This window comes from Paralichthys olivaceus, chromosome 10, assembly GCF_024713975.1.
Source record: "Paralichthys olivaceus isolate ysfri-2021 chromosome 10, ASM2471397v2, whole genome shotgun sequence".
Lineage (NCBI taxonomy): Eukaryota > Metazoa > Chordata > Actinopteri > Pleuronectiformes > Paralichthyidae > Paralichthys > Paralichthys olivaceus.
Window position 1 is genome coordinate 25,038,296 of NC_091102.1, and position 288,358 is coordinate 25,326,653.

A 288,358-nucleotide genomic window follows, 5' to 3' on the forward strand; every position below is an offset into this window, starting at 1 on the left:
ATACCCCTAATATACTTAAGTTTACTTAAATTTACTTACCTTTACTTACCTTTGGCGGTTGAGAACTTCTCTCACTCTCTCTTTTTTTTCTCTTATTAAAGCAGATTCATTGCAGTGTCGAGATTATCCTGGCTCAGGTCTCAGTCCTTCAGTCCCAGTCACATCTCAAGTGCAAAACTCTATTTACTATATTATATCATAGTTTGTTAAATCATGAGCTCGACGTCAGAACCCAATATAACAAGTGTACTAAAATCAACAAACACTACTCCTTAACTCTGTGACCTCCTCTCAGATCACCAACCTGTTTATTCTAATAACTACGTGATCTCCAAGATCATCAACAGGCTTATTCTATATTAACTCTGTGGTCTCCAAGACCACCCGTGACCTCCAAGATCACCCGAAGCTTCCTTGATTCTACATCGGTTCCAAACCTTGCCATGCAGACACGTCTGTCACTCACCCTGTGAGAGAATCGTTTCCCTTCTGAATTTGTCTTCCCAGAAAGACAGTGTCTCCGTGCTACTTGGTCCGCCGGATCACAACAGTGAGAGCACTCTTTGGTTCTCAGGCATCAGGCCCTCACGTCTCTACCCTCTTTTGTCAGGGAGGTTGAGGTCAGAGTCCCAGACTCCCTGCGCAGTTTTACCTTTCAGCCTTGAGATCCAGAGTGTGCTCTCACACGAGTGATCCTGCCGACAACGCCAAAATTGTGGTGGCAATTTCTGTGAAACAAGCACAAAGTCAAACACTTCTTTCTGAAAGTTTAATTCAGCATCTGCAGATGGACTCATCAGTACACATCACCTGAATGACATGCACAAATGAGCAAAGAACACAGGAGAATCTGTGTTCTTATAACTCTCAGCCCCCTCCCACTAAGCATTCAAAGGTATTTATTACCCTCCTGTAGTTTCACTCAGTGGAGGAGACATCCTGTCCATTTGTTTACATGTTCTGTGGATGACCCCCCTGTGAGACCCCAGGTGTGAGATCCCAATCAGAGATACCATGAGACACCATAAAGTTTTGGTTTCTCGAGGCCATACAACTCAAGTCTCTTAAGCCACCATCGTAAACCTTAAGGTTGCCCTTTCAGATAAACAATTTGGTGAACCATTTGGTAAGTCCTCCACATACATGTCTGCTAATGCAATTAAACATTCACAAATGTAAAAATTCCCATTACAAGAATTACAGGATTACCTCCACATTTGCTATGGTTTGAGATACTGCTGCTAGTGCGACATCTAGTGGCAGTGAATATCGCTAATGAATATCATATGTACATAAACACTCTCAGAGGTGGGAAGTAGAACCTGTGGTGAACTTCAGCTGACATAAAAACTCAAAAGCTTTAGTTTGTCCAGTTTGGACGCGCTCCTGATGTAAATATAAAGTATTTACATCTAGCAGGGCCCATTCTGTTCAATCTGTACAATTTTGACGATTGCCCACTGGTGGATTATTTTATATTCAATTCTTGCCAATAGATCACTTTCTCCTAAGTCTTATACACTGGACCTTTTAAGAAAATACTTCATTCAATACATTGTACTCATTTTCTTGTGGACAGTTTTTCATGCTCAAAAATCTTTGCTTTAACCCTCCGTTTAAGTGAATTGTTTTTTACTTTATTTGAAGTAAGAGTAGTTCAGTTAAAGAAGTCAAAGTACATTTCAGAACCTGTACTTTTATACTTTTACTTGGTTAAAGAATCCGAAACAGTGGTTAAACTTCAGCTCAAGTTATTTTTAATACAAGTATCTGTACCTCTACTTGAGTAAAGAATGTGTGTGCTTTTATCACCTCTGCACACACATACACACACACAGTGGATTTTTTTTAACAACAGGGAGAGCACAACTTCGCAATAACACAACGATACCCACAAGCAACAGTTAAATTCGAAAAAACAAGCTGCAAAGCAACCAAACTCACGCCATGCAGTAGCAAACTGCCAATACAACTGCCTGGACACTCCAAACAATTTGTAGAGCAACACATAATGTCCTGAGCACGTAATTACATAGGCATCAGGACAAACACCAAATGTTAGCTCTCAACTTGAACCCGGTTATGATGCTGTGGCAAGACTTTAGAGTACAGCATGAATGTACAGTTCATGCTCAAAAACCTATGTGCTGGATTTTAAAAAGTCCTGCAATGGCAATGAACTAGGTGAACTACACTGGCCATGCTCTTTCTGCAGATTTATTGCAGAGTTTAAACAGCAACATGGATTTGTTATTATGTTCAGTTAATAATGATATTGCCTTTACACCACAGTGATGGACATGAATTGGAAAGAGAGAGAGCTGAGGGAGAGTTCAAGACAATAAGAAAACAATTACTCTTTCTTAAGTAATTATTCACTGACAAAAATGATCACCTCCGATAAAATGTGAAGATCGATACCTAACACCATAATTCTCACAAAGTCATCAGGATTAATTGTTCTCTTTAAATTTACCAGCTGGGGGCAGATGTTTATTTAACACTGTGCCATCCTCTCTTTTTATGTTGTTGAAAGATAAAAGGATATTCAAATTTCTTCTGTTATTCTATTGAGGAAATGTCAAAGACAAAGGTCTGTGAGGCTGGGCGTCATCCAGCACTTCCTGTTTTGCAAACTTGTTACTTATGGCATATTTACCAGGAGCATAAGCCTGCATCCTCTAAGAGAGGATGTGGTCATCTTAGTATTTCATGTAAATGAATTGGCAAGTCACGGGTCCTTAAATATCTATTTACAACATTAAACAACTTTACAATAAACCTTTGAATAATATTGACAAGCTGCGGGAATGGGGATTGTCTGTCTAATGGAAGGAGACAGTGTGTAAACTGAGGTCTGCTGGGAGTCAGTCAGTAAGCCACCATCGTAAACCTTAAAGTTGCCCTTTTAGATGAACAATTTGGTCAACCATTTGGTCAGTCCTCCACATATATCTTTGCTCATGCAATTATACATACACAAATGTAACATTTCCATTACAGTGCTAAAAGTGTTATAGCTGAGCAGGGATCAGTGAGGATGAGGTCTTATTTAAAGGGACCGCTTTGGTGAGAGAATGGGCTGTGATTGGTGAGTGACTGATGAGCACCCATGAACCTATCGGTTCAGGATTTCCACAGTGACATTCTCACTTTAAACTTAATTTAAGGTATCTCAAATTGAGGCAAATTAAAGCTGACCTTGAATTATGATCAGTCACAATCAAATTGTCATATATCACAAATCATAAACTGGATTTATTTACATAATTAATTATGGATAAAATTACAAAGTATGTTGCAGAAATCTGGAATGGATATCTATATCATTGAGTATTGTACAAGAAGACAAGTAAATTATTTTTAAATAAACAGCATGGAACATGGACATGTTATATCATGCAGGACACAGAGTCATGTGCTCAGCTACCGATAGGTTCATGGGTGCTCGTCAGTCACTCACCAATCACAGCCCATTCTCTCACCAAAGCGGTCCCTTTAAATACAACCTCATCCTCATTGATCCCTGCTCAGCTATAACACTTTTAGCACTGTAATGGAAATGTTACATTTGTGTATGTATAATTGCATGAGCAGACATGTACTGTATGTTGAGGACTGACCAAATGGTTGACCAAATTGTTCATCTAAAAGGGCAACTTTAAGGTTTACGATGGTGGCTTAAGAGACTTGAGTTTTATGGCCTTGAGAAACCACAACTTTATGGAAAGTCAGTTAAATTTTAATTATGGCATCCATAACCTTCTCCTATTATGTGTTAGGATAGGTCTTTTTTTTACCTAAAAAAAAAATCCTTAAGAGCTGACTTAGAATCTTCACCTCATCCTCGTTCAGGATGATGCCCACTATTTGTTTATAATATTTCAATTTTTTTTACGAAAATTTTTTGAGAAAGTGAAAGGCAGCTCAATTTTCATTATGGCAAAAATATGAACCCAAAAAAGTCCTTAAAAGGTAACCCTAACCCTCTAAACATTATTAAGACAAAATTCGTATAAGGTCACTGTGAACCTTGATCCTTGACCACTTTAATTTGTTTGAGTCCAAGTGACTCCATTGAGAAGGAATTCCCTCAAGCAGTGAGTCCAAGTTACCAGATATAATGAAATTCCCTACTGACAGTCCTAATATATCACATTCACAGTGACGTGAGGTAACTCTGACCTTTAACTTCGAAGGGAATAAAATCCTTCATCTTTGAGTTTAAGTTAATGTTTTTACCAAGTTTGACGACATTCCCATGAGCTGATCTTTAGATATCAATTTAAGGAAAAATATTTACATACTTTGTGAGAACACTGTGACATTTGGCTACCAAAATGAAATCCAAATTCATATGAATATGAAAGAAACAAATATGAAAGAATTCCCTGAAGGCATTTTGGATATATATTGCATATACAAGGCAAGAAGTGTGCTTTGTGAGGTGCTAGTGACCTTGCCATTTGATCTTTGATCCTTCATCAATCACATCCAAAAGATGTCCCTACTTTTGGTGTATGTCTGACAATGATAAAGTCTAATCAGGAAGGAGCTCAACACTCCTAATTGCATTTATCACTGCATAAATATTTTGTGATTTACTTCTTAACATCTGTTTAAATCATCATTATTATTATTGAGATCACATGTCTTTTCCCCTCCCATAACCCCTTTTGGTCCAAAGTTCTAAAACTTTCAATCCCATTTGTTCAACAAAATACAAATTTTGGAGGACCAAAGTTATGCTGATATGGGAAAAACATTAGAAATTCCCAAATTATTTCTAATTTACTTTTCTTAAAATTTGTTTTTTATTTATTTTTTATTTTAGGATTGAATTCTTTGTTAATAACGTCAAAAAGCCAATGATGCCCCTATATAAACCATTTGGTCAGTCCTCCACATACATCTTTGCTCATGCAATTATACATACAAAAATGTAACATTTCCACTACAGTGCTAAAAGTGTTAGAGCTGAGCAGGGATCAGTGAGGATGAGGTCTTATTTAAAGAGACCACTTTGGTGAGAGAATGGGCTGTGATTGGTGGGTGACTGACGAGCACCCATAAACCTATCGGTAGCTGAGCACATGACTCTGTGTCCTGCATGAACTAACACAATGCTTCATTAGTCACAATTCAAGTTCAGGATTTCTACTATGACATTCTCACTTTAAACTTAATTTAAAGTATCTTGAATTGAGGCAAATTAAAGCTGACCTTGAATTATGATCAGTCAGAATCAAATTGTCATATATCACAAATCATAAACTGGATTTATTTTCATAATTAATTATGGATACAATTACAAAGTATGTTGCAGAAATCTGAAATGGATATCTATATCATTGAGCATTGTACAAGTTACATTGTGCAAGTACATGTTCTACTGAATAAGGGATCAGCCACTTGCTATCTGTAATACAAACAGCCATCATCAGGAACATCAGAGAGATCATAGTTAATAATCATCCCAAGGTACTTGTAGTTCTCTACAAAGTCTACCACATGTCCCTTGATGATAGTATTCTAAGAGTTTGAGGACTGATGCCTAAAACTTATGTCCTTGGTTTTTGTCACATTTAGTAGTAAAAATGCACAGTCACACCAATACAGATTCACAATCCACAATGGGACCATGGTTGTTCTCATCTGCATGGAGGAGACTGACTGTCACAGAGTCATCAGCAAATTTGAAAAGTAATCTGTTGTCATGCCAGCTGCGGCAGTCATCAGTATACACATTATAGAGGGGAGGTGAAAGGACACAGGAGGAGACCCTGTGGATGATGACAATGTGTCTTACATGCATTACTTTCTGTGTCAGTTGCAGCTCGAGGTATGTATCCAAAATTATCTTTTCCAGGCACTATACTGATACTGTAGTCACTACAAGTTACGCATGTTCCATTTTGCCTGGGGGACATTTCAAACAAACCAGTCTACAACACAATAAAAATCACATGAAAATCAACCTCCCTCCTCATCTTTTCATATTTATTTACTCCTCAATGTTTTGATGTGGATTTAGAATTTGATACTGAGCATAGCCGTGAAATTGCCCCCCCAAATAGAAATGGTACAAGTTGTCAAATAAATGTTATCTACATAAATCCCCACAGATTTCAAAAACATTCTCAGAACACAGTTAGCATCACAGTATATTGTAAGGTATCACATTTTTTATTACTCACCTTATTGTTGGAACCTCAACCATATTTACTGTCCCTGGCTCAGACTCTCTCTCAAGCATCTACAGTAGGTGTTTTCATTCCTAAAACACAGGCTCTCTTGTGGTTCCAAGAGTCTGTAAGAGTAGAACAGGAGGTAGAGCATTCAGCTACCAGGCAGACAACTTCTGTGCATTTACGGTTAAACTTAAAACATTCCTTTTTGATAATGCCTTGCTTGATCAGGTGAGTCCTGAAACATCCCTTAAGCTGCTATAGGTCTAGACTGAAGGGGAAACTCCTATGATCCACAGAGCACTTCTCCACTTCTCTCTGTCTCTCCACATTGAACCTGGTTCTGCTAGAGGTGTCTCCCTGTAAGTGAGGGAATTTTTACTCTTCACAGTCACCAAAGTGCTTGCTCATTGTGGGAACTGTTACGTTTCTTTATATTAAACAAGATTTGAAGGTCTTGACCTTCTATGTAAAGTTCCTTGAGATAATGTATATTATGATTTGGTGCTATACAAATAAAATTGAATTGAATTGAATAGGTGATGGGATAATAATAACAATAATTAATTGAGCAGTAGTATTGCAATATATTCAGTAAACTGTACAAAAACAATATGTTTTTTTTTCTTTCATGAACATATTTTCCATTTCATATTACGCACTCACCAACCTATAACTGTGGGCTGAGTTTCCTGAGCACATATACACATTCACCTAACACACTGGTAAATATTAACCATTACTATGAGGAACTCATACCTGAAAAAGGGAGTATTTGAATGAACGATACATGGACAAAAACTTTTCTCAAATCATGTGCATTATGACTGAAGGGAGTAAGCGAGGTGTCTCTTACAATCCTCAAAAGCCACATGCTCCCTCTGCTGGATCCCTCTGGTAACTACACCTGCTCTTACTGTTGCTGGTGTTAGAATAACTTGTTGAACATAAAACACAAGAATACACAAAAATACTGTTCTCTAACTGCTGCAACTGACAGTAAACATTATAACCATAACATGAATATGCTCAAGTATTAGAATATGAGAAATGTAATGTTACTCTGCTACTTCAGCTAACTTGCTGGTGAAGCACAATATTCCTTGTGTCACAAAAGCAACAAGTGTCAGAACCTGTCTGACTGCCTAATGCAACCAGGCACAACTTTTCTTCTTTCGCACCTGCGGACACCAGGCCGAACTAGGTGGATGGGCTTTCTGTAAAGACGGCTCCTGTTGCGGTTTCAAAGCTCTTCGTGCTTTCTGGCATTTGCTGGAGGCCCGTCAAATTGCAATCTATAATGAAAGGGGAATCAGAAGTTAGTGTAAAGCCCATTATCAATGCCTAGTATATGCTGGCCCCTCATTTCAGCCAAAAAAGCCTCAAACTGTTTGAAAGTTACACCTTTGCGATCATTAGGCCCCCCGATCAACAGTCTTCCCTCTCATACCCGTATGTACTCTGTACGGCTATGAAAATGGAGCCCTTAGAAATGGGCTTAATTGATACCAAAGGTCACAAAGGTCACCTGGGCCCTTCTGCGGTTCTGGTGAAAATCGGTAATGCAGGCTCAAAGAGCCCCTTGTGACCAGTGGGTCAAATTTGGGGCTCCTAGGCCCTTGGGAAGGCCCCGAAAGGGATCGTGATTTCCCCAAAAATCTCCAGAACCAAGAGCCTGCGAGCCCTGTTTAGGCCCCTGACCAGCTAGAGGGCTGAAATCCAAGTGACAACTCATGTAACGTTGATAAGAAATTCCCTCAAGCAGTCCAAGTTACCAGATATAATGAAATTCCCTACTGACAGTCCTAACATATCACATTCACAGTGACGTGAGGTAACTCTGACCTTTAACTTCGAAGGGAATAAAATCCTTCATCTTTGAGTTTAAGTTAATGTTTTTACCAAGTTTGACGACATTCCCATGAGCTGATCTTTAGATATCAATTTAAGGAAAAATATTTACATACTTTGTGAGAACACTGTGACATTTGGCTACCAAAATGAAATCCAAATTCATGTGAATGTTTGTGCCAAATATGAAAGAATTCCCTGAAGGCATTTTGGATATATATTGCATATACAAGGCAAGAAGTGTGCTTTGTGAGGTGCTAGTGACCTTGCCATTTGATCTTGGATCCTTCATCAATCACATCCAAAAGATGTCCCTACTTTTGGTGTATGTCTGACAATGATAAAGTCTAATCAGGAAGGAGCTCAACACTCCTAATTGCATTTATCACTGCATAAATATTTTGTGATTTACTTCTTAACATCTGTTTAAATCATTATTATTATTGAGATCACATGTCTTTTCCCCTCCTTTTGGTCCAAAGTTCTAAAACTTTCAATCCCATTTGTTCAACAAAATACAACATTTGGAGGACCAAAGTTATGCTGATATGGGAAAAACATTAGAAATTCCCAAATTATTTCTAATTTACTTTTCTTAAAATTTGTTTTTTATTTATTTTTTATTTTAGGATTGAATTCTTTGTTAATAACGTCAAAAAGCCAATGATGCCCCTAATATACTTAAATTTACTTACCTTTACTTACCTTTGGCAGTTGAGAACTCCTCTCTCTCTCTTTTTTCCCCCTGTCTGCTTAAAGCAGATTGACCGCAGCGTCGATATAATCCTGGCTCAGGTCTCATACCTCCAGTCCTAGCCACATCTCTGGTGCAAAACTCTATTGCCTATATAATATCATAGTTTGTTAAATCATGAGCCCGACTTCAGAACCCAATATAACAAGTGTATTAAATCAACAAACACTCCATATATTTATACTCCTTAACTCTGTGACCTCCTCTTAGATCACGAGCCTGTTTATGCCAATACTCTTCAGTTAACCCAGTTAACTACGTGATCTCCAAGATCACCAACAGGCTTATTCTCTATTCCTTAGTTAACCCAATTAACTCCGTGATCTCCAAGACCACCTGAAGCTTCCTTGATTCTACATCGGTTCCAAACCACGCCATGCAGACACGTCGGTCACTCACCCAGTGAGAGAATCGTTTCCCTTCTGAATTTGTCTTCCCAGAAAGACAGTGTCTCTGTGCTACTTGGTCCCCCAGATTACAGCAGTGAGAGCACTCTTTGGTTCTCAGGCATCAGGCCCTCACGTCTCTACCCTCTTTTGTCAGGGAGGTTGAGGTCAGAGACCCAGACTACCTGCGCAGTTTTACCTTTCATCCCTGAGATCCAGAGTGTCCTCTCATACGAGTGATCCTGCCGACAACGCCAAAATTGTGGTGGAAATTTCTGTGAAACAAGCACAAAGTCAAACACTTCTTTTTGTAAGTTTAATTCAGCATCTGCAGATGGACTCATCAGTACACATCACCTGAATGACATGCACAAATGAGCAAAGAACTTAGGAGAATCTGTGTTCTTACAACTCGCATCCCCTTTCCACTAAGCATGCAATATATATTACCCTCCTGTAGTTTCACTCAGTGGAGGAGACATCCCGTCCTTTTGTTTACATGTTCTGTGGATGACCCCCCCTGTGAGAACCCAGTTGTTTGATCCCAATCAGAGATACTAAAAGATACCATAAAGTTCTGGTTTCTCAAGGCCGTAAAACTCAAGTCTCTTAAGCCACCATCGTAAACCTTAAAGTTGCCCTTTTCAATTAACAATTTGGTCAACCATTTGTTCAGTCCTCCACATACATCTTTGCTCATGCAATTATACATACAAAAATGTAATAATAATAAAACCAGTGCTAAAAGTGTTAGAGCTGAGCAGGGATCAGTGAGGATGAGGTCATATTTAAAGAGAGAGAATGGGCTGTAATTGGTGGGTGACTGACGAGCACCCATAAACCTATCGGTAGCTGAGTACATGACTCTCTCCTGCATGAACTAACACAATGCTTCATTAGTCACAATTCAAGTTCAGGATTTCTACGATGACATTCTCACTTTAAACTTAATTTAAAGTATCACAAATTAAAGCTGACCTTGAATTATGATCAGTCAGAATCAAATTGTCATATATCACAAATCATAAACTGGATTTATTTTCATAATTAATTATGGATAAAATTACAAGGTATGTTGCAGAAATCTGGAATGGATATCTATATCATTGAGCATGTACAAGTTACATTGTACAAGTACACGTTCTACTGAATAAGGGATCAGCCACTTGCTATCTGTAATACAAACAGTCATCATCAGGAACATCAGAGATATCATAGTTAATAATCATCCCAAGGTACTTGTAGTTCTCTAAAATGTCTACCACATGTCCCTTGATGATAGTATTCTAAGAGTTTGAGGACTGATGCCTAAAACTCATGTCCTTGGTTTTTGTCACATTTAGTAGTAAAAATGCACAGTCACACCAATACAGATTCACAATCCACAATGGGACCATGGTTGTTCTCATCTGCATGGAGGAAACTGACTGTCACAGAGTCATCAGCAAATTTGAAACGTAATCTGTTGTCATGCCAGCTGCGGCAGTCATCAGTATACACATTATAGAGGGGAGGTGAAAGGACACAGGAGGAGACCCTGTGGATGATGACAATGTGTCTTACATGCATTACTTTCTGTGTCAGTTGCAGCTCGAGGCATGTATCCAAAATTATCTTTTCCAGGCACTATACTGATACTGTAGTCACTACAAGTTACGCATGTTTCATTTTGCCTGGGGGACATTTTAAACAAACCAGTCTACAACACAATAAAAATCACATGAAAATCAACCTCCCTCCCCATCTTTTCATATTTTTTTACTCCTCAATTTTTTAATGTGGATTTAGAATTTGATACTGAGCATAGCTGTGAAATTTCCCCCCCAAATAGAAATGGTACAAGTTGTCAAATAAATGTTATCTACATAAATCCCCATATATTTCAAAAACCTTCTCAGAACACAGTTAACATCACAGTATATTGTAAGGTATTGTAATGGAAATTTTTACATTTGTTAATGTTTAATTGCATTAGCAGACATGTATGTGGATGACTGACCAAATGGTTCACCAAATTGTTTATCTGAAAGGGCAACCTTAAGGTTTACGATGGTGGCTTAAGAGACTTGAGTTGTATGGCCTCGAGAAACCAAATCTTTATGGCTTCTCATGGTATCTCTGATTGGGATCAAACAACTGGGATCTCACAGGGGGGGTCATCCACAGAACATGTAAACAAATGGCCAGGATGTCTCCTCCACTGAGTGAAACTACAGGAGGGTAATAAATACCTTTGAATGCTTAGTGGGAGGGGGCTGAGAGTTATAAGAACACAGATTCTCCTAAGTTCTTTGCTCATTTGTGCATGTCATTCAGGTGATGTGTACTGATGAGTCCATCTGCAGATGCTGAATTAAACTTTCAGAAAGAAGTGTTTGACTTTGTGCTTGTTTCACAGAAATTGCCACCACATTTGGCGTTGTTGGCAGGATCACTCGTGTGAGAGGACACTCTGGATCTCAAGGCTGAAAGGTAAAACTGCGCAGGGAGTCTGGGACTCTGACCTCAACCTCCCTGACAAAAGAGGGTAGAGACGTGAGGGCCTGATGCCTGAGAACCAAAGAGTGCTCTCACTGCTGTGATCCGGCGGACCAAGTAGCACAGAGACACTGTCTTTCTGGGAAGACAAATTCAGAAGGGAAACGATTCTCTCACAGGGTGAGTGACAGACGTGTCTGAATGGCAAGGTTTGGATGTAGAATCAAGGAAGCTTCGGGTGATCTTGGAGGTCACGGGTGGTCTTGGAGACCACAGAGTTAATATAGAATAAGCCTGTTGATGATCTTGGAGATCACGTAGTTATTAGAATAAACAGGTTGGTGATCTGAGAGGAGGTCACAGAGTTAAGGAGTATTGATATGTACGTGATATAATAATAGAAATATACGGAGTGTTTGATGATTTTAATACACTTGTTATATTGGGTTCTGACGTCGAGCTCATGATTTAACAAACTATGATATAACATAGTAAATAGAGTTTTGCACTGGAGATGTGACTGGGACTGAAGGACTGAGACCTGAGCCAGGATAATCTCGACACTGCAATGAATCTGCTTTAATAAGAGAGAAAAAAAAGAGAGAGTGAGAGAAGTTCTCAACCGCCAAAGGTAAGTAAAGGTAAGTAAATTTAAGTAAACTTAAGTAAACTTAAGTATATTAGGGGTATAATTGGCTTTTTCAGGGTATTAAGAAAGACTAAATCCTAAAAACAAATTTTTAACAAAAGGAAATTAAAAAGAAAGAACGGATTAAAATAAATTAGGGAATTTCTAAATGTCTTTTCCCATATCAGCATAACTTTGGTCTTCCAAATTTTATATTTTGTTGAACAAATTGGGAGTTTAAATTGATAAATAAGAGTTGTGTTAAAACTGCTGAGACAACCTACTAGAGAAATGGGTTTAAACATCGATAAAGGAAAGAAAGATAAGGATAATGCTAATCCACTTCAGCTTTCTTTTCTTAATGTTCAGTATATGTTAATAAGTGATGGTAAGCGTAGAGTTAGAGAGGAAAGAGTTAGAGAGGAACGAGTTAGTGAGGACAAATTAGAAGGAAAAAAGAAATGTAGGGATATTTGTACTGGAGCGTGTGAATTTTGGTTAACTGAAGTGAATATCAGGGACAGTTTACAAAAGGTAGGGATTGAACTAATCTCCAAGTCTCAGTGTGTCCGACTAGACCCTGATCTGGACTCAGCTCCACCGAGAGGACAACACACACAGCCAGCAGCGGTGCAGTGTGATGACCAGCAGGACACTCAGCTGCTACCGGTGCAGAGGGCGCAGGCGGCAGCTCCAGCCGTCCCTAACCTCCATCCAGACCTCGAGCTTGTTGCAGCAGAGGAGGTGGACAGGCCTCCATCATGCACCACTCCATATGTGGCAGCACATACTCCACGGCGCACCGGGAAGGAGGCAATTTATGATTTGAATGCAACCCCGCAAGCACCGATGGTGGAGGTGGCTGCAGGAGATGGAAACACTCAGCTGATCTACAGACCATGGACATTCACCAATATGAAAGAACCTACCACTTCATCTCTCCCACAAGTGTTAAGTGGGGGAGCGGTATGCAGTGCAACTGGAACCAGCACTGAACAGCAAAGACTGCTGATGACTGAGATGGGGACTCAGTATTCGAAAGTGGCAAGATCCGTCTCTGCACAGGAGCGGAGAATGGTGAATCCAGCATGGGGTAATGCTGATTATGCAGAAAAACTCTTGAACAGCAAGAAAAAGAAAAAGGCAACGCAGTTGACAGAGGGACTGCGAATGGCACAGCTGGCAGCATATCAAAACCAAGTCTGCGGGCACAAGAAAGGTCATGGAGGGAGAGGAAGGGGACGTGGAAGAACTGACGCTTGTTTCAAATGTGGCAAAATTGGACATTGGATCAGGGATTGCCCTGAGAACCAATACACATAGTGCGATTGAGTAGCGGTGGAGCTGGGGACAGTGAAGGATTCATCTGGTGCAGACGCGGAGACAGAGAGAAAGTTTCAACCTACTCACCAAATTCGTAAGAGCACTGTAACACGCACACCATATGAATTACTGTTAGAACTGATGCATATATGCAAAAACACACAATCAAAGTAAATGGTAAAGACATCACATTTTTGGTAGATTCAGGTGAAAACAGAATCAGTCTCCAAAAATGAATGTTAGAGATGTTTTAAAACAATTGAAGCAACAGGTACGACAGTGCTAGAGAGATACACTGTACCATTGTTTTAAAAAAAAAAAATGAGGTTAAGGAAATTTTAAACATTAATTTTTGTTGTCACCACGCTGGCTGATAGATATTATTGGTAGAGATTTCATGTGTTCATTGAGTAATATGCTAATTTTAACATCACAAGGCGTAGATGTAACTAGAGGATTTGATATATGCATATCAATGGAAGATTCTGAACGCTTCCCTCACCTCTGTAAGTAACACTTTCTTGTGAGATGCTGAGGTACTCACCCAGATGTAATTACAGATGTTATCCTAACACAAAGGATGGTAGAGAAGGTTAGAGTAAGTAGTTAAAGAATGTGATAGAGAAAGTTAGATTAAAGATTAACGATAGGTTAGGTTGGTTATACTAGAACAGTAATCACTGTGTTGTCTCAGTAGCTTAGATTGACTCACTGGACAAATTGTTTAAGGTATCAAATTCTGATCTCCATGTTCTATTAAGCAAAGGAGAACAAAAACAATTGGTATTGAAAGTTTTGGAACTTTGGACCAAAAGGGGTTATGGGAAGGGAAAAAACATCTGATCCCAATAATAAAAATAATTTAATCAGAGGTTTAGAGGTAAATCACAAAAGATTTCTGCAGTGATAAATGCAATTAGGACTGTGGAATTTATTATTGTCAGACTGAACACTTTTCAAAAGCTAAGTGACTCAGATACAGTACAGCTGATAAATGCAGATATGAAGCTGTTTGTGGACGACTCAGCATTAAAAGATCCAGCAACTGGTAGAAGCCAAGTGGGTTTTGACGTTACAACTTTGTATGACAAATTTGGCTGAATCACTCATTACATTATTCTGCAGAAGCTGCAGAATTGGTTGCATTGATTGAGAAATGCAAATATGTAAGTGACAGGTGTCAACATATACACTGGTAGCAGGTATGCATTGGGAGTGGTATATGATTTGGCAGATTTTTGGCTAAAGGGAAATTCTCAAACCCATTACCTACCATACATTGGTTGCTGTTCTGATTGATGCTGTGTTGTTATTCAAACTAATTGCGTTCTGCAAATGTGAAGCATTTTTTAAAGACTTTTCAGTTTCACAGGGGAATGTGAGAGCAGAAGCTGCTGCAAAAGCTGCAGCAAAGCACAGTCTGCTTGTCCGAGGCGTTTCTGAATCTGATAGGTCATTAACACCTAATGTATTTGATGGGTCATTAACATTTAAATACAGATTTAAAGGAGCTGCAGATAAGGGCAGCTCAGTTAAAAACAAACAAAAAAACTGTTTGAAGGGAAGTGGATTGTTTGGTGGCTATACATTTTGGTCTGGAACAAATAGGAAATCCTGTTTAGAAAGATATCTGTTTCCTCATAGTTGACACATGGTCAGAACCAAGTGTCAAAGGGGGGATGCCAAATGTAGGAAGAGATACAGATATATTGGTTTACAAAAGAATTGTCAAACTCACAAATGACTCACAAATTATTTTTAAATTTTCATTAGAGTTATATAATTGGTACTATAATAATATACAAAGAGGAATCCAGATTATATAAAGTGAACTGTTTGAGGGATTTTATGGAAGAACAAAGTGAGGGAAAGCAATACTGTCTTGATTTTATTGACATGTGTGTTTCTCCACATTTAAACAGGACTCTTCAGCAGTTGCGAAGGCACTGCTCAGGGAAATGTTTTATTGTGCAACCTGTCCCCTATGCTTTTTGAGATCCACAGATAGGTGAAGGAAGCCCTACCAAAATCCTGGCAAAATAGATGGCAGTGAAGGCTGCTGAAAGATCAACTTGGATGTATCCAAGCCATTGCAGGGAGGTTCCTGAGCAAGGAGTGGATTCTTCAGAACACAGCGTGCATTGATGTCAGTGAGTGCACCTCAGCCTTCAACTGCTTTGTGTCCGCGAGCAAGGAGGGGGTGGAAATCTCTAGGACCACACGTCTCCAATCTCACGAAGAGGCGGCACATTGATTAGGGGGTTGGCTAGGGTGACGCTGCTGATAAACGATGACGCCGACAGACAAAAAGTGACACCTGATGGGACGACTGGGATGCAGTTCAAGGGAAAAGATGTGTTCCCTGTCCTTGCTCACAGTCATCATCGTCCTGCCAACATTGCTATGGCAGGTGAAACCTTGGCAGGAAGAACAACACCAAACTAAACTGAGCATCATAGGCAAAAAAAAAAAGGAAACTCTTGTTTGAACTGACAAAGCCTGAAGTCAATTCATGGTATGCAGCCATGAAGACAACTGCGAGGAAAGATCATCAATGAGAGACCTAACCTCACTTACTTCCATACAGATTGCACTCACTATTATGAAGATATGAGTGTTCCACATTGAAAGTGTCTTCAAAGGATTTGAGGGACTCTTCCCATGGTGGGGAAATGTGCGAACAACACACAGAATAGATGGGATTGTACTTAGTGGGGGTTGGGTTTTCATTTTTGTTTCTCCCAATATTCAGGGCCTCAGAAATGTGGCTCTGCGAAATAGGATGGCTTTGGACATTATGCTCACCAGCCAAGGAGGTGTTGGTCACATAATCTGATCTGATTGCTGCACATACATACATACATACATCTGACAATTTGATGCATATTGTTTTTCATTTAAATTGCCTATTGTTTGAGGAAAAGAACAAGGACACACAGATTCCTGAAGCATGGAATTGGTGGTCATAGTGTATTTTAAATGTGAAAAATGTGTCATTGGAATATTTGACATCGATTCAGATTTTTGTTTGTATTTAAGTGTTGTTGGTCTGGTGTATTGATTGTGTACTATTTGTGTACTTTAATCAAGAATGCAATTGGATATCTTAAATTTCCGGGCCCTCATCTAGAATGAAATTCTCAATTTCAAGATGATGCGTTTGTCTAAAAATGATAGTTGTTTAGTGAGCATGAAATGCTCAAAGGGGGGAAATGTAATGGAAATTTTTACATTTGTGAATGTTTAATTGCATTAGCAGACATGTATGTGGATGACTGACCAAATGGTTCACCAAATTGTTTATCTGAAAGGGCAACCTTAAGGTTTACGATGGTGGCTTAAGAGACTTGAGTTGTATGGCCTCGAGAAACCAAATCTTTATGGCTTCTCATGATTGTATCTCTGATTGGGATCAAACAACTGGGATCTCACAGGGGGGGTCATCCACAGAACATGTAAACAAATGGCCAGGATGTCTCCTCCACTGAGTGAAACTACAGGAGGGTAATAAATACCTTTGCATGCTTAGTGGGAGGGGGCTGAGAGTTATAAGAACACAGATTCTCCTATGTTCTTTGCTCATTTGTGCATGTCATTCAGGTGATGTGTACTGATGAGTCCATCTGCAGATGCTGAATTAAACTTTCAGAAAGAAGTGTTTGACTTTGTGCTTGTTTCACAGAAATTGCCACCACATTTGGCGTTGTTGGCAGGATCACTCGTGTGAGAGGACACTCTGGATCTCAAGGCTGAAAGGTAAAACTGCGCAGGGAGTCTGGGACTCTGACCTCAACCTCCCTGACAAAAGAGGGTAGAGACGTGAGGGCCTGATGCCTGAGAACCAAAGAGTGCTCTCACTGCTGTGATCCGGCGGACCAAGTAGCACAGAGACACTGTCTTTCTGGGAAGACAAATTCAGAAGGGAAACGATTCTCTCACAGGGTGAGTGACAGACGTGTCTGAATGGCAAGGTTTGGATGTAGAATCAAGGAAGCTTCGGGTGATCTTGGAGGTCACGGGTGGTCTTGGAGACCACAGAGTTAATATAGAATAAGCCTGTTGATGATCTTGGAGATCACGTAGTTATTAGAATAAACAGGTTGGTGATCTGAGAGGAGGTCACAGAGTTAAGGAGTATTGATATGTACGTGATATAATAATAGAAATATACGGAGTGTTTGATGATTTTAATACACTTGTTATATTGGGTTCTGACGTCGAGCTCATGATTTAACAAACTATGATATAACATAGTAAATAGAGTTTTGCACTGGAGATGTGACTGGGACTGAAGGACTGAGACCTGAGCCAGGATAATCTCGACACTGCAATGAATCTGCTTTAATAAGAGAGAAAAAAAAGAGAGAGTGAGAGAAGTTCTCAACCGCCAAAGGTAAGTAAAGGTAAGTAAATTTAAGTAAACTTAAGTAAACTTAAGTATATTAGGGGTATAATTGGCTTTTTCAGGGTATTAAGAAAGACTAAATCCTAAAAACAAATTTTTAACAAAAGGAAATTAAAAAGAAAGAACGGATTAAAATAAATTAGGGAATTTCTAAATGTCTTTTCCCATATCAGCATAACTTTGGTCTTCCAAATTTTGTATTTTGTTGAACAAATTGGGAGTTTAAATTGATAAATAAGAGTTGTGTTAAAACTGCTGAGACAACCTACTAGAGAAATGGGTTTAAACATCGATAAAGGAAAGAAAGATAAGGATAATGCTAATCCACTTCAGCTTTCTTTTCTTAATGTTCAGTATATGTTAATAAGTGATGGTAAGCGTAGAGTTAGAGAGGAAAGAGTTAGAGAGGAACGAGTTAGTGAGGACAAATTAGAAGGAAAAAAGAAATGTAGGGATATTTGTACTGGAGCGTGTGAATTTTGGTTAACTGAAGTGAATATCAGGGACAGTTTACAAAAGGTAGGGATTGAACTAATCTCCAAGTCTCAGTGTGTCCGACTAGACCCTGATCTGGACTCAGCTCCACCGAGAGGACAACCACAGCCAGCAGCGGTGCAGTGTGATGACCAGCAGGACACTCAGCTGCTACCGGTGCAGAGGGCGCAGGCGGCAGCTCCAGCCGTCCCTAACCTCCATCCAGACCTCGAGCTTGTTGCAGCAGAGGAGGTGGACAGGCCTCCATCATGCACCACTCCATATGTGGCAGCACATACTCCACGGCGCACCGGGAAGGAGGCAATTTATGATTTGAATGCAACCCCGCAAGCACCGATGGTGGAGGTGGCTGCAGGAGATGGAAACACTCAGCTGATCTACAGACCATGGACATTCACCAATATGAAAGAACCTACCACTTCATCTCTCCCACAAGTGTTAAGTGGGGGAGCGGTATGCAGTGCAACTGGAACCAGCACTGAACAGCAAAGACTGCTGATGACTGAGATGGGGACTCAGTATTCGAAAGTGGCAAGATCCGTCTCTGCACAGGAGCGGAGAATGGTGAATCCAGCATGGGGTAATGCTGATTATGCAGAAAAACTCTTGAACAGCAAGAAAAAGAAAAAGGCAACGCAGTTGACAGAGGGACTGCGAATGGCACAGCTGGCAGCATATCAAAACCAAGTCTGCGGGCACAAGAAAGGTCATGGAGGGAGAGGAAGGGGACGTGGAAGAACTGACGCTTGTTTCAAATGTGGCAAAATTGGACATTGGATCAGGGATTGCCCTGAGAACCAATACACATAGTGCGATTGAGTAGCGGTGGAGCTGGGGACAGTGAAGGATTCATCTGGTGCAGACGCGGAGACAGAGAGAAAGTTTCAACCTACTCACCAAATTCGTAAGAGCACTGTAACACGCACACCATATGAATTACTGTTAGAACTGATGCATATATGCAAAAACACACAATCAAAGTAAATGGTAAAGACATCACATTTTTGGTAGATTCAGGTGAAAACAGAATCAGTCTCCAAAAATGAATGTTAGAGATGTTTTAAAACAATTGAAGCAACAGGTACGACAGTGCTAGAGAGATACACTGTACCATTGTTTTAAAAAAAAAAAATGAGGTTAAGGAAATTTTAAACATTAATTTTTGTTGTCACCACGCTGGCTGATAGATATTATTGGTAGAGATTTCATGTGTTCATTGAGTAATATGCTAATTTTAACATCACAAGGCGTAGATGTAACTAGAGGATTTGATATATGCATATCAATGGAAGATTCTGAACGCTTCCCTCACCTCTGTAAGTAACACTTTCTTGTGAGATGCTGAGGTACTCACCCAGATGTAATTACAGATGTTATCCTAACACAAAGGATGGTAGAGAAGGTTAGAGTAAGTAGTTAAAGAATGTGATAGAGAAAGTTAGATTAAAGATTAACGATAGGTTAGGTTGGTTATACTAGAACAGTAATCACTGTGTTGTCTCAGTAGCTTAGATTGACTCACTGGACAAATTGTTTAAGGTATCAAATTCTGATCTCCATGTTCTATTAAGCAAAGGAGAACAAAAACAATTGGTATTGAAAGTTTTGGAACTTTGGACCAAAAGGGGTTATGGGAAGGGAAAAAACATCTGATCCCAATAATAAAAATAATTTAATCAGAGGTTTAGAGGTAAATCACAAAAGATTTCTGCAGTGATAAATGCAATTAGGACTGTGGAATTTATTATTGTCAGACTGAACACTTTTCAAAAGCTAAGTGACTCAGATACAGTACAGCTGATAAATGCAGATATGAAGCTGTTTGTGGACGACTCAGCATTAAAAGATCCAGCAACTGGTAGAAGCCAAGTGGGTTTTGACGTTACAACTTTGTATGACAAATTTGGCTGAATCACTCATTACATTATTCTGCAGAAGCTGCAGAATTGGTTGCATTGATTGAGAAATGCAAATATGTAAGTGACAGGTGTCAACATATACACTGGTAGCAGGTATGCATTGGGAGTGGTATATGATTTGGCAGATTTTTGGCTAAAGGGAAATTCTCAAACCCATTACCTACCATACATTGGTTGCTGTTCTGATTGATGCTGTGTTGTTATTCAAACTAATTGCGTTCTGCAAATGTGAAGCATTTTTTAAAGACTTTTCAGTTTCACAGGGGAATGTGAGAGCAGAAGCTGCTGCAAAAGCTGCAGCAAAGCACAGTCTGCTTGTCCGAGGCGTTTCTGAATCTGATAGGTCATTAACACCTAATGTATTTGATGGGTCATTAACATTTAAATACAGATTTAAAGGAGCTGCAGATAAGGGCAGCTCAGTTAAAAACAAACAAAAAAACTGTTTGAAGGGAAGTGGATTGTTTGGTGGCTATACATTTTGGTCTGGAACAAATAGGAAATCCTGTTTAGAAAGATATCTGTTTCCTCATAGTTGACACATGGTCAGAACCAAGTGTCAAAGGGGGGATGCCAAATGTAGGAAGAGATACAGATATATTGGTTTACAAAAGAATTGTCAAACTCACAAATGACTCACAAATTATTTTTAAATTTTCATTAGAGTTATATAATTGGTACTATAATAATATACAAAGAGGAATCCAGATTATATAAAGTGAACTGTTTGAGGGATTTTATGGAAGAACAAAGTGAGGGAAAGCAATACTGTCTTGATTTTATTGACATGTGTGTTTCTCCACATTTAAACAGGACTCTTCAGCAGTTGCGAAGGCACTGCTCAGGGAAATGTTTTATTGTGCAACCTGTCCCCTATGCTTTTTGAGATCCACAGATAGGTGAAGGAAGCCCTACCAAAATCCATAGATGGCAGTGAAGGCTGCTGAAAGATCAACTTGGATGTATGCAAGCCATTGCAGGGAGGTTCCTGAGCAAGGAGTGGATTCTTCAGAACACAGCGTGCATTGATGTCAGTGAGTGCACCTCAGCCTTCAACTGCTTTGTGTCCGCGAGCAAGGAGGGGGTGGAAATCTCTAGGACCACACGTCTCCAATCTCACGAAGAGGCGGCACATTGATTAGGGGGTTGGCTAGGGTGACGCTGCTGATAAACGATGACGCCGACAGACAAAAAGTGACACCTGATGGGACGACTGGGATGCAGTTCAAGGGAAAAGATGTGTTCCCTGTCCTTGCTCACAGTCATCATCGTCCTGCCAACATTGCTATGGCAGGTGAAACCTTGGCAGGAAGAACAACACCAAACTAAACTGAGCATCATAGGCAAAAAAAAAAAGGAAACTCTTGTTTGAACTGACAAAGCCTGAAGTCAATTCATGGTATGCAGCCATGAAGACAACTGCGAGGAAAGATCATCAATGAGAGACCTAACCTCACTTACTTCCATACAGATTGCACTCACTATTATGAAGATATGAGTGTTCCACATTGAAAGTGTCTTCAAAGGATTTGAGGGACTCTTCCCATGGTGGGGAAATGTGCGAACAACACACAGAATAGATGGGATTGTACTTAGTGGGGGTTGGGTTTTCATTTTTGTTTCTCCCAATATTCAGGGCCTCAGAAATGTGGCTCTGCGAAATAGGATGGCTTTGGACATTATGCTCACCAGCCAAGGAGGTGTTGGTCACATAATCTGATCTGATTGCTGCACATACATACATACATACATCTGACAATTTGATGCATATTGTTTTTCATTTAAATTGCCTATTGTTTGAGGAAAAGAACAAGGACACACAGATTCCTGAAGCATGGAATTGGTGGTCATAGTGTATTTTAAATGTGAAAAATGTGTCATTGGAATATTTGACATCGATTCAGATTTTTGTTTGTATTTAAGTGTTGTTGGTCTGGTGTATTGATTGTGTACTATTTGTGTACTTTAATCAAGAATGCAATTGGATATCTTAAATTTCCGGGCCCTCATCTAGAATGAAATTCTCAATTTCAAGATGATGCGTTTGTCTAAAAATGATAGTTGTTTAGTGAGCATGAAATGCTCAAAGGGGGGAAATGTAATGGAAATTTTTACATTTGTGAATGTTTAATTGCATTAGCAGACATGTATGTGGATGACTGACCAAATGGTTCACCAAATTGTTTATCTGAAAGGGCAACCTTAAGGTTTACGATGGTGGCTTAAGAGACTTGAGTTGTATGGCCTCGAGAAACCAAATCTTTATGGCTTCTCATGATTGTATCTCTGATTGGGATCAAACAACTGGGATCTCACAGGGGGGGTCATCCACAGAACATGTAAACAAATGGCCAGGATGTCTCCTCCACTGAGTGAAACTACAGGAGGGTAATAAATACCTTTGCATGCTTGGTGGGAGGGGGCTGAGAGTTATAAGAACACAGATTCTCCTATGTTCTTTGCTCATTTGTGCATGTCATTCAGGTGATGTGTACTGATGAGTCCATCTGCAGATGCTGAATTAAACTTTCAGAAAGAAGTGTTTGACTTTGTGCTTGTTTCACAGAAATTGCCACCACATTTGGCATTGTTGGCAGGATCACTCGTGTGAGAGGACACTCTGGATCTCAAGGCTGAAAGGTAAAACTGCGCAGGGAGTCTGGGACTCTGACCTCAACCTCCCTGACAAAAGAGGGTAGAGACGTGAGGGCCTGATGCCTGAGAACCAAAGAGTGCTCTCACTGCTGTGATCCGGCGGACCAAGTAGCACAGAGACACTGTCTTTCTGGGAAGACAAATTCAGAAGGGAAACGATTCTCTCACAGGGTGAGTGACAGACGTGTCTGAATGGCAAGGTTTGGATGTAGAATCAAGGAAGCTTCGGGTGATCTTGGAGGTCACGGGTGGTCTTGGAGACCACAGAGTTAATATAGAATAAGCCTGTTGATGATCTTGGAGATCACGTAGTTATTAGAATAAACAGGTTGGTGATCTGAGAGGAGGTCACAGAGTTAAGGAGTATTGATATGTACGTGATATAATAATAGAAATATACGGAGTGTTTGATGATTTTAATACACTTGTTATATTGGGTTCTGACGTCGAGCTCATGATTTAACAAACTATGATATAACATAGTAAATAGAGTTTTGCACTGGAGATGTGACTGGGACTGAAGGACTGAGACCTGAGCCAGGATAATCTCGACACTGCAATGAATCTGCTTTAATAAGAGAGAAAAAAAAGAGAGAGTGAGAGAAGTTCTCAACCGCCAAAGGTAAGTAAAGGTAAGTAAATTTAAGTAAACTTAAGTAAACTTAAGTATATTAGGGGTATAATTGGCTTTTTCAGGGTATTAAGAAAGACTAAATCCTAAAAACAAATTTTTAACAAAAGGAAATTAAAAAGAAAGAATGGATTAAAATAAATTAGGGAATTTCTAAATGTCTTTTCCCATATCAGCATAACTTTGGTCTTCCAAATTTTGTATTTTGTTGAACAAATTGGGAGTTTAAATTGATAAATAAGAGTTGTGTTAAAACTGCTGAGACAACCTACTAGAGAAATGGGTTTAAACATCGATAAAGGAAAGAAAGATAAGGATAATGCTAATCCACTTCAGCTTTCTTTTCTTAATGTTCAGTATATGTTAATAAGTGATGGTAAGCGTAGAGTTAGAGAGGAAAGAGTTAGAGAGGAACGAGTTAGTGAGGACAAATTAGAAGGAAAAAAGAAATGTAGGGATATTTGTACTGGAGCGTGTGAATTTTGGTTAACTGAAGTGAATATCAGGGACAGTTTACAAAAGGTAGGGATTGAACTAATCTCCAAGTCTCAGTGTGTCCGACTAGACCCTGATCTGGACTCAGCTCCACCGAGAGGACAACCACAGCCAGCAGCGGTGCAGTGTGATGACCAGCAGGACACTCAGCTGCTACCGGTGCAGAGGGCGCAGGCGGCAGCTCCAGCCGTCCCTAACCTCCATCCAGACCTCGAGCTTGTTGCAGCAGAGGAGGTGGACAGGCCTCCATCATGCACCACTCCATATGTGGCAGCACATACTCCACGGCGCACCGGGAAGGAGGCAATTTATGATTTGAATGCAAGCACCGATGGTGGAGGTGGCTGCAGGAGATGGAAACACTCAGCTGATCTACAGACCATGGACATTCACCAATATGAAAGAACCTACCACTTCATCTCTCCCACAAGTGTTAAGTGGGGGAGCGGTATGCAGTGCAACTGGAACCAGCACTGAACAGCAAAGACTGCTGATGACTGAGATGGGGACTCAGTATTCGAAAGTGGCAAGATCCGTCTCTGCACAGGAGCGGAGAATGGTGAATCCAGCATGGGGTAATGCTGATTATGCAGAAAAACTCTTGAACAGCAAGAAAAAGAAAAAGGCAACGCAGTTGACAGAGGGACTGCGAATGGCACAGCTGGCAGCATATCAAAACCAAGTCTGCGGGCACAAGAAAGGTCATGGAGGGAGAGGAAGGGGACGTGGAAGAACTGACGCTTGTTTCAAATGTGGCAAAATTGGACATTGGATCAGGGATTGCCCTGAGAACCAATACACATAGTGCGATTGAGTAGCGGTGGAGCTGGGGACAGTGAAGGATTCATCTGGTGCAGACGCGGAGACAGAGAGAAAGTTTCAACCTACTCACCAAATTCGTAAGAGCACTGTAACACGCACACCATATGAATTACTGTTAGAACTGATGCATATATGCAAAAACACACAATCAAAGTAAATGGTAAAGACATCACATTTTTGGTAGATTCAGGTGAAAACAGAATCAGTCTCCAAAAATGAATGTTAGAGATGTTTTAAAACAATTGAAGCAACAGGTACGACAGTGCTAGAGAGATACACTGTACCATTGTTTTAAAAAAAAAAAATGAGGTTAAGGAAATTTTAAACATTAATTTTTGTTGTCACCACGCTGGCTGATAGATATTATTGGTAGAGATTTCATGTGTTCATTGAGTAATATGCTAATTTTAACATCACAAGGCGTAGATGTAACTAGAGGATTTGATATATGCATATCAATGGAAGATTCTGAACGCTTCCCTCACCTCTGTAAGTAACACTTTCTTGTGAGATGCTGAGGTACTCACCCAGATGTAATTACAGATGTTATCCTAACACAAAGGATGGTAGAGAAGGTTAGAGTAAGTAGTTAAAGAATGTGATAGAGAAAGTTAGATTAAAGATTAACGATAGGTTAGGTTGGTTATACTAGAACAGTAATCACTGTGTTGTCTCAGTAGCTTAGATTGACTCACTGGACAAATTGTTTAAGGTATCAAATTCTGATCTCCATGTTCTATTAAGCAAAGGAGAACAAAAACAATTGGTATTGAAAGTTTTGGAACTTTGGACCAAAAGGGGTTATGGGAAGGGAAAAAACATCTGATCCCAATAATAAAAATAATTTAATCAGAGGTTTAGAGGTAAATCACAAAAGATTTCTGCAGTGATAAATGCAATTAGGACTGTGGAATTTATTATTGTCAGACTGAACACTTTTCAAAAGCTAAGTGACTCAGATACAGTACAGCTGATAAATGCAGATATGAAGCTGTTTGTGGACGACTCAGCATTAAAAGATCCAGCAACTGGTAGAAGCCAAGTGGGTTTTGACGTTACAACTTTGTATGACAAATTTGGCTGAATCACTCATTACATTATTCTGCAGAAGCTGCAGAATTGGTTGCATTGATTGAGAAATGCAAATATGTAAGTGACAGGTGTCAACATATACACTGGTAGCAGGTATGCATTGGGAGTGGTATATGATTTGGCAGATTTTTGGCTAAAGGGAAATTCTCAAACCCATTACCTACCATACATTGGTTGCTGTTCTGATTGATGCTGTGTTGTTATTCAAACTAATTGCGTTCTGCAAATGTGAAGCATTTTTTAAAGACTTTTCAGTTTCACAGGGGAATGTGAGAGCAGAAGCTGCTGCAAAAGCTGCAGCAAAGCACAGTCTGCTTGTCCGAGGCGTTTCTGAATCTGATAGGTCATTAACACCTAATGTATTTGATGGGTCATTAACATTTAAATACAGATTTAAAGGAGCTGCAGATAAGGGCAGCTCAGTTAAAAACAAACAAAAAAACTGTTTGAAGGAAAGTGGATTGTTTGGTGGCTATACATTTTGGTCTGGAACAAATAGGAAATCCTGTTTAGAAAGATATCTGTTTCCTCATAGTTGACACATGGTCAGAACCAAGTGTCAAAGGGGGGATGCCAAATGTAGGAAGAGATACAGATATATTGGTTTACAAAAGAATTGTCAAACTCACAAATGACTCACAAATTATTTTTAAATTTTCATTAGAGTTATATAATTGGTACTATAATAATATACAAAGAGGAATCCAGATTATATAAAGTGAACTGTTTTAGGGATTTTATGGAAGAACAAAGTGAGGGAAAGCAATACTGTCTTGATTTTATTGACATGTGTGTTTCTCCACATTTAAACAGGACTCTTCAGCAGTTGCGAAGGCACTGCTCAGGGAAATGTTTTATTGTGCAACCTGTCCCCTATGCTTTTTGAGATCCACAGATAGGTGAAGGAAGCCCTACCAAAATCCTGGCAAAATAGATGGCAGTGAAGGCTGCTGAAAGATCAACTTGGATGTATCCAAGCCATTGCAGGGAGGTTCCTGAGCAAGGAGTGGATTCTTCAGAACACAGCGTGCATTGATGTCAGTGAGTGCACCTCAGCCTTCAACTGCTTTGTGTCCGCGAGCAAGGAGGGGGTGGAAATCTCTAGGACCACACGTCTCCAATCTCACGAAGAGGCGGCACATTGATTAGGGGGTTGGCTAGGGTGACGCTGCTGATAAACGATGACGCCGACAGACAAAAAGTGACACCTGATGGGACGACTGGGATGCAGTTCAAGGGAAAAGATGTGTTCCCTGTCCTTGCTCACAGTCATCATCGTCCTGCCAACATTGCTATGGCAGGTGAAACCTTGGCAGGAAGAACAACACCAAACTAAACTGAGCATCATAGGCAAAAAAAAAAAGGAAACTCTTGTTTGAACTGACAAAGCCTGAAGTCAATTCATGGTATGCAGCCATGAAGACAACTGCGAGGAAAGATCATCAATGAGAGACCTAACCTCACTTACTTCCATACAGATTGCACTCACTATTATGAAGATATGAGTGTTCCACATTGAAAGTGTCTTCAAAGGATTTGAGGGACTCTTCCCATGGTGGGGAAATGTGCGAACAACACACAGAATAGATGGGATTGTACTTAGTGGGGGTTGGGTTTTCATTTTTGTTTCTCCCAATATTCAGGGCCTCAGAAATGTGGCTCTGCGAAATAGGATGGCTTTGGACATTATGCTCACCAGCCAAGGAGGTGTTGGTCACATAATCTGATCTGATTGCTGCACATACATACATACATACATCTGACAATTTGATGCATATTGTTTTTCATTTAAATTGCCTATTGTTTGAGGAAAAGAACAAGGACACACAGATTCCTGAAGCATGGAATTGGTGGTCATAGTGTATTTTAAATGTGAAAAATGTGTCATTGGAATATTTGACATCGATTCAGATTTTTGTTTGTATTTAAGTGTTGTTGGTCTGGTGTATTGATTGTGTACTATTTGTGTACTTTAATCAAGAATGCAATTGGATATCTTAAATTTCCGGGCCCTCATCTAGAATGAAATTCTCAATTTCAAGATGATGCGTTTGTCTAAAAATGATAGTTGTTTAGTGAGCATGAAATGCTCAAAGGGGGGAAATGTAATGGAAATTTTTACATTTGTGAATGTTTAATTGCATTAGCAGACATGTATGTGGATGACTGACCAAATGGTTCACCAAATTGTTTATCTGAAAGGGCAACCTTAAGGTTTACGATGGTGGCTTAAGAGACTTGAGTTGTATGGCCTCGAGAAACCAAATCTTTATGGCTTCTCATGATTGTATCTCTGATTGGGATCAAACAACTGGGATCTCACAGGGGGGGTCATCCACAGAACATGTAAACAAATGGCCAGGATGTCTCCTCCACTGAGTGAAACTACAGGAGGGTAATAAATACCTTTGCATGCTTAGTGGGAGGGGGCTGAGAGTTATAAGAACACAGATTCTCCTATGTTCTTTGCTCATTTGTGCATGTCATTCAGGTGATGTGTACTGATGAGTCCATCTGCAGATGCTGAATTAAACTTTCAGAAAGAAGTGTTTGACTTTGTGCTTGTTTCACAGAAATTGCCACCACATTTGGCGTTGTTGGCAGGATCACTCGTGTGAGAGGACACTCTGGATCTCAAGGCTGAAAGGTAAAACTGCGCAGGGAGTCTGGGACTCTGACCTCAACCTCCCTGACAAAAGAGGGTAGAGACGTGAGGGCCTGATGCCTGAGAACCAAAGAGTGCTCTCACTGCTGTGATCCGGCGGACCAAGTAGCACAGAGACACTGTCTTTCTGGGAAGACAAATTCAGAAGGGAAACGATTCTCTCACAGGGTGAGTGACAGACGTGTCTGAATGGCAAGGTTTGGATGTAGAATCAAGGAAGCTTCGGGTGATCTTGGAGGTCACGGGTGGTCTTGGAGACCACAGAGTTAATATAGAATAAGCCTGTTGATGATCTTGGAGATCACGTAGTTATTAGAATAAACAGGTTGGTGATCTGAGAGGAGGTCACAGAGTTAAGGAGTATTGATATGTACGTGATATAATAATAGAAATATACGGAGTGTTTGATGATTTTAATACACTTGTTATATTGGGTTCTGACGTCGAGCTCATGATTTAACAAACTATGATATAACATAGTAAATAGAGTTTTGCACTGGAGATGTGACTGGGACTGAAGGACTGAGACCTGAGCCAGGATAATCTCGACACTGCAATGAATCTGCTTTAATAAGAGAGAAAAAAAAGAGAGAGTGAGAGAAGTTCTCAACCGCCAAAGGTAAGTAAAGGTAAGTAAATTTAAGTAAACTTAAGTAAACTTAAGTATATTAGGGGTATAATTGGCTTTTTCAGGGTATTAAGAAAGACTAAATCCTAAAAACAAATTTTTAACAAAAGGAAATTAAAAAGAAAGAACGGATTAAAATAAATTAGGGAATTTCTAAATGTCTTTTCCCATATCAGCATAACTTTGGTCTTCCAAATTTTGTATTTTGTTGAACAAATTGGGAGTTTAAATTGATAAATAAGAGTTGTGTTAAAACTGCTGAGACAACCTACTAGAGAAATGGGTTTAAACATCGATAAAGGAAAGAAAGATAAGGATAATGCTAATCCACTTCAGCTTTCTTTTCTTAATGTTCAGTATATGTTAATAAGTGATGGTAAGCGTAGAGTTAGAGAGGAAAGAGTTAGAGAGGAACGAGTTAGTGAGGACAAATTAGAAGGAAAAAAGAAATGTAGGGATATTTGTACTGGAGCGTGTGAATTTTGGTTAACTGAAGTGAATATCAGGGACAGTTTACAAAAGGTAGGGATTGAACTAATCTCCAAGTCTCAGTGTGTCCGACTAGACCCTGATCTGGACTCAGCTCCACCGAGAGGACAACCACAGCCAGCAGCGGTGCAGTGTGATGACCAGCAGGACACTCAGCTGCTACCGGTGCAGAGGGCGCAGGCGGCAGCTCCAGCCGTCCCTAACCTCCATCCAGACCTCGAGCTTGTTGCAGCAGAGGAGGTGGACAGGCCTCCATCATGCACCACTCCATATGTGGCAGCACATACTCCACGGCGCACCGGGAAGGAGGCAATTTATGATTTGAATGCAACCCCGCAAGCACCGATGGTGGAGGTGGCTGCAGGAGATGGAAACACTCAGCTGATCTACAGACCATGGACATTCACCAATATGAAAGAACCTACCACTTCATCTCTCCCACAAGTGTTAAGTGGGGGAGCGGTATGCAGTGCAACTGGAACCAGCACTGAACAGCAAAGACTGCTGATGACTGAGATGGGGACTCAGTATTCGAAAGTGGCAAGATCCGTCTCTGCACAGGAGCGGAGAATGGTGAATCCAGCATGGGGTAATGCTGATTATGCAGAAAAACTCTTGAACAGCAAGAAAAAGAAAAAGGCAACGCAGTTGACAGAGGGACTGCGAATGGCACAGCTGGCAGCATATCAAAACCAAGTCTGCGGGCACAAGAAAGGTCATGGAGGGAGAGGAAGGGGACGTGGAAGAACTGACGCTTGTTTCAAATGTGGCAAAATTGGACATTGGATCAGGGATTGCCCTGAGAACCAATACACATAGTGCGATTGAGTAGCGGTGGAGCTGGGGACAGTGAAGGATTCATCTGGTGCAGACGCGGAGACAGAGAGAAAGTTTCAACCTACTCACCAAATTCGTAAGAGCACTGTAACACGCACACCATATGAATTACTGTTAGAACTGATGCATATATGCAAAAACACACAATCAAAGTAAATGGTAAAGACATCACATTTTTGGTAGATTCAGGTGAAAACAGAATCAGTCTCCAAAAATGAATGTTAGAGATGTTTTAAAACAATTGAAGCAACAGGTACGACAGTGCTAGAGAGATACACTGTACCATTGTTTTAAAAAAAAAAAATGAGGTTAAGGAAATTTTAAACATTAATTTTTGTTGTCACCACGCTGGCTGATAGATATTATTGGTAGAGATTTCATGTGTTCATTGAGTAATATGCTAATTTTAACATCACAAGGCGTAGATGTAACTAGAGGATTTGATATATGCATATCAATGGAAGATTCTGAACGCTTCCCTCACCTCTGTAAGTAACACTTTCTTGTGAGATGCTGAGGTACTCACCCAGATGTAATTACAGATGTTATCCTAACACAAAGGATGGTAGAGAAGGTTAGAGTAAGTAGTTAAAGAATGTGATAGAGAAAGTTAGATTAAAGATTAACGATAGGTTAGGTTGGTTATACTAGAACAGTAATCACTGTGTTGTCTCAGTAGCTTAGATTGACTCACTGGACAAATTGTTTAAGGTATCAAATTCTGATCTCCATGTTCTATTAAGCAAAGGAGAACAAAAACAATTGGTATTGAAAGTTTTGGAACTTTGGACCAAAAGGGGTTATGGGAAGGGAAAAAACATCTGATCCCAATAATAAAAATAATTTAATCAGAGGTTTAGAGGTAAATCACAAAAGATTTCTGCAGTGATAAATGCAATTAGGACTGTGGAATTTATTATTGTCAGACTGAACACTTTTCAAAAGCTAAGTGACTCAGATACAGTACAGCTGATAAATGCAGATATGAAGCTGTTTGTGGACGACTCAGCATTAAAAGATCCAGCAACTGGTAGAAGCCAAGTGGGTTTTGACGTTACAACTTTGTATGACAAATTTGGCTGAATCACTCATTACATTATTCTGCAGAAGCTGCAGAATTGGTTGCATTGATTGAGAAATGCAAATATGTAAGTGACAGGTGTCAACATATACACTGGTAGCAGGTATGCATTGGGAGTGGTATATGATTTGGCAGATTTTTGGCTAAAGGGAAATTCTCAAACCCATTACCTACCATACATTGGTTGCTGTTCTGATTGATGCTGTGTTGTTATTCAAACTAATTGCGTTCTGCAAATGTGAAGCATTTTTTAAAGACTTTTCAGTTTCACAGGGGAATGTGAGAGCAGAAGCTGCTGCAAAAGCTGCAGCAAAGCACAGTCTGCTTGTCCGAGGCGTTTCTGAATCTGATAGGTCATTAACACCTAATGTATTTGATGGGTCATTAACATTTAAATACAGATTTAAAGGAGCTGCAGATAAGGGCAGCTCAGTTAAAAACAAACAAAAAAACTGTTTGAAGGGAAGTGGATTGTTTGGTGGCTATACATTTTGGTCTGGAACAAATAGGAAATCCTGTTTAGAAAGATATCTGTTTCCTCATAGTTGACACATGGTCAGAACCAAGTGTCAAAGGGGGGATGCCAAATGTAGGAAGAGATACAGATATATTGGTTTACAAAAGAATTGTCAAACTCACAAATGACTCACAAATTATTTTTAAATTTTCATTAGAGTTATATAATTGGTACTATAATAATATACAAAGAGGAATCCAGATTATATAAAGTGAACTGTTTGAGGGATTTTATGGAAGAACAAAGTGAGGGAAAGCAATACTGTCTTGATTTTATTGACATGTGTGTTTCTCCACATTTAAACAGGACTCTTCAGCAGTTGCGAAGGCACTGCTCAGGGAAATGTTTTATTGTGCAACCTGTCCCCTATGCTTTTTGAGATCCACAGATAGGTGAAGGAAGCCCTACCAAAATCCTGGCAAAATAGATGGCAGTGAAGGCTGCTGAAAGATCAACTTGGATGTATCCAAGCCATTGCAGGGAGGTTCCTGAGCAAGGAGTGGATTCTTCAGAACACAGCGTGCATTGATGTCAGTGAGTGCACCTCAGCCTTCAACTGCTTTGTGTCCGCGAGCAAGGAGGGGGTGGAAATCTCTAGGACCACACATCTCCAATCTCACGAAGAGGCGGCACATTGATTAGGGGGTTGGCTAGGGTGACGCTGCTGATAAACGATGACGCCGACAGACAAAAAGTGACACCTGATGGGACGACTGGGATGCAGTTCAAGGGAAAAGATGTGTTCCCTGTCCTTGCTCACAGTCATCATCGTCCTGCCAACATTGCTATGGCAGGTGAAACCTTGGCAGGAAGAACAACACCAAACTAAACTGAGCATCATAGGCAAAAAAAAAAAGGAAACTCTTGTTTGAACTGACAAAGCCTGAAGTCAATTCATGGTATGCAGCCATGAAGACAACTGCGAGGAAAGATCATCAATGAGAGACCTAACCTCACTTACTTCCATACAGATTGCACTCACTATTATGAAGATATGAGTGTTCCACATTGAAAGTGTCTTCAAAGGATTTGAGGGACTCTTCCCATGGTGGGGAAATGTGCGAACAACACACAGAATAGATGGGATTGTACTTAGTGGGGGTTGGGTTTTCATTTTTGTTTCTCCCAATATTCAGGGCCTCAGAAATGTGGCTCTGCGAAATAGGATGGCTTTGGACATTATGCTCACCAGCCAAGGAGGTGTTGGTCACATAATCTGATCTGATTGCTGCACATACATACATACATACATCTGACAATTTGATGCATATTGTTTTTCATTTAAATTGCCTATTGTTTGAGGAAAAGAACAAGGACACACAGATTCCTGAAGCATGGAATTGGTGGTCATAGTGTATTTTAAATGTGAAAAATGTGTCATTGGAATATTTGACATCGATTCAGATTTTTGTTTGTATTTAAGTGTTGTTGGTCTGGTGTATTGATTGTGTACTATTTGTGTACTTTAATCAAGAATGCAATTGGATATCTTAAATTTCCGGGCCCTCATCTAGAATGAAATTCTCAATTTCAAGATGATGCGTTTGTCTAAAAATGATAGTTGTTTAGTGAGCATGAAATGCTCAAAGGGGGGAAATGTAATGGAAATTTTTACATTTGTGAATGTTTAATTGCATTAGCAGACATGTATGTGGATGACTGACCAAATGGTTCACCAAATTGTTTATCTGAAAGGGCAACCTTAAGGTTTACGATGGTGGCTTAAGAGACTTGAGTTGTATGGCCTCGAGAAACCAAATCTTTATGGCTTCTCATGATTGTATCTCTGATTGGGATCAAACAACTGGGATCTCACAGGGGGGGTCATCCACAGAACATGTAAACAAATGGCCAGGATGTCTCCTCCACTGAGTGAAACTACAGGAGGGTAATAAATACCTTTGCATGCTTGGTGGGAGGGGGCTGAGAGTTATAAGAACACAGATTCTCCTATGTTCTTTGCTCATTTGTGCATGTCATTCAGGTGATGTGTACTGATGAGTCCATCTGCAGATGCTGAATTAAACTTTCAGAAAGAAGTGTTTGACTTTGTGCTTGTTTCACAGAAATTGCCACCACATTTGGCATTGTTGGCAGGATCACTCGTGTGAGAGGACACTCTGGATCTCAAGGCTGAAAGGTAAAACTGCGCAGGGAGTCTGGGACTCTGACCTCAACCTCCCTGACAAAAGAGGGTAGAGACGTGAGGGCCTGATGCCTGAGAACCAAAGAGTGCTCTCACTGCTGTGATCCGGCGGACCAAGTAGCACAGAGACACTGTCTTTCTGGGAAGACAAATTCAGAAGGGAAACGATTCTCTCACAGGGTGAGTGACAGACGTGTCTGAATGGCAAGGTTTGGATGTAGAATCAAGGAAGCTTCGGGTGATCTTGGAGGTCACGGGTGGTCTTGGAGACCACAGAGTTAATATAGAATAAGCCTGTTGATGATCTTGGAGATCACGTAGTTATTAGAATAAACAGGTTGGTGATCTGAGAGGAGGTCACAGAGTTAAGGAGTATTGATATGTACGTGATATAATAATAGAAATATACGGAGTGTTTGATGATTTTAATACACTTGTTATATTGGGTTCTGACGTCGAGCTCATGATTTAACAAACTATGATATAACATAGTAAATAGAGTTTTGCACTGGAGATGTGACTGGGACTGAAGGACTGAGACCTGAGCCAGGATAATCTCGACACTGCAATGAATCTGCTTTAATAAGAGAGAAAAAAAAGAGAGAGTGAGAGAAGTTCTCAACCGCCAAAGGTAAGTAAAGGTAAGTAAATTTAAGTAAACTTAAGTAAACTTAAGTATATTAGGGGTATAATTGGCTTTTTCAGGGTATTAAGAAAGACTAAATCCTAAAAACAAATTTTTAACAAAAGGAAATTAAAAAGAAAGAATGGATTAAAATAAATTAGGGAATTTCTAAATGTCTTTTCCCATATCAGCATAACTTTGGTCTTCCAAATTTTGTATTTTGTTGAACAAATTGGGAGTTTAAATTGATAAATAAGAGTTGTGTTAAAACTGCTGAGACAACCTACTAGAGAAATGGGTTTAAACATCGATAAAGGAAAGAAAGATAAGGATAATGCTAATCCACTTCAGCTTTCTTTTCTTAATGTTCAGTATATGTTAATAAGTGATGGTAAGCGTAGAGTTAGAGAGGAAAGAGTTAGAGAGGAACGAGTTAGTGAGGACAAATTAGAAGGAAAAAAGAAATGTAGGGATATTTGTACTGGAGCGTGTGAATTTTGGTTAACTGAAGTGAATATCAGGGACAGTTTACAAAAGGTAGGGATTGAACTAATCTCCAAGTCTCAGTGTGTCCGACTAGACCCTGATCTGGACTCAGCTCCACCGAGAGGACAACCACAGCCAGCAGCGGTGCAGTGTGATGACCAGCAGGACACTCAGCTGCTACCGGTGCAGAGGGCGCAGGCGGCAGCTCCAGCCGTCCCTAACCTCCATCCAGACCTCGAGCTTGTTGCAGCAGAGGAGGTGGACAGGCCTCCATCATGCACCACTCCATATGTGGCAGCACATACTCCACGGCGCACCGGGAAGGAGGCAATTTATGATTTGAATGCAAGCACCGATGGTGGAGGTGGCTGCAGGAGATGGAAACACTCAGCTGATCTACAGACCATGGACATTCACCAATATGAAAGAACCTACCACTTCATCTCTCCCACAAGTGTTAAGTGGGGGAGCGGTATGCAGTGCAACTGGAACCAGCACTGAACAGCAAAGACTGCTGATGACTGAGATGGGGACTCAGTATTCGAAAGTGGCAAGATCCGTCTCTGCACAGGAGCGGAGAATGGTGAATCCAGCATGGGGTAATGCTGATTATGCAGAAAAACTCTTGAACAGCAAGAAAAAGAAAAAGGCAACGCAGTTGACAGAGGGACTGCGAATGGCACAGCTGGCAGCATATCAAAACCAAGTCTGCGGGCACAAGAAAGGTCATGGAGGGAGAGGAAGGGGACGTGGAAGAACTGACGCTTGTTTCAAATGTGGCAAAATTGGACATTGGATCAGGGATTGCCCTGAGAACCAATACACATAGTGCGATTGAGTAGCGGTGGAGCTGGGGACAGTGAAGGATTCATCTGGTGCAGACGCGGAGACAGAGAGAAAGTTTCAACCTACTCACCAAATTCGTAAGAGCACTGTAACACGCACACCATATGAATTACTGTTAGAACTGATGCATATATGCAAAAACACACAATCAAAGTAAATGGTAAAGACATCACATTTTTGGTAGATTCAGGTGAAAACAGAATCAGTCTCCAAAAATGAATGTTAGAGATGTTTTAAAACAATTGAAGCAACAGGTACGACAGTGCTAGAGAGATACACTGTACCATTGTTTTAAAAAAAAAAAATGAGGTTAAGGAAATTTTAAACATTAATTTTTGTTGTCACCACGCTGGCTGATAGATATTATTGGTAGAGATTTCATGTGTTCATTGAGTAATATGCTAATTTTAACATCACAAGGCGTAGATGTAACTAGAGGATTTGATATATGCATATCAATGGAAGATTCTGAACGCTTCCCTCACCTCTGTAAGTAACACTTTCTTGTGAGATGCTGAGGTACTCACCCAGATGTAATTACAGATGTTATCCTAACACAAAGGATGGTAGAGAAGGTTAGAGTAAGTAGTTAAAGAATGTGATAGAGAAAGTTAGATTAAAGATTAACGATAGGTTAGGTTGGTTATACTAGAACAGTAATCACTGTGTTGTCTCAGTAGCTTAGATTGACTCACTGGACAAATTGTTTAAGGTATCAAATTCTGATCTCCATGTTCTATTAAGCAAAGGAGAACAAAAACAATTGGTATTGAAAGTTTTGGAACTTTGGACCAAAAGGGGTTATGGGAAGGGAAAAAACATCTGATCCCAATAATAAAAATAATTTAATCAGAGGTTTAGAGGTAAATCACAAAAGATTTCTGCAGTGATAAATGCAATTAGGACTGTGGAATTTATTATTGTCAGACTGAACACTTTTCAAAAGCTAAGTGACTCAGATACAGTACAGCTGATAAATGCAGATATGAAGCTGTTTGTGGACGACTCAGCATTAAAAGATCCAGCAACTGGTAGAAGCCAAGTGGGTTTTGACGTTACAACTTTGTATGACAAATTTGGCTGAATCACTCATTACATTATTCTGCAGAAGCTGCAGAATTGGTTGCATTGATTGAGAAATGCAAATATGTAAGTGACAGGTGTCAACATATACACTGGTAGCAGGTATGCATTGGGAGTGGTATATGATTTGGCAGATTTTTGGCTAAAGGGAAATTCTCAAACCCATTACCTACCATACATTGGTTGCTGTTCTGATTGATGCTGTGTTGTTATTCAAACTAATTGCGTTCTGCAAATGTGAAGCATTTTTTAAAGACTTTTCAGTTTCACAGGGGAATGTGAGAGCAGAAGCTGCTGCAAAAGCTGCAGCAAAGCACAGTCTGCTTGTCCGAGGCGTTTCTGAATCTGATAGGTCATTAACACCTAATGTATTTGATGGGTCATTAACATTTAAATACAGATTTAAAGGAGCTGCAGATAAGGGCAGCTCAGTTAAAAACAAACAAAAAAACTGTTTGAAGGAAAGTGGATTGTTTGGTGGCTATACATTTTGGTCTGGAACAAATAGGAAATCCTGTTTAGAAAGATATCTGTTTCCTCATAGTTGACACATGGTCAGAACCAAGTGTCAAAGGGGGGATGCCAAATGTAGGAAGAGATACAGATATATTGGTTTACAAAAGAATTGTCAAACTCACAAATGACTCACAAATTATTTTTAAATTTTCATTAGAGTTATATAATTGGTACTATAATAATATACAAAGAGGAATCCAGATTATATAAAGTGAACTGTTTTAGGGATTTTATGGAAGAACAAAGTGAGGGAAAGCAATACTGTCTTGATTTTATTGACATGTGTGTTTCTCCACATTTAAACAGGACTCTTCAGCAGTTGCGAAGGCACTGCTCAGGGAAATGTTTTATTGTGCAACCTGTCCCCTATGCTTTTTGAGATCCACAGATAGGTGAAGGAAGCCCTACCAAAATCCTGGCAAAATAGATGGCAGTGAAGGCTGCTGAAAGATCAACTTGGATGTATCCAAGCCATTGCAGGGAGGTTCCTGAGCAAGGAGTGTATTCTTCAGAACACAGCGTGCATTGATGTCAGTGAGTGCACCTCAGCCTTCAACTGCTTTGTGTCCGCGAGCAAGGAGGGGGTGGAAATCTCTAGGACCACACGTCTCCAATCTCACGAAGAGGCGGCACATTGATTAGGGGGTTGGCTAGGGTGACGCTGCTGATAAACGATGACGCCGACAGACAAAAAGTGACACCTGATGGGACGACTGGGATGCAGTTCAAGGGAAAAGATGTGTTCCCTGTCCTTGCTCACAGTCATCATCGTCCTGCCAACATTGCTATGGCAGGTGAAACCTTGGCAGGAAGAACAACACCAAACTAAACTGAGCATCATAGGCAAAAAAAAAAAGGAAACTCTTGTTTGAACTGACAAAGCCTGAAGTCAATTCATGGTATGCAGCCATGAAGACAACTGCGAGGAAAGATCATCAATGAGAGACCTAACCTCACTTACTTCCATACAGATTGCACTCACTATTATGAAGATATGAGTGTTCCACATTGAAAGTGTCTTCAAAGGATTTGAGGGACTCTTCCCATGGTGGGGAAATGTGCGAACAACACACAGAATAGATGGGATTGTACTTAGTGGGGGTTGGGTTTTCATTTTTGTTTCTCCCAATATTCAGGGCCTCAGAAATGTGGCTCTGCGAAATAGGATGGCTTTGGACATTATGCTCACCAGCCAAGGAGGTGTTGGTCACATAATCTGATCTGATTGCTGCACATACATACATACATACATCTGACAATTTGATGCATATTGTTTTTCATTTAAATTGCCTATTGTTTGAGGAAAAGAACAAGGACACACAGATTCCTGAAGCATGGAATTGGTGGTCATAGTGTATTTTAAATGTGAAAAATGTGTCATTGGAATATTTGACATCGATTCAGATTTTTGTTTGTATTTAAGTGTTGTTGGTCTGGTGTATTGATTGTGTACTATTTGTGTACTTTAATCAAGAATGCAATTGGATATCTTAAATTTCCGGGCCCTCATCTAGAATGAAATTCTCAATTTCAAGATGATGCGTTTGTCTAAAAATGATAGTTGTTTAGTGAGCATGAAATGCTCAAAGGGGGGAAATGTAATGGAAATTTTTACATTTGTGAATGTTTAATTGCATTAGCAGACATGTATGTGGATGACTGACCAAATGGTTCACCAAATTGTTTATCTGAAAGGGCAACCTTAAGGTTTACGATGGTGGCTTAAGAGACTTGAGTTGTATGGCCTCGAGAAACCAAATCTTTATGGCTTCTCATGATTGTATCTCTGATTGGGATCAAACAACTGGGATCTCACAGGGGGGGTCATCCACAGAACATGTAAACAAATGGCCAGGATGTCTCCTCCACTGAGTGAAACTACAGGAGGGTAATAAATACCTTTGCATGCTTAGTGGGAGGGGGCTGAGAGTTATAAGAACACAGATTCTCCTATGTTCTTTGCTCATTTGTGCATGTCATTCAGGTGATGTGTACTGATGAGTCCATCTGCAGATGCTGAATTAAACTTTCAGAAAGAAGTGTTTGACTTTGTGCTTGTTTCACAGAAATTGCCACCACATTTGGCGTTGTTGGCAGGATCACTCGTGTGAGAGGACACTCTGGATCTCAAGGCTGAAAGGTAAAACTGCGCAGGGAGTCTGGGACTCTGACCTCAACCTCCCTGACAAAAGAGGGTAGAGACGTGAGGGCCTGATGCCTGAGAACCAAAGAGTGCTCTCACTGCTGTGATCCGGCGGACCAAGTAGCACAGAGACACTGTCTTTCTGGGAAGACAAATTCAGAAGGGAAACGATTCTCTCACAGGGTGAGTGACAGACGTGTCTGAATGGCAAGGTTTGGATGTAGAATCAAGGAAGCTTCGGGTGATCTTGGAGGTCACGGGTGGTCTTGGAGACCACAGAGTTAATATAGAATAAGCCTGTTGATGATCTTGGAGATCACGTAGTTATTAGAATAAACAGGTTGGTGATCTGAGAGGAGGTCACAGAGTTAAGGAGTATTGATATGTACGTGATATAATAATAGAAATATACGGAGTGTTTGATGATTTTAATACACTTGTTATATTGGGTTCTGACGTCGAGCTCATGATTTAACAAACTATGATATAACATAGTAAATAGAGTTTTGCACTGGAGATGTGACTGGGACTGAAGGACTGAGACCTGAGCCAGGATAATCTCGACACTGCAATGAATCTGCTTTAATAAGAGAGAAAAAAAAGAGAGAGTGAGAGAAGTTCTCAACCGCCAAAGGTAAGTAAAGGTAAGTATATTTAAGTAAACTTAAGTAAACTTAAGTATATTAGGGGTATAATTGGCTTTTTCAGGGTATTAAGAAAGACTAAATCCTAAAAACAAATTTTTAACAAAAGGAAATTAAAAAGAAAGAACGGATTAAAATAAATTAGGGAATTTCTAAATGTCTTTTCCCATATCAGCATAACTTTGGTCTTCCAAATTTTGTATTTTGTTGAACAAATTGGGAGTTTAAATTGATAAATAAGAGTTGTGTTAAAACTGCTGAGACAACCTACTAGAGAAATGGGTTTAAACATCGATAAAGGAAAGAAAGATAAGGATAATGCTAATCCACTTCAGCTTTCTTTTCTTAATGTTCAGTATATGTTAATAAGTGATGGTAAGCGTAGAGTTAGAGAGGAAAGAGTTAGAGAGGAACGAGTTAGTGAGGACAAATTAGAAGGAAAAAAGAAATGTAGGGATATTTGTACTGGAGCGTGTGAATTTTGGTTAACTGAAGTGAATATCAGGGACAGTTTACAAAAGGTAGGGATTGAACTAATCTCCAAGTCTCAGTGTGTCCGACTAGACCCTGATCTGGACTCAGCTCCACCGAGAGGACAACCACAGCCAGCAGCGGTGCAGTGTGATGACCAGCAGGACACTCAGCTGCTACCGGTGCAGAGGGCGCAGGCGGCAGCTCCAGCCGTCCCTAACCTCCATCCAGACCTCGAGCTTGTTGCAGCAGAGGAGGTGGACAGGCCTCCATCATGCACCACTCCATATGTGGCAGCACATACTCCACGGCGCACCGGGAAGGAGGCAATTTATGATTTGAATGCAACCCCGCAAGCACCGATGGTGGAGGTGGCTGCAGGAGATGGAAACACTCAGCTGATCTACAGACCATGGACATTCACCAATATGAAAGAACCTACCACTTCATCTCTCCCACAAGTGTTAAGTGGGGGAGCGGTATGCAGTGCAACTGGAACCAGCACTGAACAGCAAAGACTGCTGATGACTGAGATGGGGACTCAGTATTCGAAAGTGGCAAGATCCGTCTCTGCACAGGAGCGGAGAATGGTGAATCCAGCATGGGGTAATGCTGATTATGCAGAAAAACTCTTGAACAGCAAGAAAAAGAAAAAGGCAACGCAGTTGACAGAGGGACTGCGAATGGCACAGCTGGCAGCATATCAAAACCAAGTCTGCGGGCACAAGAAAGGTCATGGAGGGAGAGGAAGGGGACGTGGAAGAACTGACGCTTGTTTCAAATGTGGCAAAATTGGACATTGGATCAGGGATTGCCCTGAGAACCAATACACATAGTGCGATTGAGTAGCGGTGGAGCTGGGGACAGTGAAGGATTCATCTGGTGCAGACGCGGAGACAGAGAGAAAGTTTCAACCTACTCACCAAATTCGTAAGAGCACTGTAACACGCACACCATATGAATTACTGTTAGAACTGATGCATATATGCAAAAACACACAATCAAAGTAAATGGTAAAGACATCACATTTTTGGTAGATTCAGGTGAAAACAGAATCAGTCTCCAAAAATGAATGTTAGAGATGTTTTAAAACAATTGAAGCAACAGGTACGACAGTGCTAGAGAGATACACTGTACCATTGTTTTAAAAAAAAAAAATGAGGTTAAGGAAATTTTAAACATTAATTTTTGTTGTCACCACGCTGGCTGATAGATATTATTGGTAGAGATTTCATGTGTTCATTGAGTAATATGCTAATTTTAACATCACAAGGCGTAGATGTAACTAGAGGATTTGATATATGCATATCAATGGAAGATTCTGAACGCTTCCCTCACCTCTGTAAGTAACACTTTCTTGTGAGATGCTGAGGTACTCACCCAGATGTAATTACAGATGTTATCCTAACACAAAGGATGGTAGAGAAGGTTAGAGTAAGTAGTTAAAGAATGTGATAGAGAAAGTTAGATTAAAGATTAACGATAGGTTAGGTTGGTTATACTAGAACAGTAATCACTGTGTTGTCTCAGTAGCTTAGATTGACTCACTGGACAAATTGTTTAAGGTATCAAATTCTGATCTCCATGTTCTATTAAGCAAAGGAGAACAAAAACAATTGGTATTGAAAGTTTTGGAACTTTGGACCAAAAGGGGTTATGGGAAGGGAAAAAACATCTGATCCCAATAATAAAAATAATTTAATCAGAGGTTTAGAGGTAAATCACAAAAGATTTCTGCAGTGATAAATGCAATTAGGACTGTGGAATTTATTATTGTCAGACTGAACACTTTTCAAAAGCTAAGTGACTCAGATACAGTACAGCTGATAAATGCAGATATGAAGCTGTTTGTGGACGACTCAGCATTAAAAGATCCAGCAACTGGTAGAAGCCAAGTGGGTTTTGACGTTACAACTTTGTATGACAAATTTGGCTGAATCACTCATTACATTATTCTGCAGAAGCTGCAGAATTGGTTGCATTGATTGAGAAATGCAAATATGTAAGTGACAGGTGTCAACATATACACTGGTAGCAGGTATGCATTGGGAGTGGTATATGATTTGGCAGATTTTTGGCTAAAGGGAAATTCTCAAACCCATTACCTACCATACATTGGTTGCTGTTCTGATTGATGCTGTGTTGTTATTCAAACTAATTGCGTTCTGCAAATGTGAAGCATTTTTTAAAGACTTTTCAGTTTCACAGGGGAATGTGAGAGCAGAAGCTGCTGCAAAAGCTGCAGCAAAGCACAGTCTGCTTGTCCGAGGCGTTTCTGAATCTGATAGGTCATTAACACCTAATGTATTTGATGGGTCATTAACATTTAAATACAGATTTAAAGGAGCTGCAGATAAGGGCAGCTCAGTTAAAAACAAACAAAAAAACTGTTTGAAGGAAAGTGGATTGTTTGGTGGCTATACATTTTGGTCTGGAACAAATAGGAAATCCTGTTTAGAAAGATATCTGTTTCCTCATAGTTGACACATGGTCAGAACCAAGTGTCAAAGGGGGGATGCCAAATGTAGGAAGAGATACAGATATATTGGTTTACAAAAGAATTGTCAAACTCACAAATGACTCACAAATTATTTTTAAATTTTCATTAGAGTTATATAATTGGTACTATAATAATATACAAAGAGGAATCCAGATTATATAAAGTGAACTGTTTGAGGGATTTTATGGAAGAACAAAGTGAGGGAAAGCAATACTGTCTTGATTTTATTGACATGTGTGTTTCTCCACATTTAAACAGGACTCTTCAGCAGTTGCGAAGGCACTGCTCAGGGAAATGTTTTATTGTGCAACCTGTCCCCTATGCTTTTTGAGATCCACAGATAGGTGAAGGAAGCCCTACCAAAATCCATAGATGGCAGTGAAGGCTGCTGAAAGATCAACTTGGATGTATGCAAGCCATTGCAGGGAGGTTCCTGAGCAAGGAGTGGATTCTTCAGAACACAGCGTGCATTGATGTCAGTGAGTGCACCTCAGCCTTCAACTGCTTTGTGTCCGCGAGCAAGGAGGGGGTGGAAATCTCTAGGACCACACGTCTCCAATCTCACGAAGAGGCGGCACATTGATTAGGGGGTTGGCTAGGGTGACGCTGCTGATAAACGATGACGCCGACAGACAAAAAGTGACACCTGATGGGACGACTGGGATGCAGTTCAAGGGAAAAGATGTGTTCCCTGTCCTTGCTCACAGTCATCATCGTCCTGCCAACATTGCTATGGCAGGTGAAACCTTGGCAGGAAGAACAACACCAAACTAAACTGAGCATCATAGGCAAAAAAAAAAAGGAAACTCTTGTTTGAACTGACAAAGCCTGAAGTCAATTCATGGTATGCAGCCATGAAGACAACTGCGAGGAAAGATCATCAATGAGAGACCTAACCTCACTTACTTCCATACAGATTGCACTCACTATTATGAAGATATGAGTGTTCCACATTGAAAGTGTCTTCAAAGGATTTGAGGGACTCTTCCCATGGTGGGGAAATGTGCGAACAACACACAGAATAGATGGGATTGTACTTAGTGGGGGTTGGGTTTTCATTTTTGTTTCTCCCAATATTCAGGGCCTCAGAAATGTGGCTCTGCGAAATAGGATGGCTTTGGACATTATGCTCACCAGCCAAGGAGGTGTTGGTCACATAATCTGATCTGATTGCTGCACATACATACATACATACATACATCTGACAATTTGATGCATATTGTTTTTCATTTAAATTGCCTATTGTTTGAGGAAAAGAACAAGGACACACAGATTCCTGAAGCATGGAATTGGTGGTCATAGTGTATTTTAAATGTGAAAAATGTGTCATTGGAATATTTGACATCGATTCAGATTTTTGTTTGTATTTAAGTGTTGTTGGTCTGGTGTATTGATTGTGTACTATTTGTGTACTTTAATCAAGAATGCAATTGGATATCTTAAATTTCCGGGCCCTCATCTAGAATGAAATTCTCAATTTCAAGATGATGCGTTTGTCTAAAAATGATAGTTGTTTAGTGAGCATGAAATGCTCAAAGGGGGGAAATGTAATGGAAATTTTTACATTTGTGAATGTTTAATTGCATTAGCAGACATGTATGTGGATGACTGACCAAATGGTTCACCAAATTGTTTATCTGAAAGGGCAACCTTAAGGTTTACGATGGTGGCTTAAGAGACTTGAGTTGTATGGCCTCGAGAAACCAAATCTTTATGGCTTCTCATGATTGTATCTCTGATTGGGATCAAACAACTGGGATCTCACAGGGGGGGTCATCCACAGAACATGTAAACAAATGGCCAGGATGTCTCCTCCACTGAGTGAAACTACAGGAGGGTAATAAATACCTTTGCATGCTTAGTGGGAGGGGGCTGAGAGTTATAAGAACACAGATTCTCCTATGTTCTTGCTCATTTGTGCATGTCATTCAGGTGATGTGTACTGATGAGTCCATCTGCAGATGCTGAATTAAACTTTCAGAAAGAAGTGTTTGACTTTGTGCTTGTTTCACAGAAATTGCCACCACATTTGGCGTTGTTGGCAGGATCACTCGTGTGAGAGGACACTCTGGATCTCAAGGCTGAAAGGTAAAACTGCGCAGGGAGTCTGGGACTCTGACCTCAACCTCCCTGACAAAAGAGGGTAGAGACGTGAGGGCCTGATGCCTGAGAACCAAAGAGTGCTCTCACTGCTGTGATCCGGCGGACCAAGTAGCACAGAGACACTGTCTTTCTGGGAAGACAAATTCAGAAGGGAAACGATTCTCTCACAGGGTGAGTGACAGGCGTGTCTGAATGGCAAGGTTTGGATGTAGAATCAAGGAAGCTTCGGGTGATCTTGGAGGTCACGGGTGGTCTTGGAGACCACAGAGTTAATATAGAATAAGCCTGTTGATGATCTTGGAGATCACGTAGTTATTAGAATAAACAGGTTGGTGATCTGAGAGGAGGTCACAGAGTTAAGGAGTATTGATATGTACGTGATATAATAATAGAAATATACGGAGTGTTTGATGATTTTAATACACTTGTTATATTGGGTTCTGACGTCGAGCTCATGATTTAACAAACTATGATATAATATAGTAAATAGAGTTTTGCACTGGAGATGTGACTGGGACTGAAGGACTGAGACCTGAGCCAGGATAATCTCGACACTGCAATGAATCTGCTTTAATAAGAGAGAAAAAAAAGAGAGAGTGAGAGAAGTTCTCAACCGCCAAAGGTAAGTAAAGGTAAGTAAATTTAAGTAAACTTAAGTAAACTTAAGTATATTAGGGGTATAATTGGCTTTTTCAGGGTATTAAGAAAGACTAAATCCTAAAAACAAATTTTTAACAAAAGGAAATTAAAAAGAAAGAACGGATTAAAATAAATTAGGGAATTTCTAAATGTCTTTTCCCATATCAGCATAACTTTGGTCTTCCAAATTTTGTATTTTGTTGAACAAATTGGGAGTTTAAATTGATAAATAAGAGTTGTGTTAAAACTGCTGAGACAACCTACTAGAGAAATGGGTTTAAACATCGATAAAGGAAAGAAAGATAAGGATAATGCTAATCCACTTCAGCTTTCTTTTCTTAATGTTCAGTATATGTTAATAAGTGATGGTAAGCGTAGAGTTAGAGAGGAAAGAGTTAGAGAGGAACGAGTTAGTGAGGACAAATTAGAAGGAAAAAAGAAATGTAGGGATATTTGTACTGGAGCGTGTGAATTTTGGTTAACTGAAGTGAATATCAGGGACAGTTTACAAAAGGTAGGGATTGAACTAATCTCCAAGTCTCAGTGTGTCCGACTAGACCCTGATCTGGACTCAGCTCCACCGAGAGGACAACCACAGCCAGCAGCGGTGCAGTGTGATGACCAGCAGGACACTCAGCTGCTACCGGTGCAGAGGGCGCAGGCGGCAGCTCCAGCCGTCCCTAACCTCCATCCAGACCTCGAGCTTGTTGCAGCAGAGGAGGTGGACAGGCCTCCATCATGCACCACTCCATATGTGGCAGCACATACTCCACGGCGCACCGGGAAGGAGGCAATTTATGATTTGAATGCAACCCCGCAAGCACCGATGGTGGAGGTGGCTGCAGGAGATGGAAACACTCAGCTGATCTACAGACCATGGACATTCACCAATATGAAAGAACCTACCACTTCATCTCTCCCACAAGTGTTAAGTGGGGGAGCGGTATGCAGTGCAACTGGAACCAGCACTGAACAGCAAAGACTGCTGATGACTGAGATGGGGACTCAGTATTCGAAAGTGGCAAGATCCGTCTCTGCACAGGAGCGGAGAATGGTGAATCCAGCATGGGGTAATGCTGATTATGCAGAAAAACTCTTGAACAGCAAGAAAAAGAAAAAGGCAACGCAGTTGACAGAGGGACTGCGAATGGCACAGCTGGCAGCATATCAAAACCAAGTCTGCGGGCACAAGAAAGGTCATGGAGGGAGAGGAAGGGGACGTGGAAGAACTGACGCTTGTTTCAAATGTGGCAAAATTGGACATTGGATCAGGGATTGCCCTGAGAACCAATACACATAGTGCGATTGAGTAGCGGTGGAGCTGGGGACAGTGAAGGATTCATCTGGTGCAGACGCGGAGACAGAGAGAAAGTTTCAACCTACTCACCAAATTCGTAAGAGCACTGTAACACGCACACCATATGAATTACTGTTAGAACTGATGCATATATGCAAAAACACACAATCAAAGTAAATGGTAAAGACATCACATTTTTGGTAGATTCAGGTGAAAACAGAATCAGTCTCCAAAAATGAATGTTAGAGATGTTTTAAAACAATTGAAGCAACAGGTACGACAGTGCTAGAGAGATACACTGTACCATTGTTTTAAAAAAAAAAAATGAGGTTAAGGAAATTTTAAACATTAATTTTTGTTGTCACCACGCTGGCTGATAGATATTATTGGTAGAGATTTCATGTGTTCATTGAGTAATATGCTAATTTTAACATCACAAGGCGTAGATGTAACTAGAGGATTTGATATATGCATATCAATGGAAGATTCTGAACGCTTCCCTCACCTCTGTAAGTAACACTTTCTTGTGAGATGCTGAGGTACTCACCCAGATGTAATTACAGATGTTATCCTAACACAAAGGATGGTAGAGAAGGTTAGAGTAAGTAGTTAAAGAATGTGATAGAGAAAGTTAGATTAAAGATTAACGATAGGTTAGGTTGGTTATACTAGAACAGTAATCACTGTGTTGTCTCAGTAGCTTAGATTGACTCACTGGACAAATTGTTTAAGGTATCAAATTCTGATCTCCATGTTCTATTAAGCAAAGGAGAACAAAAACAATTGGTATTGAAAGTTTTGGAACTTTGGACCAAAAGGGGTTATGGGAAGGGAAAAAACATCTGATCCCAATAATAAAAATAATTTAATCAGAGGTTTAGAGGTAAATCACAAAAGATTTCTGCAGTGATAAATGCAATTAGGACTGTGGAATTTATTATTGTCAGACTGAACACTTTTCAAAAGCTAAGTGACTCAGATACAGTACAGCTGATAAATGCAGATATGAAGCTGTTTGTGGACGACTCAGCATTAAAAGATCCAGCAACTGGTAGAAGCCAAGTGGGTTTTGACGTTACAACTTTGTATGACAAATTTGGCTGAATCACTCATTACATTATTCTGCAGAAGCTGCAGAATTGGTTGCATTGATTGAGAAATGCAAATATGTAAGTGACAGGTGTCAACATATACACTGGTAGCAGGTATGCATTGGGAGTGGTATATGATTTGGCAGATTTTTGGCTAAAGGGAAATTCTCAAACCCATTACCTACCATACATTGGTTGCTGTTCTGATTGATGCTGTGTTGTTATTCAAACTAATTGCGTTCTGCAAATGTGAAGCATTTTTTAAAGACTTTTCAGTTTCACAGGGGAATGTGAGAGCAGAAGCTGCTGCAAAAGCTGCAGCAAAGCACAGTCTGCTTGTCCGAGGCGTTTCTGAATCTGATAGGTCATTAACACCTAATGTATTTGATGGGTCATTAACATTTAAATACAGATTTAAAGGAGCTGCAGATAAGGGCAGCTCAGTTAAAAACAAACAAAAAAACTGTTTGAAGGAAAGTGGATTGTTTGGTGGCTATACATTTTGGTCTGGAACAAATAGGAAATCCTGTTTAGAAAGATATCTGTTTCCTCATAGTTGACACATGGTCAGAACCAAGTGTCAAAGGGGGGATGCCAAATGTAGGAAGAGATACAGATATATTGGTTTACAAAAGAATTGTCAAACTCACAAATGACTCACAAATTATTTTTAAATTTTCATTAGAGTTATATAATTGGTACTATAATAATATACAAAGAGGAATCCAGATTATATAAAGTGAACTGTTTGAGGGATTTTATGGAAGAACAAAGTGAGGGAAAGCAATACTGTCTTGATTTTATTGACATGTGTGTTTCTCCACATTTAAACAGGACTCTTCAGCAGTTGCGAAGGCACTGCTCAGGGAAATGTTTTATTGTGCAACCTGTCCCCTATGCTTTTTGAGATCCACAGATAGGTGAAGGAAGCCCTACCAAAATCCATAGATGGCAGTGAAGGCTGCTGAAAGATCAACTTGGATGTATGCAAGCCATTGCAGGGAGGTTCCTGAGCAAGGAGTGGATTCTTCAGAACACAGCGTGCATTGATGTCAGTGAGTGCACCTCAGCCTTCAACTGCTTTGTGTCCGCGAGCAAGGAGGGGGTGGAAATCTCTAGGACCACACGTCTCCAATCTCACGAAGAGGCGGCACATTGATTAGGGGGTTGGCTAGGGTGACGCTGCTGATAAACGATGACGCCGACAGACAAAAAGTGACACCTGATGGGACGACTGGGATGCAGTTCAAGGGAAAAGATGTGTTCCCTGTCCTTGCTCACAGTCATCATCGTCCTGCCAACATTGCTATGGCAGGTGAAACCTTGGCAGGAAGAACAACACCAAACTAAACTGAGCATCATAGGCAAAAAAAAAAAGGAAACTCTTGTTTGAACTGACAAAGCCTGAAGTCAATTCATGGTATGCAGCCATGAAGACAACTGCGAGGAAAGATCATCAATGAGAGACCTAACCTCACTTACTTCCATACAGATTGCACTCACTATTATGAAGATATGAGTGTTCCACATTGAAAGTGTCTTCAAAGGATTTGAGGGACTCTTCCCATGGTGGGGAAATGTGCGAACAACACACAGAATAGATGGGATTGTACTTAGTGGGGGTTGGGTTTTCATTTTTGTTTCTCCCAATATTCAGGGCCTCAGAAATGTGGCTCTGCGAAATAGGATGGCTTTGGACATTATGCTCACCAGCCAAGGAGGTGTTGGTCACATAATCTGATCTGATTGCTGCACATACATACATACATACATCTGACAATTTGATGCATATTGTTTTTCATTTAAATTGCCTATTGTTTGAGGAAAAGAACAAGGACACACAGATTCCTGAAGCATGGAATTGGTGGTCATAGTGTATTTTAAATGTGAAAAATGTGTCATTGGAATATTTGACATCGATTCAGATTTTTGTTTGTATTTAAGTGTTGTTGGTCTGGTGTATTGATTGTGTACTATTTGTGTACTTTAATCAAGAATGCAATTGGATATGTTAAATTTCCGGGCCCTCATCTAGAATGAAATTCTCAATTTCAAGATGATGCGTTTGTCTAAAAATGATAGTTGTTTAGTGAGCATGAAATGCTCAAAGGGGGGAAATGTAATGGAAATTTTTACATTTGTGAATGTTTAATTGCATTAGCAGACATGTATGTGGATGACTGACCAAATGGTTCACCAAATTGTTTATCTGAAAGGGCAACCTTAAGGTTTACGATGGTGGCTTAAGAGACTTGAGTTGTATGGCCTCGAGAAACCAAATCTTTATGGCTTCTCATGATTGTATCTCTGATTGGGATCAAACAACTGGGATCTCACAGGGGGGGTCATCCACAGAACATGTAAACAAATGGCCAGGATGTCTCCTCCACTGAGTGAAACTACAGGAGGGTAATAAATACCTTTGCATGCTTAGTGGGAGGGGGCTGAGAGTTATAAGAACACAGATTCTCCTATGTTCTTTGCTCATTTGTGCATGTCATTCAGGTGATGTGTACTGATGAGTCCATCTGCAGATGCTGAATTAAACTTTCAGAAAGAAGTGTTTGACTTTGTGCTTGTTTCACAGAAATTGCCACCACATTTGGCGTTGTTGGCAGGATCACTCGTGTGAGAGGACACTCTGGATCTCAAGGCTGAAAGGTAAAACTGCGCAGGGAGTCTGGGACTCTGACCTCAACCTCCCTGACAAAAGAGGGTAGAGACGTGAGGGCCTGATGCCTGAGAACCAAAGAGTGCTCTCACTGCTGTGATCCGGCGGACCAAGTAGCACAGAGACACTGTCTTTCTGGGAAGACAAATTCAGAAGGGAAACGATTCTCTCACAGGGTGAGTGACAGACGTGTCTGAATGGCAAGGTTTGGATGTAGAATCAAGGAAGCTTCGGGTGATCTTGGAGGTCACGGGTGGTCTTGGAGACCACAGAGTTAATATAGAATAAGCCTGTTGATGATCTTGGAGATCACGTAGTTATTAGAATAAACAGGTTGGTGATCTGAGAGGAGGTCACAGAGTTAAGGAGTATTGATATGTACGTGATATAATAATAGAAATATACGGAGTGTTTGATGATTTTAATACACTTGTTATATTGGGTTCTGACGTCGAGCTCATGATTTAACAAACTATGATATAATATAGTAAATAGAGTTTTGCACTGGAGATGTGACTGGGACTGAAGGACTGAGACCTGAGCCAGGATAATCTCGACACTGCAATGAATCTGCTTTAATAAGAGAGAAAAAAAAGAGAGAGTGAGAGAAGTTCTCAACCGCCAAAGGTAAGTAAAGGTAAGTAAATTTAAGTAAACTTAAGTAAACTTAAGTATATTAGGGGTATAATTGGCTTTTTCAGGGTATTAAGAAAGACTAAATCCTAAAAACAAATTTTTAACAAAAGGAAATTAAAAAGAAAGAACGGATTAAAATAAATTAGGGAATTTCTAAATGTCTTTTCCCATATCAGCATAACTTTGGTCTTCCAAATTTTGTATTTTGTTGAACAAATTGGGAGTTTAAATTGATAAATAAGAGTTGTGTTAAAACTGCTGAGACAACCTACTAGAGAAATGGGTTTAAACATCGATAAAGGAAAGAAAGATAAGGATAATGCTAATCCACTTCAGCTTTCTTTTCTTAATGTTCAGTATATGTTAATAAGTGATGGTAAGCGTAGAGTTAGAGAGGAAAGAGTTAGAGAGGAACGAGTTAGTGAGGACAAATTAGAAGGAAAAAAGAAATGTAGGGATATTTGTACTGGAGCGTGTGAATTTTGGTTAACTGAAGTGAATATCAGGGACAGTTTACAAAAGGTAGGGATTGAACTAATCTCCAAGTCTCAGTGTGTCCGACTAGACCCTGATCTGGACTCAGCTCCACCGAGAGGACAACCACAGCCAGCAGCGGTGCAGTGTGATGACCAGCAGGACACTCAGCTGCTACCGGTGCAGAGGGCGCAGGCGGCAGCTCCAGCCGTCCCTAACCTCCATCCAGACCTCGAGCTTGTTGCAGCAGAGGAGGTGGACAGGCCTCCATCATGCACCACTCCATATGTGGCAGCACATACTCCACGGCGCACCGGGAAGGAGGCAATTTATGATTTGAATGCAACCCCGCAAGCACCGATGGTGGAGGTGGCTGCAGGAGATGGAAACACTCAGCTGATCTACAGACCATGGACATTCACCAATATGAAAGAACCTACCACTTCATCTCTCCCACAAGTGTTAAGTGGGGGAGCGGTATGCAGTGCAACTGGAACCAGCACTGAACAGCAAAGACTGCTGATGACTGAGATGGGGACTCAGTATTCGAAAGTGGCAAGATCCGTCTCTGCACAGGAGCGGAGAATGGTGAATCCAGCATGGGGTAATGCTGATTATGCAGAAAAACTCTTGAACAGCAAGAAAAAGAAAAAGGCAACGCAGTTGACAGAGGGACTGCGAATGGCACAGCTGGCAGCATATCAAAACCAAGTCTGCGGGCACAAGAAAGGTCATGGAGGGAGAGGAAGGGGACGTGGAAGAACTGACGCTTGTTTCAAATGTGGCAAAATTGGACATTGGATCAGGGATTGCCCTGAGAACCAATACACATAGTGCGATTGAGTAGCGGTGGAGCTGGGGACAGTGAAGGATTCATCTGGTGCAGACGCGGAGACAGAGAGAAAGTTTCAACCTACTCACCAAATTCGTAAGAGCACTGTAACACGCACACCATATGAATTACTGTTAGAACTGATGCATATATGCAAAAACACACAATCAAAGTAAATGGTAAAGACATCACATTTTTGGTAGATTCAGGTGAAAACAGAATCAGTCTCCAAAAATGAATGTTAGAGATGTTTTAAAACAATTGAAGCAACAGGTACGACAGTGCTAGAGAGATACACTGTACCATTGTTTTAAAAAAAAAAAATGAGGTTAAGGAAATTTTAAACATTAATTTTTGTTGTCACCACGCTGGCTGATAGATATTATTGGTAGAGATTTCATGTGTTCATTGAGTAATATGCTAATTTTAACATCACAAGGCGTAGATGTAACTAGAGGATTTGATATATGCATATCAATGGAAGATTCTGAACGCTTCCCTCACCTCTGTAAGTAACACTTTCTTGTGAGATGCTGAGGTACTCACCCAGATGTAATTACAGATGTTATCCTAACACAAAGGATGGTAGAGAAGGTTAGAGTAAGTAGTTAAAGAATGTGATAGAGAAAGTTAGATTAAAGATTAACGATAGGTTAGGTTGGTTATACTAGAACAGTAATCACTGTGTTGTCTCAGTAGCTTAGATTGACTCACTGGACAAATTGTTTAAGGTATCAAATTCTGATCTCCATGTTCTATTAAGCAAAGGAGAACAAAAACAATTGGTATTGAAAGTTTTGGAACTTTGGACCAAAAGGGGTTATGGGAAGGGAAAAAACATCTGATCCCAATAATAAAAATAATTTAATCAGAGGTTTAGAGGTAAATCACAAAAGATTTCTGCAGTGATAAATGCAATTAGGACTGTGGAATTTATTATTGTCAGACTGAACACTTTTCAAAAGCTAAGTGACTCAGATACAGTACAGCTGATAAATGCAGATATGAAGCTGTTTGTGGACGACTCAGCATTAAAAGATCCAGCAACTGGTAGAAGCCAAGTGGGTTTTGACGTTACAACTTTGTATGACAAATTTGGCTGAATCACTCATTACATTATTCTGCAGAAGCTGCAGAATTGGTTGCATTGATTGAGAAATGCAAATATGTAAGTGACAGGTGTCAACATATACACTGGTAGCAGGTATGCATTGGGAGTGGTATATGATTTGGCAGATTTTTGGCTAAAGGGAAATTCTCAAACCCATTACCTACCATACATTGGTTGCTGTTCTGATTGATGCTGTGTTGTTATTCAAACTAATTGCGTTCTGCAAATGTGAAGCATTTTTTAAAGACTTTTCAGTTTCACAGGGGAATGTGAGAGCAGAAGCTGCTGCAAAAGCTGCAGCAAAGCACAGTCTGCTTGTCCGAGGCGTTTCTGAATCTGATAGGTCATTAACACCTAATGTATTTGATGGGTCATTAACATTTAAATACAGATTTAAAGGAGCTGCAGATAAGGGCAGCTCAGTTAAAAACAAACAAAAAAACTGTTTGAAGGAAAGTGGATTGTTTGGTGGCTATACATTTTGGTCTGGAACAAATAGGAAATCCTGTTTAGAAAGATATCTGTTTCCTCATAGTTGACACATGGTCAGAACCAAGTGTCAAAGGGGGGATGCCAAATGTAGGAAGAGATACAGATATATTGGTTTACAAAAGAATTGTCAAACTCACAAATGACTCACAAATTATTTTTAAATTTTCATTAGAGTTATATAATTGGTACTATAATAATATACAAAGAGGAATCCAGATTATATAAAGTGAACTGTTTGAGGGATTTTATGGAAGAACAAAGTGAGGGAAAGCAATACTGTCTTGATTTTATTGACATGTGTGTTTCTCCACATTTAAACAGGACTCTTCAGCAGTTGCGAAGGCACTGCTCAGGGAAATGTTTTATTGTGCAACCTGTCCCCTATGCTTTTTGAGATCCACAGATAGGTGAAGGAAGCCCTACCAAAATCCTGGCAAAATAGATGGCAGTGAAGGCTGCTGAAAGATCAACTTGGATGTATCCAAGCCATTGCAGGGAGGTTCCTGAGCAAGGAGTGGATTCTTCAGAACACAGCGTGCATTGATGTCAGTGAGTGCACCTCAGCCTTCAACTGCTTTGTGTCTCAAGGCTGAAAGGTAAAACTGCGCAGGGAGTCTGGGACTCTGACCTCAACCTCCCTGACAAAAGAGGGTAGAGACGTGAGGGCCTGATGCCTGAGAACCAAAGAGTGCTCTCACTGCTGTGATCCGGCGGACCAAGTAGCACAGAGACACTGTCTTTCTGGGAAGACAAATTCAGAAGGGAAACGATTCTCTCACAGGGTGAGTGACAGACGTGTCTGAATGGCAAGGTTTGGATGTAGAATCAAGGAAGCTTCGGGTGATCTTGGAGGTCACGGGTGGTCTTGGAGACCACAGAGTTAATATAGAATAAGCCTGTTGATGATCTTGGAGATCACGTAGTTATTAGAATAAACAGGTTGGTGATCTGAGAGGAGGTCACAGAGTTAAGGAGTATTGATATGTACGTGATATAATAATAGAAATATACGGAGTGTTTGATGATTTTAATACACTTGTTATATTGGGTTCTGACGTCGAGCTCATGATTTAACAAACTATGATATAATATAGTAAATAGAGTTTTGCACTGGAGATGTGACTGGGACTGAAGGACTGAGACCTGAGCCAGGATAATCTCGACACTGCAATGAATCTGCTTTAATAAGAGAGAAAAAAAAGAGAGAGTGAGAGAAGTTCTCAACCGCCAAATGTAAGTAAAGGTAAGTAAATTTAAGTAAACTTAAGTAAACTTAAGTAAACTTAAGTATATTAGGGGTATAATTGGCTTTTTCAGGGTATTAAGAAAGACTAAATCCTAAAAACAAATTTTTAACAAAAGGAAATTAAAAAGAAAGAACGGATTAAAATAAATTAGGGAATTTCTAAATGTCTTTTCCCATATCAGCATAACTTTGGTCTTCCAAATTTTGTATTTTGTTGAACAAATTGGGAGTTTAAATTGATAAATAAGAGTTGTGTTAAAACTGCTGAGACAACCTACTAGAGAAATGGGTTTAAACATCGATAAAGGAAAGAAAGATAAGGATAATGCTAATCCACTTCAGCTTTCTTTTCTTAATGTTCAGTATATGTTAATAAGTGATGGTAAGCGTAGAGTTAGAGAGGAAAGAGTTAGAGAGGAACGAGTTAGAGAGGAACGAGTTAGTGAGGACAAATTAGAAGGAAAAAAGAAATGTAGGGATATTTGTACTGGAGCGTGTGAATTTTGGTTAACTGAAGTGAATATCAGGGACAGTTTACAAAAGGTAGGGATTGAACTAATCTCCAAGTCTCAGTGTGTCCGACTAGACCCTGATCTGGACTCAGCTCCACCGAGAGGACAACCACAGCCAGCAGCGGTGCAGTGTGATGACCAGCAGGACACTCAGCTGCTACCGGTGCAGAGGGCGCAGGCGGCAGCTCCAGCCGTCCCTAACCTCCATCCAGACCTCGAGCTTGTTGCAGCAGAGGAGGTGGACAGGCCTCCATCATGCACCACTCCATATGTGGCAGCACATACTCCACGGCGCACCGGGAAGGAGGCAATTTATGATTTGAATGCAAGCACCGATGGTGGAGGTGGCTGCAGGAGATGGAAACACTCAGCTGATCTACAGACCATGGACATTCACCAATATGAAAGAACCTACCACTTCATCTCTCCCACAAGTGTTAAGTGGGGGAGCGGTATGCAGTGCAACTGGAACCAGCACTGAACAGCAAAGACTGCTGATGACTGAGATGGGGACTCAGTATTCGAAAGTGGCAAGATCCGTCTCTGCACAGGAGCGGAGAATGGTGAATCCAGCATGGGGTAATGCTGATTATGCAGAAAAACTCTTGAACAGCAAGAAAAAGAAAAAGGCAACGCAGTTGACAGAGGGACTGCGAATGGCACAGCTGGCAGCATATCAAAACCAAGTCTGCGGGCACAAGAAAGGTCATGGAGGGAGAGGAAGGGGACGTGGAAGAACTGACGCTTGTTTCAAATGTGGCAAAATTGGACATTGGATCAGGGATTGCCCTGAGAACCAATACACATAGTGCGATTGAGTAGCGGTGGAGCTGGGGACAGTGAAGGATTCATCTGGTGCAGACGCGGAGACAGAGAGAAAGTTTCAACCTACTCACCAAATTCGTAAGAGCACTGTAACACGCACACCATATGAATTACTGTTAGAACTGATGCATATATGCAAAAACACACAATCAAAGTAAATGGTAAAGACATCACATTTTTGGTAGATTCAGGTGAAAACAGAATCAGTCTCCAAAAATGAATGTTAGAGATGTTTTAAAACAATTGAAGCAACAGGTACGACAGTGCTAGAGAGATACACTGTACCATTGTTTTAAAAAAAAAAATGAGGTTAAGGAAATTTTAAACATTAATTTTTGTTGTCACCACGCTGGCTGATAGATATTATTGGTAGAGATTTCATGTGTTCATTGAGTAATATGCTAATTTTAACATCACAAGGCGTAGATGTAACTAGAGGATTTGATATATGCATATCAATGGAAGATTCTGAACGCTTCCCTCACCTCTGTAAGTAACACTTTCTTGTGAGATGCTGAGGTACTCACCCAGATGTAATTACAGATGTTATCCTAACACAAAGGATGGTAGAGAAGGTTAGAGTAAGTAGTTAAAGAATGTGATAGAGAAAGTTAGATTAAAGATTAACGATAGGTTAGGTTGGTTATACTAGAACAGTAATCACTGTGTTGTCTCAGTAGCTTAGATTGACTCACTGGACAAATTGTTTAAGGTATCAAATTCTGATCTCCATGTTCTATTAAGCAAAGGAGAACAAAAACAATTGGTATTGAAAGTTTTGGAACTTTGGACCAAAAGGGGTTATGGGAAGGGAAAAAACATCTGATCCCAATAATAAAAATAATTTAATCAGAGGTTTAGAGGTAAATCACAAAAGATTTCTGCAGTGATAAATGCAATTAGGACTGTGGAATTTATTATTGTCAGACTGAACACTTTTCAAAAGCTAAGTGACTCAGATACAGTACAGCTGATAAATGCAGATATGAAGCTGTTTGTGGACGACTCAGCATTAAAAGATCCAGCAACTGGTAGAAGCCAAGTGGGTTTTGACGTTACAACTTTGTATGACAAATTTGGCTGAATCACTCATTACATTATTCTGCAGAAGCTGCAGAATTGGTTGCATTGATTGAGAAATGCAAATATGTAAGTGACAGGTGTCAACATATACACTGGTAGCAGGTATGCATTGGGAGTGGTATATGATTTGGCAGATTTTTGGCTAAAGGGAAATTCTCAAACCCATTACCTACCATACATTGGTTGCTGTTCTGATTGATGCTGTGTTGTTATTCAAACTAATTGCGTTCTGCAAATGTGAAGCATTTTTTAAAGACTTTTCAGTTTCACAGGGGAATGTGAGAGCAGAAGCTGCTGCAAAAGCTGCAGCAAAGCACAGTCTGCTTGTCCGAGGCGTTTCTGAATCTGATAGGTCATTAACACCTAATGTATTTGATGGGTCATTAACATTTAAATACAGATTTAAAGGAGCTGCAGATAAGGGCAGCTCAGTTAAAAACAAACAAAAAAACTGTTTGAAGGAAAGTGGATTGTTTGGTGGCTATACATTTTGGTCTGGAACAAATAGGAAATCCTGTTTAGAAAGATATCTGTTTCCTCATAGTTGACACATGGTCAGAACCAAGTGTCAAAGGGGGGATGCCAAATGTAGGAAGAGATACAGATATATTGGTTTACAAAAGAATTGTCAAACTCACAAATGACTCACAAATTATTTTTAAATTTTCATTAGAGTTATATAATTGGTACTATAATAATATACAAAGAGGAATCCAGATTATATAAAGTGAACTGTTTGAGGGATTTTATGGAAGAACAAAGTGAGGGAAAGCAATACTGTCTTGATTTTATTGACATGTGTGTTTCTCCACATTTAAACAGGACTCTTCAGCAGTTGCGAAGGCACTGCTCAGGGAAATGTTTTATTGTGCAACCTGTCCCCTATGCTTTTTGAGATCCACAGATAGGTGAAGGAAGCCCTACCAAAATCCTGGCAAAATAGATGGCAGTGAAGGCTGCTGAAAGATCAACTTGGATGTATCCAAGCCATTGCAGGGAGGTTCCTGAGCAAGGAGTGGATTCTTCAGAACACAGCGTGCATTGATGTCAGTGAGTGCACCTCAGCCTTCAACTGCTTTGTGTCCGCGAGCAAGGAGGGGGTGGAAATCTCTAGGACCACACGTCTCCAATCTCACGAAGAGGCGGCACATTGATTAGGGGGTTGGCTAGGGTGACGCTGCTGATAAACGATGACGCCGACAGACAAAAAGTGACACCTGATGGGACGACTGGGATGCAGTTCAAGGGAAAAGATGTGTTCCCTGTCCTTGCTCACAGTCATCATCGTCCTGCCAACATTGCTATGGCAGGTGAAACCTTGGCAGGAAGAACAACACCAAACTAAACTGAGCATCATAGGCAAAAAAAAAAAGGAAACTCTTGTTTGAACTGACAAAGCCTGAAGTCAATTCATGGTATGCAGCCATGAAGACAACTGCGAGGAAAGATCATCAATGAGAGACCTAACCTCACTTACTTCCATACAGATTGCACTCACTATTATGAAGATATGAGTGTTCCACATTGAAAGTGTCTTCAAAGGATTTGAGGGACTCTTCCCATGGTGGGGAAATGTGCGAACAACACACAGAATAGATGGGATTGTACTTAGTGGGGGTTGGGTTTTCATTTTTGTTTCTCCCAATATTCAGGGCCTCAGAAATGTGGCTCTGCGAAATAGGATGGCTTTGGACATTATGCTCACCAGCCAAGGAGGTGTTGGTCACATAATCTGATCTGATTGCTGCACATACATACATACATACATACATCTGACAATTTGATGCATATTGTTTTTCATTTAAATTGCCTATTGTTTGAGGAAAAGAACAAGGACACACAGATTCCTGAAGCATGGAATTGGTGGTCATAGTGTATTTTAAATGTGAAAAATGTGTCATTGGAATATTTGACATCGATTCAGATTTTTGTTTGTATTTAAGTGTTGTTGGTCTGGTGTATTGATTGTGTACTATTTGTGTACTTTAATCAAGAATGCAATTGGATATGTTAAATTTCCGGGCCCTCATCTAGAATGAAATTCTCAATTTCAAGATGATGCGTTTGTCTAAAAATGATAGTTGTTTAGTGAGCATGAAATGCTCAAAGGGGGGAAATGTAATGGAAATTTTTACATTTGTGAATGTTTAATTGCATTAGCAGACATGTATGTGGATGACTGACCAAATGGTTCACCAAATTGTTTATCTGAAAGGGCAACCTTAAGGTTTACGATGGTGGCTTAAGAGACTTGAGTTGTATGGCCTCGAGAAACCAAATCTTTATGGCTTCTCATGATTGTATCTCTGATTGGGATCAAACAACTGGGATCTCACAGGGGGGGTCATCCACAGAACATGTAAACAAATGGCCAGGATGTCTCCTCCACTGAGTGAAACTACAGGAGGGTAATAAATACCTTTGCATGCTTAGTGGGAGGGGGCTGAGAGTTATAAGAACACAGATTCTCCTATGTTCTTTGCTCATTTGTGCATGTCATTCAGGTGATGTGTACTGATGAGTCCATCTGCAGATGCTGAATTAAACTTTCAGAAAGAAGTGTTTGACTTTGTGCTTGTTTCACAGAAATTGCCACCACATTTGGCGTTGTTGGCAGGATCACTCGTGTGAGAGGACACTCTGGATCTCAAGGCTGAAAGGTAAAACTGCGCAGGGAGTCTGGGACTCTGACCTCAACCTCCCTGACAAAAGAGGGTAGAGACGTGAGGGCCTGATGCCTGAGAACCAAAGAGTGCTCTCACTGCTGTGATCCGGCGGACCAAGTAGCACAGAGACACTGTCTTTCTGGGAAGACAAATTCAGAAGGGAAACGATTCTCTCACAGGGTGAGTGACAGACGTGTCTGAATGGCAAGGTTTGGATGTAGAATCAAGGAAGCTTCGGGTGATCTTGGAGGTCACGGGTGGTCTTGGAGACCACAGAGTTAATATAGAATAAGCCTGTTGATGATCTTGGAGATCACGTAGTTATTAGAATAAACAGGTTGGTGATCTGAGAGGAGGTCACAGAGTTAAGGAGTATTGATATGTACGTGATATAATAATAGAAATATACGGAGTGTTTGATGATTTTAATACACTTGTTATATTGGGTTCTGACGTCGAGCTCATGATTTAACAAACTATGATATAATATAGTAAATAGAGTTTTGCACTGGAGATGTGACTGGGACTGAAGGACTGAGACCTGAGCCAGGATAATCTCGACACTGCAATGAATCTGCTTTAATAAGAGAGAAAAAAAAGAGAGAGTGAGAGAAGTTCTCAACCGCCAAAGGTAAGTAAAGGTAAGTAAAGGTAAGTAAATTTAAGTAAACTTAAGTAAACTTAAGTATATTAGGGGTATAATTGGCTTTTTCAGGGTATTAAGAAAGACTAAATCCTAAAAACAAATTTTTAACAAAAGGAAATTAAAAAGAAAGAACGGATTAAAATAAATTAGGGAATTTCTAAATGTCTTTTCCCATATCAGCATAACTTTGGTCTTCCAAATTTTGTATTTTGTTGAACAAATTGGGAGTTTAAATTGATAAATAAGAGTTGTGTTAAAACTGCTGAGACAACCTACTAGAGAAATGGGTTTAAACATCGATAAAGGAAAGAAAGATAAGGATAATGCTAATCCACTTCAGCTTTCTTTTCTTAATGTTCAGTATATGTTAATAAGTGATGGTAAGCGTAGAGTTAGAGAGGAAAGAGTTAGAGAGGAACGAGTTAGAGAGGAACGAGTTAGTGAGGACAAATTAGAAGGAAAAAAGAAATGTAGGGATATTTGTACTGGAGCGTGTGAATTTTGGTTAACTGAAGTGAATATCAGGGACAGTTTACAAAAGGTAGGGATTGAACTAATCTCCAAGTCTCAGTGTGTCCGACTAGACCCTGATCTGGACTCAGCTCCACCGAGAGGACAACCACAGCCAGCAGCGGTGCAGTGTGATGACCAGCAGGACACTCAGCTGCTACCGGTGCAGAGGGCGCAGGCGGCAGCTCCAGCCGTCCCTAACCTCCATCCAGACCTCGAGCTTGTTGCAGCAGAGGAGGTGGACAGGCCTCCATCATGCACCACTCCATATGTGGCAGCACATACTCCACGGCGCACCGGGAAGGAGGCAATTTATGATTTGAATGCAAGCACCGATGGTGGAGGTGGCTGCAGGAGATGGAAACACTCAGCTGATCTACAGACCATGGACATTCACCAATATGAAAGAACCTACCACTTCATCTCTCCCACAAGTGTTAAGTGGGGGAGCGGTATGCAGTGCAACTGGAACCAGCACTGAACAGCAAAGACTGCTGATGACTGAGATGGGGACTCAGTATTCGAAAGTGGCAAGATCCGTCTCTGCACAGGAGCGGAGAATGGTGAATCCAGCATGGGGTAATGCTGATTATGCAGAAAAACTCTTGAACAGCAAGAAAAAGAAAAAGGCAACGCAGTTGACAGAGGGACTGCGAATGGCACAGCTGGCAGCATATCAAAACCAAGTCTGCGGGCACAAGAAAGGTCATGGAGGGAGAGGAAGGGGACGTGGAAGAACTGACGCTTGTTTCAAATGTGGCAAAATTGGACATTGGATCAGGGATTGCCCTGAGAACCAATACACATAGTGCGATTGAGTAGCGGTGGAGCTGGGGACAGTGAAGGATTCATCTGGTGCAGACGCGGAGACAGAGAGAAAGTTTCAACCTACTCACCAAATTCGTAAGAGCACTGTAACACGCACACCATATGAATTACTGTTAGAACTGATGCATATATGCAAAAACACACAATCAAAGTAAATGGTAAAGACATCACATTTTTGGTAGATTCAGGTGAAAACAGAATCAGTCTCCAAAAATGAATGTTAGAGATGTTTTAAAACAATTGAAGCAACAGGTACGACAGTGCTAGAGAGATACACTGTACCATTGTTTTAAAAAAAAAAATGAGGTTAAGGAAATTTTAAACATTAATTTTTGTTGTCACCACGCTGGCTGATAGATATTATTGGTAGAGATTTCATGTGTTCATTGAGTAATATGCTAATTTTAACATCACAAGGCGTAGATGTAACTAGAGGATTTGATATATGCATATCAATGGAAGATTCTGAACGCTTCCCTCACCTCTGTAAGTAACACTTTCTTGTGAGATGCTGAGGTACTCACCCAGATGTAATTACAGATGTTATCCTAACACAAAGGATGGTAGAGAAGGTTAGAGTAAGTAGTTAAAGAATGTGATAGAGAAAGTTAGATTAAAGATTAACGATAGGTTAGGTTGGTTATACTAGAACAGTAATCACTGTGTTGTCTCAGTAGCTTAGATTGACTCACTGGACAAATTGTTTAAGGTATCAAATTCTGATCTCCATGTTCTATTAAGCAAAGGAGAACAAAAACAATTGGTATTGAAAGTTTTGGAACTTTGGACCAAAAGGGGTTATGGGAAGGGAAAAAACATCTGATCCCAATAATAAAAATAATTTAATCAGAGGTTTAGAGGTAAATCACAAAAGATTTCTGCAGTGATAAATGCAATTAGGACTGTGGAATTTATTATTGTCAGACTGAACACTTTTCAAAAGCTAAGTGACTCAGATACAGTACAGCTGATAAATGCAGATATGAAGCTGTTTGTGGACGACTCAGCATTAAAAGATCCAGCAACTGGTAGAAGCCAAGTGGGTTTTGACGTTACAACTTTGTATGACAAATTTGGCTGAATCACTCATTACATTATTCTGCAGAAGCTGCAGAATTGGTTGCATTGATTGAGAAATGCAAATATGTAAGTGACAGGTGTCAACATATACACTGGTAGCAGGTATGCATTGGGAGTGGTATATGATTTGGCAGATTTTTGGCTAAAGGGAAATTCTCAAACCCATTACCTACCATACATTGGTTGCTGTTCTGATTGATGCTGTGTTGTTATTCAAACTAATTGCGTTCTGCAAATGTGAAGCATTTTTTAAAGACTTTTCAGTTTCACAGGGGAATGTGAGAGCAGAAGCTGCTGCAAAAGCTGCAGCAAAGCACAGTCTGCTTGTCCGAGGCGTTTCTGAATCTGATAGGTCATTAACACCTAATGTATTTGATGGGTCATTAACATTTAAATACAGATTTAAAGGAGCTGCAGATAAGGGCAGCTCAGTTAAAAACAAACAAAAAAACTGTTTGAAGGAAAGTGGATTGTTTGGTGGCTATACATTTTGGTCTGGAACAAATAGGAAATCCTGTTTAGAAAGATATCTGTTTCCTCATAGTTGACACATGGTCAGAACCAAGTGTCAAAGGGGGGATGCCAAATGTAGGAAGAGATACAGATATATTGGTTTACAAAAGAATTGTCAAACTCACAAATGACTCACAAATTATTTTTAAATTTTCATTAGAGTTATATAATTGGTACTATAATAATATACAAAGAGGAATCCAGATTATATAAAGTGAACTGTTTGAGGGATTTTATGGAAGAACAAAGTGAGGGAAAGCAATACTGTCTTGATTTTATTGACATGTGTGTTTCTCCACATTTAAACAGGACTCTTCAGCAGTTGCGAAGGCACTGCTCAGGGAAATGTTTTATTGTGCAACCTGTCCCCTATGCTTTTTGAGATCCACAGATAGGTGAAGGAAGCCCTACCAAAATCCTGGCAAAATAGATGGCAGTGAAGGCTGCTGAAAGATCAACTTGGATGTATCCAAGCCATTGCAGGGAGGTTCCTGAGCAAGGAGTGGATTCTTCAGAACACAGCGTGCATTGATGTCAGTGAGTGCACCTCAGCCTTCAACTGCTTTGTGTCCGCGAGCAAGGAGGGGGTGGAAATCTCTAGGACCACACGTCTCCAATCTCACGAAGAGGCGGCACATTGATTAGGGGGTTGGCTAGGGTGACGCTGCTGATAAACGATGACGCCGACAGACAAAAAGTGACACCTGATGGGACGACTGGGATGCAGTTCAAGGGAAAAGATGTGTTCCCTGTCCTTGCTCACAGTCATCATCGTCCTGCCAACATTGCTATGGCAGGTGAAACCTTGGCAGGAAGAACAACACCAAACTAAACTGAGCATCATAGGCAAAAAAAAAAAGGAAACTCTTGTTTGAACTGACAAAGCCTGAAGTCAATTCATGGTATGCAGCCATGAAGACAACTGCGAGGAAAGATCATCAATGAGAGACCTAACCTCACTTACTTCCATACAGATTGCACTCACTATTATGAAGATATGAGTGTTCCACATTGAAAGTGTCTTCAAAGGATTTGAGGGACTCTTCCCATGGTGGGGAAATGTGCGAACAACACACAGAATAGATGGGATTGTACTTAGTGGGGGTTGGGTTTTCATTTTTGTTTCTCCCAATATTCAGGGCCTCAGAAATGTGGCTCTGCGAAATAGGATGGCTTTGGACATTATGCTCACCAGCCAAGGAGGTGTTGGTCACATAATCTGATCTGATTGCTGCACATACATACATACATACATCTGACAATTTGATGCATATTGTTTTTCATTTAAATTGCCTATTGTTTGAGGAAAAGAACAAGGACACACAGATTCCTGAAGCATGGAATTGGTGGTCATAGTGTATTTTAAATGTGAAAAATGTGTCATTGGAATATTTGACATCGATTCAGATTTTTGTTTGTATTTAAGTGTTGTTGGTCTGGTGTATTGATTGTGTACTATTTGTGTACTTTAATCAAGAATGCAATTGGATATCTTAAATTTCCGGGCCCTCATCTAGAATGAAATTCTCAATTTCAAGATGATGCGTTTGTCTAAAAATGATAGTTGTTTAGTGAGCATGAAATGCTCAAAGGGGGGAAATGTAATGGAAATTTTTACATTTGTGAATGTTTAATTGCATTAGCAGACATGTATGTGGATGACTGACCAAATGGTTCACCAAATTGTTTATCTGAAAGGGCAACCTTAAGGTTTACGATGGTGGCTTAAGAGACTTGAGTTGTATGGCCTCGAGAAACCAAATCTTTATGGCTTCTCATGATTGTATCTCTGATTGGGATCAAACAACTGGGATCTCACAGGGGGGGTCATCCACAGAACATGTAAACAAATGGCCAGGATGTCTCCTCCACTGAGTGAAACTACAGGAGGGTAATAAATACCTTTGCATGCTTAGTGGGAGGGGGCTGAGAGTTATAAGAACACAGATTCTCCTATGTTCTTTGCTCATTTGTGCATGTCATTCAGGTGATGTGTACTGATGAGTCCATCTGCAGATGCTGAATTAAACTTTCAGAAAGAAGTGTTTGACTTTGTGCTTGTTTCACAGAAATTGCCACCACATTTGGCGTTGTTGGCAGGATCACTCGTGTGAGAGGACACTCTGGATCTCAAGGCTGAAAGGTAAAACTGCGCAGGGAGTCTGGGACTCTGACCTCAACCTCCCTGACAAAAGAGGGTAGAGACGTGAGGGCCTGATGCCTGAGAACCAAAGAGTGCTCTCACTGCTGTGATCCGGCGGACCAAGTAGCACAGAGACACTGTCTTTCTGGGAAGACAAATTCAGAAGGGAAACGATTCTCTCACAGGGTGAGTGACAGACGTGTCTGAATGGCAAGGTTTGGATGTAGAATCAAGGAAGCTTCGGGTGATCTTGGAGGTCACGGGTGGTCTTGGAGACCACAGAGTTAATATAGAATAAGCCTGTTGATGATCTTGGAGATCACGTAGTTATTAGAATAAACAGGTTGGTGATCTGAGAGGAGGTCACAGAGTTAAGGAGTATTGATATGTACGTGATATAATAATAGAAATATACGGAGTGTTTGATGATTTTAATACACTTGTTATATTGGGTTCTGACGTCGAGCTCATGATTTAACAAACTATGATATAATATAGTAAATAGAGTTTTGCACTGGAGATGTGACTGGGACTGAAGGACTGAGACCTGAGCCAGGATAATCTCGACACTGCAATGAATCTGCTTTAATAAGAGAGAAAAAAAAGAGAGAGTGAGAGAAGTTCTCAACCGCCAAAGGTAAGTAAAGGTAAGTAAATTTAAGTAAACTTAAGTAAACTTAAGTAAACTTAAGTATATTAGGGGTATAATTGGCTTTTTCAGGGTATTAAGAAAGACTAAATCCTAAAAACAAATTTTTAACAAAAGGAAATTAAAAAGAAAGAACGGATTAAAATAAATTAGGGAATTTCTAAATGTCTTTTCCCATATCAGCATAACTTTGGTCTTCCAAATTTTGTATTTTGTTGAACAAATTGGGAGTTTAAATTGATAAATAAGAGTTGTGTTAAAACTGCTGAGACAACCTACTAGAGAAATGGGTTTAAACATCGATAAAGGAAAGAAAGATAAGGATAATGCTAATCCACTTCAGCTTTCTTTTCTTAATGTTCAGTATATGTTAATAAGTGATGGTAAGCGTAGAGTTAGAGAGGAAAGAGTTAGAGAGGAACGAGTTAGTGAGGACAAATTAGAAGGAAAAAAGAAATGTAGGGATATTTGTACTGGAGCGTGTGAATTTTGGTTAACTGAAGTGAATATCAGGGACAGTTTACAAAAGGTAGGGATTGAACTAATCTCCAAGTCTCAGTGTGTCCGACTAGACCCTGATCTGGACTCAGCTCCACCGAGAGGACAACCACAGCCAGCAGCGGTGCAGTGTGATGACCAGCAGGACACTCAGCTGCTACCGGTGCAGAGGGCGCAGGCGGCAGCTCCAGCCGTCCCTAACCTCCATCCAGACCTCGAGCTTGTTGCAGCAGAGGAGGTGGACAGGCCTCCATCATGCACCACTCCATATGTGGCAGCACATACTCCACGGCGCACCGGGAAGGAGGCAATTTATGATTTGAATGCAAGCACCGATGGTGGAGGTGGCTGCAGGAGATGGAAACACTCAGCTGATCTACAGACCATGGACATTCACCAATATGAAAGAACCTACCACTTCATCTCTCCCACAAGTGTTAAGTGGGGGAGCGGTATGCAGTGCAACTGGAACCAGCACTGAACAGCAAAGACTGCTGATGACTGAGATGGGGACTCAGTATTCGAAAGTGGCAAGATCCGTCTCTGCACAGGAGCGGAGAATGGTGAATCCAGCATGGGGTAATGCTGATTATGCAGAAAAACTCTTGAACAGCAAGAAAAAGAAAAAGGCAACGCAGTTGACAGAGGGACTGCGAATGGCACAGCTGGCAGCATATCAAAACCAAGTCTGCGGGCACAAGAAAGGTCATGGAGGGAGAGGAAGGGGACGTGGAAGAACTGACGCTTGTTTCAAATGTGGCAAAATTGGACATTGGATCAGGGATTGCCCTGAGAACCAATACACATAGTGCGATTGAGTAGCGGTGGAGCTGGGGACAGTGAAGGATTCATCTGGTGCAGACGCGGAGACAGAGAGAAAGTTTCAACCTACTCACCAAATTCGTAAGAGCACTGTAACACGCACACCATATGAATTACTGTTAGAACTGATGCATATATGCAAAAACACACAATCAAAGTAAATGGTAAAGACATCACATTTTTGGTAGATTCAGGTGAAAACAGAATCAGTCTCCAAAAATGAATGTTAGAGATGTTTTAAAACAATTGAAGCAACAGGTACGACAGTGCTAGAGAGATACACTGTACCATTGTTTTAAAAAAAAAAATGAGGTTAAGGAAATTTTAAACATTAATTTTTGTTGTCACCACGCTGGCTGATAGATATTATTGGTAGAGATTTCATGTGTTCATTGAGTAATATGCTAATTTTAACATCACAAGGCGTAGATGTAACTAGAGGATTTGATATATGCATATCAATGGAAGATTCTGAACGCTTCCCTCACCTCTGTAAGTAACACTTTCTTGTGAGATGCTGAGGTACTCACCCAGATGTAATTAGAGATGTTATCCTAACACAAAGGATGGTAGAGAAGGTTAGAGTAAGTAGTTAAAGAATGTGATAGAGAAAGTTAGATTAAAGATTAACGATAGGTTAGGTTGGTTATACTAGAACAGTAATCACTGTGTTGTCTCAGTAGCTTAGATTGACTCACTGGACAAATTGTTTAAGGTATCAAATTCTGATCTCCATGTTCTATTAAGCAAAGGAGAACAAAAACAATTGGTATTGAAAGTTTTGGAACTTTGGACCAAAAGGGGTTATGGGAAGGGAAAAAACATCTGATCCCAATAATAAAAATAATTTAATCAGAGGTTTAGAGGTAAATCACAAAAGATTTCTGCAGTGATAAATGCAATTAGGACTGTGGAATTTATTATTGTCAGACTGAACACTTTTCAAAAGCTAAGTGACTCAGATACAGTACAGCTGATAAATGCAGATATGAAGCTGTTTGTGGACGACTCAGCATTAAAAGATCCAGCAACTGGTAGAAGCCAAGTGGGTTTTGACGTTACAACTTTGTATGACAAATTTGGCTGAATCACTCATTACATTATTCTGCAGAAGCTGCAGAATTGGTTGCATTGATTGAGAAATGCAAATATGTAAGTGACAGGTGTCAACATATACACTGGTAGCAGGTATGCATTGGGAGTGGTATATGATTTGGCAGATTTTTGGCTAAAGGGAAATTCTCAAACCCATTACCTACCATACATTGGTTGCTGTTCTGATTGATGCTGTGTTGTTATTCAAACTAATTGCGTTCTGCAAATGTGAAGCATTTTTTAAAGACTTTTCAGTTTCACAGGGGAATGTGAGAGCAGAAGCTGCTGCAAAAGCTGCCTGCAGCAAAGCACAGTCTGCTTGTCCGAGGCGTTTCTGAATCTGATAGGTCATTAACACCTAATGTATTTGATGGGTCATTAACATTTAAATACAGATTTAAAGGAGCTGCAGATAAGGGCAGCTCAGTTAAAAACAAACAAAAAAACTGTTTGAAGGAAAGTGGATTGTTTGGTGGCTATACATTTTGGTCTGGAACAAATAGGAAATCCTGTTTAGAAAGATATCTGTTTCCTCATAGTTGACACATGGTCAGAACCAAGTGTCAAAGGGGGGATGCCAAATGTAGGAAGAGATACAGATATATTGGTTTACAAAAGAATTGTCAAACTCACAAATGACTCACAAATTATTTTTAAATTTTCATTAGAGTTATATAATTGGTACTATAATAATATACAAAGAGGAATCCAGATTATATAAAGTGAACTGTTTGAGGGATTTTATGGAAGAACAAAGTGAGGGAAAGCAATACTGTCTTGATTTTATTGACATGTGTGTTTCTCCACATTTAAACAGGACTCTTCAGCAGTTGCGAAGGCACTGCTCAGGGAAATGTTTTATTGTGCAACCTGTCCCCTATGCTTTTTGAGATCCACAGATAGGTGAAGGAAGCCCTACCAAAATCCTGGCAAAATAGATGGCAGTGAAGGCTGCTGAAAGATCAACTTGGATGTATCCAAGCCATTGCAGGGAGGTTCCTGAGCAAGGAGTGGATTCTTCAGAACACAGCGTGCATTGATGTCAGTGAGTGCACCTCAGCCTTCAACTGCTTTGTGTCCGCGAGCAAGGAGGGGGTGGAAATCTCTAGGACCACACGTCTCCAATCTCACGAAGAGGCGGCACATTGATTAGGGGGTTGGCTAGGGTGACGCTGCTGATAAACGATGACGCCGACAGACAAAAAGTGACACCTGATGGGACGACTGGGATGCAGTTCAAGGGAAAAGATGTGTTCCCTGTCCTTGCTCACAGTCATCATCGTCCTGCCAACATTGCTATGGCAGGTGAAACCTTGGCAGGAAGAACAACACCAAACTAAACTGAGCATCATAGGCAAAAAAAAAAAGGAAACTCTTGTTTGAACTGACAAAGCCTGAAGTCAATTCATGGTATGCAGCCATGAAGACAACTGCGAGGAAAGATCATCAATGAGAGACCTAACCTCACTTACTTCCATACAGATTGCACTCACTATTATGAAGATATGAGTGTTCCACATTGAAAGTGTCTTCAAAGGATTTGAGGGACTCTTCCCATGGTGGGGAAATGTGCGAACAACACACAGAATAGATGGGATTGTACTTAGTGGGGGTTGGGTTTTCATTTTTGTTTCTCCCAATATTCAGGGCCTCAGAAATGTGGCTCTGCGAAATAGGATGGCTTTGGACATTATGCTCACCAGCCAAGGAGGTGTTGGTCACATAATCTGATCTGATTGCTGCACATACATACATACATACATCTGACAATTTGATGCATATTGTTTTTCATTTAAATTGCCTATTGTTTGAGGAAAAGAACAAGGACACACAGATTCCTGAAGCATGGAATTGGTGGTCATAGTGTATTTTAAATGTGAAAAATGTGTCATTGGAATATTTGACATCGATTCAGATTTTTGTTTGTATTTAAGTGTTGTTGGTCTGGTGTATTGATTGTGTACTATTTGTGTACTTTAATCAAGAATGCAATTGGATATCTTAAATTTCCGGGCCCTCATCTAGAATGAAATTCTCAATTTCAAGATGATGCGTTTGTCTAAAAATGATAGTTGTTTAGTGAGCATGAAATGCTCAAAGGGGGGAAATGTAATGGAAATTTTTACATTTGTGAATGTTTAATTGCATTAGCAGACATGTATGTGGATGACTGACCAAATGGTTCACCAAATTGTTTATCTGAAAGGGCAACCTTAAGGTTTACGATGGTGGCTTAAGAGACTTGAGTTGTATGGCCTCGAGAAACCAAATCTTTATGGCTTCTCATGATTGTATCTCTGATTGGGATCAAACAACTGGGATCTCACAGGGGGGGTCATCCACAGAACATGTAAACAAATGGCCAGGATGTCTCCTCCACTGAGTGAAACTACAGGAGGGTAATAAATACCTTTGCATGCTTAGTGGGAGGGGGCTGAGAGTTATAAGAACACAGATTCTCCTATGTTCTTTGCTCATTTGTGCATGTCATTCAGGTGATGTGTACTGATGAGTCCATCTGCAGATGCTGAATTAAACTTTCAGAAAGAAGTGTTTGACTTTGTGCTTGTTTCACAGAAATTGCCACCACATTTGGCGTTGTTGGCAGGATCACTCGTGTGAGAGGACACTCTGGATCTCAAGGCTGAAAGGTAAAACTGCGCAGGGAGTCTGGGACTCTGACCTCAACCTCCCTGACAAAAGAGGGTAGAGACGTGAGGGCCTGATGCCTGAGAACCAAAGAGTGCTCTCACTGCTGTGATCCGGCGGACCAAGTAGCACAGAGACACTGTCTTTCTGGGAAGACAAATTCAGAAGGGAAACGATTCTCTCACAGGGTGAGTGACAGACGTGTCTGAATGGCAAGGTTTGGATGTAGAATCAAGGAAGCTTCGGGTGATCTTGGAGGTCACGGGTGGTCTTGGAGACCACAGAGTTAATATAGAATAAGCCTGTTGATGATCTTGGAGATCACGTAGTTATTAGAATAAACAGGTTGGTGATCTGAGAGGAGGTCACAGAGTTAAGGAGTATTGATATGTACGTGATATAATAATAGAAATATACGGAGTGTTTGATGATTTTAATACACTTGTTATATTGGGTTCTGACGTCGAGCTCATGATTTAACAAACTATGATATAATATAGTAAATAGAGTTTTGCACTGGAGATGTGACTGGGACTGAAGGACTGAGACCTGAGCCAGGATAATCTCGACACTGCAATGAATCTGCTTTAATAAGAGAGAAAAAAAAGAGAGAGTGAGAGAAGTTCTCAACCGCCAAAGGTAAGTAAAGGTAAGTAAATTTAAGTAAACTTAAGTAAACTTAAGTATATTAGGGGTATAATTGGCTTTTTCAGGGTATTAAGAAAGACTAAATCCTAAAAACAAATTTTTAACAAAAGGAAATTAAAAAGAAAGAACGGATTAAAATAAATTAGGGAATTTCTAAATGTCTTTTCCCATATCAGCATAACTTTGGTCTTCCAAATTTTGTATTTTGTTGAACAAATTGGGAGTTTAAATTGATAAATAAGAGTTGTGTTAAAACTGCTGAGACAACCTACTAGAGAAATGGGTTTAAACATCGATAAAGGAAAGAAAGATAAGGATAATGCTAATCCACTTCAGCTTTCTTTTCTTAATGTTCAGTATATGTTAATAAGTGATGGTAAGCGTAGAGTTAGAGAGGAAAGAGTTAGAGAGGAACGAGTTAGTGAGGACAAATTAGAAGGAAAAAAGAAATGTAGGGATATTTGTACTGGAGCGTGTGAATTTTGGTTAACTGAAGTGAATATCAGGGACAGTTTACAAAAGGTAGGGATTGAACTAATCTCCAAGTCTCAGTGTGTCCGACTAGACCCTGATCTGGACTCAGCTCCACCGAGAGGACAACCACAGCCAGCAGCGGTGCAGTGTGATGACCAGCAGGACACTCAGCTGCTACCGGTGCAGAGGGCGCAGGCGGCAGCTCCAGCCGTCCCTAACCTCCATCCAGACCTCGAGCTTGTTGCAGCAGAGGAGGTGGACAGGCCTCCATCATGCACCACTCCATATGTGGCAGCACATACTCCACGGCGCACCGGGAAGGAGGCAATTTATGATTTGAATGCAAGCACCGATGGTGGAGGTGGCTGCAGGAGATGGAAACACTCAGCTGATCTACAGACCATGGACATTCACCAATATGAAAGAACCTACCACTTCATCTCTCCCACAAGTGTTAAGTGGGGGAGCGGTATGCAGTGCAACTGGAACCAGCACTGAACAGCAAAGACTGCTGATGACTGAGATGGGGACTCAGTATTCGAAAGTGGCAAGATCCGTCTCTGCACAGGAGCGGAGAATGGTGAATCCAGCATGGGGTAATGCTGATTATGCAGAAAAACTCTTGAACAGCAAGAAAAAGAAAAAGGCAACGCAGTTGACAGAGGGACTGCGAATGGCACAGCTGGCAGCATATCAAAACCAAGTCTGCGGGCACAAGAAAGGTCATGGAGGGAGAGGAAGGGGACGTGGAAGAACTGACGCTTGTTTCAAATGTGGCAAAATTGGACATTGGATCAGGGATTGCCCTGAGAACCAATACACATAGTGCGATTGAGTAGCGGTGGAGCTGGGGACAGTGAAGGATTCATCTGGTGCAGACGCGGAGACAGAGAGAAAGTTTCAACCTACTCACCAAATTCGTAAGAGCACTGTAACACGCACACCATATGAATTACTGTTAGAACTGATGCATATATGCAAAAACACACAATCAAAGTAAATGGTAAAGACATCACATTTTTGGTAGATTCAGGTGAAAACAGAATCAGTCTCCAAAAATGAATGTTAGAGATGTTTTAAAACAATTGAAGCAACAGGTACGACAGTGCTAGAGAGATACACTGTACCATTGTTTTAAAAAAAAAAATGAGGTTAAGGAAATTTTAAACATTAATTTTTGTTGTCACCACGCTGGCTGATAGATATTATTGGTAGAGATTTCATGTGTTCATTGAGTAATATGCTAATTTTAACATCACAAGGCGTAGATGTAACTAGAGGATTTGATATATGCATATCAATGGAAGATTCTGAACGCTTCCCTCACCTCTGTAAGTAACACTTTCTTGTGAGATGCTGAGGTACTCACCCAGATGTAATTACAGATGTTATCCTAACACAAAGGATGGTAGAGAAGGTTAGAGTAAGTAGTTAAAGAATGTGATAGAGAAAGTTAGATTAAAGATTAACGATAGGTTAGGTTGGTTATACTAGAACAGTAATCACTGTGTTGTCTCAGTAGCTTAGATTGACTCACTGGACAAATTGTTTAAGGTATCAAATTCTGATCTCCATGTTCTATTAAGCAAAGGAGAACAAAAACAATTGGTATTGAAAGTTTTGGAACTTTGGACCAAAAGGGGTTATGGGAAGGGAAAAAACATCTGATCCCAATAATAAAAATAATTTAATCAGAGGTTTAGAGGTAAATCACAAAAGATTTCTGCAGTGATAAATGCAATTAGGACTGTGGAATTTATTATTGTCAGACTGAACACTTTTCAAAAGCTAAGTGACTCAGATACAGTACAGCTGATAAATGCAGATATGAAGCTGTTTGTGGACGACTCAGCATTAAAAGATCCAGCAACTGGTAGAAGCCAAGTGGGTTTTGACGTTACAACTTTGTATGACAAATTTGGCTGAATCACTCATTACATTATTCTGCAGAAGCTGCAGAATTGGTTGCATTGATTGAGAAATGCAAATATGTAAGTGACAGGTGTCAACATATACACTGGTAGCAGGTATGCATTGGGAGTGGTATATGATTTGGCAGATTTTTGGCTAAAGGGAAATTCTCAAACCCATTACCTACCATACATTGGTTGCTGTTCTGATTGATGCTGTGTTGTTATTCAAACTAATTGCGTTCTGCAAATGTGAAGCATTTTTTAAAGACTTTTCAGTTTCACAGGGGAATGTGAGAGCAGAAGCTGCTGCAAAAGCTGCAGCAAAGCACAGTCTGCTTGTCCGAGGCGTTTCTGAATCTGATAGGTCATTAACACCTAATGTATTTGATGGGTCATTAACATTTAAATACAGATTTAAAGGAGCTGCAGATAAGGGCAGCTCAGTTAAAAACAAACAAAAAAACTGTTTGAAGGAAAGTGGATTGTTTGGTGGCTATACATTTTGGTCTGGAACAAATAGGAAATCCTGTTTAGAAAGATATCTGTTTCCTCATAGTTGACACATGGTCAGAACCAAGTGTCAAAGGGGGGATGCCAAATGTAGGAAGAGATACAGATATATTGGTTTACAAAAGAATTGTCAAACTCACAAATGACTCACAAATTATTTTTAAATTTTCATTAGAGTTATATAATTGGTACTATAATAATATACAAAGAGGAATCCAGATTATATAAAGTGAACTGTTTGAGGGATTTTATGGAAGAACAAAGTGAGGGAAAGCAATACTGTCTTGATTTTATTGACATGTGTGTTTCTCCACATTTAAACAGGACTCTTCAGCAGTTGCGAAGGCACTGCTCAGGGAAATGTTTTATTGTGCAACCTGTCCCCTATGCTTTTTGAGATCCACAGATAGGTGAAGGAAGCCCTACCAAAATCCATAGATGGCAGTGAAGGCTGCTGAAAGATCAACTTGGATGTATGCAAGCCATTGCAGGGAGGTTCCTGAGCAAGGAGTGGATTCTTCAGAACACAGCGTGCATTGATGTCAGTGAGTGCACCTCAGCCTTCAACTGCTTTGTGTCCGCGAGCAAGGAGGGGGTGGAAATCTCTAGGACCACACGTCTCCAATCTCACGAAGAGGCGGCACATTGATTAGGGGGTTGGCTAGGGTGACGCTGCTGATAAACGATGACGCCGACAGACAAAAAGTGACACCTGATGAAACGACTGGGATGCAGTTCAAGGGAAAAGATGTGTTCCCTGTCCTTGCTCACAGTCATCATCGTCCTGCCAACATTGCTATGGCAGGTGAAACCTTGGCAGGAAGAACAACACCAAACTAAACTGAGCATCATAGGCAAAAAAAAAAAGGAAACTCTTGTTTGAACTGACAAAGCCTGAAGTCAATTCATGGTATGCAGCCATGAAGACAACTGCGAGGAAAGATCATCAATGAGAGACCTAACCTCACTTACTTCCATACAGATTGCACTCACTATTATGAAGATATGAGTGTTCCACATTGAAAGTGTCTTCAAAGGATTTGAGGGACTCTTCCCATGGTGGGGAAATGTGCGAACAACACACAGAATAGATGGGATTGTACTTAGTGGGGGTTGGGTTTTCATTTTTGTTTCTCCCAATATTCAGGGCCTCAGAAATGTGGCTCTGCGAAATAGGATGGCTTTGGACATTATGCTCACCAGCCAAGGAGGTGTTGGTCACATAATCTGATCTGATTGCTGCACATACATACATACATACATCTGACAATTTGATGCATATTGTTTTTCATTTAAATTGCCTATTGTTTGAGGAAAAGAACAAGGACACACAGATTCCTGAAGCATGGAATTGGTGGTCATAGTGTATTTTAAATGTGAAAAATGTGTCATTGGAATATTTGACATCGATTCAGATTTTTGTTTGTATTTATGTGTTCTTGGTCTGGTGTATTGATTGTGTACTATTTGTGTACTTTAATCAAGAATGCAATTGGATATGTTAAATTTCCGGGCCCTCATCTAGAATGAAATTCTCAATTTCAAGATGATGCGTTTGTCTAAAAATGATAGTTGTTTAGTGAGCATGAAATGCTCAAAGGGGGGAAATGTAATGGAAATTTTTACATTTGTGAATGTTTAATTGCATTAGCAGACATGTATGTGGATGACTGACCAAATGGTTCACCAAATTGTTTATCTGAAAGGGCAACCTTAAGGTTTACGATGGTGGCTTAAGAGACTTGAGTTGTATGGCCTCGAGAAACCAAATCTTTATGGCTTCTCATGGTATCTCTGATTGGGATCAAACAACTGGGATCTCACAGGGGGGGTCATCCACAGAACATGTAAACAAATGGCCAGGATGTCTCCTCCACTGAGTGAAACTACAGGAGGGTAATAAATACCTTTGAGTGCTTAGTGGGAGGGGGCTGAGAGTTCTTAGAACACAGATTCTCCTATGTTCTTTGCTCATTTGTGCATGTCATTCAGGTGATGTGTACTGATGAGTCCATCTGCAGATGCTGAATTAAACTTTCAGACAGAAGTGTTTGACTTTGTGCTTGTTTCACAGAAATTGCCACCACAGTATCACATTTTTTATTACTCACCTTATTGTTGGAACCTCAACCATATTTACTGTCCCTGGCTCAGACTCTCTCTCAAGCATCTACAGTAGGTGTTTTCATTCCCAAAACACAGGCTCTCTTGTGGTTCCAAGAGTCTGTAAGAGTAGAACAGGAGGTAGAGCATTCAGCTACCAGGCAGACAACTTCTGTGCATTTACGGTTAAACTTAAAACATCCCCCCCCCCAATCCACAATGGGACCATGGTTGTTCTCATCTGCATGGAGGAAACTGACTGTCACAGAGTCATCAGCAAATTTGAAAAGTAATCTGTTGTCATGCCAGCTGCGGCAGTCATCAGTATACACATTATAGAGGGGAGGTGAAAGGACACAGGAGGAGACCCTGTGGATGATGACAATGTGTCTTACATGCATTACTTTCTGTGTCAGTTGCCAGTTGCAGCTCGAGGCATGTATCCAAAATTATCTTTTCCAGGCACTATACTGATACTGTAGTCACTACAAGTTACGCACGTTCCATTTTGCCTGGGGGACATTTAAAACAAACCAGTCTACAACACAATAAAAATCACATGAAAATCAACCTCCCTCCTCATCTTTTCATATTTTTTTCTCCTCAATTTTTTAATGTGGATTTAGAATTTGATACTGAGCATAGCCGTGAAGTTGCCCCCCCAAATAGAAATGGTACAAGTTGTCAAATAAATGTTATCTACATAAATCCCCACAGATTTCAAAAACATTCTCAGAACAAAGTTAACATCACAGTATATTGTAAGGTATCACATTTTTTATTACTCACCTTATTGATGGAACCTCAACCATATTTACTGTCCCTGGCTCAGACTCTCTCTCAAGCATCTACAGTAGGTGTTTTCATTCCCAAAACACAGGCTCTCTTGTGGTTCCAAGAGTCTGTAAGAGTAGAACAGGAGGTAGAGCATTCAGCTACCAGGCAGACAACTTCTGTGCATTTACGGTTAAACTTAAAACATTCCTTTTTGATAAAGCCTTGCTGGATCAGGTGAGTCCTGAACCATCCCTTAAGCTGCTATAGGTCTAGACTGCAGGGGAAACTCCCATCATCCACAGAGCACTTCTCCACTTCTCTCTGTCTCTCTGCCCCCCCCCCCCCCCCCACCCCACACTCATTTATTTTTTTAATAAATGTCAAAAACTATGTTATTGACGTGTCTCTTTTCTCCCATAGTCCCTCTCTCTCTTTCTCTCTCTCATTGCAGATACCTCTGACTCCAGAACTGAAGGAGAACAACTATTATTATTATTATTATTATTAACAACAATACTTAATTAATTATTATATTAATTGTTGCTGCTATCATTGATAATCAATAACTTCTTTACACTGTTATTGTTTACATTTTAACTAGTAAGAGCTGATACCAGATGATCCAGGCAGATGATCGTCCACATTGAGCCTGGTTCTGCTAGAGGTTTCTCCCTGTAAGTGAGGGAGTTTTTACTCTTCACAGTCACCAAAGTCTGCTCATTGTGGGAACTGTTAGGTTTCTTTATATTAAACAAGATTTGAAGGTCTTGACCTTCTATGTAAAGTTCCTTGAGATAATGTATATTATGATTTGGCGCTATACAAATAAAATTGAATTGAATTGAATAGGTGATGGGATAATAATAACAATAATTAATTGAGCAGTAGTATTGCAATATATTCAGTAAACTGTACAGAAATAATATGTTTTTTTTCTTTCATGAACATATTTTCCATTTCATATTATGCACTTACCAACCTTTAACTGTGGGCTGAGTGTCATAAAATTAACAACACATTCATAGCATCTGCAAACAATACTATATAACAACATTCAAGCATACTATCTATATAACAACAGATCTTAACTGTGTTTGTTCTCAAGTGTGGGGTGTTTTATGCATTTTTAATAACATTATACGGATCACATTATAGCGTGACATATTTCTGATTGAGGACAGGAGGAAATTACTGCAGTAAAGTGTGAAAGATGGGTAAAGAAGAGTTGAAGTGGAGTATAAAATTACCGTGGTATTAATGATAAACTAATCACATGAGGGATCGTCTCAGTTGTTAATTTGGAAAAAGGGAAACTCTAATAAAGTTATTGCATTACCTGAAAGGTTTCACAATGTAACTTGATGCGAATCCCCTTGCGAGTCTGCTATTGATCCGAAAAGTCTGAATCTGTGAATGTCTTTCACACTTTCCTTCAGTCACTTTCCTCTTGTCAATCGTTCCTGCTTCAGCTCACCGGTCGTAGCCAGAGGTGTGTTCCATCCAGGGCCGAAGGTGATGTTGCTTACTGCGGGGTTAACCCCCTTCACTTCCACCAATTGGAAAACAACACACGGGAGCTCCGCATCATATCAACTCCTTACGCTATAATGTAATCCATATAACGTTATTAAAAATTAAAAAACAAAAAAGATCTTACCAGCCTATACACCTCTCCTACACAGGGGAAGACCACGCCTCCACGACACACACTTTCATCAGAAATGAAACTTATCTCTCTCTCTCTCACGTGTCTGTGTGTGTCGGGTCAGATCAAGGTGATCAGCGGGACCTTTCATGTGACACCTGCATTTAGAGACGCGGTCTTTCAGTCGCCTGCAAAGACCCCCTCCTTTGCGCTTACCGCTCTGAACGCTGTCTCTGTCCACGCGCACAGTATGGAAGCCCTTGATGGTGGTGTTTTCGTCGGGAACATCCTGGTGCAGCCATGTCTCCGTAAAGCATATTAAACTACACTCACGATACTCCTTCTGACTTTGGACCAGTGCAGTCAGCTCGTCCATCTTATTCCCCAGCGATCTCACGTTTCCCATGACAATGGAGGGAAAACTCGCCTTTTCCTCCGTAGTTTTTTGCGTCCTCTGCATCCCCTGTGTGTCCGTATCAAGATTTCAGCCGGAATATCATTGTCCGTGGTCACCGAAGGTCGCTTGCTCTCTCCAACTCCACGCAGGGAAAGACCGCGTCTCTAAATGCAGGAGTCACGTGAAAGGTCCCGCTGACCACCTTGATCTGACCCGACGCGCGCGCGCGCACACACACACACACACACACACACACACACGTGAGAGAGAGATAAGTTTCATTTGTGTGTGTCGTGGAGGCGTTGTCTTTCCCTGTGTGGCAGGAAAGGTGCAAAGGTAAGATCTTTCTTGTTTTAAATTTTTAATAACGTTATACGGCTAGAAGGCAGCAGGGGCAGACAGGTCCCTTTCAGGTAATGCAATAACTTTATTACAGTTTCCCTTTTTCCAAATTAACAACTGAGACGATCCCTCATGCGATTAGTTTATCATTACTACCACGGCCATTTTGTACGCTACTTCAACTCTTCTTTTATGGGGTGCAGTTTGTTAAGCAGCTCACGCTGAAAATAACAGCAACATTTTGTCACATTTAGCTTCAAACCATGTTTAAAAAACTTGTGTGAATTTTTGAGAGTCACTTTTGCACATTTACAACAATATTTGTCAACTTAGAGATATTTTAAATATTTAAATCCAAATGTTAAATGTTACACTTAAATGTTGAATCTAAATCTAAATGTTAACTTTAAATCTAAATCTAAATGTGCAATCTAAATGTTAAATTTAAATGTTAAATCTAAATCTAAATGTTAAATCTAAATCTAAATGTTAAATCTCAATGTTAAATCTAAATCTAAATGTTAAATCTGAATCTAATTCTAAATGTTAAATCTAAATGTTAAATCTAAATCTAAATGTTAAATCTAAATGTTAAATCTAAATGTTTCGGGTGAAACTAAATATTTAACTAATATGCAAATTCAAATGCCGGTAACAGGAAGTACCAAAATAAAAGCTCGAGGAGGTCAGAGTGTGTTTATAGTGGTAAATAACGAATAAAACCCATCTTATCCGGGGAAATGGACTCTTGGACATGGAATATCGTGTTAATAACTACATAAAATAACAAACACGTTTGGAGAAACTTTATTTGAAGAGTACTTTGAGTTTTTAGTGTCACTTTTATGAAGACGATTCACGATATTCCATGTCCACGAGTGTTTATTTGTATAGCAGAGAGACAGAGAGAAGTGCTCTGTGGATGATGGGAGTTTCCCCAGCAGTCTAGACCTATAGCAGCTTAAGGGATGGTTCAGGACTCACCTGATCCAGCCAGGCTTTATCAAAAAGGAATGTTTTAAGTTTAACCGTAAATGCACAGAAGTTGTCTGCCTGGTAGCTGAATGCTCTACCTCCTCTTCTATTCTTACAGACTCTTGGAACCACAAGAGAGCCTGTGTTTTGGGAATGAAAACACCTACTGTAGATGCTTGAGAGAGAGTCTGAGCCAGGGACAGTAAATATGGTTGAGGTTCCATCAATAAGGTGAGTAATTAAAAATGTGATACCTTATAATATACTGTGATTTGTAAACTGTGTTCTGAGAATGTTTTTGAAATCTGTGGGGATTTATGTAGGTAACATAAGTTTGACAACTTGTACCATTTCTATTCGGGAGCCAATTTCATGGCTATGCTCAGTATCAAATTCTAAATCCACATTAAAAAATTGAGGAATAAAAAAATATGAAAAGATGAGGAGGGCGGTTGATTTTCATGTGATGTTAACTGTGTTGTAGACTGGTTTGTTTTAAATGTCCCCAGGCAAAATGGAACGTGCGTAACTTGTAGTGACTACAGTACCAGTATAGTGCCTGGAAAAGATAATTTTGGATACATGCATGATACCTCAAGCTGCAACTGACAACTAACACAGAAAGTGAGGGTAAACAAATTCACCTAAGAGACATTGTCATCATTCACAGGGTCTTCTCCTGATCTTTTCACTCTGTAATGTGTATACTGATGACTGCCGCAGCTGGCATGACAACAGATTACTTTTCAAATTTGCTGATGACTCTGTGACAGTAAGTCTCCTCAGAGAGATATACTTAACACCTTTCGTCAAAAAGTGACAGTTTTACGACTTTGAACTTTTACCTAGTGAGGTCACGAGAAGAGAGGGGGGGGGGGTGATAAGAGGAGGGGGAGGAGGGGGGTTTAGGAAGTGGGGGGTCATAAAAAAATAAAAAAATAGATAAAGTGAGGGGGAATAAAAACCAGATACGGGGTGAGATCAGAGAGCGCGCTTTGCTGCACGAGAACTCAGTATGTAAACATCCAAAGAATAACAACAGGCGTGATTGTATGGCTCCTCTCTCTCACAGACAGAGGCCCAAATGATGCAGAAAAATAAAAAACTAAATGGGTAAAACAGGAACAAGGATCCAAGTTGACTTTCTATGGCTTTGACTGTCTCAGATTTGGTCAAGCTTGTCAGGGTGTGTTATCACAGATCAAAAATTTTATGACTTTTTATTTTAAGGCTGGAGGTTCCCTATCTATCTATCTATCTATCTATCTATCACAAACTGAACTAAATTCTCAAACACTTCCTGTGTGCTCAAAAGTCCTGTTCGTTTAATAGAGTCTAGAGCTCTAACTACTACCACAAACTAAATCCTCCAGGCTGCTCGTTTACCAGCCAGCTCACAGTATGTAATGTGTAAATCAGACAGTGTTAGAGTTTAAAAAAAAAAAAATATTTACACTATGTAGCTAGGCTTGCAGTTCCAGTCTTTATGGTATCAAAGCTTATCATATCCTAGACCTGACACTGTTTGATGCACAGAGCTACAGTATCTTCTCATGTGAGTGACGTTGCTGCAAACTAGTACTTTTCCAAAGCTGTCCGTGATAATGTGGGGTGCAGTGTCATACTGTGCACTTCGAGTATTCTCAAAATAAATCCACTCAATTTACCAAAAAAATCTGATGAGCCATCAAATGCACTCATCAAACAGAATCAGAACAAGAGATTGATGTATACACAATGTATTTGTATCAGACAAACTGAAAGGACATTTTGTTACTTTCTAAATATTAAACTCTAAAACATTACACAGCCTTTTATCACTATACTTTGCTCTTAATTTCATATTGTTTCAAATAATTGTATATTTTGTTTTCAGATATGTTGAACTGTTTTCTATTATTATTATTAACAACATTTTTTTTTGTGCTAATTAAACTCATGGATCTTGTGAAAGATCATGCTGATTACAGATAACCCCCTTCTGATGTATGTAGCAAAGGGCCAGGAGTGATTAGGCAGCCAACTAGTGTGGGAAAAGCGGTGACTCACAGGTTATGCAACTGAAAATCACCTGAAGTAGTGGTTTGAATATGATTATATATGTTATCTAAATGAATTGGACCTTTAGTCTGAGTTATTCTTTGACCCTAAATAATAATAAACCAAGGGCATGGGAGTGCCTAATCAATGATTAACTTATTTTAATTTTACTTTTACTTTAAAATTGATCCTTGAACACAACTTTGGTTCCAGGTGAAGACTCAGGTACAGTTTAAGCTAATTAATTGATTTTTATAAGGACATAGATTTTTGTCTGTGAGCACTGGATGTGTGCTAATTGTTATCTCGGGTTTTCAATGAAACCTTATTAAACAATTGGACAAATGAAGTCTTATATTTATGTAACCCAGATCTCCTGGGCCTGAGTTCGTAAACACAAAAAAAAATGAATATGATCTCAGAAGAATATTTGAAACGAATCTTATCTTTTGTTTAAATTCCTCTAATTAATATTAAAGACCACCACAACTGTATTTTAAAAGTCAAAACCTTCACAGGTGTTTATTTACAATAGGAAATAAATGAAAAGGCTGTGAATTCCTCTCAGGAAGTAAAATATTTACAAAACAAAATAAATGCACAAAATAAAATATAGGGTCTCTTTAAATTGTTTAAACTGTTCCTTTGACTTCTCAATTTACCCTTTAATTCACTGGTTAAATAAAATCTTTACCTTTCACAGGTCTCTGAATAAAAACAAACACAATTCCTATCAACTGTAAATTAACTCACAAACATGTGGGCCCACTTCAGAAATTATCAACTTGAAACTTGGTTGCAGGCCTGTAGTGATGCTCGGGTGCGGTGAGGCCTGAAAACTGAGTGGCCACTTCACTCAATCAAGAGCATAAAATAAAAGCATGTGCATTGTCATATCAGTTCGATACTCACAGGTCCAAAACGAGGAGCAATGGGGCAACGACAGTCACAGAAAGGGGTGATGGCAGTCACAATCCGAACACAGGCAGCACACACAGTGGCGAAAATCCAGGGAAGAATAAAACAGCAGGGTCCATCCACCAGCAACCATCTCAGTTTCTCTCTCTCTTCACAGACGTCCGTCTCCTTTAATTACATGAACTCTTTTGAGCCATAATATCATCACGCTAAATCGTACTGACTTAACGTTAGCCCGTTTTAGCATTGAAAACAACAGTGCTAAAGCTAAGATATACAGACACATTTCAACCTTTAGAATTGGCTCTCCTACAACTGAACCAGAACCCCTCCCCTCCCACTCCTCCCTCCCCTCCCACTCCTCCCCCTCCTGCATTCTGGAAGGTCCCAGCAGCTGCTTTGGTAAATTTCACTGTTGACTTAATAACATACTTTCAGTAAAAATGTAAATGTGCCTTGATTTGTTCATGTAAGTGCATTTAGCAATTAAAAATTCAGAAAGTTAGCAAACACATGCACATGCAGAATATAAATGTCCATTAGAAATGTAAAATAACGTGGGATCTGTCACATGTTTAATGTCACATTTAAAGTAAATGGCGGTAAGTTGTCCTGATCATGGGAAGCTATGGTGGAGGGGTAGAGCGGTTACCAGAAGGGTAGCAGTTCAATCCCCAGTTTGCCTCATCTGCATGCTGAAGTGTCCTTGAATAGAAAAAAAAAGTTCTGCTAATAGACGCACTGTATGAATGTGTGTGAACGACAATGAATGGCAAACTGTAGTGTAAAGCGCTCTGAGTGGTCATCAAGATTAGAAAAGCTCTATATGAATACAAACCATTTACCATCACTTGTCATCCTCTCCCTGTCAGAGGCCGGAGAGAAGTGAGGAAAGGCATGGGCACAATAAAGATAGGCATGCTGCAGATCATTGCAACCAACCTCCACCACCATGGTAGTCAATAATTACCATCTCTCCTGAAGTACTGTGGTTTCATTTCTGTCCGGGTGTATTTGTCAACCTAAATGAGCTGAAACCAACACCAAGGTTACTGGCAGCATTGCTTGCACACAGCAACACAGCCATTCACCCAATCAAGTTTACCTGGGTTTTAGTCAAGGTATATATGCTTCAGTGGGATACAGCTGACAGGCCTAATGGTCAATTCCTTTTGAATTGACCAATTGACCTTAGGAACAAATCATTTAACCAGTACTTCACATACTGCGAAGTAACACTATGAACTGAAAAACATTAGATGCACAAGTTACCATGTAAAATAAACACTATATAACAAGAAAACAATGGTAGCCTTGTCATAGCACCACATTACACCGCTTACACATATATAAAGTTTTACCTTAAACAGACCATTAGTTTTAGCCATTAATTTTCAACAATATTTTATAGTATTAAACAGTATAGTAGATTACATACAAGTCATTTAAAAAACAGTAATACAAAATCTGTCTGCAGGCGGAGCATTAATCATTAATCATTAAGGAATGATAAAGGAATGATAAAAGAAATGTAAATGTTTTCTTTCCAGTCACTGTGACCTTTGGCCACTGAAATCTAACATATTCATCTTTGAATCAAAGTGGATCAAATAAATTAACTCTTGAGTCCAACTAAATGTGAAATGATTCCCTCAAGGTGTTCCGGAGATACTGTGTCATGTTCACAAAATAATTTGCTTGTGAGGCTACAGTGACATTGACCGTTGACCACCAAAATCTAATCAGGTCACATTTAAGTCCAAGTGAATGATCTGTGCCAAATTTGTAGAAATTCATCAAGACGCTCTCGACATATATGACAAGAATGGGAAAAAAATACCTAAAACATATGGACATTGGCTGTCAGGACAGGAAAATAGAAATCTGAAGCTGTGAGATGGTCATTATTTATGAATCATCAAATGGCATTAAAATGACATTAATTATCCCTTCTATGTAGTCTTATGTTTTGCTTTATATGTGGGTTTTAAGATGGGAGATGTTTGTACATAAATTTGCAGAGATAATAGTGTAACTTAAAAGATTACATGAGCTAGTCCATTCATGTGATAGATAACAAACTCTACAGAAACTCAGTCAATTCCCTTGAGTTTCAGTTCGTCTTCAACTCGGCTGAGGTAATCAGGATCTGGGTATCCATATCTGCAAAGACAATGACAGAAAATAAATGACTTTATATGGACAGTTTCCTATCAATGAAAATCTGTACGCATGATTGGTGGTCATTAGCCCTGTAGCATGCTGCCAGCAAAAACACAAGACTTGTGTACAGATGATTACATTGAGGTCACATGAATAAGTTTCTCTTTTCACAAATACACAGATTATATACATTTTATTATATACATATTTTATATGTGATTTGCGGCTGTGGCTGCAGGGGGGTAGAGAGGTGGACCTCTAACCAGTAGGTCGGTGGTTCTATCTGCATGCCATACTGTCCTTGGGCAAGATACTGAACCCAGAATTACACACTCATAGAAAAAGTGCTGCCCATAGATGCAGTGTAGGAATGTGTGAATGGGTGAATGGCAATAAATTGTACTGTAAAGCTCTTTGAGTGGTCATCAAGACTAGAAAAGCTCTATATAAATACAGACCAATTACCATTTCTGTCACAGCCCTCTTACTTAGGCTCCGGCCATAATGAACTGATTACAGGGAAGGCCGTTTTGTTCTTGTGAATGTGTCTGAGCAGAGAATCTCCTGCTACGTTGTTTATATGTGGAAAACAAACTGGGGAATGTCTTTGCACATTCAAAGTGACAGTCTTGTGAAAACACCTCCTACTTTTCACCATCGCTGTTGGTCGTTCGTAGTATTATAAGCAACCAAGTGCGGAGTAGACAATCTACTTCCTGTTCACACTGACCTGGTGTCATGATAAACGTTTATGTACCAGTCAGATACAGGCTACTTAACTGTTGTTAGATGTTTAAGATAAAAGTACTTGTTTGACCTATTATTCTATCATTTTATTCATCTACATTATGTCATTAGACCATTTATACTGAAGTAGCTGAGTAAGCAGCAAGTGAAGCTACAGTAAAATACATTATAAACTGTTTTATAAACAGAAATGTTAGATATATTGTGGGAGCTTGTTTCTCTTTGATTTGTGGTGAGTTACTGGATCATTTAAGCTTCTGAGAACTTCAGATGGAAAAAAAAAAAAAAAAAAAGCTTTAAACGACGAGAATTATTTTTCAGAAACAAAAAATGTTCAAAACCACTCGTAAAGTCTTTAACAATGTGTTTAACAGCTTGTTATATAATGTATTGTTTGAAATCTTCATTTTAAAGTAAGCTGTCAAATAAATGCAATGCAGTATAACATACAATATTTCTCTCTGAAATGAACAAGAGTAGAATTTTGAAGTAGTGTTAAGTGCTTTTATGTTGTGAAATAAAAAAGAAATATTGATATTTACAGTATTTGTATTTGTGAGTATTTTATGTGTAGTGTAAACTGTCCAGCCTGCAGAAGAGGAGTTATGTACATCTTGGGGAGCATATTCTTCTCTTAAGTGGAGAACAAAATATGCTTATTTAGTGTATAAGTATGTTTATTACTACACTAACAAACAACTAAGGCCAAAATATTGAAATCTACATTTTCTCTGTCTATTGCTACAATTTGAAGTAAAGAGGTGAGATCTTGAATCTGTCAATGAGCAGCGTGTCTCACACTGCTGAGCTGCGCTGATCACTCAGGCAGTGGACACTCCAAAATATGTTAACATGGGTGCCAAAATTATTCATAATGATCACAATATTGACTGAAATAATCATGATCATGTTTTTTGCCATAATCGAGCAATCCAAATCTGTGTCACAGGTGTGTGATCTACATCCATAAAAAGTGTCCTCACCAAGTTGGCCCCCCGTGTGTTGAGGTTTTGTGGTGAAGATCATTCCCAGTTGTCGGTGGTGTAGCATTAACCAGCAGTACTCTACATAAACATTCTTTATTCTCACCCTGTTCTTCTCATGAATTATGAGTTCTCTTAAATCATCCCACTGGAAAAGAAATCAATCATCTGTTGGTGGAAATATACCGATACAATTTATAAGGCTAATTAGCTGTCTGTCTGATATTATTATTTTTTGAAAAAATGGAATATCTGTGTTTTGTCTTTTACACTCTTATTTAATTCTCCTCTTTCTTTCCTTTTTGTACTCAGACATTATCTATGCTTATTATAGTGATTTATCAGCATCAGTATGTTGCTGGAAATTTCTTATTTTCAATTAATATTTCTAATAAATAAACGATTAACCATAAAAATGTGGACTCAGAGTCACTCTTAGCCACATAATAATGGACATCTTGGAAGAACATAATTAGGTGGATAAACATCTACTGTCTGTCTGCATGCGGAGCATCCTAATCCTGGTCAGACATATGAAGGTGTATCGTGCATGGCCTATCTCCCAGACTCCTCAGAGGGCAGGAGGATCCTGAAGCTGTTGATACGTGCCTTTGATTAGAGACTCATCTTCACCGTGGATCGCTCCACTAACACTGGCAGGAATAATACAGTCACATGATCATGATTATTTCAGTCAATATTGTGATCATTATGAATAATTTTGGCACCCATGTTAACATATTTTGGAGTGTCCACTGCCTGAGTAATCAGCGCAGCTCAGCAGTGTGAGACACGCTGCTCATTGACAGATTCAAGATCTCACCTCTTCACTTCAAATTGTAGCAATAGACAGAGAAAATGTAGATTTCAATATTTTGGCCTTAGTTGTTTGTTAGTGTAGTAATAAACATACTTATACACTAAATAAGCATATTTTGTTCTCCACTTAAGAGAGGAATATGCTCCCCAAGATGTACATAACTCCTCTTCTGCAGGCTGGACAGTTTACACTACACATAAAATACTCACAAATACAAATACTGTAAATATCAATATTTCTTTTTTATTTCACAACATAAAAGCACTTAACACTACTTCAAAATTCTACTCTTGTTCATTTCAGAGAGAAATATTGTATGTTATACTGCATTGCATTTATTTGACAGCTTACTTTAAAATGAAGATTTCAAACAATACATAATATAACAAGCTGTTAAACACGTTGTTAAAGACTTTACGAGTGGTTTTGAACATTTTTTGTTTCTGAAAAATAATTCTCGTCTTTTTTTATTTATTTTTTTTTTTTTCCATCTGAAGTTCTCAGAAGCTTAAATGATCCAGTAACTCACCACAAATCAAAGAGAAACAAGCTCCCACAATATATCTAACATTTCTGTTTATAAAACAGTTTATAATGTATTTTACTGTAGCTTCACTTGCTGCTTACTCAGCTACTTCAGTATAAATGGTCTAATGACATAATGTAGATGAATAAAATGATAGAATAATAGGTCAAACAAGTACTTTTATCTTAAACATTTAACAACAGTTAAGTAGCCTGTATCTGACTGGTACATAAACGTTTATCATGACACCAGGTCAGTGTGAACAGGAAGTAGATTGTCTACTCCGCACTTGGTTGCTTATAATACTACGAACGACCAACAGCGATGGTGAAAAGTAGGAGGTGTTTTCACAAGACTGTCACTTTGAATGTGCAAAGACATTCCCTAGTTTGTTTTCCACATATAAACAACGTAGCAGGAGATTCTCTGCTCAGACACATTCACAAGAACAAAACGGCCTTCCCTGTAATCAGTTCATTATGGCCGGAGCCTAAGTAAGAGGGCTGTGACAGAAATGGTAATTGGTCTGTATTTATATAGAGCTTTTCTAGTCTTGATGACCACTCAAAGAGCTTTACAGTACAATTTATTGCCATTCACCCATTCACACATTCCTACACTGCATCTATGGGCAGCACTTTTTCTATGAGTGTGTAATTCTGGGTTCAGTATCTTGCCCAAGGACAGTATGGCATGCAGATAGAACCACCGACCTACTGGTTAGAGGTCCACCTCTCTAGCCCCCTGCAGCCACAGCCGCAAATCACATATAAAATATGTATATAATAAAATGTATATAATCTGTGTATTTGTGAAAAGAGAAACTTATTCATGTGACCTCAATGTAATCATCTGTACACAAGTCTTGTGTTTTTGCTGGCAGCATGCTACAGGGCTAATGACCACCAATCATGCGTACAGATTTTCATTGATAGGAAACTGTCCATATAAAGTCATTTATTTTCTGTCATTGTCTTTGCAGCTATGGATACCCAGATCCTGATTACCTCAGCCGAGTTGAAGACGAACTGAAACTCAAGGGAATTGACTGAGTTTCTGTAGAGTTTGTTATCTATCACATGAATGGACTAGCTCATGTAATCTTTTAAGTTACACTATTATCTCTGCAAATTTATGTACAAACATCTCCCATCTTAAAACCCACATATAAAGCAAAACATAAGACTACATAGAAGGGATAATTAATGTCATTTTAATGCCATTTGATGATTCATAAATAATGACCATCTCACAGCTTCAGATTTCTATTTTCCTGTCCTGACAGCCAATGTCCATATGTTTTAGGTATTTTTTTCCCATTCTTGTCATATATGTCGAGAGCGTCTTGATGAATTTCTACAAATTTGGCACAGATCATTCACTTGGACTTAAATGTGACCTGATTAGATTTTGGTGGTCAACGGTCAATGTCACTGTAGCCTCACAAGCAAATTATTTTGTGAACATGACACAGTATCTCCGGAACACCTTGAGGGAATCATTTCACATTTAGTTGGACTCAAGAGTTAATTTATTTGATCCACTTTGATTCAAAGATGAATATGTTAGATTTCAGTGGCCAAAGGTCACAGTGACTGGAAAGAAAACATTTACATTTCTTTTATCATTCCTTTATCATTCCTTAATGATTAATGATTAATGCTCCGCCTGCAGACAGATTTTGTATTACTGTTTTTTAAATGACTTGTATGTAATCTACTATACTGTTTAATACTATAAAATATTGTTGAAAATTAATGGCTAAAACTAATGGTCTGTTTAAGGTAAAACTTTATATATGTGTAAGCGGTGTAATGTGGTGCTATGACAAGGCTACCATTGTTTTCTTGTTATATAGTGTTTATTTTACATGGTAACTTGTGCATCTAATGTTTTTCAGTTCATAGTGTTACTTCGCAGTATGTGAAGTACTGGTTAAATGATTTGTTCCTAAGGTCAATTGGTCAATTCAAAAGGAATTGACCATTAGGCCTGTCAGCTGTATCCCACTGAAGCATATATACCTTGACTAAAACCCAGGTAAACTTGATTGGGTGAATGGCTGTGTTGCTGTGTGCAAGCAATGCTGCCAGTAACCTTGGTGTTGGTTTCAGCTCATTTAGGTTGACAAATACACCCGGACAGAAATGAAACCACAGTACTTCAGGAGAGATGGTAATTATTGACTACCATGGTGGTGGAGGTTGGTTGCAATGATCTGCAGCATGCCTATCTTTATTGTGCCCATGCCTTTCCTCACTTCTCTCCGGCCTCTGACAGGGAGAGGATGACAAGTGATGGTAAATGGTTTGTATTCATATAGAGCTTTTCTAATCTTGATGACCACTCAGAGCGCTTTACACTACAGTTTGCCATTCATTGTCGTTCACACACATTCATACAGTGCGTCTATTAGCAGAACTTTTTTTTTCTATTCAAGGACACTTCAGCATGCAGATGAGGCAAACTGGGGATTGAACTGCTACCCTTCTGGTAACCGCTCTACCCCTCCACCATAGCTTCCCATGATCAGGACAACTTACCGCCATTTACTTTAAATGTGACATTAAACATGTGACAGATCCCACGTTATTTTACATTTCTAATGGACATTTATATTCTGCATGTGCATGTGTTTGCTAACTTTCTGAATTTTTAATTGCTAAATGCACTTACATGAACAAATCAAGGCACATTTACATTTTTACTGAAAGTATGTTATTAAGTCAACAGTGAAATTTACCAAAGCAGCTGCTGGGACCTTCCAGAATGCAGGAGGGGGAGGAGTGGGAGGGGAGGGAGGAGTGGGAGGGGAGGGGTTCTGGTTCAGTTGTAGGAGAGCCAATTCTAAAGGTTGAAATGTGTCTGTATATCTTAGCTTTAGCACTGTTGTTTTCAATGCTAAAACGGGCTAACGTTAAGTCAGTACGATTTAGCGTGATGATATTATGGCTCAAAAGAGTTCATGTAATTAAAGGAGACGGACGTCTGTGAAGAGAGAGAGAAACTGAGATGGTTGCTGGTGGATGGACCCTGCTGTTTTATTCTTCCCTGGATTTTCGCCACTGTGTGTGCTGCCTGTGTTCGGATTGTGACTGCCATCACCCCTTTCTGTGACTGTCGTTGCCCCATTGCTCCTCGTTTTGGACCTGTGAGTATCGAACTGATATGACAATGCACGTGCTTTTATTTTATGCTCTTGATTGAGTGAAGTGGCCACTCAGTTTTCAGGCCTCACCGCACCCGAGCATCACTACAGGCCTGCAACCAAGTTTCAAGTTGATAATTTCTGAAGTGGGCCCACATGTTTGTGAGTTAATTTACAGTTGATAGGAATTGTGTTTGTTTTTATTCAGAGACCTGTGAAAGGTAAAGATTTTATTTAACCAGTGAATTAAAGGGTAAATTGAGAAGTCAAAGGAACAGTTTAAACAATTTAAAGAGACCCTATATTTTATTTTGTGCATTTATTTTGTTTTGTAAATATTTTACTTCCTGAGAGGAATTCACAGCCTTTTCATTTATTTCCTATTGTAAATAAACACCTGTGAAGGTTTTGACTTTTAAAATACAGTTGTGGTGGTCTTTAATATTAATTAGAGGAATTTAAACAAAAGATAAGATTCGTTTCAAATATTCTTCTGAGATCATATTCATTTTTTTTTGTGTTTACGAACTCAGGCCCAGGAGATCTGGGTTACATAAATATAAGACTTCATTTGTCCAATTGTTTAATAAGGTTTCATTGAAAACCCGAGATAACAATTAGCACACATCCAGTGCTCACAGACAAAAATCTATGTCCTTATAAAAATCAATTAATTAGCTTAAACTGTACCTGAGTCTTCACCTGGAACCAAAGTTGTGTTCAAGGATCAATTTTAAAGTAAAAGTAAAATTAAAATAAGTTAATCATTGATTAGGCACTCCCATGCCCTTGGTTTATTATTATTTAGGGTCAAAGAATAACTCAGACTAAAGGTCCAATTCATTTAGATAACATATATAATCATATTCAAACCACTACTTCAGGTGATTTTCAGTTGCATAACCTGTGAGTCACCGCTTTTCCCACACTAGTTGGCTGCCTAATCACTCCTGGCCCTTTGCTACATACATCAGAAGGGGGTTATCTGTAATCAGCATGATCTTTCACAAGATCCATGAGTTTAATTAGCACAAAAAAAAAAAATGTTGTTAATAATAATAATAGAAAACAGTTCAACATATCTGAAAATAAAATATACAATTATTTGAAACAATATGAAATTAAGAGCAAAGTATAGTGATAAAAGGCTGTGTAATGTTTTAGAGTTTAATATTTAGAAAGTAACAAAATGTCCTTTCAGTTTGTCTGATACAAATACATTGTGTATACATCAATCTCTTGTTCTGATTCTGTTTGATGAGTGCATTTGATGGCTCATCAGATTTTTTTGGTAAATTGAGTGGATTTATTTTGAGAATACTCGAAGTGCACAGTATGACACTGCACCCCACATTATCACGGACAGCTTTGGAAAAGTACTAGTTTGCAGCAACGTCACTCACATGAGAAGATACTGTAGCTCTGTGCATCAAACAGTGTCAGGTCTAGGATATGATAAGCTTTGATACCATAAAGACTGGAACTGCAAGCCTAGCTACATAGTGTAAATATTATTTTTTTTTTAAACTCTAACACTGTCTGATTTACACATTACATACTGTGAGCTGGCTGGTAAACGAGCAGCCTGGAGGATTTAGTTTGTGGTAGTAGTTAGAGCTCTAGACTCTATTAAACGAACAGGACTTTTGAGCACACAGGAAGTGTTTGAGAATTTAGTTCAGTTTGTGATAGATAGATAGATAGATAGATAGGGAACCTCCAGCCTTAAAATAAAAAGTCATAAAATTTTTGATCTGTGATAACACACCCTGACAAGCTTGACCAAATCTGAGACAGTCAAAGCCATAGAAAGTCAACTTGGATCCTTGTTCCTGTTTTACCCATTTAGTTTTTTATTTTTCTGCATCATTTGGGCCTCTGTCTGTGAGAGAGAGGAGCCATACAATCACGCCTGTTGTTATTCTTTGGATGTTTACATACTGAGTTCTCGTGCAGCAAAGCGCGCTCTCTGATCTCACCCCGTATCTGGTTTTTATTCCCCCTCACTTTATCTATTTTTTTATTTTTTTATGACCCCCCACTTCCTAAACCCCCCTCCTCCCCCTCCTCTTATCACCCCCCCCTCTCTTCTCGTGACCTCACTAGGTAAAAGTTCAAAGTCGTAAAACTGTCACTTTTTGACGAAAGGTGTTAAGTATATCTCTCTGAGGAGACTTACTGTCACAGAGTCATCAGCAAATTTGAAAAGTAATCTGTTGTCATGCCAGCTGCGGCAGTCATCAGTATACACATTACAGAGTGCAAAGATCAGGAGAATACCCTGTGAATGATGACAATGTCTCTTAGGTGCATTTGTTTACCCTCACTTTCTGTGTTAGTTGTCAGTTGCAGCTTGAGGTATCATGCATGTATCCAAAATTATCTTTTCCAGGCACTATACTGGTACTGTAGTCACTACAAGTTACGTACGTTCCATTTTGCCTGGGGACATTTAAAACAAACCAGTCTACAACACAGTTAACGTCACATGAAAATCAACCGCCCTCCTCATCTTTTCATATTTTTTTATTCCTCAATTTTTTGATGTGGATTCAGAATTTGATACTGAGCATAGCCATGAAATTGGCTCCCGAATAGAAATGGTACAAGTTGTCAAACTTATGTTACCTACATAAATCCCCACAGATTTCAAAAACATTCTCAGAACACAGTTTACATCACAGTATATTATAAGGTATCACATTTTTAATTACTCACCTTATTGATGGAACCTCAACCATATTTACTGTCCCTGGCTCAGACTCTCTCTCAAGCATCTACAGTAGGTGTTTTCATTCCCAAAACACAGGCTCTCTTGTGGTTCCAAGAGTCTGTAAGAATAGAAGAGGAGGTAGAGCATTCAGCTACCAGGCAGACAACTTCTGTGCATTTACGGTTAAACTTAAAACATTCCTTTTTGATAAAGCCTGGCTGGATCAGGTGAGTCCTGAACCATCCCTTAAGCTGCTATAGGTCTAGACTGCTGGGGAAACTCCCATCATCCACAGAGCACTTCTCTCTGTCTCTCTGCTATACAAATAAACACTCGTGGACATGGAATATCGTGAATCGTCTTCATAAAAGTGACACTAAAAACTCAAAGTACTCTTCAAATAAAGTTTCTCCAAACGTGTTTGTTATTTTATGTAGTTATTAACACGATATTCCATGTCCAAGAGTCCATTTCCCCGGATAAGATGGGTTTTATTCGTTATTTACCACTATAAACACACTCTGACCTCCTCGAGCTTTTATTTTGGTACTTCCTGTTACCGGCATTTGAATTTGCATATTAGTTAAATATTTAGTTTCACCCGAAACATTTAGATTTAACATTTAGATTTAACATTTAGATTTAGATTTAACATTTAGATTTAACATTTAGATTTAGATTTAACATTTAGATTTAACATTTAGATTTAACATTTAGAATTAGATTCAGATTTAACATTTAGATTTAGATTTAACATTGAGATTTAACATTTAGATTTAGATTTAACATTTAGATTTAGATTTAACATTTAAATTTAACATTTAGATTGCACATTTAGATTTAGATTTAAATTTAACATTTAGATTTAGATTCAACATTTAAGTGTAACATTTAACATTTGGATTTAAATATTTAAAATATCTCTAAGTTGACAAATATTGTTGTAAATGTGCAAAAGTGACTCTCAAAAATTCACACAAGTTTTTTAAACTTTCCCTGCGTGGAGTTGGAGAGAGCAAGCGACCTTCGGTGACCACGGACAATGATATTCCGGCTGAAATCTTGATACGGACACACAGGGGATGCAGAGGACGCAAAAAACTACGGAGGAAAAGGCGAGTCTTCCCTCCATTGTCATGGGAAACGTGAGATCGCTGGGGAATAAGATGGACGAGCTGACTGCACTGGTCCAAAGTCAGAAGGAGTATCGTGAGTGTAGTTTAATATGCTTTACGGAGACATGGCTGCACCAGGATGTTCCCGACGAAAACACCACCATCAAGGGCTTCCATACTGTGCGCGTGGACAGAGACAGCGTTCAGAGCGGTAAGCGCAAAGGAGGGGGTCTTTGCAGGCGACTGAAAGACCGCGTCTCTAAATGCAGGTGTCACATGAAAGGTCCCGCTGATCACCTTGATCTGACCCGACACACACAGACACGTGAGAGAGAGAGAGATAAGTTTCATTTCTGATGAAAGTGTGTGTCGTGGAGGCGTGGTCTTCCCCTGTGTAGGAGAGGTGTATAGGCTGGTAAGATCTTTTTTGTTTTTTAATTTTTAATAACGTTATATGGATTACATTATAGCGTAAGGAGTTGATATGATGCGGAGCTCCCGTGTGTTGTTTTCCAATTGGTGGAAGTGAAGGGGGTTAACCCCGCAGTAAGCAACATCACCTTCGGCCCTGGATGGAACACACCTCTGGCTACGACCGGTGAGCTGAAGCAGGAACGATTGACAAGAGGAAAGTGACTGAAGGAAAGTGTGAAAGACATTCACAGATTCAGACTTTTCGGATCAATAGCAGACTCGCAAGGGGATTCGCATCAAGTTACATTGTGAAACCTTTCAGGTAATGCAATAACTTTATTAGAGTTTCCCTTTTTCCAAATTAACAACTGAGATGATCCCTCATGTGATTAGTTTATCATTAATACCACGGTCATTTTATACTCCACTTCAACTCTTCTTTACCCATCTTTCACACTTTACTGCAGTAATTTCCTCCTGTCCTCAACCAGAAATATGTCACGCTATAATGTGATCCGTATAATGTTATTAAAAATGTATAAAACACCCCACACTTGAGAACAAACACAGTTAAGATCTGTTGTTATATAGATAGTATGCTTGAATGTTGTTATATAGTATTGTTTGCAGATGCTATGAATGTGTTGTTAATTTTATGACACTCAGCCCACAGTTAAAGGTTGGTAAGTGCATAATATGAAATGGAAAATATGTTCATGAAAGAAAAAAAACATATTATTTCTGTACAGTTTACTGAATATATTGCAATACTACTGCTCAATTAATTATTGTTATTATTATCCCATCACCTATTCAATTCAATTCAATTTTATTTGTATAGCGCCAAATCATAATATACATTATCTCAAGGAACTTTACATAGAAGGTCAAGACCTTCAAATCTTGTTTAATATAAAGAAACCTAACAGTTCCCACAATGAGCAGACTTTGGTGACTGTGAAGAGTAAAAACTCCCTCACTTACAGGGAGAAACCTCTAGCAGAACCAGGCTCAATGTGGACGATCATCTGCCTGGATCATCTGGTATCAGCTCTTACTAGTTAAAATGTAAACAATAACAGTGTAAAGAAGTTATTGATTATCAATGATAGCAGCAACAATTAATATAATAATTAATTAAGTATTGTTGTTAATAATAATAATAATAATAGTTGTTCTCCTTCAGTTCTGGAGTCAGAGGTATCTGCAATGAGAGAGAGAAAGAGAGAGAGGGACTATGGGAGAAAAGAGACACGTCAATAACATAGTTTTTGACATTTATTAAAAAAAATAAATGAGTGTGGGGTGGGAGGGGGCAGAGAGACAGAGAGAAGTGGAGAAGTGCTCTGTGGATGATGGGAGTTTCCCCTGCAGTCTAGACCTATAGCAGCTTAAGGGATGGTTCAGGACTCACCTGATCCAGCAAGGCTTTATCAAAAAGGAATGTTTTAGGTTTAACCGTAAATGCACAGAAGTTGTCTGCCTGGTAGCTGAATGCTCTACCTCCTGTTCTACTCTTACAGACTCTTGGAACCACAAGAGAGCCTGTGTTTTGGGAATGAAAACACCTACTGTAGATGCTTGAGAGAGAGTCTGAGCCAGGGACAGTAAATATGGTTGAGGTTCCATCAATAAGGTGAGTAATAAAAAATGTGATACCTTACAATATACTGTGATGTTAACTGTGTTCTGAGAATGTTTTTGAAATCTGTGGGGATTTATGTAGATAACATTTATTTGACAACTTGTACCATTTCTATTTGGGGGGGGCAATTTCACGGCTATGCTCAGTATCAAATTCTAAATCCAAATTAAAAAATTGAGGAGAAAAAAATATGAAAAGATGAGGAGGGAGGTTGATTTTCATGTGATTTTTATTGTGTTGTAGACTGGTTTGTTTTAAATGTCCCCCAGGCAAACTGGAACGTGCGTAACTTGTAGTGACTACAGTATCAGTATAGTGCCTGGAAAAGATAATTTTGGATACATGCCTCGAGCTGCAACTGGCAACTGACGCAGAAAGTAATGCATGTAAGACACATTGTCATCATCCACAGGGTCTCCTCCTGTGTCCTTTCACCTCCCCTCTATAATGTGTATACTGATGACTGCCGCAGCTGGCATGACAACAGATTACTTTTCAAATTTGCTGATGACTCTGTGACAGTCAGTTTCCTCCATGCAGATGAGAACAACCATGGTCCCATTGTGGATTGTGAATCTGTAGTGGTGTGACTGTGCATTTTTACTACTAAATGTGACAAAAACCAAGGACATGAGTTTTAGGCATCAGTCCTCAAACTCTTAGAATACTATCATCAAGGGACATGTGGTAGACATTGTAGAGAACTACAAGTACCTTGGGATGATTATTAACTATGATATCTCTGATGTTCCTGATGATGGCTGTTTGTATTACAGATAGCAAGTGGCTGATCCCTTATTCAGTAGAACATGTACTTGTACAATGTAACTTGTTACAATGCTCAATGATATAGATATCCATTCCAGATTTCTGCAACATGCCTTGTAATTTTATCCATAATTAATTATGAAAATAAATCCAGTTTATGATTTGTGATATATGACAATTTGATTGTGACTGATCATAATTCAAGGTCAGCTTTAATTTGCCTCAATTCGAGATACCTTAAATTAAGTTTAAAGTGAGAATGTCATTGTGGAAATCCTGAACTTAAATAGTGACTAAAGAAGCATTGTGTTAGTTCATGCAGGACACGGAGTCATGTGCTCAGCTAACGATAGGTTCATGGGTGCTCATCAGTCACTCACCAATCACAGCCCATTCTCTCACCAAAGCGGTCCCTTTAAATACGACCTCATCCTCACTGATCCCTGCTCAGCTATAACACTTTTAGCACTGTAATGGAAATGTTACATTTGTGTATGTATAATTGCATGAGCAGACATGTACTGTATGTCGAGGACTGACCAAATGGTTGACCAAATTGTTAATCTAAAAGGGCAACTTTAATGTTTACGATGGTGGCTTAAGAGACTTGAGTTTTATGGCCTCGAGAAACCACAACTTTATGGTATCTCGTTGTATCTCTGATTGGGATCAAACAACTGGGATCTCACGGGGGGGGGGTCATCCACAGAACATGTTAACAAAAGGACAGGATGTATCTTCCACTGAGTGAAACTACAGAAGGGTAATATATACCTTTGCATGCTTAGTGGGAGGGGGCTGTGAGTTATAAGAACACAGATTCTCCTATGTTCTTTGCTCATTTGTGCATGTCAATCAGGTGACGTGTACTAATGAGTCCATCTGCTGATGCTGAATTGAACTTACAGAAAGAAATATCTGAAACTATAATAGTTCAACTGAATTGTAGATATCAAATGTTATTTTAATGTTACCATTACCTTTCTTGACATGTACTGTAGATGCTTGAGAGAGTGTCTGAGCCAGGGACAGTAGACATCACTGAGGTTCCATCAATAAGGAGAGTATTGAAACACATGATATTTTACAATATACTGTGATGTAGATTCTCAGAAAGTTACAGAAATTTGTGGGGAAAAATTGTTTGCAGATGCTATGAATGTCATGTTAATTTCTGACACTCAGTTCACATTTATAGAGTTGGCTTGTTTTGTCAAGAAATCATCCATGTAAAATAAAAGAACATGGAACAAATTATTTATCATGTATTGCTATATTTCTTTCTTTACCATTTTCACATTCAGTATGGCCAGAGGCATTACGTTTTCAGGTTGTCCATCCATCTGTCTTGCCAATTCATGTGAATGCGATATCTCATGTACAACTACGTTATGTTAGTCAAAGGTCAAAAGGTCAAGCTCACATGACTTTGCATTGTTTTGAATACAATTTATCAGGATTGTCCAAAGGAAATATCATTACATGTGGCACAAACATTCATTTGGACTCAATGATGACTTGAATAGAATTCAGTTGTCAAAGATCAAATGGCAAGGTCACTAGGACCTCACAAAGCAAACTACTTGCCTTGTAAATGCGATATATCCGAAATGCCTTCAGGGAATTCTTTCACATTTGGCACAAACATTCATATGAATTTGGGTTTCATTTTGGTAGCCAAATGTCACAGTGTTCTCACAAAGCATGTAAATATTTTTCCTTAAATTGATATCTAAAGATCAGCTCATGGGAATGTCGTCAAACTTGGTAAAAATATTAACTTCAATTCAAAGATGAAGAATTTTATTCCCTTCGAAGTTAAAGGTCAGAGTAACGTCACTGTGAATGTGATATGTTAGGACTGTCAGTAGGGAATTTCATTATATCTGGTAACTTGGAATGCTTGAGGGAATTTCTTATCAATGCTACATGAGTTGTCACTTGGATTTCAGCCCTCTAGCTGGTCAGGGGCCTAAACAGGGTTCGCAGCCTCTTGGTTCTGGAGATTTTTGGGGAAATTACGATCCCTTTCGGGGCCTTCCCAAGGGCCTAGGAGCCCCAAATTTGACCCACTGGTCACGAGGGGCTCTTTGAGCCTGCATTACCGATTTTCACCAAAACTGCAGAAGGGCCCAGGTGACCTTTGTGACCTTTGGTATCAATTAAGCCCATTTCTACGGGCTCCATTTTGATAGCCGTACAGAGTACATACGGGTATGAGAGGGAAGAATGTTGATCTGGGGCCTAATGATCGCAACGGTGTAACTTTCAAACAGTTTGAGGCTTTTTTGGCTGAAATGAGGGGCCAGCATATTCTAGGCATTGATAATGGGATTTACACTAACTTCTGATTCCCCTTTCATTATAGATTGCAATTTGACGGGCCTCCAGCAAATGCCAGAAAGCACGTAGAGCTTTGAAACCACGACAGGAGCCTTCTTTACAGAAAGCCCATCCACCTATTTCGGCCTGGTGTCCGCAGGCGCGAAAGAAAAAAAGTTGTGCCTGGTTGAATTAGGCAGTCAGACAGGTTCTGACACTTGTTGCTTTTTGTGACACAAGGAATATTGTGCTTTACCCGCAAGTTAGCTGAAGTAGCAGAGTACCATTACATTTCTCATATTCTAATACTTGAGCATATTCATGTTATGGTTATAATGTTTACTGTCAGTTGCAGCAGTTAGAGAACAGTATTTTTGTGTATTCTTGTGTTTTATGTTCAACAAGTTATTCTAACACCAGCAGCAGTAAGAGCAGGTGTAGTTACCAGAGGGATCCAGGAGAGGGAGCATGTAGCTTTTGAGGAACATTAAGAGACACCTCGCTTACTCCCTTCAGTCATAATGCACATGATTTGAGAAAAGTTTGTGTCCATGTATCGTTCATTCAAATACTCCCTTTTTCAGGTATGAGTTCCTCATAGTAAGGGTTAATATTTACCAGTGTGTTAGGTGAATGTGTATATGTGCTCAGGAAACTCAGCCCACAGTTAAAGGTTGGTAAGTGCATAATATGAAATGGAAAATATGTTCATGAAAGAAAAAAAACATATTATTTCTGTACAGTTTACTGAATATATTGCAATACTACTGCTCAATTAATTATTGTTATTATTATCCCATCACCTATTCAATTCAATTCAATTTTATTTGTATAGCGCCAAATCATAATATACATTATCTCAAGGAACTTTACATAGAAGGTCAAGACCTTCAAATCTTGTTTAATATAAAGAAACCTAACAGTTCCCACAATGAGCAGACTTTGGTGACTGTGAAGAGTAAAAACTCCCTCACTTACAGGGAGAAACCTCTAGCAGAACCAGGCTCAATGTGGACGATCATCTGCCTGGATCATCTGGTATCAGCTCTTACTAGTTAAAATGTAAACAATAACAGTGTAAAGAAGTTATTGATTATCAATGATAGCAGCAACAATTAATATAATAATTAATTAAGTATTGTTGTTAATAATAATAATAATAATAGTTGTTCTCCTTCAGTTCTGGAGTCAGAGGTATCTGCAATGAGAGAGAGAAAGAGAGAGAGGGACTATGGGAGAAAAGAGACACGTCAATAACATAGTTTTTGACATTTATTAAAAAAAATAAATGAGTGTGGGGTGGGAGGGGGCAGAGAGACAGAGAGAAGTGGAGAAGTGCTCTGTGGATGATGGGAGTTTCCCCTGCAGTCTAGACCTATAGCAGCTTAAGGGATGGTTCAGGACTCACCTGATCCAGCAAGGCTTTATCAAAAAGGAATGTTTTAGGTTTAACCGTAAATGCACAGAAGTTGTCTGCCTGGTAGCTGAATGCTCTACCTCCTGTTCTACTCTTACAGACTCTTGGAACCACAAGAGAGCCTGTGTTTTGGGAATGAAAACACCTACTGTAGATGCTTGAGAGAGAGTCTGAGCCAGGGACAGTAAATATGGTTGAGGTTCCATCAATAAGGTGAGTAATAAAAAATGTGATACCTTACAATATACTGTGATGTTAACTGTGTTCTGAGAATGTTTTTGAAATCTGTGGGGATTTATGTAGATAACATTTATTTGACAACTTGTACCATTTCTATTTGGGGGGGGCAATTTCACGGCTATGCTCAGTATCAAATTCTAAATCCACATTAAAAAATTGAGGAGAATAAATTTTGAAAAGATGAGGAGGGAGGTTGATTTTCATGTGATTTTTATTGTGTTGTAGACTGGTTTGTTTTAAATGTCCCCCAGGCAAACTGGAACGTGCGTAACTTGTAGTGACTACAGTATCAGTATAGTGCCTGGAAAAGATAATTTTGGATACATGCCTCGAGCTGCAACTGGCAACTGACGCAGAAAGTAATGCATGTAAGACACATTGTCATCATCCACAGGGTCTCCTCCTGTGTCCTTTCACCTCCCCTCTATAATGTGTATACTGATGACTGCCGCAGCTGGCATGACAACAGATTACTTTTCAAATTTGCTGATGACTCTGTGACAGTCAGTTTCCTCCATGCAGATGAGAACAACCATGGTCCCATTGTGGATTGTGAATCTGTAGTGGTGTGACTGTGCATTTTTACTACTAAATGTGACAAAAACCAAGGACATGAGTTTTAGGCATCAGTCCTCAAACTCTTAGAATACTATCATCAAGGGACATGTGGTAGACATTGTAGAGAACTACAAGTACCTTGGGATGATTATTAACTATGATATCTCTGATGTTCCTGATGATGGCTGTTTGTATTACAGATAGCAAGTGGCTGATCCCTTATTCAGTAGAACATGTACTTGTACAATGTAACTTGTTACAATGCTCAATGATATAGATATCCGTTCCAGATTTCTGCAACATGCCTTGTAATTTTATCCATAATTAATTATGAAAATAAATCCAGTTTATGATTTGTGATATATGACAATTTGATTGTGACTGATCATAATTCAAGGTCAGCTTTAATTTGCCTCAATTCGAGATACCTTAAATTAAGTTTAAAGTGAGAATGTCATTGTGGAAATCCTGAACTTAAATAGTGACTAATGAAGCATTGTGTTAGTTCATGCAGGACACGGAGTCATGTGCTCAGCTAACGATAGGTTCATGGGTGCTCATCAGTCACTCACCAATCACAGCCCATTCTCTCACCAAAGCGGTCCCTTTAAATACGACCTCATCCTCACTGATCCCTGCTCAGCTATAACACTTTTAGCACTGTAATGGAAATGTTACATTTGTGTATGTATAATTGCATGAGCAGACATGTACTGTATGTCGAGGACTGACCAAATGGTTGACCAAATTGTTAATCTAAAAGGGCAACTTTAATGTTTACGATGGTGGCTTAAGAGACTTGAGTTTTATGGCCTCGAGAAACCACAACTTTATGGTATCTCGTTGTATCTCTGATTGGGATCAAACAACTGGGATCTCACGGGGGGGGAGTCATCCACAGAACATGTTAACAAAAGGACAGGATGTATCTTCCACTGAGTGAAACTACAGAAGGGTAATATATACCTTTGCATGCTTAGTGGGAGGGGGCTGTGAGTTATAAGAACACAGATTCTCCTATGTTCTTTGCTCATTTGTGCATGTCAATCAGGTGACGTGTACTAATGAGTCCATCTGCAGATGCTGAATTGAACTTACAGAAAGAAATATCTGAAACTATAATAGTTCAACTGAATTGTAGATATCAAATGTTATTTTAATGTTACCATTACCTTTCTTGACATGTACTGTAGATGCTTGAGAGAGTGTCTGAGCCAGGGACAGTAGACATCACTGAGGTTCCATCAATAAGGAGAGTATTGAAACACATGATATTTTACAATATACTGTGATGTAGATTCTCAGAAAGTTACAGAAATTTGTGGGGAAAAATTGTTTGCAGATGCTATGAATGTCATGTTAATTTCTGACACTCAGTTCACATTTATAGAGTTGGCTTGTTTTGTCAAGAAATCATCCATGTAAAATAAAAGAACATGGAACAAATTATTTATCATGTATTGCTATATTTCTTTCTTTACCATTTTCACATTCAGTATGGCCAGAGGCATTACGTTTTCAGGTTGTCCATCCATCTGTCTTGCCAATTCATGTGAATGCGATATCTCATGTACAATTACGTTATGTTAGTCAAAGGTCAAAAGGTCAAGCTCACATGACTTTGCATTGTTTTGAATACAATTTATCAGGATTGTCCAAAGGAAATATCATTACATGTGGCACAAACATTCATTTGGACTCAATGATGACTTGAATAGAATTCAGTTGTCAAAGATCAAATGGCAAGGTCACTAGGACCTCACAAAGCACACTACTTGCCTTGTAAATGCGATATATCCGAAATGCCTTCAGGGAATTCTTTCACATTTGGCACAAACATTCATATGAATTTGGGTTTCATTTTGGTAGCCAAATGTCACAGTGTTCTCACAAAGCATGTAAATATTTTTCCTTAAATTGATATCTAAAGATCAGCTCATGGGAATGTCGTCAAACTTGGTAAAAATATTAACTTCAATTCAAAGATGAAGAATTTTATTCCCTTCGAAGTTAAAGGTCAGAGTAACGTCACTGTGAATGTGATATGTTAGGACTGTCAGTAGGGAATTTCATTATATCTGGTAACTTGGAATGCTTGAGGGAATTTCTTATCAATGCTACATGAGTTGTCACTTGGATTTCAGCCCTCTAGCTGGTCAGGGGCCTAAACAGGGTTCGCAGCCTCTTGGTTCTGGAGATTTTTGGGGAAATTACGATCCCTTTCGGGGCCTTCCCAAGGGCCTAGGAGCCCCAAATTTGACCCACTGGTCACGAGGGGCTCTTTGAGCCTGCATTACCGATTTTCACCAAAACTGCAGAAGGGCCCAGGTGACCTTTGTGACCTTTGGTATCAATTAAGCCCATTTCTACGGGCTCCATTTTGATAGCCGTACAGAGTACATACGGGTATGAGAGGGAAGAATGTTGATCTGGGGCCTAATGATCGCAACGGTGTAACTTTCAAACAGTTTGAGGCTTTTTTGGCTGAAATGAGGGGCCAGCATATTCTAGGCATTGATAATGGGATTTACACTAACTTCTGATTCCCCTTTCATTATAGATTGCAATTTGACGGGCCTCCAGCAAATGCCAGAAAGCACGTAGAGCTTTGAAACCACGACAGGAGCCTTCTTTACAGAAAGCCCATCCACCTATTTCGGCCTGGTGTCCGCAGGCGCGAAAGAAAAAAAGTTGTGCCTGGTTGAATTAGGCAGTCAGACAGGTTCTGACACTTGTTGCTTTTTGTGACACAAGGAATATTGTGCTTTACCCGCAAGTTAGCTGAAGTAGCAGAGTACCATTACATTTCTCATATTCTAATACTTGAGCATATTCATGTTATGGTTATAATGTTTACTGTCAGTTGCAGCAGTTAGAGAACAGTATTTTTGTGTATTCTTGTGTTTTATGTTCAACAAGTTATTCTAACACCAGCAGCAGTAAGAGCAGGTGTAGTTACCAGAGGGATCCAGGAGAGGGAGCATGTAGCTTTTGAGGAACATTAAGAGACACCTCGCTTACTCCCTTCAGTCATAATGCACATGATTTGAGAAAAGTTTGTGTCCATGTATCGTTCATTCAAATACTCCCTTTTTCAGGTATGAGTTCCTCATAGTAAGGGTTAATATTTACCAGTGTGTTAGGTGAATGTGTATATGTGCTCAGGAAACTCAGCCCACAGTTAAAGGTTGGTAAGTGCATAATATGAAATGGAAAATATGTTCATGAAAGAAAAAAAACATATTATTTCTGTACAGTTTACTGAATATATTGCAATACTACTGCTCAATTAATTATTGTTATTATTATCCCATCACCTATTCAATTCAATTCAATTTTATTTGTATAGCGCCAAATCATAATATACATTATCTCAAGGAACTTTACATAGAAGGTCAAGACCTTCAAATCTTGTTTAATATAAAGAAACCTAACAGTTCCCACAATGAGCAGACTTTGGTGACTGTGAAGAGTAAAAACTCCCTCACTTACAGGGAGAAACCTCTAGCAGAACCAGGCTCAATGTGGACGATCATCTGCCTGGATCATCTGGTATCAGCTCTTACTAGTTAAAATGTAAACAATAACAGTGTAAAGAAGTTATTGATTATCAATGATAGCAGCACCAATTAATATAATAATTAATTAAGTATTGTTGTTAATAATAATAATAATAATAGTTGTTCTCCTTCAGTTCTGGAGTCAGAGGTATCTGCAATGAGAGAGAGAAAGAGAGAGAGGGACTATGGGAGAAAAGAGACACGTCAATAACATAGTTTTTGACATTTATTAAAAAAAATAAATGAGTGTGGGGTGGGAGGGGGCAGAGAGACAGAGAGAAGTGGAGAAGTGCTCTGTGGATGATGGGAGTTTCCCCTGCAGTCTAGACCTATAGCAGCTTAAGGGATGGTTCAGGACTCACCTGATCCAGCAAGGCTTTATCAAAAAGGAATGTTTTAGGTTTAACCGTAAATGCACAGAAGTTGTCTGCCTGGTAGCTGAATGCTCTACCTCCTGTTCTACTCTTACAGACTCTTGGAACCACAAGAGAGCCTGTGTTTTGGGAATGAAAACACCTACTGTAGATGCTTGAGAGAGAGTCTGAGCCAGGGACAGTAAATATGGTTGAGGTTCCATCAATAAGGTGAGTAATAAAAAATGTGATACCTTACAATATACTGTGATGTTAACTGTGTTCTGAGAATGTTTTTGAAATCTGTGGGGATTTATGTAGATAACATTTATTTGACAACTTGTACCATTTCTATTTGGGGGGGGCAATTTCACGGCTATGCTCAGTATCAAATTCTAAATCCACATTAAAAAATTGAGGAGAAAAAAATATGAAAAGATGAGGAGGGAGGTTGATTTTCATGTGATTTTTATTGTGTTGTAGACTGGTTTGTTTTAAATGTCCCCCAGGCAAACTGGAACGTGCGTAACTTGTAGTGACTACAGTATCAGTATAGTGCCTGGAAAAGATAATTTTGGATACATGCCTCGAGCTGCAACTGGCAACTGACGCAGAAAGTAATGCATGTAAGACACATTGTCATCATCCACAGGGTCTCCTCCTGTGTCCTTTCACCTCCCCTCTATAATGTGTATACTGATGACTGCCGCAGCTGGCATGACAACAGATTACTTTTCAAATTTGCTGATGACTCTGTGACAGTCAGTTTCCTCCATGCAGATGAGAACAACCATGGTCCCATTGTGGATTGTGAATCTGTAGTGGTGTGACTGTGCATTTTTACTACTAAATGTGACAAAAACCAAGGACATGAGTTTTAGGCATCAGTCCTCAAACTCTTAGAATACTATCATCAAGGGACATGTGGTAGACATTGTAGAGAACTACAAGTACCTTGGGATGATTATTAACTATGATATCTCTGATGTTCCTGATGATGGCTGTTTGTATTACAGATAGCAAGTGGCTAATTCCTTATTCAGTAGAACATGTACTTGTACAATGTAACTTGTTACAATGCTCAATGATATAGATATCCGTTCCAGATTTCTGCAACATGCCTTGTAATTTTATCCATAATTAATTATGAAAATAAATCCAGTTTATGATTTGTGATATATGACAATTTGATTGTGACTGATCATAATTCAAGGTCAGCTTTAATTTGCCTCAATTCGAGATACCTTAAATTAAGTTTAAAGTGAGAATGTCATTGTGGAAATCCTGAACTTAAATAGTGACTAATGAAGCATTGTGTTAGTTCATGCAGGACACGGAGTCATGTGCTCAGCTAACGATAGGTTCATGGGTGCTCATCAGTCACTCACCAATCACAGCCCATTCTCTCACCAAAGCGGTCCCTTTAAATACGACCTCATCCTCACTGATCCCTGCTCAGCTATAACACTTTTAGCACTGTAATGGAAATGTTACATTTGTGTATGTATAATTGCATGAGCAGACATGTACTGTATGTCGAGGACTGACCAAATGGTTGACCAAATTGTTAATCTAAAAGGGCAACTTTAATGTTTACGATGGTGGCTTAAGAGACTTGAGTTTTATGGCCTCGAGAAACCACAACTTTATGGTATCTCGTTGTATCTCTGATTGGGATCAAACAACTGGGATCTCACGGGGGGGGTCATCCACAGAACATGTTAACAAAAGGACAGGATGTATCTTCCACTGAGTGAAACTACAGAAGGGTAATATATACCTTTGCATGCTTAGTGGGAGGGGGCTGTGAGTTATAAGAACACAGATTCTCCTATGTTCTTTGCTCATTTGTGCATGTCAATCAGGTGACGTGTACTAATGAGTCCATCTGCTGATGCTGAATTGAACTTACAGAAAGAAATATCTGAAACTATAATAGTTCAACTGAATTGTAGATATCAAATGTTATTTTAATGTTACCATTACCTTTCTTGACATGTACTGTAGATGCTTGAGAGAGTGTCTGAGCCAGGGACAGTAGACATCACTGAGGTTCCATCAATAAGGAGAGTATTGAAACACATGATATTTTACAATATACTGTGATGTAGATTCTCAGAAAGTTACAGAAATTTGTGGGGAAAAATTGTTTGCAGATGCTATGAATGTCATGTTAATTTCTGACACTCAGTTCACATTTATAGAGTTGGCTTGTTTTGTCAAGAAATCATCCATGTAAAATAAAAGAACATGGAACAAATTATTTATCATGTATTGCTATATTTCTTTCTTTACCATTTTCACATTCAGTATGGCCAGAGGCATTACGTTTTCAGGTTGTCCATCCATCTGTCTTGCCAATTCATGTGAATGCGATATCTCATGTACAACTACGTTATGTTAGTCAAAGGTCAAAAGGTCAAGCTCACATGACTTTGCATTGTTTTGAATACAATTTATCAGGATTGTCCAAAGGAAATATCATTACATGTGGCACAAACATTCATTTGGACTCAATGATGACTTGAATAGAATTCAGTTGTCAAAGATCAAATGGCAAGGTCACTAGGACCTCACAAAGCACACTACTTGCCTTGTAAATGCGATATATCCGAAATGCCTTCAGGGAATTCTTTCACATTTGGCACAAACATTCATATGAATTTGGGTTTCATTTTGGTAGCCAAATGTCACAGTGTTCTCACAAAGCATGTAAATATTTTTCCTTAAATTGATATCTAAAGATCAGCTCATGGGAATGTCGTCAAACTTGGTAAAAATATTAACTTCAATTCAAAGATGAAGAATTTTATTCCCTTCGAAGTTAAAGGTCAGAGTAACGTCACTGTGAATGTGATATGTTAGGACTGTCAGTAGGGAATTTCATTATATCTGGTAACTTGGAATGCTTGAGGGAATTTCTTATCAATGCTACATGAGTTGTCACTTGGATTTCAGCCCTCTAGCTGGTCAGGGGCCTAAACAGGGTTCGCAGCCTCTTGGTTCTGGAGATTTTTGGGGAAATTACGATCCCTTTCGGGGCCTTCCCAAGGGCCTAGGAGCCCCAAATTTGACCCACTGGTCACGAGGGGCTCTTTGAGCCTGCATTACCGATTTTCACCAAAACTGCAGAAGGGCCCAGGTGACCTTTGTGACCTTTGGTATCAATTAAGCCCATTTCTACGGGCTCCATTTTGATAGCCGTACAGAGTACATACGGGTATGAGAGGGAAGAATGTTGATCTGGGGCCTAATGATCGCAACGGTGTAACTTTCAAACAGTTTGAGGCTTTTTTGGCTGAAATGAGGGGCCAGCATATTCTAGGCATTGATAATGGGATTTACACTAACTTCTGATTCCCCTTTCATTATAGATTGCAATTTGACGGGCCTCCAGCAAATGCCAGAAAGCACGTAGAGCTTTGAAACCACGACAGGAGCCTTCTTTACAGAAAGCCCATCCACCTATTTCGGCCTGGTGTCCGCAGGCGCGAAAGAAAAAAAGTTGTGCCTGGTTGAATTAGGCAGTCAGACAGGTTCTGACACTTGTTGCTTTTTGTGACACAAGGAATATTGTGCTTTACCCGCAAGTTAGCTGAAGTAGCAGAGTACCATTACATTTCTCATATTCTAATACTTGAGCATATTCATGTTATGGTTATAATGTTTACTGTCAGTTGCAGCAGTTAGAGAACAGTATTTTTGTGTATTCTTGTGTTTTATGTTCAACAAGTTATTCTAACACCAGCAGCAGTAAGAGCAGGTGTAGTTACCAGAGGGATCCAGGAGAGGGAGCATGTAGCTTTTGAGGAACATTAAGAGACACCTCGCTTACTCCCTTCAGTCATAATGCACATGATTTGAGAAAAGTTTGTGTCCATGTATCGTTCATTCAAATACTCCCTTTTTCAGGTATGAGTTCCTCATAGTAAGGGTTAATATTTACCAGTGTGTTAGGTGAATGTGTATATGTGCTCAGGAAACTCAGCCCACAGTTAAAGGTTGGTAAGTGCATAATATGAAATGGAAAATATGTTCATGAAAGAAAAAAAACATATTATTTCTGTACAGTTTACTGAATATATTGCAATACTACTGCTCAATTAATTATTGTTATTATTATCCCATCACCTATTCAATTCAATTCAATTTTATTTGTATAGCGCCAAATCATAATATACATTATCTCAAGGAACTTTACATAGAAGGTCAAGACCTTCAAATCTTGTTTAATATAAAGAAACCTAACAGTTCCCACAATGAGCAGACTTTGGTGACTGTGAAGAGTAAAAACTCCCTCACTTACAGGGAGAAACCTCTAGCAGAACCAGGCTCAATGTGGACGATCATCTGCCTGGATCATCTGGTATCAGCTCTTACTAGTTAAAATGTAAACAATAACAGTGTAAAGAAGTTATTGATTATCAATGATAGCAGCAACAATTAATATAATAATTAATTAAGTATTGTTGTTAATAATAATAATAATAATAGTTGTTCTCCTTCAGTTCTGGAGTCAGAGGTATCTGCAATGAGAGAGAGAAAGAGAGAGAGGGACTATGGGAGAAAAGAGACACGTCAATAACATAGTTTTTGACATTTATTAAAAAAAATAAATGAGTGTGGGGTGGGAGGGGGCAGAGAGACAGAGAGAAGTGGAGAAGTGCTCTGTGGATGATGGGAGTTTCCCCTGCAGTCTAGACCTATAGCAGCTTAAGGGATGGTTCAGGACTCACCTGATCCAGCAAGGCTTTATCAAAAAGGAATGTTTTAGGTTTAACCGTAAATGCACAGAAGTTGTCTGCCTGGTAGCTGAATGCTCTACCTCCTGTTCTACTCTTACAGACTCTTGGAACCACAAGAGAGCCTGTGTTTTGGGAATGAAAACACCTACTGTAGATGCTTGAGAGAGAGTCTGAGCCAGGGACAGTAAATATGGTTGAGGTTCCATCAATAAGGTGAGTAATAAAAAATGTGATACCTTACAATATACTGTGATGTTAACTGTGTTCTGAGAATGTTTTTGAAATCTGTGGGGATTTATGTAGATAACATTTATTTGACAACTTGTACCATTTCTATTTGGGGGGGGCAATTTCACGGCTATGCTCAGTATCAAATTCTAAATCCACATTAAAAAATTGAGGAGAAAAAAATATGAAAAGATGAGGAGGGAGGTTGATTTTCATGTGATTTTTATTGTGTTGTAGACTGGTTTGTTTTAAATGTCCCCCAGGCAAACTGGAACGTGCGTAACTTGTAGTGACTACAGTATCAGTATAGTGCCTGGAAAAGATAATTTTGGATACATGCCTCGAGCTGCAACTGGCAACTGACGCAGAAAGTAATGCATGTAAGACACATTGTCATCATCCACAGGGTCTCCTCCTGTGTCCTTTCACCTCCCCTCTATAATGTGTATACTGATGACTGCCGCAGCTGGCATGACAACAGATTACTTTTCAAATTTGCTGATGACTCTGTGACAGTCAGTTTCCTCCATGCAGATGAGAACAACCATGGTCCCATTGTGGATTGTGAATCTGTAGTGGTGTGACTGTGCATTTTTACTACTAAATGTGACAAAAACCAAGGACATGAGTTTTAGGCATCAGTCCTCAAACTCTTAGAATACTATCATCAAGGGACATGTGGTAGACATTGTAGAGAACTACAAGTACCTTGGGATGATTATTAACTATGATATCTCTGATGTTCCTGATGATGGCTGTTTGTATTACAGATAGCAAGTGGCTGATCCCTTATTCAGTAGAACATGTACTTGTACAATGTAACTTGTTACAATGCTCAATGATATAGATATCCGTTCCAGATTTCTGCAACATGCCTTGTAATTTTATCCATAATTAATTATGAAAATAAATCCAGTTTATGATTTGTGATATATGACAATTTGATTGTGACTGATCATAATTCAAGGTCAGCTTTAATTTGCCTCAATTCGAGATACCTTAAATTAAGTTTAAAGTGAGAATGTCATTGTGGAAATCCTGAACTTAAATAGTGACTAATGAAGCATTGTGTTAGTTCATGCAGGACACGGAGTCATGTGCTCAGCTAACGATAGGTTCATGGGTGCTCATCAGTCACTCACCAATCACAGCCCATTCTCTCACCAAAGCGGTCCCTTTAAATACGACCTCATCCTCACTGATCCCTGCTCAGCTATAACACTTTTAGCACTGTAATGGAAATGTTACATTTGTGTATGTATAATTGCATGAGCAGACATGTACTGTATGTCGAGGACTGACCAAATGGTTGACCAAATTGTTAATCTAAAAGGGCAACTTTAATGTTTACGATGGTGGCTTAAGAGACTTGAGTTTTATGGCCTCGAGAAACCACAACTTTATGGTATCTCGTTGTATCTCTGATTGGGATCAAACAACTGGGATCTCACGGGGGGGGAGTCATCCACAGAACATGTTAACAAAAGGACAGGATGTATCTTCCACTGAGTGAAACTACAGAAGGGTAATATATACCTTTGCATGCTTAGTGGGAGGGGGCTGTGAGTTATAAGAACACAGATTCTCCTATGTTCTTTGCTCATTTGTGCATGTCAATCAGGTGACGTGTACTAATGAGTCCATCTGCTGATGCTGAATTGAACTTACAGAAAGAAATATCTGAAACTATAATAGTTCAACTGAATTGTAGATATCAAATGTTATTTTAATGTTACCATTACCTTTCTTGACATGTACTGTAGATGCTTGAGAGAGTGTCTGAGCCAGGGACAGTAGACATCACTGAGGTTCCATCAATAAGGAGAGTATTGAAACACATGATATTTTACAATATACTGTGATGTAGATTCTCAGAAAGTTACAGAAATTTGTGGGGAAAAATTGTTTGCAGATGCTATGAATGTCATGTTAATTTCTGACACTCAGTTCACATTTATAGAGTTGGCTTGTTTTGTCAAGAAATCATCCATGTAAAATAAAAGAACATGGAACAAATTATTTATCATGTATTGCTATATTTCTTTCTTTGCCATTTTCACATTCAGTATGGCCAGAGGCATTACGTTTTCAGGTTGTCCATCCATCTGTCTTGCCAATTCATGTGAATGCGATATCTCATGTACAATTACGTTATGTTAGTCAAAGGTCAAAAGGTCAAGCTCACATGACTTTGCATTGTTTTGAATACAATTTATCAGGATTGTCCAAAGGAAATATCATTACATGTGGCACAAACATTCATTTGGACTCAATGATGACTTGAATAGAATTCAGTTGTCAAAGATCAAATGGCAAGGTCACTAGGACCTCACAAAGCACACTACTTGCCTTGTAAATGCGATATATCCGAAATGCCTTCAGGGAATTCTTTCACATTTGGCACAAACATTCATATGAATTTGGGTTTCATTTTGGTAGCCAAATGTCACAGTGTTCTCACAAAGCATGTAAATATTTTTCCTTAAATTGATATCTAAAGATCAGCTCATGGGAATGTCGTCAAACTTGGTAAAAATATTAACTTCAATTCAAAGATGAAGAATTTTATTCCCTTCGAAGTTAAAGGTCAGAGTAACGTCACTGTGAATGTGATATGTTAGGACTGTCAGTAGGGAATTTCATTATATCTGGTAACTTGGAATGCTTGAGGGAATTTCTTATCAATGCTACATGAGTTGTCACTTGGATTTCAGCCCTCTAGCTGGTCAGGGGCCTAAACAGGGTTCGCAGCCTCTTGGTTCTGGAGATTTTTGGGGAAATTACGATCCCTTTCGGGGCCTTCCCAAGGGCCTAGGAGCCCCAAATTTGACCCACTGGTCACGAGGGGCTCTTTGAGCCTGCATTACCGATTTTCACCAAAACTGCAGAAGGGCCCAGGTGACCTTTGTGACCTTTGGTATCAATTAAGCCCATTTCTACGGGCTCCATTTTGATAGCCGTACAGAGTACATACGGGTATGAGAGGGAAGAATGTTGATCTGGGGCCTAATGATCGCAACGGTGTAACTTTCAAACAGTTTGAGGCTTTTTTGGCTGAAATGAGGGGCCAGCATATTCTAGGCATTGATAATGGGATTTACACTAACTTCTGATTCCCCTTTCATTATAGATTGCAATTTGACGGGCCTCCAGCAAATGCCAGAAAGCACGTAGAGCTTTGAAACCACGACAGGAGCCTTCTTTACAGAAAGCCCATCCACCTATTTCGGCCTGGTGTCCGCAGGCGCGAAAGAAAAAAAGTTGTGCCTGGTTGAATTAGGCAGTCAGACAGGTTCTGACACTTGTTGCTTTTTGTGACACAAGGAATATTGTGCTTTACCCGCAAGTTAGCTGAAGTAGCAGAGTACCATTACATTTCTCATATTCTAATACTTGAGCATATTCATGTTATGGTTATAATGTTTACTGTCAGTTGCAGCAGTTAGAGAACAGTATTTTTGTGTATTCTTGTGTTTTATGTTCAACAAGTTATTCTAACACCAGCAGCAGTAAGAGCAGGTGTAGTTACCAGAGGGATCCAGGAGAGGGAGCATGTAGCTTTTGAGGAACATTAAGAGACACCTCGCTTACTCCCTTCAGTCATAATGCACATGATTTGAGAAAAGTTTGTGTCCATGTATCGTTCATTCAAATACTCCCTTTTTCAGGTATGAGTTCCTCATAGTAAGGGTTAATATTTACCAGTGTGTTAGGTGAATGTGTATATGTGCTCAGGAAACTCAGCCCACAGTTAAAGGTTGGTAAGTGCATAATATGAAATGGAAAATATGTTCATGAAAGAAAAAAAACATATTATTTCTGTACAGTTTACTGAATATATTGCAATACTACTGCTCAATTAATTATTGTTATTATTATCCCATCACCTATTCAATTCAATTCAATTTTATTTGTATAGCGCCAAATCATAATATACATTATCTCAAGGAACTTTACATAGAAGGTCAAGACCTTCAAATCTTGTTTAATATAAAGAAACCTAACAGTTCCCACAATGAGCAGACTTTGGTGACTGTGAAGAGTAAAAACTCCCTCACTTACAGGGAGAAACCTCTAGCAGAACCAGGCTCAATGTGGACGATCATCTGCCTGGATCATCTGGTATCAGCTCTTACTAGTTAAAATGTAAACAATAACAGTGTAAAGAAGTTATTGATTATCAATGATAGCAGCAACAATTAATATAATAATTAATTAAGTATTGTTGTTAATAATAATAATAATAATAGTTGTTCTCCTTCAGTTCTGGAGTCAGAGGTATCTGCAATGAGAGAGAGAAAGAGAGAGAGGGACTATGGGAGAAAAGAGACACGTCAATAACATAGTTTTTGACATTTATTAAAAAAAATAAATGAGTGTGGGGTGGGAGGGGGCAGAGAGACAGAGAGAAGTGGAGAAGTGCTCTGTGGATGATGGGAGTTTCCCCTGCAGTCTAGACCTATAGCAGCTTAAGGGATGGTTCAGGACTCACCTGATCCAGCAAGGCTTTATCAAAAAGGAATGTTTTAGGTTTAACCGTAAATGCACAGAAGTTGTCTGCCTGGTAGCTGAATGCTCTACCTCCTGTTCTACTCTTACAGACTCTTGGAACCACAAGAGAGCCTGTGTTTTGGGAATGAAAACACCTACTGTAGATGCTTGAGAGAGAGTCTGAGCCAGGGACAGTAAATATGGTTGAGGTTCCATCAATAAGGTGAGTAATAAAAAATGTGATACCTTACAATATACTGTGATGTTAACTGTGTTCTGAGAATGTTTTTGAAATCTGTGGGGATTTATGTAGATAACATTTATTTGACAACTTGTACCATTTCTATTTGGGGGGGGCAATTTCACGGCTATGCTCAGTATCAAATTCTAAATCCACATTAAAAAATTGAGGAGAAAAAAATATGAAAAGATGAGGAGGGAGGTTGATTTTCATGTGATTTTTATTGTGTTGTAGACTGGTTTGTTTTAAATGTCCCCCAGGCAAACTGGAACGTGCGTAACTTGTAGTGACTACAGTATCAGTATAGTGCCTGGAAAAGATAATTTTGGATACATGCCTCGAGCTGCAACTGGCAACTGACGCAGAAAGTAATGCATGTAAGACACATTGTCATCATCCACAGGGTCTCCTCCTGTGTCCTTTCACCTCCCCTCTATAATGTGTATACTGATGACTGCCGCAGCTGGCATGACAACAGATTACTTTTCAAATTTGCTGATGACTCTGTGACAGTCAGTTTCCTCCATGCAGATGAGAACAACCATGGTCCCATTGTGGATTGTGAATCTGTAGTGGTGTGACTGTGCATTTTTACTACTAAATGTGACAAAAACCAAGGACATGAGTTTTAGGCATCAGTCCTCAAACTCTTAGAATACTATCATCAAGGGACATGTGGTAGACATTGTAGAGAACTACAAGTACCTTGGGATGATTATTAACTATGATATCTCTGATGTTCCTGATGATGGCTGTTTGTATTACAGATAGCAAGTGGCTGATCCCTTATTCAGTAGAACATGTACTTGTACAATGTAACTTGTTACAATGCTCAATGATATAGATATCCGTTCCAGATTTCTGCAACATGCCTTGTAATTTTATCCATAATTAATTATGAAAATAAATCCAGTTTATGATTTGTGATATATGACAATTTGATTGTGACTGATCATAATTCAAGGTCAGCTTTAATTTGCCTCAATTCGAGATACCTTAAATTAAGTTTAAAGTGAGAATGTCATTGTGGAAATCCTGAACTTAAATAGTGACTAATGAAGCATTGTGTTAGTTCATGCAGGACACGGAGTCATGTGCTCAGCTAACGATAGGTTCATGGGTGCTCATCAGTCACTCACCAATCACAGCCCATTCTCTCACCAAAGCGGTCCCTTTAAATACGACCTCATCCTCACTGATCCCTGCTCAGCTATAACACTTTTAGCACTGTAATGGAAATGTTACATTTGTGTATGTATAATTGCATGAGCAGACATGTACTGTATGTCGAGGACTGACCAAATGGTTGACCAAATTGTTAATCTAAAAGGGCAACTTTAATGTTTACGATGGTGGCTTAAGAGACTTGAGTTTTATGGCCTCGAGAAACCACAACTTTATGGTATCTCGTTGTATCTCTGATTGGGATCAAACAACTGGGATCTCACGGGGGGGGGTCATCCACAGAACATGTTAACAAAAGGACAGGATGTATCTTCCACTGAGTGAAACTACAGAAGGGTAATATATACCTTTGCATGCTTAGTGGGAGGGGGCTGTGAGTTATAAGAACACAGATTCTCCTATGTTCTTTGCTCATTTGTGCATGTCAATCAGGTGACGTGTACTAATGAGTCCATCTGCTGATGCTGAATTGAACTTACAGAAAGAAATATCTGAAACTATAATAGTTCAACTGAATTGTAGATATCAAATGTTATTTTAATGTTACCATTACCTTTCTTGACATGTACTGTAGATGCTTGAGAGAGTGTCTGAGCCAGGGACAGTAGACATCACTGAGGTTCCATCAATAAGGAGAGTATTGAAACACATGATATTTTACAATATACTGTGATGTAGATTCTCAGAAAGTTACAGAAATTTGTGGGGAAAAATTGTTTGCAGATGCTATGAATGTCATGTTAATTTCTGACACTCAGTTCACATTTATAGAGTTGGCTTGTTTTGTCAAGAAATCATCCATGTAAAATAAAAGAACATGGAACAAATTATTTATCATGTATTGCTATATTTCTTTCTTTACCATTTTCACATTCAGTATGGCCAGAGGCATTACGTTTTCAGGTTGTCCATCCATCTGTCTTGCCAATTCATGTGAATGCGATATCTCATGTACAACTACGTTATGTTAGTCAAAGGTCAAAAGGTCAAGCTCACATGACTTTGCATTGTTTTGAATACAATTTATCAGGATTGTCCAAAGGAAATATCATTACATGTGGCACAAACATTCATTTGGACTCAATGATGACTTGAATAGAATTCAGTTGTCAAAGATCAAATGGCAAGGTCACTAGGACCTCACAAAGCACACTACTTGCCTTGTAAATGCGATATATCCGAAATGCCTTCAGGGAATTCTTTCACATTTGGCACAAACATTCATATGAATTTGGGTTTCATTTTGGTAGCCAAATGTCACAGTGTTCTCACAAAGCATGTAAATATTTTTCCTTAAATTGATATCTAAAGATCAGCTCATGGGAATGTCGTCAAACTTGGTAAAAATATTAACTTCAATTCAAAGATGAAGAATTTTATTCCCTTCGAAGTTAAAGGTCAGAGTAACGTCACTGTGAATGTGATATGTTAGGACTGTCAGTAGGGAATTTCATTATATCTGGTAACTTGGAATGCTTGAGGGAATTTCTTATCAATGCTACATGAGTTGTCACTTGGATTTCAGCCCTCTAGCTGGTCAGGGGCCTAAACAGGGTTCGCAGCCTCTTGGTTCTGGAGATTTTTGGGGAAATTACGATCCCTTTCGGGGCCTTCCCAAGGGCCTAGGAGCCCCAAATTTGACCCACTGGTCACGAGGGGCTCTTTGAGCCTGCATTACCGATTTTCACCAAAACTGCAGAAGGGCCCAGGTGACCTTTGTGACCTTTGGTATCAATTAAGCCCATTTCTACGGGCTCCATTTTGATAGCCGTACAGAGTACATACGGGTATGAGAGGGAAGAATGTTGATCTGGGGCCTAATGATCGCAACGGTGTAACTTTCAAACAGTTTGAGGCTTTTTTGGCTGAAATGAGGGGCCAGCATATTCTAGGCATTGATAATGGGATTTACACTAACTTCTGATTCCCCTTTCATTATAGATTGCAATTTGACGGGCCTCCAGCAAATGCCAGAAAGCACGTAGAGCTTTGAAACCACGACAGGAGCCTTCTTTACAGAAAGCCCATCCACCTATTTCGGCCTGGTGTCCGCAGGCGCGAAAGAAAAAAAGTTGTGCCTGGTTGAATTAGGCAGTCAGACAGGTTCTGACACTTGTTGCTTTTTGTGACACAAGGAATATTGTGCTTTACCCGCAAGTTAGCTGAAGTAGCAGAGTACCATTACATTTCTCATATTCTAATACTTGAGCATATTCATGTTATGGTTATAATGTTTACTGTCAGTTGCAGCAGTTAGAGAACAGTATTTTTGTGTATTCTTGTGTTTTATGTTCAACAAGTTATTCTAACACCAGCAGCAGTAAGAGCAGGTGTAGTTACCAGAGGGATCCAGGAGAGGGAGCATGTAGCTTTTGAGGAACATTAAGAGACACCTCGCTTACTCCCTTCAGTCATAATGCACATGATTTGAGAAAAGTTTGTGTCCATGTATCGTTCATTCAAATACTCCCTTTTTCAGGTATGAGTTCCTCATAGTAAGGGTTAATATTTACCAGTGTGTTAGGTGAATGTGTATATGTGCTCAGGAAACTCAGCCCACAGTTAAAGGTTGGTAAGTGCATAATATGAAATGGAAAATATGTTCATGAAAGAAAAAAAACATATTATTTCTGTACAGTTTACTGAATATATTGCAATACTACTGCTCAATTAATTATTGTTATTATTATCCCATCACCTATTCAATTCAATTCAATTTTATTTGTATAGCGCCAAATCATAATATACATTATCTCAAGGAACTTTACATAGAAGGTCAAGACCTTCAAATCTTGTTTAATATAAAGAAACCTAACAGTTCCCACAATGAGCAGACTTTGGTGACTGTGAAGAGTAAAAACTCCCTCACTTACAGGGAGAAACCTCTAGCAGAACCAGGCTCAATGTGGACGATCATCTGCCTGGATCATCTGGTATCAGCTCTTACTAGTTAAAATGTAAACAATAACAGTGTAAAGAAGTTATTGATTATCAATGATAGCAGCAACAATTAATATAATAATTAATTAAGTATTGTTGTTAATAATAATAATAATAATAGTTGTTCTCCTTCAGTTCTGGAGTCAGAGGTATCTGCAATGAGAGAGAGAAAGAGAGAGAGGGACTATGGGAGAAAAGAGACACGTCAATAACATAGTTTTTGACATTTATTAAAAAAAATAAATGAGTGTGGGGTGGGAGGGGGCAGAGAGACAGAGAGAAGTGGAGAAGTGCTCTGTGGATGATGGGAGTTTCCCCTGCAGTCTAGACCTATAGCAGCTTAAGGGATGGTTCAGGACTCACCTGATCCAGCAAGGCTTTATCAAAAAGGAATGTTTTAGGTTTAACCGTAAATGCACAGAAGTTGTCTGCCTGGTAGCTGAATGCTCTACCTCCTGTTCTACTCTTACAGACTCTTGGAACCACAAGAGAGCCTGTGTTTTGGGAATGAAAACACCTACTGTAGATGCTTGAGAGAGAGTCTGAGCCAGGGACAGTAAATATGGTTGAGGTTCCATCAATAAGGTGAGTAATAAAAAATGTGATACCTTACAATATACTGTGATGTTAACTGTGTTCTGAGAATGTTTTTGAAATCTGTGGGGATTTATGTAGATAACATTTATTTGACAACTTGTACCATTTCTATTTGGGGGGGGCAATTTCACGGCTATGCTCAGTATCAAATTCTAAATCCACATTAAAAAATTGAGGAGAAAAAAATATGAAAAGATGAGGAGGGAGGTTGATTTTCATGTGATTTTTATTGTGTTGTAGACTGGTTTGTTTTAAATGTCCCCCAGGCAAACTGGAACGTGCGTAACTTGTAGTGACTACAGTATCAGTATAGTGCCTGGAAAAGATAATTTTGGATACATGCCTCGAGCTGCAACTGGCAACTGACGCAGAAAGTAATGCATGTAAGACACATTGTCATCATCCACAGGGTCTCCTCCTGTGTCCTTTCACCTCCCCTCTATAATGTGTATACTGATGACTGCCGCAGCTGGCATGACAACAGATTACTTTTCAAATTTGCTGATGACTCTGTGACAGTCAGTTTCCTCCATGCAGATGAGAACAACCATGGTCCCATTGTGGATTGTGAATCTGTAGTGGTGTGACTGTGCATTTTTACTACTAAATGTGACAAAAACCAAGGACATGAGTTTTAGGCATCAGTCCTCAAACTCTTAGAATACTATCATCAAGGGACATGTGGTAGACATTGTAGAGAACTACAAGTACCTTGGGATGATTATTAACTATGATATCTCTGATGTTCCTGATGATGGCTGTTTGTATTACAGATAGCAAGTGGCTGATCCCTTATTCAGTAGAACATGTACTTGTACAATGTAACTTGTTACAATGCTCAATGATATAGATATCCGTTCCAGATTTCTGCAACATGCCTTGTAATTTTATCCATAATTAATTATGAAAATAAATCCAGTTTATGATTTGTGATATATGACAATTTGATTGTGACTGATCATAATTCAAGGTCAGCTTTAATTTGCCTCAATTCGAGATACCTTAAATTAAGTTTAAAGTGAGAATGTCATTGTGGAAATCCTGAACTTAAATAGTGACTAATGAAGCATTGTGTTAGTTCATGCAGGACACGGAGTCATGTGCTCAGCTAACGATAGGTTCATGGGTGCTCATCAGTCACTCACCAATCACAGCCCATTCTCTCACCAAAGCGGTCCCTTTAAATACGACCTCATCCTCACTGATCCCTGCTCAGCTATAACACTTTTAGCACTGTAATGGAAATGTTACATTTGTGTATGTATAATTGCATGAGCAGACATGTACTGTATGTCGAGGACTGACCAAATGGTTGACCAAATTGTTAATCTAAAAGGGCAACTTTAATGTTTACGATGGTGGCTTAAGAGACTTGAGTTTTATGGCCTCGAGAAACCACAACTTTATGGTATCTCGTTGTATCTCTGATTGGGATCAAACAACTGGGATCTCACGGGGGGGGGGGGTCATCCACAGAACATGTTAACAAAAGGACAGGATGTATCTTCCACTGAGTGAAACTACAGAAGGGTAATATATACCTTTGCATGCTTAGTGGGAGGGGGCTGTGAGTTATAAGAACACAGATTCTCCTATGTTCTTTGCTCATTTGTGCATGTCAATCAGGTGACGTGTACTAATGAGTCCATCTGCTGATGCTGAATTGAACTTACAGAAAGAAATATCTGAAACTATAATAGTTCAACTGAATCGTAGATATCAAATGTTATTTTAATGTTACCATTACCTTTCTTGACATGTACTGTAGATGCTTGAGAGAGTGTCTGAGCCAGGGACAGTAGACATCACTGAGGTTCCATCAATAAGGAGAGTATTGAAACACATGATATTTTACAATATACTGTGATGTAGATTCTCAGAAAGTTACAGAAATTTGTGGGGAAAAATTGTTTGCAGATGCTATGAATGTCATGTTAATTTCTGACACTCAGTTCACATTTATAGAGTTGGCTTGTTTTGTCAAGAAATCATCCATGTAAAATAAAAGAACATGGAACAAATTATTTATCATGTATTGCTATATTTCTTTCTTTACCATTTTCACATTCAGTATGGCCAGAGGCATTACGTTTTCAGGTTGTCCATCCATCTGTCTTGCCAATTCATGTGAATGCGATATCTCATGTACAACTACGTTATGTTAGTCAAAGGTCAAAAGGTCAAGCTCACATGACTTTGCATTGTTTTGAATACAATTTATCAGGATTGTCCAAAGGAAATATCATTACATGTGGCACAAACATTCATTTGGACTCAATGATGACTTGAATAGAATTCAGTTGTCAAAGATCAAATGGCAAGGTCACTAGGACCTCACAAAGCAAACTACTTGCCTTGTAAATGCGATATATCCGAAATGCCTTCAGGGAATTCTTTCACATTTGGCACAAACATTCATATGAATTTGGGTTTCATTTTGGTAGCCAAATGTCACAGTGTTCTCACAAAGCATGTAAATATTTTTCCTTAAATTGATATCTAAAGATCAGCTCATGGGAATGTCGTCAAACTTGGTAAAAATATTAACTTCAATTCAAAGATGAAGAATTTTATTCCCTTCGAAGTTAAAGGTCAGAGTAACGTCACTGTGAATGTGATATGTTAGGACTGTCAGTAGGGAATTTCATTATATCTGGTAACTTGGAATGCTTGAGGGAATTTCTTATCAATGCTACATGAGTTGTCACTTGGATTTCAGCCCTCTAGCTGGTCAGGGGCCTAAACAGGGTTCGCAGCCTCTTGGTTCTGGAGATTTTTGGGGAAATTACGATCCCTTTCGGGGCCTTCCCAAGGGCCTAGGAGCCCCAAATTTGACCCACTGGTCACGAGGGGCTCTTTGAGCCTGCATTACCGATTTTCACCAAAACTGCAGAAGGGCCCAGGTGACCTTTGTGACCTTTGGTATCAATTAAGCCCATTTCTACGGGCTCCATTTTGATAGCCGTACAGAGTACATACGGGTATGAGAGGGAAGAATGTTGATCTGGGGCCTAATGATCGCAACGGTGTAACTTTCAAACAGTTTGAGGCTTTTTTGGCTGAAATGAGGGGCCAGCATATTCTAGGCATTGATAATGGGATTTACACTAACTTCTGATTCCCCTTTCATTATAGATTGCAATTTGACGGGCCTCCAGCAAATGCCAGAAAGCACGTAGAGCTTTGAAACCACGACAGGAGCCTTCTTTACAGAAAGCCCATCCACCTATTTCGGCCTGGTGTCCGCAGGCGCGAAAGAAAAAAAGTTGTGCCTGGTTGAATTAGGCAGTCAGACAGGTTCTGACACTTGTTGCTTTTTGTGACACAAGGAATATTGTGCTTTACCCGCAAGTTAGCTGAAGTAGCAGAGTACCATTACATTTCTCATATTCTAATACTTGAGCATATTCATGTTATGGTTATAATGTTTACTGTCAGTTGCAGCAGTTAGAGAACAGTATTTTTGTGTATTCTTGTGTTTTATGTTCAACAAGTTATTCTAACACCAGCAGCAGTAAGAGCAGGTGTAGTTACCAGAGGGATCCAGGAGAGGGAGCATGTAGCTTTTGAGGAACATTAAGAGACACCTCGCTTACTCCCTTCAGTCATAATGCACATGATTTGAGAAAAGTTTGTGTCCATGTATCGTTCATTCAAATACTCCCTTTTTCAGGTATGAGTTCCTCATAGTAAGGGTTAATATTTACCAGTGTGTTAGGTGAATGTGTATATGTGCTCAGGAAACTCAGCCCACAGTTAAAGGTTGGTAAGTGCATAATATGAAATGGAAAATATGTTCATGAAAGAAAAAAAACATATTATTTCTGTACAGTTTACTGAATATATTGCAATACTACTGCTCAATTAATTATTGTTATTATTATCCCATCACCTATTCAATTCAATTCAATTTTATTTGTATAGCGCCAAATCATAATATACATTATCTCAAGGAACTTTACATAGAAGGTCAAGACCTTCAAATCTTGTTTAATATAAAGAAACCTAACAGTTCCCACAATGAGCAGACTTTGGTGACTGTGAAGAGTAAAAACTCCCTCACTTACAGGGAGAAACCTCTAGCAGAACCAGGCTCAATGTGGACGATCATCTGCCTGGATCATCTGGTATCAGCTCTTACTAGTTAAAATGTAAACAATAACAGTGTAAAGAAGTTATTGATTATCAATGATAGCAGCAACAATTAATATAATAATTAATTAAGTATTGTTGTTAATAATAATAATAATAATAGTTGTTCTCCTTCAGTTCTGGAGTCAGAGGTATCTGCAATGAGAGAGAGAAAGAGAGAGAGGGACTATGGGAGAAAAGAGACACGTCAATAACATAGTTTTTGACATTTATTAAAAAAAATAAATGAGTGTGGGGTGGGAGGGGGCAGAGAGACAGAGAGAAGTGGAGAAGTGCTCTGTGGATGATGGGAGTTTCCCCTGCAGTCTAGACCTATAGCAGCTTAAGGGATGGTTCAGGACTCACCTGATCCAGCAAGGCTTTATCAAAAAGGAATGTTTTAGGTTTAACCGTAAATGCACAGAAGTTGTCTGCCTGGTAGCTGAATGCTCTACCTCCTGTTCTACTCTTACAGACTCTTGGAACCACAAGAGAGCCTGTGTTTTGGGAATGAAAACACCTACTGTAGATGCTTGAGAGAGAGTCTGAGCCAGGGACAGTAAATATGGTTGAGGTTCCATCAATAAGGTGAGTAATAAAAAATGTGATACCTTACAATATACTGTGATGTTAACTGTGTTCTGAGAATGTTTTTGAAATCTGTGGGGATTTATGTAGATAACATTTATTTGACAACTTGTACCATTTCTATTTGGGGGGGGCAATTTCACGGCTATGCTCAGTATCAAATTCTAAATCCACATTAAAAAATTGAGGAGAAAAAAATATGAAAAGATGAGGAGGGAGGTTGATTTTCATGTGATTTTTATTGTGTTGTAGACTGGTTTGTTTTAAATGTCCCCCAGGCAAACTGGAACGTGCGTAACTTGTAGTGACTACAGTATCAGTATAGTGCCTGGAAAAGATAATTTTGGATACATGCCTCGAGCTGCAACTGGCAACTGACGCAGAAAGTAATGCATGTAAGACACATTGTCATCATCCACAGGGTCTCCTCCTGTGTCCTTTCACCTCCCCTCTATAATGTGTATACTGATGACTGCCGCAGCTGGCATGACAACAGATTACTTTTCAAATTTGCTGATGACTCTGTGACAGTCAGTTTCCTCCATGCAGATGAGAACAACCATGGTCCCATTGTGGATTGTGAATCTGTAGTGGTGTGACTGTGCATTTTTACTACTAAATGTGACAAAAACCAAGGACATGAGTTTTAGGCATCAGTCCTCAAACTCTTAGAATACTATCATCAAGGGACATGTGGTAGACATTGTAGAGAACTACAAGTACCTTGGGATGATTATTAACTATGATATCTCTGATGTTCCTGATGATGGCTGTTTGTATTACAGATAGCAAGTGGCTGATCCCTTATTCAGTAGAACATGTACTTGTACAATGTAACTTGTTACAATGCTCAATGATATAGATATCCGTTCCAGATTTCTGCAACATGCCTTGTAATTTTATCCATAATTAATTATGAAAATAAATCCAGTTTATGATTTGTGATATATGACAATTTGATTGTGACTGATCATAATTCAAGGTCAGCTTTAATTTGCCTCAATTCGAGATACCTTAAATTAAGTTTAAAGTGAGAATGTCATTGTGGAAATCCTGAACTTAAATAGTGACTAATGAAGCATTGTGTTAGTTCATGCAGGACACGGAGTCATGTGCTCAGCTAACGATAGGTTCATGGGTGCTCATCAGTCACTCACCAATCACAGCCCATTCTCTCACCAAAGCGGTCCCTTTAAATACGACCTCATCCTCACTGATCCCTGCTCAGCTATAACACTTTTAGCACTGTAATGGAAATGTTACATTTGTGTATGTATAATTGCATGAGCAGACATGTACTGTATGTCGAGGACTGACCAAATGGTTGACCAAATTGTTAATCTAAAAGGGCAACTTTAATGTTTACGATGGTGGCTTAAGAGACTTGAGTTTTATGGCCTCGAGAAACCACAACTTTATGGTATCTCGTTGTATCTCTGATTGGGATCAAACAACTGGGATCTCACGGGGGGGGGGGGTCATCCACAGAACATGTTAACAAAAGGACAGGATGTATCTTCCACTGAGTGAAACTACAGAAGGGTAATATATACCTTTGCATGCTTAGTGGGAGGGGGCTGTGAGTTATAAGAACACAGATTCTCCTATGTTCTTTGCTCATTTGTGCATGTCAATCAGGTGACGTGTACTAATGAGTCCATCTGCTGATGCTGAATTGAACTTACAGAAAGAAATATCTGAAACTATAATAGTTCAACTGAATTGTAGATATCAAATGTTATTTTAATGTTACCATTACCTTTCTTGACATGTACTGTAGATGCTTGAGAGAGTGTCTGAGCCAGGGACAGTAGACATCACTGAGGTTCCATCAATAAGGAGAGTATTGAAACACATGATATTTTACAATATACTGTGATGTAGATTCTCAGAAAGTTACAGAAATTTGTGGGGAAAAATTGTTTGCAGATGCTATGAATGTCATGTTAATTTCTGACACTCAGTTCACATTTATAGAGTTGGCTTGTTTTGTCAAGAAATCATCCATGTAAAATAAAAGAACATGGAACAAATTATTTATCATGTATTGCTATATTTCTTTCTTTACCATTTTCACATTCAGTATGGCCAGAGGCATTACGTTTTCAGGTTGTCCATCCATCTGTCTTGCCAATTCATGTGAATGCGATATCTCATGTACAACTACGTTATGTTAGTCAAAGGTCAAAAGGTCAAGCTCACATGACTTTGCATTGTTTTGAATACAATTTATCAGGATTGTCCAAAGGAAATATCATTACATGTGGCACAAACATTCATTTGGACTCAATGATGACTTGAATAGAATTCAGTTGTCAAAGATCAAATGGCAAGGTCACTAGGACCTCACAAAGCACACTACTTGCCTTGTAAATGCGATATATCCGAAATGCCTTCAGGGAATTCTTTCACATTTGGCACAAACATTCATATGAATTTGGGTTTCATTTTGGTAGCCAAATGTCACAGTGTTCTCACAAAGCATGTAAATATTTTTCCTTAAATTGATATCTAAAGATCAGCTCATGGGAATGTCGTCAAACTTGGTAAAAATATTAACTTCAATTCAAAGATGAAGAATTTTATTCCCTTCGAAGTTAAAGGTCAGAGTAACGTCACTGTGAATGTGATATGTTAGGACTGTCAGTAGGGAATTTCATTATATCTGGTAACTTGGAATGCTTGAGGGAATTTCTTATCAATGCTACATGAGTTGTCACTTGGATTTCAGCCCTCTAGCTGGTCAGGGGCCTAAACAGGGTTCGCAGCCTCTTGGTTCTGGAGATTTTTGGGGAAATTACGATCCCTTTCGGGGCCTTCCCAAGGGCCTAGGAGCCCCAAATTTGACCCACTGGTCACGAGGGGCTCTTTGAGCCTGCATTACCGATTTTCACCAAAACTGCAGAAGGGCCCAGGTGACCTTTGTGACCTTTGGTATCAATTAAGCCCATTTCTACGGGCTCCATTTTGATAGCCGTACAGAGTACATACGGGTATGAGAGGGAAGAATGTTGATCTGGGGCCTAATGATCGCAACGGTGTAACTTTCAAACAGTTTGAGGCTTTTTTGGCTGAAATGAGGGGCCAGCATATTCTAGGCATTGATAATGGGATTTACACTAACTTCTGATTCCCCTTTCATTATAGATTGCAATTTGACGGGCCTCCAGCAAATGCCAGAAAGCACGTAGAGCTTTGAAACCACGACAGGAGCCTTCTTTACAGAAAGCCCATCCACCTATTTCGGCCTGGTGTCCGCAGGCGCGAAAGAAAAAAAGTTGTGCCTGGTTGAATTAGGCAGTCAGACAGGTTCTGACACTTGTTGCTTTTTGTGACACAAGGAATATTGTGCTTTACCCGCAAGTTAGCTGAAGTAGCAGAGTACCATTACATTTCTCATATTCTAATACTTGAGCATATTCATGTTATGGTTATAATGTTTACTGTCAGTTGCAGCAGTTAGAGAACAGTATTTTTGTGTATTCTTGTGTTTTATGTTCAACAAGTTATTCTAACACCAGCAGCAGTAAGAGCAGGTGTAGTTACCAGAGGGATCCAGGAGAGGGAGCATGTAGCTTTTGAGGAACATTAAGAGACACCTCGCTTACTCCCTTCAGTCATAATGCACATGATTTGAGAAAAGTTTGTGTCCATGTATCGTTCATTCAAATACTCCCTTTTTCAGGTATGAGTTCCTCATAGTAAGGGTTAATATTTACCAGTGTGTTAGGTGAATGTGTATATGTGCTCAGGAAACTCAGCCCACAGTTAAAGGTTGGTAAGTGCATAATATGAAATGGAAAATATGTTCATGAAAGAAAAAAAACATATTATTTCTGTACAGTTTACTGAATATATTGCAATACTACTGCTCAATTAATTATTGTTATTATTATCCCATCACCTATTCAATTCAATTCAATTTTATTTGTATAGCGCCAAATCATAATATACATTATCTCAAGGAACTTTACATAGAAGGTCAAGACCTTCAAATCTTGTTTAATATAAAGAAACCTAACAGTTCCCACAATGAGCAGACTTTGGTGACTGTGAAGAGTAAAAACTCCCTCACTTACAGGGAGAAACCTCTAGCAGAACCAGGCTCAATGTGGACGATCATCTGCCTGGATCATCTGGTATCAGCTCTTACTAGTTAAAATGTAAACAATAACAGTGTAAAGAAGTTATTGATTATCAATGATAGCAGCACCAATTAATATAATAATTAATTAAGTATTGTTGTTAATAATAATAATAATAATAGTTGTTCTCCTTCAGTTCTGGAGTCAGAGGTATCTGCAATGAGAGAGAGAAAGAGAGAGAGGGACTATGGGAGAAAAGAGACACGTCAATAACATAGTTTTTGACATTTATTAAAAAAAATAAATGAGTGTGGGGTGGGAGGGGGCAGAGAGACAGAGAGAAGTGGAGAAGTGCTCTGTGGATGATGGGAGTTTCCCCTGCAGTCTAGACCTATAGCAGCTTAAGGGATGGTTCAGGACTCACCTGATCCAGCAAGGCTTTATCAAAAAGGAATGTTTTAGGTTTAACCGTAAATGCACAGAAGTTGTCTGCCTGGTAGCTGAATGCTCTACCTCCTGTTCTACTCTTACAGACTCTTGGAACCACAAGAGAGCCTGTGTTTTGGGAATGAAAACACCTACTGTAGATGCTTGAGAGAGAGTCTGAGCCAGGGACAGTAAATATGGTTGAGGTTCCATCAATAAGGTGAGTAATAAAAAATGTGATACCTTACAATATACTGTGATGTTAACTGTGTTCTGAGAATGTTTTTGAAATCTGTGGGGATTTATGTAGATAACATTTATTTGACAACTTGTACCATTTCTATTTGGGGGGGGCAATTTCACGGCTATGCTCAGTATCAAATTCTAAATCCACATTAAAAAATTGAGGAGAAAAAAATATGAAAAGATGAGGAGGGAGGTTGATTTTCATGTGATTTTTATTGTGTTGTAGACTGGTTTGTTTTAAATGTCCCCCAGGCAAACTGGAACGTGCGTAACTTGTAGTGACTACAGTATCAGTATAGTGCCTGGAAAAGATAATTTTGGATACATGCCTCGAGCTGCAACTGGCAACTGACGCAGAAAGTAATGCATGTAAGACACATTGTCATCATCCACAGGGTCTCCTCCTGTGTCCTTTCACCTCCCCTCTATAATGTGTATACTGATGACTGCCGCAGCTGGCATGACAACAGATTACTTTTCAAATTTGCTGATGACTCTGTGACAGTCAGTTTCCTCCATGCAGATGAGAACAACCATGGTCCCATTGTGGATTGTGAATCTGTAGTGGTGTGACTGTGCATTTTTACTACTAAATGTGACAAAAACCAAGGACATGAGTTTTAGGCATCAGTCCTCAAACTCTTAGAATACTATCATCAAGGGACATGTGGTAGACATTGTAGAGAACTACAAGTACCTTGGGATGATTATTAACTATGATATCTCTGATGTTCCTGATGATGGCTGTTTGTATTACAGATAGCAAGTGGCTGATCCCTTATTCAGTAGAACATGTACTTGTACAATGTAACTTGTTACAATGCTCAATGATATAGATATCCGTTCCAGATTTCTGCAACATGCCTTGTAATTTTATCCATAATTAATTATGAAAATAAATCCAGTTTATGATTTGTGATATATGACAATTTGATTGTGACTGATCATAATTCAAGGTCAGCTTTAATTTGCCTCAATTCGAGATACCTTAAATTAAGTTTAAAGTGAGAATGTCATTGTGGAAATCCTGAACTTAAATAGTGACTAATGAAGCATTGTGTTAGTTCATGCAGGACACGGAGTCATGTGCTCAGCTAACGATAGGTTCATGGGTGCTCATCAGTCACTCACCAATCACAGCCCATTCTCTCACCAAAGCGGTCCCTTTAAATACGACCTCATCCTCACTGATCCCTGCTCAGCTATAACACTTTTAGCACTGTAATGGAAATGTTACATTTGTGTATGTATAATTGCATGAGCAGACATGTACTGTATGTCGAGGACTGACCAAATGGTTGACCAAATTGTTAATCTAAAAGGGCAACTTTAATGTTTACGATGGTGGCTTAAGAGACTTGAGTTTTATGGCCTCGAGAAACCACAACTTTATGGTATCTCGTTGTATCTCTGATTGGGATCAAACAACTGGGATCTCACGGGGGGGGGTCATCCACAGAACATGTTAACAAAAGGACAGGATGTATCTTCCACTGAGTGAAACTACAGAAGGGTAATATATACCTTTGCATGCTTAGTGGGAGGGGGCTGTGAGTTATAAGAACACAGATTCTCCTATGTTCTTTGCTCATTTGTGCATGTCAATCAGGTGACGTGTACTAATGAGTCCATCTGCTGATGCTGAATTGAACTTACAGAAAGAAATATCTGAAACTATAATAGTTCAACTGAATTGTAGATATCAAATGTTATTTTAATGTTACCATTACCTTTCTTGACATGTACTGTAGATGCTTGAGAGAGTGTCTGAGCCAGGGACAGTAGACATCACTGAGGTTCCATCAATAAGGAGAGTATTGAAACACATGATATTTTACAATATACTGTGATGTAGATTCTCAGAAAGTTACAGAAATTTGTGGGGAAAAATTGTTTGCAGATGCTATGAATGTCATGTTAATTTCTGACACTCAGTTCACATTTATAGAGTTGGCTTGTTTTGTCAAGAAATCATCCATGTAAAATAAAAGAACATGGAACAAATTATTTATCATGTATTGCTATATTTCTTTCTTTACCATTTTCACATTCAGTATGGCCAGAGGCATTACGTTTTCAGGTTGTCCATCCATCTGTCTTGCCAATTCATGTGAATGCGATATCTCATGTACAACTACGTTATGTTAGTCAAAGGTCAAAAGGTCAAGCTCACATGACTTTGCATTGTTTTGAATACAATTTATCAGGATTGTCCAAAGGAAATATCATTACATGTGGCACAAACATTCATTTGGACTCAATGATGACTTGAATAGAATTCAGTTGTCAAAGATCAAATGGCAAGGTCACTAGGACCTCACAAAGCACACTACTTGCCTTGTAAATGCGATATATCCGAAATGCCTTCAGGGAATTCTTTCACATTTGGCACAAACATTCATATGAATTTGGGTTTCATTTTGGTAGCCAAATGTCACAGTGTTCTCACAAAGCATGTAAATATTTTTCCTTAAATTGATATCTAAAGATCAGCTCATGGGAATGTCGTCAAACTTGGTAAAAATATTAACTTCAATTCAAAGATGAAGAATTTTATTCCCTTCGAAGTTAAAGGTCAGAGTAACGTCACTGTGAATGTGATATGTTAGGACTGTCAGTAGGGAATTTCATTATATCTGGTAACTTGGAATGCTTGAGGGAATTTCTTATCAATGCTACATGAGTTGTCACTTGGATTTCAGCCCTCTAGCTGGTCAGGGGCCTAAACAGGGTTCGCAGCCTCTTGGTTCTGGAGATTTTTGGGGAAATTACGATCCCTTTCGGGGCCTTCCCAAGGGCCTAGGAGCCCCAAATTTGACCCACTGGTCACGAGGGGCTCTTTGAGCCTGCATTACCGATTTTCACCAAAACTGCAGAAGGGCCCAGGTGACCTTTGTGACCTTTGGTATCAATTAAGCCCATTTCTACGGGCTCCATTTTGATAGCCGTACAGAGTACATACGGGTATGAGAGGGAAGAATGTTGATCTGGGGCCTAATGATCGCAACGGTGTAACTTTCAAACAGTTTGAGGCTTTTTTGGCTGAAATGAGGGGCCAGCATATTCTAGGCATTGATAATGGGATTTACACTAACTTCTGATTCCCCTTTCATTATAGATTGCAATTTGACGGGCCTCCAGCAAATGCCAGAAAGCACGTAGAGCTTTGAAACCACGACAGGAGCCTTCTTTACAGAAAGCCCATCCACCTATTTCGGCCTGGTGTCCGCAGGCGCGAAAGAAAAAAAGTTGTGCCTGGTTGAATTAGGCAGTCAGACAGGTTCTGACACTTGTTGCTTTTTGTGACACAAGGAATATTGTGCTTTACCCGCAAGTTAGCTGAAGTAGCAGAGTACCATTACATTTCTCATATTCTAATACTTGAGCATATTCATGTTATGGTTATAATGTTTACTGTCAGTTGCAGCAGTTAGAGAACAGTATTTTTGTGTATTCTTGTGTTTTATGTTCAACAAGTTATTCTAACACCAGCAGCAGTAAGAGCAGGTGTAGTTACCAGAGGGATCCAGGAGAGGGAGCATGTAGCTTTTGAGGAACATTAAGAGACACCTCGCTTACTCCCTTCAGTCATAATGCACATGATTTGAGAAAAGTTTGTGTCCATGTATCGTTCATTCAAATACTCCCTTTTTCAGGTATGAGTTCCTCATAGTAAGGGTTAATATTTACCAGTGTGTTAGGTGAATGTGTATATGTGCTCAGGAAACTCAGCCCACAGTTAAAGGTTGGTAAGTGCATAATATGAAATGGAAAATATGTTCATGAAAGAAAAAAAACATATTATTTCTGTACAGTTTACTGAATATATTGCAATACTACTGCTCAATTAATTATTGTTATTATTATCCCATCACCTATTCAATTCAATTCAATTTTATTTGTATAGCGCCAAATCATAATATACATTATCTCAAGGAACTTTACATAGAAGGTCAAGACCTTCAAATCTTGTTTAATATAAAGAAACCTAACAGTTCCCACAATGAGCAGACTTTGGTGACTGTGAAGAGTAAAAACTCCCTCACTTACAGGGAGAAACCTCTAGCAGAACCAGGCTCAATGTGGACGATCATCTGCCTGGATCATCTGGTATCAGCTCTTACTAGTTAAAATGTAAACAATAACAGTGTAAAGAAGTTATTGATTATCAATGATAGCAGCAACAATTAATATAATAATTAATTAAGTATTGTTGTTAATAATAATAATAATAATAGTTGTTCTCCTTCAGTTCTGGAGTCAGAGGTATCTGCAATGAGAGAGAGAAAGAGAGAGAGGGACTATGGGAGAAAAGAGACACGTCAATAACATAGTTTTTGACATTTATTAAAAAAAATAAATGAGTGTGGGGTGGGAGGGGGCAGAGAGACAGAGAGAAGTGGAGAAGTGCTCTGTGGATGATGGGAGTTTCCCCTGCAGTCTTGACCTATAGCAGCTTAAGGGATGGTTCAGGACTCACCTTATCCAGCAAGGCTTTATCAAAAAGGAATGTTTTAGGTTTAACCGTAAATGCACAGAAGTTGTCTGCCTGGTAGCTGAATGCTCTACCTCCTGTTCTACTCTTACAGACTCTTGGAACCACAAGAGAGCCTGTGTTTTGGGAATGAAAACACCTACTGTAGATGCTTGAGAGAGAGTCTGAGCCAGGGACAGTAAATATGGTTGAGGTTCCATCAATAAGGTGAGTAATAAAAAATGTGATACCTTACAATATACTGTGATGTTAACTGTGTTCTGAGAATGTTTTTGAAATCTGTGGGGATTTATGTAGATAACATTTATTTGACAACTAGTACCATTTCTATTTGGGGGGGGCAATTTCACGGCTATGCTCAGTATCAAATTCTAAATCCACATTAAAAAATTGAGGAGAAAAAAATATGAAAAGATGAGGAGGGAGGTTGATTTTCATGTGATTTTTATTGTGTTGTAGACTGGTTTGTTTTAAATGTCCCCCAGGCAAACTGGAACGTGCGTAACTTGTAGTGACTACAGTATCAGTATAGTGCCTGGAAAAGATAATTTTGGATACATGCCTCGAGCTGCAACTGGCAACTGACGCAGAAAGTAATGCATGTAAGACACATTGTCATCATCCACAGGGTCTCCTCCTGTGTCCTTTCACCTCCCCTCTATAATGTGTATACTGATGACTGCCGCAGCTGGCATGACAACAGATTACTTTTCAAATTTGCTGATGACTCTGTGACAGTCAGTTTCCTCCATGCAGATGAGAACAACCATGGTCCCATTGTGGATTGTGAATCTGTAGTGGTGTGACTGTGCATTTTTACTACTAAATGTGACAAAAACCAAGGACATGAGTTTTAGGCATCAGTCCTCAAACTCTTAGAATACTATCATCAAGGGACATGTGGTAGACATTGTAGAGAACTACAAGTACCTTGGGATGATTATTAACTATGATATCTCTGATGTTCCTGATGATGGCTGTTTGTATTACAGATAGCAAGTGGCTGATCCCTTATTCAGTAGAACATGTACTTGTACAATGTAACTTGTTACAATGCTCAATGATATAGATATCCATTCCAGATTTCTGCAACATGCCTTGTAATTTTATCCATAATTAATTATGAAAATAAATCCAGTTTATGATTTGTGATATATGACAATTTGATTGTGACTGATCATAATTCAAGGTCAGCTTTAATTTGCCTCAATTCGAGATACCTTAAATTAAGTTTAAAGTGAGAATGTCATTGTGGAAATCCTGAACTTAAATAGTGACTAATGAAGCATTGTGTTAGTTCATGCAGGACACGGAGTCATGTGCTCAGCTAACGATAGGTTCATGGGTGCTCATCAGTCACTCACCAATCACAGCCCATTCTCTCACCAAAGCGGTCCCTTTAAATACGACCTCATCCTCACTGATCCCTGCTCAGCTATAACACTTTTAGCACTGTAATGGAAATGTTACATTTGTGTATGTATAATTGCATGAGCAGACATGTACTGTATGTCGAGGACTGACCAAATGGTTGACCAAATTGTTAATCTAAAAGGGCAACTTTAATGTTTACGATGGTGGCTTAAGAGACTTGAGTTTTATGGCCTCGAGAAACCACAACTTTATGGTATCTCGTTGTATCTCTGATTGGGATCAAACAACTGGGATCTCACGGGGGGGGGTCATCCACAGAACATGTTAACAAAAGGACAGGATGTATCTTCCACTGAGTGAAACTACAGAAGGGTAATATATACCTTTGCATGCTTAGTGGGAGGGGGCTGTGAGTTATAAGAACACAGATTCTCCTATGTTCTTTGCTCATTTGTGCATGTCAATCAGGTGACGTGTACTAATGAGTCCATCTGCTGATGCTGAATTGAACTTACAGAAAGAAATATCTGAAACTATAATAGTTCAACTGAATTGTAGATATCAAATGTTATTTTAATGTTACCATTACCTTTCTTGACATGTACTGTAGATGCTTGAGAGAGTGTCTGAGCCAGGGACAGTAGACATCACTGAGGTTCCATCAATAAGGAGAGTATTGAAACACATGATATTTTACAATATACTGTGATGTAGATTCTCAGAAAGTTACAGAAATTTGTGGGGAAAAATTGTTTGCAGATGCTATGAATGTCATGTTAATTTCTGACACTCAGTTCACATTTATAGAGTTGGCTTGTTTTGTCAAGAAATCATCCATGTAAAATAAAAGAACATGGAACAAATTATTTATCATGTATTGCTATATTTCTTTCTTTACCATTTTCACATTCAGTATGGCCAGAGGCATTACGTTTTCAGGTTGTCCATCCATCTGTCTTGCCAATTCATGTGAATGCGATATCTCATGTACAACTACGTTATGTTAGTCAAAGGTCAAAAGGTCAAGCTCACATGACTTTGCATTGTTTTGAATACAATTTATCAGGATTGTCCAAAGGAAATATCATTACATGTGGCACAAACATTCATTTGGACTCAATGATGACTTGAATAGAATTCAGTTGTCAAAGATCAAATGGCAAGGTCACTAGGACCTCACAAAGCACACTACTTGCCTTGTAAATGCGATATATCCGAAATGCCTTCAGGGAATTCTTTCACATTTGGCACAAACATTCATATGAATTTGGGTTTCATTTTGGTAGCCAAATGTCACAGTGTTCTCACAAAGCATGTAAATATTTTTCCTTAAATTGATATCTAAAGATCAGCTCATGGGAATGTCGTCAAACTTGGTAAAAATATTAACTTCAATTCAAAGATGAAGAATTTTATTCCCTTCGAAGTTAAAGGTCAGAGTAACGTCACTGTGAATGTGATATGTTAGGACTGTCAGTAGGGAATTTCATTATATCTGGTAACTTGGAATGCTTGAGGGAATTTCTTATCAATGCTACATGAGTTGTCACTTGGATTTCAGCCCTCTAGCTGGTCAGGGGCCTAAACAGGGTTCGCAGCCTCTTGGTTCTGGAGATTTTTGGGGAAATTACGATCCCTTTCGGGGCCTTCCCAAGGGCCTAGGAGCCCCAAATTTGACCCACTGGTCACGAGGGGCTCTTTGAGCCTGCATTACCGATTTTCACCAAAACTGCAGAAGGGCCCAGGTGACCTTTGTGACCTTTGGTATCAATTAAGCCCATTTCTACGGGCTCCATTTTGATAGCCGTACAGAGTACATACGGGTATGAGAGGGAAGAATGTTGATCTGGGGCCTAATGATCGCAACGGTGTAACTTTCAAACAGTTTGAGGCTTTTTTGGCTGAAATGAGGGGCCAGCATATTCTAGGCATTGATAATGGGATTTACACTAACTTCTGATTCCCCTTTCATTATAGATTGCAATTTGACGGGCCTCCAGCAAATGCCAGAAAGCACGTAGAGCTTTGAAACCACGACAGGAGCCTTCTTTACAGAAAGCCCATCCACCTATTTCGGCCTGGTGTCCGCAGGCGCGAAAGAAAAAAAGTTGTGCCTGGTTGAATTAGGCAGTCAGACAGGTTCTGACACTTGTTGCTTTTTGTGACACAAGGAATATTGTGCTTTACCCGCAAGTTAGCTGAAGTAGCAGAGTACCATTACATTTCTCATATTCTAATACTTGAGCATATTCATGTTATGGTTATAATGTTTACTGTCAGTTGCAGCAGTTAGAGAACAGTATTTTTGTGTATTCTTGTGTTTTATGTTCAACAAGTTATTCTAACACCAGCAGCAGTAAGAGCAGGTGTAGTTACCAGAGGGATCCAGGAGAGGGAGCATGTAGCTTTTGAGGAACATTAAGAGACACCTCGCTTACTCCCTTCAGTCATAATGCACATGATTTGAGAAAAGTTTGTGTCCATGTATCGTTCATTCAAATACTCCCTTTTTCAGGTATGAGTTCCTCATAGTAAGGGTTAATATTTACCAGTGTGTTAGGTGAATGTGTATATGTGCTCAGGAAACTCAGCCCACAGTTAAAGGTTGGTAAGTGCATAATATGAAATGGAAAATATGTTCATGAAAGAAAAAAAACATATTATTTCTGTACAGTTTACTGAATATATTGCAATACTACTGCTCAATTAATTATTGTTATTATTATCCCATCACCTATTCAATTCAATTCAATTTTATTTGTATAGCGCCAAATCATAATATACATTATCTCAAGGAACTTTACATAGAAGGTCAAGACCTTCAAATCTTGTTTAATATAAAGAAACCTAACAGTTCCCACAATGAGCAGACTTTGGTGACTGTGAAGAGTAAAAACTCCCTCACTTACAGGGAGAAACCTCTAGCAGAACCAGGCTCAATGTGGACGATCATCTGCCTGGATCATCTGGTATCAGCTCTTACTAGTTAAAATGTAAACAATAACAGTGTAAAGAAGTTATTGATTATCAATGATAGCAGCAACAATTAATATAATAATGAATTAAGTATTGTTGTTAATAATAATAATAATAATAGTTGTTCTCCTTCAGTTCTGGAGTCAGAGGTATCTGCAATGAGAGAGAGAAAGAGAGAGAGGGACTATGGGAGAAAAGAGACACGTCAATAACATAGTTTTTGACATTTATTAAAAAAAATAAATGAGTGTGGGGTGGGAGGGGGCAGAGAGACAGAGAGAAGTGGAGAAGTGCTCTGTGGATGATGGGAGTTTCCCCTGCAGTCTAGACCTATAGCAGCTTAAGGGATGGTTCAGGACTCACCTGATCCAGCAAGGCTTTATCAAAAAGGAATGTTTTAGGTTTAACCGTAAATGCACAGAAGTTGTCTGCCTGGTAGCTGAATGCTCTACCTCCTGTTCTACTCTTACAGACTCTTGGAACCACAAGAGAGCCTGTGTTTTGGGAATGAAAACACCTACTGTAGATGCTTGAGAGAGAGTCTGAGCCAGGGACAGTAAATATGGTTGAGGTTCCATCAATAAGGTGAGTAATAAAAAATGTGATACCTTACAATATACTGTGATGTTAACTGTGTTCTGAGAATGTTTTTGAAATCTGTGGGGATTTATGTAGATAACATTTATTTGACAACTTGTACCATTTCTATTTGGGGGGGGCAATTTCACGGCTATGCTCAGTATCAAATTCTAAATCCACATTAAAAAATTGAGGAGAAAAAAATATGAAAAGATGAGGAGGGAGGTTGATTTTCATGTGATTTTTATTGTGTTGTAGACTGGTTTGTTTTAAATGTCCCCCAGGCAAACTGGAACGTGCGTAACTTGTAGTGACTACAGTATCAGTATAGTGCCTGGAAAAGATAATTTTGGATACATGCCTCGAGCTGCAACTGGCAACTGACGCAGAAAGTAATGCATGTAAGACACATTGTCATCATCCACAGGGTCTCCTCCTGTGTCCTTTCACCTCCCCTCTATAATGTGTATACTGATGACTGCCGCAGCTGGCATGACAACAGATTACTTTTCAAATTTGCTGATGACTCTGTGACAGTCAGTTTCCTCCATGCAGATGAGAACAACCATGGTCCCATTGTGGATTGTGAATCTGTAGTGGTGTGACTGTGCATTTTTACTACTAAATGTGACAAAAACCAAGGACATGAGTTTTAGGCATCAGTCCTCAAACTCTTAGAATACTATCATCAAGGGACATGTGGTAGACATTGTAGAGAACTACAAGTACCTTGGGATGATTATTAACTATGATATCTCTGATGTTCCTGATGATGGCTGTTTGTATTACAGATAGCAAGTGGCTGATCCCTTATTCAGTAGAACATGTACTTGTACAATGTAACTTGTTACAATGCTCAATGATATAGATATCCGTTCCAGATTTCTGCAACATGCCTTGTAATTTTATCCATAATTAATTATGAAAATAAATCCAGTTTATGATTTGTGATATATGACAATTTGATTGTGACTGATCATAATTCAAGGTCAGCTTTAATATGCCTCAATTCGAGATACCTTAAATTAAGTTTAAAGTGAGAATGTCATTGTGGAAATCCTGAACTTAAATAGTGACTAATGAAGCATTGTGTTAGTTCATGCAGGACACGGAGTCATGTGCTCAGCTAACGATAGGTTCATGGGTGCTCATCAGTCACTCACCAATCACAGCCCATTCTCTCACCAAAGCGGTCCCTTTAAATACGACCTCATCCTCACTGATCCCTGCTCAGCTATAACACTTTTAGCACTGTAATGGAAATGTTACATTTGTGTATGTATAATTGCATGAGCAGACATGTACTGTATGTCGAGGACTGACCAAATGGTTGACCAAATTGTTAATCTAAAAGGGCAACTTTAATGTTTACGATGGTGGCTTAAGAGACTTGAGTTTTATGGCCTCGAGAAACCACAACTTTATGGTATCTCGTTGTATCTCTGATTGGGATCAAACAACTGGGATCTCACGGGGGGGGGGGGTCATCCACAGAACATGTTAACAAAAGGACAGGATGTATCTTCCACTGAGTGAAACTACAGAAGGGTAATATATACCTTTGCATGCTTAGTGGGAGGGGGCTGTGAGTTATAAGAACACAGATTCTCCTATGTTCTTTGCTCATTTGTGCATGTCAATCAGGTGACGTGTACTAATGAGTCCATCTGCTGATGCTGAATTGAACTTACAGAAAGAAATATCTGAAACTATAATAGTTCAACTGAATCGTAGATATCAAATGTTATTTTAATGTTACCATTACCTTTCTTGACATGTACTGTAGATGCTTGAGAGAGTGTCTGAGCCAGGGACAGTAGACATCACTGAGGTTCCATCAATAAGGAGAGTATTGAAACACATGATATTTTACAATATACTGTGATGTAGATTCTCAGAAAGTTACAGAAATTTGTGGGGAAAAATTGTTTGCAGATGCTATGAATGTCATGTTAATTTCTGACACTCAGTTCACATTTATAGAGTTGGCTTGTTTTGTCAAGAAATCATCCATGTAAAATAAAAGAACATGGAACAAATTATTTATCATGTATTGCTATATTTCTTTCTTTACCATTTTCACATTCAGTATGGCCAGAGGCATTACGTTTTCAGGTTGTCCATCCATCTGTCTTGCCAATTCATGTGAATGCGATATCTCATGTACAACTACGTTATGTTAGTCAAAGGTCAAAAGGTCAAGCTCACATGACTTTGCATTGTTTTGAATACAATTTATCAGGATTGTCCAAAGGAAATATCATTACATGTGGCACAAACATTCATTTGGACTCAATGATGACTTGAATAGAATTCAGTTGTCAAAGATCAAATGGCAAGGTCACTAGGACCTCACAAAGCAAACTACTTGCCTTGTAAATGCGATATATCCGAAATGCCTTCAGGGAATTCTTTCACATTTGGCACAAACATTCATATGAATTTGGGTTTCATTTTGGTAGCCAAATGTCACAGTGTTCTCACAAAGCATGTAAATATTTTTCCTTAAATTGATATCTAAAGATCAGCTCATGGGAATGTCGTCAAACTTGGTAAAAATATTAACTTCAATTCAAAGATGAAGAATTTTATTCCCTTCGAAGTTAAAGGTCAGAGTAACGTCACTGTGAATGTGATATGTTAGGACTGTCAGTAGGGAATTTCATTATATCTGGTAACTTGGAATGCTTGAGGGAATTTCTTATCAATGCTACATGAGTTGTCACTTGGATTTCAGCCCTCTAGCTGGTCAGGGGCCTAAACAGGGTTCGCAGCCTCTTGGTTCTGGAGATTTTTGGGGAAATTACGATCCCTTTCGGGGCCTTCCCAAGGGCCTAGGAGCCCCAAATTTGACCCACTGGTCACGAGGGGCTCTTTGAGCCTGCATTACCGATTTTCACCAAAACTGCAGAAGGGCCCAGGTGACCTTTGTGACCTTTGGTATCAATTAAGCCCATTTCTACGGGCTCCATTTTGATAGCCGTACAGAGTACATACGGGTATGAGAGGGAAGAATGTTGATCTGGGGCCTAATGATCGCAACGGTGTAACTTTCAAACAGTTTGAGGCTTTTTTGGCTGAAATGAGGGGCCAGCATATTCTAGGCATTGATAATGGGATTTACACTAACTTCTGATTCCCCTTTCATTATAGATTGCAATTTGACGGGCCTCCAGCAAATGCCAGAAAGCACGTAGAGCTTTGAAACCACGACAGGAGCCTTCTTTACAGAAAGCCCATCCACCTATTTCGGCCTGGTGTCCGCAGGCGCGAAAGAAAAAAAGTTGTGCCTGGTTGAATTAGGCAGTCAGACAGGTTCTGACACTTGTTGCTTTTTGTGACACAAGGAATATTGTGCTTTACCCGCAAGTTAGCTGAAGTAGCAGAGTACCATTACATTTCTCATATTCTAATACTTGAGCATATTCATGTTATGGTTATAATGTTTACTGTCAGTTGCAGCAGTTAGAGAACAGTATTTTTGTGTATTCTTGTGTTTTATGTTCAACAAGTTATTCTAACACCAGCAGCAGTAAGAGCAGGTGTAGTTACCAGAGGGATCCAGGAGAGGGAGCATGTAGCTTTTGAGGAACATTAAGAGACACCTCGCTTACTCCCTTCAGTCATAATGCACATGATTTGAGAAAAGTTTGTGTCCATGTATCGTTCATTCAAATACTCCCTTTTTCAGGTATGAGTTCCTCATAGTAAGGGTTAATATTTACCAGTGTGTTAGGTGAATGTGTATATGTGCTCAGGAAACTCAGCCCACAGTTAAAGGTTGGTAAGTGCATAATATGAAATGGAAAATATGTTCATGAAAGAAAAAAAACATATTATTTCTGTACAGTTTACTGAATATATTGCAATACTACTGCTCAATTAATTATTGTTATTATTATCCCATCACCTATTCAATTCAATTCAATTTTATTTGTATAGCGCCAAATCATAATATACATTATCTCAAGGAACTTTACATAGAAGGTCAAGACCTTCAAATCTTGTTTAATATAAAGAAACCTAACAGTTCCCACAATGAGCAGACTTTGGTGACTGTGAAGAGTAAAAACTCCCTCACTTACAGGGAGAAACCTCTAGCAGAACCAGGCTCAATGTGGACGATCATCTGCCTGGATCATCTGGTATCAGCTCTTACTAGTTAAAATGTAAACAATAACAGTGTAAAGAAGTTATTGATTATCAATGATAGCAGCAACAATTAATATAATAATTAATTAAGTATTGTTGTTAATAATAATAATAATAATAGTTGTTCTCCTTCAGTTCTGGAGTCAGAGGTATCTGCAATGAGAGAGAGAAAGAGAGAGAGGGACTATGGGAGAAAAGAGACACGTCAATAACATAGTTTTTGACATTTATTAAAAAAAATAAATGAGTGTGGGGTGGGAGGGGGCAGAGAGACAGAGAGAAGTGGAGAAGTGCTCTGTGGATGATGGGAGTTTCCCCTGCAGTCTAGACCTATAGCAGCTTAAGGGATGGTTCAGGACTCACCTGATCCAGCAAGGCTTTATCAAAAAGGAATGTTTTAGGTTTAACCGTAAATGCACAGAAGTTGTCTGCCTGGTAGCTGAATGCTCTACCTCCTGTTCTACTCTTACAGACTCTTGGAACCACAAGAGAGCCTGTGTTTTGGGAATGAAAACACCTACTGTAGATGCTTGAGAGAGAGTCTGAGCCAGGGACAGTAAATATGGTTGAGGTTCCATCAATAAGGTGAGTAATAAAAAATGTGATACCTTACAATATACTGTGATGTTAACTGTGTTCTGAGAATGTTTTTGAAATCTGTGGGGATTTATGTAGATAACATTTATTTGACAACTTGTACCATTTCTATTTGGGGGGGGCAATTTCACGGCTATGCTCAGTATCAAATTCTAAATCCACATTAAAAAATTGAGGAGAAAAAAATATGAAAAGATGAGGAGGGAGGTTGATTTTCATGTGATTTTTATTGTGTTGTAGACTGGTTTGTTTTAAATGTCCCCCAGGCAAACTGGAACGTGCGTAACTTGTAGTGACTACAGTATCAGTATAGTGCCTGGAAAAGATAATTTTGGATACATGCCTCGAGCTGCAACTGGCAACTGACGCAGAAAGTAATGCATGTAAGACACATTGTCATCATCCACAGGGTCTCCTCCTGTGTCCTTTCACCTCCCCTCTATAATGTGTATACTGATGACTGCCGCAGCTGGCATGACAACAGATTACTTTTCAAATTTGCTGATGACTCTGTGACAGTCAGTTTCCTCCATGCAGATGAGAACAACCATGGTCCCATTGTGGATTGTGAATCTGTAGTGGTGTGACTGTGCATTTTTACTACTAAATGTGACAAAAACCAAGGACATGAGTTTTAGGCATCAGTCCTCAAACTCTTAGAATACTATCATCAAGGGACATGTGGTAGACATTGTAGAGAACTACAAGTACCTTGGGATGATTATTAACTATGATATCTCTGATGTTCCTGATGATGGCTGTTTGTATTACAGATAGCAAGTGGCTGATCCCTTATTCAGTAGAACATGTACTTGTACAATGTAACTTGTTACAATGCTCAATGATATAGATATCCGTTCCAGATTTCTGCAACATGCCTTGTAATTTTATCCATAATTAATTATGAAAATAAATCCAGTTTATGATTTGTGATATATGACAATTTGATTGTGACTGATCATAATTCAAGGTCAGCTTTAATTTGCCTCAATTCGAGATACCTTAAATTAAGTTTAAAGTGAGAATGTCATTGTGGAAATCCTGAACTTAAATAGTGACTAATGAAGCATTGTGTTAGTTCATGCAGGACACGGAGTCATGTGCTCAGCTAACGATAGGTTCATGGGTGCTCATCAGTCACTCACCAATCACAGCCCATTCTCTCACCAAAGCGGTCCCTTTAAATACGACCTCATCCTCACTGATCCCTGCTCAGCTATAACACTTTTAGCACTGTAATGGAAATGTTACATTTGTGTATGTATAATTGCATGAGCAGACATGTACTGTATGTCGAGGACTGACCAAATGGTTGACCAAATTGTTAATCTAAAAGGGCAACTTTAATGTTTACGATGGTGGCTTAAGAGACTTGAGTTTTATGGCCTCGAGAAACCACAACTTTATGGTATCTCGTTGTATCTCTGATTGGGATCAAACAACTGGGATCTCACGGGGGGGGGGGTCATCCACAGAACATGTTAACAAAAGGACAGGATGTATCTTCCACTGAGTGAAACTACAGAAGGGTAATATATACCTTTGCATGCTTAGTGGGAGGGGGCTGTGAGTTATAAGAACACAGATTCTCCTATGTTCTTTGCTCATTTGTGCATGTCAATCAGGTGACGTGTACTAATGAGTCCATCTGCTGATGCTGAATTGAACTTACAGAAAGAAATATCTGAAACTATAATAGTTCAACTGAATTGTAGATATCAAATGTTATTTTAATGTTACCATTACCTTTCTTGACATGTACTGTAGATGCTTGAGAGAGTGTCTGAGCCAGGGACAGTAGACATCACTGAGGTTCCATCAATAAGGAGAGTATTGAAACACATGATATTTTACAATATACTGTGATGTAGATTCTCAGAAAGTTACAGAAATTTGTGGGGAAAAATTGTTTGCAGATGCTATGAATGTCATGTTAATTTCTGACACTCAGTTCACATTTATAGAGTTGGCTTGTTTTGTCAAGAAATCATCCATGTAAAATAAAAGAACATGGAACAAATTATTTATCATGTATTGCTATATTTCTTTCTTTACCATTTTCACATTCAGTATGGCCAGAGGCATTACGTTTTCAGGTTGTCCATCCATCTGTCTTGCCAATTCATGTGAATGCGATATCTCATGTACAACTACGTTATGTTAGTCAAAGGTCAAAAGGTCAAGCTCACATGACTTTGCATTGTTTTGAATACAATTTATCAGGATTGTCCAAAGGAAATATCATTACATGTGGCACAAACATTCATTTGGACTCAATGATGACTTGAATAGAATTCAGTTGTCAAAGATCAAATGGCAAGGTCACTAGGACCTCACAAAGCACACTACTTGCCTTGTAAATGCGATATATCCGAAATGCCTTCAGGGAATTCTTTCACATTTGGCACAAACATTCATATGAATTTGGGTTTCATTTTGGTAGCCAAATGTCACAGTGTTCTCACAAAGCATGTAAATATTTTTCCTTAAATTGATATCTAAAGATCAGCTCATGGGAATGTCGTCAAACTTGGTAAAAATATTAACTTCAATTCAAAGATGAAGAATTTTATTCCCTTCGAAGTTAAAGGTCAGAGTAACGTCACTGTGAATGTGATATGTTAGGACTGTCAGTAGGGAATTTCATTATATCTGGTAACTTGGAATGCTTGAGGGAATTTCTTATCAATGCTACATGAGTTGTCACTTGGATTTCAGCCCTCTAGCTGGTCAGGGGCCTAAACAGGGTTCGCAGCCTCTTGGTTCTGGAGATTTTTGGGGAAATTACGATCCCTTTCGGGGCCTTCCCAAGGGCCTAGGAGCCCCAAATTTGACCCACTGGTCACGAGGGGCTCTTTGAGCCTGCATTACCGATTTTCACCAAAACTGCAGAAGGGCCCAGGTGACCTTTGTGACCTTTGGTATCAATTAAGCCCATTTCTACGGGCTCCATTTTGATAGCCGTACAGAGTACATACGGGTATGAGAGGGAAGAATGTTGATCTGGGGCCTAATGATCGCAACGGTGTAACTTTCAAACAGTTTGAGGCTTTTTTGGCTGAAATGAGGGGCCAGCATATTCTAGGCATTGATAATGGGATTTACACTAACTTCTGATTCCCCTTTCATTATAGATTGCAATTTGACGGGCCTCCAGCAAATGCCAGAAAGCACGTAGAGCTTTGAAACCACGACAGGAGCCTTCTTTACAGAAAGCCCATCCACCTATTTCGGCCTGGTGTCCGCAGGCGCGAAAGAAAAAAAGTTGTGCCTGGTTGAATTAGGCAGTCAGACAGGTTCTGACACTTGTTGCTTTTTGTGACACAAGGAATATTGTGCTTTACCCGCAAGTTAGCTGAAGTAGCAGAGTACCATTACATTTCTCATATTCTAATACTTGAGCATATTCATGTTATGGTTATAATGTTTACTGTCAGTTGCAGCAGTTAGAGAACAGTATTTTTGTGTATTCTTGTGTTTTATGTTCAACAAGTTATTCTAACACCAGCAGCAGTAAGAGCAGGTGTAGTTACCAGAGGGATCCAGGAGAGGGAGCATGTAGCTTTTGAGGAACATTAAGAGACACCTCGCTTACTCCCTTCAGTCATAATGCACATGATTTGAGAAAAGTTTGTGTCCATGTATCGTTCATTCAAATACTCCCTTTTTCAGGTATGAGTTCCTCATAGTAAGGGTTAATATTTACCAGTGTGTTAGGTGAATGTGTATATGTGCTCAGGAAACTCAGCCCACAGTTAAAGGTTGGTAAGTGCATAATATGAAATGGAAAATATGTTCATGAAAGAAAAAAAACATATTATTTCTGTACAGTTTACTGAATATATTGCAATACTACTGCTCAATTAATTATTGTTATTATTATCCCATCACCTATTCAATTCAATTCAATTTTATTTGTATAGCGCCAAATCATAATATACATTATCTCAAGGAACTTTACATAGAAGGTCAAGACCTTCAAATCTTGTTTAATATAAAGAAACCTAACAGTTCCCACAATGAGCAGACTTTGGTGACTGTGAAGAGTAAAAACTCCCTCACTTACAGGGAGAAACCTCTAGCAGAACCAGGCTCAATGTGGACGATCATCTGCCTGGATCATCTGGTATCAGCTCTTACTAGTTAAAATGTAAACAATAACAGTGTAAAGAAGTTATTGATTATCAATGATAGCAGCACCAATTAATATAATAATTAATTAAGTATTGTTGTTAATAATAATAATAATAATAGTTGTTCTCCTTCAGTTCTGGAGTCAGAGGTATCTGCAATGAGAGAGAGAAAGAGAGAGAGGGACTATGGGAGAAAAGAGACACGTCAATAACATAGTTTTTGACATTTATTAAAAAAAATAAATGAGTGTGGGGTGGGAGGGGGCAGAGAGACAGAGAGAAGTGGAGAAGTGCTCTGTGGATGATGGGAGTTTCCCCTGCAGTCTAGACCTATAGCAGCTTAAGGGATGGTTCAGGACTCACCTGATCCAGCAAGGCTTTATCAAAAAGGAATGTTTTAGGTTTAACCGTAAATGCACAGAAGTTGTCTGCCTGGTAGCTGAATGCTCTACCTCCTGTTCTACTCTTACAGACTCTTGGAACCACAAGAGAGCCTGTGTTTTGGGAATGAAAACACCTACTGTAGATGCTTGAGAGAGAGTCTGAGCCAGGGACAGTAAATATGGTTGAGGTTCCATCAATAAGGTGAGTAATAAAAAATGTGATACCTTACAATATACTGTGATGTTAACTGTGTTCTGAGAATGTTTTTGAAATCTGTGGGGATTTATGTAGATAACATTTATTTGACAACTTGTACCATTTCTATTTGGGGGGGGCAATTTCACGGCTATGCTCAGTATCAAATTCTAAATCCACATTAAAAAATTGAGGAGAAAAAAATATGAAAAGATGAGGAGGGAGGTTGATTTTCATGTGATTTTTATTGTGTTGTAGACTGGTTTGTTTTAAATGTCCCCCAGGCAAACTGGAACGTGCGTAACTTGTAGTGACTACAGTATCAGTATAGTGCCTGGAAAAGATAATTTTGGATACATGCCTCGAGCTGCAACTGGCAACTGACGCAGAAAGTAATGCATGTAAGACACATTGTCATCATCCACAGGGTCTCCTCCTGTGTCCTTTCACCTCCCCTCTATAATGTGTATACTGATGACTGCCGCAGCTGGCATGACAACAGATTACTTTTCAAATTTGCTGATGACTCTGTGACAGTCAGTTTCCTCCATGCAGATGAGAACAACCATGGTCCCATTGTGGATTGTGAATCTGTAGTGGTGTGACTGTGCATTTTTACTACTAAATGTGACAAAAACCAAGGACATGAGTTTTAGGCATCAGTCCTCAAACTCTTAGAATACTATCATCAAGGGACATGTGGTAGACATTGTAGAGAACTACAAGTACCTTGGGATGATTATTAACTATGATATCTCTGATGTTCCTGATGATGGCTGTTTGTATTACAGATAGCAAGTGGCTGATCCCTTATTCAGTAGAACATGTACTTGTACAATGTAACTTGTTACAATGCTCAATGATATAGATATCCGTTCCAGATTTCTGCAACATGCCTTGTAATTTTATCCATAATTAATTATGAAAATAAATCCAGTTTATGATTTGTGATATATGACAATTTGATTGTGACTGATCATAATTCAAGGTCAGCTTTAATTTGCCTCAATTCGAGATACCTTAAATTAAGTTTAAAGTGAGAATGTCATTGTGGAAATCCTGAACTTAAATAGTGACTAATGAAGCATTGTGTTAGTTCATGCAGGACACGGAGTCATGTGCTCAGCTAACGATAGGTTCATGGGTGCTCATCAGTCACTCACCAATCACAGCCCATTCTCTCACCAAAGCGGTCCCTTTAAATACGACCTCATCCTCACTGATCCCTGCTCAGCTATAACACTTTTAGCACTGTAATGGAAATGTTACATTTGTGTATGTATAATTGCATGAGCAGACATGTACTGTATGTCGAGGACTGACCAAATGGTTGACCAAATTGTTAATCTAAAAGGGCAACTTTAATGTTTACGATGGTGGCTTAAGAGACTTGAGTTTTATGGCCTCGAGAAACCACAACTTTATGGTATCTCGTTGTATCTCTGATTGGGATCAAACAACTGGGATCTCACGGGGGGGGGTCATCCACAGAACATGTTAACAAAAGGACAGGATGTATCTTCCACTGAGTGAAACTACAGAAGGGTAATATATACCTTTGCATGCTTAGTGGGAGGGGGCTGTGAGTTATAAGAACACAGATTCTCCTATGTTCTTTGCTCATTTGTGCATGTCAATCAGGTGACGTGTACTAATGAGTCCATCTGCTGATGCTGAATTGAACTTACAGAAAGAAATATCTGAAACTATAATAGTTCAACTGAATTGTAGATATCAAATGTTATTTTAATGTTACCATTACCTTTCTTGACATGTACTGTAGATGCTTGAGAGAGTGTCTGAGCCAGGGACAGTAGACATCACTGAGGTTCCATCAATAAGGAGAGTATTGAAACACATGATATTTTACAATATACTGTGATGTAGATTCTCAGAAAGTTACAGAAATTTGTGGGGAAAAATTGTTTGCAGATGCTATGAATGTCATGTTAATTTCTGACACTCAGTTCACATTTATAGAGTTGGCTTGTTTTGTCAAGAAATCATCCATGTAAAATAAAAGAACATGGAACAAATTATTTATCATGTATTGCTATATTTCTTTCTTTACCATTTTCACATTCAGTATGGCCAGAGGCATTACGTTTTCAGGTTGTCCATCCATCTGTCTTGCCAATTCATGTGAATGCGATATCTCATGTACAACTACGTTATGTTAGTCAAAGGTCAAAAGGTCAAGCTCACATGACTTTGCATTGTTTTGAATACAATTTATCAGGATTGTCCAAAGGAAATATCATTACATGTGGCACAAACATTCATTTGGACTCAATGATGACTTGAATAGAATTCAGTTGTCAAAGATCAAATGGCAAGGTCACTAGGACCTCACAAAGCACACTACTTGCCTTGTAAATGCGATATATCCGAAATGCCTTCAGGGAATTCTTTCACATTTGGCACAAACATTCATATGAATTTGGGTTTCATTTTGGTAGCCAAATGTCACAGTGTTCTCACAAAGCATGTAAATATTTTTCCTTAAATTGATATCTAAAGATCAGCTCATGGGAATGTCGTCAAACTTGGTAAAAATATTAACTTCAATTCAAAGATGAAGAATTTTATTCCCTTCGAAGTTAAAGGTCAGAGTAACGTCACTGTGAATGTGATATGTTAGGACTGTCAGTAGGGAATTTCATTATATCTGGTAACTTGGAATGCTTGAGGGAATTTCTTATCAATGCTACATGAGTTGTCACTTGGATTTCAGCCCTCTAGCTGGTCAGGGGCCTAAACAGGGTTCGCAGCCTCTTGGTTCTGGAGATTTTTGGGGAAATTACGATCCCTTTCGGGGCCTTCCCAAGGGCCTAGGAGCCCCAAATTTGACCCACTGGTCACGAGGGGCTCTTTGAGCCTGCATTACCGATTTTCACCAAAACTGCAGAAGGGCCCAGGTGACCTTTGTGACCTTTGGTATCAATTAAGCCCATTTCTACGGGCTCCATTTTGATAGCCGTACAGAGTACATACGGGTATGAGAGGGAAGAATGTTGATCTGGGGCCTAATGATCGCAACGGTGTAACTTTCAAACAGTTTGAGGCTTTTTTGGCTGAAATGAGGGGCCAGCATATTCTAGGCATTGATAATGGGATTTACACTAACTTCTGATTCCCCTTTCATTATAGATTGCAATTTGACGGGCCTCCAGCAAATGCCAGAAAGCACGTAGAGCTTTGAAACCACGACAGGAGCCTTCTTTACAGAAAGCCCATCCACCTATTTCGGCCTGGTGTCCGCAGGCGCGAAAGAAAAAAAGTTGTGCCTGGTTGAATTAGGCAGTCAGACAGGTTCTGACACTTGTTGCTTTTTGTGACACAAGGAATATTGTGCTTTACCCGCAAGTTAGCTGAAGTAGCAGAGTACCATTACATTTCTCATATTCTAATACTTGAGCATATTCATGTTATGGTTATAATGTTTACTGTCAGTTGCAGCAGTTAGAGAACAGTATTTTTGTGTATTCTTGTGTTTTATGTTCAACAAGTTATTCTAACACCAGCAGCAGTAAGAGCAGGTGTAGTTACCAGAGGGATCCAGGAGAGGGAGCATGTAGCTTTTGAGGAACATTAAGAGACACCTCGCTTACTCCCTTCAGTCATAATGCACATGATTTGAGAAAAGTTTGTGTCCATGTATCGTTCATTCAAATACTCCCTTTTTCAGGTATGAGTTCCTCATAGTAAGGGTTAATATTTACCAGTGTGTTAGGTGAATGTGTATATGTGCTCAGGAAACTCAGACCACAGTTAAAGGTTGGTAAGTGCATAATATGAAATGGAAAATATGTTCATGAAAGAAAAAAAACATATTATTTCTGTACAGTTTACTGAATATATTGCAATACTACTGCTCAATTAATTATTGTTATTATTATCCCATCACCTATTCAATTCAATTCAATTTTATTTGTATAGCGCCAAATCATAATATACATTATCTCAAGGAACTTTACATAGAAGGTCAAGACCTTCAAATCTTGTTTAATATAAAGAAACCTAACAGTTCCCACAATGAGCAGACTTTGGTGACTGTGAAGAGTAAAAACTCCCTCACTTACAGGGAGAAACCTCTAGCAGAACCAGGCTCAATGTGGACGATCATCTGCCTGGATCATCTGGTATCAGCTCTTACTAGTTAAAATGTAAACAATAACAGTGTAAAGAAGTTATTGATTATCAATGATAGCAGCAACAATTAATATAATAATTAATTAAGTATTGTTGTTAATAATAATAATAATAATAGTTGTTCTCCTTCAGTTCTGGAGTCAGAGGTATCTGCAATGAGAGAGAGAAAGAGAGAGAGGGACTATGGGAGAAAAGAGACACGTCAATAACATAGTTTTTGACATTTATTAAAAAAAATAAATGAGTGTGGGGTGGGAGGGGGCAGAGAGACAGAGAGAAGTGGAGAAGTGCTCTGTGGATGATGGGAGTTTCCCCTGCAGTCTAGACCTATAGCAGCTTAAGGGATGGTTCAGGACTCACCTTATCCAGCAAGGCTTTATCAAAAAGGAATGTTTTAGGTTTAACCGTAAATGCACAGAAGTTGTCTGCCTGGTAGCTGAATGCTCTACCTCCTGTTCTACTCTTACAGACTCTTGGAACCACAAGAGAGCCTGTGTTTTGGGAATGAAAACACCTACTGTAGATGCTTGAGAGAGAGTCTGAGCCAGGGACAGTAAATATGGTTGAGGTTCCATCAATAAGGTGAGTAATAAAAAATGTGATACCTTACAATATACTGTGATGTTAACTGTGTTCTGAGAATGTTTTTGAAATCTGTGGGGATTTATGTAGATAACATTTATTTGACAACTAGTACCATTTCTATTTGGGGGGGGCAATTTCACGGCTATGCTCAGTATCAAATTCTAAATCCACATTAAAAAATTGAGGAGAAAAAAATATGAAAAGATGAGGAGGGAGGTTGATTTTCATGTGATTTTTATTGTGTTGTAGACTGGTTTGTTTTAAATGTCCCCCAGGCAAACTGGAACGTGCGTAACTTGTAGTGACTACAGTATCAGTATAGTGCCTGGAAAAGATAATTTTGGATACATGCCTCGAGCTGCAACTGGCAACTGACGCAGAAAGTAATGCATGTAAGACACATTGTCATCATCCACAGGGTCTCCTCCTGTGTCCTTTCACCTCCCCTCTATAATGTGTATACTGATGACTGCCGCAGCTGGCATGACAACAGATTACTTTTCAAATTTGCTGATGACTCTGTGACAGTCAGTTTCCTCCATGCAGATGAGAACAACCATGGTCCCATTGTGGATTGTGAATCTGTAGTGGTGTGACTGTGCATTTTTACTACTAAATGTGACAAAAACCAAGGACATGAGTTTTAGGCATCAGTCCTCAAACTCTTAGAATACTATCATCAAGGGACATGTGGTAGACATTGTAGAGAACTACAAGTACCTTGGGATGATTATTAACTATGATATCTCTGATGTTCCTGATGATGGCTGTTTGTATTACAGATAGCAAGTGGCTGATCCCTTATTCAGTAGAACATGTACTTGTACAATGTAACTTGTTACAATGCTCAATGATATAGATATCCATTCCAGATTTCTGCAACATGCCTTGTAATTTTATCCATAATTAATTATGAAAATAAATCCAGTTTATGATTTGTGATATATGACAATTTGATTGTGACTGATCATAATTCAAGGTCAGCTTTAATTTGCCTCAATTCGAGATACCTTAAATTAAGTTTAAAGTGAGAATGTCATTGTGGAAATCCTGAACTTAAATAGTGACTAATGAAGCATTGTGTTAGTTCATGCAGGACACGGAGTCATGTGCTCAGCTAACGATAGGTTCATGGGTGCTCATCAGTCACTCACCAATCACAGCCCATTCTCTCACCAAAGCGGTCCCTTTAAATACGACCTCATCCTCACTGATCCCTGCTCAGCTATAACACTTTTAGCACTGTAATGGAAATGTTACATTTGTGTATGTATAATTGCATGAGCAGACATGTACTGTATGTCGAGGACTGACCAAATGGTTGACCAAATTGTTAATCTAAAAGGGCAACTTTAATGTTTACGATGGTGGCTTAAGAGACTTGAGTTTTATGGCCTCGAGAAACCACAACTTTATGGTATCTCGTTGTATCTCTGATTGGGATCAAACAACTGGGATCTCATGGGGGGGGGGGTCATCCACAGAACATGTTAACAAAAGGACAGGATGTATCTTCCACTGAGTGAAACTACAGAAGGGTAATATATACCTTTGCATGCTTAGTGGGAGGGGGCTGTGAGTTATAAGAACACAGATTCTCCTATGTTCTTTGCTCATTTGTGCATGTCAATCAGGTGACGTGTACTAATGAGTCCATCTGCTGATGCTGAATTGAACTTACAGAAAGAAATATCTGAAACTATAATAGTTCAACTGAATTGTAGATATCAAATGTTATTTTAATGTTACCATTACCTTTCTTGACATGTACTGTAGATGCTTGAGAGAGTGTCTGAGCCAGGGACAGTAGACATCACTGAGGTTCCATCAATAAGGAGAGTATTGAAACACATGATATTTTACAATATACTGTGATGTAGATTCTCAGAAAGTTACAGAAATTTGTGGGGAAAAATTGTTTGCAGATGCTATGAATGTCATGTTAATTTCTGACACTCAGTTCACATTTATAGAGTTGGCTTGTTTTGTCAAGAAATCATCCATGTAAAATAAAAGAACATGGAACAAATTATTTATCATGTATTGCTATATTTCTTTCTTTACCATTTTCACATTCAGTATGGCCAGAGGCATTACGTTTTCAGGTTGTCCATCCATCTGTCTTGCCAATTCATGTGAATGCGATATCTCATGTACAACTACGTTATGTTAGTCAAAGGTCAAAAGGTCAAGCTCACATGACTTTGCATTGTTTTGAATACAATTTATCAGGATTGTCCAAAGGAAATATCATTACATGTGGCACAAACATTCATTTGGACTCAATGATGACTTGAATAGAATTCAGTTGTCAAAGATCAAATGGCAAGGTCACTAGGACCTCACAAAGCACACTACTTGCCTTGTAAATGCGATATATCCGAAATGCCTTCAGGGAATTCTTTCACATTTGGCACAAACATTCATATGAATTTGGGTTTCATTTTGGTAGCCAAATGTCACAGTGTTCTCACAAAGCATGTAAATATTTTTCCTTAAATTGATATCTAAAGATCAGCTCATGGGAATGTCGTCAAACTTGGTAAAAATATTAACTTCAATTCAAAGATGAAGAATTTTATTCCCTTCGAAGTTAAAGGTCAGAGTAACGTCACTGTGAATGTGATATGTTAGGACTGTCAGTAGGGAATTTCATTATATCTGGTAACTTGGAATGCTTGAGGGAATTTCTTATCAATGCTACATGAGTTGTCACTTGGATTTCAGCCCTCTAGCTGGTCAGGGGCCTAAACAGGGTTCGCAGCCTCTTGGTTCTGGAGATTTTTGGGGAAATTACGATCCCTTTCGGGGCCTTCCCAAGGGCCTAGGAGCCCCAAATTTGACCCACTGGTCACGAGGGGCTCTTTGAGCCTGCATTACCGATTTTCACCAAAACTGCAGAAGGGCCCAGGTGACCTTTGTGACCTTTGGTATCAATTAAGCCCATTTCTACGGGCTCCATTTAGATAGCCGTACAGAGTACATACGGGTATGAGAGGGAAGAATGTTGATCTGGGGCCTAATGATCGCAACGGTGTAACTTTCAAACAGTTTGAGGCTTTTTTGGCTGAAATGAGGGGCCAGCATATTCTAGGCATTGATAATGGGATTTACACTAACTTCTGATTCCCCTTTCATTATAGATTGCAATTTGACGGGCCTCCAGCAAATGCCAGAAAGCACGTAGAGCTTTGAAACCACGACAGGAGCCTTCTTTACAGAAAGCCCATCCACCTATTTCGGCCTGGTGTCCGCAGGCGCGAAAGAAAAAAAGTTGTGCCTGGTTGAATTAGGCAGTCAGACAGGTTCTGACACTTGTTGCTTTTTGTGACACAAGGAATATTGTGCTTTACCCGCAAGTTAGCTGAAGTAGCAGAGTACCATTACATTTCTCATATTCTAATACTTGAGCATATTCATGTTATGGTTATAATGTTTACTGTCAGTTGCAGCAGTTAGAGAACAGTATTTTTGTGTATTCTTGTGTTTTATGTTCAACAAGTTATTCTAACACCAGCAGCAGTAAGAGCAGGTGTAGTTACCAGAGGGATCCAGGAGAGGGAGCATGTAGCTTTTGAGGAACATTAAGAGACACCTCGCTTACTCCCTTCAGTCATAATGCACATGATTTGAGAAAAGTTTGTGTCCATGTATCGTTCATTCAAATACTCCCTTTTTCAGGTATGAGTTCCTCATAGTAAGGGTTAATATTTACCAGTGTGTTAGGTGAATGTGTATATGTGCTCAGGAAACTCAGCCCACAGTTAAAGGTTGGTAAGTGCATAATATGAAATGGAAAATATGTTCATGAAAGAAAAAAAACATATTATTTCTGTACAGTTTACTGAATATATTGCAATACTACTGCTCAATTAATTATTGTTATTATTATCCCATCACCTATTCAATTCAATTCAATTTTATTTGTATAGCGCCAAATCATAATATACATTATCTCAAGGAACTTTACATAGAAGGTCAAGACCTTCAAATCTTGTTTAATATAAAGAAACCTAACAGTTCCCACAATGAGCAGACTTTGGTGACTGTGAAGAGTAAAAACTCCCTCACTTACAGGGAGAAACCTCTAGCAGAACCAGGCTCAATGTGGACGATCATCTGCCTGGATCATCTGGTATCAGCTCTTACTAGTTAAAATGTAAACAATAACAGTGTAAAGAAGTTATTGATTATCAATGATAGCAGCAACAATTAATATAATAATTAATTAAGTATTGTTGTTAATAATAATAATAATAATAGTTGTTCTCCTTCAGTTCTGGAGTCAGAGGTATCTGCAATGAGAGAGAGAAAGAGAGAGAGGGACTATGGGAGAAAAGAGACACGTCAATAACATAGTTTTTGACATTTATTAAAAAAAATAAATGAGTGTGGGGTGGGAGGGGGCAGAGAGACAGAGAGAAGTGGAGAAGTGCTCTGTGGATGATGGGAGTTTCCCCTGCAGTCTAGACCTATAGCAGCTTAAGGGATGGTTCAGGACTCACCTGATCCAGCAAGGCTTTATCAAAAAGGAATGTTTTAGGTTTAACCGTAAATGCACAGAAGTTGTCTGCCTGGTAGCTGAATGCTCTACCTCCTGTTCTACTCTTACAGACTCTTGGAACCACAAGAGAGCCTGTGTTTTGGGAATGAAAACACCTACTGTAGATGCTTGAGAGAGAGTCTGAGCCAGGGACAGTAAATATGGTTGAGGTTCCATCAATAAGGTGAGTAATAAAAAATGTGATACCTTACAATATACTGTGATGTTAACTGTGTTCTGAGAATGTTTTTGAAATCTGTGGGGATTTATGTAGATAACATTTATTTGACAACTAGTACCATTTCTATTTGGGGGGGGCAATTTCACGGCTATGCTCAGTATCAAATTCTAAATCCACATTAAAAAATTGAGGAGAAAAAAATATGAAAAGATGAGGAGGGAGGTTGATTTTCATGTGATTTTTATTGTGTTGTAGACTGGTTTGTTTTAAATGTCCCCCAGGCAAACTGGAACGTGCGTAACTTGTAGTGACTACAGTATCAGTATAGTGCCTGGAAAAGATAATTTTGGATACATGCCTCGAGCTGCAACTGGCAACTGACGCAGAAAGTAATGCATGTAAGACACATTGTCATCATCCACAGGGTCTCCTCCTGTGTCCTTTCACCTCCCCTCTATAATGTGTATACTGATGACTGCCGCAGCTGGCATGACAACAGATTACTTTTCAAATTTGCTGATGACTCTGTGACAGTCAGTTTCCTCCATGCAGATGAGAACAACCATGGTCCCATTGTGGATTGTGAATCTGTAGTGGTGTGACTGTGCATTTTTACTACTAAATGTGACAAAAACCAAGGACATGAGTTTTAGGCATCAGTCCTCAAACTCTTAGAATACTATCATCAAGGGACATGTGGTAGACATTGTAGAGAACTACAAGTACCTTGGGATGATTATTAACTATGATATCTCTGATGTTCCTGATGATGGCTGTTTGTATTACAGATAGCAAGTGGCTGATCCCTTATTCAGTAGAACATGTACTTGTACAATGTAACTTGTTACAATGCTCAATGATATAGATATCCATTCCAGATTTCTGCAACATGCCTTGTAATTTTATCCATAATTAATTATGAAAATAAATCCAGTTTATGATTTGTGATATATGACAATTTGATTGTGACTGATCATAATTCAAGGTCAGCTTTAATTTGCCTCAATTCGAGATACCTTAAATTAAGTTTAAAGTGAGAATGTCATTGTGGAAATCCTGAACTTAAATAGTGACTAATGAAGCATTGTGTTAGTTCATGCAGGACACGGAGTCATGTGCTCAGCTAACGATAGGTTCATGGGTGCTCATCAGTCACTCACCAATCACAGCCCATTCTCTCACCAAAGCGGTCCCTTTAAATACGACCTCATCCTCACTGATCCCTGCTCAGCTATAACACTTTTAGCACTGTAATGGAAATGTTACATTTGTGTATGTATAATTGCATGAGCAGACATGTACTGTATGTCGAGGACTGACCAAATGGTTGACCAAATTGTTAATCTAAAAGGGCAACTTTAATGTTTACGATGGTGGCTTAAGAGACTTGAGTTTTATGGCCTCGAGAAACCACAACTTTATGGTATCTCGTTGTATCTCTGATTGGGATCAAACAACTGGGATCTCATGGGGGGGGGGGTCATCCACAGAACATGTTAACAAAAGGACAGGATGTATCTTCCACTGAGTGAAACTACAGAAGGGTAATATATACCTTTGCATGCTTAGTGGGAGGGGGCTGTGAGTTATAAGAACACAGATTCTCCTATGTTCTTTGCTCATTTGTGCATGTCAATCAGGTGACGTGTACTAATGAGTCCATCTGCTGATGCTGAATTGAACTTACAGAAAGAAATATCTGAAACTATAATAGTTCAACTGAATTGTAGATATCAAATGTTATTTTAATGTTACCATTACCTTTCTTGACATGTACTGTAGATGCTTGAGAGAGTGTCTGAGCCAGGGACAGTAGACATCACTGAGGTTCCATCAATAAGGAGAGTATTGAAACACATGATATTTTACAATATACTGTGATGTAGATTCTCAGAAAGTTACAGAAATTTGTGGGGAAAAATTGTTTGCAGATGCTATGAATGTCATGTTAATTTCTGACACTCAGTTCACATTTATAGAGTTGGCTTGTTTTGTCAAGAAATCATCCATGTAAAATAAAAGAACATGGAACAAATTATTTATCATGTATTGCTATATTTCTTTCTTTACCATTTTCACATTCAGTATGGCCAGAGGCATTACGTTTTCAGGTTGTCCATCCATCTGTCTTGCCAATTCATGTGAATGCGATATCTCATGTACAACTACGTTATGTTAGTCAAAGGTCAAAAGGTCAAGCTCACATGACTTTGCATTGTTTTGAATACAATTTATCAGGATTGTCCAAAGGAAATATCATTACATGTGGCACAAACATTCATTTGGACTCAATGATGACTTGAATAGAATTCAGTTGTCAAAGATCAAATGGCAAGGTCACTAGGACCTCACAAAGCACACTACTTGCCTTGTAAATGCGATATATCCGAAATGCCTTCAGGGAATTCTTTCACATTTGGCACAAACATTCATATGAATTTGGGTTTCATTTTGGTAGCCAAATGTCACAGTGTTCTCACAAAGCATGTAAATATTTTTCCTTAAATTGATATCTAAAGATCAGCTCATGGGAATGTCGTCAAACTTGGTAAAAATATTAACTTCAATTCAAAGATGAAGAATTTTATTCCCTTCGAAGTTAAAGGTCAGAGTAACGTCACTGTGAATGTGATATGTTAGGACTGTCAGTAGGGAATTTCATTATATCTGGTAACTTGGAATGCTTGAGGGAATTTCTTATCAATGCTACATGAGTTGTCACTTGGATTTCAGCCCTCTAGCTGGTCAGGGGCCTAAACAGGGTTCGCAGCCTCTTGGTTCTGGAGATTTTTGGGGAAATTACGATCCCTTTCGGGGCCTTCCCAAGGGCCTAGGAGCCCCAAATTTGACCCACTGGTCACGAGGGGCTCTTTGAGCCTGCATTACCGATTTTCACCAAAACTGCAGAAGGGCCCAGGTGACCTTTGTGACCTTTGGTATCAATTAAGCCCATTTCTACGGGCTCCATTTAGATAGCCGTACAGAGTACATACGGGTATGAGAGGGAAGAATGTTGATCTGGGGCCTAATGATCGCAACGGTGTAACTTTCAAACAGTTTGAGGCTTTTTTGGCTGAAATGAGGGGCCAGCATATTCTAGGCATTGATAATGGGATTTACACTAACTTCTGATTCCCCTTTCATTATAGATTGCAATTTGACGGGCCTCCAGCAAATGCCAGAAAGCACGTAGAGCTTTGAAACCACGACAGGAGCCTTCTTTACAGAAAGCCCATCCACCTATTTCGGCCTGGTGTCCGCAGGCGCGAAAGAAAAAAAGTTGTGCCTGGTTGAATTAGGCAGTCAGACAGGTTCTGACACTTGTTGCTTTTTGTGACACAAGGAATATTGTGCTTTACCCGCAAGTTAGCTGAAGTAGCAGAGTACCATTACATTTCTCATATTCTAATACTTGAGCATATTCATGTTATGGTTATAATGTTTACTGTCAGTTGCAGCAGTTAGAGAACAGTATTTTTGTGTATTCTTGTGTTTTATGTTCAACAAGTTATTCTAACACCAGCAGCAGTAAGAGCAGGTGTAGTTACCAGAGGGATCCAGGAGAGGGAGCATGTAGCTTTTGAGGAACATTAAGAGACACCTCGCTTACTCCCTTCAGTCATAATGCACATGATTTGAGAAAAGTTTGTGTCCATGTATCGTTCATTCAAATACTCCCTTTTTCAGGTATGAGTTCCTCATAGTAAGGGTTAATATTTACCAGTGTGTTAGGTGAATGTGTATATGTGCTCAGGAAACTCAGCCCACAGTTAAAGGTTGGTAAGTGCATAATATGAAATGGAAAATATGTTCATGAAAGAAAAAAAACATATTATTTCTGTACAGTTTACTGAATATATTGCAATACTACTGCTCAATTAATTATTGTTATTATTATCCCATCACCTATTCAATTCAATTCAATTTTATTTGTATAGCGCCAAATCATAATATACATTATCTCAAGGAACTTTACATAGAAGGTCAAGACCTTCAAATCTTGTTTAATATAAAGAAACCTAACAGTTCCCACAATGAGCAGACTTTGGTGACTGTGAAGAGTAAAAACTCCCTCACTTACAGGGAGAAACCTCTAGCAGAACCAGGCTCAATGTGGACGATCATCTGCCTGGATCATCTGGTATCAGCTCTTACTAGTTAAAATGTAAACAATAACAGTGTAAAGAAGTTATTGATTATCAATGATAGCAGCAACAATTAATATAATAATTAATTAAGTATTGTTGTTAATAATAATAATAATAATAGTTGTTCTCCTTCAGTTCTGGAGTCAGAGGTATCTGCAATGAGAGAGAGAAAGAGAGAGAGGGACTATGGGAGAAAAGAGACACGTCAATAACATAGTTTTTGACATTTATTAAAAAAAATAAATGAGTGTGGGGTGGGAGGGGGCAGAGAGACAGAGAGAAGTGGAGAAGTGCTCTGTGGATGATGGGAGTTTCCCCTGCAGTCTAGACCTATAGCAGCTTAAGGGATGGTTCAGGACTCACCTGATCCAGCAAGGCTTTATCAAAAAGGAATGTTTTAGGTTTAACCGTAAATGCACAGAAGTTGTCTGCCTGGTAGCTGAATGCTCTACCTCCTGTTCTACTCTTACAGACTCTTGGAACCACAAGAGAGCCTGTGTTTTGGGAATGAAAACACCTACTGTAGATGCTTGAGAGAGAGTCTGAGCCAGGGACAGTAAATATGGTTGAGGTTCCATCAATAAGGTGAGTAATAAAAAATGTGATACCTTACAATATACTGTGATGTTAACTGTGTTCTGAGAATGTTTTTGAAATCTGTGGGGATTTATGTAGATAACATTTATTTGACAATTTGGGAGTCTCAGTATTTGCTCATACTGCGAAGAAACAGCAATGACTTACCACAGTGTATGGCTGTTGTTAATAAGAAATGACTGATCTGACTTAAACAACTCAGGTAAGGTAAGGTAACAGACTGCTGATATAAAAACAGCCCTTCTCTTATGTTCTTTGGGCGCCACACTTTCTACTGCTGCTTTGTAGTCATAAAAACCACACATTTGTGGTTGTGACAGAACAGTCAGTCCAATAAAATATAGGACCAAGGATATTTTACACTGACAATCGCAACGTGCTCTATTCACAACATTAACATTATCTTATCTCACTGACAAAGTGCTGTATCTGAACTTGTGGCTTTTTTAATTATTTCTGGTCCACAGTGCCTCATTTGTGCAAAGCTTTTTTCTCTCTAATGAATGTGTGTAGTCCTACATATTGTGACAGGCCTCAATTAAGGTGTTAAGTGTTTATTACTTAAAAGTGTAGTTTAGTGTTAAATAGTGTTCAGTGTGTAGAATTTTGTGATATCTAGTGTTGAAATTGCATGTTGCAACTGATTACCCCTCACCTCACGCTCTCCTTCCAAACATGAAAAAGAAACTGAAGCAGCCTTTAATTGTCATGAAAACTCAACAGGTGTTTAGTTTGTTCAGTCTGGACTAATGTAAAAAACATAGTGGCCTCCGTAGAGAGGGTCCCCTCGAAGTATTTAAATTTAAAGGGCCTTTTCTGGGGTAAGGAAACTACAATTCATACAATTTAGATGAAATAAACTAGTGAAAACATTATGAGAATTATTCTACATTAAATAATAGTTCCCTTTCACTTAAATCTTACACACTGGGCCTTTAATAGTTTAAAACGTATGGCACTAAGGCCCTATCACTGTGTGACAGTCCCCTGTACAGCTCACCTATGGAAATTACTTGTATAAGTTAATAAAGTATATAAAACACCTTTGCTGTATTGTTTTCTTTCATAATGACAGGAGTCAACATTTGTGTGTCACTATAACCTTCATTTAAATGTTAGTATAGTATCTTACACAAATTGTCTCATTTTCCAGGCTCCTATCCCCAAGCACAAAATGTCACTTGGAAATCAACCAACTTTAAAACCATTTTGTCCTGGGAACCAAAACCATCAGCCACTTACAGCTACACTGTGGAGTACTCTACGTAAGTACCTGCATCCGAACCCTCACCCTTTAACTCTTTTAACAAATGGCATTTAATTCCAAGAAACGTTCATCTTGTCAGTGTGTCCACGGAAAGCAAATGCCCTCACACTTTCCCGCTATGTGACCTTGCAGGAATGAGTTTTTCCATTATTGATTCAGTAAAAGCTTTTACTGGAATGTATATTTTAGGCCAGAGCTCTTTAAATAGTAAGATAACTAAAAGACAATTGACCTTTGTGATTCAATGAGAGAAAAATGAAAGAGGCAAGAGCAATGTCAACAATCAAATAGAATTAACAAATGCCAACAGCTGCACACAGCTCTTTCAGCTCATTGTTCCACAGTATATTCACATCAATGTTATTTTGCACAGATAATAAATTATTTAATTCTGACTGTATGCGTTATAAATGATACCCAGACTAGACAGACTTAAGACCTAATTTATTGCTCATCTGGTGTCTATTATAGACTAAATAAGACTATTTTCATCCATCATTCATGTCCATATGAAACTTGTCAAATTTTACAGGGTTTCAGGGAACAATCAGAGGACTCCTCACTGTATCCGGACCACAGAAACAGTGTGTGATCTGTCCAGCTCTCTGACTGACCTGAACGCCTACTACACAGCTGACGTCCTGTCCGAAACCCCGAGGGGGGCCACCACTGACCTCATTGAGTCCCCTCACACCAGCACACCACGGTTCTGCCCCTACAAAGACAGTACGTTCTTCTGCTACACTCGTGAAGACTTTTTTCTAATTGACAAAACGTGTTGGAAATAACAGCTGTTAAATTGTCCCAGAGCCCGTCAGTGCTCCGGTCCTTCCCAATGACCTCTTGTTGCAGCTCAGCTCTGTCTTTCTCAAGCTGCTTTCTGACATGCACCGAACTCAGCAGTTCCTCAGTATATTTGCCAGAGGAGGTGCATGTGTGAATGCAAATGTCCAAGTGAGACGCTCCCCAGTTTTTGCAGACTTTCTCCTCCTGGCCTCCTAGTATAATGTCCGTAGAATTTCAGGAGAATTCTACGGAAGTGTATTGCATTCACTTGAAAAAATGAAAAAAACAGTTTTTTCTGAGTAATTTATTTTTTGGTTTGTTTTTTTGAATATTTTTTTCTGTTTTTCTGACAATTTTTTTTTTTCTGTTTTTCGAAGTAATTCTTATCTGTTTTTCGGAGTAGTTTTTTTTCTGAATTTCTGAATTATCGAGATACTTCGAACTTCCTCGGAACCTCCAACCTGCAAGTGACTCCCATGGACCTATGGTGACTCCTGCCCGCACATACATGCCCCATCTCAGCAGATCTGAATGGGCTTTCCTTCTGAGCAACCGCAAAGTCCTCAGGTGCCTGCGTAGATTCGACAAACTAATGATAATACCATCTATATGACTTAAAGACAGGACTATCTCCCAGTGTCTTAAACCCAGATCAAAGTAAAACTTGATTACCCTAAACAAGCAGGTCATGTTTGTTTCCATTACATCTAGCTCTCAATAAAGGAATGAAAGCATCTATTGTTTCAAATGCTCTCTAAACGCAGAAAAAAAAAAAATAGTCCGAAAAACAGAAGAAAAATTACTCCAAAAAGTAGAAAAAAAAAGTCAGAAAAACTGAAAAAAATATTGATTTAGACATGCATTGTAAACAGAGTTTTTTTTTTTTTTTCAAGTGAATGCAATACGCTTTCGTTCAATGTGAAATCACTGTGAGAGAGAGTGTTTGTGTGTGTGTTGCTGTTGTGAACATGTCTGTGCAGAGAACCTCCTGTTGTGTTGTGCATGTTTGAAAGTCAGACTATGGGTAAACTCTGTAGCCAATACTGCTCACTTTACCTGTCATATCTAAAAATGGCTTCAGCGTTGTCAATGCTCACAATTTTTTGGCCTCTAACATAATTAAAATGGTAACTTCCATGAGAGATACAGTGGTGTACATGCACAGGTGACAGTCTCCTTCCCGTCTCCACAGCTGAGATAGGCAAACCTGACTTCAAGCTGGAGGTGATTGAAAGCCAAAAGAAAACCACCCTGTATGTGACTGACCCACTCACCGCCCTGTTTAAAGATGGCCACCAGCTGAACATCAGGGATATCTTTGCTGACCAGCTGCACTATAAAGTCATCTATCGGAAAAACAAAAGCACTGGAAAGGTGAGTAAAAGGAGACATCACGATATCGGTCTCAAACAGGCATACATTTTTACTCATTACAAACTGCATGTTTTCCATTCTGTGTTTTCTGCAGAAAGTCCACATCTCTAAGACCAATTTAATAGAACTGACTGATCTGGACTAAGGCGAGAGCTACTGTTTCAGTGTCCAGGCCTACATCCTCAGCCGCGGTGTGGACAAGAAGCTGGGAGAACTGAGCCTTCCCAAGTGCTCCAGTGTTGACAACCTGTCCATCTTTGAAGGTAACTTGTCCTGAGTGTTAGAAAGACTGCAAGCATGAAAGATGTGGGTAGGGAAGGGATATAGGTAAACGTTATACAATAATGAACAACTTGCCTGTATGCCAGATGCGTCAGTGGAGAGCAACACACACAGCAGTAGTCTAGTCCTGACACTGAAGTTTTGGTGGCATTTACTTTTCATTGGTATTCTGTGTGAACTTACACACCAAATAAGACATTGTGAAGTATTTTTGCTCAAAACCAAGCATGCAGTTAAAATCTCTATAGCTTCTTGATGTCAACAGTGTTATTTTCTACATGAATAGACTGGAGCATCTAAATGGAATTTGAAATGAAAGTTGTGCGAAAGGATGGAAACAGGGTATATCCCTATATACCCTGTTTTATTCTTGGCAAAGCAAAGAATCAGTTAAAGCCGGATCTGACAGGACACTGGGTGTATTGCTGTGTGTGTGTGTGTGGGTGTAGCTGAAAAAAAAGCAGTCAATCGCAATGTCCCTTCTCGGGTTAAATAAAATGGTTGGCTGGTCTGGGAGTATGTCTAGATATACCACATGGCTCTCTTAAAAAGATGCAAGCATCATATGCAAATCAAAACTCGTAATTTAGTCATCTAAACATGGCACTGGTTTTTGTTAGGTTGCTACGCACGGGTCCTTTATCTAAAACTCTCTAAGTTTTACATTAACTGGAGCTGGGGACCATCAGTGAAGTAGAGGTAGCTGGCCACTGCCTCATATAATAATAGCCATGCTCATCCTGCCATTCAGATGAGTTTTGATTTCTGTAGCATTAATTTGATCTTGTTTTGGTCTGGAATTCAGTTCCTGTCAGCCTTATCAGTTGAATTTCTTTTTTGTTTTAGTTCTTTATAAATTACTTTTTGTTAGAAAAATCTGATCCATCATGTGTCTTCCCTAATTTAGTGCCAGATGACTCTGATGCGCCAAACCAAGTTATAAATTGCCTGTGAAAATAAAACTGAAAATCTTGTAATTGGTACTGATGTTCAAGGACAAAAGATTATCAGCAAAGTTGGAGCAGCAAAACAAATCAAAAATAAAGAACCTGGGTGTTACTCAGGACTAGATTTTAATCCACACATAAACAATGTCACAAAGATTGCCTTTTATCATTTAAGAAACATTGCAAGAGTAAGACTGTACCTCACTTTGGAAACTGCCAAAAAGTTGATTCATGCTTTTATACTTTCTCGCCTGGACTACTGTAATGCACTATATTCAGGATTACCGAAAAAATCCATCGATCGCCTACAGCTTTTGCAAAATTCAGCAGCCATGGTTTTAATGAGAAATAGGAAAAGATTCCATATTACTCTTATTTTAGTGTCTTTACACTGGCTTCTAGCATCACTGAGGATTGATTTTAAAATTATTTTACTTGTTTTTAATTCTCTTAATGGTACAGCACCGTCATACATCTCTGACTGTTTATCGGAATATGTTAAGAATCATTCCCTCAGGTCGTCTACAGCGGGCTTGCTCAATGTCCCCAAAACAAACTTAAAGGTTTCGGGAAGCAGCAGGAAAGCTGTCTCAAAAGCCATCCTCCTGGGAAAGTAGATACAGTAAACACAAAGATCTATGTCATGAAGAAAAGCAGGAACTTGAAAGGTGCATAAAAATATCAAAAGAAATAGAGAAAACAACAACAATTTTCTTCTACAACTCCCAACATGCACTGAATTGTGCCTGTGGCCCCATATTTTTATCATATTACTTCATGTAACAAAAGTCCATTGTTTGTGCTTCCATCTCTCTATCTCTCTCCCTCTCTCTCCAAATTTCACTACTAATACTACCACCATATTATGATTATGATGATGATGATAAACTGTTATTATTAATAATATAATTGCATCTCAATGTATCACTATTCATTATATTTATATTTTTATGACAACAACAGTCTCTCTCTGTCTCTCTCTCTCTTCTCTCCCCTCTTATCCACTCATCTCTCCTCTCCTCCATTATTCTCCTCTAGTCAAGGCAGATGGGCGCCCACACTGATTCCAGAAACTTGTTGTCGTCACTCACTCATAGTAAACTCACTTGAATACTATAATAATAATAATAATAATAATATTGATACTACTACTACTACTACTACTACTACTACTAATACACTTTATTCATATAGCACTTTAAAAAACGGAAGTGCTTTGACTGAAAAGCAAGCAAAGTAAATAAAAACTTGAACAAATAAAAGCAGTAATATGACAATCAAATATTAATTTGTTCCAATTTTGAGTGAAAATGGCAGAGCAGATGTTTTGGTTGCAAACCTAACAATGCTCTACTTGGCTCTACTATTGCTCTACTACTTACTTGTATGCAAGTAGAGCTATAATTCATCCTGCACATTGAGGCCTCCATCATGAAATACAATGCACAACAAAAGACATAAAACAGTTTATATTTTGTTACATGTGTAAAACATTACGTACAGTACAAAATACTATGAATATACACATTTCACTTAATAGTAACATGCCATCGCCCAAAGATATCAGTAATCATATCTTCAGTTTTAGAGCATTCCATTACTTCTGACTATACGTGTTGGCAGCTCTGTGCGTTAAACACATTTCCCATTAGTCTGCATGAAGGTGACTGTCATCTTATGCTCAGCGACCTGGAAGTAAGCCACGCCTCCTATTGTATTGACAGGACTGGAGTAGAGCTGCCAGGAATGAGGAACACTGTCCTTGTGAGTGGTGTCAGGATCGCTGACCACCCCACTCCCACTGACTACATATGAGCTCCCATCATCCTCTCTGATGAACTGTTAAAAATACAGAGACAGACAGCATTAAAGGCATCAATGTTGTGCTCAATTAGACCAAGATACAGCGACAAAATTCATTAAAGGTTCAGTGTGTAAGATTTAGGTGAAAGGGAGCAGAAACTGAATACAAAGTAATCCTAGTGATGTTTTCACTAGTGTGTTTTATCTAAATTGTACGATTGTTGTTTTCTTAGAATGAGCCATTTATATTTAAATACTTTATATTTACATGGGGAGCAGGTCCTCTCTACAGAGGCCGCCATGTTTTTACAGTAGTAAAAACTGGACAAACTAAACGCCTCTTGAGTTTTTATGACAAGTGAAGGCTGCCACAGGTACTCTTTCATGTTTGGAATTCAGGAAGACTTTCTCATAAACCGTTCCTGGCAGAGGCCATCCACACAGAGCCCAGTTCTGCTGGAGGTTTCTTACACCTGGGAGTTTTTCCTCCCCGCTGTTGCTCATGCTTGCTTGGTGTGGAACAAGTTGGATTTTGTGTTTCTTCTTGGACTTTGACTTTTGTGCAGCACCCTTAGACAACTGCTTGTTGTGATACCGTGCTATATAAATTTGAAATTTGAAATATTCAATTACTCACAAATCTATCTCTCTATATATATTTCTTCTTATTAATCAGCTGATTGTGGGCATTTTGAATGGCCATTCAGATATTGCCACAATCTCATCCAGCCAGTCGTGCGGTTGTGATCAAATTTGAAATCCTATCTCCTCTCTCCGGCAGTCAGCTGTCATTAGTGATCCGCTGTAACTCCCCTTCAACCCAATCTCCTCCGGTTTAATCCGAAGCCATGGTCCAGTCCAGCAGAGTCATTCATAATTATTTCTCCATCAACCCCTCTGATGCCGATGACATCACATAGGGGTCAAAATGCCAAAAGACTTAATTGCATAGAAATAAAAAAAAATATTCAACTGTCAAGTTAAAATCTCTCCTGATTGAACTGTTTTCATATCCACCACTTGTTTCCAATCTTATTTCATTGTAGGGCTTTATGCAGCACATTGATTCCCTCTTACACTGACACACACATATTGACAATCAACACATCTGTATGCTTAGACTGCAACACTCACGTTGCACAGTAGATTCCTCTTGCTCCAACATGTTTTACGGACACACAGATCACTTCATAATGTTGAGGTAATTATAAAATTAAATATAAAACCATATCATACAAGTGGTAGATGAAGTTACCAGATATTCCATCACAGTGTATCATTCTATGTTATTGTTTCCATCTTTTCAATCCCCCCTCCCTTTCTGCTTCTGTTGTGCAGTGACTTTAGTTTTTTTACGGTCATTTTGTGCCATACAGACTTGCATAGTGAAGATAAGGCTTACAGTGTACCATTCTTAATGCTGTCTTTACTCAGTAGCCATCACATTGTGCAATCATTTACTTCATTGAGATAAGTTGAAGCCAATTGTTGGACTGTAAGTTATACTACTGCAGGAAAAACAAATGCTCATCTTCCTGTAACAATATGTCAACACTGTGCTCATATAAAATAAATAAGATTTCATCTTTATGACTATTTATATTGACCAGTAATATCCGTTGAAACAAAGTATCATTTAACCCAATAACTATCTGGATGATTTCTAATTTTTGGAAATGTATAAAACCTGTGATTGTGTAATGTGGGCACATGCCAGTCTTGGTGCCAGAAAATGATGCAAACTAGCTTTGAACTATCAACAAGTACAGTCTTTGTAGCACCCACTAGTGAATGCCACCTCCTGTACAGAGAGGGGCAATCTTGCACATACTCTTCTCAAACACAGTGTGATAAGTGGGATATGAAAAAGAATAAATAACTGTCAAAGAGACAGACAGACAAATAACAACACACTGAGATACACTTCCTTGATGAATCTATGTACAGATGATATTTTTTATGATTGAGCGTGCACTCACTTACATACCTGCAGATTGTGGTCATGGCCAGACAAGTACACAGTGACTCTGTATTTCTTCAGCAGGGGCCTCAGTCTGTTGACCAGACAGGATGTTGGTCCGTGATGGCCGATGGACCAGACAGGATAATGACCAGCCACCACAACATAGGCTGATCTGACACATGTCATACATACTGGCACTTCAGTTAAAAGGCAACAACAGAGCAAAATGTAACTGTATCACATCTTAGAGAACAACCACAGTTCTGTCTCATTTGCTTCTGTTTCTGTATGTTAATTGAGAGTGGCATGATGATGCAGAAATCGTTTGTATTTAGTGCCGTGCAAAAATATTATAATTAATAACATGCATAATACAATCATGCACATAGCAATGACTCCAAACATATAGCCTTATAAAGATTTATCAAGAACTATCTTCACAGATAAGAGAAACAAGTAGCTCTTCACATCATCAAGTTATTTTTTGACAGCATGACGTAACAGAGGAATGTTTTTTGAGCAATGTTGCAGATCATCAAACACATTTTAATATAAGGTAAAGACAATGTGAGTACATCATTGGATTTATTGAAAGAAAAGAGTTAATCTAAATCCCCCATTGAAAGGTAATCCACCCCAAAACCTAAATACTGTTCTATTTGCAATAACTTTAAGTCTTTTACATCCCTGTGGAGGAATTTTTGAACCATTGCCATTGCAGGACTTTTTAAAATCCAGCACATAGGTTTTTGAGCATGAACTGTACATTCATGCTGTACTCTAAAGTCTTGCCACAGCATCATAACCGGGTTCAAGTTGAGAGCTAACATTTGGTGTTTGTCCTGATGCCTATGTAATTACGTGCTCAGGACATTATGTGTTGCCCTACAAATTGTTTGGAGTGTCCAGGCAGTTGTATTGGCAGTTTGCTACTGCATGGCGTGAGTTTGGTTGCTTTGCAGCTTGTTTTTTCGAATTTAACTGTTGCTTGTGGGTATCGTTGTGTTATTGCGAAGTTGTGGTCTCCCTGTTGTTAAAAAAAATGCACTGTGTGTGTGTATGTGTGTGCAGAGGTGATAAAAGCACACACATTCTTTACTCAAGTAGAGGTACAGATACTTGTATTAAAAATAACTTGAGCTGAAGTTTAACCACTGTTTCGGCTTCTTTAACCAAGTAAAAGTATAAAAGTACAGGTTCTCAAATGTACTTTGACTTCTTTAACTGAACTACTCTTACTTCAAATAAAGTAAAAAACAATTCACTTAAATGGAGGGTTAAAGCAAAGATTTTTGAGCATGAAAAACTGTCCACAAGAAAATGAGTACAATGTATTGAATGAAGTATTTTCTTAAAAGGTCCAGTGTATAAGACTTAGGAGAAAGTGATCTATTGGCAAGAATTGAATATAAAATAATCCACCAGTGGGCAATCGTCAAAATTGTACAGATTGAACAGAATGGGCCCTGCTAGATGTAAATACTTTATATTTACATCAGGAGCGCGTCCAAACTGGACAAACTAAAGCTTTTGAGTTTTTATGTCAGCTGAAGTTCACCACAGGTTCTACTTCCCACCTCTGAGAGTGTTTATGTACATATGATATTCATTAGCGATATTCACTGCCACTAGATGTCGCACTAGCAGCAGTATCTCAAACCATAGCAAATGTGGAGGTAATCCTGTAATTCTCCATTTACTTTAATTAAATCTCAATAGGTATATGTTTATATCAGTGATGTAAGTGTGGATATTTCAGTGGATACGATGCATGGTGCTAAAAAGGGAACCTTTTTATTAAGAGCACCTGCTAAAATGCAAAAATTAGACTTTTTTTCTTTAAATTTTTTCTTTGCCCAAACAACACCTAGCATAATATAAGGAGATTCACTTGGGGGTTGGGGGTTTACAGATAGCAAGTGGCTGATCCCTTATTCAGTAGAACATGTACTTGTACAATGTAACTTGTACAATGCTCAATTATATAGATATCCATTTCAGATTTCTGCAACATACTTTGTAATTTTATCCATAATTAATTATGAAAATAAATCCAGTTTATGATTTGTGATATATGACAATTTGATTCTGACTGATCATAATTCAAGGTCAGCTTTAATTTGTGATACTTTAAATTAAGTTTAAAGTGAGAATGTCATCGTAGAAATCCTGAACTTGAATTGTGACTAATGAAGCATTGTGTTAGTTCATGCAGGACACAGTGTCATGTGCTCAGCTAGCGATAGGTTTATGGGTGCTCGTCAGTCACCCACCAATCACAGCCCATTCTCTCACCAAAGTGGTCTCTTTAAATACGACCTCATCCTCACTGATCCCTGCTCAGCTCTAACACTTTTAGCACTGTAATGGAAATGTTACATTGTTGTATGTATAATTGCATGAGCAAAGATGTATGTGGAGGACTGACCAAATGGTTGACCAAATTGTTAATCGGAAAGGGCAACTTTAAGGTTTACGATGGTGGCTTAAGAGACTTGAGTTTTATGGCCTTGAGAAACCACAACTTTGTGGTATCTTTTAGTATCTCTGATTGGGATCAAACAACTGGGTTCTCACAGGGGGGGGTCATCCACAGAACATGTAAACAAAAGGACGGGATGTCTCCTCCACTGAGTGAAACTACAGGAGGGTAATATATACCTTTGCATGCTTAGTGGAAAGGGGCTGCGAGTTGTAAGAACACAGATTCTCCTAAGTTCTTTGCTCATTTGTGCATGTCATTCAGGTGATGTGTACTGATGAGTCCATCTGCAGATGCTGAATTAAACTTACAAAAAGAAGTGTTTGACTTTGTGCTTGTTTCACAGAAATTTCCACCACAATTTTGGCGTTGTCGGCAGGATCACTCGTATGAGAGGACACTCTGGATCTCAGGGCTGAAAGGTAAAACTGCGCAGGTAGTCTGGGTCTCTGACCTCAACCTCCCTGACAAAAGAGGGTAGAGACGTGAGGGCCTGATGCCTGAGAACCAAAGAGTGCTCTCACTGCTGTAATCTGGGGGACCGAGTAGCACAGAGACACTGTCTTTCTGGGAAGACAAATTCAGAAGGGAAACGATTCTCTCACTGGGTGAGAGACCAACGTGTCTGCATGGCGTGGTTTGGAACCGATGTAGAATCAAGGAAGCTTCAGGTGGTCTTGGAGATCACGGAGTTAATTGGGTTAACTAAGGAATAGAGAATAAGCCTGTTGGTGATCTTGGAGATCACGTAGTTAACTGGGTTAACTGAAGAGTATTGGAATAAACAGGCTGGTGATCTAAGAGGAGGTCACAGAGTTAAGGAGTATAAATATACAGACTGTTTGTTGATTTAATACACTTGTTATATTGGGTTCTGAAGTCGGGCTCATGATATAACAAACTATGATATTATATAGGTAATAGAGTTTTGCACCAGAGATGTGGCTAGGACTGGAGGACTGAGACCTGAGCCAGGATTATATCGACGCTGCGGTCAATCTGCTTTAAGCAGACAGGGGACAAAAAGAGAGAGAGAGGAGTTCTCAACTGCCAAAGGTAAGTAAATTTAAGTATATTAGGGGTATCATTGGCTTTTTGATGTTATTAACAAAGAATTAAATCCTAAAATAAATAAAAACAAATTTTAAGAAAAGTAGATTAGAAATAATTTGGGAATTTCTAAGGTTTTTCCCATATCAGCATAACTTTGGTCCTCCAAATTTTGTATTTTGTTGAACAAATGGGATTGAAAGTTTTAGAACTTTGGACCAAAAGGGGTTATGGGAGGGGAAAAGACATGTGATCTCAATAATAATAATGATTTAAACAGATGTTAAGAAGTAAATCACAAAATATTTATGCAGTGATAAATGCAATTAGGAGTGTTGAGCTCCTTCCTGATTAGACTTTATCATTGTCAGACATACACCAAAAGTAGGGACATCTTTTGGATGTGATTGATGAAGGATCAAAGATCAAATGGCATGGTCACTAGCACCTCACAAAGCACACTTCTTGCCTTGTATATGCGATATATATCCAAAATGCCTTCAGGGAATTCTTTCATATTTGGCACAAACATTCACATGAATTTGGATTTCATTTTGGTAGCCAAATGTCACAGTGTTCTCACAAAGTATGTAAATATTTTTCCTTAAATTGATATCTAAAGATCAGCTCATGGGAATGAGAAAATGTTTTTACCGTCAAACTTGGTAAAAACATTAACTGAAACTCAAAGATGAACAAAAGTAAATCTTCTGAACTAAGGTTGCATTTTAATCTTCTCTCGCCGTTTCCAGCGCTTTTGTGCACACAGAGCCACTTTGTGAACAAAAGTAAATCTTCTGAACTAAGGTTGCATTTTTAAGCTTCTCTCGTCGATTCCAGCGCTTTTGTGCACGCAGAGCTACTGTTTCCAGCTGTTTTGTGCACGCAGAGCCACTTTGTGAACAAAAGTAAATCTTCTGAACTAAGGTTGCATTTTTTAAGCTTCTCTCGTCGATTCCAGCGCTTTTGTGCACGCAGAGCTACTGTTTCCAGCTGTTTTGTGCACGCAGAGCCACTTTGTGAACAAAAGTAAATCTTCTGAACTAAGGTTGCATTTTTAAGCTTATCTCGCCGTTTCCAGCGCTTTTTTGCACGCAGAGCCACTTTGTGAACAAAAGTTCATCTTCTGAACTAAGGTTGCATTTTTAAGCTTATCTCGCCGTTTCCAGCGCTTTTGTGCACGCAGAGCCACTTTATGAACAAAAGTTAATCTTCTGAACTAAGGTTGCATTTTTAAGCTTCTCTCATCGTTTCCAGCGCTTTTGTGCACGCAGAGCTACTGTTTCCAGCTGTTTTGTGCACGCAGAACCACTTTGTGAACAAAAGTAAATCTTCTGAACTAAGGTTGCATTTTTAAGCTTATCTCGCCGTTTCCAGCGCTTTTGTGCACGCAGAGCCACTTTGTGAACAAAATTCATCTTCTGAACTAAGGTTGCATCTTTAAGCTTCTCTCGTCGTTTCCAGCGTTTTTGTGCACGCAGAGCTGCTGTTTCCAGCTGTTTTTTGCACTCAGAACCACTTTGTGAACAAAAGTAAATCTTCTGAACTAAGGTTGCATTTTTAAGCTTCTCTCGCCGTTTCCAGCTGTTTTGTGCACTCAGAACCACTTTGTGAACAAAATTCATCTTCTGAACTAAGGTTGCATCTTTAAGCTTCTCTCGTCGTTTCCAGCATTTTTGTGCACGCAGAGCTGCTGTTTCCAGCTGTTTTTTGCACTCAGAACCACTTTGTGAACAAAAGTAAATCTTCTGAACTAAGGTTGCATTTTTAAGCTTCTCTCGCCGTTTCCAGCTGTTTTGTGCACTCAGAACCACTTTGTGAACAAAAGTAAATCTTCTTAACTAAGGTTGCATTTTTAAGCTTATCTCGCCGTTTCCAGCGCTTTTGTGCACGCAGAGCTACTGTTTCCAGCTGTTTTGTGCACTCAGAACCACTTTGTGAACAAAAATTCCTCTTCTGAACTAAGGTTGCATTTTTAAGCTTCTCTCGCCGTTTCCAGCGCTTTTGTGCACGCAGAGCCACTTTGTGAACAAAAGTAAATCTTCTGAACTAAGGTTGCATTTTTAAGCTTATCTCGCCGTTTCCAGCGCTTTTGTGCACGCAGAGCTACTGTTTCCAGCTGTTTTGTGCACTCAGAACCACTTTGTGAACAAAAGTAAATCTTCTGAACTAAGGTTGCATTTTTAAGATTATCTCGCCGTTTCCAGCGCTTTTGTGCACGCAGAGCTACTGTTTCCAGCTGTTTTGTGCATGCAGAGCCACTTTGTGAACAAAAGTAAATATTCTGAACTAAGGTTGCATTTTTAAGCTTATCTCGCCGTTTCCAGCGCTTTTGTGCACGCAGAGCCACTTTGTGAACAAAAGTTAATCTTCTGAACTAAGGTTGCATTTTTAAGCTTCTCTCGCCGTTTCCAGCGCTTTTGTGCACGCAGAGCCACTTTGTGAACAAAAGTAAATCTTCTGAACTAAGGTTGCATTTTTAAGCTTATCTCGCCGTTTCCAGCGCTTTTGTGCACGCAGAGCCACTTTATGAACAAAAGTTAATCTTCTGAACTAAGGTTGCATTTTTAAGCTTCTCTCATCGTTTCCAGCGCTTTTGTGCACACAGAGCTACTGTTTCCAGCTGTTTTGTGCACGCAGAGCCACTTTATGAACAAAAGTTAATCTTCTGAACTAAGGTTGCATTTTTAAGCTTCTCTCATCGTTTCCAGCGCTTTTGTGCACACAGAGCTACTGTTTCCAGCTGTTTTGTGCACTCAGAACCACTTTGTGAACAAAAGTAAATCTTCTGAACAAAGGTTGCATTTTTAAGCTTATCTCGCCGTTTCCAGCGCTTTTGTGCACGCAGAGCCACTTTGTGAACAAAATTCAACTTCTGAACTAAGGTTGCATCTTTAAGCTTCTCTCGTCGTTTCCAGCGTTTTTGTGCACGCAGAGCTGCTGTTTCCAGCTGTTTTGTGCACGCAGAGCCACTTTGTGAACAAAATTCATCTTCTGACCTAAGGTTGCATTATTAAGCTTCTCTCATCGTTTCCAGCGCTTTTGTGCACACAGAGCTACTGTTTCCAGCTGTTTTGTGCACTCAGAACCACTTTGTGAACAAAAGTAAATCTTCTGAACTAAGCTTGCATTTTTAAGCTTATCTCGCCGTTTCCAGCGCTTTTGTGCACGCAGAGCCACTTTGTGAACAAAATTCATCTTCTGAACTAAGGTTGCATCTTTAAGCTTCTCTCGTCGTTTCCAGCGTTTTTGTGCACGCAGAGCTGCTGTTTCCAGCTGTTTTGTGCACTCAGAGCCACTTTGTGAACAAAAGTTCCTCTTCTGAACTAAGGTTGCATTTTTAAGCTTATCTCGCCGTTTCCAGCGCTTTTGTGCACGCAGAGCCACTTTGTGAACAAAAGTTAATCTTCTGAACTAAGGTTGCATTTTTAAGCTTCTCTCGCCGTTTCCAGCGCTTTTGTGCACGCAGAGCCACTTTGTGAACAAAAGTAAATCTTCTGAACTAAGGTTGCATTTTTAAGCTTATCTCGCCGTTTCCAGCGCTTTTGTGCACGCAGAGCCACTTTATGAACAAAAGTTAATCTTCTGAACTAAGGTTGCATTTTTAAGCTTCTCTCATCGTTTCCAGCGCTTTTGTGCACACAGAGCTACTGTTTCCAGCTGTTTTGTGCACTCAGAACCACTTTGTGAACAAAAGTAAATCTTCTGAACAAAGGTTGCATTTTTAAGCTTCTCTCGTCGTTTCCAGCGCTTTTGTGCACGCAGAGCTACTGTTTCCAGCTGTTTTGTGCACGCAGAGCCACTTTGTGAACAAAAGTTCCTCTTCTGAACTAAGGTTGCATTTTTAAGCTTATCTCGCCGTTTCCAGCGCTTTTGTGCACGCAGAGCCACTTTATGAACAAAAGTTAATCTTCTGAACTAAGGTTGCATTATTAAGCTTCTCTCATCGTTTCCAGCGCTTTTGTGCACACAGAGCTACTGTTTCCAGCTGTTTTGTGCACTCAGAACCACTTTGTGAACAAAAGTAAATCTTCTGAACTAAGGTTGCATTTTTAAGCTTATCTCGCCGTTTCCAGCGCTTTTGTGCACGCAGAGCCACTTTGTGAACAAAATTCAACTTCTGAACTAAGGTTGCATCTTTAAGCTTCTCTCGTCGTTTCCAGCGTTTTTGTGCACGCAGAGCTGCTGTTTCCAGCTGTTTTGTGCACTCAGAACCACTTTGTGAACAAAAGTAAATCTTCTGAACTAAGGTTGCATTTTTCAGCTTCTCTCGCCGTTTCCAGCGCTTTTGTGCACACAGAGCTACTGTTTCCAGCTGTTTTGTGCACTCAGAACCACTTTGTGAACAAAAGTAAATCTTCTGAACTAAGGTTGCATTTTTAAGCTTATCTCGCCGTTTCCAGCGCTTTTGTGCACGCAGAGCCACTTTGTGAACAAAATTCAACTTCTGAACTAAGGTTGCATCTTTAAGCTTCTCTCGTCGTTTCCAGCGTTTTTGTGCACGCAGAGCTGCTGTTTCCAGCTGTTTTGTGCACTCAGAACCACTTTGTGAACAAAAGTAAATCTTCTGAACTAAGGTTGCATTTTTCAGCTTCTCTCGCCGTTTCCAGCTGTTTTTTGCACTCAGAACCACTTTGTGAACAAAAGTAAATATTCTGAACTAAGGTTGCATTTTTAAGCTTATCTCGCCGTTTCCAGCGCTTTTGTGCACGCAGAGCCACTTTGTGAACAAAAGTTAATCTTCTGAACTAAGGTTGCATTTTTAAGCTTCTCTCGCCGTTTCCAGCGCTTTTGTGCACGCAGAGCCACTTTGTGAACAAAAGTAAATCTTCTGAACTAAGGTTGCATTTTTAAGCTTCTCTCGTCGTTTCCAGCGCTTTTGTGCACGCAGAGCCACTTTGTGAACAAAAGTAAATCTTCTGAACTAAGGTTGCATTTTTAAGCTTATCTCGCCGTTTCCAGCGCTTTTGTGCACGCAGAGCCACTTTTTGAACAAAAGTTAATCTTCTGAACTAGGGTTGCATTTTTAAGCTTCTCTCGTCGATTCCAGCGCTTTTGTGCACGCAGAGCTACTGTTTCCAGCTGTTTTGTGCACGCAGAGCCACTTTGTGAACAAAAGTTCCTCTTCTGAACTAAGGTTGCATTTTTAAGCTTCTCTCGCCGTTTCCAGCGCTTTTGTGCACGCAGAGCCACTTTATGAACAAAAGTTAATCTTCTGAACTAAGGTTGCATTATTAAGCTTCTCTCATCGTTTCCAGCGCTTTTGTGCACACAGAGCTACTGTTTCCAGCTGTTTTGTGCACTCAGAACCACTTTGTGAACAAAAGTAAATCTTCTGAACTAAGGTTGCATTTTTACGCTTATCTCGCCGTTTCCAGCGCTTTTGTGCACGCAGAGCCACTTTGTGAACAAAATTCAACTTCTGAACTAAGGTTGCATCTTTAAGCTTCTCTCGTCGTTTCCAGCGTTTTTTTGCACGCAGAGCTGCTGTTTCCAGCTGTTTTGTGCACTCAGAACCACTTTGTGAACAAAAGTAAATCTTCTGAACTAAGGTTGCATTTTTCAGCTTCTCTCGTCGATTCCAGCGCTTTTGTGCACGCAGAGCCACTTTGTGAACAAAAGTTCCTCTTCTGAACTAAGGTTGCATTTTTAAGCTTATCTCGCCGTTTCCAGCGCTTTTGTGCACGCAGAGCCACTTTGTGAACAAAAGTTAATCTTCTGATCTAAGGTTGCATTTTTAAGCTTCTCTCGTCGATTCCAGCGCTTTTGTGCACGCAGAGCTACTGTTTCCAGCTGTTTTGTGCACGCAGAGCCACTTTGTGAACAAAAGTTCCTCTTCTGAACTAAGGTTGCATTTTTAAGCTTATCTCGCCGTTTCCAGCGCTTTTGTGCACGCAGAGCCACTTTGTGAACAAAATTCATCTTCTGAACTAAGGTTGCATCTTTAAGCTTCTCTCGTCGTTTCCAGCGTTTTTGTGCACGCAGAGCTGCTGTTTCCAGCGCTTTTGTGCACTCAGAACCACTTTGTGAACAAAAGTAAATATTCTGAACTAAGGTTGCATTTTTAAGCTTATCTCGCCGTTTCCAGCGCTTTTGTGCACGCAGAGCCACTTTGTGAACAAAAGTTAATCTTCTGAACTAAGGTTGCATTTTTAAGCTTATCTCGCCGTTTCCAGCGCTTTTGTGCACGCAGAGCTACTGTTTCCAGCTGTTTTGTGCACGCAGAGCCACTTTATGAACAAAAGTTAATCTTCTGAACTAAGGTTGCATTTTTAAGCTTCTCTCATCGTTTCCAGCGCTTTTGTGCACACAGAGCTACTGTTTCCAGCTGTTTTGTGCACTCAGAACCACTTTGTGAACAAAAGTAAATCTTCTGAACAAAGGTTGCATTTTTAAGCTTATCTCGCCGTTTCCAGCGCTTTTGTGCACGCAGAGCCACTTTGTGAACAAAATTCAACTTCTGAACTAAGGTTGCATCTTTAAGCTTCTCTCGTCGTTTCCAGCGTTTTTGTGCACGCAGAGCTGCTGTTTCCAGCTGTTTTGTGCACTCAGAACCACTTTGTGAACAAAAGTAAATCTTCTGAACTAAGGTTGCATTTTTCAGCTTCTCTCGCCGTTTCCAGCGCTTTTGTGCACACAGAGCTACTGTTTCCAGCTGTTTTGTGCACTCAGAACCACTTTGTGAACAAAAGTAAATCTTCTGAACTAAGCTTGCATTTTTAAGCTTATCTCGCCGTTTCCAGCGCTTTTGTGCACGCAGAGCCACTTTGTGAACAAAATTCAACTTCTGAACTAAGGTTGCATCTTTAAGCTTCTCTCGTCGTTTCCAGCGTTTTTGTGCACGCAGAGCTGCTGTTTCCAGCTGTTTTGTGCACTCAGAACCACTTTGTGAACAAAAGTAAATCTTCTGAACTAAGGTTGCATTTTTCAGCTTCTCTCGCCGTTTCCAGCGCTTTTGTGAACGCAGACCCACTTTGTGAACAAAATTCATCTTCTGACCTAAGGTTGCATTATTAAGCTTCTCTCATCGTTTCCAGCGCTTTTGTGCACACAGAGCTACTGTTTCCAGCTGTTTTGTGCACTCAGAACCACTTTGTGAACAAAAGTAAATCTTCTGAACTAAGGTTGCATTTTTAAGCTTATCTCGCCGTTTCCAGCGCTTTTGTGCACGCAGAGCCACTTTGTGAACAAAAGTTAATCTTCTGAACTAAGGTTGCATTTTTAAGCTTCTCTCATCGTTTCCAGCGCTTTTGTGCACACAGAGCTACTGTTTCCAGCTGTTTTGTGCATGCAGAGCCACTTTGTGAACAAAAGTAAATCTTCTGAACTAAGGTTATATTTTTAAGCTTATCTCGCCGTTTCCAGCGCTTTTGTGCACGCAGAGCTACTGTTTCCAGCTGTTTTGTGCACGCAGAGCCACTTTATGAACAAAAGTTAATCTTCTGAACTAAGGTTGCATTTTTAAGCTTCTCTCATCGTTTCCAGCGCTTTTGTGCACACAGAGCTACTGTTTCCAGCTGTTTTGTGCACTCAGAACCACTTTGTGAACAAAAGTAAATCTTCTGAACAAAGGTTGCATTTTTAAGCTTATCTCGCCGTTTCCAGCGCTTTTGTGCACGCAGAGCCACTTTGTGAACAAAATTCAACTTCTGAACTAAGGTTGCATCTTTAAGCTTCTCTCGTCGTTTCCAGCGTTTTTGTGCACGCAGAGCTGCTGTTTCCAGCTGTTTTGTGCACTCAGAACCACTTTGTGAACAAAAGTAAATCTTCTGAACTAAGGTTGCATTTTTCAGCTTCTCTCGCCGTTTCCAGCGCTTTTGTGCACACAGAGCTACTGTTTCCAGCTGTTTTGTGCACTCAGAACCACTTTGTGAACAAAAGTAAATCTTCTGAACAAAGGTTGCATTTTTAAGCTTATCTCGCCGTTTCCAGCGCTTTTGTGCACGCAGAGCCACTTTGTGAACAAAATTCAACTTCTGAACTAAGGTTGCATCTTTAAGCTTCTCTCGTCGTTTCCAGCGTTTTTGTGCACGCAGAGCTGCTGTTTCCAGCTGTTTTGTGCACTCAGAACCACTTTGTGAACAAAAGTAAATCTTCTGAACTAAGGTTGCATTTTTCAGCTTCTCTCGCCGTTTCCAGCGCTTTTGTGCACACAGAGCTACTGTTTCCAGCTGTTTTGTGCACTCAGAACCACTTTGTGAACAAAAGTAAATCTTCTGAACTAAGGTTGCATTTTTAAGCTTATCTCGCCGTTTCCAGCGCTTTTGTGCACGCAGAGCCACTTTGTGAACAAAATTCAACTTCTGAACTAAGGTTGCATCTTTAAGCTTCTCTCGTCGTTTCCAGCGTTTTTGTGCACGCAGAGCTGCTGTTTCCAGCTGTTTTGTGCACTTAGAACCACTTTGTGAACAAAAGTAAATCTTCTGAACTAAGGTTGCATTTTTCAGCTTCTCTCGCCGTTTCCAGCGCTTTTGTGCACGCAGAGCCACTTTGTGAACAAAATTCATCTTCTGACCTAAGGTTGCATTATTAAGCTTCTCTCATCGTTTCCAGCGCTTTTGTGCACACAGAGCTACTGTTTCCAGCTGTTTTGTGCACTCAGAACCACTTTGTGAACAAAAGTAAATCTTCTGAACTAAGGTTGCATTTTTAAGCTTATCTCGCCGTTTCCAGCGCTTTTGTGCACGCAGAGCCACTTTGTGAACAAAATTCATCTTCTGAACTAAGGTTGCATCTTTAAGCTTCTCTCGTCGTTTCCAGCGTTTTTGTGCACGCAGAGCTGCTGTTTCCAGCTGTTTTGTGCACTCAGAGCCACTTTGTGAACAAAAGTTAATCTTCTGAACTAAGGTTGCATTTTTAAGCTTCTCTCGCCGTTTCCAGCGCTTTTGTGCACTCAGAACCACTTTGTGAACAAAAGTAAATATTCTGAACTAAGGTTGCATTTTTAAGCTTATCTCGCCGTTTCCAGCGCTTTTGTGCACGCAGAGCCACTTTGTGAACAAAAGTTAATCTTCTGAACTAAGGTTGCATTTTTAAGCTTATCTCGCCGTTTCCAGCGCTTTTGTGCACGCAGAGCTACTGTTTCCAGCTGTTTTGTGCACGCAGAGCCACTTTATGAACAAAAGTTAATCTTCTGAACTAAGGTTGCATTTTTAAGCTTCTCTCATCGTTTCCAGCGCTTTTGTGCACACAGAGCTACTGTTTCCAGCTGTTTTGTGCACTCAGAACCACTTTGTGAACAAAAGTAAATCTTCTGAACAAAGGTTGCATTTTTAAGCTTATCTCGCCGTTTTCAGCGCTTTTGTGCACGCAGAGCCACTTTGTGAACAAAATTCAACTTCTGAACTAAGGTTGCATCTTTAAGCTTCTCTCGTCGTTTCCAGCGTTTTTGTGCACGCAGAGCTGCTGTTTCCAGCTGTTTTGTGCACTCAGAACCACTTTGTGAACAAAAGTAAATCTTCTGAACTAAGGTTGCATTTTTCAGCTTCTCTCGCCGTTTCCAGCGCTTTTGTGCACACAGAGCTACTGTTTCCAGCTGTTTTGTGCACTCAGAACCACTTTGTGAACAAAAGTAAATCTTCTGAACAAAGGTTGCATTTTTAAGCTTATCTCGCCGTTTCCAGCGCTTTTGTGCACGCAGAGCCACTTTGTGAACAAAATTCAACTTCTGAACTAAGGTTGCATCTTTAAGCTTCTCTCGTCGTTTCCAGCGTTTTTGTGCACGCAGAGCTGCTGTTTCCAGCTGTTTTGTGCACTCAGAACCACTTTGTGAACAAAAGTAAATCTTCTGAACTAAGGTTGCATTTTTCAGCTTCTCTCGCCGTTTCCAGCGCTTTTGTGCACACAGAGCTACTGTTTCCAGCTGTTTTGTGCACTCAGAACCACTTTGTGAACAAAAGTAAATCTTCTGAACTAAGGTTGCATTTTTAAGCTTATCTCGCCGTTTCCAGCGCTTTTGTGCACGCAGAGCCACTTTGTGAACAAAATTCAACTTCTGAACTAAGGTTGCATCTTTAAGCTTCTCTCGTCGTTTCCAGCGTTTTTGTGCACGCAGAGCTGCTGTTTCCAGCTGTTTTGTGCACTCAGAACCACTTTGTGAACAAAAGTAAATCTTCTGAACTAAGGTTGCATTTTTCAGCTTCTCTCGCCGTTTCCAGCGCTTTTGTGCACGCAGAGCCACTTTGTGAACAAAATTCATCTTCTGACCTAAGGTTGCATTATTAAGCTTCTCTCATCGTTTCCAGCGCTTTTGTGCACACAGAGCTACTGTTTCCAGCTGTTTTGTGCACTCAGAACCACTTTGTGAACAAAAGTAAATCTTCTGAACTAAGGTTGCATTTTTAAGCTTATCTCGCCGTTTCCAGCGCTTTTGTGCACGCAGAGCCACTTTGTGAACAAAATTCATCTTCTGAACTAAGGTTGCATCTTTAAGCTTCTCTCGTCGTTTCCAGCGTTTTTGTGCACGCAGAGCTGCTGTTTCCAGCTGTTTTGTGCACTCAGAGCCACTTTGTGAACAAAAGTTAATCTTCTGAACTAAGGTTGCATTTTTAAGCTTCTCTCGCCGTTTCCAGCGCTTTTGTGCACGCAGAGCCACTTTGTGAACAAAAGTAAATCTTCTGAACTAAGGTTGCATTTTTAAGCTTATCTCGCCGTTTCCAGCGCTTTTGTGCACGCAGAGCCACTTTATGAACAAAAGTTAATCTTCTGAACTAAGGTTGCATTTTTAAGCTTCTCTCATCGTTTCCAGCGCTTTTGTGCACACAGAGCTACTGTTTCCAGCTGTTTTGTGCACTCAGAACCACTTTGTGAACAAAAGTAAATCTTCTGAACAAAGGTTGCATTTTTAAGCTTATCTCGTCGTTTCCAGCGTTTTTGTGCACGCAGAGCTGCTGTTTCCAGCTGTTTTTTGCACTCAGAACCACTTTGTGAACAAAAGTTCCTCTTCTGAACTAAGGTTGCATTTTTAAGCTTCTCTCGTCGTTTCCAGCGCTTTTGTGCACGCAGAGCTACTGTTTCCAGCTGTTTTGTGCACGCAGAGCCACTTTGTGAACAAAAGTTCCTCTTCTGAACTAAGGTTGCATTTTTAAGCTTATCTCGCCGTTTCCAGCGCTTTTGTGCACGCAGAGCCACTTTGTGAACAAAATTCAACTTCTGAACTAAGGTTGCATCTTTAAGCTTCTCTCGTCGTTTCCAGCGTTTTTGTGCACGCAGAGCTGCTGTTTCCAGCTGTTTTGTGCACTCAGAACCACTTTGTGAACAAAAGTAAATCTTCTGAACTAAGGTTGCATTTTTCAGCTTCTCTCGCCGTTTCCAGCGCTTTTGTGCACACAGAGCTACTGTTTCCAGCTGTTTTGTGCACTCAGAACCACTTTGTGAACAAAAGTAAATCTTCTGAACTAAGGTTGCATTTTTAAGCTTATCTCGCCGTTTCCAGCGCTTTTGTGCACGCAGAGCCACTTTGTGAACAAAATTCAACTTCTGAACTAAGGTTGCATCTTTAAGCTTCTCTCGTCGTTTCCAGCGTTTTTGTGCACGCAGAGCTGCTGTTTCCAGCTGTTTTGTGCACTCAGAACCACTTTGTGAACAAAAGTAAATCTTCTGAACTAAGGTTGCATTTTTCAGCTTCTCTCGCCGTTTCCAGCTGTTTTTTGCACTCAGAACCACTTTGTGAACAAAAGTAAATATTCTGAACTAAGGTTGCATTTTTAAGCTTATCTCGCCGTTTCCAGCGCTTTTGTGCACGCAGAGCCACTTTGTGAACAAAAGTTAATCTTCTGAACTAAGGTTGCATTTTTAAGCTTCTCTCGCCGTTTCCAGCGCTTTTGTGCACGCAGAGCCACTTTGTGAACAAAAGTAAATCTTCTGAACTAAGGTTGCATTTTTAAGCTTATCTCGCCGTTTCCAGCGCTTTTGTGCACGCAGAGCCACTTTGTGAACAAAAGTTCCTCTTCTGAACTAAGGTTGCATTTTTAAGCTTCTCTCGTCGTTTCCAGCGCTTTTGTGCACGCAGAGCCACTTTGTGAACAAAAGTAAATCTTCTGAACTAAGGTTGCATTTTTAAGCTTATCTCGCCGTTTCCAGCGCTTTTGTGCACGCAGAGCCACTTTTTGAACAAAAGTTAATCTTCTGAACTAGGGTTGCATTTTTAAGCTTCTCTCGTCGATTCCAGCGCTTTTGTGCACGCAGAGCTACTGTTTCCAGCTGTTTTGTGCACGCAGAGCCACTTTGTGAACAAAAGTTCCTCTTCTGAACTAAGGTTGCATTTTTAAGCTTCTCTCGCCGTTTCCAGCGCTTTTGTGCACGCAGAGCCACTTTATGAACAAAAGTTAATCTTCTGAACTAAGGTTGCATTATTAAGCTTCTCTCATCGTTTCCAGCGCTTTTGTGCACACAGAGCTACTGTTTCCAGCTGTTTTGTGCACTCAGAACCACTTTGTGAACAAAAGTAAATCTTCTGAACTAAGGTTGCATTTTTACGCTTATCTCGCCGTTTCCAGCGCTTTTGTGCACGCAGAGCTACTGTTTCCAGCTGTTTTGTGCACTCAGAACCACTTTGTGAACAAAAGTAAATCTTCTGAACTGAGGTTGCATTTTTAAGCTTCTCTCGCCGTTTCCAGCGCTTTTGTGCACGCAGAGCCACTTTGTGAACAAAAGTTCCTCTTCTGAACTAAGGTTGCATTTTTAAGCTTATCTCGCCGTTTCCAGCGCTTTTGTGCACGCAGAGCCACTTTGTGAACAAAAGTTCCTCTTCTGAACTAAGGTTGCATTTTTAAGCTTCTCTCGTCGTTTCCAGCGCTTTTGTGCACGCAGAGCCACTTTGTGAACAAAAGTAAATCTTCTGAACTAAGGTTGCATTTTTAAGCTTATCTCGCCGTTTCCAGCGCTTTTGTGCACGCAGAGCCACTTTTTGAACAAAAGTTAATCTTCTGAACTAGGGTTGCATTTTTAAGCTTCTCTCGTCGATTCCAGCGCTTTTGTGCACGCAGAGCTACTGTTTCCAGCTGTTTTGTGCACGCAGAGCCACTTTGTGAACAAAAGTTCCTCTTCTGAACTAAGGTTGCATTTTTAAGCTTCTCTCGCCGTTTCCAGCGCTTTTGTGCACGCAGAGCCACTTTATGAACAAAAGTTAATCTTCTGAACTAAGGTTGCATTATTAAGCTTCTCTCATCGTTTCCAGCGCTTTTGTGCACACAGAGCTACTGTTTCCAGCTGTTTTGTGCACTCAGAACCACTTTGTGAACAAAAGTAAATCTTCTGAACTAAGGTTGCATTTTTACGCTTATCTCGCCGTTTCCAGCGCTTTTGTGCACGCAGAGCCACTTTGTGAACAAAATTCAACTTCTGAACTAAGGTTGCATCTTTAAGCTTCTCTCGTCGTTTCCAGCGTTTTTTTTGCACGCAGAGCTGCTGTTTCCAGCTGTTTTGTGCACGCAGAGCCACTTTGTGAACAAAAGTTCCTCTTCTGAACTAAGGTTGCATTTTTAAGCTTATCTCGCAGTTTCCAGCGCTTTTGTGCACGCAGAGCCACTTTGTGAACAGAATTCATCTTCTGAACTAAGGTTGCATCTTTAAGCTTCTCTCGTCGTTTCCAGCGTTTTTGTGCACGCAGAGCTGCTGTTTCCAGCGCTTTTGTGCACTCAGAACCACTTTGTGAACAAAAGTAAATATTCTGAACTAAGGTTGCATTTTTAAGCTTATCTCGCCGTTTCCAGCGCTTTTGTGCACGCAGAGCCACTTTGTGAACAAAAGTTAATCTTCTGAACTAAGGTTGCATTTTTAAGCTTATCTCGCCGTTTCCAGCGCTTTTGTGCACGCAGAGCCACTTTGTGAACAAAAGTTCCTCTTCTGAACTAAGGTTGCATTTTTAAGCTTCTCTCGTCGTTTCCAGCGCTTTTGTGCACGCAGAGCCACTTTGTGAACAAAAGTAAATCTTCTGAACTGAGGTTGCATTTTTAAGCTTCTCTCGCCGTTTCCAGCGCTTTTGTGCACGCAGAGCCACTTTTTGAACAAAAGTTAATCTTCTGAACTAGGGTTGCATTTTTAAGCTTCTCTCGTCGATTCCAGCGCTTTTGTGCACGCAGAGCCACTTTATGAACAAAAGTTAATCTTCTGAACTAAGGTTGCATTATTAAGCTTCTCTCATCGTTTCCAGCGCTTTTGTGCACACAGAGCTACTGTTTCCAGCTGTTTTGTGCACTCAGAACCACTTTGTGAACAAAAGTAAATCTTCTGAACTAAGGTTGCATTTTTACGCTTATCTCGCCGTTTCCAGCGCTTTTGTGCACGCAGAGCCACTTTGTGAACAAAATTCAACTTCTGAACTAAGGTTGCATCTTTAAGCTTCTCTCGTCGTTTCCAGCGTTTTTGTGCACGCAGAGCTGCTGTTTCCAGCTGTTTTGTGCACTCAGAACCACTTTGTGAACAAAAGTAAATCTTCTGAACTAAGGTTGCATTTTTCAGTTTCTCTCGTCGATTCCAGCGCTTTTGTGCACGCAGAGCCACTTTGTGAACAAAAGTAAATCTTCTGAACTAAGGTTGCATTTTTAAGCTTATCTCGCCGTTTCCAGCGCTTTTGTGCACGCAGAGCCACTTTGTGAACAAAAGTTAATCTTCTGATCTAAGGTTGCATTTTTAAGCTTCTCTCGTCGATTCCAGCGCTTTTGTGCACGCAGAGCTACTGTTTCCAGCTGTTTTGTGCACGCAGAGCCACTTTGTGAACAAAAGTTCCTCTTCTGAACTAAGGTTGCATTTTTAAGCTTCTCTCGTCGATTCCAGCGCTTTTGTGCACGCAGAGCCACTTTGTGAACAAAAGTTAATCTTCTGATCTAAGGTTGCATTTTTAAGGTTCTCTCGTCGATTCCAGCGCTTTTGTGCACGCAGAGCTACTGTTTCCAGCTGTTTTGTGCACGCAGAGCCACTTTGTGAACAAAAGTTCCTCTTCTGAACTAAGGTTGCATTTTTAAGCTTATCTCGCCGTTTCCAGCGCTTTTGTGCACGCAGAGCCACTTTGTGAACAAAATTCATCTTCTGAACTAAGGTTGCATTTTTAAGCTTCTCTCGTCGATTCCAGCGCTTTTGTGCACGCAGAGCCACTTTGTGAACAAAAGTTAATCTTCTGAACTAAGGTTGCATTTTTAAGCTTCTCTCGTCGATTCCAGCGCTTTTGTGCACGCAGAGCTACTGTTTCCAGCGCTTTTGTGCACGCAGAGCCACTTTGTGAACAAAAGTTAATCTTCTGAACTAAGGTTGCATTTTTAAGCTTCTCTCATCGTTTCCAGCGCTTTTGTGCACGCAGAGCTACTTTTTCAAGCTGTTTTGTGCACTCAGAACCACTTTGTGAACAAAAGTTCCTCTTCTGAACTAAGGTTGCATTTTTACGCTTATCTCGCCGTTTCCAGCGCTTTTGTGCACGCAGAGCCACTTTGTGAACAAAATTCAACTTCTGAACTAAGGTTGCATCTTTAAGCTTCTCTCGTCGTTTCCAGCGTTTTTGTGCACGCAGAGCTGCTGTTTCCAGCTGTTTTGTGCACTCAGAACCACTTTGTGAACAAAAGTAAATCTTCTGAACTAAGGTTGCATTTTTCAGCTTCTCTCGTCGATTCCAGCGCTTTTGTGCACGCAGAGCCACTTTGTGAACAAAAGTAAATCTTCTGAACTAAGGTTGCATTTTTAAGCTTATCTCGCCGTTTCCAGCGCTTTTGTGCACGCAGAGCCACTTTGTGAACAAAAGTTAATCTTCTGATCTAAGGTTGCATTTTTAAGCTTCTCTCGTCGATTCCAGCGCTTTTGTGCACGCAGAGCTACTGTTTCCAGCTGTTTTGTGCACGCAGAGCCACTTTGTGAACAAAAGTTCCTCTTCTGAACTAAGGTTGCATTTTTAAGCTTCTCTCGTCGATTCCAGCGCTTTTGTGCACGCAGAGCCACTTTGTGAACAAAAGTTAATCTTCTGATCTAAGGTTGCATTTTTAAGCTTCTCTCGTCGATTCCAGCGCTTTTGTGCACGCAGAGCTACTGTTTCCAGCTGTTTTGTGCACGCAGAGCCACTTTGTGAACAAAAGTTCCTCTTCTGAACTAAGGTTGCATTTTTAAGCTTATCTCGCCGTTTCCAGCGCTTTTGTGCACGCAGAGCCACTTTGTGAACAAAATTCATCTTCTGAACTAAGGTTGCATCTTTAAGCTTCTCTCGTCGTTTCCAGCGTTTTTGTGCACGCAGAGCTGCTGTTTCCAGCGCTTTTGTGCACTCAGAACCACTTTGTGAACAAAAGTAAATATTCTGAACTAAGGTTGCATTTTTAAGCTTATCTCGCCGTTTCCAGCGCTTTTGTGCACGCAGAGCCACTTTGTGAACAAAAGTTAATCTTCTGAACTAAGGTTGCATTTTTAAGCTTCTCTCGTCGATTCCAGCGCTTTTGTGCACGCAGAGCCACTTTGTGAACAAAAGTTAATCTTCTGAACTAAGGTTGCATTTTTAAGCTTCTCTCGTCGATTCCAGCGCTTTTGTGCACGCAGAGCTACTGTTTCCAGCGCTTTTGTGCACGCAGAGCCACTTTGTGAACAAAAGTTAATCTTCTGAACTAAGGTTGCATTTTTAAGCTTCTCTCATCGTTTCCAGCGCTTTTGTGCACGCAGAGCTACTTTTTCAAGCTGTTTTGTGCACGCAGAGCCACTTTGTGAACAAAAGTAAATCTTCTGAACTAAGGTTGCATTTTTAAGCTTCTCTCGCCGTTTCCAGCGCTTTTGTGCATGCAGAGCCACTTTGTGAACAAAAGTTAATCTTCTGAACTAAGGTTGCATTTTTAAGCTTCTCTCGTCGATTCCAGCGCTTTTGTGCACGCAGAGCTACTGTTTCCAGCTGTTTTGTGCACTCAGAACCACTTTGTGAACAAAAGTAAATCTTCTGAACTGAGGTTGCATTTTTAAGCTTCTCTCGCCGTTTCCAGCGCTTTTGTGCACGCAGAGCCACTTTGTGAACAAAAGTTCCTCTTCTGAACTAAGGTTGCATTTTTAAGCTTATCTCGCCGTTTCCAGCGCTTTTGTGCACGCAGAGCCACTTTTTGTGAACAAAAGTAAATCTTCTGAACTAAGGTTGCATTTTTAAGCTTATCTCGCCGTTTCCAGCGCTTTTGTGCACGCAGAGCCACTTTTTGAACAAAAGTTAATCTTCTGAACTAAGGTTGCATTTTTAAGCTTCTCTCGTCGATTCCAGCGCTTTTGTGCACGCAGAGCTACTGTTTCCAGCTGTTTTGTGCACGCAGAGCCACTTTGTGAACAAAAGTTCCTCTTCTGAACTAAGGTTGCATTTTTAAGCTTCTCTCGCCGTTTCCAGCGCTTTTGTGCACGCAGAGCCACTTTGTGAACAAAAGTTAATCTTCTGAACTAAGGTTGCATTTTTAAGCTTCTCTCATCGTTTACAGCGCCTTTGTGCACGCAGAGCTACTGTTTCCAGCTGTTTTGTGCACTCAGAACCACTTTGTGAACAAAAGTAAATCTTCTGAACTAAGGTTGCATTTTTAAGCTTGTCTCGCCATTTCCAGCGCTTTTGTGCACGCAGAGCCACTTTGTGAACAAAAGTTCATCTTCTGAACTAAGGTTGCATTTTTAAGCTTCTCTCGCCGTTTCCAACGCTTTTGTGCACGCAGAGCTACTGTTTTCCAGCTGTTTTGTAATTTATCAAGATTGTCCAAAGGAAATATCATTACATGTGGCACAAACATACATTTGGACTCAATGATGAATTGAATAAAATTCAGTTGTCAAAGATCAAATGGCAAGGCCACTAGGACCTCAGAAAGCACACTTCTTGCCTTGTAAATGCAATATATCCGAAATGCCTTCAGGGAATTCTTTCACATTTGGCACAAACATTCACATGAATTTGGGTTTCATGTTGGTAGCCAAATGTCACAGTGCTCTCACAAAGTATGTTAATATTTTTCCTTAAATTGATATCTAAAGATCAGCTCATGGGAATGTCCTCAAACTTGGTAAAAACATTAACTTCAACTCAAAGATGAAGGATTTTATTCCCTTCGAAGTAAAAGGTCAGAGTAACATCACTGTGAATGTGATATGTTAGGACTTTCAGTAGGGAATTTCATTATATCTGGTAACTTGGACTCACTGCTTGAGGGAATTTCTTATCAACGTTACATGAGTTGTCACTTGGATTTTAGCCCTCTACCTGGTCAGGGGCCTAAACAGGGTTTGCAGCCGCTTGGTACTGGAGCTTTTTGGGAAAATAACAATCCCTTTTGGGGCCTTCCCAAGGGCCTAGAAGCTCCAAATTTGACCCACTGGTTACGAGGGGCTCTTTGAGCCTGCATTACCGATTTTCACCAAAACCACACAGGGGCCCAGGTGACCTTTGTGACCTTTGGTATCAATTAAGCCCATTTCTAAGGGCTCCATTTTGATAGCCGTACAGAGTACATACGGGTATGAGAGGGAAGAATGTTGATCGGGGGGCCTACATGATCCCAAAGGTGTAACTTTCAAACAGTTTGAGACAGGAGCCTTCTTTACAGAAAGCCCATCCACCTATTTCGGCCTGGTGTCCGCATGCGCGAAAGAAAATAAATTGTGCCTGGTTGAATTAGGCAGTCAGACAGGTTCTGACACTTGTTGCTTTTTGTGACACATGGAATATTGTGCTTTACCCACAAGTTAGCTGAAGTAGCAGAGTAACATTTAATTTCTCTTATTCTAATACTAGAACATATTCATGTTATGGTTGTAATGTTTACTGTCAGTTGCAGCACTTAGAGAACAGTATTTTTGTTTATTCTTGTGTTTTTATGTTCAAAAAGTTATTCTAACACCAGCAGCAGTAAGAGCAGGTGTAGTTACCCTAACCAGGCATTTGAACCCAAAAGGCCCCAAATTTGATCTTTTGACCTGCAACACCCAGAGCTTTTTTTTAATTATCTTTTTTATTGATTCCACATATCAATATTCCATCAATATTTTACATAATCTTTATAATTTTACAACAGTATAAAACATTCCTATGCTTGTCCACCGCAGAGCAGAGACATAATTGGACATGAATTCTCAAGTAAAGTTACAGTAGAGTAAATGTGAAGTAAAATGAACCGCTTTTTCACTCTTGTCCTTATTTTCACACCTCTCCTGCATTGTTCCTTGTCTCCTGATTGGGGAAAACATATCAAATAAATAAATGAACAATAAACAAGTTTGAAGCCTGAACCAAGGGGGTCAACACTCTGCAATACACACTGTCCTTATTGCACAAAGTCTGCTCTCAATGGAGACACAAAATCAATCCAGTTTTCCCAGTAGTTTTTAAAAGTTTCTGATTTTAGTCTAGCTGAGAAAGTCAGCTTCTCCATTCTATATATATCGAGCATTACATCTACCCAATCCTCTATTTTTGGTGGATCTTTTTTTAGCCATTTTCTGGTGATGGCCTTTTTAGCCACCACCACCATTATTCGAAATATGTATTTAATCTCCTGGTTCTCTTTTCCCAAATATAAAACTTCAAATGAAAGTGGAATTTGCACTTTCAGAATTGTTTCCATACTCTTCTTTAACTCTTGCCAAAAAGGTATAATACAAGGGCATCCCCAAAAGATATGAAAATGGTTGGCCTTATTTTCCCCACACAGTCTCCAACGTCGTGTGTCTTGAGATTTCTGTTGTATTGGTGTAATAAAGTATCTTACAATGTTCTTCCAACCATATTCTCTCCATGAGAGGGAGCATGTTGTTTTGCACTGTCCTTCATTTACCTTGTCCCATTCCTCCTCTGATAACTGCCACCCAGCCTCTTTTCCCCCCTTTTCTTTTATATATGTCATATTGTTACCCTTTAATCTTTCGACTTCTTAATATAGTTTTGTGATTAGTTTCTTTCCCTGGTCTGAATCAAATGCTGAGATGAATAACTTAATGATTCCTGACTCAGGCTCATCTGAATTAAACTTTTTTATAGTTTTCTCCATATAATGCCGCATCTGTAGATATCTGTATAAATCTTGATTGTTTAATCCATACCGATTTTTTAGATCCTGAAAACTTTTGATGGTCTTCTTTTTAAAAAGTTCACAAAATATTTTTGGTCCCGCATCCCATCTACTGAATCTACTATCTGCTGTGTTTGGTGTGAAGTCTGAATCATATGCGATTCATCTCAATACCTTACTCTGTTCAATCACTTTATTCTTTGATATAATCTCAAGAAATTCCCTCAAGCAGTCCAAGTTACCAGATATAATGAAATTCCCTACTGACAGTCCTAACATATCACATTCACAGTGACGTTACTCTGACCTTTAACTTCGAAGGGAATAAAATCCTTCATCTTTGATTTGAAGTTAATATTTTTACCAAGTTTGACGACATTCCCATGAGCTGATCTTTAGATATCAATTTAAGGAAAAATATTTACATACTTTGTGAGAACACTGTGACATTTGGCTACCAAAATGAAACCCAAATTCATATGAATGTTTGTGCCAAATGTGAAAGAATTCCCTGAAGGCATTTCGGATATAACGCATTTACAAGGCAAGTAGTGTGCTTTGTGAGGTCCTAGTGACCTTGCCATTTGATCTTTGACAACTGAATTCTATTCAAGTCATCATTGAGTCCAAATGAATGTTTGTGCCACATGTAATGATATTTCCTTTGGACAATCTTGATAAATTGTATTCAAAACAATGCAAAGTCATGTGAGCTTGACCTTTTGACCTCTGACTAACATAACGTAGTTGTTCATGAGATATCGCATTCACATGAATGGGACAGACAGATGGATAAATAACTTGAAAACATACTGAATGTGAAAATGGTAAAGAAATAATTATAGGAATACATGATAAATAATTTGTTCCATGTTCTTTTATTTTACATGGATGATTTCTTGACAAAACAAGCCAACTCTATAAATGTGAACTGAGTGTCAGAAATTAACATGACATTCATAGCATCTGCAAACAATTTTTCCCCACAAATTTCTGTAACTTTCTGAGAATCTACATCACAGTATATTGTAAAATATCATGTGTTTCAATACTCACCTTATTGATGGAAGCTCAGTGATGTCTACTGTCCCTGGCTCAGACACTCTCTCAAGCATCTACAGTACATGTCAAGACAGGTAATGGTAGCATTAAAATAACATTAGATTTCTACAATTCAGTTGAACTATTATAGTTTCAGATATTAACCATTTAATTCCGAGTTCAGTCAGGAACCCTTTGTTATGATTTACCCATTTGTTGCAAATGGGGACACAGTTATGATTGGCACTGAAGGCTCCATTCTTTGGATGTTCCCTGGTTAGCCGAGCAGCGTGCTAAAATAAAAACAGGGAACATATACAGAACCCCCCAGTGGGCGTAGCAGGCAAGCTACTTTGGTTAAGATGATTTACCACAACCGTGTTTGTGCTGTGGTGGCAATTTCTGTGAAACAAGCACAAAGTCAAACACTTCTTTCTGTAAGTTTAATTCAGCATCTGCAGATGGACTCATTAATACACATCACCTGATTGACATGCACAAATGAGCAAAGAACATAGGAGAATCTGTGTTCTTATAACTCACAGCCCCCTCCCACTAAGCATGCAAAGGTATATATTACCCTTCTGTAGTTTCACTCAGTGGAGGAGACATCCTGTCCTTTTGTTTACATGTTCTGTGGATGAACCCCCTGTGAGAACCCAGTTGTTTGATCCCAATCAGAGATACTAAAAGATACCATGAAGTTGTGGTTTCTCAAGGCCATAAAACTCAAGTCTCTTAAGCCACCATAGTAAACCTTAAAGTTGCCCTTTTCGATTAACAATTTGGTCAACCATTTGGTCAGTCCTCCACATACATCTTTGCTCATGCAATTATACATACAAAAATGTAACATTTCCATTACAGTGCTAAAAGTGTTAGAGCTGAGCAGGGATCAGTGAGGATGAGGTCGTATTTAAATAGACCACTTTGGTGAGAGAATGGGCTGTGATTGGTGGGTGACTGACGAGCACCCATAAACCTATCGGTAGCTGAGCACATGACTCTGTGTCCTGCATGAACTAACACAATGCTTCATTCGTCACTATTCAAGTTCAGGATTCCCACAGTGACATTCTCACTTTAAACTTAATTTAAGGTATCTCAAATTGAGGCAAATTAAAGCTGACCTTGAATTATGATCAGTCACAATCAAATTGTCATATATCACAAATCATAAACTGGATTTATTTACATAATTAATTATGGATAAAATTACAAAGTATGTTGCAGAAATCTGGAATGGATATCTATATCATTGAGTATTGTACAAGTTACATTGTACAAGTACATGTTCTACTGAATAAGGGATCAGCCACTTGCTATCTGTAAACCCCCAACCCCCAAGTGAATCTCCTTATATTATGCTAGGTGTTGTTTGGGCAAAGAAAAAATTAAAAGAAAAAAAGTCTAATTTTTGCATTTTAGCAGGTGCTCTTAATAAATATGTTCCCTTTTTAGCACCATGCATCTTATCCACTGAAATATCCACACTTACATCACTGATATAAACATATACCTATTGAGATTTAATTAAAGTAAATGGAGAATTATAGGATTACCTCCACATTTGCTATGGTTTGAGATACTGCTGCTAGTGCGACATCTAGTGGCAGTGAATATCGCTAATGAATATCATATGTACATAAACACTCTCAGAGGTAGGAAGTAGAACCTGTGGTGAACTTCAGCAGACATAAAAACTCAAAAGCTTTAGTTTGTCCAGTTTGGACGCGCTCCTGATGTAAATATAAAGTATTTAAATCATTCTGTTCAATCTGTACAATTTTGACGATTGCCCACTGGTGGATTACCACTTTCTCCTAAGTCTTATACACTGGACCTTTTAAGAAAATACTTCATTCAATACATTGTACTCATTTTCTTGTGGACAGTTTTTCATGCTCAAAAATCTTTGCTTTAACCCTCCGTTTAAGTGAATTGTTTTTTACTTTATTTGAAGTAAGAGTAGTTCAGTTAAAGAAGTCAAAGTACATTTCAGAACCTGTACTTTTATACTTTTACTTGGTTAAAGAAGCCGAAACAGTGGTTAAACTTCAGCTCAAGTTATTTTTAATACAATTATCTGTACCTCAACTTGAGTAAAGAATGTGTGTGCTTTTACACACACACAGTGGATTTTTTTTAAAAACAGGGAGACCACAACTTCGCAATAACACAACGATACCCACAAGCAACAGTTAAATTCGAAAAAACAAGCTGCAAAGCAACCAAACTCACGCCATGCAGTAGCAAACTGCCAATACAACTGCCTGGACACTCCAAACAATTTGTAGAGCAACACATAATGTCCTGAGCACGTATTTACATAGGCATCAGGACAAACACCAAATGTTAGCTCTCAACTTGAACCCGGTTATGATGCCGTGGCAAGACTTTAGAGTACAGCATGAATGTACAGTTCATGCTCAAAAACCTATGTGCTGGATTTTAAAAAGTCCTGCAATGGCAATGGTTCAAAAATTCCTCCACAGGGATGTAAAAGACTTAAAGTTATTGCAAATAGAACAGTATTTAGGTTTTGGGGTGGATTACCTTTCAATGGGGGATTTAGATTAACTCTTTCCTTTCAATAAATCCAATGATGTACTCACATTGTCTTTACCTTATATTAAAATGTGTTTGATGATCCAGATGATACAGAAACAGAAGCAAATGAGACAGAACTGTGGTTGTTCTCTAAGATGTGATACAGTTACATTTTGTTCTGTTGCTGCCTTTTAACTGAAGTGCCAGCATGTATGACATGTGTCATATCGGCCTATGTTGTGGTGGCTGGTCATTATCCTGTCTGGTCCATCGGCCATCACGGACCAACATCCTGTCTGGTCAACAGACTGAGGCCCCTGCTGAAGAAATACAGAGTCACTGTGTACTTGTCTGGCCATGACCACAATCTGCAGGTATGTAATTGAGTGCACGCTCAATCATAAAAAATATCATGTGTACATAGATTCATCAAGGAAGTGTATCTCAGTGTGTTGTTATTTGTCTGTCTGTCTCTTTGACAGTTATTTATTCTTTTTCATATCCCACTTATCACACTGTGTTTGAGAAGAGTATGTGCAAGATTGCCCCTCTCTGTACAGGAGGTGGCATTCACTAGTGGGTGCTACAAAGACTGTACTTGTTGATAGTTCAAAGCTAGTTTGCATCATTTTCTGGCACCAAGACTGGCATGTGCCCACATTACACAATCACAGGTTTTATACATTTCCAAAAATTAGAAACCATCCGGATAGTTATTGGGTTAAATGATACTTTGTTTCAACGGATATTACTGGTCAATATAATTAGTCATAAAGATGAAATCTTATTTATTTTATATGAGCACAGTATTGACATATTGTTCCAGGAAGATGAGCATTTGTTTTTCCTGCAGTAGTATAACTTACAGTCCAACAATTGGCTTCAACTTATCTCAATGAAGTAAATGATTGCACAATGTGATGGCTACTGAGTACAGACAGCATTAAGAATGGTACACTGTAAGCCTTATCTTTACTATGCAAGTCTGTATGGCACAAAATGACCGTAAAAAAACTAAAGTCACTGCACAACAGAAGCAGAAAGGGAGGGGGGATTGAAAAGATGGAAACAATAACATAGAATGATACACTGTGATGGAATATCTGGTAACTTCATCTACCACTTGTATGATATGGTTTTATATTTAATTTTATAATTACCTCAACATTATGAAGTGATCTGTGTGTCTGTAAAACACGTTGGAGCAAGAGGAATCTACTGTGCAACGTGAGTGTTGCAGTCTAAGCATACAGATGTGTTGATTGTCAATATGTGTGTGTCAGTGTAAGAGGGAATAAATGTGCTGCATAAAGCCCTACAATGAAATAAGATTGGAAACAAGTGGTGGATATGAAAACAGTTCAATCAGAGAGAGACTTTAACTTGACAGTTGAATATTTTTTTTTATTTCTATGCAATTAAGTCTTTTGGCATTTTGACCCCTATGTGATGTCATCGGCATCAGAGGGGTTGATGGAGAAATAATTATGAATGACTCTGCTGGAATGGACCATGGTTTCAGATTAAACCGGAGGAGATTGGGTTGAAGGGGAGTTACAGCGGATCACTAATGACAGCTGACTGCCGGAGAGAGGAGAAAGGATTTCAAATTTGATCATAACCGCACTACTGGCTGGATGAGATTGTGGCAATATCTGAATGGCCATTCAAAATGCCCACAATCAGCTGATTAATAAGAAGAAATATATATAGAGAGATAGATTTGTGAGTAATTGAATATTTCAAATTTCAAATATATATAGCACGGTATCACAACAAGCAGTTGTCTAAGGCTGCTGCACAAAAGTCCAAGTCCAAGAAGAAACACAAAATCCAACTTGTTCCACACCGAGCAAGCATGAGCAACAGCGGGGAGGAAAAACTCCCAGGTGTAAGAAACCTCCGGCAGAACTGGGCTCTGTGTGGACAGCCTCTGCCAGGAACGGTTTATGAGAAAGTCTTCCTGAATTATACTTCCTACTTATACTGCGCAGCTTCATGTTGCAGCTGAATACCCCTCATCTTACCCTCCTCTTCCAAACATGAAAGAGAACCTGTGGCAGCCTTCACTTGTCATAAAAACTCAAGAGGCGTTTAGTTTGTCTAGTTTTTACTACTGTAAAAACATGGCGGCCTCTGTAGAGAGGACCTGCTCCCCATGTAAATATAAAGTATTTAAATATAGATGGCTCATTCTAAGAAAACAACAATCGTACAATTTAGATAAAACACACTAGTGAAAACATCACTAGGATTACTTTGTATTCAGTTTCTGCTCCCTTTCACCTAAATCTTACACACTGAACCTTTAATGAATTTTGTCGCTGTATCTTGGTCTAATTGAGCACAACATTGATGCCTTTAATGCTGTCGGTCTCTGTATTTTTAACAGTTCATCAGAGAGGATGATGGGAGCTCATATGTAGTCAGTGGGAGTGGGGTGGTCAGCGATCCTGACACCACTCACAAGGACAGTGTTCCTCAGTCCTGGCAGCTCTACTCCAGTCCTGTCAATCACACAATAGGAGGCGTGGCTTATTTCCAGGTCACTGAGCATAATATGACAGTCACCTTCATGCAGACTAACGGGAAATGTGTTTACCGCACAGAGCTGCCAACACGTATAGTCAGAAGTAATGGAATGCTCTAAAACTGAAGATATGATTACTGATATCTTTGGGCGATGGCATGTTACTATTAAGTGAAATGTGTATATTCATAGTATTTTGTACTGTATGTAATGTTTAATTAACACTGATGGCCATTGATGGCCAAATAGCACCACCCTCAGGACAAATGGAATACTTACTGCACATTACTCATTGTCAAATGCAAAGAATAGCAAAAACATCAGAACTGTGTTATTCTGTAAAAACATTTTACTGTGGGATGTAATGAATATTTCAGACTATAGGTACCTACTGTGGGGATTTCGTCTTTTCTTTGAATGTGTATTTCATGTATTATTCCTTGTCTGTTTGTACTTAAACCAGGCTACATCCTATTAATCCTAATAATATTATCCTATGTAACAGTCTTAATGTCACACAAGTAAAGAAAATCTAACATAAAGTTAAGCAATTAAGTGTTGTCTTGTTTTGTCTTCAACAGTGTATTCAGTTGGTGTGATTGCTGCTGTCATCTTCCTCATCCTGCTACTGATTGGCATAATCATTGCCATTGCAGTGGTCTGTTGCAAGTGGAGGAAGAAAGCTCTGAGAAAGGACAAAGAAGGAGTGCCACTCCGGGATGTTTAGTGTGTGTGTGTTTCAGCACATGCACACACATGCACACATATTATTGTGGGAACAAGCGGTACAGCTGAACTGGACTGAGGCCTGCAACGAAAGTAGTAGTTCAAAGTTCCACTGTCAAACACTGGAATCCACCCTTCCTTTAGTTTCTGTGAACATATTTTATTCTTACTTCATCTACTACTATCATTTCATGCTGCAAAAAAGAAAGATGGAAACACTGATAGTCATCTTACTGAAGCGGTTATATTTCATTCATTTTCTTTTGTATTTGCTTAGTGGTATTTGATAATTGTAGATAAAGACTACCATTTCATTTTATTTATTTCATTTTATAGAGACCTTTATAACTTCACATTTAGTTTTTTAGTCTGGTGAAAGCAACACTTTATGGGAAATCATGACTTTGTGTATATTATTTTGTATCTGATGCTTAACTTATTGTGTTTAATTGAAATTAACACATTTGTATATGATGCTTTTGTTATACATCTGCTTTTTGCAGAAAATTTTGTATTTGGTGAAAATATTTAAGATTTGATAAATATTGTTATAAACAGAACCATTTATTATTTCAGTTCTGTTAAATGGAAAATAGCAAATATTACAATTTGTGTCTGTGCCTTATAAGAGATGGAATTGGAAATGTCAGGATTGCAAAAATGCTTGGACTGAATGTGCAGAACCCAGAACCCCAACACACTGAATAAACAATAGTACTTGTTAATTAACCCTAAGTGATGTCCAGGGGGCTTACATCCATCTATAGTTTTACGAACTTCACTGTAAAAGGAGTTCTGTGCATCTTCATCAAAGGGTGACAAAAAAATCTAAAAAGTGAAACCTGATCCATTTTATGTCTATTAAATCTTGACAAAAGGCATTCATATTTTTACACTCTTACCTTAATAATTCTAGATTCTATAATTCTGTATGGGTTTGAAAAAAATCCACTCTAGCAGATACTTATATGTTATGTAATCTACTTTAGTAGCCTCCCTCATAAATTTTGTTTTTTTTTTGTCTTCTGGCATTGAGAGACGAGTAATCTCACCAGTTACAGTTAAAGCTGTAAAATTACCCAGATTAACTTCATTATTTTCATTTAGTCAATCCAAAGAGTAAAGTGGACAGAATGTATTTTGTTGATTCTACAAATTTTAGCAGGGAGATAACACAATTTCTATGCCACGATAGAAACAACAATAAGGTTTCACAACTAATATTCAGCAATGAGATGGTCATGATCACCCATGGGCATCATGTAAGAAAACCAAAATACAAATACAAAGTAGAAAAGATAAGCCATAGTCTTTTACAAATTTGGGTAAATAACCAAGAATTAAGAATAGCCTTGTCCATGCCTACAATATGAAGAGCCACACTGAAGGTAGAGGTAATGAGGTAGGATAGTAATCAAAGGAAATATCGTGTTTCAGGGCCATTCTGCACCCATCAATTAAACCTCAAATGAAACCATTTGTTACATTCACAGACTGACATTTCTACAGATAATTACATCTTGATGCCATACAATATAATATGGTTTACGGCAAACAAAAGAGAAGTACTTAAATGTCTCAGAGAAACATTGTCTGAACCATAGACTGTATATAAAGAGGTCTGAACCCAGTTATCTTGCATGGCTTAAGCCTGGCCCCCAGCTTTACTGTGGGGAACCTTGGAGTTACATGAAAACAAGCCTCTGGGACAGCCTTCTTCCACCTACAAAATATGAAAATGAGAAACATCTCGTCTCAAAGAATGCTGAAAAAGTAGTCCATGCATTTGTTACCTGTCGACCGCTTGGGGAATTCTGTGAAAGAATAAAAATGTTGTGGCTTGTTCAGATGTGTTTTACTCACTGCAGAGTGGGGAGAGACATCACACAAGGCGGTACAATTCTTTCTAATGGTCAACATTCAGAGTTTAGGTTTTGAATCATCACTTAAATGGATAGTTCAACGCAAAAATAAAATTCACTCATTATCTACTCATCTCTTTGCCGATGGAGGGGTCTCTGTGAAAATAAATGTGAATACAACTCCAGGAAGTCCTGGACAGGCTAATTTATTATACAATTATGCTCCAATCATTCACTAAGTCATGTGATAAACACCTTCAGCACCCCTGCTGATGTGGCATATCTGTATGCATTGGGGGTTCAAGTAAATTGAATTCACACTGTGATGTGAGAGCTTGTGAATGGTTTGTATTTATATAGCACCTTTCTAGTCTTGATGATCACTCAAAGCACTTTACAATACAGTTTGCAATTCACCCATTCACACACATATTCATATAGTTTTTTTTTTCAATGAAGGGCAATTTGGGGTTCAGCATCTTGCCTAGGTATACTTGCTTGTGTGTCTTGTGTTGCAGGATCCTGCTTTGGCTGGAGCTGGGGGCCATCAGTGAAGTAGAGGTAGCTGGCCACTGCCTCATATAATAATAGCCATGCTCATCCTGCCATTCAGATGAGTTTTGATTTCTGTAGCATTTATTTGATCTTGTTTTGGTCTGGAATTCAGTTCCTGTCAGCCTTATCAGTTGAATTTCTTTTTTGTTTTAATTCTTTGAAAATTACTTTTTGTTAGAAAAATCTGATCCATCATGTGTCTTCCCTTATTTAGTGCCAGATGACTCTGATGCGCCAAACCAAGTTATAAATTGCCTGTGAAAATAAAACTGAAAATCTTGTAATTGGTACTGATGTTCAAGGACAAAAGATTATCGGCAAAGTTGGAGCAGCAAAACAAATCAAAAATAAAGAACCTGGGTGTTACTCAGGACTAGATTTTAATCCACACATAAACAATGTCACAAAGATTGCCTTTTATCATTTAAGAAACATTGCAAGAGTAAGACTGTACCTCACTTTGGAAACTGCCAAAAAGTTGATTCATGCTTTTATACTTTCTCGCCTGGACTACTGTAATGCACTATATTCAGGATTACCGAAAAAATCCATCGATCGCCTACAGCTTTTGCAAAATTCAGCAGCCATGGTTTTAATGAGAAATAGGAAAAGATTCCATATTACTCTTATTTTAGTGTCTTTACACTGGCTTCTAGCATCACTGAGGATTGATTTTAAAATTATTTTACTTGTTTTTAATTCTCTTAATGGTACAGCACCGTCATACATCTCTGACTGTTTATCGGAATATGTTACGAATCATTCCCTCAGGTCGTCTACAGCGGGCTTGCTCAATGTCCCCAAAACAAACTATAGAAGGTTTGGGGAAGCAGCTTTCTCTTGCTATGCTTTCCTATGCTATGCTATCCAAAGGTTTGGAACAAACTCCCACCACACATCAGACATGCTTCTTCTGTTGATAGTTTTAAGAAACAACTCAAGACCTGTTGCTATGATAATACATTTTAGCTGCATTTTATGTATAAATACATTTATTATTATTATTGTTATGGTCTCAGCCAGCCAGGCCATAACAACATGTAATCAGGAAAGCTGTCTCAAAAGCCATCCTCCTGGGAAAGTAGATACAGTAAACACAAAGATCGATGTCATGAAGAAAAGCAGGAACTTGAAAGGTGCATACAAATATCAAAAGAAATAGAGAAAACAACAAAAATTTTCTTCTACAACTCCCAACATGCACTGAACTGTGCCTGTGGCCCCATATTTTTCTCATATTACTTCATGTAACTAAAGTCCATTGTTTGTGCTTCCATCTCTCTATCTCTCTCCCTCTCTCTCCAAATTTCACTTCTAATACTACCACCATATTATGATTATGATGATGATGATAAACTGTTATTATTAATAATATAATTGCATCTCAATGTATCACTATTCATTATATTCATATTTTTATGACAACAACAGTCTCTCTCTGTCTCTCTCTCCCTCTTCTCTCCCCTCTTATCCACTCATCTCTCCTCTCCTCCATTATTCTCCTCTAGTCAAGGCAGATGGGCGCCCACACTGATTCCAGAAACTTGTTGTTGTCACTCACTCATAGTAAACTCACTTGAATACTATAATAATAATAATAATAATAATAATAATATTGATACTACTACTACTACTACTAGTAATACACTTTATTCATATAGCACTTTAAAAAACGGAAGTGCTTTGACTGAAAAGCAAGCAAAGTAAATAAAAACTTGAACAAATAAAAGCAGTAATATGACAATCACATATTAATTTGGTCCAATTTTGAGTGAAAATGGCAGAGCAGATGTTTTTGTTGCAAACCTAACAATGCTCTACTTGGCTCTACTATTGATCTACTACTTACTTGTATGCAAGTAGAGCTATAATTCATCCTGCACATTGAGGCCTCCATCATGAAATACAATGCACAACAAAAGACATAAAACAGTTTATATTTTGTTACATGTGTAAACACTGGAGAATAATGGAGGAGAGGAGAGATGAGTGGATAAGAGGGGAGAGAAGAGAGAGACAGAGAGAGACTGTTGTTGTCATAAAAATATGAATATAATGAATAGTGATACATTGAGATGCAATTATATTATTAATAATAACAGTTTATCATCATCATCATAATCATAATATGGTGGTAGTATTAGTAGTGAAATTTGGAGAGAGAGGGAGAGAGATAGAGAGATGGAAGCACAAACAATGGACTTTAGTTACATGAAGTAATATGATAAAAATATGGGGCCACAGGCACAGTTCAGTGCATGTTGGGAGTTGTAGAAGAAAATTGTTGTTGTTTTCTCTATTTCTTTTGATATTTTTATGCACCTTTCAAGTTCCTGCTTTTCTTCATGACATCGATCTTTGTGTTTACTGTATCTACTTTCCCAGGAGGATGGCTTTTGAGACAGCTTTCCTGATTACATGTTGTTATGGCCTGGCTGGCTGAGACCATAACAATAATAATAATAAATGTATTTATACATAAAATGCAGCTAAAATCTATTATCATAGCAACAGGTCTTGAGTTGTTTCTTAAAACTATCAACAGAAGAAGCATGTCTGATGTGTGGTGGGAGTTTGTTCCAAACCTTTGGATAGCATAGCATAGGAAAGCATAGAAAGAGAAAGCTGCTTCCCCAAACCTTCTATAGTTTGTTTTGGGGACATAGAGCAAGCCCGCTGTAGACGACCTGAGGGAATGATTCGTAACATATTCCGATAAACAGTCAGAGATGTATGACGGTGCTGTACCATTAAGAGAATTAAAAACAAGTAAAATAATTTTAAAATCAATCCTCAGTGATGCTAGAAGCCAGTGTAAAGACACTAAAATAAGAGTAATATGGAATCTTTTCCTATTTCTCATTAAAACCATGGCTGCTGAATTTTGCAAAAGCTGTAGGCGATCGATGGATTTTTTCGGTAATCCTGAATATAGTGCATTACAGTAGTCAAGGCGAGAAAGTATAAAAGCATGAATCAACTTTTTGGCAGTTTCCAAAGTGAGGAACAGTCTTACCCTTGCAATGTGTCTTAAGTGATAAAAGGCAATCTTTGTGACATTGTTTATGTGTGGATTAAAATCTAGTCCTGAGTAACACCCAGGTTCTTTATTTTTGATTTGTTTTGCTGCTCCAACTTTGCCGATAATCTTTTGTCCTTGAACATCAGTAGCAATTACAAGATTTTCAGTTTTATTTTCACAGGCAATTTATAACTTGGTTTGGCGCATCAGAGTCATCTGGCACTAAATAAGGGAAGACACATGATGGACCAGATTTTTCTAACAAAAAGTAATTTTCAAAGAACTAAAACAAAAAAGAAATTCAACTGATAAGGCTGACAGGAACTGAATTCCAGACCAAAACAAGATCAAATTAATGCTACAGAAATCAAAACTCATCTGAATGGCAGGATGAGCATGGCTATTATTATATGAGGCAGTGGCCAGCTACCTCTACTTCACTGATGGCCCCCAGCTCCAGCCAAAGCAGGATCCTGCAACACAAGACACACAAGCAAGTATACCTAGGCAAGATGCTGAACCCCAAATTGCCCTTCATTGAAAAAAAAAAAACTGTATGAATATGTGTGTGAATGGGTGAATTGCAAACTGTATTGTAAAGTGCTTTGAGTGATCATCAAGACTAGAAAGGTGCTATATAAATACAAACCATTCACAAGCTCTCACGTCACAGTGTGAATTCAATTTACTTGAACCCCCAATGCATACAGATATGCCACATGCTGAAGGTGTTTATCACATGACTTAGTGAATGATTGGAGCATAATTGTATAATAAATTAGCCTGTCCAGGACTTCCTGGAATTGTATTCACATTTATTTTCACAGGGACCCCTCCATCGGCAAAGAGATGAGTAGATAATGAGTGAATTTTATTTTTGCGTTGAACTATCCATTTAAGTGATGATTCAAAACCTAAACTCTGAATGTTGACCATTAGAAAGAATTGTACCGCCTTGTGTGATGTCTCTCCCCACTCTGCAGTGAGTAAAACACATCTGAACAAGCCACAACATTTTTTTTTTTCACAGTATTGCCCAAGCGGTCGACAGGTAACAAATGCATGGACTACTTTTTCAGCATTCTTTGAGACGAGATGTTTCTCGTTTTCATATTTTGTAGGTGGAAGAAGGCTGTCCCAGAGGCTTGTTTTCATGTAACTCCAAGGTTCCCCACAGTAAAGCTGGGGGCCAGGCTTAAGCCATGCAAGATAACTGGGTTCAGACCTCTTTATATACAGTCTGTGGTTCAGACAATGTTTCTCTGAGACATTTAAGTACTTCTCTTTTGTTTGCCGTAAACCATATTATATTGTATGGCATCAAGATGTAATTATCTGTAGAAAGGTCAGTCTGTGAATGTAACAAATGGTTTCATTTGAGGTTTAATTGATGGGTGCAGAATGGCCCTGAAACACGATATTTCCTTTGATTACTATCCTACCTCATTACCTCTACCTTCAGTGTGGCTCTTCATATTGTAGGCATGGACAAGGCTATTCTTAATTCTTGGTTATTTACCCAAATTTGTAAAAGACTATGGTTTATCTTTTCTACTTTGTATTTGTATTTTGGTTTTCTTACATGATGCCCATGGGTGATCATGACCATCTCATTGCTGAATATTAGCTGTGAAACCTTATTGTTGTTTCTATCTTGGCATAGAAATTGTGTTATCTCCCTGCTAAAATTTGTAGAATCAACAAAATGCATTCTGTCCACTTTACTCTTTGGATTGACTAAATGTCAAGATTTAATAGACATAAAATGGATCAGGTTTCACTTTTTAGATTTTTTTGTCACCCTTTGATGAAGATGCACAGAACTCCTTTTACAGTGAATTTCTTAAAACTATAGATGGATGTAAGCCCCCTGGACATCACTTAGGGTTAATTAACAAGTACTATTGTTTATTCAGTGTGTTGGGGTTCTGGGTTCTGCACATTCAGTCCAAGCATTTTTGCAATCCTGACATTTCCAATTCCATCTCTAATTAGGCACAGACACAAATTGTAATATTTGCTATTTTCCATTTAACAGAACTGAAATAATAAATGGCTCTATTTATAACAATATTTATCAAATCTTAAATATTTTCACCAAATACAAAATTATCTGCAAAAAGCAGATGTATAACAAAAGCATCATATACAAATGTGTTAATTTCAATTAAACACAATAAGTTAAGCATCAGATACAAAATAATATACACAAAGTCATGATTTCCCATAAAGTGTTGCTTTCACCAGACTAAAAAAATAAATGTGAAGTTAGAAAGGTCTCTATAAAATGAAATAAATAAAATGAAATGGTAGTCTTTATCTACAATTATCAAATACCACTAAGCAAATACAAAAGAAAATGAATGAAATATAACCGCTTCAGTAAGATGACTATCAGTGTTTCCATCTTTTCTTTTTTGCAGCATGAAATGATAGTAGTAGATGAAGTAAGAATAAAATATGTTCAACATATTCAGTTTCACAGAAACTAAAGGAAGGGTGGATTCCAGTGTTTGACAGTGGAACTTTGAACTACTACTTTCGTTGCAGGCCTCAGTCCAGTTCAGCTGTACCGCTTGTTCCCACAATAATATGTGTGCATGTGTGTGCATGTGCTGAAACACACACACACTAAACATCCCAGAGTGGCACTCCTTCTTTGTCCTTTCTCAGAGCTTTCTTCCTCCACTTGCAACAGACCACTGCAATGGCAATGATTATGCCAATCAGTAGCAGGATGAGGAAGATGGCAGCAGCAATCACACCAACTGAATACACTGTTGAAGACAAAACAAGACAACACTTAATTGCTTAACTTTATATTAGATTTTCTTTACTTGTGTGACATTAAGACTGTTACGTAGGATAATATTATTAGGATTAATAGGATGTAGCCTGGTTTAAGTACAAACAGACAAGGAATAATACATGAAATACACATTCAAAGAAAAGACGAAATCCCCACAGTAGGTACCTATAGTCTGAAATATTCATTACATCCCACAGTAAAATGTTTTTACAGAATAACACAGTTCTGATGTTTTTGCTATTCTTTGCATTTGACAATGAGTAATGTGCAGTAAGTATTCCGTTTGTCCTGAGGGTGGTGCTATTTGGTCATCAAATGGACAGTGTTATTCTATATATTATTTTACAGTGAATAAAACCCATGAAAATACCTAAACCAACATGTGTAAGTGTATCTTATTTGTATAGTGAATGTATCTTGAAGTCTCTCTCTCTCTCTCTCCCACACACACACCCCATGTAGAGGAAGTGTTGCTGATTTACATTTCTTGTAAACCAAAGAGACATGAGTCATAGATCCCTTTTACATGTCATACTGTGATGAAGGATGAGTGGACCTCCAGCCCTTGTGTGACAGGAGTGTTTGTGTGTGGAAAAGTTGAGGTGATTGGGAGCTTAACATATTTTTGTGTCATTAAGGTCGGTCTCCTTTCTTCTACAATTCAAGACAACCAATCCATCTATCCACCCATCATTTTACTATACTGCTTATCCTTTGGGGGGCTTCAACCATCCAACAAATATAAAATTTCTTCCTCAAGAAATAATTTTACAGTTGGTAAAATCTCAAAACAAGAGAACAATGCAATTATGATCCTCAGTTCACCTTTACAATCTAGTTAACATTTATTGTTAAAGGGACTGCAAACTCTTGTCGCCTAAATGTTAATGTAAAACTTAAAGAGTTTTAGATAAAGGACCCGTGCGTAGCAACCTAACAAAAACCAGTGCCATGTTTAGATGACTAAATTATGAGTTTTGATTTGCATATGATGCTTGCATCTTTTGAAGAGAGCCATGTGGTATATCTAGACATACTCCCAGACCAGCCAACCATTTTATTTAACCCGAGAAGGGACATTGCGATTGACTGCTTTTTTTCAGCTACACCCACACACACACACACACACAACAATGCACCCAGTGTCCTGTCAGATCCGGCTTTAACTGATTCTTTGCTTTGCCACGAATAAAACAGGGTATATAGGGATACACCCTGTTTCCATCCTTTCGCACAACTTTCATTTCAATTCCATTTAGATGCTCCAGTCTATTCATGTAGAAAATAACACTGTTGACATCAAGAAGCTATTTTAACTGCATGCTTGGTTTTGAGCAAAAATACTTCACAATGTCTTATTTGGTGTGTAAGTTCACACAGAATACCAATGAAAAGTAAATGCCACCAAAACTTCAGTGTCAGGACTAGACTACTGCTGTGTGTTGCTCTCCACTGACGCATCTGGCATACAGGCAAGTTGTTCATTATTGTATAACGTTTAACTAAATCCCTTCCCTACCCACATCTTTCATGCTTGCAGTCTTTCTAACACTCAGGACAACTTACCTTCAAAGATGGACGGGTTGTCAACACTGGAGCACTTGAGAAGGCTCAGCTCTCCCAGCTGCTTGTCCACACCACGGCTGGGGATGTAGGCCTGGACACTGAAACAGTAGCTCTCGCCTTTGTCCAGATCAGTCAGTTCTATTAAATTGGTCTTAGAGATGTGGACTTTCTGCAGAAAACACAGAATGGAAAGCATGCAGTTTGTAATGAGTAAAAATGTATGCATGTTTGAGACCGATATCGTGATGTCTCCTTTTACTCACCTTTCCAGTGCTTTTGTTTTTCCGATAGGTGACTTTATACTGCAGCTGGTCAGCAAAGATATCCCTGATGTTCAGCTGGTGGCCATCTTTAAACAGGGCGGTGAGTGGGTCAGTCACATACAGGGTGGTTTTCTTTTGGCTTTCAATCACCTCCAGCTTGAAGTCAGGTTTGCCTATCTCAGCTGTGGAGAAGGGAGGGAGACTGTCACCTGTGCATGTACACCACTGTATCACTCATGGAAGTTACCATTTTAATTATGTTAGAGGCCAAAAAATTGTGAGCATTAACAACGCTGAAGCCATTTTTAGATATGATAGGTAAACTGAGCAGTATTGGCTACAGAGTTTACCCATAGTCTGACTTTCAAACATGCACAACACAACAGGAGGTTCTCTGCACAGACATGTTCACAACAGCAACACACACACAAACACTCTCTCTCACAGTGCTTTCACATTGAATGGAAGCGTATTGCATTCACTTGAAAAAAAAAAAAAACCTTGATGAACTTTACAATGCATGTCTAAATCAATATTTTTTTCTGTTTTTCTGACTATTTTTTTCTGTTTTTTGGAGTAATTTTTCTTCTGTTTTTAGGACTATTTTTTTCTGCGTTTAGAGAGCATTTGAAACAATAGACGCTTTCATTCCTTTATTGAGAGCTAGATGTGATGAAAACAAACATGACCTGCTTGTTTAGTGTAATCAAGTTTTACTTTGATCTGGGTTTAAGACACTGGGAGATAGTCCTGTCTTTAAGTCATATAGATGGTATTATCATTAGTTTGTCGAATCTACGCAGGCACCTGAGGACTTTGCGGTTGCTCAGAAGGAAAGCCCATTCAGATCTGCTGAGATGGGGCATGTATGTGCGGGCAGGAGTCACCATAGGTCCATGGGAGTCACTTGCAGGTTGGAGGTTCCGAGGGAGTTCGAAGTATCTCGATAATTCAGAAATTCAGAAAAAAAACTACTCCGAAAAACAGATAAGAATTACTTCGAAAAACAGAAAAAAAAAATTGTCAGAAAAACAGAAAAAAATATTCAAAAAAACAAACCAAAAAATAAATTACTCAGAAAAAACAGTTTTTTTTTTTTTTCAAGTGAATGCAATACACTTCTGTAGAATTCTCCTGAAATTCTACGGACATTATATTAGGAGGCCAGGAGGAGAAAGTCTGCAAAAACTGGGGAGCGTCTCACTTGGACATTTGCTTTCACACATGCACCTCCTCTGGCAAATATACTGAGGAACTGCTGAGTTTGGTGCATGTCAGAAAGCAGCTTGAGAAAGACAGAGCTGAGCTGCAACAAGAGGTCATTGGGAAGGACCGGAGCACTGACGGGCTCTGGGACAATTTAACAGCTGTTATTTCCAACACGTTTTGTCAATTAGAAAAAAGTCTTCACGAGTGTAGCAGAAGAACGTACTGTCTTTGTAGGGGCAGAACCGTGGTGTGCTGTTGTGAGGGGACTCAATGAGGTCAGTGGTGGCCCCCCTCGGGGTTTCGGACAGGACGTCAGCTGTGTAGTAGGCGTTCAGGTCAGTCAGAGAGCTGGACAGATCACACACTGTTTCTGTGGTCCGGATACAGTGAGGAGTCCTCTGATTGTTCCCTGAAACCCTGTAAAATTTGACAAGTTTCATATGGACATGAATGATGGATGAAAATAGTCTTATTTAGTCTATAATAGACACCAGATGAGCAATAAATTAGGTCTTAAGTCTGTCTAGTCTGGGTATCATTTATAACGCATAGTCAGAAATAAATAATTTATTATCTGTGCAAAATAACATTGATGTGAATATACTGTGGAACAATGAGCTGAAAGAGCTGTTTGCTGCTGTTGGCATTTGTTAATTCTATTTGATTGTTGACATTGCTCTTGCCTCTTTCATTTTTCTCTTATTGAATCACAAAGGTCAATTGTCTTTTAGTTATCTTACTATTTAAAGAGCTCTGGCCTAAAATATACATTCCAGTTAAAGCTTTTACTGAATCAATAATGGAAAAACTCATTCCTGCAAGGTCACATAGTGGGAAAGTGTGAGGGCATTTGCTTTCCGTGGACACACTGACAAGATGAACGTTTCTGGCAATTAAATGCCATTTGTTAAAAGAGTTAAAGGGTGAGGGTTCGGATGCAGGTACTTACGTAGAGTACTCCACAGTGTAGCTGTAAGTGGCTGATGGTTTTGGTTTCCAGGACAAAATGGTTTTAAAGTTGGTTGATTTCCAAATGACATTTTGTGCTTGGGGATAGGAGCCTGGAAAATGAGACAATTTGTGTAAGATACTATACTAACATGATTTAAATGAAGGTAATAGTGACACACAAATGTTGACTCCTGTCATTATGAAAGAAAACAATACACCAAAGGTGTTTTATATACTTTATTAACTTATACAAGTAATGTCCATAGGTGAGCTGTACAGGGGACTTTCACACAGTGATAGGGCCTTAGTGCCATAAGTTATAAACTATTAAAGGTCCAGTGTGTAAGATTTAAGTGAAATGGAACTATTATTTAATGTAGAATAATTCTCATAATGTTTTCACTAGTTTATTTCATCTAAATTGTATGAATTGTAGTTTCTTTTCTCCAGAAAAGGCCCTTAACACACTTAACACTTAACACCTTAATTGAGGCCCGTCACAATATGTAGGACTACACACATTCATTAGAGAGAAAAAAGCTTTGCACAAATGAGGCACTGTTGACCAGAAATAATTAAAAAAGCCACAAGTTCAGATACAGCACTTTGTCAGTGAGATAAGATAATGATAATGTTGTGAATAGAGCATGTTGCGATTGTCAGTGTAAAATATCCTTGGTCCTATATTTTATTGGACTGACTGTTCTGTCACAACCACAAATGTGTGGTTTTTATGACTACAAAGCAGCAGTAGAAAGTGTGGCGCCCAAAGAACATAAGAGAAGGGCTGTTTTTATATCAGCAGTCTGTTACCTTACCTTACCTGAGTTGTTTAAGTCAGATCAGTAATTTCTTATTAACAACAGCCATACACTGTGGTAAGTCATTGCTGTTTCTTCGCAGTATGAGCAAATACTGAGAAGAAACTTACATATTGCAACCTTGTAATGGTTGACTTGTTATTTTTAGTGACACTGTTGCTGTGTAATGTTCAATAACATGATTCAATCTTGTGATTGAATTAAGTTTCCAAGTGTTAATAATTCAATCATATGTATTTTCCAAGTTGACGAAACTATTACACTTGAATTCGACCAGGAACATATCAGATACTATTATATTCCACTGTTTAAAAAAACAAATCCAGGTTTTTTTAAAAAAAGGTGGTTTGTGATAAACAACACAATAGTTTCCCCCCAGTATTTATTGTATGCAAAATAATTCATTAGACTTATTTATCTCAAAATGAGTTTTTCATTTGGCTCAATATATATTTGTATATTGTAATTTATATATTTGCTTATTATTTTAATTACCACAAGAAGTTTTAAAAAGATGTAACAGGTGGTGAATATGTTTCATGACAGATTTATAAAATTTTTAATTTGGTTGGTCAATGTTCAACAGACACAAAGATGTTGGTAATGTGACTCAAACCGAGAGGTATAGTAGGTTTAGTGTCGTCATAGTGGGAATGGAATGGATGACATGCTTCCCGATGGTATGTTGACCATACAACCCTTACTACAGCGTGAGAGAACCTAAATATTCTAGAAGCTTACAAGCTCTGACCAGGTCGATGGCATCATCATGTCTCTGCAGAGGACATTAGTCAGGACTTCCACTAAGAGCTCAAGTGGGTGATCTGGAGGTCTATTCATAGACTGAGTGGTTTAGAGTTATGCTTGCAGACATGCAGAGAGTGAAACTAGCAGCAGGAAGGTTGGAATGCATGTACAACACTATAGCTTTGTGAGATGATTAGGAAGGACTGTCAATGATTTGTTGCAAATTTCAAAGCAGAGACAGTGGTTGTTTAATGTAGACGGCAGTTTTTCTTCCCATGGAGTTGGCACATGTGGCACTTTGCCAGAGCTCCTCCCCCTGCCCCATTATCCTTCTAGTCCCACAAGCCCCCCCACCCCTGGCAGTGAGGGGCCTGGCTGTATTACAGTTCACCGTGGCTTGAATACCAAGGAACACTCCGAAGGGAAGGACTGAATCCAAATGACTAAATGAGTCCACCAACTGTTTACACAGGATAAAGCTTCAGGAACACATGCACACATACCTGCACACGCACACATTGTCAAGAAAAGCAACAACAGCAGAGTTTAGTGATCTGTGTTGATGGGTGAGATTAAATTTAAATACCAGAGAAAATCTTAATGCTCCCAGACCCTGGTGAATTATGTAATTCTATTTCAATTTCTCCCCCAAAAGAATCTTACCTTTATAGTACTGACTTCAGTGCAGCAATCAAGCATTCACTTGGCTCTGTGGTCCATTGCTTCTTTAGTCTTAGTCTTAGTGAACTTTATTGTCAACCAAACAATGCAACAGGTCACAGAGGATTCAAATTGCGTTTCCCCATACTCCAAATGTGCAAGTAATATATAACACACAACTTATACCAAACAACAAATAGTGCAAACAAACAACAACAAGGGAAAGAACATATACAGACAGACAATGGACCTATAAGTTGTATAAGAATAAATAAATAAATAAATAAATAAAATAAAATAAAATGAAAATAAAATGAAATTCACAGTGTGACAGAGTGTATTCATGACAATAAAAGTAATTCTTCTTTTTCTTCTTCTATTCAAATTTTGAGGTATGTTATCAAGGGGCTATAATGAAGATGCAACACGGAAAAGTGCAAAGTGTAAAAAGTGGTAAGGGGGAGGTGCAGCCATACAGTATATCTGGGTGTCAAACACTGTTGGATCTCCCTGAGATTTATTTTCCTTTTATTTTCAGTGTATAATCTTCAGCAGTCCTTTTCAACTGCAGCTCATTGGGCCAAAGTGTGTTTGGGTTCTGAGGGTTCTGCTTCCCCCCCAACACAATAGAGGTATTTATCACAATATACAGTACAGACAAATCCAACAACAACTCTTTCTGGGACACTTTACATCCCTTAAGTCCCTGTTACTATAATCAACCAATTGCAGACTACTTTTATTTTCTGAATCTGAATAATGCTTTAGAAAGTTTCTCCAAATGGTCTTTAGAGTGAATATCCTTTCACAGCCAATGTGTCTCATCCATCTATCAGTTTATCAAATGAGTAAAACCAGAGGTGGGAAGTAACAAAGTACAAATATTTCATTACTGTACTTAAGTAGATTTTTCAGGTATCTACTCCTTAAATTCTCAAAACTGGCTCGTTACTTGTTTCAACCTCCACGGATGACAACACGACATAAGAAAACACATCAACACAGAGAGGACCTCAGAGGACCTCACTAAACCATCCGATCTATGGTAGTGACAGGTGGTGTGTGCAAAGGGCAGGGACTTAATCAACCCGAACACATTCCACATCCATTTATTCCCTGTAGTCTTTATTATTCTGTCTGAAATTTGGCAGCAAAACTAGATGTGTGTCCAGTGATTTTTTTTCTCAGTACCAGTTCTGTGTAGGTTGATACCAAAAGAGGAAAACTATCCTATATCCTAGAAAAAGCATTGTGTATCATTGAAGTTAAAAATTCATTTTTACTTTTTACTCATATACTTGAGAACATTTCAGAGCCTGTACTTGAGTTAAGGAGTTGTATCAGTACTTTTACTTTTACCAGAGTCTTTTTTTACTCAAGTATCTGTATTTCTACTTTAGTAAAGAATGGGAGTACCTTTGCCACCTCTGAGTAACACAGTGTAATGTGTAAATATGCAGTGACAACCTGAGCTACTGTCCCGTGATGAGAAGTTCAGTGAAAGGTTTCACAATGAACTACACTGGCCATGCTCTTTCTGCAGATTTATTGCAGAGTTTAAACAGCAACATGGATTTGTTATTATGTTCAGTTAATAATGAAATTGCCTTTACACCACAGTGATGGACATGAATTGGAAAGAGAGAGAGCTGAGGGAGAGTTCAAGACAATAAGAAAACAATTACTATTTCTTAAGTAATTATTCACTGACAAAAATGATCACCTCCGATAAAATGTGAAGATCGATACCTAACACCATAATTCTCACAAAGTCATCAGGATTAATTGTTCTCTTTGAATTTACCAGCTGGGGGCAGATGTTTATTTAACACTGTGCCATCCTCTCTTTTTATATTGTTGAAAGATAAAAGGATATTCAAATTTCTTCTGTTATTCTTTTGAGGAAATGTCAAAGACAAAGGCCTGTTTTGCAAACTTGTTACTTATGGCATATTTACCAGGAGCATAAGCCTGCATCCTCTAAGAGAGGATGTGGTCATCTTAGTATTTCATGTAAATGAATTGGCAAGTCACGGGTCCTTAAATATCTATTTACAACATTAAACAACTTTACAATAAACCTTTGAATAATATTGACAAGCTGCGGGAATGGGGATTGTCTGTCTAATGGAAGGAGACAGTGTGTAAACTGAGGTCTGCTGGGAGTCAGTCAGCAGCAAGTGCCCAGTTGACCTTATTATCTGCTCAGATAGCTGGTAAGAGACAATCACAGGTTTCACATTACTGTGATGGTAGACAGCTTGGGCATATATGTGGCAGCTACTCACACAGTCCTCATACAATGCCAGCAAATTTATCTCCACCTTTATTCACACAAGCAAGACATGGATGCCATTAGATAAATAAAACCACTTCACTTTCACCGTCCTGCAGCTATTGGGCATACAGGTCGATCTGGTTTGATTACAAGCATCGCTGCTGAACAGAGGAGCCGATGGTTTGGTCAAACAAAGGAGATGGAGCAAGAGGAGAGGGGACAAGCAGCATTGACCTTAAAATAATGTGGCTGAGGGGTAGAGCGGTCATCCTCCAACCAGTAGGTCGATATTTTGACCCCAGTCTTCTCCATCTGCATGCCAAAGTTTCCTTTGACAAGATGCTAACCCTTGAATTGCCCCTTTTAGATAAAGTGTGCTGTTTATACATGCACTGTATGAATGTGTGTGAACAGGTGAATGGCAAACTGTATTGTAGAGCACTTTGAGTGGTCATCAAGACTAGAAAAGCACTCTATAAATACAGACCATAATAACAATTACATTTTTAGCACCTTAGAAAGATCTATTCAGTTTGGACTGCTTGAGAAAAAACTGTATATGTTCTTGTTTATGGTTGATCGGGTAAGGTAAGATCATACTGATGATCTGATTTAATATATATTGCACCACAAGAAACAGACAGAACACATGTTATCAGCATGTTTAACGTGCTATCAAAGTAAGTTTTGCTTTAAATTGTCATCAGCTTCACCAGTCAGAGGTGGTGAGGAGTGTTTTATTATTACCAGGAGGAGCATTCCTGAGAGGGTTGACATAGAAGGAAGAGAAAAACAGCAGCAAGCAGCAAGCTGACTCATAATCTTTTATTGTCCTGTTATCCTGATCTAGTCTCACGTAACTGGCAGTGGAGTGAAAGTGACTCTGCTGGGGCTCAGATATGCTTAACTAAGAGTCGATGGCTGAATGGAGACATATGCTTTTGAACTCCTGAAATTCAAAACCAGACATGACATCAGCCAAATGATTTTCATGACCAGGAATGAATGTAGCTTACAAAACTGCAAACCTTTTTTAGAATGCATGACCAAGTTCCAAAAACTGAGCTTAATGTCTGGAGAAAGCTATGTTATTTCACACAAGTGGGTATTACCTGCCACCTGCACAATTAATTATCTTTGGGGGACAATTTGGGGGCAGAAAACCCACTCCTATGTATGGTGGATAAAGAAGAACTGTAATTTTTTAAATATTTGGCTAACTAAATCTAATAAACAAGTTAAACAACCACTATATGTTTTAACTCTTAAAAATAAAGAGGCCACAGATCTTTTGTACGCTTTCGATTTTTTTCATTATACCCAACAATGACTTTAAACATATAGATCCTACATGTCTATAGGTAGCATAATTAACTTTTAAAAGAGAAAAAAACATGTTACAAACAGTTAACAGCAACAGATCATCTTAAATATTACACTGATTCTTTTCAGTAATCACGGTATAGTACACATAACCATATCAAGCTAATATGTCATTTCAAAAAGAAAAAGAATTCTGTTCTGTAACACTGATGGCAAGTTGGCGTTAACAGCATTATCCTAACTGACTTGGAAAGCATGCATGCAATCAGCTGAATGAAAAGTGTTACATTGATTTAACTAACTTAACATTGGATATTTAAATGTTCCTTTAAAAGTTTAAATTAAGCAAGGTATCTGGTATAGTAAATCTTCAGGTGTTGCCGCCATTGTTCTGCCATAATTCTGCTGGAAACATAATCAGGTCATACAAAGATCTCTCTATGGATGTGGTCATGTTGAAAGCGACCTTATATTAACTGAGGGCATTGAACTAAAATCAGTCCGCCAGTGAAATAAACACGTTGTCTGAATCAGGCTTTAGTGGATTGGCTACCTGTATGCTCTGTTGACTTGGTAACAGAACCACAGTGTTGAGTAGATTTAAGATTTTACACAAGAAAAGTAAGCATCAGTTTCAAGTTTCTTGGCACCAAGTTCCATCCATTATCAAACCTAATTCTGTTAAGAGTTGCGCAAGGGCTGAAGTCAATCCCACCTGACACAGGGCAAGCAAGTAGAGTTACTTTGGGAATTTAATATGTTCATTATATACACCTCTGAAATAAGATCTAGATCTCCACTTCTAGCTATGACCTTAGCGGTGGTGTACAACGATGTTTTGGAGCAGCTATTATCAGTTATTTCTAATTTATCCACATTATCACGCAACACCAAGGATGGAAACAAATTTCCATACTACGCAATAGTGGACAATGAAGAGCATCTTGATAGAGCTCATAAATGGCTATTTAAAAATGTGTGTTACAGAACTGAATTTCAGGTGACCTGGCCTCTACAAACCATCCATAATCACAAAATCTGGCCAAACCACATGAAGGGGCTGTGTGGGTGAAACACTGGAAGAGTCCATGAAGTCATAGAAAAATTCGACACAATTTGTCACAGTCTGTGACAGATGAAATGGCTTCAGGCAGCGATGCTAAAAAACAAACTCAGCCTTGTTCCAGTGAAGCTGGAAGAGCTGAGGTGTTTGTTCTTTAAACAAAGATAATAACTAAGTGAATAGCAGCCAATGTAGTTAAACATGAGAGGGAGTGTACAAGAGTCATCCATCTCCCACACTGGGTTGCATTTGTGGGAGTTAGTTATTTTTAAAACACAGAGACCATCACTAACTGCAACCTCTGTCATGAGCATGTCATTGAGAGATCTCCTTTGTCAGTGTCACAAAAACCTAAGGATGTGTTTATAATATGAGATTAAAGTGACACCAAGATTATAAAAAAAAAAAAAAAAGCTTTGTAAAGGGTGTTTCATAAAAGACAATCTTCTATTACACTCATTGATAAAGCCTCAGAGGTTTAATCGTTCAAACAGGGCGTGGACCTCTAAATGTATCAGCATTTGTTTTCACCTCATAACAGTGCAGGTAACTATGACAGTTGAGGGGATACTACGTGTATAAATTCACAGTGAAATAATCAAAATGCAAAACAATTTTTAATATAAAAGGCACTAAATGCTGTGTAACTGCAGCAGTGAGCCTCTGTTAATTCTAGTAGATAATTCTGGAGTCAGGAGTAACATAACTACGTACATGAGTGAATCTGGTGAGCCCTGGAGCTCTCTCACTATTTCATTGGTATCCTCCAATCTACAGGCTGCAATCAGTATTTATGAAATCTCGTACCAGAAGCTGATAAGTTAATGGGTTTAAGTAAACTGTCTCAGCAACAAACATATCCAGAGGAAGCGTGTCAGTCAGTAGTCAGTCATCCTGCATTTTCTTATAGCAAGCTAAACTCTACTCTCACAGTACTGAGTGACTCTGGGACTTTATTTGACAATGTTGGGAAATTAGTTTGATTGCATATAAAAGCAGAGTACAGAGAACAGATTTTCCTCACGTCAGACTTTGGAATGCAAGCATATGATTACATCCTGGAAACAATACACAGTGTGAACTTGAATTGTAATAAACTTTAAGAAATACCTGTGGAGAAGCTTAGATTGATATCAGCACCAGAGCATTTCAACATATACAGAATTATAGTCATTATTCAGCTGTGTCAGAGTGATGCCTTCCTGGCTGGCTGGGTTCTCATGTGTTTACTGCTCCAGCTTCCTGTCTGCACCTGAACACAGCCAGGAAGAACGTTGACAAACTTTGACAGATTCAGAAAAGACATATTGTAGAAAAGAACAGAGAACATCAATGGAGACAATGTTGCTGATTTTGACCGAATGACAACTTGTTTTCACTGGGTTGTTTCTTCAAACACCTGAACTGACTCAGGTTTCTGTTTGCCTGTACTGATGATTCACTACAGTGTGAATATTTGCTCCTCTTTCAGGAGGAGAGGCAGAGAATTATGTCTGAGTTGAGGGTTGGCCATATCCTGGTCTGTAACCATCATACATGAGCAAATACCTTGATACCTCACAGTATCATAAGGTACTGTGCACTCAAACTGGTCTCAATCTTTTGTACCTTTTTATACCACATCAAGAATTGCATTTTTTTAAACAATGAAATTTAATAGTAAGCAAGTTGTATTAGCTCTCCCATGCATATTTTATAATTTGAGTCAACTTACTAGCTTCATGTGGAGCTAGATATTGAAGTTCAAAAGCAAAAATGACAGCTAACTGGTTAATACTAGTAAAATGATATTTTTTCGTTATCGATAAGTTTAGCTAACGCTAAGAATGCATTTTTTTTTTTACAATATCCAATGTGCATGTGATTGTATTTGGTAGAAATATCCACCAAACATGCAGTTATTGTTTGCAAAATATCCACTTTAGACACTGAACAGCACTCCTTCAGCCTTTTCTACTTCCACCCTGTTATTTTCTACTATTTATCATACTTTCTGTGTGCTGTAGGTAGAATGCCAACAATTAAGTAGCACTAATGGGTTTTACACACACACAGCCTATCCTGTAATATAAAAATGTACTTGTACTATCCTGTTCCGGCCAATGCAGTATGAACGACAACAGATCACTGGAAGAGTCATTTCTAGAGTGAGACTACATTGTTCATGTACTGAATGTTCTGTGCTGAGGCCAAACAATTGCACATGATTTGTCCTTATGGTCAGGAATATACCTAAAAAAACAGGTTTGACACATGGTTTACTGCAACATACTGAAGACTGAGGTCGAGAGTGTAGGCAGTGAATTTCCACTTTAATAGACTGGGTTGGGACATGACGCCCCAGCTTGCCCAGGAATGTAGAGGAGGGATGTTTGGTGTGTTGGTGTTCACCTGTTGGAACATGACTGTGTGTGCACAGTATTTCCAAAACCAGGTATGAAAGCATGAATTGGTATCAGATAAAGATTCAGGTTGCATGACTGCAACACAGGGGCACCAGCACACTCTGGTTCTTGTTGAGGCATATGGGATGGGCGTCTGTATGTATGTGTGGGAATTCAGAAGGAGCTTTTCAAAGGAAGTGAGAACACACTGTACCTTTATGATGGATAAAGTGCTTGCCAGTCTGAGCTGAGATGACCTCAGCTGATAAACCTGATTAATCCTGTTTCAGAAAAAAACAGTAAGAGGATAAAGCAAAACAACTGACTCTAAATAAGAGGGTATATTAACATCAAAAGAAGCACTGAGCATTCCTCAGCCAATGACACAGCAAAAAGAAAAGAAAAAGAAAGAACATAAATAATGGTAATGCCTGTTTGTTGTAACAAGTTTCATTCAGCTTCATTTTCACATTTCCTCATCATTTGTAACATTGTTGTCAACAATTTAAGATTATGGAACTATTGTGACATCTTAAGTGGGGCAGGTAAACATGAACAGTTAAATTAGTTTTATTTTATAATTTTATAATTTATTCCTTAACTCTAAAAATTCTAACCAGATCCTAACCATGGTGCTGGCCCAGAATGCCTCCTTGATTGAGGCCAGCACACTCGTCAAGGTAGGGAGTAACAATGTCATTAACATGTGCCGGAACATGCATCACATACTGATTGGGAACTGGCAGCAACCCACAGAACATGAATCACTGATCATCAATGACGCTATCATCAGTTCTCCCAAATCTGTGTCACAGGTATTGTCTGGTGAAGCATCAAACACTAATCCTAACTGTTCATTTTAATTGTTACAGATTAGATTTGAATTTTGACCTGGTTAAATGATTCATAGCTTCTTGGCATGCAGGTAAAGGGTATGCACATGTTCCTTCTTAGTTTATTGAGAGAGTAAACTGTACTGTGTGACTGACTGTGCAGACACACATTCAGACCTGTGTTTGCAGTGGGTGCGCCATATTTGTCCTAGCACCTGTTGGAGTTTGTTATCTTTATTGAAAATTGAGGTTGGGAATGCTGTGAGTTGCTGTGAAAGCAAACCACTTCATCACCTACTCCCTCTATGACTCATTGGACCCACTGCAGTTGCCTACAGGCCAAATAGGTCAACTGCAGATGCCATCTCCCTCACCCTTCCTACTGCCCTCACCCACCTGGACCAGAGGTACACATGTGAGAATGCTGTTTATTGACTATAGTTCAGAGTTCAATACCATCGTGCCCCTGAAGCTCGTCACCAAGCATGGAGACCTTGGGCTCAACACCAGTGTGGATAGGCAGCACCACATTCTCCGAATGACTCTCAGCACCAGCGCCCCCCAGGGCTGCCTGCTCAATCCTCTCCTGTACTGCCTGTTCACTCATGACTGCGTGGCCACCCACAGCTTCAAAACCATCATTAAATTTGCTGATGACACACAGGAAGAGACAGGGAGTTAAACACGCCCCCCTCTCCATCAACAGGATTATGTTGGAGAGAGTCAGCAGTTTCAGGTTCCTCTGGGTTCACATCACCTGACCTGGACGGCCAGACAGCAGCTGTTCTTCCTCTGCAGGCTGCGGAGGCTCAACATGGGCCCAAGGATTCTCTGCAACTTTTACAGGTGCACCATTGAGAGTATTCTGACTGGCTGCATCACCGCCTGGTATGGCAGCTGCATCGCCCTGAACTGTAAGGCTCTACAGAGAGTGGTGAAGTCTGCTCAGTGTATTACCAGGACAGAGCTGCCATCCATGGAGGACCGCTACACCCAGCGGTGTAGGAAGAAGAGCAACCAGATCGTTAAAGACCCCAGCACCCAAACCATTAACTGTCCTGCCTGCTGCCATCTGGCCGACGATTTTTTATATTTTATATTCTATTTTTATTTGTATTTTTTTCTTGTGTAATTTCTGAGCATGGCTAGAGGGGAGCATTTCATTGCCAGCAACTGCTGAATGTAATTGTTGTGCATATGACAATAAACCCTTGAATCTTGAATCACTTCTGCTTGGACCCACTGTGGGCTAATGGCACAACGGATGTGAGTAAGAAGTTGGTGTGTGGAAATCAACACTTAACAGAAGTGTCGTCTCTCCAAAAATAACCTGCCACTGATCTGAAAAGGCTGATTTGTTACATCCCACACAAGTCTTTTATTTTGCAATGGGTCTTTCATGGTCATGACTGTTTAGCGTTCCAAAATATTTAATCAACTTCATCTGTTTCTCGTCATCTTCGGAGCTGAGACTGGATAGTTTCTGAAGCCAGCAAGCTATAAATAAACATGACTTGCATCTTCATTGACCACGTTTAAGTGTTTTTTTCATCTGTGCCATTTGCACAAACCACCAGTACTGTAAATTCCAATGTATCTGTGAAAGTAATTCCACTAATCCAGCTCTTGCTTCATATGGGAAGTGGAACTAAGGGATGTTGTGGTTTCTTTGAATGCCTAGACATTGACATGGAGCCCTTGCAAAATTTACAAGAAGCCCTATCACTTCTTTTTTTTTCACAAGAAGCCGTATGACTTCTTGTAAATTCTGCGTAAAACACATGAAACACATGAAATTCTTAATGGACCCAGAGGATAAGTCCATGTTTCACTTAAATGTGTTGTACCCATAAGAGCCTCACTGGTCCAGTCATTAACCTACTTGTTGTATATAGATGCAAAATCCTGTGGATGATTGTTCACATGACCCTGCTTGTTGTTCACTCTGGGCCTACATGGAGCTCATTAAAAAAAATCCCATGGGCGCATGCCATCTCATCACTCACTCATGTGTGACTGCCACCACAGTTCATGGTGGAAGTGGCATGTTATTTGTGTCTGTGTTATTGTGACAACTTGAGATATCTGGCTGTGATTCTGGCAGTGTGACGTTAGTCTGGTCCCTTTAGGTCCAGTGCTCCAATCAATATCGCTCAGAGATGGAGACTGGCACATTTGAAAAAGACACAACCCCCACACAAAGTATTATTTTAACAACATTCTGACACACAAGAGAACTGTGAGCTCACATTTTAAGCAACGGTGTTTGTGTGGTAGTATGTGGTAATAATTTTTGTTGAAGTAGTCATTATTTCATTGTATACGATTATATTCAGTCTCCAAACACTTGGTACAGTGTCACAGACGCACATACTAGAGATGCCATTAGTGTTTTTCCCAGAAAACAACCTGATCTCAGTTTGAGACATACACCGATATTAGAGTCCATCACTGAGGAAATGCCACATAGGGTGTTCAGTATTACATAATTGTTGACTGCAACTAGCCAGTCAAGTCTCAGCTCAGTTAGCACAAATGTTACTATCCTGTCCTATTTGTGTCTTCGCTGTAACAGATAGAACATTTCAAATTTGAAAAAATAAAAACAACAAAAAATGAAAACAAAGTAGAAATTAAGACAGCAATAGAAATGTAATGTTGAAATGAAATCAATCATTCAGACTAAGAACTCCCTCTCCATGTCTACCTCAGCCTACTCATCTGGGACACAAAAAAATGCTGTCCAAGTTTAAATAAGGTTCTGTGTTTGTTATCTCTGGCTTCTCCAGGCCTGTAGATGACAGCAGAGATCAATCCAACTGAGAGGTTCACTGTTTCCCAGCGAGTCTCTCTGAAGCACAGACTCCTCTTGATGTCTCTACTATCAAGCAAACACAGTGTAGAGCTGTTACTACTGTAATGTCTCTAAGATGTGTACTGGTATTGGTAAATGAAAAAATACAGTATATATAAAGCACAATATACAGAAAATCATTAATAAAAATCACTATTGTATATATAGAGAGATATCTTCTTAAATTCAGAAGTTTTTGGACACAGCATGCGAGTCACAGTATTTTCTGATCTGTATATGTATGTGCGGATACTTATAGATGTAAGGCCTTGTCACCTGTTATTGTTATATCATAGTATATTAACATAATTAATTAATAAATGGGGGCAGAGAGACAGAGTGCTCAGTGCTTCTTCATGTTTATTAGCATTCAGGACCTTTTGTCCACAGGCTGCTCCTGACTGGAATCATTGAACTATGTCAAATATTTGTGTATATTTGTAAGTGTCAGCAGCATACCAGCAGGATACCATGAGCTTCACAGCACCCCAAACCTTTCCCTCAGAGAGTTTGACAAAGTATTTCCTGCAATCTTGTATAGTTAGCATAGCAGGGTCTGTTGTTCCAGCTGTTTGATTACTAAATGAGTTGTGAGATGACAGTTCACACGGAGGAGAGGCTGAGAGCAGAACAAACCTTATCTGGGGTGTTCAGTGGTCAATTTAATACTTTTGTGACTGTTTTGGGTGGAAACAGATCCAAATAAGGTTTGGACATTTAGATCATGGACATTCTCATGTCTCTATCTCAAACATCTATGTGCCTCACTGAAAATATCCAGATGGGGCTCTGAACACAAGCTTTACAACGTTCCAATCTCAGTCTCTAGTCTCATGTCGACGTGTTTTATAAGGCTATCTCAGAATCATCTCTGTTTTGTCTGATCCTGGATGTGACATTATGTTGAGTTGTCCAAATCCTGCTGGATTTGTTTAACCTCGTTTTTTGCAGCCCACCCTGCCCTAACAGGAAATAAACAAAAGAGAAGAGGATTTCAAGCTACAGGTCTCCACTGAATAAACATAAAATTAATCTCGTCAAGTTCATCTGGGGGGTCATTTCCATAGGGTGGCTCTCATGAGGAAAATGTTTTGGCCAAGCTCAGCTAAGAATGTGACATTTTATATATAAACCTGAAAGACCAGAAATGTCATATTTATTGGGTGGCTATAAAGATGAAGATTTAGTCTCCAACTTTTTTTTCCAGCTTTAATCTAAATTGGAGAAAAAAGACAATTTTAGCCTTTTAACTAGGAGTAAAGTAACTGACAGGATCTTTTTGGGGTTTTAGGCAGAGGTGGCAAAATTACTCAAATTCTTTTCTTAAGTAGAAGTACAGATACTTGAGTAAAAAAAGACTCTGGTAAAAGTAAAAGTACTGATACAACTACTTTACTCTAGTAAAAGTAAGAAAGTACAGGCTCTGAAATGTACTCAAGTACATAAGTAAAAAGTAAAAATGAATTTTTTACTTCAACGATACACAATGCTTTATTTTGATAACTCTGCAAAACTAAAAAAAATGCTAGGCACATAAAATGGGATAGTTTTCCTCTTTTGGTAACAACCTGCACAGAACTGGACACAATCTAGCTTTGCTGCCAAATTTCAGACAGAGTAATAAAGACTGAAGTGAACCATGGTCCTGCATGAGCACCTGGATCATTTTATACAGGGATTAAATGGATGGGGAATGTATTTGTGTTGATTTAGTCCCTGCCCTTTGTACACACCCCCTGTCACTACCATAGATTGGATGGTTTAGTGAGGTCGTCTGAGGTCCTCTCTGTCTTGTTATGTCTTTTACGTCGTGTCATCATCCGTGGAGGTTGAAACAAGTAACGAGCCAGTTTTGAGAATTTAAGGACTATAAAGTGCAGATATTTGTGTTTAAATATAGGAAGTAAAAGTAAAAAGTTGTCAGGAAAATTCTTCTCTGATTATACAAACTGGGACATTTTGAAATTGCAGTTGGTCTCCTGATTGCTCCTGGCTGAGTCATATAGTTTATGTATTAATCTCCTACGCACCAAAAATCCCCATCATTAACAAGTATTTAGTTCACCCAGCCTGTGAAAGGTTGTAGCCATTTCATAAAGTCTCTAATACTAGGGCGGCAGTGACTGAGGGGTAGAGTGGTCATTCTCCAACCAGGGGGTCAGCAATTCAATCCCCAATCTTCCCAATCTGCATGCCAAAGTGTCCTTGAGCAAGATGCTGAACCCCAAATTGCCCCATAGAACAACAAAAAGTACTGCTAATAGATGCACTGTATGTATGTGTGTGAATGGGTGAATGGCAAAAACTGTAGTGTAAAGCGCTTTGAGTGGTTTTCAAGACTAGAAAGCGTTATATAAATAAAACCACTTATTAATTACAATTTTCTCAATTAGTGGAGTAGTAAATCAAGGAAGGCAGTTTTGTCCAGTTAAGGGGTGGCTGTGCTCAGGGGCTAGAGCAGTCGTCCTCTAACCAGAAGGTCGGCAGTTTGATCCCAGTCTTCCCTTGGGCAAAATACTGAACCCTCTTCTCATTGAGAAAGAAGAGAAAACTGCACATAGATACACTGTATGAATGGGTAAATGTAAAACAGTGCGCTTAACTGCTTTAAGTATTTGTGATCAAGACTATAAGCTCTATAAATACAGACCATTTATATGGAGTTTATGTAATAAGGCCAAGAGGTTACATGTCGTGTGTAGTGTGTTTGTGTGTGCATAGATGTTGTAGAGCGTACTATTTCGTAGTCTAATGAGAGTCAATTTTCAAATCAAATATACTATATTGTCCCATAGGGAAATTTGTCTTGGGCCAAAGTACAGCAGTTGCAGAACAGTACATTGAACAACAAACAACAACAACAACTCTACACAGGGTAATAATAATGAAAATATGAAGACAATACATTTTTAATGGGTAGCTGTCTGTTTGCTTTGGGGACTTCGTCAAAGGAGAGAGGGTGAGGGCTGATTAGGTTTGGGTTAGATGTTGATATTATTTGAAAGAGACTCCATGTTTCCTGTCAGTCGGTTGTTTGTGTTAGTTAACAACAGGAAAGTCCTTGGGAGACGTATTTCCTCAGATTTTGGCTCACGCAATCTGTAGGCTCTGGCTGTGTTTGTCTCCCTGCTCTGATTGAACCAGACATAAGGAGTGACTAAATATGTGTCTAACAGGAGTGGTGCAGTTCCAACTGGTGAAACTGGTGCTGCTATTATTAATAACACAATTACATCTATAAATATCACTCTTATTATTCTCCATTATAACAACCATGACAGAGCTTAAATATAATGGTTGCACAGCTATTCCTAGTATTGCTCACCTCTCTCTTCCCCTTTCTTTCCCCTTCCTTCCCTTTCTCTTTTCTCCCACCTCTTTTCCACCTACTTCTTTACTCTTCCCCATTTTTTTCTCTGCTCAACCCAAAAGGATGAGGCAGATGGCCGCCCACATTGAGTCTGGTTCTGCTATTGGTTACATTCTGTTAAAGGGGAGTTTTTCACTCCACATTTGTCAACGTGCTTGCTCATTGTGGGAACTGTTGGGTTTCTCCATAATTTTGTATGGTCCTGACCTTGAAATAATGTAAATAATGGTTTTGCGCTATACAAATAATACTGAATTGGATTGCAATCCTTTGTATTTCATTCAAAACATAGAAATAAAAAATACAAACACTGTACTTCTCATAATGAAAATATGAATATAAATGATGATGGAGTTCCCCAAGCAGTCTTCAGGCCTATATCAGCATTACTAGGGGATGGTTCAGGGCTCACCTGAGCAAGCAGTCTTTCCATAAATGTAGAGACTGTGTCTGCCTCCTGAACCCAAAGACAAAATATTTTTTTACGTCATGGTAACTTGGTCACTCAAAGCGCTTTACACTACAGGTTGCCATTCACACATTCACACACACATTCATACATACAGTGCATCTAATAGCAGCACTTTTTGTTGTTCTATTTTCAAGGGAAGGACTTGTTCCCTTGACTGAAGTACAATAGTAATTCTGGAGAAAATCCACAGGAGGTCAGTATCATCATTGACTCAGCACCAAAGCTGCCATTAAACTCCTACACTGGCTTCACTTCACTTTGTATACACCATCCTGTACATCCTAAATATACCTTAGTTCACAATGACATCTACAACTTCACAGAATAACATTCACTGTCTACAACATACAACTATGGCTGTGATGTTCTTCACAGCCGGTGTTCTTTGTCAATATCCATCCATCATCTGCACTGTTCAGTTTTCCAGCAACATGTGAAAGTGCAGGCAGAGACAGTAATGGTGAGGGGAAATTGTAATTCAGTTATCTCTATCTTTGTCTGAGCACACTGTAAGGGAATGTAGTCAAATTCTTCATGTGAGTATAAAATAATCTGTCTGTAGGTCATACAGATGATTTTGTGACAGCAAGACTTGATTTTCCTTAAGGTTTAAAACAAGTTAATGTTATGACTGAAAGAACACACTGATGTTGTAGAAATACATCTTTTCTTACACAGAGATAAGAAAAATTCACATTAATTAATCTCTGCATGTCTCGTACAGTTAGGAAATTAGGGGCTATTTTTTAGCCCAGGTAAGGACAAAGACCAAAAGCCTGGGGAAAGCAGATACAGCTTTACCTTTACATCAGAATAATGAAAAATGTGATTACAGTGACTTGTGGTATGGTATTCAGCATGGTTTGACTTTTTCTGTAACTGCTGATCTTCTGTTCTGTAGACAGAGTGTTAAAGAGAGAGGTCAGAGGAGAATGGTCTTACTGGTTGGAGAAGACAAAAAGGCTGCAGTAACTCAGATAACTACTCTTTACAACTGTGGTGAGCAGAGAAGCATTTCAGGATGAACAACACATCCAGCCTTGAGGTGGATGGTCGAAACATCAGGTTCCACTCTGTGAGCCAAGAACAGACGTGAGGCTGCAGTGGACAAAGACTGTCCAACACTGTACAGTTGTAGACTGGATTGAGAGCTGCTTAGGCTGCAGATGTTCTGAATCTGGAGTTAACTGTAAAAATCCATAGAGCCATCCTGCCTTCTTTCAACAGTCCAGGGATGTCCCAGTCTATCTGTCTATTATTTATTTGTTATTATTATTATTATTATTATGTATCTATTATTTCTTTATACATCATGATATAGCTATAGTTAGAGCTGGTCCAGGCTTGTCTTAAATCTGCTCTCAGTTGTGCTGCTAATTTTTGTCATGTGTCCCTCGAGGTTTACAATGTCGAGGGACACATGACACATGGAGCTTCTATTTCCTCTTCTCCCTCCTCATCACATCAAATAACTTAATGTCTCATGTTACTGACTTGACTTCTTTCCCGGAGTCGCTGTGCCTTATCGTTCGCAGATCCAGGGCTGCGACTGCGGCCTCGTCGTGGATTATGATGGTGGATCGCGAATCAGAGATCGTGATCATAATGGTGGATCCTGCATCGTGCTGGCATCTGATCGTAGTGGTGGACCATGATTAAGGTGGCTGCTGATGGTGGTGGATCATGATGATGGATTATAATGGTGTATCCTAATCGTGGTGGCAGCTGATCGTGGACTATGATTACAAAAAGACTGCTTGATATACAATATGTCTACTCAGATATGCTACCATTACTGACAATAATTCCTCAATTAATTTACCTTCCATCATGCTAAAAACTGTTTATTCTAACCAATGCTGTAAATACTCCTATTTTTCTGATGTTCTCCATTACACGTGGCATCTATTGTACTTCTATCCATCTTGGGAGAGGGATCCATCACATTTCTGAGTTCTATTTCCTCTGTTAAAAAGGTTTTTTTGGTAGTTTTCCCTTACTCTTGTTGAGGGTTAAGGACAGAGGATGTCACACCTTGTTAAAGCCCTATGAGACAAGTTGAATTTGTGATTCGTGAATATGGGCTATACAAATAAAATTTGATTGATTTATAGATATATATTTTATCTTCAACCTTAGATTTAAGTTTATTGCTCATTTCTATTGTCCTGGTTCTGAAGTTAGAAAATCCTACTTTTGGCAATTATCTGGGTGCAGCTCTATAGTGGGACGACCCATTTGCAGCCACTTGCTAGTTGAGTGTATTCAATTTAATTCAATTCAATTTTATTTGTATAGCACCAAATCATACATTAGTTCAAGGCACTTTATATAAAAGGTCAGGACCTTAAAATTGTATTAAATATAGAGAAACCCAACAGTTCCCTCAATAAGCAGCACTTTGAAGACTGTGGAGAGGAAAAACTCCCTCATTAACAGGGAGAAACCTCTAGAAGAACCAGGCTCAATGTGGGCGGTCATCTGCCTCGACAAGTTGGGGTGAGCAGAGAAAAATGGGGAGGAGAGGGTAGATGGGTGGAAAAGAGGGGAGAGAAGAGAGAGAGATAGTGAGGAGGGGGAGAGAGAGGCGAGAGAGACCAGGAACATTCAAGCAACATCAGGTATCAGATCTGACTACTTATAATGAAAACAATAACAGTGTAAAGAAGTTATTGATTAATAATGATAGCAGCAACAATTCATATGATAATTAATTACCGAAGTATTATTGTTAATAAAATAATAATAATAGTTTTTCTCCTGCAGTTCTGGAGTCAGAGATATCTGCAATAAGAGAGAGAGAGAGAGGGACTATGGAAGAAAAATGAAACATAGTAATTGATATGTATTAAAATAAATAAATGAATGTGGGGGGGCAGAGAGACAGAGAGAAGGGTAGAAGTGCTCAGTGCATGATGGGAGTTCCCCCAGCAGTCTACCCTATAGGAGCATAACTAAGGGATGGTTCAGGACTCACCTGATCCAGCCCTTACTATAGGCTTTATCAAAAAGGAATGTTTTTAAACCTTAAATGCAGATGTATATCTGCAAGTAGCTGAAAAGAAAAGGATTTAAAAAGCATGTTACAATTTTACAGTGCCTCCAATAATGGTCAACAAAAATAATTAGTAGTTATAGAGCTAGAAGTTAGTTATGCTCCTTCATGAACGATTTGGGTTTTGACTTCACTCAACAACCGGGAACCGGGAACCGGGAAACATGAGCACATGACAATTCCATTCATTTGAATCTTCTTAAAGGTTTCCTGTGCAGATTAATTTTCTGATTAATTTTCTGTTGACATTGATTAATTTACGATTTGTTTAAACAAACTCTTGAGAGCGCAAAAATATGCAACAAGGAAGCACGATATAACAGCAGTGTTCAAACCTGAACTTCTCACAGAAATGGTAAGAGAGTTATGTGTGTGTACATGTGTGTGAGGCCCGTTGTTCTCTGAGCCACAACAAACTTTAAATACCATCGGAGCATTCAGCTGGAAACGAACTCTGGCTACTCACACGAGCCACTCACACGAACTACTGCACTCACATCTTTGTGAATAGCTACAGCTTCTGTCCACATTTGAAAAGCTGATACATATAGATACATAGATACACCCTGTAGTAATTTTACATTTGCTAAAAGAAATATAAACAAGGCATTTTCTTGAATAAATTATCACATTGTATTAATTGGGTGATGACAAACCCATCACTGCATTTTCCCCAATTTTGGCTGACTTTTATGACTATATGGTTTTCTGTGATAGTAAAAGAATAGATGTTTTAAATAACCAAAAAGAAGTAGAACACAAGATCTTTGGTAGATCCTCATATCCAATCATATTCTACTTTAGTGCAGTATATTTCTAACAAATGTTTGATTAATCAAATTATGTAGAGAGAAATGATGCAGATTGAACCTGAGCGGTCGTCCTCCAACCAGAAGGTTGGAAGTTCAATCCCCAGTCTTCCCATCTGCATGCCAAAGTGTCCTTGGGCAAGATACTGAACCCCAAAACTGCCCAAACATCAAAAAAAAAAAAGTGCTAGCTATAGAAGCACTGTATGAATGTGTGTGTGAATGGGTGAATGGAAAACTGTAGTGTAAAGCACTTTGAGTGGTCTTCAAGACTAGAAAAGCACTATATAAATACAACCATTTACCATTTAAGTGCTGCAACTGACAGTAAACATTACAACCATAACATGAATATGCTCTAGTATTAGAATATGAGAAATTTAATGTTACTCTGCTACTTCAGCTAACTTGCGGGAGGATGAGGTCGTATTTAAATAGACCACTTTGGTGAGAGAATGGGCTGTGATTGGTGGGTGACTGACGAGCACCCATAAACCTATCGGTAGCTGAGCACATGACTCTGTGTCCTGCATGAACTAACACAATGCTTCATTAATCACAATTCAAGTTCAGGATTTCTACGATGACATTCTCACTTTAAACTTAATTTAAAGTATCTTGAATTGAGGCAAATTAAAGCTGACCTTGAATTATGATCAGTCAGAATCAAATTGTCATATATCACAAATCATAAACTGGATTTATTTTCATAATTAATTATGGATAAAATTACAAAGTATGTTGCAGAAATCTGAAATGGATATCTATATAATTGAGCATTGTACAAGTTACATTGTATAAGTACATGTTCTACTGAATAATAGATCAGCCACTTGCTATCTGTAAACCCCCAATCCCCAAGTGAATCTCCTTATATTATGCTAGGTGTTGTTTGGGCAAAGAAAAAATTAAAAGAAAAAAAGTCTAATTTTTGCATTTTAGCAGGTGCTCTTAATAAAAAGGTTCCCTTTTTAGCACCATGCATCTTATCCACTGAAATATCCACACTTACATCACTGATATAAACATATCAGTCAGGTTTGCCTATCTCAGCTGTGGAGAAGGGAGGGAGACTGTCACCTGTGCATGTACACCACTGTATCTCTCATGGAAGTTACCATTTTAATTATGTTAGAGGGCAAAAAATTGTGAGCATTGACAACGCTGAAGCCATTTTTAGATATGATAGGTAAAGTGAGCAGTATGGGCTACAGAGTTTACCCATAGTCTGCTGCTGCCATCTTCCTCATCCTGCTACTGATTGGCATAATCATTGCCATTGCAGTGGTCTGTTGCAAGTGGAGGACGAAAGCTCTGAGAAAGGACAAAGAAGGAGTGCCACTAAACATCCCACTCCGGGATGTTTAGTGTGTTTGTGTTTCAGCACATGCACACACATGCACACATATTATTGTGGGAACAAGCGGTACAGCTGAACTGGACTGAGGCCTGCAACGAAAGTAGTAGTTCAAAGTTCCACTGTCAAACACTGGAATCCACCCTTCCTTTAGTTTCTGTGAAACTGAATATGTTGAACATATTTTATTCTTACTTCATCTACTACTATCATTTCATGCTGCAAAAAAGAAAAGATGGAAACACTGATAGTCATCTTACTGAAGCGGTTATATTTCATTCATTTTCTTTTGTATTTGCTTAGTGGTATTTGATAATTGTAGATAAAGACTACCATTTCATTTTATTTATTTCATTTTATAGAGACCTTTTTAACTTCACATTTAGTTTTTTAGTCTGGTGAAAGCAACACTTTATGGGAAATCAAGACTTTGTGTATATTATTTTGTATCTGATGCTTAACTTATTGTGTTTAATTGAAATTAACACATTTGTATATGATGCTTTTGTTATACATCTGCTTTTTGCAGATAATTTTGTATTTGGTGAAAATATTTAAGATTTGATAAATATTGTTATAAACAGAACCATTTATTATTTCAGTTCTGTTAAATGGAAAATACAATTTGTGTCTGTGCCTTATTAGAGATGGAATTGGAGATGTCAGGATTGCAAAAATGCTTGGACTGAATGTGCAGAACCCAGAACCCCAACACACTGAACAAACAATAGTACTTGTTAATTAACCCTAAGTGATGTCCAGGGGGCTTACATCCATCTATAGTTTTAAGAACTTCACTGTAAAAGGAGTTCTGTGCATCTTCATCAAAGGGTGACAAAAAAATCTAAAAAGTGAAACCTGATCCATTTTATGTCTATTAAATCTTGACAAAAGGCATTCATATTTTTACACTCTTACCTTAATAATTCTAGATTCTATAATTCTGTATGGGTTTGAAGCAGATACTTATATGTTATGTAATCTACTTTAGTAGCCTCCCTCATAAATTTAGTTTGTTTTTTGTCTTCTGGCATTGAGAGACGAGTAATCTCACCAGTTACAGTTAAAGCTGTAAAGTTACCCAGATTAACTTCATTATTTTCATTTAGTCAATCCAAAGAGTAAAGTGGACAGAATGCATTTTGTTGATTCTACAAATTTTAGCAGGGAGATAACACAATTTCTATGCCAAGATAGAAACAACAATAAGGTTTCACAACTAATATTCAGCAAAGAGATGGTCATGATCACCCATGGGCATCATGTAAGAAAACCAAAATACAAATACAAAGTAGAAAAGATAAACCATAGTCTTTTACAAATTTGGGTAAATAACCAAGAATTAAGAATAGCCTTGTCCATGCCTACAATATGAAGAGCCACACTGAAGGTAGAGGTAATGACGTAGGATAGTAATCAAAGGAAATATCGTGTTTCAGGGCCATTCTGCACCCATCAATTAAACCTCAAATGAAACCATTTGTTACATTCACAGACTGACATTTCTACAGATAATTACATCTTGATGCCATACCATATAATATGGTTTACGGCAAACAAAAGAGAAGTACTTAAATGTCTCAGAGAAACATTGTCTGAACCATAGACTGTATATAAAGAGGTCTGAACCCAGTTATCTTGCATGGCTTAAGCCTGGCCCCCAGCTTTACTGTGGGGAACCTTGGAGTTACATGAAAACAAGCCTCTGGGACAGCCTTCTTCCACCTACAAAATATGAAAATGAGAAACATCTCGTCTCAAAGAATGCTGAAAAAGTAGTCAATGCATTTGTTACCTGTCGACCGCTTGGGGAATTCTGTGAAAGAATAAAAATGTTGTGGCTTGTTCAGATGTGTTTTACTCACTGCAGAGTGGGGAGAGACATCACACAAGGCGGTACAATTATTTCTAATGGTCAACATTCAGAGTTTAGGTTTTGAATCATCACTTAAATGGATAGTTCAACGCAAAAAGAAAATTCACTCATTATCTACTCATCTCTTTGCTGATGGAGGGGTCTCTGTGAAAATAAATGTGAATACAACTCCAGGAAGTCCTGGACAGGCTAATTTATTATACAATTATGCTCCAATCATTCACTAAGTCATGTGATAAACACCTTCAGCACCCCTGCTGTTGTGGCATATCTGTATGCATTGGGGGTTCAAGTAAATTGAATTCACACTGTGATGTGAGAGCTTGTGAATGGTTTGTATTTATATAGCACCTTTCTAGTCTTGATGATCACTCAATGCACTTTACAATACAGTTTGCAATTCACCCATTCACACACATATTCATACAGTTCTTTTTTCAATGAAGGGCAATTTGGGGTTCAGCATCTTTCCTAGGTATACTTGCTTGTGTGTCTTGTATTGCAAGATCCTGCTTTGGCTGGAGCTGGGGGCCATCAGTGAAGTAGAGGTAGCTGGCCACTGCATCATATAATAATAGCCATGCTCATCCTGCCATTCAGATGAGTTTTGATTTCTGTAGCATTAATTTGATCTTGTTTTGGTCTGGAATTCAGTTCCTGTCAGCCTTATCAGTTGAATTTCTTTTTTGTTTTAGTTCTTAATAAATTACTTTTTGTTAGAAAAATCTGATCCATCATGTGTCTTCCCTTATTTAGTGCCAGATGACTCTGATGCGCCAAACCAAGTTATAAATTGCCTGTGAAAATAAAACTGAAAATCTTGTAATTGCTACTGATGTTCAAGGACAAAAGATTATCAGCAAAGTTGGAGCAGCAAAACAAATCAAAAATAAAGAACCTGGGTGTTACTCAGGACTAGATTTTAATCCACACATAAACAATGTCACAAAGATTGCTTTTTATCATTTAAGAAACATTACAAGAGTAAGACTGTACCTCACTTTGGAAACTGCCAAAAAGTTGATTCATGCTTTTATACTTTCTCGCCTGGACTACTGTAATGCACCATATTCAGGATTACCGAAAACATCCATTGATCGCCTACAGCTTTTGCAAAATTCAGCAGCCATGGTTTTAATGAGAAATAGGAAAAGATTCCATATTACTCTTATTTTAGAGTCTTTACACTGGCTTCTAGCATCACTGAGGATTGATTTTAAAATTATTTTACTTGTTTTTAATTCTCTTAATGGTACAGCACCGTCATACATCTCTGACTGTTTATCGGAATATGTTATGAATCATTCCCTCAGGTCGTCTACAGCGGGCTTGCTCAATGTCCCCAAAACAAACTATAAAAGGTTTGGGGAAGCAGCTTTCTCTTGCTATGCTTTCCTATGCTATGCTATCCAAAGGTTTGGAACAAACTCCCACCACACATCAGACATGCTTCTTCTGTTGATAGTTTTAAGAAACAACTCAAGACCTGTTGCTATGATAATACATTTTAGCTGCATTTTATGTATAAATACATTTATTATTATTATTGTTATGGTCTCAGCCAGCCATGCCATAACAACATGTAATCAGGAAAGCTGTCTCAAAAGCCATCCTCCTGGGAAAGTAGATACAGTAAACACAAAGATCAATGTCATGAAGAAAAGCAGGAACTTGAAAGGTGCATAAAAATATCAAAAGAAATAGAGAAAACAATTTTCTTCTACAACTCCCAACATGCACTGAACTGTGCCTGTGGCCCCATATTTTTATCATATTACTTCATGTAACTAAAGTCCATTGTTTGTGCTTCCATCTCTCTATCTCTCTCCCTCTCTCTCCAAATTTCACTACTAATACTACCACCATATTATGATTATGATGATGATGATAAACTGTTATTATTAATAATATAATTGCATCTCAATGTATCACTATTCATTATATTTATATTTTTATGACAACAACAGTCTCTCTCTGTCTTTTCTCTCTCTTCTCTCCCCTCTTATCCACTCTCCTCTCCTCCATTATTCTCCTCTAGTCAAGGCAGATGGGCGCCCACACTGATTCCAGAAACTTGTTGTAGTCACTCACTCATAGTAAACTAACTTGAATACTATAATAATAATAATATTGATACTACTACCACTACTACTAGTAATACACTTTATTCATTTAGCACTTTAAAAAACGGAAGTGCTTTGACTGAAAAGCAAGCAAAGTAAATAAAAACTTGAACAAATAAAAGCAGTAATATGACAATCAAATATTAATTTGGTCCAATTTTGAGTGAAAATGGCAGAGCAGATGTTTTTGTTGCAAACCTAACAATGCTCTACTTGGCTCTACTATTGCTCTACTACTTGTATGCAAGTAGAGCTATAATTCATTCTGCACATTGAGGCCTCCATCATGAAATACAATGCACAACAAAAGACATAAAACAGATTATATTTTGTTACATGTGTAAAACATTACAAACAGTACAAAATACTATGAATATACAGTTAATATATACACATTTCGCTTAATAGCAACATGCCATCGCCCAAAGATATCAGTAATCATATCTTCAGTATTAGAGCATTCTGACTATACGTGTTGGCAGCTCTGTGCGGTAAACACATTTCCCGTTATGCATGAAGGTGACTGTCATCTTATGCTCAGTGACCTGGAAGTAAGCCACGCCTCCTATTGTGTGATTGATAGGACTGGAGTAGAGCTGCCAGGACTGAGGAACACTGTCCTTGTGAGTGGTGTCAGGATCGCTGACCACCCCACTCCCACTGACTACATATGAGCTCCCATCATCCTCTCTGATGAACTGTTAAAAATACAGAGACAGACAGCATTAAAGGCATCAATGTTGTGCTCAATTAGACCAAGATACAGCGACAAAATTCATTAAAGGTTCAGTGTGTAAGATTTAGGTGAAAGGGAGCAGAAACTGAATACAAAGTAATCCTAGTGATGTTTTCACTAGTGTGTTTTATCTAAATTGTACGATTGTTGTTTTCTTAGAATGAGCCATCTATATTTAAATACTTTATATTTACATGGGGAGCAGGTCCTCTCTACAGAGGCCGCCATGTTTTTACAGTAGTAAAAACTGGACAAACTAAACGCCTCTTGAGTTTTTATGACAAGTGAAGGCTGCCACAGGTTCTCTTTCATGTTTGGAACAGGAGGGTAAGATGAGGGCTATTCAGCTGCAACATGAAGCTGCGCAGTATAAGTAGGAAGTATAATTCAGGAAGACTTTCTCATAAACCGTTCCTGGCAGAGGCCGTCCACACAGAGCCCAGTTCTGCCGGAGGTTTCTTACACCTGGGAGTTTTTCCTCCCCGCTGTTGCTCATGCTTGCTTGGTGTGGAACAAGTTGGATTTTGTGTTTCTTCTTGGACTTGGACTTTTGTGCAGCACCCTTAGACAACTGCTTGTTGTGATACCGTGCTATATAAATTTGAAATATTCAATTACTCACTGTTGAGTTTTATCAGCAGAGTGGTGCTGCTGACGATGCGTAGGAAGGAGTCTGACGACTTCTCTCATTTAAGGACATTTATTTAGGAACAATGAAATGTGGTCATCTTCCAGTTGGGTTGAGCGCGGACTGACTGGAACATGAAAAGTCACGCATAAAAATGTCCATGTACGGGAAGTCCATTAGGTCACATACAATACATGAACATTCATCACATTAATTATAATGTGTGCTCTTGCGCCTTCTTGTGTCGCTAAGAGTAAACAACATTTACAGTCATGTAACCTGAGAACATAAGAAATAGGCTTACATTTTAACACCCCCACTTGTACTCAGGTTGGTAACACAAAAACACCAAAACAAGATTGAACAAATGTGTACCTTTGGCTTACACATATTAGTCACCAAAAAGAAGACCTGCAAACTTTCCCAGTTTGAACTTGCTGACAGGCTTCGTCATCACATCAGCGACCATTTCATCAGTAGCACAGTACATTAAATTCACCTTACCCTCATTCACAGTAGACTTAATAAAGTGATACCTAATGTCTATGTGTTTACAACGATTTCTATTCACAGGATTTCTGGCAAGAGCAATCGTCCCCTGATTGTCTTCGTGTATTACCGTTTGTGTGTATTGGTAACCATCCATATTCTCCAGTAATTGTTCTAGGTAAAGGCATTCTTGAACAGTAGAAGCAAGTGCCATATACTCTGCTTCGCATGTGGAAAGTGCAACAGTAGGTTGCTTCTTTGTCTTCCATGAAACAAGTGCACTGTTTTCACTAAGACTAACACAGTATCCTGTGGTACTGCGGCGATCACTGGTATCAGCCGCCCAGTCTGCATCACTGTAGGCTTTCATACCAAGATTCTCAGTGCTTCTCCTAAAGGTTAAACCTTTGTCTGCTGTACCTTTAAGGTATCGCAGTACATGCTTCACAGTAACCCATTGCTCCTCTGTAGGCTCAGCTAGGTACTGTGACAGCCTGCTCACCACAAAACTCAGATCAGGCCTAGTGCAGGTCGTCAGGTATATCAGACTGCCCACGGCCTCTCTGTACATCCTGATATCTGTCATTTTAACTGCATCATTACTGTATTCGAGCTTTTGCTCACAAGGAGTATCTCTCACCCTGCATTCTGACATGTTGAAACGCTGTAGAATTTTGTGAGTGTACTTCTCTTGTGACATCTTAATGCATTCATCAGAAAAATCAAAATCAATACCAAGAAAATGTTTTGAGTTGATGGTATGAGTTGCCCCAAATCTTTCATCTTGAATTGCTTTGCAAGCATCCCTTTCACCTTTTTCAGTTTTCCTTCATCGCTTGCAGCGATGATCAAGTCATCTACCCACACAATTAAGATCACTTTCCCTTCTTTAGACTCTTGAGAATAAACACAGTGGTCAGCTTGGTTTTGTGTGAAACCATTTTCAGTTAAGCAATCATGTAAAACCCTGTTCCAGTTTCTTCCAGACTGTTTGAGACCATAAAGCGATTTCTCTAGCCTATAGACTACACCCTCTTTTTCTTCATAGCCCTCTGGTGGATTGATGTAGATTTCGTGGTCTATGGGTGTAAGAACGCGGTTTTCACGTCCATTTGGTTCATTTTGCTCTAGAGCCTTTTCTGCACTCCTGTTGACCCCCTGCGTCCCCCTAGTCCTGACTCTGTGCCCCACACTGTCATCAATTAGATCTGGCTCATCTGTCTGTGTTTGTTTTTCTGAAGCTGTTTTGCTCACAAATTTCACCAGCCTGTGTTTTTGCACTTTGTTTGTATTTGAGTGATACACTAAATATGCTGGGCTATTTTTGTCGTACCCCACAAAACGCCCCTGATCACACCTTGAGTCAAGCTTCCCCTTTTCCTGCTTATAAGTGTAGCAAACAGACCCGAATCGTTGCATTCTGGACACATTGGGCTTTTTGTTTGTCAACATCTCGTAAGGAGTCAGCCCTGTGCGCTTGTTCAAGCATCTGTTGCGTACCATTGTGGCTGTTTGTACTGCGTAGTGCCAAAGGTGTTTTGGTAACTCACCTTCAATTAACATGCACCTGCCCATCTCGAAAAGAGTACGCCACCCACGTTCTGCTGTTCCATTTTGGTGCGGTGAGTACGGAGCTGTCGTCTCATGCCTAATTTTGCTTTTCCTCAGCAGCGCCTGGAAATCACCACCTGTGAACTCAGTTCCATTATCAGATCGCATACACTTCACCTTCCCAAAAGGGGATACATCTGCAAGGAATTTTTCAGTTGCTTGCACTGCATCACTCTTTTTCTTTAGAAAATAAACAAACACTGTATTTGAATAATCATCAGTAAAAGACTGTGCATATTTGTACCCATCTAATGACTCAGTGGCTATTGGACCTGCAAGGTCTGTGTGTATCATTTCTAAAGGAGCCTTTGCTCTGGCATCGGGGTTCCTATTTCTAGTTTGTGTAAACTTCCCTTGAATACACGCTTCACACTCTTGCTCAGGCTTACTCATTTTCCCCTTGATCTGCATACCATCAACAACATCATGTAACCTAAGCACATCATCATAATTACAGTGGCCTAGTATCTCATGCCATGCTTGGATGTCGTGGGTTGCATTACACTTATCATCAGTGGACTCAATCTCAGTGTGCAGGTAGTACAACCTGCCAAACACATGAATGTCAAACCTGGTACCATATCTGGTTATCAAGACATCATTGCTTTCTTTGAAGACGACTGTAGACCCATTCGTGGTTGCTGCCTTCACCAAGAAAATGTTCTGCGGGTACGACGGCACATACAGAGCGTCCAACAGTTTCGCATTGCACCGCCGTCCACTGCTGTCGATGAGGGTAACCACTGCCGTGCCTCTCCGCTGAGCGACGCCGCTGCATCTGGTCCCATCAGCCAACTCGACGCTGTGAGTCTCCGGCCTGAAGGTGCTGTCGAAACTTGTGAACAAGGCGATGTCGTTGATGACGTGGGATGTGGCCCCGGTGTCCACCATCAGGCCCCTCTCCTGGATGGTGCGCGCCGGCTGCCGCTGGTCACTGGCCTGTCCGTCCGCCATCTTGAACGCGAAGTCCTCCTTTACCTCAGCATTCTCCGACACTTTGCTCACGCCGTCCCTTCGGTCTCTGTCTTTGTCTTTTCGTCTGCATGTCGCGTCCCTGTGTGTGTCATTTTTGCAAACACTACACCACGTCTTCTGTCGACACGCTCTCGCTCGGTGCCCCTTGGTCCCGCACTTGAAGCACACCATCTCGCTGTCGTCTTTGCCCGGTCCAAGTGCGCTGCTATTGGGAGGTCGCCGTCCGGTTCTCCCCTGGGTCTTCATCACGCTGTCGTCATTCGACCCAGTTGCTCTGATGTTCTCGGTTTCCTCGAAACTCCGCAATTTGGTCTTGAAGTCAGCAAATGTGATGTTGTCGTAGGTGTGCGCCACATGAATTGCGAATGGCTTGAAGCTCTCTGGCAATCCCGCACATCTCAGGGCAGTTATGGCGGTCTCTGCTCTAATGATATAGTCCATTACACTTTCGCCGATGGACTTTTGAAGTGAGGTCAGTGTGGTGTACAAACTAATTATACAAGGCTTTCCCTTCCCTGCATAATAGTCTCTCAGAATATGTAATGCTTTTCTGCCATCATCTTGCGCATCTCTCATTACCAGAGACAGACTTTTGTCATCTAGCAGTAGGATCAACTCTGCATACGCGTCCGCGTTTTTATCAGGATCTGCTGCTATTTCAGCTTCTGTTACTGGCTCATTCAACACAGTGTCTTTCAGCCCTAATAAACGAAAGTGTCCCAACAATTTAGTTTCCCAAACTTCATACTTTGCCTCGTCGCCGTCGAATACCTGTCGATGTAGCCTGCTGCTACTTGCCCTTCGTTGCTCTGCCATGCTAGCTTGCCCCTCTCCTCAGGTTAGCAGCCTTCCTCAGCACGCGATCCGTTGCAACTTTCTTGGCTTTCGTCGACTATTTTCTCCTCCAAACGTCTCCTGGGCCCATAACCTGTTGAGTTTTATCAGCAGAGTGGTGCTGCTGACGATGCGTACGAAGGAGTCTGACGACTTCTCTCATTTAAGGACATTTATTTAGGAACAATGAAATGTGGTCATCTTCCAGTTGGGTTGAGCGCGGACTGACTGGAACATGAAAAGTCACGCATAAAAATGTCCATGTACGGGAAGTCCATTAGGTCACATACAATACATGAACATTCATCACATTAATTATTGTGTGTGCTCTTGTGCCTTCTTGTGTCGCTAAGAGTAAACAACATTTACAGTCATGTAACCTGAGAACATAAGAAATAGGCTTACATTTTAACACTCACAAATCTATCTCTCTATATATATTTCTTCTTATTAATCAGCTGATTGTGGGCATTTTGAATGGCCATTCAGATATTGCCACAATCTCATCCAGCCCGTCGTGCGGTTGTGATCAAATTTAAAATCCTTTCTCCTCTCTGCGGCAGTCAGCTGTCATTAGTGATCCGCTGTAACTCCCCTTCAACCCAATCTCCTCCGGTTCAATCCGAAGCCATGGTCCAGTCCAGCAGAGTCATTCATAATTATTCCTCCATCAACCCCTCTGATGCCGATGACATCACATAGGGGTCAAAATGCCAAAAGACTTAATTGCATAGAAATAAAAAAAAAAATTCAATTGTCAAGTTAAAGTCTCTCCTGATTGAACTGTTTTCATATCCACCACTTGTTTCCAATCTTATTTCATTGTAGGGCTTTATGCAGCACATTGATTCCCTCTTACACTGACACACACATATTGACAATCAACACATCTGTATGCTTAGACTGCAACACTCACGTTGCACAGTAGATTCCTCTTGCTCCAATGTGTTTTACAGACACACAGATCACTTCATAATGTTGAGGTAATTATAAAATTAAATATAAAACCATATCATACAAGTGGTAGATGAAGTTACCAGATATTCCATCACAGTGTATCATTCTGTTATTGTTTCCATCTTTTCAATCCCCCCTCCCTTTCTGCTTCTGTTGTGCAGTGACTTTAGTTTTTTTACGGTCATTTTGTGCCATACAGACTTGCATAGTGAAGATAAGGCTTACAGTGTACCATTCTTAATGCTGTCTTTACTCAGTAGCCATCACATTGTGCAATCATTTACTTCATTGAGATAAGTTGAAGCCAATTGTTGGACTGTAAGTTATACTACTGCAGGAAAAACAAATGCTCATCTTCCTGGAACAATATGTCAATACTGTGCTCATATAAAATAAATAAGATTTCATCTTTATGACTAATTATATTGACCAGTAATATCTGTTGAAACAAAGTATCATTTAACCCAATAACTATCTGGATGGTTTCTAATTTTTGGAAATGTATAAAACCTGTGATTGTGTAATGTGGGCACATGCCAGTCTTGGTGCCAGAAAATGATGCAAACTAGCTTTGAACTATCAACAAGTACAGTCTTTGTAGCACCCACTAGTGAATGCCACCTCCTGTACAGAGAGGGGCAATCTTGCACATACTCTTCTCAAACAAAGTGTGATAAGTGGGATATGAAAAAGAATAAATAACTGTCAGAGACAGACAGACAAATAACAACACACTGAGATACACTTCCTTGATGAATCTATGTACACATGATATTTTTTATGATTGAGCGTGCACTCACTTACATACCTGCAGATTGTGGTCATGGCCAGACAAGTACACAGTGACTCTGTATTTCTTCAGCAGGGGCCTCAGTCTGTTGACCAGACAGGATGTTGGTCCGTGATGGCCGATGGACCAGACAGGATAATGACCAGCCACCACAACATAGGCTGATCTGACACATGTCATACATACTGGCACTTCAGTTAAAAGGCAACAACAGAGCAAAATGTAACTGTATCACATCTTAGAGAACAACCACAGTTCTGTCTCATGTGCTTCTGTTTCTGTATGTTAATTGAGAATGGCATGATGATGCAGAAATCGTTTGTATTTAGTGCCGTGCAAAAATATTATAATTAATAACATGCATAATACAATCATGCACATAGCAATGACTCCAAACATATAGCCTTATAAAGATTTATCAAGAACTATCTTCACAGATAAGAGAAACAAGTAGCTCTTCACATCATCAAGTTATTTTTTGACAGCATGACGTAACAGGAATGTTTTTTGAGCAATGTTGCAGATCATCAAACACATTTTAATATAAGGTAAAGACAATGTGAGTACATCATTGGATTTATTGAAAGGAAAGAGTTAATCTAAATCCCCCATTGAAAGGTAATCCACCCCAAAACCTAAATACTGTTCTATTTGCAATAACTTTAAGTCTTTTACATCCCTGTGGAGGAATGTTTGAACCATTGCCATTGCAGGACTTCTTAAAATCCAGCACATAGGTTTTTGAGCATGAACTGTACATTCATGCTGTACTCTAAAGTCTTGCCACGGCATCATAACCGGGTTGAAGTTGAGAGCTAACATTTAGTGTTTGTCCTGATGCCTATGTAAATACGTGCTCAGGACATTATGTGTTGCTCTACAAATTGTTTGGAGTGTCCAGGCAGTTGTATTGGCAGTTTGCTACTGCATGGCGTGAGTTTGGTTGCTTTGCAGCTTGTTTTTTCGAATTTAACTGTTGCTTGTGGGTATCGTTGTGTTATTGCGAAGTTGTGCTCTCCCTGTTGTTAAAAAAAATCCACTGTGTGTGTGTATGTGTGTGCAGAGGTGATAAAAGCACACACATTCTTTACTCAAGTAGAGGTACAGATACTTGTATTAAAAATAACTTGAGCTGAAGTTTAACCACTGTTTCGGCTTCTTTAACCAAGTAAAAGTATAAAAGTACAGGTTCTGAAATGTACTTTGACTTCTTTAACTGAACTACTCTTACTTCAAATAAAGTAAAAAAACAATTCACTTAAATGGAGGGTTAAAGCAAAGATTTTTGAGCATGAAAGACTGTCCACAAGAAAATGAGTACAATGTATTGAATGAAATATTTTCTTAAAAGGTCCAGTGTATAAGACTTAGGAGAAAGTGATCTATTGCCAAGAATTGAATATAAAATAATCCACCAGTGGGCAATCGTCAAAATTGTACAGATTGAACAGAATGGGCCCTGCTAGATTTAAATACTTTATATTTATATCAGGAGCGCGTCCAAACTGGACAAACTAAAGCTTTTGAGTTTTTATGTCAGCTGAAGTTCACCACAGGTTCTACTTCCCACCTCTGAGAGTGTTTATGTACATATGATATTCATTAGCGATATTCACTGCCACTACATGTCGCACTAGCAGCAGTATCTCAAACCATAGCAAATGTGGAGGTAATCCTGTAATTCTCCATTTACTTTAATTAAATCTCAATAGGTATATGTTTATATCAGTGATGTAAGTGTGGATATTTCAGTGGATAAGATGCATGGTGCTAAAAAGGGAACATTTTTATTAAGAGCACCTGCTAAAATGCAAAAATTAGACTTTTTTTCTTTTAATTTTGTCTTTGCCCAAACAACACCTAGCATAATATAAGGAGATTCACTTGGGGGTTGGGGGTTTACAGATAGCAAGTGGCTGATCCCTTATTCAGTAGAACATGTACTTGTACAATGTAACTTGTACAATGCTCAATGATATAGATATCCATTTCAGATTTCTGCAACATACTTTGTAATTTTATCCATAATTAATTATGAAAATAAATCCAGTTTATGATTTGTGATATATGACAATTTGATTGTGACTGATCATAATTCAAGGTCAGCTTTAATTTGCCTCAATTCAAGATACTTTAAATTAAGTTTAAAGTGAGAATGTCATCGTAGAAATCCTGAACTTGAATTGTGACTAATGAAGCATTGTGTTAGTTCATGCAGGACACAGAGTCATGTGCTCAGCTACCGATAGGTTTATGGGTGCTCGTCAGTCACCCACCAATCACAGCCCATTCTCTCACCAAAGTGGTCTCTTTAAATACGACCTCATCCTCCCGCAAGTTAGCTGAAATAGCAGAGTAACATTAAATTTCTCATATTCTAATACTAGAGCATATTCATGTTATGGTTGTAATGTTTACTGTCAGTTGCAGCACTTAGAGAACAGTATTTTTGTTTATTCTTGTGTTTTTATGTTCAAAAAGTTATTCTAACACCAGCAGCAGTAAGAGCATATGTAGTTACCCTAACCAGACATTTGAACCCAAAAGGCTCCAAATTTGATCTTTTGACCTGCAACACCCAGAGCTTTTTTTTTTTTTCAATTATCTTTTTTATTGATTCCACATCAATATTCCTTAAATATTTTACATAATGTGTATAATTTTACAACAGTATAAAACATTCCTATACTTCCACCGCAGAGCAGAGACATAATTGGACATGAATTCTCAAGTAAAGTTACAGTAGAGTAAAGGTGAAGTAAAATGAACCGCTTTTTCACTCTTGTCCTTATTTTCACACCTCTCCTGCATTGTTCCTTGTCGCCTTATTGGGGTAAACATATCATATAAATAAATGAACAATAAACAAGTTTGTAGCCTGAACCAAGGGGGTCAACACTCTGCAATACACACTGTCCTTATCGCACAAAGTCTGCTCTCAATGGAGACACAAAATCAATCCAGTTTTCCCAGTAGTTTTTAAAAGTTTCTGATTTTAGTCTAGCTGAGAAAGTCAGCTTCTCCATTCTATATATATCGAGCATTACATCTACCCAATCCTCTATTTTTGGTGGATCTTTTTTTAGCCATTTTCTGGTGATGGCCTTTTTAGCCACCACCACCATTATTCGAAATATGTATTTAATCTCCTGGTTCTCTTTTCCCAAATATAAAACTTCAAATGAAAGTGGAATTTGCACTTTCAGAATTGTTTCCATACTCTTCTTTAACTCTTGCCAAAAAGGTATAATACAAGGGCATCCCCAAAAGATATGAAAATGGTTGGCCTTATTTTCCCCAGTCTCCAACGTCGTGTGTCTTGAGATTTCTGTTGTGTTGGTGTAATAAAGTATCTTACAATGTTCTTCCAACCATATTCTCTCCATGAGAGGGAGCATGTTGTTTTCCACTGTCCTTCATTTACCTTGTCCCATTCCTCCTCTGATAACTGCCACCCAGCCTCTTTTCCCCCCTTTTCTTTTATATATGTCATATTGTTACCCTTTAATCTTTCCACTTCTTTATATAGTTTTGTGATTAGTTTCTTTCCCTGGTCTGAATCATATGCTGAGATAAAGAACTTAATGATTCCTGACTGAGGCTCATCTGAATTAAACTTTTTTTATAGTTTTCTCCATATAATGCCGCATCTGTAGATATCTGTATAAATCTTGATTGTTTAATCCATACTGATTTTTTAGATCCTGAAAACCTTTGATGGTCTTCTTTTTAAAAAGCTCCCAAAATATTTTTGGTCCCGCGTCCCATCTACTGAATCTACTATCTGCTGTGTTTGGTGTGAAGTCTGAATCATATGCGATTCATCTCAATACCTTACTCTGTTCAATCACTTTATTCTTTGATATAATCTCAAGAAATTCCCTCAAGCAGTCCAAGTTACCAGATATAATGAAATTCCCTACCGACAGTCCTAACATATCAGATTCACAGTGAAGTTACTCTGACCTTTAACTTCGAAGGGAATACAATCCTTCATCTTTGAATTGAAGTTAATATTTTTACCAAGTCTGACGACATTCCCATGTGCTGATCTTTAGATATCAATTTAAGGAAAAATATTTACATACTTTGTGAGAACACTGTGACATTTGGCTACCAAAATGAAACCCAAATTCATTTGAATGTGAAAGAATTCCCTGAAGGCATTTCGGATATATCACATTTACAAGGCAAGAAGTAAACTTTGTGAGGTCCTAGTGACCTTGCCATTTGATCTTTGACAACTGAATTCTATTCAAGTCATCATTGAGTCCAAATGAATGTTTGTGCCACATGTTATGATATTTCCTTTGGACAATCCTGATAAATTGTATTCAAAACAATGCAAAGTCATGTGAGCTTGACCTTTTGACCTTTGACTAACATAACGTACTTGTTCATGAGATATCGCATTCATATGAATGGGCAAGACAGATGGATGGACAACCTGAAAACGTAATGACTCTGGCCATACTGAATGTGAAAATGGTAAAGAAAGAAATATAGCAATACATGATAAATAATTTGTTTCATGTTCTTTTATTTTACATGGATGATTTCTTGACAAAACAAGCCAACTCTATAAATGTGAACTGAGTGTCAGAAATTAACATGACATTCATAGCATCTGCAAACAATTTTTCCCCACAAATTTCTGTAACTTTCTGAGAATCTACATCACAGTATACTGTAAAATATCATGTGTTTCAATACTCACCTTATTGATGGAACCTCAGTGATGTCTACTGTCCCTGGCTCAGACACTCTCTCAAACATCTACAGTACATGTCAAGACAGGTAATGGTAGCATTAAAATAACATTAGATATCTACAATTCAGTTGAACTATTATAGTTTCAGATATTAACCATTTAATTCCGAGTTCACTCAGGAACCCTTTGTTATGATTTACCCATTTGTTGCAAATGGGGACACAGTTATGATTGGCGCTGAAGGCTTCATTCTTTGGATGTTCCCTGGTTAGCCGAGCAGCGTGCTAAGATAAAACAGGGAACATATGCAGAACCCCCCAGTGGGCGTAGCAGGCAAGGTACTTTGGTCAAGATGATTTACCACAACCGTGATTGTACTCTGTGCTGTGGTGGCAATTTCTGTGAAACAAGCACAAAGTCAAACACTTCTTTCTGTAAGTTTAATTCAGCATCTGCAGATGGACTCATTAGTACATGTCACCTGATTGACATGCACAAATGAGCAAAGAACATAGGAGAATCTGTGTTCTTATAACTCACAGCCCCCTCCCACTAAGCATGCAAAGGTATATATTACCCTTCTGTAGTTTCACTCAGTGGAGGAGACATCCTGTCCTTTTGTTTACATGTTCTGTGGATGACCCCCCCCTGCGAGATCCCAGTTGTTTGATCCCAATCAGAGATACAACGAGATACCATAAAGTTGTGGTTTCTCGAGGCCATAAAACTCAATTCTCTTAAACCACCATCGTAAACCTTAAAGTTGCCCTTTTAGATTAACAATTTGGTCAACCATTTGGTCAGTCCTCCACATACAGTACATGTCTGCACATGCAATTATACATAGAAAAATGTAACATTTCCATTACAGTGCTAAAAGTGTTATAGCTGAGCAGGGATCAGTGAGGATGAGGTCGTATTTAAACGGACCGCTTTGGTGAGAGAATGGGCTGTGATTGGTGAGTGACTGACGAGCACCCATAAACCTATCAGTAGCTGAGCACATGACTATGTGTCCTGCATGAACTAACACAATGCTTCATTAGTCACTATTCAAGTTCAGGATTTCCACAATGACATTCTCACTTTAAACTTAATTTAAGGTATCTCAAATTGAGGCAAATTAAAGCTGACCTTGAAATATGATCAGTCAGAATCAAATTGTCATATATCACAAATCATAAACTGGATTTATTTACATAATTAATTATGGATAAAATTACAAAGTATGTTGCAGAAATCTGGGATGGATATCTATATCATTGAGCATTGTACAAGATGACAAGTAAATTATTTTTAAATAAACAGCATGGAACATGGACATGTTACTCCATGTTCTACTGAATAAGGGATCAGCCACTTGCTATCCGTAATACAAACAGTCTTCATCAGGGACATAGTCATCAGAGAGATCATAGTTAATAATCATCCCAAGGTACTTGTTCCGTAGTTCTTTACAAAGTCTACCACCGCCCCTTGATGATAGTACTCTGAGTTTGAGGGCTGATGCCTAAAACTCATGTCCTTGGTTTTGTCACATTTAGTACTCAAAATGCACAGTCAAACCAATACAGATTCACAATCCACAATGGGACCATGGCTGTTCTCATCCGCATGGAGGAGACTGACTGTCACAGAGTCATCAGCAAATTTGAAAAGTAATCTGTTGTCATGCCAGCTGCGGCAGTCATCAGTATACACATTACAAAGTGAAAAGATCAGGAGAAGACCCTGTGAATGATGACAATGTCTCTTACGTGCATTTGTTTACCCTCACTTTCTGTGTTAGTTGTCAGTTGCAGCTTGAGGTATCATGCATGTATGCAAAATTATCTTTTCCAGGCACTATACTGGTACTGTAGTCACTACAAGTTACGCACGTTCCAGTTTGCCTGGGGACATTTAAAACAAACCAGTCTACAACACAGTTAAAATCAACCGCCCTCCTCATCTTTTCATATTTTTTTATTCCTCAATTTTTTGATGTGGATTTAGAATTTGATACTGAGCATAGCCATGAAATTGGCTCCCCAATAGAAATGGTACAAGTTTTCAAACTTATGTTACCTACATAAATCCCCACAGATTTCCAAAACATTCTCAGAACACAGTTTACATCACAGTATATTGTAAGGTATCACATTTTTAATTACTCACCTTATTGATGGAACCTCAACCATATTTACTGTCCCTGGCTCAGACTCTCTGTCAAGCATCTACAGTAGGTGTTTTCGTTCCCAAAACACAGGCTCTCTTGTGGTTCCAAGAGTCTGTAAGAATAGAAGAGGAGGTAGAGCATTCAGCTACCAGGCAGACAACTTCTGTGCATTTACGGTTAAACTTAAAACATTCCTTTTTGATAAAGCCTGGCTGGATCAGGTGAGTCCTGAACCATCCCTTAAGCTGCTATAGGTCTAGACTGCTGGGGAAACTCCCATCATCCACAGAGCACTTCTCCACTTCTCTCTGTCTCTCGGCCCCCCCCCCCCCCCCACCCCACACTCATTTATTTTTTTTAATATATGTCAAAAACTATGTTATTGACGTGTCTCTTTTCTCCCATAGTCCCTCTCTCTCTTTCTCTCTCTCATTGCAGATATCTCTGACTCCAGAACTGAAGGAGAACAACTATTATTATTAATAACAACAATACTTAATTAATTATTATATTAATTGTTGCTGCTATCATTAATAATCAATAACTTCTTTACACTGTTATCGTTTACATTTTAACTAGTCAGAGCTGCTACCTGATGTTGCTCAAGTGTTCCGGTCTCTCGCCTCCCCCTCCCCACTGTTTCTCTTCTCTCCCCATTTTTCTCTGCTCACCCCAACCAGTAGAGGCAGATGACCGTCCACATTGAACCTGGTTCTGCTAGAGGTTTCTCCCTGTAAGTGAGGGAGTTTTTACTCTTCACAGTCACCAAAGTGCTTGCTCATTGTGGGAACTGTTAGGTTTCTCTATATTAAACAATATTTTAATGTCTTGACCTTCTATGTAAAGCTCCTTGAGATAATGTATATTATCATTTGGCACTATACAAATAAAATTTAATTGAATTTGTAGCACCGGTATCACACCACTTACTGCGCCACTGGACCACTTCTAGGTTCTAAGGAGTGGGAAGCAAGAATAATCACACCAGAGACCGTTGCTCTAAGTACAAAAGGCCGGCAATTTACTGAATGCAAAACACACATATAAAATACAGTACACAAAACAAATACCCTGCAGGTTCCTAATACTAAGGCAAGTATAATTGAAAAGAGTATTTCACTCTTTCCTTTCGTTCTTTAGTTCTCCTAGTTTATTTCAGTAAAGCTAATCTAAGTTAAGTTAGACCAGTCTTTTTTCTCCTCAGTTCGATTTAGTCCGAAAATAATAATAAATCAATCAGTTCAGTTCAAACTAGTTCCTGATACTCCTACCACTCTGGCAGCGAGTCACCATACGCCGAAGATTTCCTCACTGGCGCGAAGGAGTAGATGAGTTGAAGGTGAAGGTCTGGCTCGCCATCTTGAATCCCGTCTGTGTTTGCACAGTCCTTGCTCCGACCCAGCTTCAAAACGAGCAAAAAACCTGACCTGTGTAACAGGTCATAAACATAAATAATCTCTTTTTAAATCCTCAAATCACACAAATAAATGTTTCACAGTTTCTGAGTTGTAACGTTACTGCTACGGTGTTTTTTCGTCTCAAAATGGCAGCGGAGCGGTCTCTTTCAACTCACGGCTCCGTCTCCCACACAAAATACCTTTCATTTATACAGCTTACACACACTTTTGTAACATTCACAGTCTTCATAAACCCCAAAAAATAACTGATAAACAGGTAATGACGGAGCATTTCCTTGTGAATAGCTACGTTTTTAGCATTAGCTTTCCGCTAAAAAGGTACAACGCAGCAAAATTGCAGGAAAATAAACACAAAACTCACCAAAACCGGTGTGACTTAGTTCTCATAAAATCCCCGTCAGTTCCCGACCAGGTAAGTTATATTTTTCAACTGCAAAATCAACTTTTTTCACTCGTTTTCTGCTTATTAATCGCTGCTCGTTTTTCTCCGTTTTCTCCTCCGCTCTCTCCCTCAGGTCTCTGCTGCAGCATCACGCAGGCGCTGCTTGTAGTGTCACTAGTCCCTTAAAGGGGCAGGCATGACATTTCTGTCAGCATACTTTTAATCTTAAATAGACATTAAATTATTGTTGTATGAACATTTCTAATTAACTTTGATGAATTGTCTTACATAAAATGGATCACTAATTTTAAACTTATTTATGCAGCTTTTAAACTATTTATTCTTATTTATATCATATCTTGACATGGGTTACAAATTGAATAGGTGATGGGATAATAATAGTAATTAATTGAGCAGTAGTATCGCAATATATTCAGTAAACTGTACAAAGATGAGTGTGTTTGTGGGGGGGGGGGGGGGGGGAGTAGTGTCGGGATTAGGGGTTAGGGGTTAGGGGTTAGGGTTAGGGTTAGGGTTGGGTAGGGGGATAATAGCCAAGAGTGTCCGCGTCCGGCTCGGTGGACACGTAATTTCCCGGGGTGCCAGAGACTCAGGACTTTGGCTACCTCCCCATTTTCAGGGGTGCTCTTTCCGTTGGTGGCAGTGGCCGGCAGCTACGACCTTCCGTCCCTGAGATATTCAGGGAAAAACACTCTCCGTTATTAGCGAATGGGACGGTCAGTAGTGAATGATGCAGCAGTAGCAGCAGCACAACAGACCCATATTACTACTATATTGTTATAAATATGATTATTATATAGTGTTATTATTATTACATACACACAGAGAGATCCAAAGTGTGTTGTTATTATTACATTATTACATACTAGATATTTTATATTTCATGTTGAATGCTGTTTGCACCGGGGATAAGAGGGAAACACTATTTCTATTCTCTGTATGTCCTGCACATATGGCATTATTGATCATAAAGTTGACTTGACTTGAACACTGATAAAGTTGATTTAAGATGTTGAAGCTTGAAAAAACTGTTGTGCTCAGTGGTCAATGACCTCCATCTGGTGGACGAAAAAAACCATTGCACCCACCTGATCAAGTCACAATCCCCATGATTCCCACACTCACAAAGCATTAAAAAGCAATGATTTTGAGTGCAAATCCAATGGGAATGCAGTCAGTGGAAGCCAAAGACTATTGTTAGCAGAAGTCAAGTGTTTTAGTGTTTCATCTTGGACAGGGCCGAGTGGCTGAATGTTTTTTTTTTCCAATGAAGCAGCAGCACAACACATATTTCTAATATATTATTATAAATATTATCATTATATAGTATTATTGTTACATACTGTTGTTAACAATCACAATAGCATCATGTCATCAGTATACTCACCATAAGTAGTAGTAGTAATAGTAGTAGAACAAGTATTTCATTTTATTGTTGTATTTCATTCTATTGTGTTTTGTAATGTATTTTGGGGGGAAGTCTTGCTCACACGTGTTCCTATTTATTGTGGTTAAAACTAAACGTCTGAGAATCTCAGTGTATTTACCATTTTTTGGTTAATTAGTGGATAAAATATATTTGTAAAGTTTAATTCTCATTGTTTGAGAGTGGGATGTGTATTTTAAGGAGAAAAAATTATTTTTAGTATGTTTTAAAATATTTTTTTTAATTTTAGGGAAATCCTTATTGGGATAGTAATTTGTTTATGATTCCAACTTTTTTTAGGATTGGTGGTTGATATAAGGGAAATGAATGGAGAAAATTTCATTATTTAATCAACTCCCTTGATCCTTTGGGAGTAGTGGAGCCAATCAGAGGAAAACTTTATTTTTATCAAGTTTAAAACTTGTTGTTGTATGTAAAATATTGTTTACAATCTAGTTTGAGTTGTAAAATAGAATTAGGAATAAAATTTAAAATATCTCCTTATTAATTAATTTGTATATTTAAAAGAAAAAAATTCATAAAAGTGATTTGGTTTGGAATCCTCCTTTTCATATTTTTTTATACCATTCATATAATAAGGGTAGCAGAGTCAGGGAGAGAAGCCTGTCCGGGCTAAGCCCTGCCCCGCCTGTTCGGGCTGTGAACTCTGCCTCCCCCTACTCCCTCACTTTCATGAGGGAAGAGAGGTGAGGAAAGTGATTTTGTTTTAAAAAATGTCTAACTTTTCTAGGAATTGTTTCAATTGATTTAAATTAGATTGGATAAATAATATTAATAGTAATAGTAATAGTAATAATAATAATAATAATGATAATGATAATGATAATGATAATAATAATAATGATAATGATAATAATAATAAAAAATAATAATGTATGCGTACATGTATACACACATACAACTATATATGTACATATATACACACACACACATACATAAAATAATATGTTTATTTATTCCATCTTGTTTCATAACTTTTTTTGTTTTATTTGTTTAAAGGGGAGAATCTGCTCCAGGTTTGTTCTGGCCACAGTCATGAACAGAACTTGTTGGTTCCATTCTTTGGCTTACGGCCTTGAGCATTAGTCCTGTGTTTGTCATCATTTTCATCCCCTTTTTAAAAATTTTAAAAATTTAAATTTAAAATGTCAATCATTAGGGTTAGGGAAAAGGGGGATTTGGTTAGGGTTAGGAAAAGGGGAAGTGGTTAGGATTAGAGAAGGGGAAGTGGTTAGAGTTAGGATCTAGGGCTAGGTTAATGGTTAGGTTTAGGCATGGGGCCACTGGTTAGGGTTAGGGTTAGAGGTTAGGGGTTAGGGGTTAGGGGGTTAGGGTTAGGGTTAGGTAAGGGGATAATAGCCGAGCGTGTCCGCGTCCGGCCCTGCGGACATGCTATTTCCCGGGGTGCCAGAGACTCGGGACTTTGGCTACCCCCCCCCCCCCCCCATTTTCAGGGGTGCTCTTTCCGTTGCTGGCAGTGGCCGGCAGCTACGACCTACGGTTGCGGAGATATGGGCGAAAAACTACTCCCCGTGATAAGCGAATGGGACGGTCGGGAGTGAAACAGTGTGGAGGCCCAAATCGCTCCTCCAGAATAGTGTTAGGAGCATGTTTCAGGTCATAAGGGTTAGGGGGTCAGGGTATAAGGGCAAGAGGGGGTAAGAAGACGGCACAAACACTGAGATAAGCCATCCATCATGTGACCTTTGACCTTTGCGGAGGTCGCACGGGTCTGAAACTCGGCACAGCGGTCAGACCCCGCCCCCTGATAAGCAAATGGAGATTTCAGATCCCCGGTCCAAAGCCTCGATGAGTTATCAGAGATAAGGCCTTAAAGGGCCTGAGAGGCTGTATAGAACAAAAAGAGGGGTGTGTCTGACCTTTGCGGAGGTCGCACGGGTCTGAAACTCGGCACAGCGGTCAGACTCCGTCCCCTGACAAGCATACTCATTTTTCAGATCCCCTGCCCAAAGCCTCCATGAGTTATCAGAGATAAGGGCCTTAAAGGGCCTGAGAGGCTTTATAGAACAAAAAGAGGGGTGTGTCTGACCTTTGCGGAAGTTGCACAGGTCCGAAACTTGACACAGCGGTCAGACCCCGTCCCCTGACAAGCATACGGAGATTTCAGATCCCCGGCCCAAAGCCTCGATGAGTTATCAGAGATAAGACCTTAAAGGGCCTGAGAGGCTTTATAGAACAAAAAGAGGGGTGTGTCTGACCTTTGCGGAGGTCGCACGGGTCTGAAACTCGACACAGCGGTCAGACCCCGTCCCCTGACAAGCATACTCACTTTTCAGATCCCCTGCCCGAAGCCTCCATGAGTTATCAGAGATAAGGCCTTAAAGGGCTTGAGAGGCTTGATTTAAAAAATTAGCTCGGGTGTGGGTCTCTGAGCGGCCACCGGAGGGCGGGCACGGCCCTCCCTGAGACCGAGCATCACATGTGGTGCAGACTGTAGCGGCTTTGCACAGAGAGATCCAAAGTGAACCGCTTTTGATAGGAAGCTCGTAGAAAGATGAAACCCACATTCCCAGCAGCACAACAGACACATATTACTACTATATTATTATAAATGTGATCATTATATAGTGTTATTATTATTACATACACACAGACAGATTCAAAGTGTGTTACTATTATTACATTATTACATACTGTTGTTAACAATCACACAACCATCATGTCATCAGTACGGTTGCCATTAGTAGTAGTAGTAGTAATACAAGTATTTCATTCTATGGTTGTATTTCATTCTATGGTTGTATTTCATTCTATTGTTGTATTTCATTCTATTGCATTATGTATTGTATTTTAATGCAATAAAATCAATGTATTCAAGGCATTGTCCTTTGTAGCACAATAAACATGGATTTAAAACATCACACCAAACAGCAGCAACAGCAGCAGCAGCAACAACAACAACAACAAACTAAGTGAACAATAAATGATCATGATAATGAATGCGACGGTCAGGAGTGAAAAAAGTGTGGAGGCCCAAATCGTTCCTCCAGAATAGTGTTAGGAGCACGTTTCAGGTCATTTGTAGTCGTGGTGGTGGTGGTGGATTTTATTTGGAGAGCATCCCATTTCTATTTCTACTGTAATTCTGTTCATATTTCCATATTTCTATTGATATTCCACCGATAATTCTTCTTCTATTTATACCGTTCATTCTGTTCATCCCACCATATCTGCAATATTTATACTCTTGATATCATCTAGATTTGCCACTGCCTGTTTCTATCTTTGAATGACTTGTATTTTTGATATTTGATATTTCATGTTGAATGTTGTTTGCACCGGGGATAAGAGGGAAACACTATTTCAATTCTCTGTATGTCCTGCACACATGGCATTATTGATAAGTGACAAGTTGACTTGACTTGAACACTGATAAAGTTGATTCAAGATGTTGAAGCTTGAAAAAACTGTTGTGCTCAGTGGTCAATGACCTCCATCTGGTGGACGAAAAAAACCATTGCACCCACCTGATCAAGTCACAATCCCCATGATTCCCACACTCACAAAGCATTAAAAAGCAGTGATTTTGAGTGCAAATCCAATGGGAATGCAGTCAGTGGAAGCCAAAGACTATTGTTAGCAGAAGTCAAGTGTTTTAGTGTTTCATCTTGGACAGGGCCGAGTGGCTGAATGTTTTTTTTTTCCAATGAAGCAGCAGCACAACACATATTTCTAATATATTATTATAAATATTATCATTATATAGTATTATTGTTACATACTGTTGTTAACAATCACAATAGCATCATGTCATCAGTATACTCACCATAAGTAGTAGTAGTAATAGTAGTAGAACAAGTATTTCATTTTATTGTTGTATTTCATTCTATTGTGTTTTGTAATGTATTTTGGGGGGAAGTCTTGCTCACACGTGTTCCTATTTATTGTGGTTAAAACTAAACGTCTGAGAATCTCAGTGTATTTACCATTTTTTGGTTAATTAGTGGATAAAATATATTTGTAAAGTTTAATTCTCATTGTTTGAGAGTGGGATGTGTATTTTAAGGAGAAAAAATGATTTTAAAGTTGTAAAAAATTCATAAGTAATTGAAATTTCTGAGTATGTTTTAAAATATTTTTTTTAATTTTAGGGAAATCCTTATTGGGATAGTAATTTGTTTATGATTCCAACTTTTTTTAGGATTGGTGGTTGATATAAGGGAAATGAATGGAGAAAAATTCATTATTTAATCAACTCCCTTGATCCTTTGGGAGTAGTGGAGCCAATCAGAGGAAAACTTTATTTTTATCAAGTTTAAAACTTGTTGTTGTATGTAAAATATTGTTTACAATCTAGTTTGAGTTGTAAAATAGAATTAGGAATAAAATTTAAAATATCTCCTTATTAATTAATTTGTATATTTAAAAGAAAAAAATTCATAAAAGTGATTTGGTTTGGAATCCTCCTTTTCATATTTTTTTATACCATTCATATAATAAGGGTAGCAGAGTCAGGGAGAGAAGCCTGTCCGGGCTAAGCCCTGCCCCGCCTGTTCGGGCTGTGAACTCTGCCTCCCCCTACTCCCTCACTTTCATGAGGGAAGAGAGGTGAGGAAAGTGATTTTGTTTTAAAAAATGTCTAACTTTTCTAGGAATTGTTTCAATTGATTTAAATTAGATTGGATAAATAATATTAATAGTAATAGTAATAGTAATAATAATAATGATAATGATAATGATAATGATAATAATAATAATGATAATGATAATAATAATAAAAAATAATAATGTATGCGTACATGTATACACACATACAACTATATATGTACATATATACACACACACACATACATAAAATAATATGTTTATTTATTCCATCTTGTTTCATAACTTTTTTTGTTTTATTTGTTTAAAGGGGAGAATCTGCTCCAGGTTTGTTCTGGCCACAGTCATGAACAGAACTTGTTGGTTCCATTCTTTGGCTTACGGCCTTGAGCATTAGTCCTGTGTTTGTCATCATTTTCATCCCCTTTTTAAAAATTTTAAAAATTTAAATTTAAAATGTCAATCATTAGGGTTAGGGAAAAGGGGGATTTGGTTAGGGTTAGGAAAAGGGGAAGTGGTTAGGATTAGAGAAGGGGAAGTGGTTAGAGTTAGGATCTAGGGCTAGGTTAATGGTTAGGTTTAGGCATGGGGCCACTGGTTAGGGTTAGGGTTAGAGGTTAGGGGTTAGGGGTTAGGGGGTTAGGGTTAGGGTTAGGTAAGGGGATAATAGCCGAGCGTGTCCGCGTCCGGCCCTGCGGACATGCTATTTCCCGGGGTGCCAGAGACTCGGGACTTTGGCTACCCCCCCCCCCCCCCCCCCCCCCCATTTTCAGGGGTGCTCTTTCCGTTGCTGGCAGTGGCAGTTAGGGGGTCAGGGTATAAGGGCAAGAGGGGGTCAGGGTATAAGGGCAAGAGGGGGTAAGAAGACGGCACAAACACTGAGATAAGCCATCCATCATGTGACCTTTGACCTTTGCGGAGGTCGCACGGGTCTGAAACTCGGCACAGCGGTCAGACCCCGCCCCCTGATAAGCAAATGGAGATTTCAGATCCCCGGTCCAAAGCCTCGATGAGTTATCAGAGATAAGGCCTTAAAGGGCCTGAGAGGCTGTATAGAACAAAAAGAGGGGTGTGTCTGACCTTTGCGGAGGTCGCACGGGTCTGAAACTCGGCACAGCGGTCAGACTCCGTCCCCTGACAAGCATACTCATTTTTCAGATCCCCTGCCCAAAGCCTCCATGAGTTATCAGAGATAAGGGCCTTAAAGGGCCTGAGAGGCTTTATAGAACAAAAAGAGGGGTGTGTCTGACCTTTGCGGAAGTTGCACAGGTCCGAAACTTGACACAGCGGTCAGACCCCGTCCCCTGACAAGCATACGGAGATTTCAGATCCCCGGCCCAAAGCCTCGATGAGTTATCAGAGATAAGACCTTAAAGGGCCTGAGAGGCTTTATAGAACAAAAAGAGGGGTGTGTCTGACCTTTGCGGAGGTCGCACGGGTCTGAAACTCGGCACAGCGGTCAGACCCCGTCCCCTGACAAGCATACTCACTTTTCAGATCCCCTGCCCGAAGCCTCCATGAGTTATCAGAGATAAGGCCTTAAAGGGCTTGAGAGGCTTGATTTAAAAAATTAGCTCGGGTGTGGGTCTCTGAGCGGCCACCGGAGGGCGGGCACGGCCTTCCCTGAGACCGAGCATCACATGTGGTGCAGACTGTAGCGGCTTTGCACAGAGAGATCCAAAGTGAACCGCTTTTGATAGGAAGCTCGTAGAAAGATGAAACCCACATTCCCAGCAGCACAACAGACACATATTACTACTATATTATTATAAATGTGATCATTATATAGTGTTATTATTATTACATACACACAGACAGATTCAAAGTGTGTTACTATTATTACATTATTACATACTGTTGTTAACAATCACACAACCATCATGTCATCAGTACGGTTGCCATTAGTAGTAGTAGTAGTAATACAAGTATTTCATTCTATGGTTGTATTTCATTCTATGGTTGTATTTCATTCTATTGTTGTATTTCATTCTATTGCATTATGTATTGTATTTTAATGCAATAAAATCAATGTATTCAAGGCATTGTCCTTTGTAGCACAATAAACATGGATTTAAAACATCACACCAAACAGCAGCAACAGCAGCAGCAGCAACAACAACAACAACAAACTAAGTGAACAATAAATGATCATGATAATGAATGCGACGGTCAGGAGTGAAAAAAGTGTCGAGGCCCAAATCGTTCCTCCAGAATAGTGTTAGGAGCCCGTTTCAGGTCATTTGTAGTCGTGGTGGTGGTGGTGGATTTTATTTGGAGAGCATCCCATTTCTATTTCTACTGTAATTCTGTTCATATTTCCATATTTCTATTGATATTCCACCAATAATTCTTCTTCTATTTATACCGTTCATTCTGTTCATCCCACCATATCTGCAATATTTATACTCTTGATATCATCTAGATTTGCCACTGCCTGTTTCTATCTTTGAATGACTTGTATTTTTGATATTTGATATTTCATGTTGAATGTTGTTTGCACCGGGGATAAGAGGGAAACACTATTTCAATTCTCTGTATGTCCTGCACACATGGCATTATTGATAAGTGACAAGTTGACTTGACTTGAACACTGATAAAGTTGATTCAAGATGTTGAAGCTTGAAAAAACTGTTGTGCTCAGTGGTCAATGACCTCCATCTGGTGGACGAAAAAAACCATTGCACCCACCTGATCAAGTCACAATCCCCATGATTCCCACACTCACAAAGCATTAAAAAGCAGTGATTTTGAGTGCAAATCCAATGGGAATGCAGTCAGTGGAAGCCAAAGACTATTGTTAGCAGAAGTCAAGTGTTTTAGTGTTTCATCTTGGACAGGGCCGAGTGGCTGAATGTTTTTTTTTTCCAATGAAGCAGCAGCACAACACATATTTCTAATATATTATTATAAATATTATCATTATATAGTATTATTGTTACATACTGTTGTTAACAATCACAATAGCATCATGTCATCAGTATACTCACCATAAGTAGTAGTAGTAATAGTAGTAGAACAAGTATTTCATTTTATTGTTGTATTTCATTCTATTGTGTTTTGTAATGTATTTTGGGGGGAAGTCTTGCTCACACGTGTTCCTATTTATTGTGGTTAAAACTAAACGTCTGAGAATCTCAGTGTATTTACCATTTTTTGGTTAATTAGTGGATAAAATATATTTGTAAAGTTTAATTCTCATTGTTTGAGAGTGGGATGTGTATTTTAAGGAGAAAAAATGATTTTAAAGTTGTAAAAAATTCATAAGTAATTGAAATTTCTGAGTATGTTTTAAAATATTTTTTTTAATTTTAGGGAAATCCTTATTGGGATAGTAATTTGTTTATGATTCCAACTTTTTTTAGGATTGGTGGTTGATATAAGGGAAATGAATGGAGAAAAATTCATTATTTAATCAACTCCCTTGATCCTTTGGGAGTAGTGGAGCCAATCAGAGGAAAACTTTATTTTTATCAAGTTTAAAACTTGTTGTTGTATGTAAAATATTGTTTACAATCTAGTTTGAGTTGTAAAATAGAATTAGGAATAAAATTTAAAATATCTCCTTATTAATTAATTTGTATATTTAAAAGAAAAAAATTCATAAAAGTGATTTGGTTTGGAATCCTCCTTTTCATATTTTTTTATACCATTCATATAATAAGGGTAGCAGAGTCAGGGAGAGAAGCCTGTCCGGGCTAAGCCCTGCCCCGCCTGTTCGGGCTGTGAACTCTGCCTCCCCCTACTCCCTCACTTTCATGAGGGAAGAGAGGTGAGGAAAGTGATTTTGTTTTAAAAAATGTCTAACTTTTCTAGGAATTGTTTCAATTGATTTAAATTAGATTGGATAAATAATATTAATAGTAATAGTAATAGTAATAATAATAATGATAATGATAATGATAATAATAATAATGATAATGATAATAATAATAATGATAATAATAATAAAAAATAATAATGTATGCGTACATGTATACACACATACAACTATATATGTACATATATACACACACACACATACATAAAATAATATGTTTATTTATTCCATCTTGTTTCATAACTTTTTTTGTTTTATTTGTTTAAAGGGGAGAATCTGCTCCAGGTTTGTTCTGGCCACAGTCATGAACAGAACTTGTTGGTTCCATTCTTTGGCTTACGGCCTTGAGCATTAGTCCTGTGTTTGTCATCATTTTCATCCCCTTTTTAAAAATTTTAAAAATTTAAATTTAAAATGTCAATCATTAGGGTTAGGGAAAAGGGGGATTTGGTTAGGGTTAGGAAAAGGGGAAGTGGTTAGGATTAGAGAAGGGGAAGTGGTTAGAGTTAGGATCTAGGGCTAGGTTAATGGTTAGGTTTAGGCATGGGGCCACTGGTTAGGGTTAGGGTTAGAGGTTAGGGGTTAGGGGTTAGGGGGTTAGGGTTAGGGTTAGGTAAGGGGATAATAGCCGAGCGTGTCCGCGTCCGGCCCTGCGGACATGCTATTTCCCGGGGTGCCAGAGACTCGGGACTTTGGCTACCCCCCCCCCCCCCCCCCCCCCATTTTCAGGGGTGCTCTTTCCGTTGCTGGCAGTGGCAGTTAGGGGGTCAGGGTATAAGGGCAAGAGGGGGTCAGGGTATAAGGGCAAGAGGGGGTAAGAAGACGGCACAAACACTGAGATAAGCCATCCATCATGTGACCTTTGACCTTTGCGGAGGTCGCACGGGTCTGAAACTCGGCACAGCGGTCAGACCCCGCCCCCTGATAAGCAAATGGAGATTTCAGATCCCCGGTCCAAAGCCTCGATGAGTTATCAGAGATAAGGCCTTAAAGGGCCTGAGAGGCTGTATAGAACAAAAAGAGGGGTGTGTCTGACCTTTGCGGAGGTCGCACGGGTCTGAAACTCGGCACAGCGGTCAGACTCCGTCCCCTGACAAGCATACTCATTTTTCAGATCCCCTGCCCAAAGCCTCCATGAGTTATCAGAGATAAGGGCCTTAAAGGGCCTGAGAGGCTTTATAGAACAAAAAGAGGGGTGTGTCTGACCTTTGCGGAAGTTGCACAGGTCCGAAACTTGACACAGCGGTCAGACCCCGTCCCCTGACAAGCATACGGAGATTTCAGATCCCCGGCCCAAAGCCTCGATGAGTTATCAGAGATAAGACCTTAAAGGGCCTGAGAGGCTTTATAGAACAAAAAGAGGGGTGTGTCTGACCTTTGCGGAGGTCGCACGGGTCTGAAACTCGGCACAGCGGTCAGACCCCGTCCCCTGACAAGCATACTCACTTTTCAGATCCCCTGCCCGAAGCCTCCATGAGTTATCAGAGATAAGGCCTTAAAGGGCTTGAGAGGCTTGATTTAAAAAATTAGCTCGGGTGTGGGTCTCTGAGCGGCCACCGGAGGGCGGGCACGGCCTTCCCTGAGACCGAGCATCACATGTGGTGCAGACTGTAGCGGCTTTGCACAGAGAGATCCAAAGTGAACCGCTTTTGATAGGAAGCTCGTAGAAAGATGAAACCCACATTCCCAGCAGCACAACAGACACATATTACTACTATATTATTATAAATGTGATCATTATATAGTGTTATTATTATTACATACACACAGACAGATTCAAAGTGTGTTACTATTATTACATTATTACATACTGTTGTTAACAATCACACAACCATCATGTCATCAGTACGGTTGCCATTAGTAGTAGTAGTAGTAATACAAGTATTTCATTCTATGGTTGTATTTCATTCTATGGTTGTATTTCATTCTATTGTTGTATTTCATTCTATTGCATTATGTATTGTATTTTAATGCAATAAAATCAATGTATTCAAGGCATTGTCCTTTGTAGCACAATAAACATGGATTTAAAACATCACACCAAACAGCAGCAACAGCAGCAGCAGCAACAACAACAACAACAAACTAAGTGAACAATAAATGATCATGATAATGAATGCGACGGTCAGGAGTGAAAAAAGTGTCGAGGCCCAAATCGTTCCTCCAGAATAGTGTTAGGAGCCCGTTTCAGGTCATTTGTAGTCGTGGTGGTGGTGGTGGATTTTATTTGGAGAGCATCCCATTTCTATTTCTACTGTAATTCTGTTCATATTTCCATATTTCTATTGATATTCCACCAATAATTCTTCTTCTATTTATACCGTTCATTCTGTTCATCCCACCATATCTGCAATATTTATACTCTTGATATCATCTAGATTTGCCACTGCCTGTTTCTATCTTTGAATGACTTGTATTTTTGATATTTGATATTTCATGTTGAATGTTGTTTGCACCGGGGATAAGAGGGAAACACTATTTCAATTCTCTGTATGTCCTGCACACATGGCATTATTGATAAGTGACAAGTTGACTTGACTTGAACACTGATAAAGTTGATTCAAGATGTTGAAGCTTGAAAAAACTGTTGTGCTCAGTGGTCAATGACCTCCATCTGGTGGATGAAAAAACCATTGTACCCACCTGATCAAGTCACAATCCCCATGATTCCCACACTCACAAAGCATTAAAAAGCAGTGATTTTGAGTGCAAATCCAATGGAAATGCCGTCAGTGGAAGCCAAAGACTATTGTTAGCCGAAGTCAAGTGTTTTAATGTTTCATCTTGGACAGGGCCGAGTGGCTGAATGTTTTTTTTTCCAATGAAGCAGCAGCAGAAAGCACAACACATATTTCTAATATATTATTATAAATATTATCATTATATAGTATTATTGTTACATACTGTTGTTAACAATCACAATAGCATCATGTCATCAGTATACTCACCATAAGTAGTTGTAGTAGTAGAACAAGTATTTCATTTTATTTTTGTATTTCATTCTATTGTGTTTTGTCATGTATTTTGGGGGGAAGTCTTGCTCACACGTGTTCCTATTTATCGTGGTTAAAACAAAACATCTGAGAATCTCAGTGTATTTACCATTTTTTGGTTAATTAGTGGATACAATATATTTGTAAAGTTTAATTCTCATTGTTTGAGAGTGGGATGTGTATTTTAAGGAGAAAAAAATATTTTAAAGTTGTAAAAAATTCATAAGTAATTGAAATTTCTGAGTATGTTTTAAAATATTTTTTTTAATTTAGGGAAATCCTTATTGGGATAGTAATTTGTTTATGATTCCAACTTTTTTTTAGGATTGGTGGTTGATATAAGGGAAATGAATGGAGAAAAATTCATTATTTAATCAACTCCCATGATCCTTTGGGAGTAGTGGAGCCAATCAGAGGAAAACGTTATTTTTATCAAGTTTAAAACTTGTTGTTGTATGTAAAATATTGTTTACAATCTAGTTTGAGTTGTAAAATAGAATTAGGAATAACATTTAAAATATCTCCTTATTAATTAATTCGTATATTTAAAAAAAAAAAATCATAAAAGTGATTTGGTTTGGAATCCTCCTTTTCATATTTTTTTATACCATTCATATAATAAGGGTAACAGAGTCAAGGAGAGAAGCCTGTCCGGGCTAAGCCCTCCCCCGCCTGTTCGGGCTGTGAACTCTGCCTCCCCCTACTCCCTCACTTTCATGAGGGAAGAGAGGTGAGGAAAGTGATTTTGTTTAAAAAAATGTCTAACTTTTTTAGGAATTGTTTCAATTGATTTAAATTAGATTGGATAAATAATATTAATAGTAATAGTAGTAATAATAATGATAATGATAATGATAATGATAATAATGATAATAATAAAAAATAATGTATGCGTACATGTATACACACATACAACTATATATGTACATATATACACACACACACATACATAAAATAATATGTTTATTTATTCCATCTTGTTTCATAACTATTTTTGTTTTATTTGTTTAAAGGGGAGAATCTGCTCCAGGTTTGTTCTGGCCACAGTCATGAACAGAACCTGTTGGTTCCATTCTTTGGCTTACGGCCTTGAGCATTAGTTCTGTGTTTGTCATCATTTTCATCCCCTTTTTTAAAAAATTTTAAATTTAAATTTAAAATGTCAATCATTAGGGTTAAGGAAAAGGGGATTTGGTTAGGGTTAGGAAAAAGGGAAGTGGTTAGAATTAGAAAAGGGGAAGTGGATAGAGTTAGGATCTAGGTCTAGGTTAATGGTTAGGGTTAGGGGGTTAGGGTTAGGGTTAGGGTTAAGGGGATAATAGCCGAGCGTGTCCGCGTCCGGCTCTGCGGACACGCTATTTCCCGCGGTGCCAGAGACTCGGGACTTTGGCTACCCCCCCCATTTTCAGGGGTGCTCTTTCTGTTGGTGGCAGTGGCCGGCAGCTACGACCTACGGTTGCGGAGATATGGGCGAAAAACAACTCCCCGTGATAAGCGAATGGGACGGTGTGGAGGCCCAAATCGCTCCTCCAGAATAGTGTTAGGAGCACATTTCAGGTCAGAAGGGTTAGGGGGTCAGGGTATAGGGGCGAGAGGGGGTAAGAAGACGGCACAAACACTGAGATAAGCCATCCATCATGTGACCTTTGACCTTTGCGGAGGTCGCACGGGTCTGAAACTCGGCACAGCGGTCAGACCCCGTCCCCTGACAAGCATACTCATTTTTCAGATTCCCTGCCCGAAGCCTGCATGAGTTATCAGAGATAAGGCCTTAAAGTAAAGATAAATGGCGCCGTACTAACGGGAGCCTGTCGTAGCAGCTCCGTGTATTACTGTCGGTCTTTTGTGTTTTTATTACGTTTGCTGTTTGTTTTCTATATTTATTTTTGCACTGCTCTGTGCATCTTCGTACCGCACAATGACGAGATGCTTTTGCAACTGATTTGACACTTTTCATTACTTTTAACCGCACTTCGGTCTCTTCAGATCACTGGAAGCATGCCTGCAACACACACCGGCATTGTTTACACCCGCGACCAGCTGATGGCCCTGAGGCACACCACCCTCTTGGCCGGAGAGAGACCCACCATCCCGGAGGAGCTAAAGAAGAGACGGCGGGGCTGTAGAGCGGGGCTTAAACGGAGGATGGTGAAGAGGAAGTTTAAGCCCTTCATCCCTGCAGTCATCACTTGAAACGTGAGGTTGCTGGCAAATAAAGTGGACGAACTGGAAGCGCTCATCAGAACACAGAGGGAGTACAGGGAGTCCAGTATTGTGTGTCTCACGGAAACGTGGCTGCACGAGCAGATACTCCAACGTCACCATTCCCGGCTTCCAGACGGTTCGAGCCGACAGAGACACCACCGCGACCGGCAAGAAGAAAGGAGGGGGTCTCGCCTTGCTCGTGAACAACAGGTGGTGTCACCCCGGGTACGTCACAGTTAAACAGCGTGTATGCAACCCGGACATCGAGCTTGTCGCAGTCGGACTTCGTCCATATTATTTGCCGAGGGAGCTACCAGTGTTTTCGCCATCACTGTTTATATTCCTCCATCTGGGAACACAGAAGCAGCGTGTGACGTCATCCACACTGTGACTGCAGGATTACAGACACAACACCCCGGGGCCTTCATCGTCATCACAGGTGACTTTAACCATGCTTCCCTCTCATCCACACTCCCAACATTCTTCCAGTTTGTAAAATGTGCCACCCGTGACAATAAGAGTTTGGACCTGCTGTATGCAAATGTTAAGGATGCATACAGCTCCACTGCCCTGCCACCACTGGGCAGATCAGACCACAACCTAGTCCTGCTCTCACCATCATACAAGCCTGTGGTTCAGCGGCACCCAGTCAAAGTGAGGACAGTGAGGAAATGGACTCCTGAGGCCATGGAAACACTGCGTGGAGCGCTGGAGGCCACAGACTGGGATGCTCTGTATGAGTCACATGGTGAGGACATTAATGGCATGACTGACTGTGTCTCTGAGTACATTGGGTTCTGCATAGACAACACCATACCCACTAAAGAGGTCCGCTGTTACCCAAATAACAAACCGTTGGTAACAAGCGACCTGAAGGCCCTTCTCAACGAGAAGAAGAGGGCCTTTAGATCACGGGACAGAGCAGAACTCAAACGGGTACAAAGGGAGCTAAAGCACAGCATCAGGGAGAGCAAGGACAACTTCAGAAGAAAACTGGAGCACAAACTGGAGGACAACAATAGCAGAGACATCTGGAGTGGGATGAAGGAGATCACCGGCTTTCAGAGGAGAGGTGAGGGAGCAGCTGGGAATGAACGACGTGCGAACGAGCTGAACACGTACTTCAATAGGTTCATCAACAACCCCCCCACCCCCAGCGGACCCTCCACTGCCCCTACGACTGCCTCTACTGCTTCTCAGAGCACCAACCCCTCACCTCCCCCCATCACCCTCTGCCCCACACCACACCCGTCACTATGTCCCCCCACCCCTCCGCTGGCTTTCACCACAGACTTTTTCACACCTCCCACCCCCAGGACATCCTCACATCACCCACAGTCCCCCACCACCACCACCTCCTGCAACACACACCTCTTTGCACCACCCTCAAACCCACCACTGACATCCCCTACCCTCCAGTCTGGACTACACATCACAGCCAGCCAGGTGAGGAGAGAGCTGGAGAGGCTCAAACAGAGGAAAGCTGCTGGACCGGACCGCATCAGCCCTCGTGTGCTGAAGGCATGTTCCAGCCAGCTCTGTGGAGTTCTCCAGCACCTCTTCAACCTGAGCCTACACCTTCAGAGAGTGCCAGTGCTCTGGAAAACATCCTGCCTGGTCCCAGTGCCCAAAAAAGGACGTCCTGCTGCACTGGAGGACTACAGGCCGGTGGCACTGACCTCTCATATCATGAAGGTCATGAAGAGACTGGTATTGGCACACCTCAGACCGCTGGTGTGCCCATCACAAGACCCCCTGCAGTTTGCATATCAGCCCCATGTTGGGGTTGATGATGCAATCATCTACCTGCTGCAGAAGGCCTACTCCTCCCTGGACACACCCAACACCTCAGTCCGGATCATGTTTTTTGATTTCTCCAGCACCTTCAACACCATCCAGCCCAGACTGCTGAAGGCCAAACTGGAGGGCACGCGGGTGAGTGCTCCCCTCATTACTTGGGTCGATGACTATCTGACGGGCAGACCACAGTTTGTGAGATTACAGAACTGTGTGTCTGATCGTCTGATCAGTAACAGCGGGGCCCCCCAGGGAACTGTACTGTCCCCCTTCCTCTTCACCACATACACTGCTGATTTTAAGCACTGCACTGGATGTGTCATCTGCAGAAGTTCTCTGATGGCACGGCCATTGTGGGGTGTATTGAGGGCGGGGGGGAGGCTGAGTACAGGGACCTGGTCGACCGCTTTGTGAAGTGGTGTGGGGAGAACCGCCTGCAGCTCAACGTGGAGAAGACGAAGGAGATGGTGGTGGATTTCAGGAGGAACAAGCCCCTGCTCTCTCCTGTCTGCATCGGTGGGACGGATGTGGAGGTGGTACCTGCATACAAGTACCTCGGTATCACATTGGACAATAAACTGGACTGGTCCACCCACACAGAGGCCGTCTACAAGAAGGGCCTGAGCCGGCTTTACTTCCTGAGGAGGCTCGGGTCCTTCAATGTCTGCAACAAGATGCTGCAGATGTTCTATCAGTCTGTTGTGGCGAGCACCATCTTCTTTGCTGTGGTGTCCTGGGGTGCGGGCATCAAGACAAAGGACGCCAACAGACTGAACAAAATCATAAGGAAAGCAGAGTCTGTGGTTGGCTCTAAGCTTGTCACCATGGAGGAGGTGGTGGAGAACAGGATGCTGGCAAAACTGCTGGCAATCATGGACAATCCCTCTCACCCCCTCCACAAAACACTGGACAAGCTAAAGAGCAGCTTCAGCCACAGGCTCATCCAACCCCGCTGCTCTAAGGAGCGATACAGGAAATCATTCATTCCAACCGCAATAAGACTATATAACTCATCGACCTCTGTCAGAACCACCATCACAGAACTGCACTAATATACCTGTCACCCTTGCACCATGTAGCCTGTACTACACTACGCCCCATATACTGGAACATTTACTTCTGTGATATGTGTTAATTTAAACCATTTTATACAATAATATTGTCTTTTGTACACCCAGTCTACATATTCTTACACTGATAGTATATTGTATAGTCAAGTACTTATATTTATACCCTACTATATTCTATATATCATATCATATTATATCATACTCTGTATATTCTCTGTATATTCTTTGTATATATAAGTCTATATACACATATTTATACATGTGTACATGTTATTATTATTATATTATTACTACTACTATTACTATTATTATTATATATACTGTTGCTGCCATTATTACTATATACTGCTATTATATTGGTATAATTACTATCTATATAAATATATATTATGTTATATTGTATACTATATATATATATATATATATATATATATATATATATATAAATATATACTGTACTACTATTCTTATATACTGTCTAATAATAACATTACCATCATATCATCATTACTATTACCATCATATTGCCACTGCACTACTTGTCTGCCTATTCATCTTGTGTTTCTGTTTTTGTTCTTTTTACCTCAATGTTTTGTTTTGTTCTATTGTATTGTGTTTTGTTGTGTTCTGATACATGAGCTGCTATGACGACTTAATTTCCCTCCGGGCATGAATAAAGTAATCTATCTATCTAAAGGGCTTGAGAGGCTTGATTTAAAAAAAAAAAGCTTGGGTGTGGGTCTCTGAGCGGCCACCAGAGGATGGGCACGGCCCTCCCTGAGCCCGAGCATCACATGTGTTGCAGACTGTAGCGGCTTTGCACAGACAGATCCAAAGTGTGTCTGGTGCGGGTCCCTGTGCGGCCACCGGAGGGTGGGCACAGCCCTCCCTGAGACCGAGCATCACATGTGGTGCAGACTGTAGTGGCTTTGCACAGAGAGATCCAAAGTGAACCGCTTTTGATAGGAAGCTCGTAGAAAGATGAAACCCACGTTCCCAGCAGCTCAACAGACACATATTACTACCATATTATTATATATGTGATCATTATATAGTGTTATTATTATTACATACACACAGACAGATCCAAAGTGTGTTACTATTATTACATTATTACATACTGTTGTTAACAATCACAAGACCATCATGTCATCAGTACGGTTGCCATTAGTAGTAGTAGTAGTAGTAGTAGTACAAGTATTTCATTCTATGGTTGTATTTCATTCTATGGCTGTATTTCATTCTATGGTTGTATTTCATTCTATGGTTGTATTTCATTCTATTGTATTATGTATTGTATTTTAATTCAATAAAATCAATGTATTCAAGGCATTGTCCTTTGTAGCAAAATAAAACATGGATTTAAAACATCACACCAAACAGCAGCAACAGCAGCAACAACAACAAACTAAGTGAACAATAAATGATCATGATAATGAATGGGACGGTCAGGAGTGAAAAAGTGTGGAGGCCCAAATCGTTCCTCCAGAATAGTGTTAGGAGCACGTTTCAGGTCATTTGTACTCGTGATGGTGGTGGTGGATTTTTTTTGGAGAGCATCCCATTTCTATTTCTACTGTTATTCTGTTCATATTTCCATATTTCTATTGATATTCCACTGATAATTCTGTTTCTATTTATACCGTTCATTCTGTTCATCCCACCATATCTGCAATATTAATACTCTTGATATCATCTAGATTTGCCACTGCCTGTTTCTATCTTTGAATGATTTTTGATATTTGATATTTCATGTTGAATGTTGTTTGCACCGGGGATAAGAGGGAAACACTATTTCAATTCTCTGTATGTCCTGCACACATGGCATTATTGATGAGTGACAAGTTGACTTGACTTGAAGACTGATAACGTTGATTCAAGATGTTGAAGCTTGAAAAAACTGTTGTGATCAGTGGTCAATGACCTCCATCTGGTGGACGAAAAAAACCATTGCACCCACCTGATCAAGTCACAATCCCCATGATTCCCACACTCACAAAGCATTAAAAAGCAGTGATTTTGAGTGCAAATCCAATGGAAATGCAGTCAGTGGAAGCCAAAGACTGTTGTTAGCAGAAGTCAAGTGTTTAAGTGTTTCATCTTGGACAGGGCCGAGTGGCTGAATGTTTTTTTTTCCAATGAAGCAGCAGCAGAAGCACAACACATATTTCTAATATATTATTATAAATATTATCATTATATATTATCATTGTTACATACTGTTGTTAACAATCACAATAGCATCATGTCATCAATATACTCACCATAAGTAGTAGTAGAACAAGTATTTCATTTTATTGTTGTATATCATTCTATTGTGTTTTGTAATGTATTTTGGGGGGATGTCTTGCTCACACGTGTTCCTATTTATCGTGGTTAAAACAAAACGTCTGAGAATCTCAGTGTATTTACCATTTTTTGGTTAATTAGTGGATAAAATATATTTGCAAAGTTTAATTCTCATTGTTTGAGAGTGGGATGTGTATTTTAAGGAGAAACAATTATGTTAAAGTTGTAAAAAATTCATAAGTAATTGAAATTTCTGAGTATGTTTTAAAAAATTTTGTAAATTTTAGGGAAATCCTTATTTGGATAGTAATTTGTTTATGATTCCAACTTTTTTTTAGGATTGGTGGTTGATATAAGGGACATGAATGGAGAAAAGTTCATTATTTAATCAACTCCCATGATCCTTTGGGAGTAGTGGAGCCAATCAGAGGAAAACGTTATTTTTACAAGTTTAAAACTTGTTGTTGTATGTAAAATATTATTTATAATCTAGTTTGAGTTGTAAAATAGAATTAGGAATAACATTTAAAATATCTCCTTATTAATTAATTCGTATATTTAAAAAAAAAAAATTCATAAATGTGATTTGGTTTGAAATCCTCCTTTTCATATTTTTTTATACCTTTCATATAATAAGGGTAGCAGAGTCAGGGAGAGAAGCCTGTCCGGGCTAAGCCCTCCCCCGCCTGTTCGGGCTGTGAACTCTGCCTCCCCCTACTCCCTCACTTTCATGAGGGAAGAGAGGTGAGGAAAGTGATATTGTTTTAAAAAATGTCTAACTTTTTTAGGAATTGTTTCAATTGATTTAAATTAAATTAGATAAATAATAGTAATAGTAATAGTAATAATAAAAATAATGATAATGATAATGATAATGATAATAATAATAATAATAAAAAATAATAATGTATGCGTACATGTATACACACATACAACTATATATGTACATAATCACACACACACACACATATATAAAAAAATATGTTTATTTATTCCATCTTGTTTCATAACTATTTTTGTTTTATTTGTTTAAAGGGGAGAATCTGCTCCAGGTTTGTTCTGGCCACATTCATGAACAGAACCTGTTGGTTCCATTCTTTGGCTTACGGCCTTGAGCATTAGTCCTGTGTTTGTCATCATTTTCATCCCCTTTTTTAAAAATTTAAAAATTTAAATTTAAAATGTTAATAATTAGGGTTAGGGAAAAGGGGGATTTGGTTAGGGTTAGGAAAAAGGGAAGTGGTTAGGATTAGAGAAGGGGAAGTGGTTAGGGTTAGGATCTAGGGCTAGGTTAATGGTTAGGTTTAGGCATGGGGCCACTGGTTAGGGGTTAGGGGTTAGGGGTTAGGGTTAGGGAGTTAGGGTTAGGGTTAGGTAAGGGGATAATAGCCGAGCGTGTCCGCGTCCGGCCCTGCAGACACGCTATTTCCCGGGGTGCCAGAGACTCGGGACTTTGGCTACCCCCCCCATTTTCAGGGGCGCTCTTTCCGTTGGTGGCAGTGGCCGGCAGCTACGACCTACGGTTGTGGAGATATGGGCGAAAAACGACTCCCCGTGATAAGTGAATGGGACGGTCCTGAGTGAAACAGTGTGGAGGCCCAAATCGCTCCTCCAGAATAGTGTTAGGAGCACGTTTCAGGTCATAAGGGTTAGGGGGTCAGGGTATAGGGGCGAGAGGGGGTAAGAAGACGGCACAAACACTGAGATAAGCCATCCATCATGTGACTCAGACAAGACGTAGATGTAACAAAAAGAGGTTTATTCCCAGTCACAAAAGATGCATAACAAAAAGCATAACAAAAAGCGCTCATGAAGAGGATAACAAAGTATCAAAACAAAACTCTAACAGAACTATGACAGAAACAAGAAATACTAAACATGAAAGAAGCTTACTCCTGGCTTGGCTTAATCTCTTACTTGAACGTGGGGACAGAACAAGATGAATTGGCACAGGACAAAGGGAGACGAGGACTATTTATACAAGAGGAAGTAGGAAACAGGTGAAACCAATCAGGAAGACGATCACGAAGGCGGGAAATCACACAAAGGGAGGAAGTCAGGGTCTGAAATGAGAGGGAAAGGTGAGTACCAAAATAAAACAGGAAGTGCACGACGAGACTAGACATGAGTGAAGTTTAACTTAACACCTAGTACTCCCAAACACACAAGACTAGACATGAATAAACTTAACATAACTGACGAGACATAACAGTACCCCCCCCTCTAGGGCCGACTCCTGACGGCCCAGGAACCCTTGCGTGGCGGGCAGAAAAGTCAGCAATTAAGCTTTTGTCCACAATGAACCGTGAAGGTACCCATTGACACTCTTCTGGTCCATAACCCTCCCAGTCCACCAAGTACTGGATGCCACAACCCCGTCCACAGGTCCACCGTCGACGATCCGGGTGGGTGGAGGGGGAGCGGAGGCGGGAACCAGAGCGCTTTCCTTTACAGGCTTGACCTTGCTGACGTGGAATTTTTGAGATAGGAAATGGTCCCACAAACCTTGGAGCCAATTTCCTAGAATGGACGTGGAGGGGCGAGTCTTTTGTGGAAAGCCACACCCTCTGGCCTGGCTTGTAAGGGGGAGTTGGTCGCCTGCATTTGTCTGCCGCCGCCTTCATCTGGACCGAGCTCTGGAGTAGAATCCGTCGAGCACTGGCCCAAATCCGGTGGCAGTGTCTTATGGCGTGAGCCAAGGGGACCGTGACCTCCTTTTCGTTGGCTGGGAAAAGGGGAGGCTGGTAGCCGTTGGCGCACGGGAAGGGTGAGAGGCCAGTGGCAGATGAGGGTTGTGGGCATATTCTACCCATGTGAGGTGGTCACTCCAGGTGGTCTGGTTCTGGTAGACGAGGCATCTGAGGCAGGTCTCGAGCTCCTGGTTGAGGCATTCCGTCTGACCATTGGACTGTGGGTGGTAGCCAGAGGACATGCTGACGGTGGTGCAGAGGAGCTGGCAAAACTCCTTCCAGAAATGAGAAATGAACTGTGGTCCTCTGTCTGAAACGATATCACTGGGGAAATGGTGAATCCTGAAAATGACCCCAGCATGACCTCTGCTGTCTCCTTAGCAGAGGGTAGCTTAGTCAATGAGATGATATGTACCATTTTAGAAAAAACGGTCAACCACCGCCAGGATGGTCGTTTTACCTCGAGAAGGTGGTAGTCCGGTCACAAAGTCCACAGAGATGTGGGACCATGGTCGTTGGGGAACAGGCAGCGGGTGAAGGAGTCCCATGGGGGCCCGAGGTGAGATCTTATTACTGGCACATACCGGGCAGGCCGCCACATATTCTGTGACTGCCTTTTCCATGGCCGGCCACAAGAGCCGCTGCTTAATCATGAACATGGTACGCTTGACACCTGGATGGCATGTGAGCATGGACGTGTGAGCCCAGTGGACCCAGAGACCATCTGGCCTGACGCAAATTGAGTCTCTTAGCTCTCTTGATATATTCAAGGTTCTTATGGTCTGTCCACACTAAAAAAGGTTGTTCGGCCCCCTCCAACCAGTGCCTGCACTCCTCCAGTGCTACCTTTACTGCTAATAGTTCCTTGTTCCCAACATCATAATTTCTTTCTGCAGGGGACAACTAACGTGACAGGTAGAAGCAGGGGTGCATTCTGTTATCCTTGGCAGATCTTTGTGATAACACAGCCCCTATGCCTTCATTGGAAGCAAGTATCGGTGCCTTGGTGAACCTCTCCTTAAGGCAATTGAATGCCTTCTCGGCCTGGGGGGTCCACTGAAAAGGTGCTTTAGCAGAGGTGAGTGCATGCAGAGGTGCAGCAACAGAGCTGAAGTTCCGAATAAATTTTCTATAAAAGTTGGCAAACCCTAGGAACTGCTGTAACTTCTTTTTACTGTCCAAAGTGGGCCAATTGACCAGAGCACTGACCTTAGCCGGGTCCATTTGGATCTGGTTGGGAGAGATGATGTAGCCCATTGTCCGCAGTAGAAACAGCACCCGTCCTGAAGACGGCGCTGTCTCTCCTCAGGAGAAATCTTGGTTCGGCCCAGTTGCATTGGCTCCTCCCATGCACATGGTGGTGCTGTCTGCCTGGAACCTGCCGACGTGGGGAACGAAGAAGTCATCGGCGGTTGGATCCCTGGAGTATCCCCCCGGTGACTGGGAGGAGGAACTGCAGTCCGACGCCGCTCTTTCTCCCTCTCCCAGAGCCGGTTATCCACGCGAATTGACATGGCAATGATAGATTCCAGATCCTGGGGAAGTTCTAAGGGCGCTAAATGATCCTTAATGGGTTCGGATAGTTCATTCATAAAAGTGTCTATGAGTGCTGGCGTGTTGCCCATTCCCCATCCACCCTCCCCATGCTGGCATCAGGTCCTGAGTTCGCAAGTGCTCAAGCCTTGACAGTGCTGCTTCGCAGCCCTATTGAAATTATAATGTTTTATTTTATTATTATTTATTATTATTAAGGCCAGAGCACTGACAGTGCAAAGGCCCTATTGAAATTGTAATAGTGCGAAGTTTATTATTATTATATTTCTGGCAAGTGATTTGCCTTTTTGAGGGCGTAAACATATTTGAAAATTCATGAAACTTTGGTTATTCAAAAGTAGTGAACATTTACGTATTCTGGAGTAATCTGAAATGGGTATGGCAAAGTGGCTGAACAGCGCCACCTAGAACACACTACAACGCAGCCCCTGAGTTTGCTTCCACTAATCTACACGGAAATCAGTGCACGCGTGTATCATGACCAGACAAACAAAAAAGTCCTGAGGAGCATTAAGAAAAATGCAACAGGACGTCGGCCATTTTGGATTTAGTGGCCATTTTGGCCATTTCACAGGTTGTATATTTTAAAGTAGGTTTTCGGTTTTATAAAATGGGATATAATCCTCATATCTAAATTGTATTAACTCTGTAGTGAGCCTAAAATAAAAACCGTAGCAGCTCCATGCATCAAAAGTAAGTCAGGGTCGTAGCACCACCTACTGAACAGCGTGAAAATTAAGTTGTATTTAACTCCACTGTGCTTTGTCTAATCAGCACCAAAATTTAAACCTAAGATCAGAGTCCAGGCCTGAGCAGCTCCAAATGATAATATTAACTGCAAGGTGATAGCGCCACCTACTGAAAAGCATGTAAATTAAGTTGTATTTAACTCTACTGTGGATTGTCCAATCACCAAAATTAAATCGTAAGATCACAGTCCAGGCCTGAACAGCTCCATTTGTGAATATTAACTCCGGGTCATAGTGCCACCTAAAACTACCATAAAACTTCAAGAGGCCATAAAGTTAAAATCTCTAAGCAATAATCGTAAGCCTAAAGATAAACAAACCCTTTTAGATAAACAATTTGATCAGACTATGTAGAGGCAGATAATGTATTATTACTCTGTACTGGAGATCCATATAGGGTAGAGTTACACAAGGCTTAGAGAGTTGGCCAAGGACCAAGTTGGGAAATGGAGGTTCAAATGGTTGATTGGTGTTTGCATGGGGATGAACCAGCTGGGTTGCAATGACCCAGCGATATCGGCAAATGACGCAAAAGGAACTGGGGTGGCTGTGGCTGAGGGGTAGAGCGGTCGTCCTCTGACTAGAAGGTCAGAAGTTCAATCCCCAGTCTTCCCATCTGCATGCCAGGCAAGATACTGAACCCCAAATTGCCCAATAGAACAACAAAAAAAGTGCTACCTATAGAAGCACTGTGTGTGTGAATGGATGAATGGAAAACTGTAGTGTAAAGTGCTTTGAGTTGTCATCAAGACTAGAAAAGCGCTATATAAATACAACCATTTACCATTTAACTGGGTGTTTTCGCCAAAATAGGTGCAATGGAATGTATTCCATTGTTCCTATTTTCCACTGTTCCTAATGTATTGGCACACCGACCACAGTTGCCAGGAATAAGCAGGGAAGCAGGGGACACCATAACACACACATACACGCACAAGCACACCAACACACACTCACTTTCACTCATGGGCGGTCACCGAGGATATAAGGTCTGTGAAAGCGAGTGTTCAGGGTTGTTTCGTTGTTGTTTCGACGTTGTTTGTATGCTGATGCAAATAAAGAAGTCCCGCCTGGCTGTAACTTTTCTACATGAGTTCTGAGTCTTTCTTAACCTCCAGTGTTTTACTGAAGTCAAGCATTTCTCATGTGTGAATGTGCGAGCTGAAATATAAGATTGCTGCATAGATTTGAATGGGTGTATGTGTTGATCCAAGTGTGTGTAAGAATCTGGGCTGAAGGCCAAGAGTGCTTGAGTTGAGACCAGAAGAGAGAGAGAGTGTGTGTGAGGAAAGAGCTGCACAAAAGAGCTGGATCTTTGTAGAGAGAACCGCTCACATATGCAGCTGAAGAATATACTGACAGTCTAGTAGGTTAGGAAACTAAAGGGGAGGAGCACAAAGACAGTCCCCTCTCAGCCCCTCCCAGCAAAAAGCAAAAAGTCTGAGCTTTTTTCTTTTTTCCTACACATAAGAATACAAGTTTGAATAAGACAACTACAATATAATCTACCACAATGTATCCAACACCAGTAGCTCTGGTGGGAAGTAAAAACCCTGATATTGTGAAAGACATCCAGAAATTTTCAGCTAAATGGGAAAAACGAACCAAGGGATTAGAATACCCTTGCCTGAAGGGGAGTACGTTGGATATGGTGGTTTGTGAAAGTATGGAAATCAGAATAAGAGATTACAAACCTAGAGATCAGTCAAAGAAACGTGTAGAAAGGAGAGAATTGGAATTGAAAACTCTGAAAATGTTTAAAGATGAAGGACAGCTTTACAGGGCAAAGATGAGACAAGGACTAATGAGCCTACAGAACAACATAGGAAAAGAGAAGGGTCAAGGAAAAAAGCAACTTAATGTGACAGAAGTTGTGGGATTATATCCAAATTTGGAGGGTTGGCTACATTTCAACGGTAATATTAAAGAACCCAGAAATATCCCAGATCATTTCAAATGACGAAGCCAGGGATGTGAACAAAACAACCACACCCAGGGAAGATAAGTGCCCTGGTCCCAAAGGTTCAAAAGATAGCCTTTTGAACATGATAAATTCACAACAATCAGCAAAGGAGAACCAAAGATGTGAGGAACAAGTGCACGGAAATGCAATTAAAAACACAGACTTAAAAACATCAGCCAGCGTAAAAATACTGAGTCCAAAACATTGCAGCACTGCCAGAAAAAGATGTTATGTGCCAGCTGTACTGGATTGTTATGAAGGAAGGAAGAGTCAGGGCCGGCCCGAGGCATAAGCGATACAAGCGGCCGCTTGGGGCCTCCTGACCGCCAGGGGGCCCCCTATCGGAAAAAAATATATAATTAAAAATAATAATAATATTAAATAACTTAAACAAGTGACCTGATTGATTGAATGAAATAAAGAATACATCGATACAAGAAAATTCAGATTTTACAATCAATATAACTGCTAGCGTTCGAGTCATGCATATCAACTGCGTGCTCAATCTGCTGACAGATAATTCGCGGTCATAGACAGACACTGCATAATACTCAAGGTTAAGTTGGAAGGGACATAATAAAGCATGTCACCTAAAAGGACGTATCTCTCTGGTGCCCAAAAACGGAAAAAGAAAAGGACAGAAGATGAGAAAAAAGAGCAAGATAAAGGTATGTTTGCATGATTATTTAAAATATGTTTTGAACTCATTTGAGGGAGGAGCAGCTCAAGCTATCATAGGAGTTAGCTAGCTAGCTAGCGAGTTAATGTCATCTTATATTTGCCATCACATGAGCTATATACATCATCAACAGTGTATGTATCTCATTCATATACATTTATCTAGGTGTATATCAGATGTCAACGATATTGGCAGTGTTTAGGATGTTCAATCAAGCATGTACTGCTAGCTCTTACCAGGCTTAATCTAACGTTAGCTCGCTGACTGAGGTGGACATTAGCACTAGTAGCTAGCTACATGAAAACGAGACTGACGGCAAATTTACCACACTGTCTCTGATTTTGCACGTGAATGCGTTCATAGTTTAGTACTTTTTTATAAATGTGACATAGTGGTGAGTCTGACAGCGACTAAGTGCAGAGTCTTAGTCCATGAGATATCGGTTTATATTGGAGGAAACAGCCAAAGGTGAACTTAACCTTGTAGGTGTAAGGGATGCAAGCTAGCATTGCTGTGCCTGTGCACGTTAGTAAAAGTGACATCTCAGCCAAAGATGGAGCACAATGTGCGCTCTGCTCTAAGATCTTTGTTGAGAGATGGCCTATTGCTCTTTATAAGAAAACACCATGTTGAGGTGAGGAGACGTCTGTGATGAAAATATACTTATATTGTATATTTAGGATGTTAAGTGTTCACCACACTGCAATTAGGCTGTGCCTCATTTTGCCAAACAAGAATAGGAATGGTTAGGTGTGGAATTGTTTGTTGATGAGTGTAAGTAATGATGGCAAAATAAACTCATTTTTCATAAACTCACTATCAACTATGCACTTTTGCAATGTTATTTTTTCAGGAACACTGTTGAAGTATTTTGGAGCACAGCCAACTGTACCTGCCCCCGATGTGTCATCAAGTGTCAGTGCCTCCACAGCTGATGATACAGCAGGTGAATTTTTTCTTGATGGCAAATGGCTACATAGTCTTTTAATATGACATGACACATTTAAAAAAAAAAAAAAACAACATTTTTTTTATTTGTTGATTTATTTATTTATTTATTTTATCTTTGCAGGTTCACCCCCAGCAGACTTACAGTCACCTGAAAGTGAGGAAGAACTCATACCCATTGAGGAACAGTTACCAGCATTGACAGTCACTGATACACCGACTTCAACCTCTGCCGGCATAACAGGTCAGTTAATCTAACAGTTTTTGTTTTGTGTTGCCTTACTTAACTGTGAAATATCTTGTGTTATGTTATGATTCTATTTTTGTATCTAATGTCCCTACAGGTCCTTCTACAGCATCCACTGCTATGGATGTCCCATCCACTCCCTCAACATGCACCAGCTATCAAGGTGGATCAACAGCTCCTCCAATTGACCCAGCTGAATGGTCAGCCGGCATGACAGGTCAGTTAATCTAACAGTTTTTGTTTTATGTTGCCTTACTTAACTGTGAAATATCTTGTGTTATGTTATGATTCTATTTTTGTATCTAATGTCCCTACAGGTCCTTCTACAGCATCCACTGCTATGGATGTCCCATCCACTCCCTCAACAAGCACCAGCTATCAAGGTGGATCAACAGCTCCTCCAATTGACCCAGCTGAATGGTCAGCATTCCTGTCTGACTCAGAAAGA

At 39.4% G+C, this 288,358-nt stretch overlaps 1 protein-coding gene across 1 annotated transcript; it reads left to right on the plus strand.

Moving 5' to 3' along the window:
• Positions 1–166,276: 166,276 nt before the first annotated feature.
• On the plus strand, positions 166,277–169,842 carry LOC138411816 (tissue factor-like). Its single transcript, XM_069532863.1, is given in 5 exon segments — positions 166,277–166,291; positions 167,258–167,403; positions 167,938–168,131; positions 169,384–169,565; positions 169,660–169,842. Coding segments are annotated over 5 exon segments (720 nt in total).
• The last annotated feature ends 118,516 nt before the right edge of the window (positions 169,843–288,358 follow it).